The following is a 288358-nucleotide window of genomic DNA, read 5'->3' as shown; positions in this document are numbered from 1 at the left end:
AAGAAAACTGTATTTGACAAATATTTCTTTATCCAAAAACTCTAATCTCATCTCACCTAGCACATTATATTTAATTCCTAGGTCTTTTAAATGGACTTCTTACTTAGTTTTATAAATAGCCTACTAATAGGGATGCATTTGTTAAAAATAGTTTCTTCACAGCTTACTTAGCAAAAGGGGGGGGGGGGGAAGAAGTCCAAACATTAAAAACTGATGCCTTGAAATATTACCTAAATTTTGTTGTAAAGAACTACTTTAAAATTTGTTACTTAACAAGAAATGTTGATATTTGATTTCTGTTGTCATTTAATTTGTTTTGCAAATCAAATAAGGGCAATATAGGATATTCATCATGACTTTTTGTACCTACATCACTATTTGTTACCAACACATACTTTTTAAGGGAGGTTTCTATAAGTTTTCAAGCCTCAAGAAAGATGGCTGCAATTGTTACAAACCTCAGGGCAAGTTTCTAAAATTATCCCATGTATGCAAGGGTCTACTGGATCCAATATAGATCTTGCCTATTACCATGCTTACTATTAAAGAGTGACACTCTTGTGAGGCCCAAACTGATTATTATCCAACAGTGTGTCTCACCTAGTTAGGCTTTCAGATAGGTTGCAATACTAGGTAAATTGTTTAGAGCTTATATAAGGTTAAATCATATGACTTTGGTTATATGACTTTGGTGACAAAAAAATCATAAGCGTTGCACAAGCGTTGATATAAGTTCGGCGACATAAGCACAAGGGTCAAATTGAATTGAGTTGTGACCTAATCAAATTCAAACTTGACTTAACTTTTTACTAGGCTCAAACTTAAAATTCGAACTTCATCAAGCTCATAGTTTAAAACTCGAGTTTATTCTCGCATTCAAATTCCAGCTTAGTCAAGATCGATTTTGAACATAATCTAGCTCCACAAAAATGAAAAAAAAAATATTTTAATATTTTTAAAATAGATAAAATAGATATTTCTCTCTAATAAAATATAAAATAGATGAAAAATGGTACAAATGCATGTTTATTGTTAGGCTGAACCAGCGGCCTAGATGAATAATTTTTGTCTTGAGCTTGACCCAAAGGCTTGCTCAAATTGCTCGAATTTGACTCGACCTCATATTGACTGTGTTTGAGCCAATTGAGCCAAGCTTGTGACTGCGCGTGAGATAACTCAGTTCATTTTGCAACCTAGATAGTCTATTTATTTGTAATTTCGGTAACTGTAACCGTGTATAGGTTCAACAAAATTACTTTCCATATTCTAATCCTATTCAACCAGTTAACCCATGAGTGATACATATAGGATATGGTTGATTATATAGGATAACGGAACTCTTTAGTGCTTGGAGGGGAAAAAAACGAAATTACGTTGATAAAGAAAACAGTGTAACATGTATCCAAATTATATAAAAGTCCTACAATAAAAAACTCTTGAAATTGATAAACAATATACATGATTAAATCATTACAGGCTCTATATGCGTTAAGTAATTAAAATACTGAATATTTTTTTTTCTCTTATTTACTTCTTAGAAACTATCAAATTATTTTTTCAATAACAATAGTAGGTTGTGGATCACGACCAAACATGAAAGCTCTAAACTTAAAACAAAAAAAGTAAAGTAAATAAACTGCTTGTTGGGTGAAAAACTTTTGCGAGAGCCCATCAAAGAACCCAATATGTAAGTCAAGAATTCAATTTTGATCCAAAAATTTAAATTGCTAAGTCTGGATCCCTAACTTAATATTAACCACTCTATTTTTATCTTTCGAACCAATGTAGGATATTATTCTTTACTCATGACTTACATATTGGACTCATTGGTGGGCTCTCATGAAAGTTTTTCTCCCCAACAAATAGTATCAGATCTTTTGGTTGCAAGATTGGACTACTGATGGGCAAGTGAATTTTTCTAAGAGTTGGGCCGGTGAAAATTCTCTTCTTGGTGGTGGACTAAAATGCCAGAAGTTTGGCTCGTATTGGACCAAGTGTGCCATAGATTTGGCAGGAAATCCCGTTGGTGTTAGACCAAGGAGCTAAGGGGTGAGGGTCCGAAATCCAGTTTGGATGTTAAAGAAGAGTGGGTCCATGATTGGAAGAAGAGATGAATTTAGATATTAAGGTAGGTTTGTATTGAATACTAAAGTGGATATGAAGAAGAGTTTGTAAACTTAGACTCAATGCTAGGGGTTATTTATCAAGGGGAGATTGTTAGATTCATGAGTAAAAAATAGTGTCCCACATTGATTCGAGAAATGGAAAAAGAGCGATTAATATACAAGTAAGGGTTCGAGATCTAACAAATTAAATTTTTTGGTTAAAGTTCAATTTCTGATTTACATATTAGTTTCTTTGGTCGACTGTTTCGAAAGTTTATCCCCCAACAACAATCACAGATTTTATGAGTAAGGGAAAGAATTTTGGATAAGAGACAAAGAAACAAGAGTAGTAGAGCGAATGGAGTTAGTGGTGATGAAAGGTAAGAGAGAATTAGGCGCAATTGGTTAAATGCATTAGTCCTAAGAAAATACAAACGTGTATTGGTCCTCTCAACTTAATTTACAGGTAAATGGGTACATGATTATGAAATTGAGAATTGGGTACTGGTTATCCTAATCAATCCTGTAACATTACACATGTACAAGTAAGTTCGAGTAACTATTCTGAAAATTAAAAATCATATTCTAATCTAGTTTTTCAAGTAAGTTTGAGTAACCGATCTATTTTTAAAATTGCAAATAGGTTACCTTATTTTTCGGTTTAAACCATTTCCATTATCTTGATGGCAGTTTTTCAAGTTTTTCTTGAACACTCCTAGCTTTTTTTTTTTTTTTTTTAAGCATTAAACACTCCTAGCTAGCCTTAGGTGATATTCATTGTTTTTCAAAACATTCTTCTAATAATTTATCTACAAGCAATGAACAATTATTTTAGCCGCGTGCATGAATGTTGAATACTTGAAACTAAATAGTTCTCCTTGAACTAAATGAGTGACCGAATCTGATGCTTTGAACCCACAAAACAACAAAAATGACGAACTATAGCTCTATTTTTAACGGCGTCTTTAGTTAAAAAGATATCTATGGTCGAGTTGGGTAAATTGTTACATTGGAAGTATATTCGTGTCTGCATCACCTAATAAGCATTTGTATGCAATATAGTTCAAATATTTTTGCGCAAGTCAAGCTTGGACAATAATGAGTGACTCGGGCTGGTCTAGGTGGGTTTTTATTGGGTAATATGTATAATTAAGTCAATGCATTTAATAAATGGTTCAAAATGAATCAAATCATTTTAAAAATGGATATGGATTTATCCCGTTACCCATGTATGATTCATTTGAAATCTTACTTATGTTTATTTTTTTTTATTTTTTTGCATGTTGTTTAACAAGAAATGACGACATTTTATTGTATTTAGATTGATAAAAAAAATTCAAATTTATTTGCTTAATACTCATTAAAATTTGAGTTTAAATATATAATTATTTTTAAATATGTATAAATGGATGAGTTGAACCAAACCACTACCGACCAATTAAATGGGTTTAATTGAATACCCACTTAAACCTATTCAAAATTCATTACATACCCAAATCCACTTATTAAGGGATCAGTTTGAATGGGTCGACATAAATTATAATAATAAGCATTATTCATGCCACAAGTACTTAGCTATATACCAAAATAAACCCTTCAAAAAGTCATCCATTGACCCAAAAGTCATGAATAAAAAATTTTTAAAATGAAAAAAAACCTTATTATTCATTTAACCATTTAAACTTTTAAAACACTTGTAAACAGTCAATTGTTTTAGTTTTTAATAAATTTCCTATTCAACTCACAAAAGTCATAGATATGCGACCATTTTTTCAAATTTTCCATTAGATTTATGCTTTTCCATTTATTTTACTATTATGTTATGTATGTGAATTTAAAAAAAAAAAAACTTTACAGTTTCACATTCATGAATTTCTCACGCTGATATATAGTCAATTTGGATGTTTTGGCCAGCCATCTTGCAAGTCTGCTTATGAAACAAAAACTCAAAAATCAAACTAGTTTTCCAAGCCTTGTTCATTATTCATACACTCTCTGTTCTTTATTGAGTAGTAAATTAAAAGTAAGCAAGCTATTCCTATCAAATTAAAAGTAGCCTCTGATTAAAAGTAAGCAAGCTATTCTTAATTAACTAAAAAGATATTATGAAGAAAATCATTATTAATTGTCCTAGCACAAATGTCAATGCTATAGCTTGACACACGCCAAATTCTGGTAGGATCCAAGGCTGGAACATTTACCAGTTAAACCTTCTGGAACGGTTTTATACATTTGAATAAAACGTACATGTATTTGTTCGGAATGTAAATCAATTGGGTTAAAAACAAAAAAGCCTCCCGTGGTATATCTAATTCACAGAAAAGTCCCCCATAATTTCAAAACATACAAAATAATACCTCATGTTTTGAGCTAAATTGTAAACTAACAAAATTCATTAAATTTAACGAAATCCGGTAAATTTAACGGAAAACTTAATCGAATCCGGTAAATTTAACGGAAAACTTAATAGCCGAGACCGTCATTTTCGTTGATTTTAACGAATTCTGTTAATTTATAATTTTAGTTCAAAACATGAGGTATCATTTTGTATGTTTTGAAAGCACGATGGACTTTTTTGTATATTAGGTATATCACATAAGACTTTTTTATTTTTAACCCAAATCAATTTAAACACAATATGAATTTAGTTGATTTTTTGTTGACCCTATACGCGGCGATAAAATCGATGTATGACTTATAATTTGAGCCGTACAATTTTTTCTTGACCAATTAAGACTCTGAATGTTAAGGAAGGAGCAACCCCAAATTCAGGTATCAAAGGTGTAGGAGGACACAGGATGACAAGTAATAACTCAGTCAAATCCAGTTGCAGCACAGAACTCCAGAACTATCATCTTCACGTGATATACTGCAATTCCAATAGAAAAATAGAGAAAAAAAAAATGAAAAAGAAAAAGCTCGAAATTACATGAGTATATTCATTTGGCAGGTTGTTTACATCAGGATTACCTAAACTCTCATGCTGCAAATTGCAAATGTTCATGAAAAATCCGATCTTGAACATGGTCCATACAAATTTTGTATTTGTACCTTAATCATGATATGATGTTAGTATCTTTTATAATGTACAAGCATAAATGCACATTGTGTAAACATTTGAATTCAATGAATACAGAACCAAGTGTCCATGACATGATTTTCTGATGATGCATTGGAAATAGTTCAGTGATCCATTCCGGTAGCAAGGATTTCCAGTAACTATTTGAACATGAAATGGACACATTTTTTACCACTAAGCTATAATAGAGCATCCGATAGCTTAGTGGTAATTTCTTTAATTATCACCCGTTGTGAAAGATTTTAAGGCTTTCAGCCCACGAGCTACAAGGCTTTCAACCCACATGAGTTTTTGACAGTCTCAATCTGGACCAAAATATGAAAGTCAAGATGAAATTAGTGCAGAAAATTGCAGAATTCAGATAACCGTGGTCGGAGCAAAATTTCGCAATCAGCAAGCCAAGATGGAAAGCAACAAGTCCGCCGGTGATGCTAATTTAGAAAAACATAATATTTTACACATAAGAAGATGCCATCAATACTAGGTTGCAAGATAATTTAGTTAGATGCTTCAAACAGGATAAAACTAGGAATCTACTGAAATGGTTCAAGTAACCTAGAGATTCAGGCATTGAAAGCTAAAACAGAGCCAACTGCATTGCAAAAGCAATACTGAAGTTATGCAGCATTTTCACTTGAATTCTTGTTTCAAACCTCATCAAAGTCCAGGAGGTAGGCACTTAGGATCGAGTTCAAAAGTACCATTAGGGACACCAACCCTCTCATTGCAGGTCATCTTTGCAGGAGGCACTCTGTGAGAGAACCTAAAGTAGCTATTAGGCCTTATCAGAACTGATTCATTCCTGCTTCTCCTCTGAAATGAACTCACATAGCCATGCAATTTTTCCAAGTAAGCAACTCGAAATCCACCCTCATACGAAAGAATCTCCACAATTTCATACTTCCACTTTCCATGGTTTTCTGGATGAGAGCTCCACGTAGCAATATCCCAGTCCATATAAACAGCCCAAATCTCTCCTTTTCTTGGTCTTAAGAAGTACTTCTTGCATTGCTTTGGTTTCGTACACCACACTTGATGAGAGAAAGCATTGGGGTATAAGATTCTTCTGTTCCGACGTTTAAAGAATCCACAACCAACTGGTAAGCCCGCATCTATCCACTTCTTCTCACATCTTGAGCGTGGAACTGGCTGAAGCCATGCAATTTGCAACCTGAAATTTCGATCAGCTTTGAGAACCTTTGTGATCCTAGCGTATGATCTTGGCAAGCTATCTTTTCCGTCAAAGCAAGCCCATGTTTGCCCAACTTCGAAGCTGTTTTCAAGTCTATTCCCCTTCTTCTTCTCAATATTAGTTAACAATGAATGTGCTTTAGCAATAGAATTTGACACTGCAACCTCCCCTGAATCTGCATTAGGTTCCATATCATCAAGATTAACCTGAATTTTATCATTCTCATCTGAACTACTAGGCCGATAACTAGATCCTGAATCTGAACTTTCAGTGGAATCTAAATCTAACCTAAAAAGATCACCAGGGTCCTCAACTCGTTCAGCATCTTTTTCAGCTATGCAAGTTCGTTTGGAACTGTTGCTGCATTTTCCTCCCATGTCCAAGCTTTGTGCATCATCATCATTCTTTTTGCTGGGTTCCACCATTGATGAATTCCAACACCTTTTCCTGCTTTCAGCTCTCACTTCTGCAGAGTCCACTGGATTGACTGAATCGGGTTCTTTGGAACACTGTTTCTGGGGTTTTTGTATGGTCACAAGCTCTCTCATTTGATGATTAAGTTCCACAGTTAACTCCAAAATCTTCTCCCTTACTCCAAGTTCCTTTTCAAGCTCCACCAACTTTTTCTCCTTTAAATCAAGCTCATTGGCCCTTACCTCCATTCGATTCTGAATCAAATCCATTTCTTTAATCAGGCACTCAACTTGCTGCTCTTTTAAACAAATTTCACTGAGCTTTTCATCAACAGTGTTCCCAAATTGCTTTTCCTTCTCTTCCATTTCCTGCAGAATCCCTTTTACCAAGTTCTCTTTTTCTTCCACCTTCTTCAACCTCTCCTCTATCCATTTTCTCCTTGAAACAAATTCTTGAAAGCTTTTCCCACCTGATTCTTGGGCTGACTTCAAGAGCTTCTCTCTGGACTGAAGCTCAGTGAAGATTTCACTGAAAGAACTCTTTAACAGCTTCAGGTGCTCGTCAACATCTTTGCACTGAAGCATCACCAAGCCCATTAAAGTTTGGAGGCTCTTCCGTTTCTCTTCATTGAGCTCCAGAGCCTCAGATATCCTCTCCAAAGGATCCATAGTTTCTTGTGAAAGCAATCCCCAGTTTCCTTTAGATTTTACAAGTAATAGTACTAAAGATTCACGGGCGAGTTTTGAGAATCTGATTCTTGCACTAATGTTTCTGCAGGTCTGGCTCTCAACAGGGATAATTTCAGAAACCTCCACTGTAGTTTCTAACACTTTCACTAACCTCTTTGAGGTTTTGAATATTATACTAACCTCCCTTGAACTTAAGATTTTGGTGACAAAATCAGTCCAACTCGGAAAAAGTACTATAAAAAAGTATTTTGGGGAGTGAGATGACAATTTTGTTCCACATATGTCCTTTTTTGATTGTGCATAAGTTGTATTAGTAAAGAATGAAATTATTAGTAAAAGTCAGGGGATAGAAGTGAAATTTGAAAAGATTTAGCAGCAACAACCCGAAGCAACAATGATCTTTGCAACTGCTAGTGCATGCTACAATGACCATATTTTCTATCCTTTACAATAGCAGATAAAGGCATAACTAGCTCTACAGAACTATCAAATTATCAGTGTAAGCATCTAAATATGGGATAAAAAAATTAATATTTTCGTTGTGGTTGGGAATAGAAGTGGCAATTTGTCCCAAGTCCCAATGGGTTACCCATACCCATGGAGACTTTGGGCGGGATGGGTACTGGAATTTGACATTGGGTTTAAAATGGGACAAATCCCAATTGTACCCATTAATTGATGGAAAATTTTGGAAAATACTTGGGTACCCATTGGGCTCAAATAGCAAGGGCTCCGTTTGGATTAACTATTTTTGAGGGTATTTTTAAAATATTTTATTGTAGCAGTATATATGAAAAATTTTTATTATAAAATTTTTTTGAAATATTTGATATACTAATATGGATGGGATGTTTTTTGAGTTGTTGTATATTACTGTAACATTGTATTTGAAAAACTTATTTTTTGAAAAAATAGCCAATCTAAACGGAGTCTTAGATTCAAAAATTATCTTTAACGATTTTTATAGTCATACCAGCGAATATAATCTAGTAGTCTTTCTAGTCATGATCCACAAGAATTTCCAACATTCAGTTAGTTTAGATCTGTCATCCTTGGACAATGATGAGGATAAATATTCAACACCCTAAGTACCTTGGTCATCTTGATATATGTTGGAATATGACTGTATATCTATCTTTTCCTTTATTTGTTAATCCAATTTTTGGTGGTAATCCTGAGTATAAAGCACTTGCATGTTTATTTAATAAAACTAAAAGAAATTTAATAAATCAAAAATATTAAAATTATATAAAAAAATAAAAATTGAATTAAAGGAAAAAAAATATGTAGAAAATAGATTTGGGTATTGAGCGGGATCAATCTAAACCCATCCCAAAGTGATCCCGCCCAAGTTAGTCCCAAAACACATATGGATAAGGTTGGGCCCAAACCCATATGACTCGGTTCCATCTCAAACCCAAGCAAATCCCGCCCATCCCACCCATTTTGCCACCTCTAGTTGGGAAGGTAAAAGTAAAGTGTCGATGCAGAAAGCATGCGCCCTTAGTCAACAAGTCAACAACAAAGAGATAATTAATTTTGTCTTGATACAAGATTCAACCAAACAAGCCAGTCATTTTTCAAAAGCATATTACCTAACTTTTCACTTGAATAAGTTTACAAAATTGCATAGATCATAAAAAACATACAAATAAAACATCAAGTGTGCTCTCAAACCTAGATTTAATAGGATAGAAAAATATTAATTGTTTAAAATCAGAGCTAACTATCAAACCTCTGTATGCTAACTTTGTCTACTACTGGTCATCAGATAATTCCCTAATTATGATGAAAATAAAATATTTGTCATGGTCTGCAATATATTAGGCGTCAAAATTTTTCTATTTCATAGAGGGGTTGTATTTCTCATAATCAACACTATGATGTCATGCTATGGTACTAAGATGAGGGCACTTAAATGCATAAAAAGGATGATTAGTGTGTGATTGTTGCGAATTTGAGCAGAAAAAATCTTAGAATTTGCCTAGGTTTCTCCTCCTTTCTTTTCAATTTTCATGAAATCAAAGATGGTGTGTGTTCAATAATATTCCATAGAAATTCTTCTCATATTCATCATTTCTTTCCTTTTTTTTTCCTTCCATTTCTCTTGCTCATAAAATTCTTCTATGTAGATTGTATAAAGTTGTCTGTCATTTTCATTGTCAAGTGATGTCAATCACAAAAATAACATCATCTTAGAGTAGTAATTGGCACCATTTTTTTTATTGCAATTATGGTTGCTAGTTTGAGATGAAACAATTGTTATTCTAGTGTAATTAGTTAATTTCATTTATTTAGTACTCTCAACTCTTTTTTTTCGCCAAATACACATTTGTAATAAAGCATAATGTCTTAGGCAGGGTAGTACTTTAACTACATCTCATGTAAGTAATGGAGTCCAAATTTCTGATAGAGGAGGTTAGTACAATTTTTGAAACCTCATGAGGCGTTAGTGAAAGTGTTAGAAACCTCAAAGGAGGTTTCTAAAATTATCCCCTTTAAATATTATCAGCAATGTCACATCAAATCTGCAGGAGATGAATCTTTTAACCAGAGTGAAGTGGGATTGCCATTCAGTTACTACCCGTTTGAGTTTCAAAAATCTGGACAAAGGAACTATTGCTGTTCAAGGCCAAGATTTGCACAAAAAGGCGAGGAAACATAATAGAGGTGTGGTCTGGATTTTGTGTTAAAATTTTGGATTCGGGCCCACTTGCCTTCTACATGAACAATGCTTTTTTTTTTTAATCTCTATAATAAATGTATAAATAGTTGGTAATGAGTTGTAGCATACGTTGCAAAATTCATATACAGCCCTATTAACAATTGTTCCTAACCTTGTTCCTAATTTTCGTGAGTAATCTTAGCGAGTTTAAAAGTAGGTTTGGTTATACACTGGTTATCCAATTGTGTTTAGGAAAGAATTGGTTTAGCAATTTAGAATAATTAGGAATTTTTTTCAACTTCTTCTGTTGATTACACTGTAAATGAGGTTTGGAAAATTGGATTATCTGAAAATAGGTTTTTAGGAATATTTGTTTGAAAAGACTATAAATATATTCTGAATAGACTTTCAATTTTTTCTATTTATCTTTTTATATTGCATGTATAAAGTTTAAAGAGTGCTGCAATGGTGTGTTTGGGTAGAAGATTATTTGAAATAATACTGTAGTATTTTTTATGATGTGATATGCGTGAAATAAAAATATAGTTAGGAATATAAAAACATAGTTAAAAAATGTGTTTGTGATGCAAACAAATTAATTTTGCAAAAAAATTGTATCCGAACAAACCCAATTGTCTTTTTGGAAACCTTTTCCAAAGAGTGCAGTCTAAACAAAAAGTTTTCAATTACATTTTGAAAGTTTAATCTCAACCTTTTGCAAAAATGAATTTCAACCTTTTGTTCTCAATTGATATTATAGTATATAAAATTGTTTCTTTTTCCTACAAGTATGTGTAACAAAAAGTATACGTTAGCATGAATTCTTAACTTCGAAAATTATCTTAGATTTGATAACAATTGCTAGTACACCAAAACTTAGCCTACAAGTTGAAAATGCATCCCTTTTCATCTTTGCTTGCAGTCGGTTAGAGCATCGCTTCAACAAGCTAATATCTTTACTGTAAATGAAGAGGTGAATTCCGGATGACTGATCCGAGCCGAAGCGATTCACCTGTCAAATCTGCACAAAGAGCTCGGGGCTTTATCCCCCAGTTCCATTCCGACGATCAAGTCAATTCGAATGTTTAATGGCAGACTAAGAGTAAAGACTCGATACCTCTTATATACGCGTGAGTGAGTGAACATGTGTGTCTCTCCCTTCCCTATGGATGGAAGGGTATTTATAGGAGACAATGTGGTGGGAAGAATGATGAGTGACAGTGAAAGTGTTAGGTTTAATGGATTAGACATAACAATGGTCATGTCACTCTGTCCTGTCATTCCGTCATGTATAAGTCAACTTTCCCAGTAAGGTGTTAGGTGCCAAAGGGCAGAAATAGGAGGTCGAATTGAGGTGATGCCACCGTGGGGGACCGAGGTCGGCCCAATAGGACAAGGCAACGAGCCGAGGTGACATGGGTTTCGTGGAGGTCACCTCGCCCGATCGTGAGGCCGAGGAGGGCCGAGGTGAATGCCTTTAATAAGCCCCCCAGCTTCAGGTAGGAGAAAATTAACCTACCTTCCTGCTCGAAGCTTAATTGCAGAGTAATGGCAGTACGTGGCACATGTTGGGATAATGGGAAGCCAAGTGTTGATGCATTGAACAACTGAACGTGGGACGATGGAACATGCCTCAATGAGTGCTTGAACGTGAAGGGATGCACTGAACGGTTGTCAGATGAACAATCGCACATTAATGAGGAGAGAAGGGGCACGTCTTTTGAAAATTTTCAACTACTCATTTGGCTTTGTCCCCCCTATAAATAGAGGGCTTTTCACCTTTTACTTTCACTGTGAGAGAAAGTTGTGGCAGTTTAACCGAGGTAATCGAGATTATTTTTTGCTATCGCGCAGTAGTCGACCTCTACTTTCTTCGGAAAACAGTAAGTGTATTTTCTTTTTCAAGTATGGCTAGGGTAGCTCATACGCATAAGGAGACAGTGGGACTGAACTTTGAAAAAGCGAAAAAGCTCGACCCTACTGAGGAGGTTGAAGGTACCTTGGCCAACCCCGGGGGAGAAGGGGCCAAGGTTTCTCAAGAAGTCGAGGAGACGGAGTCTGCGGTCTTGTATAACGATGACCTCGGATTCGAGGTACCCCGAGATGAAGGGGTATTGGAGCCAACAGTCCCACTGAACCTTACCAGAACAGATTTTGGCCAACTCCCTTTTTTCAAGAGCACCGTTGGCATAGCTAAGGTGAAAGCTCTCATATGAAGGAATTCTTTCCGGCAAGACTATAGCATCTATTCCCCCCAAGCGGACCAGTCTGCCGAATCGCCCCCCGAGTCCAGAGTGGCTATCTACACAGATCAAATGGAAGCCGGGCTGAGGATGCCCACGATGAGATTTTTCCAGGATATCCTCCGATATTGGGAAGCAAGGATCACCCAATTGGTCTCCAACTCCATCTGAATCCTCATCAGATTCGAGATATTATGCCAAGAACAGGGAGAGACCCCCACAATCAACCTCTTTCGCCAATGCTACAAAATAAAAAACAATGGAAGTGAAAGGGGTTGGTTTTATTTTGGCAATAGGAATACAAATATTCCTAAATTAGTTAAAGATTTTCCAACTTCAATAAAGAGATGGAAAAATAATTTTGTCTTCATCCCGACCGAAGACTTTCCCAGGAGCTTCTGGTAGAGGTCACATGATGCTCCAGCCAATCCCTCTCCTGGAGAGGTGGAAGAAGAGAGCTTTCGAAAAATCATGGGGTCAGATGTCTGGATTAATAGCTGGTTCTACCCCAAGACGGTACTCATGGATGGGGGAATTAGCTGAACTCTCATCGACCCCAACAAACCTTCACACTTTTCATTTGGACTTGAGAAATATTGTAATTTTTATTTCATAAATTTGTAGTTCTTTATAACTTGTTTAAAGAATAATACATCTTCCATGTGCAGTAGTGAAGGTATCCGACTTGATTACCTCGGAAGTTGAGATTAGCAAAAAGGTAGCCTAAGAGGAAACCTCCTGCCGAGTCATCCGGCGCGGCAAAGAAGAAAAAGGCGCATCGGCCATAATGCACTCCCTGATTGGTAGTTCGGCAACAAGCACTACTCTAGTAACCCTGATCAAAGAGGGAATTTTCAAGAGTTCAGCCATTCCGGAGGGGACAACTACTCGAGGCATCATGATAGCTAATATCCCTCATGGTCGAGGCAAATCGCTGCAGCTTTCATCTCAACGATTTGCCTCGACCATGAGGCAAATCAACCAGGGACAACAAGAGGCATCCCGACAAGCACTAGTGCCTGAACTGGGATCTTACCGTGAACTACCGATAGTTAGTGTACATTTTCAAATTTCATCTAGTCAGCTTTCGTACAATTTCATCTAGTCATTGTACATTTTCAAATTTAGATGTATTACGTTATAATAGTGTACTAAATGTATGTCAAACATTTTATTCATGTATATTACTTTTACTCAAAATATAATAATACAATATTATTGTACACTAAATAATGTAAAAAGTATAAAAATTGGACTAAATCGTACCATACCTCAATCACACTGAGCCCTCTTCAAAAAGTAAGGATAGAAAGAGTTGAAAAGTAGCAAGTGTGCATATTAAACTTCAACACCTATTTGGCAAGTCCACAACATAAAAGCTGTGACCATCATCGACAGTGCTTGTTAGGGGGCAAAACAACTATAGAGGATATGCTTTTGTGTGGTAAACTGTGATTGTGAAACCATCCAATTCTTCTAATAGAACCAGTGCAGTGGTTGGGCTTCGGTGCAGTTTGGTCTAGTTATTATTATTTTTTTATTACTTAGTGTACAATTATGATACATTAGTATACTCTAAGTAAAAGTGGTGTACAAAATAAAATACTTGATATATATTCAATACAATATCATAATATATTTGTACACTGAAACTTGAACATGTACAATAATTGGACTAACTTGCACAAAATACAACTGCACTAAATCCACGTTTGGTCAAAAACTACATGAATTAATTAAATCCTTCAAATTTCAAAAAAGAATGATATGAAAACACATAAACATTTCATTCAATTCAATTCAATATGTTGTAGTCAAAAGGCATGCAGTTTATATGTTGTTTTTTTTCAAACCAAAATACGTGAGTTGTATCTTATTTGTCAACTAGTTAAGACTAAATAAGGAGAAATTGAGGAGTTTGCATGATATATATTTAAAATAACAACAAGGGAAAAATTGTGGACATATTGAGGGGTGATATGATGGAATAATAATTATAAGGAGCATTGATTGTATGGCCTATGATGCAGAGGAAGATTCAAACTGCAGTTGTTTGATTTAAATGCACAAACCAATGAGTTCCTATTACAAAAGCATGTGGATCAGGAAGATGATGAGACAGGGGTGACAATTATGAATAGCCAGATGACAAAGCAGAACATAGTGTTGGGGAAACCGGGTAATTTCTCACTCAAGAAATACAACTAGTGATTAAACCGATTCAGTAATTCCCAAAAAAAATCGTCGAAACAATCTCCTTAGACAGAATTACCATTCCAAGTAAATTCCCAGGAAAGACTGGAGGGGTCACAAGCGGTCCCACTTAAAACCCAGTCTCCTAGACAGAACTTATGTGCACGGTGTATTATCACAACTATACTCGTATATACATAAATAATACGTAAACACGAATAAAGAAAAATACACCCAAATGATGCCCCTGCACACATGTTGGCACCCATGGGTACTCATCTTGGCACCCATGTTGATGCCCCTGCACACATTTTCCCGGGCAGCATTTTTCAGCAATGGTGGAGGGTTGTACAGCAATGGTGGAGGCTCAGTCAGAACAAGAAACGGAGAAAGAGTACTAGGGGTGAGCTTTGAGCTTTCTATAGTTGAGGAGAGGAGAAGACTGAGGAGAATGAGCAGAGGAGAAACTCAGAAACAGCTTAGAGCCTGAGGCTTAGACTACAGTGGGCGGCGCTGCGGCAGTGCAAAGGAACGAGAGGAAGAGGGGACGAAGAGGAGAACAAATGCTAGTTTAGGGCACTGAGTCTGAAAGTCTGAAATTGGAACAATATCCAGATATAATAATATTATTTCCTATGTAACTTAATTCGGAATTTCGAAATTGAAAATGGTAATAATTTACCGTTTTACCGAAATCAATTCGAATTCGGTAAATCCGAAATCAAAAACTATAAAACCATTTTCGACCCTAATTCGATTCTAATTAATTCGATATCCCCGATTTACCGACCTAATTACCGACCTAATTACCGAATTCGAATTACCAAATTGAAATTGATTTCGGTCGGTAATTCGGTAATTACCGTAATTGCTCACCCCTATTGCTAAGTGAATAACACTCTGACTGTCACAAAACACATCAATGTATTTTTGACCAATTCCCAAGTCTTCAAGCAATCCTTGAAGCCAAATTGTCTCCTTCACAGCTTCTATAATTGCCATGTACTCTGCCTCCGTTGTTGACAAAGTCACCGTTGACTGCAAAGTAGACTTCCAACTAACTGGCGTCTTGGCAAATGTGAACAAGTAACCAGTTGTAGAACGTCGCTTATCCAAATCACCTACATAGTCAGAATCACAATATCCAACTACACATTGACCAAGTGATTTATCCTGCTCAAATACTAATCCAACATCTACGGTATTTTGGATATACCGTAGAATCCATTTCACAACTTGCCAATGACCTTTGCCTGGATCATAAACCTGCTTACCACACTAACTGCCTGTGAAATGTCGGGTCTTGTACACACTATTGCATACATCAAGCTACCAACTGCATTAGCATACGGGACTTTCGCCATGTATGCTCGCTCTTCATCCGTCTTTGGAGATAATAGACTACTAAGTTTCAAATGAGGAACAAGCGGAGTACATACGGGTTTTGAATCTTCATTCATGTCAAAACGTTGTAGTACTTTCTTCAAATACTGCTTCTGTGTCAGACAAAACTTGCCGCTCGTTCTATCTCTACTTATCTCCATGCCGAGAATCTTCTTGGTTTCTCCCAAATCCTTCATCTCGAACTCTTTACTCAACTGAGTCTTCAATTTATCAATTTCAACTTGGCTCTTTGATGCTATCAGCATATCATCAACGTACAAGAGTAAGTAGATGTAGGAATTATCTCGTAGCTTGCGCAAATATACGCAGTGATCGTATTTGCTTCTTGTGTACTTCTGACCCATCATGAACTGGTCAAATCGTTTGTACAATTGTCTCGGTGATTGTTTCAATCCGTACAATAATTTGCTCAGTTTACAAACCCAATTTTCTTTACCAGCAGCTTTAAATCCATCTGGTTGAGACATATAGATTTCCTCCTTCAAGTCACCGTGAAGGAACGCGGTTTTCATATCAAGTTGAGCTAGTTCCAGATTCAACCGTGCTACCAAGGTCAATAAAATTCTAATAGAGGAATGTTTAATAACTGGAGAAAATACCTCATTATAATCAACTCCCTCCTTCTGAGCGTAGCTTTTAGCCACCAATCTTGCCTTGTAACGAACATCATTCTTGTCAAAAAATTCTTCTTTCTTTGCAAATATCCATTTGCATCCAATTGCCTTCTTGCCATTCGGTAATTGTGTCAACTTTCATGTCTTGTTCTTCTGAAGAGATTGCATCTCTTCTTCCATAGCATCTTTCCATCTATCATTTTCTGTACTTCGAATTGCTTCAGAAAATGTGGATGGAACATCATCAATAACTGAAAGTGCATAAGCAACCAAATCAACAAAACGAGCAGGTTTATGAATTTCTCGTCTTGCCCTATTGACGGCAATTGACTCTTGCTGCTGTTGAGGTTCTTGGGTTGAAACCTCTTCCTCATCTGACTCCTCTTCTGCAATAGGAGAGTCACTGATCGTGCTGTTGGTTGGATTCACCATTATTTGCTCAAACTCCACCTGTTTCAGCGTACACTCCACCTGTTGCGGAGTACTACTGGTCCCATCTTGTGCTATCTTATTCAACATGGCAGATTCATCACAGGTAACATCCCTGCTTATAATGATTTTCTTTGCTTCTAGACACCACAATCGGTATCCCTTAACTCCATCATTAAAGCCCATAAAGAGAGCCTTCTTTGCACGTGGATCCAACTTTGATTCATTTACATGATAATATGCAGTATAACAAAAAATACGCAAAGAATCATAATCTGTTGCAGATTTTTCAGACCATACCTCTAATGGAGTCTTGCCACCGATTGCAGATGATGGCAAGCGATTGACGAGATGTTGAGCGTATGTCACAGCCTCAGCCCAAAACTTTCTGCCTAACCCAGCATTAGACAGCATACAACGTACTTTCTCCACTAGTGTCTTGTTTATACGCTCGAACACCCCATTCTGTTGTGGTGTTCTTCTAACTGTGAAGTGCCGAACTATACCACATTCTTGGCATATCTTTCAGAAGGGATCACTCTTGTATTCTTCACCGTTGTCTATTCGGAGGATCTTGATCTTTCTTCCCGTCTGGTTTTCAACTTGAACTTTCCATTTAAGAAAAATCCCTAGCACCTCATCCTTGCTCTTCATAGTAAACACCCAAACTCTTCTGAAAAAATTATCAATAAAAGTGATAAAATAATACCTGCCACCAAGGGATGCAGTTTTGGCAGGTACCCACACATCTGAGTGCGCATAATCCAAAATACCCTTGGTATTATGGATACCAGTGCCAAATTTCACTTTTCTTTGTTTTCCCAGAATACAATGCTCACAAAATTCTAATTTACAAACTTTCGTACCTTTCAATAATTCTTGTTTGACAAGATTTTGTAAGAATTTTTCACCAGTATGTCCTAATCGCATGTGCCACAACTTTGTTGCTTCCGTATCCTTCTTGCTATTGGAAGATGTTGCTGCTACTGTTGTCCCAACAACTATACTACCTTGATAGTAATACAGATTATTCTTTCTCACACCTTTTAACATCACAAGTGCTCCCGAAATTACTTTAAGAATTCCATCTCGCATCTTCACTTCCAAGCCTTTTGACTCCAAGAGTCCCAAGGAGATGAGATTCCTCTTCAAATTCGGCACATACCGAACATCTTTCAAGATTCTAGTGGAACCATCATGATTACGCAGGTTGATTGAATCTATCCCAACTGTTTTATATGAATTGTCATTTTTCATGTACAAAACTCCACCATCAAGTTCTTCAAATTCAAAAAACCACTCCCGCATGGGAGACATATGGTAGGTACAAGCTGAATCCAAAATCCACTCATCTGGATGGAATGTTAAAGGTGATACAACCAAAGAGAAATCTGATTCCGCATCACTTTTGCATTCTGCAACATTTACGTCTTGCGAAGCTTTCTCTTTCTTCTTCAACTTTGGACAATCTTTCTTCCAGTGCCCTTTCTCACGACAGAAAGCACACTCATCTTTGGCAACTCTGCTTTTCGATTTGGACCTTCCTCTTCTCCCCTTTGATTGGCTTTGTTGACGACCTCTTGCCACTAACGCTTCATTTGCTGCAGCTACTTTCTTTTTCATTTTATCCTACTTTCTCAATTCACGACTATACAAAGCAGAACATACAGCATCTAAAGACACATCCTCTTTCCCATGAAGTAACGTAGTTTCCAAATGTTCAAATTCATCAGAAAAGGATGATAACAACATCAAAGTCAAATTTTCATCTTCAAAATTTACATCTAAATTTAATAGGTCTGCTACTAATTGATTAAACATAGTGATGTGTTCATTCATAGTAGTACCTGGTTGGTAATCGAAACAGAACAATCTTTTCTTCATTAGGAGTTTATTCTGACCACTCTTTTTCAGAAATTTCCCCTCCAATGCCTTTCACAATTTTCATGCAGAAGTCTCATTCTTGAAAGCATATTTTTGCTCTTTGGATAAACACGATCGAATAGTTCCACATGCCAACCGATTTATGGTACTCCACTCCTTCTCTTCTATGTCATCTGGTTTCTTTTCTTCAATGGCAATGTCAAGATCCTGTTGGAAAAGGGAGTCCATGACTTCGCCTTGCCACATGCCGAAATGGCCAGTACCGTCAAATGTCTTTACCGCCACCTTCAAACTTGACATTGGAATCCTTAACCATATGGACGAGGAAGCCGATGCCCCAGATATAATTCTTGATGTGAAATTGTCAGATGCCATTACATACTCAAATGATAGTATTCAATATAACAAACTACAAACAAGTCAAAGGACGAACCTTTGGCTCTGATACCACTTGTTGGGGAAACCGGGTAATTTTCCATTCAAGAAATACAACTAGTGATTAAACCGATTCAGTAATTCCCGAAAAAGATCGTCGAAACAATCTCCTTAGACAGAATTATCATTCCAAGTAAATTTCCAGGAAAGGCTGGGGGGTCACAAACGGTCCCACTTAAAATCCAGTCTCCTAGACAGAACTTACGTGTACGGTGTATTATCACAACTATACCCGTGTATACATAAATAATACGTACATACGAATAAAGAAAAATACACCCAAATGAATCGTATAAAACACTACAAATAAACCCGACAAATATAGACAAATATATTGAATACTATACTACAACAGAAAAGAAACTAATAAATAAATGTGGAACAAATAAAAGAGATAAGGAAAGAACGCACCCGAAAAATTGATAACGGAGTTCGGCCAATTTTGTCTACTCTCCGAGCACTACTCAAACAGCCCACTTTTATAAATTTTGGGAGAAAAAAGAATTACAACAGAATTACAAAATTCTTTTTGGGTAATTCTTTTGTTTTCTTTTTCTTTGGTACAATTAATTGGGAAGACTTGAGAGCTTATTTATAGCTCTCAAATCCTTCTCCAATTCATAAACCTATCGATGTGGGATGAATATTTCTGCCACCAAAATCCACAATTGTGAGCTGTGGAAAAATTGTCAAAGTCCACAATTGTGGCTTTGATTCAACACATAGGGGCTGACAAGATTTCTTTGATATTCAGTTCGATAGAATTAAGGACAGTGGAGTCTTAGATATACAGTTCAACTCAGAGCATGATGCTGAAAATTTCTATCTTTTGTTAGGTACGACGACAAGTTTGACGGTGCATCTCCATGAAGGATGTGTTCGGTACCGTTCATGGTTATGTAATCGAGAGGATGAGAGAAAGGCGAAAGATGTGCAAAGAAAAGATTGATTCTGGGAGCCGAAAGCAACTACACAAGTTAATTGCGAACCTGTTTCAAGATAAAATTTGAAGTTCATTCCAAGAAGTGTATAGTCACGAAATACATAAGCCAGTATAGTCACAAGCTTATGAGTCCAGGCAGCATTTGTTTCGATAGATCGTATAGAAATGTCACGGGTGCACATTATGTGCAATCATAGACATTGCGAAGTTTTGAAGTTGGTGCTAGCAAGATAATGAAACTTTTTGCCTTGTAGGTAGGTAGGTACGAAGATGTTGACTTCATATTGTAGGACATTTACAACAACATTCGCTGCGGTAGAGCCGTAGAAATGTTTAGCAGGGATGCAGATGCTTTTTTTTTTTTATGAAACGGTGAAATATATAGAAAAAAATCAAAAGTTTCCCTAGCTATTACAGAATCATCCTATTGCTACGGGGATAATAGATGCCCCTGGTGTCCTCATCAAAAGCAAAAAGGAGTTCTCGAGGACATGATTCAAAAATCACAGAGTTCTGATCCAATTTGCTGCCTAACTTCGCTAAGACATCTGCACATCTGTTGGCCTCACGATAGACATGCCTGAGTTTAACACGCTGGAGCTGCGAAAGCAGGCATCTACAGTCCATGATAATTGGATGGAAAAGATGATCAGGATTAACAGTAGAGTTTAGGAGAGAAATAACATCAGCACAATCAACTTCGACTTCTAGGCAAGGGATTTTTAGCGCAATAGTAAGTTGGACCCCATCTCTAATTCCCCCCATAATTCAGCTAGAATGTTAGACGCGATGCCTAACTTTCTACTATAACCCTTAATCCAAAAATCGGAGGAGTCGCGAAAGATCCCCCCATCACCTGCTATACCAGGATTATTGAGGGCAGAACCGTCAGAGTTGAGTTTAATCCAGCCACAAAGTGGAGGAATCCATCTTACCAGCACTTGAGATTTCTTGTGAGGAATGGAATGAGATTGTGGGCCTAGAGTTGTGAATTCAACAACCAGGTCTATACACCACTTCAAAGGATTTGAGACTAATTTGTGAGGTTCAAATATTTTTTTGTTGCGAGTGTTCCAGATAACCCAAAGGGCAAAAGTGCATAAGACTTCCCAAGGAATAGAGAGAAAAGAAGATAAGGAAGGGTCAGTGCAGATTTTTTTGAGCCAGCTTGTGAAAGGGAGATGGTTTATATTGTGGAGCCAAGGTGGTTTAAGACCTGTTCAGAAGTGAACTGCTAAATTACACTTCCTAAGGGTATGATCTATGGCTTCACAGTGCAAGGAACAAAGCTGACATGTGTTGTCCGGAAGAATATTTCTTTGATGGAGTAGATGTCTAGTGGCTAGTCGTTCGTGTTTCACTAACCAGATGAAGAACCTGATTCTGTTTGGGACTTGGAGAGTCCAAATCCAGTTAAGGAAAGAGAAGGGGGAAGTGGAGCATTTACTTTGGCATTGAAGGCTAGATCAAAGGCTGATTTGAGTTGGAAGTTGCCGTCAATGGAGGGACTCCATTTGAAGCAGTCTTCTGAGACAACATGATGGGATCTGGGTGTGGAAAGTATTAAACTAGAGATTTCATGTGGAAGGCAAAAAGACAGGGATGCAGATGCTACCATAGCATTCATGACTATCAAAAAGAACGGCGACCCCTACTTCTACTATAGTTTTATGTTGAACAATGAAAGCTAGCTGATACGGTTATTTAGGGTAAACTCCCGTACCAGAGATGACTATAGATGCTTTAGGAATGTGTTAATTTTTTATAACACAGATAAGATCAATGGCTATGACTATTTACTTATTGTTTTTTGTGGAGTAAATAATCACATTTCTACTGGCATCTTTGGATGTATATTGATGGCTCATGAGGGCAAGAATGGCTACGATTAGATGTTAAGCATTTCTCTTGATACAATGGAAGGCAAGAAACCATGTTTAGTAGTTGCAGATAGGGACAAAGGAATGAGAAAGGCTTATGGAGAGATGGCCCCAAATGTAAAGCATAGACTATGCAGTTGGCATTTAGAACAAAACTGCAATAGGAAGCTAAAGGACAAAGATTTCTTGCCCAATTCAAAGGATTTATGTTTATGAACTGTTCTCCGAACTAGTTTGAACACAAGTGGGTCGAGGTTGTCAACAAAAATAACTACCATGGCAATTCTTGACTTGATAAAATTTACAAAAAGATGAATATGTAGGCACTTGCTTATTTGCGTAGCCACTTCTTTGCCGGTATGAAAAGCACATAAACATGTGAAAAATACACGTTGTCCTCAAGACTCATCTAACTCAAGATTTGAAACTATATGAATATGTATATGCATTTGAGATAGCCATTGCTTGGCCGTGACACGAAGACAGGAAGCAGCACCACTTCACTGAATATACTTCATTGGTTCCTGCAATTTAGATGCATCAACTTGAGAGCTACGCGGTCGAGGTCTTTACCAGCAAGACATTCTTAATGGTACGAAAGGAGATGAAGAAATAGAGTATCTACTATAGATATGGCATGTACAACAATGGGACACAATATATACATTATCTCATGCACTCATACATAAGGACAAAGTTTCAAGACACCTACAATCGACAGAGAGATATGTTGAGTCGCTCTTGCATGAAACTTAAAATTCAAAATTTGCCATATTGCCACATGTTCGGAGTGATAATATTTGAATACCTTCATAGGGTTTTAAACAATTGTATCCTCAAGAGGTGGACAAGTAAGGCAAGAGAAGAGCTGTGCATAGAGGCTGAGAGCAGTAACCTCAATCATCATGTTATTGAGATAGCCTAATATTTACGGTTAGTATCTAGTTTCAATAAGTTATGTTGCCTAGCGGCTAAAACTGCAGAGGGTTTTAAGAGAATAGAATAAGTAACAAGATGCCCGGTATTCAAGGTGTCACCTGTTCTATCTTCTTAAAGCCCTCAACGATTTTAGCCACTACACAACATAACTTATTCACAATGTCACCCATTCTATTCTCTTAAAGTCCTTTGCAATTTGAGTGCTATTCAATTCATGATGTCACCTAGATGCTAGCTACGAATTCTGGGTCATCTTAGTGACACGATGGTTGAGTCTACTACTTTCGGCCTCTATAAACAACTTCTCTTTTGCCTTGCATGTCCACCTCTTGAGGATACAATAGTTTGGAACTCTATCATGATATTCGAATACCATCATTCTGAATATGCGGCAATTTGGAAAGGCTTGAATTTCAAGTTTCATGCAAGAGCAACTCAGCACCCTCTACCTGTCGATTATAGGTCACTCAGAACTCAACCCTTTTGTATGAGTGCGTGAGACAATGTATACCGTGTCCTATTATCGTATCCGCCATATCTACGGTAGATACCCTATTTTCTCCATCTCATCTCATGCCATTAAGAAGGTCTTCCTGGTAAAGACCTCGACAACATGGCTCTCAAGTTGATGCATCGGGTTAGAAGGAATCAATGAAATATGCTTAGTGAGGCATTGCCTTTTCTCTTTGTGCCGCAGTCGAGTAAGGACTACCTCAAATGCACATACATTTCTTTTGGATGATCTAAGAGGTGTTACGACACCAAGGATGACTGTACTAAATTAATCTCGTTGTAGACTGATTTATTTTCCTTTAAATGCAACTTCAATTACCAAAAAAAAAACTCAAAACAGTTTCAAATCCCGAGTTAGATAAGTCTTGAGGACAACATATATTTTTTCATATTTTTGCGTGCTCCTCATGCTAACAAAGAAATGGCCACGCAAATAAGCATGTGCCACATAACCCTCCTTTTGTAAACCTTATCAAACCAAGAATTGCCATGGTAGTTGTGTTTGTTAACAACCTCATCCCACTTGCATTTAAACTGGTTCGATGAACTATTCATAAATGTAAACCCTTTGAATATGGGGAAGAAAGTTTTGTTTTCAGCTTCCTGTTGCAATTCTATTTCAAATGCCAACTGCTTAGTTTATGCTTTACATTCGGGAGCCACCTCTCCATAACTTTTTTCGCTCCGTTGTCCTAATCTATAACTAATGAACATGGTTTCTTGCCTTCCATTGCATCGAGAAAAACGCTCAACACCCAATCGTAGCCATCCTCATCCTCACGAGCCACCAATGCACAGTCAAAAATGTAGGTAGAAAAGTGATTGATCACTCCATACAAAACAACAAGTGAATACTCATAGTCGTTGGTGTTATATGTACTATAAAAAACGAACATATCCTTGAGGCATTATAGTCATCCTTGGCATGAGACTCTACCCAAAACAACCGTATCAGTTGGCCTTCATTGTTCAACATGAACTATAGTAGAAGTAGAGGTTGCCGTCCTTCTTGACAGTCATGAATGCAATAGCAGCATCTACATCCCTGCTAACTATTTTCACGGCTCTGTCACTATGAATTTTGATGTAAAGGTCCTTCAACGTAAAGCCAACATTTTCCAAGGAAAAGAGTTTCATTATCTTGTTAGCACCAACTCCAACGCTTCGCAATGTCTGTGCTCGCATAATATGCATCCGCGACATTTCTATGCGATCAATCGAAACAAATGCTGCCTAGATTCATGAACTTGTGACCATAGTTATTAAACCCAGCCCGCCTGGCGGTCGAACCGGTCAAACCGGTGAACCGGACATTGGACCGGGCTGGGTTTTAAATTAGATTGTTTAAGCAATCAAATCGTTGACTAGTCAACGGACCGGCGGTTCGACCGGATGAAACTGGAAACCCGGCCGATTTTGTCTACAAACCGGATTTCGTATAAAAATTTTATTCCTTTGTCGGAACTCAAACCTTGGACCTCTGGCCCTTGCAGCAACGCGCATACCACCAAGCTACTTCACCATTTGTTGATTAAGTAGCTTACTTATAATATATAAACATTTTGTCAAATTTATCTTCTTTTTATTTCTCTAAAAAAATTTATTTGGAATCTTTTAATAAAAATTTATGACCCGCAAACTCTATAAGTTATAAAATGAACTTAAAAAATGATATATTACATAATTCATTTTAAAGACAAACATTATTTTTAATAATTTTTTGCACTTAAAATTCATAAATAAGTTAGATAATTACATTAAACATAGATAAAATTTTATACTTGAACTTTGGTATTTTACTAAATAACTTAATATTTTATTGATTCTTATATGAATTAAGTATTTTATAGCAAATTAAATTATATGAGCATTTGCTATGACATTATTTATTACAATTTATATCATATATCTTATATAAAAAATTATAAAATAAAATATTTAAATATATTTAGTGACCCACCGGTTCAATCACTCACCCACTGGTTGAACCAGTAACCCGTTGACCCACCTCGTTTGCCGGGTTCCCTCCCGAGTTGGGTTTAATAACTATGCTTGTGACTAAGCTGGCTTACGCATATAGGTGGCAAATCAACCCATTTAACTAAATTTATCCATACCCGCCCATGAATAGATGGGTATGGGTATCTTAAATTTTTGTATATGGGTATAAATGGGTTACCTAATAATACCCATTTAATAAATTGGTATTATTGGGTAACCCATCAAACCCAATTAACCTATTTAAAATTTTCATCCCCCAAGTCTCCTCTCTTCCCCCACCTCTTTTTTTCAAATTTTTCATTTTGTCATGATATTAACTACTTTTGTTTTATTATTATTATTATTATTTGTTAGTTTTATCTTATCATTTTATTTTATCTTAGTTTGTTAACTTGCTCATTTTTTAACATTACCAATTTATGATAAATTTTAGCCTCTTTTCTTATCTTTTCAAAATGAAAATTTAAATTTATATATAAAAAAAATGTTAGGGGTTCAAAATTTTTGGATTAAGTTTTTATATTAACTTTTATAATACTTAGTTCAAATTCAAATTTTTATATTCTTATTATTCAATTATTAAATAATATGTAATTTTACGACATAGAGTATGGATGGAAAAAAATTGGTAATTAGGCTTATTGAGCATTATAAGTTAATATTTAAAACTAATTATGGGTGCAAAGAGTGGTATAAATTGATAACTTAGTTTGCAAAAATGAATTTAAATGAGTTTACAAAAGGTTAAAATAAATGGGTAATTAGATTATCCAATTCATTTTTTGACTTACCCATTTATACCCATTTAATTAGATAGGTATAAATGGGTTGACTCACTTATACCCATTACCCATTTTACCTAACCCAAACCCGTCCAAGTCACCCATTTTGACACCTCTACTTGGAGCTGTTAAGTCAATCGAGTAGCTCGAAAGCTCATTAGAACTCAGCTCGTTAAGGCTCGAGCTCGACTCGTTAATTTTGATTAACGAGTCGAGCTCGAGCTTAAAACATGCTCGTTTAGTTAACAAGCCGAGTAAACTCAGCTCGTTTAATACTTGAGTAGCTCGTTAGAGCTCGTTAATGAAGGGTATATTTGTCATTTTAGAAATCAAAATTATAAAAATTAAAAATTATAAGTTTCTATTAAAATTAATTTGCACGAGCTCGAGTTCGAGCTCGTGAAGTTCAATTCGTTTGTGATAAATGAGTCGAGCTCAAGTTCGAGCTCGAGCCACATGTACATTTAACGAGTCGAGTTCGAACACATTTTAAAGCTCGTTTTCCTAACGAACTCGAGTCGAGCTCGGCAGCCAAATACTCGGCTTAATTAACAGCTCTACCTCTACTTACGCACTGCATGACCATATACTTTCTAGACCGAACTTCAAGTTTTATCTTGAAATAGGTTGGGCAATTAATCCTTGTAGTTGCCTTCAGCTCCTGGACTCGATCCTGCCTTTGCACATGTTTCGCCTCCCTCTCACCCTCTTGATTACATAACCATGAAAGATATCGAACATATCCTTCACGAGAATACACCAGCCTATATCCCTACGTATCCCAAAACCTGTGGCAATACCTAATAGAAGATAGAAATTTTTAGCATCATTCTCTGAGTGGAACTGCATTCCTAGAACTTCACTATCCTCAATTCTGTCACCCCCATGCCTTGCTTTATCATCTGGCTATTCATTATTGTCGCCGCGTGCCTCATCATCTTCTTGATTTGCGTACTCCTCTTATAATAGGTACTCATTGGCTTTGTATCTAAATCAAACAATTGCCACCTGAATCTTCCTCCTTGCCCATTAGATATACTGTATTTGTTAGTCATCACAGGTCAAACAATCAATACTCTTTGTAATCGTTTATTTTAAATGCATACCACGCAAACTCCTCCATTTCTCCTCATGCACCCATTAACTAGTCGACAAATAGGATACAACTCATGTATTTGGTACGAAAGAAAACAAAATGTAAATTGCATACTTATTGACTACAGCATGTTGAATTACGTGAATCAAATGTTTATGTATTTTCATATCATTCTTTTTTTAAATTTGCAGGATTTAATTAAATCTTATGGCTTTCAACTGGACGTGGACTCAGTTCGGTTGTATTTTGTGCGATTTAGGGTCTGTTTGGTTGGAAGTAAAATATTTTTCTTGGGAAAATATTTTCTGTGGAAGTAATCTTTCATGAAAATCATTTCCCTTTCATCATTTTCAGGTGTTTGGTTAGCTTATTGAAAATATTTTCTTACTTCATTTTTTTGGTGTTTGTTTAACTTTTGAAATATTTTCACTTTTATCTCTATCTTTACTTTCTACACATTATAACTACATACTTCTTCCCATGCAAAATAAGAAAATTTATCTCATTGTTTAACTTTAAAAAATCTTGGAGAAATGTATATATGAATAAAAAATATCTCCTTAAGCAATAAACAAATTACTGGCTATTTAGTATCAAATATCAATCACATGCAATACTTATTGTGACATATATCTTGCACTCTTACTACTGGAAGTTTTTCTAGAAAAGAATGTCCCTATTATATATAATTAATTACTAGCATAGGATGAATAGGATGAGGTTTTTTTTTTATTTTGAATATACTAGGGGGAGGGTTGGGTTGGGTTGGGCTGGGTGGTATGGGGGAGGGAGTGTAAGGACGAGGTTTTGGATTCGAGTCCTCCTGTTTACACTAAAATATATATATATATATACTACAAGATGTTTTTAGTAAGTTTGGAACATACTTACAGGCAGGATGCATGCATTTCGGAAAACAATTTCAGTAAGTTTGGAAGGGAAGTTGTTTTCCATAAGATGAGTGAAAATATTTTACATCGGAAAATGTTTTCAGCAACTTTTGTGCAACCAAACACGGGAAATTAGGAAAGTATTTTCCAGGAAAATATTTTCACCCGAAACAAACGGACCCTTAGTCCAAGTGCCTATTCAAATCTTCAATGTACAAATACATTATGATGTTGTATCAAATATTTTATTTTGTACACCACTTAGAGTACACCAACATGATATAATTGCACTGCAAAGTAATAAAAAAAAATTAACAACCAGACTAAACTGCACTAGATCCATTCTCGTTTTGGACCCATTAGGCGGTTTCACAATCATAGTTAGTCACACAAAAAACATATGATTATCCTCTGCAGTTGTTTTGCCCCCTAACAAGCACTATCGGTGATGGGCCACAACTCTTATGTTGTGCTCTTGCCAAATGGGTGCTGAAATTGAACGTGCACGCTTTCTACTTCCCAACGCTTTTCGCCCGAACTTTTTGAAGAGGGCCTACTGCAATTAGAGAGTGGTACGATTCAGTCCTGTTGTTATACTTTTTATATTATTTAATATATAATAATATTATATTATTATATTCAGAATAAAAGTAATATTTATAAATAAAATATTTGGCATACATTTAGTACAACATTATGATATATTTGTACACCTAAAACTTGAAAATGTATAACGATTGGATAGAATTGTACTAAAATACAATTGTATTGATACCTAGCGTACCAATGCTTTCACAATTAATAGTATCCTATTAACCAAATTCCATTTCAAGGTGCCTAGGCATATATATAGTTCCTCGTCAATTTCATTTCGAAAATTCACAGTTCATTAGTTATGCCATCTAAAACCAAATGCACTTAGTATCCAAAGCAGATTAATTTTTTTTTTTTTTTTGGTAAGGACATGAACTAAAAATATGAATCTAACTAGACACCACTATTTGTTTCATAACCTTTTTCAGCCCTTCCTATTCATGCTTCTTCCGTAGTGTCGCCCATCACTACTATTGCTACTTCATTTTCTCCCTTCTTCATTCAGGGCTTTTTTTTTTTTTTTGGAGCAATTGTTTCCATTCCTATAATTTACCAGCACCTTGGTTTTTATTTTAACAGTTCAATTTATGGTTGCACCATTAATCTGCAATTTATTCGCAGCCATCCTATCTACATATTTCTTTTCATACATTAATTGTCACCTACTGATATTTTCATCTCACCCCTTCATATAGGTCCTTTCGTGTAATTTCACAGCCATATCCACCACCACTTTTTTTTGCACGCAAGTCCCTCAGTTCATCATATCGCTGATTATTATATTCATTCTTCAAAATATCATCAACTGTTCTTGTGCATGACGGCGCCATTCGTTCTTGTACATGATAGCTTGCTGCCACTTCCGCTTATATTACAGCGTGCAACCGAATTCTTACCTCTTCTCGCCCAGACTCCCGAACCCACTAAACAGCCTCAAACCACTGCGCTTGGCTCAGTGACCGGAGGGACTTAAATCTACTTTTGGCTGTAGGTAAAGGTTCAAATCTTACCTGTAATAAAAAAAAATTTAAGGGTCATGCTATAATACTCCCTTGATCTAACCGGGTCTGTATACTCACTAGTCCCTAATATACAAACCTCCTTAGGCTCTCCCTCTCCTCTAGATTAGAATAAAATAGGTTATACAATGTATCGTTGTTGGTTAAAAAAAAAAAAAAAAAAAAAACTAAACAGCCTCAAATTCTGGGAGTTACATGTTAAAGACTGCATAAAGTGTCAACCAATGTTGTTAAACTCAGAACGGACAGCGACTTAGCTAAACCACTGAATCAGGGGTTAATTGGTCAAATCGATCAGACTGTTCTAAAAAATTTGCTGACGTTAGTATGATGTCATAATTATTTTATATTTTTATAATTTTTAGAAATATTGAAATTAAATTTTTTATTATATTCGATCAATCATAGAAAATGTTCCAAAAATATTATACTTGCAATCAAATATACACCTAATAATTATATAGAAAAATCTAAATTCATGACTAAAATATGTCCATTCTCCAAAACTACTTCAAAAACTAAATTAAAATAAATTAATACAAGTTGAAATCATTGATGGTAAATTAATAATATCATAGGGATGAAAACATTTTGATTTAACGATTATTCAAGAAAACGAGTGATTTTGACATTTACACTAAGTGGGTGACGTTTTCTTATTCCTATCAATAAATGAAAAGATTACAATTTAGATAATTCAAATTATGTTTACGAAAAAGAAGAAAAAATTTGAGAACTGGATAAACCAATCTAATCGAATCACTGATTTAGTTGATTTTTGACGATTTTGAATAATTTTTTATCAAAACGATTTTATACTACAAATCAACTCAAAAAGAAGATCGGTTCACGATCGGATCATTTAATCCAATCTGGGTCTAACAATACTGGTGTCAACCTATCACTAACTTTTCACTACGTGGGGAATTTCCCACCATAGGGGCTTCCACCTCTTATAATACTCGTCTAAATGCACGTGAGATGGACCCAAATTTCACTGGAACATAGTTAACATAAGATATTGAAAACAATGGTACAGCAAAATTATCATCAATTTTGGGGTAAAATATAGAAAATTCCCGTGGTTTCGTTGAAAGTCAACCAACCGTCTCACAATTCTGAAATATCCATATGACCCCTCATATTTAAAACTAATGGGGAATTTAACCTCTAACAGATGTGTCACCTACAAGTGATGTATAATTTTTATCTTTCTAATGCATTTTCCTTTATTTTTCATTTTTCTTCCTTTTTTTGATATTGAAATTAACATCATGGCTTTGACTTTTTCTTTCACTATTGCCTAACATCGTGGTGTATTTTTAAAAAATTAAAAAAAATTCACCATGATGCTTGCAATCTGCCACCCCCTTCCTCCTCTTCCCCTTTCTCTTCTCTCCCCCTCCCCTCCTCCTTCCTCCCTAGATCTAATCACCAGCAAGGAGGGGGAGCAGCAGGAAAGGGGGGAGAAGGAGAGGTTGAAAGTGGGGAGGGAAGTGGTACTAGGGAGGAGGGAGGGGAAGGAGGAGGAGAGGAGAAGATGATGGCAAGTGGCAAGGGTAGAATTAGAGGTGGCAATTTGTCCCAAATCCCAATGGGTTACCCATGTCCATGGAGACTTTGAGCGGGATGGGTATTGGAATTTGACATTGGGTTTAAAATGGGACAAATCCCAATTGTACCCATTAATTGATGGGAAATTTTGGGAAATACTTGGGTACCCATTGGGCTCAAATAGCAAGGGCTCCGTTTGGATTAACTATTTTTGGGGGTATTTTTAAAATATTTTATTGTAGCAGTATATATGAAAAATTTTTATTATAAAATTTTTTTGAAATATTTGATATACTAATATGGATGGGATGTTTTTTGAGTTGTTGTATATTACTGTAACATTGTATTTGAAAAACTTATTTTTTGAAAAAATAGCCAATCCAAACGGAGTCTTAGATTCAAAAATTATCTTTAACGATTTTTATAGTCATACCAGCGAATATAATCTAGTAGTCTTTCTAGTCATGATCCACAAGAATTTCCAACATTCAGTTAGTTTAGACCTGTCATCCTTGGACAATGATGAGGATAAATATTCAACACCCTAAGTGCCTTGGTCATCTTGATATATGTTGGAATATGACTGTATATCTGTCTTTTCCTTTATTTGTTAATCCAATTTTTGGTGGTAATCCTGAGTATAAAGCACTTGCATGTTTATTTAATAAAACTAAAAGAAATTTAATAAATCAAAAATATTAAAATTATATAAAAAAATAAAAATTGAATTAAAGGAAAAAAAATATGTAGAAAATAGATTTGGGTATTGAGCGGGATCAATCTAAACCCATCCCAAAGTGATCCCGCCCAAGTTAGTCCCAAAACACATATGGGTAAGGTTGGGCCCAAACCCATATGACTCGGTTCCATCTCAAACCCAAGCAAATCCCGCCCATTTTGCCACCTCTAGATAGAATGGAAGAGTGGTGGAGTAAGAGAGGAAATGACAGAGGAAAGAAAAGGGAAAAAAGAGGTAGTTTTTCTAAATAATAAAAGGGGAAAAAGAAGAAAAGAAAAATATAAGGAATTGTTATAAAACTAATCAAATAAGCTACTATAATATCAAGTGAAATATTGGAGAAAGAAGTAGAGAAATGGAGAGTAATATTCTTATATTCCAATAAGATACAAAAGTCATACCAAAGGGTTTCCATGTACCTCTATATATAGGCACTACAAGATTAAAGGTACATAAATCCTATTAAACATCCACTATTACAATAATATGAAGAAACCTATGAAACGGTTTCTCCACTACATGAATGGATTTATGAATTGTAACTTCTATACATAAGTAGCCATAAAATCATGAATTAATCCCCTTGGGAATACAAAGGGACATCCACATTTTTGTTATTTCATAACACTCCCCCTTGGATGTCCATTACACAAAGAATATGCCTCGTTAAAACCTTACTAGGGAAAAACCCAGTGGGACCAAAAAAACCCTAGTGAAGGAAAAAGAGTACACTATTCTTGTGTAATAATTTCTCCCCCTGATGCAAACGTCATTTGAGATCTTTTAATCGTTGCATTCCAATACTCTTCACCAATTTCTCAAATGTCGCAGTTGGTAATGCCTTGGTAAATAAATCGGCCAGATTATTATCTGATCGGATTTGTTGCACATCAATTTCACTATTCTTTTGCAAATCATGAGTAAAAAAGAATTTTGGTGAAATATGTTTCGTCCTATCTCCTTTAATATATCCTCCTTTCAATTGAGCTATACAAGCTGCATTATCTTCATATAATATAGTTGGAGGATTTTCTTTTCCGGAGGATAACCCACAATTCTTCCGGATATAGTGGGTCATTGATCTTAACCAAACACATTCTCGACTGACTTCATGAATTGCTATTATTTCAGCATGATTCGATGAAGTGGCGGCTAGTGATTGCTTTGTAGATCGCCAAGAAATGGCTGTGCCTCCATATGTAAATAAATAACCAGTCTGAGACCTTGCTTTATGCGGGTTGGATAAATACCCAGCATCAGCATAACCAACCAATTCAGGTTTGGATTTATTTGAATAAAATAAACCAAGATCTATTGTTCCTTGAAGATAGCGAAAAATATGTTTAATACCATTCCAATGTCGTCTTGTGGGCGAGGAACTAAATCTTGCTAATAAATTTACTGCAAATGATATATCAGGCATTGTACAATTAGCAAGATACATTAGTGCACCAATTGCACTAAGATATGGTACTTCAGGACCAAGTATCTCTTCATTTTCTTCTCGTGGTCTAAAAGAATCCTTATTAGGATCTAATGATCTGACAACCATTGGGGTACTCAATGTATGTGCTTTGTCCATATAAAATCGCTTTAATACCTTCCGGGTATAAGCAGTTTGGTGGACAAAAATGCCACCTTTCAAATGCTCAATTTGCAAACCAAGGCAGAATTTTGTCTTTCCAAAATCTTTGATCTCAAATTCTTTCTTCAAATATTCAACACTATTTTGAATTTCTTCAGGAGTTCCAATTAAATTTAGATCATCAACATATACCGCAATTATCACAAAATTTGATCCATTTTTCTTGATAAAAACACATGGACATATTGGATCATTGGTATAACCTTCTTTTGTCAGACATTCATTGAGACGGTTATACCACATACGTCCAGATTGTTTGAGCCCATACAGAGACCTTTGTAATTTAATAGAATAAATATTTTTAGGATTTGATTTGCATGCTTCAGGCATGTTGAATCCTTCAGGAATTCTCATATAAATATCATTTTCAAGATTCCCATATAAATATGCAGTAACGACGTCCATTAGACGCATATCTAATTTTTCATGTACTGCAAAACTCACAAGATATCTAAATGTGATAGCATCCACTACAGGTGAATACGTTTCATCATAATAAAATCCAGGCCTTTGTGAAAATCCTTGGGCTACAAGTCTTGCTTTATATCTCACAATTTCATTTTTCTCATTTCTTTTTCTCACAAATACCCATTTATATTCTACTGGCTTTACACCTTCAGGTGTTTGGACTACAGGTCCAAAAACTTTTCTTTTAGCCAGTGAGTCCAATTCAGATTGGATCGCATCTTTCCATTTTGGCCAATCATTTCTACCTCGACATTCATCAACCGATCTAGGCTCATGATCCTCGTCCTCTGCCATAATATCAAGTGCTATATTATATGCGAAAATATTATCAATAATTATTTTTTTTCGGTTCCAACTTTTTCTTGAAGTGACAAAATTTATTGAATTTTCTATAGTTTCATTCTCTTCAAGAATTGGCTCTTTAGGAGCGACCTCTTCAGGAGGTTGAATTTTGTCACTAATTGTTGATTCATCTATTCCTCTTTTCTTTCGAGGATTTTTATCTTTGGAACTAAGAGGTCTCCCACGCTTCAGGCGTGCTTTAGACTCATTAGCACTTGTGATTTGTTCTTCAGGGACATCAATTTTAATCGGAGCATTTTCAGCAGGAATATGTGATTTAGTAACTCTTTTGGAGTCATTAAATGCATCCGGTAATTGATTTGTAATTTTTTGCAAATGTATAATCCTTTGAACTTCTAATTCACATTCTTTAGTACGAGAATCAAGGAAATTCAATGATATTTTCCAAGTGATTTCCTTTTTCGGTTGATTTTTATCTCCCCCTAATGTCGGAAAATGTGACTCGTCAAAATGACAATCTGCAAATCTCGCAGTAAATAAATCACCTGTTAATGGTTCCATATACTTAATGATTGAAGGTGATTCATATCCGACATATATCCCCAATCTTCTTTGTAGGCCCAATTTACGACGTTGGGGCGGTGCAATTGGAACATACACCGCACAACCAAATATTTGTAAATGAGAAATATTTGGCTCATAACCAAAAGTTAATTGTAGGGAAGAATAAGTGTGATAACTTGTCGGCCTAATTCTCACAAGTGTTGCTGCATGTAAAATAGCATATCCCCAAGCAGATGAAGGAAGTTTAGACCTCATCAACAATGGTCTAGCAATTAATTGTAGCCGTTTAATAAGTGATTCGGCTAGACCATTTTGTGTGTGAACATAGGCTACAGGATGTTCAACAGTTATTCCAATGGACATACAATAATCGTCAAAAGCATGTGACGAATATTCACCAGCATTATCTAGACGAATTTTCTTTATTGGAAAATCTGAAAATTGTGCTCGCAATTTAATTATTTGAGCAAGCAATCTCGCAAATGCCAAGTTGCGAGTAGATAATAAACATACATGTGACCATCTAGTTGATGCATCAATTAGCACCATAAAATATCGAAATGGTCCACATGGTGGATCTACAGGCCCACATATATCACCATGAATTCGTTCTAGAAATGCAGGGGATTCAGTCCCAACTTTAACTTGTGATGGTCTAATAATTAATTTCCCTTGAGAACAAGCAACACAAGAGAATTCATTGGCTTTTAATACTTTTTTATTTTTCAATGAGTGGCCATGTGAATTCTCAATTATTCGTCTCATCATTATAGATCCAGGATGTCCGAGACGATCATGCCAAATTATAAAATCATCGGGATGAGTAGACTTCTGGTCTACTAGGTGATGAATTTCAATTGCACTAATTTGTGCATAATATAACCCAGAAGAAAAAGAAGGTAATTTTTCTACTTCGCATTTTTTCCCATAAATGATACTTGTGATTAATAAAAATTCACCATTTGTCTCAGTCATTGTCTCGATATAATATCCATTTTCGCGGATATCTTTAAAACTCAATAAGTTTCTTCGAGACTTGGGAGAGAATAGTGCATTATTTACAATAATTTTAGTCCCTTCAGGGAGAAATATAGTGGCTCTTCCGGAGCCTTCAATCAATTTTGCACTACCACTAATGGTATTAACATTTGTCTCTCCCATTTTCAAACAAGAAAAATATTTTTTATTTTTCAATATGGTGTGCGTAGTAGCACTATCAATGAGACAAATATCATCATCACCATTATTTAATCCCAAATATTTGACATCCATTTCTTCTTCAGGAAGAAAATTTCAAACAAAAATAAATATTAATAAAGATGCGAAAATAAATATTCAATAGAAAGAAAATTACATGAAAGATATAAAGTATCATAAAAATATCTAAATAATCATGGGATATTTGTTGACATCTTCAGGATGTTCAAAAAAATCAGCAACATCGAGGTGTGTCATGTCAGCATCATCACCATCATCATAGTCATTCTTTTGATCAATGAAATTTGTCTCAACACCTTTGTCTTTCTTTTTCAATGATGCTTGATAGAGGTCAACAAGATGTTCGGCCGTACGACAGGTACGAGACCAATGACCTTCCATACCACACCGGTAGCATTTTTCTTCATAAACTTTCTTTTCTCCATTTTTCTAATCGTAGTTATTTTCCCTCTTTTGGGAAACATTTTGTTGCTTGCCCCGGTTAAAATTTTCACGGAGCACACATTTACTACGATCACGTCCACGGCCACGGCCACGTCCGCGGCCTCCTCCACGGCCACCTCTACGGCCATGTCCACGACCTCGACCAGAATTTTGAAATTGGGTCGCATTCGCTTCAGGGAATGGACTTGCACCAGTTGGTCGGGACTCATGATTTTTCAGCAACAATTCATTGTTTTGTTCAGCCAAGAGAAGACATGCAATAAGTTCAGAATATTTTTTAAACCCCTTCTCTCGATATTGCTGCTGCAGGAGCATGTTAGAGACATGAAAAGTAGAAAATGTTTTTTCTAACATATCTTCATCAGTGACTTTTTCGCCACATAATGATAATTGAGAAGTGATTCTGAACATGGCTGAATTATATTCGTTGACAGATTTAAAATCTTGCAGCCGTAAGTGAAGCCAATCATATCGGGCTTTTGGAAGAACGACCAACTTCAGGTGGTCGAATCTTTCTTTCAAATCTCGCCAAAGGACAAGAGGATCTTTAACAGTAAGATATTCTGATTTTAATCCTTCATCTAAATGATGACGAAGAAAAATCATAGCTTTGGCACGGTCTTGGTTTGAGGATTCATTTTTTTCCACAATAGTATTACCAAGACCCATTGCCTCAAGATGGATTTCAACATCCAATACCCATGATAAATAATTTTTTCCAGAAATATCAAGAGGTACAAACTCTTGTTTTGTAAGATTAGCCATAAGAAATTGAAATAAGATTTTGACTTAGAAATTTACCTCAAAAGTCACTTGAAGAAATACGGGCAGAATTTCGGCAAAATCTTGTACTTCACTTTTGCTCAAAGTAGCGCCTTCGTTTTCGCCTTTGCTCAAAAGAAGAGTTTTCGTGCTGATAACGTGTTATAAAACTAATCAAATAAGCTACTACAATATCAAGTGAAATATTGGAGAAAGAAGTAGAGAAATGGAGAGTAATATTCTTATATTCCAATAAGATACAAAAGTCATACCAAAGGGTTTCAATGTACCTCTATATATAGGCACTACAAGATTAAAGGTACATAAATCCTATTAAACATCCACTATTACAATAATATGAAGAAACCTATGAAACGGTTTCTCCACTACATGAATGGATTTATGAATTGTAACTTCTATACATAAGTAGCCATAAAATCATGAATTAATTCCCTTGGGAATACAAAGGGACATCCACATTTTTGTTATTTCATAACAGGAATAAATTAAAATATAATTTATTTTGTGAGTTAGCGGTAACGACGCAGGTTATAAATTAACTTTCCACGTAACCGTAGGATGGCTGCTTGACTTTAAAATCAAAATGAGGGTTAAATGTATTCAACCAGTTTTTTAATAAAACGCTGAATGCAGATAGCCATAGTAATGACTAACGAGAAAGTAATTCTGGCTAAATTTTGCAATAAACTAGCAAAAGAGGAAAAAGAACAAGTTACCTAGCATGCACCTTCATGCAACCAAGGGCTGATGGTTAAACCCTAAAGGTTGCATATGAATTTGTTTAAGAAGATACCACTAATATGAGGCTGCTTGATGATTTACTCGATGGTTCATGCTGGAACAACCTTTGAATCTGCTACTTGTATCTTTAATAACCTATACTTGTAACTTTAATAACCTATACGGTCAACCGTTCAACAATGAAGACAGGTCAGTATTTGAAGCAATAATACTGCATCCAATAGCTTAGTCTTAATTTGCCGAATTCTTACTTTCGCAAGAAAATGTCAGGAATAGCTTAGTCTTAATTTCTTTTAGGGATAATTGCAGAAACCTTCCCTGAGGTTTCTGACATTTGCACTGACCTTCCCTGTGGTTTGAAAAATTACACTGACCTCCCCTGAGGTTACTAATCCTTTGCAAATTCAGTCCAAACGATTAAAATATTGTTTTAGGGAGTGAAATTAGAATTTTTACCAAATTTGTCCTTTATACTGCATGTCCAATGAATGACAAAGTACTACAAATCAATTAACAATTAATAAACTTTAAGAAGTATAGTTTATAGGCAAATACACATTATCTATTTAAAGTACCGGCTCTTTATGGGTATTTTACTTTTAAACATTTAATTTAATACAAATATTTACGCTCAAATACAGATTTATATTTGCTTTCAAATATTTAATTTTTGTTAAATACAAAAACTACCAATTTCTCTTCCATAAAAATATTAATATAACACTTTTTCAATTTTAATTACAAATATTTATGTATTTAACATAACTTAAATGATTCAGAATAAAATGCCCATAAAGAGCCAATACTTTACTCATGTAATAGATGAAAGCCATAAAGAATTAATATTTTATGGGCAATTTTTTTTTAATATTTAATTTATATTAAATAAATAACCTACCAATTTTCTTTTTACAAAAATATTACTGTAACACTTTTTGAATTTTACTTACAAATATTGATATATTTATCATAAATTAAATGTTTGAAAGTAAAATACCCGTAAAAAATCAGTACTTTAAATGAGTAATGCGTGTTTGTCCATAAAGAGCCGGTAACTATTTAAAGTACCGGTTCTTTACAGGTATTTTACTTTCAAACATTTAATTTAATACAAATATTTATGCTCAAATATAGATTTGTATTTACTTTCAAATATTTAATTTTTATTAAAAACAAAACCTACCAATCTCTCTTCCGTAAAAATATTAATATAACACTTTTTCAATTTTAGTTACAAACATTTATATATTTAACATAAATTAAATGAATAAAATGCACATAAAGAGCGAATACTTTACTCATGTAATGGATGAAAGCCATACAAAATTAATACTTTATGGGTCATTTCTTTTTTTAAAAAAATATTTAATTTATATTAAATAAATAACTTACCGATTTCCTTTTTGCAAGAATATTACTTTAACACTTTTTGAATTTTACTTACAAATATTGATATATTTATCACAAATTAAATGTTTGAAAGTAAAATACCCGTAAAGAACCGGTATTTTAAATGAGTAACGCGTGTTTACCCATAAATTATACTCCTTAAAGTTTATTAATTATTAATTGATTTATAGTACATTGTCATTCATTGGACATATAGCACAAAGGGCAAATCTAGTACAAAATTCTTATTTCACTCCTTAAAATAATATTTTAATCGTTTGGACTAAATTTGCAAAGGATTAGTAACCTTAGGGGAGGTCAGTGTAATTTTTCAAACCACAGGGAAAGTCAGTGCAAATGTCAGAAACCTCAGATGAGGTTTCTGCAATTATCCCTTTCTTTTATTATCACCAATTGTGACCATGGTTTAAAGTTGCAGTCGCGGTTGCGGCTATGACAGTTTTACATTGATCTTGCCATATCGATCGCAATCTCGATGAAACGCAAATTTTAAAGCATTTAATATTCTAAAATTTTGAAGCGATCTCATCCTTTTTTTTGCTTTTTTTTTCTGTTGGTTTTTTGTTGGATTCGATTTGACTCGGGATGATTCGAGACGACTCAATCGTTTCTATCCGTGTCAAAGAATTCTAGGCTGAGTTCTCGACGATCCATATATCTCGAAATCATCTCGTCCCAGAATCGGAACGGAGAGCTCCGTTCTAGTGATAGTTTGGCCGAGTCTTTGAACCATGACAGATTTTAAGGCTTTCATCCCGGAGACAACAAGGCATTCACCCCACAATAGTTTGTGACAGCCTATTGTGCATCAAAATATGATGGCCAAGATAAAATTTAGTGCAGAAAATTTCAGAATTTAGATAACCATAGTAGCAGCAAAATTTAGCAATCAGCGAGCCAAGATGGAAAGGAATAAGTCCGACAATGATACTAACTTAGAAAAGGTTCTACATAAGAGCATACCATCAATACTATATTGTCTGATAATTTACTTAGATGCATCAGACAGGATAAAACTAGGATTCTGCTAAAATGGTCTAATATAACCTGGATATTCCAGCACTGAAGCTAAAACAAAGCCAACAGCAAGTAAAATGCTTCATTACATATTGCACATATACTCAAGTTCAACTTATGTAGCATTTTCACTACCATGCAAGATTCAAACCTCATCACACTCCAGGAGGTAGGCACTTAGGATCGAGCTCAAAAACACCATCAGGGACACTGACCCTCTCATTGCAGGTCATCTGAGCCGAAGGCACTCTGTGGGAGAACCTAAAGTAGCTATTAGGCCTTATCAGAACTGATTCATTCTTGCTTCTCTGAAATGAACTCATGTGCCCCTGCAATTTTTCTAAGCAAGCAACTCGAATGCCCCAAAGATCCACCTCATAAGACAGAATCTCCACAATTTCATACTCCCATTTTCTCTGGTTTTCTGGGTGAGAGCTCCAAATAGCAATATCCCAGTCCTTATAAATAGCCCAAGTCTCTCCTTTTCTCGGTCGAATGAAGTAAGGCTTGGACTTCCGCATGCATTTCTCCAGCTTCATACAGGACACCTGATGAGAGAAAGCATTGGGATATAAGGTTTTTCTCATCCCACGTTTAAACAATCCACAACCAACAGGTAAGCCTGCGTTTATCCACTTCTTCTCACATCTTGACCATGGAACGGGCTTAAGCCATGTAATTTGCATCCTCAGATTCCAATTTGTTTTGAGAACCTTTGCGATTGTGGCGTATGATCTTGGCAAGCTATCTTTTCCATCAAAACAAGCCCACGTTTGCCCAGCTTCGAACATGTTCTCAAGTCTATCCTTCTTCTGAATATTGACAAATAATGAGTCTGCTCCGTCAAAAGAATTTGACACTCCATTAATTTCCTTTAAATCTGAATCAGATTCAGAATCGTTAAGATTAATATGAATGTTGTCAATCTCCTCTGAACTACTAGGCCTATAACTCGATCCTGAATCTGAATTTTCAGCGGAATCTGAATATAACTCACCAACATCATCAAGGGCCTTGACTTGTTCAGCATCTTTTTCATCGACGCAAGTTCTTTTGGAACGGTTGCTGCATTTTTCTCCCATGTCCGAGCCTTGTGCATCAACATCATTCTTTTTTCTGGGTTCCACCACTAATGAATCCCTACACCTTTTCCTGCATTCAGGCCTCACTTCTGCAGAGTACACCTGATTCACTGAATCAGGTTCTTTGGCACCCTGTTTCTGGGATTTTTGTATTGTTACAAGTTCTCTCTTTTGATGATTAAGTTCCACAGTTAACTCCAAAATCTTCTCCCTTACTCCAAGTTCATTTTCAAGCTCATCCAACTTCTTCTCCTTTAAATCAAGCTCATTTGCCCTTATCTCCATCTCATTCTGAATTATGCTCATCTCTCGAATCAGGCCCTCAACTTGCTGCTCTTTTAAACAAATTTCCCTGAGCTTTTCATCAACAGTGCTCCCAAATTGCTTTTCCTTCTTTTCCATTTCCTGCAGAATCCCTATTGCCAGGTTCTCTTTTCCCTCCACTTTCTTCAACATCTCCTCTATCCATTTTCTCCTTGAATCAAATTCTTGAAAGCTCTTCCTACCTGATTCCTGGGCTGACTTCAAGAGCATCTCTCTGGACTGAAGCTCAGTGAAGCTTTCACTGAAAGAACTCTTTAAAAGCTTCAGGTGCTCCTCAACATCTTTGCACTGGAGCATCACGAAGCCCATCAAAGTTTGGAGGCTGTTTCGTTTCTCTTCATTGAGCTCCAGAGCCTCAGATATCCTCTCCACAGGATCCATAGTTTTTCCTGAAAGCAATCCTCAGTTTCTTTTAGATTTTACAAGTAATAGTACTCTAATCCGTACTAAGATTCACGGGTGAGTTTTGAGAATCTGATTCTTGCACTAATGTTTCTGCAGGTCTAGCTCTAAATGATCAGCAATGTCACATCAAATCTGCCGGAGATGAATCTTTTAACGACTGTGTGAAGTGGATTGCCATTCAGTTAATATGAGTTTCAAAAATCTGGACACAGAACTATTGCGGTTAAAGGCCAAGATTTGCGCAAAAAGGGGAGGAAACATGGAGGTGCGGTCTGGATTTTGTGTTAAAATCTTGGATTCGGTCCCACTTGCTTATTTGTAGAGGAATTATTTGAAAAAACAAATATTTGCTTGTATCGTAAATATATATTTTAATAATTTTTTTATATTTTTAATCACTTTTTTTATCTTATATACATTATATTATAAAAAGTCATATACTAATTAATTATTTCAAATGATATTTTAAATAATTTCCTATCTAGATATAATGTATTTTTTTCTATATAATAATGTTGTATAAATAATTGGCTATGAATTGTAACATAAATACATTACAAAATTCATATATAATCCTATTAACAAAACTCACAGTAGGGTAGATTCGATTTTTAAAAATTTAATGACTTAAATTATGCTACACTATCTTATCAAGTGGTGCAGTGTAATTTGGGATATTAGATTTTTGAAAATCAGATATATCCAAATTTACTGCTATTAACAATTGTTCCTAACCCTGTTGCCAATTTTCATAAGCAATCTTAAAGAGTTTAAAAATAGGTTTGGCCATACAATGGCTACCCAATTGTTTTAGGAAAGAATTGGTTTAGCAATTTAGAATAATTAGGAATTTTTTGTTCGACTACTCTTTATTTTTTACCGAATCATTACACTGTAAAAGAGATTCGGAGAATTGGATTATTTGAAAACAAGTGTTTAGAAATATTTGTTTGAAAAGACTATAGACGCTTTTCCTTCATATTGAGAAAGGGACTATTTTGGCCAGAAGGGGAGTGATTGTACTGATTTTGCATAGCAGAAGAAGTGGTTTCAATTGTGCCACGCAATTTCAGTTGTGAGCTACTTAGGTGTTGAGACATGAGAGTTTGGGTTGTTGGCAGCTGCAAATGGGTGTTGCCACGTGTTGTACTACAATCTTCAACTATTTCCACGTAGGGGCCATGCACGGCACTTCGTGACTCCAACTTTTCCTTTCCAATTTTGCTCTTTTTTTAAAAAAAAAAAATTATTAATTGAGCACGAGGATGCAAGTCTTTAAGAATTTGAAAATGCTGCATTCCACTATTTTGTGACTGTTATTTAAGTTGAACCAAAAATCTATACAATATATAAAGTCAAAGGAATGGCAATTAGTGTAAAACAATTTTGGTCATCATCTGAATTTTTAATTTTATTCTTATAAATAAAATTAACTTTTACTCTTATCACCTAATCATATTTTACCATTCTAACTATCCATAACCGCCCTAATCTAACTATCAAATCACTATAATATTATAAAGCAAAATTCTTCAATGAAAATTTAATATCAATTTGATTTATGTGAAAGACAAATTTTGTATAAAATTAATTCATTTTAATTATTTTAAATTGCACACACATGGATGTACCCTTAACACTAGCTGTAATAACCTCCTACGCATGCTTAATTAGTGTTTAAAATTATAGTTGCACAATCAAAAATAATTTAAAATTAAATACGAAAACAAAATAACAAATTTCTTGCATAATTCAAATTACACATTTATTTTAATTTTAGATACTTTAAATTTGTTAAATAATTAGTTTCAATTGGTCTTCAAAAAAGTATATATATATAGAGAGAGAGAGAGAGAGTTGCCGTGTGCTTCAAACACTCCAGGCTCCTTTTATTAATTGGTCCTGCCAATTTGCAATTAGAGCCCACCGTTTGCCTCAAATAAATACAACGAGCTCCCTGTTTTGAGAAAAAAAATTCCAACTAATAAAATAGCCTGTCGTATGTCAGATACACGACGAGCATGATAGACAGAAAAATAAACTTTTTCTCAACTATGTTTCTCAGACTTTTTAATTTTTAGACAATATTCAAAGAGATTTGTTGGATATATGCAAAATTAGATTTTAAATTTAAATTTAAATTAGTAATTATATATAATAATGATATATACACTATCAATGTATACAAAATTAATACTGTTCATATTTATTTGTATGTTTTTTACGACAACGATGACATTTCTATGACTTAAATTTTTTTCATAATCTAGGGGAAGGAAAGTCTAAAAAGGCTATACATAAGGGGCTGATACCTCTTTTAAATTTTTTTCACTACGAGTGAGATTCGAACCGAGTGGCCTATAGTTCAAACAAAGACTTAGCTCTTTTTGGTGGATCGGTGCTGAGTAGTTTTCGATTAGAGCATTTTTTTTATTTGCTTTCTTTGAACGGGTGCTGGGTAGGAATGGCAACGGGACAGGGTTGGGGCAAGGGACGGGGGTGCCTGCAAATTCCCCCATCCCTGCCCCACCCCGCCCCGCCCCGCTTCCCTCGCGGAACTAATAAAAATTTGCTATATAATTTTATTATAGTTAAATTTTAGCAAATAATCAAGTACTAAAATATCAATACATCACCAAAATTTTATTCATTGTAATTTCACAATTGAAACTTATAAAAACAATCAAACAAAAGTTATTTGAATACAATCCAACATGATGAAATAAATACAACTAAAGTAGTCAAGTTTTCACTTTTGGCACAAATACAATCACTAATTCATTATTGTGCTTGTGCTTTTTTTTTAAGAAAAAAATGTTATTGTATTAAGTGTAATTAGGGATTTAATATAAATGTATAAGTAAATTTAGTATAACAATTAATAATTTGTATTAGTATGCATATATAATTATTAATATAATTGATAATATCAATTATATTACATATACTAATATATATTATATAATACATTTAACTAATAATAATATTATTATAAATTTGTAACTAATTAAATTATATATTATATATAATTATATACATTTATATTTTATATATTTATTAATTTAAAGGGGGTGGCGGGGCGAGAAATGGGACGGGGTGTGTCCGCCCCGTTTCTAAGCAGGGGGAAACAAATTCCCCCGCCCCATTAGTCCCCCCTGGGGCCGGTGTCCGCGCATTGCCACCTTAGTGCTGGGTGGTCTTCTCTGTAAACACGTGGAGTATTACATTTAGTATTAATAGGTTAGGTCATAGGTAGTAAATACTTGTGTCTCTACAGCAGACGGCATAGTAAGTATTTAAACACGTTGCATGTCACATACATTAATATTTTTCAACAAAGAGTATAAAACACAAAATAAATTTTCTCCTACTATATAGCTTCACGGATGATACTTCAATTTATGACGAAATTTTGCAATTCTTATTAAGATGAATATGTGTCTAAAGACTATTGCAAAACCAATAGAAAAAAAAATTATATGGTACTCTTTTCCATATATAGACATATAATGTCAATAAATTGATAAAATCATAAATAATTTAATATCTCATCCATAAAAATATGAGTAAAAACTGTCATTAATATAGCATAGCATCCAAAATTTGTACTAAGTGAACCCATGTCTTTAATTTTATATTTTTCAAACATATTTGTTTTATCATTGTGCACTTTTTTCAGGCAATACCTTTGTCGATTTGTATTTTTTTCCTTGTGTTTTTAATTGTCCTTAATTTTTTTCAAAAAATATCATATAATATACATGCAAATGATTTTGCATTATTCTCATATCGCATTTTACTATGTGTTAGTTTTGCTATTGTAAATTATGAGGTGGATATAGTATAAAAATTATAATTAAGCACATTATACAAATGTTTCTAAAAGTACAATTAAAAGTTTGCCGAATGAACAATCTTGGCAAAATTTTGCAGGGATATACATGAATAATATAATTGCTAATGATATACATTTAAAAGAACTAGTAAATTCATCCAAAATTGTCAAATCTTAAAGATCTTTTAAACTACTGCTTGCAATTTATCTGTACCTTTTGACAGCTACACAGTACAGTCAAGCAGTTAACCCCTTCAAGTTTCATCTCCTGGAATAATAAATGCTTTAAGTAAAAATCGCAACAATAATGTCACATCAAATTTAGTGAAGAATCTTTTTAACTAGTTTGAAGCTTATCCGCTTTTGGATTGGTATAATATTTACGGATAAATTTTATATACATTGATTGACGGAATATACATTATTACCGTTGAATCTATGATGCATATGTAAAAGTTAAATTTAAAATTTAAAATTTATATAATTATCATTTATCTAATACTAATAGTATATACGTTTTTAGTGTATAGAGGGTTAATCCAATGTTTAACCACACTAGCTTCATCCATTATCACATTCTACCTTGGATTCTCTGTTTTCTACGAATTGGGTTTTGTTAACCAGTAAATGGGTTTGATCCCTTGAAATTCGTGCTGCATCTGGGTCTTCTAGCATCCAATTTCTCTGTTTTTGTTTTTCTAAACCATGTTAAATTTGGATTGCTAAAAAAAAAAAAGAAAGTTTCATCTAATTTTGAGAACTGGTCTCCCAAGAAATTTTCTGTTTCTTTTCTTTTCACAGCCCCAAAAAAGTGCAATTCTTGTATAAGAGACAAGAACATTCACATGCGGTATATGTTTCAAATAATGCAAAAAAGTGTGCACAAATTGAAGTTGAAAGTTTAGTTTAAGAAAGAAATTATTCCTCACAAAATGTACATAGTGAATACTTTTTCGTAGGCCAGCATGATGTGTGGGTATAATGTATACTCCCTCCGTCCCAATATTAGAGACGTTTATAGGGAATGCAACTTTTTATGTACAGTGGTATCATTATTGACAGCCAAACCTTTGTTCCAAATTTACCCCGTCGCAAGTACAATGGTCAGCTGCACTTTGTGTTTTTCATGGAGTAATGATTTTGTGGGTCCCATCTTAACCAAAAGCATTCCTTTGTATGTTAGAGACACGCGCTATTATTGGCCTTATAAAGTGAGAGTTAGTCTCACGTACTCCTCTGGCTTCTCCAAATGGATAATAAATAGCAGGTCCCACCAAATTTATTTGGATTTTCTAGCACATGCACTATGAGGGCAAGGACGGAACATTAGAAGGAAAATAGTGTAGCGTGACTCTAATTTTGGGACAATGAAAAAGGTGAAACATGACATTAACAATGGGGCGGAGGGAGTATTATGTAATCTTCTCCTTAGATTTAGTCATGTGTGACTAAGCTACAACTGGATCAATTTATTGGTTGTGGCCTCTATACTTGATATGGTCTTTATAATTGATAGTTGGGAAGAAAATATTGCTGTTGCAAAGGGGAAACTAACCAGCCTGTTATTTCCTTTATGACAACATAAGGAGTCTACAATAGTAGGAGTAATACAATTAAAAAAAAGCCTGTGATAATAAGGAGTCTCCAATATTGGGAGTAATACGACTCAGAGTGCATTCGCGTTAAGTCGAGTTCAAAGAGTGCACAACTCAAGATAAATACTGAACTCGAACTCGTCGAACTTTTAGAAGTCGAGCTCAAACTTAAATTTAACTTCAGTTTACCTTAATCAAGCTCAAACTCGAGTTTAATTAAATCTAATCAAGTCAAATCAAGTTCAATCAAGCCTATTCGAGTCTAATCAAACTCATGTAATAAAAATTAATATTTTACATATAAGTTTAAATAAAGGATATTATTGATATTTTACAATAATAAATATAAAAAAAATTAAAATATACATTATAAAAAACTCGATTAGACTAATCGAACCTTCGAGTACAAAATATCGAAGCTTGAGCTCGACTCGTGAACTCAAATGAGTAGCTCGAAATCAAACTCGAGCTCGAGTCAATCTGTTGACCAAGTAATTCGCGAGTTCAAGTCGAGTTATTTGGTTCAACATCACCCCTAAATACAACCAACAAACCACTGACCCATAAATGGTGGAGTTACAAGTGTCACAATTCAATAGTACTACAACTAAACTCACAAAGAGGAGGAGGAGAAACTCACATATGGTGAGATTTGAAAAAATGACTTCAGTAAATTTCCCCCTAATTATCATCTGTTGTAACTTTTCTACAACAGGTGGTACAGGAGATAGTTGAGGGGCGTGGTTTGCCATTAACCTTAACATAGATGGTCTATATGTTGTACAGCCTTGTTGGATAACACAAACTGATCATGGATTCCCCAGTTTCTGTCCCAAACTCTTTCGCTACCCAGAATTGGCAGCCACCCCCACTGTTTATGTCCCAAGCTATTGTCAACCTGCCCAGTATTGGCAGCCACCTTGAACAAACAAGCAAGAACAAGAAATCAAATTGAGGAATATGCAGTCTTCACACCAAATGGGTCATATTGATTGGTTAGGGATTCTCTCCAGAATCTAAGAACTTCTCAGTATGATCGCAATGCCATTTCTGGGCATATATCACCAAGAACGCATACTGCAGCATTTCAGCTTTTTCCCATCTCTGTTACTGTAATTCATCTGAATGAATTTAATGAGATGGTAATATCTTAACCAATGTTCGTCTCAGAATATGTGACAAGATAATACGCCCAAGCCAAGCAACTTCAACTACTCAAATAAATCTGAGAGCTATTCAGAAATCTATGCTTTGCTTTAGTTTACATGAAATTTTTCCCATGCAAGCTACCTACACTTCTTATGAGCCACCAGGGGAGCCCAAGTATATCTTAACTGTTTTAGAATATCTTATCGCAACCTATTACAGACTTCATTTGGACGCCTATAGCATCTTTTACAAGAAACTCTTCAGCTGCCGACCTGAAATGTCAAAGCAACAGCACATTCATGGTTACTGTATACGGCATATTAATTAGGGAAAAAGTCCATGATGTTTGACTCTTTGCACTACAAATGTGTAAATTGAAAAGATGGAAGAACTTCTTGTACTTTTGCAATTTTCCATAGCTAAATAATGGTGTAAACTTCAGATGGTAAATGAACCAGTGACACAATGCTGAAAGGCAGATTGTTGAATGTAATCAATTTGCAAAACATGCATTCTGGGTGTACGAGCCACCATACAAACAATTTCAGTAACATCAGAAGCACTCTGCATTTTTACTAAGAATGTATCATGGGAGGCACTATATCAAATGATATTCGAAGAGATGCCTAAGAATGTAAAATTTACAGGATTACCAATTTTTTATTTGTAAAATTTACAGGATTACCAATTTTTTATTTGTAGTTTTTGTCATTGGTTTCACAAGAGATACATTTAGCAAGAAGTGAGGCTAGAATAGAACTGACATGGCAACTGGAAAGTGATGCTAGACTGAAGCTAGACCAAGCCATCCAAAACAATATGCATAGGAGTTTAATGAAGATAGAGAAACTCCAAGAGTAAACTTCCCTTGGGCGATTTGCAGGCTTCAATTCAGATAGCCCATTTCTCCTCTCACTATAATGTGCCAAAAAAGTAAAGACAAAAGGAAACAACCTTGGTCTTTTAGTATTATACTTGCAAAAACTAGGTTAACTTCAACTAAGCATCCTTCGGATTTAGGCCTTTTTTTTTTTTCTTTTTTTGGGTAAAAAACATAACAGAACCAATGCCAATTATAGAGTTGTCTGATTATCTCATGCAAATGAATCTTTCAACAGGAAATAAGTACAATTCAAAGCTATGTAGATAGACACTTTGGTAAAGGCCTCACCATCTTTTTGCAATTTGGAAGAGAGGAATCACTGGTCAACATCGATATCTCTGGTCTAGTTATAGTTTAGTCTACTGGATGTTCTACTTCAAAATCAAGGGAAACAGGACAGAAGCCTATTCCGTCTTGAAAAGAGAGATGAATATCCTATTCTGTAATGAAAAGAGATAATAAGACCTTTACCATTATGGTATCTTCTTTAGCCACAATCAATTAGCAACAGAAGAATATTATCCAAAAAATTATACCAAAACAGCCAATATTTTTTATCTGTGACAGATTATATAGAATAAAAATGCAGGACAATGTGTCAGGACAACATAAATAATGCATCTAAATATTTTTACAATATAGGATGTCCAAATTGCAGGTACATATAAGTGATACAATAATTGCAAGAGTAGAACAAAAAAGAAGGAAAACAGCAAATGATTCTAAGCTATTGTGGTTGCAGGAGAAGATCCAAGCTGCAAATAGTGAAAAAACAGTTGAGTTTCACCTAACAAAGAAGTGGTTGAGGTTACTGATTTTATCCCCATAACAGCCTTCAGAACTAGGTTGGGATCCAAAAGTGTTGTATTTCAGTCCACAATTCTAGACTGTTTTTTGAACTAAAACAACTGAACCAGATAGTTAGGTAGATGCAATCTCTAAATAGACAAGCCAGAGGTGCTATAAGGAGTGGATTTTTTTTAGTATTTTATATATATATATATATATATATATACCAAAGTTAGCAGTCAATTATGAGATTCCTACTTGAGCACCAAGGTCGTAGAACATGTTTATATTTTTTATTGTGCCAGAGTACTTGTCAGAATCACCCATCAAAGCACTAACTATTTAAGATTCAAAAAAGTTTTCAATCTTGTTCAATTGCAAAGGAAAAGTATGGGGAACAACTCTAGTAATCAAATGCGACAAGTATCAATATTCACCGTATGATTGTGGTATTAAACCACGCTTGGGCAAAGTTTTAATACAACCCTCAGGAAGGGAACTTTATTGAGAGGAAGGAGGTGGGGTGGAGGGGGAATAATCCTGCTGCATAGGAAGTAGACCTAAAAATTACATTAGAGATAATTTATTCAGGTAACTGCTCTAATGTGAAAGCTAATTCAAGATACCACTTGCTAATATTAGGTTGCATGATAATATATTTTCCTGCAATTTTTAGTCAAATAAAAACTTTTTCAGGCAACTTTCATCAGCAAAAAAGTTGATCTAGTCAAAAGTTTCCAGGAATGAGTGCAAATCACAAAGATGAAATTAAAACTGTGAAGCTGCACGTCAGAAAAGGATATATGCTAGGTGAAAGCGCACAATTAAGTAAAACTCAAGCAAAACCTGGAGGCAATACAGGATGAATTTCAATTAATCCATCAGGAGCACTATCTCTACTAATTGTTTGTCATTTGAAACAGTGCAGTCTATGGAGAACCTAAAGAAGTTATGAAAAGATAACCGTACATTGACAGAATAAAAAGCAACCAAGTTCTACTATTCTTTGACACTTTTGAATAAGAACACCACAGGTCAGTGGCATCTTTTACTAGGGGGAAGCTTCTAAGTTACTCTATATCTAATCCATCACAAAATTAAACAGATAAGTTGCTAGCTTACACAAAGATCTTTGTAATATTTGATGATTGTATTCTCCAGAAAGAAACCTGAAGAGCCAGCGGTAGTAGGAAGATAGATAAGCAATCAATAATTGCAGAGAACTTCAACTAGAACTTTAAATGTCAGCATCATTAGTGTCAGATTGTGATCCTACCAACATGTAAGTGACACATTGCAGGTAACACTAGAGAACTTCCAATTTTACAAAAGATGGTGGCCAATAACTAATGACCAAGTAAGGGTTCCAACAAGATTGCAAACCAAAAAACCTATTAATTTTACCACAAAGAATGGAAAATTGGACAAACAGAGGAGAGTTTTACAGGCAAGTAAATTCGAGCTAGCCATTATATCATTCCTTAATGTTCTGTTAGCATATTGGAGGACAAAGAACCTCAGATATCGAGAAGATAATTTAAGGATACATCCCTAGCCGACTTACTCCAGTATCAAGAAATGTACAGTACTGAAGCTAGACTCAAGAAACTAGGAAGCCAAACGAAATACAAGACAACCATGGAAAATGAAACTGAGCAACTTCAATTCTCTACCTGAATGTATGCAGCTAACCTCATCAAAGTCCTGGAGGCATGGATTCAGGTTCAATGTCAAACGTAACATCTGAAACATCACCAGGAACATTGCAGGCCTTCCGAACAGAGGGTACTTTATGTGAGAACCTATAGAGGTTACTAGACCTTATCAGAAATGAACCATCCTCATCCTGTCTTCTTCTCTGAAATGAATTTAACGATCCTCCCATTTTGTCCAAGCAAGCAACTCTAATGTCAAATAGTGAAGAACCACTTGTCTGATATTCAAGAACCTCCACAATTTCATACTTACACTGCCTATGATTTTCTGGGTCACAGGCCCAGGCAAATATATCCCAGTCCTTATAAATGGCCCAAGTCTCTCCTGCACCAGGAAGTACGCAGTAACGATTGTGCACTTTTTCAAGACAACAAACTTGATGTGAGAATACAGTTGCAGCTTCCACACTTGTTCTCTCCCATTCAAACATCCCACAGCCAACTGGTAAGCCAGCATTGATCCACTTGTTTTCACCAGGAAACCCCCATAAAGGCTTGAGCCAAGCAACACCAAGCCTAATTATTCCACCGCTTTGGAAAACTGTCATGATTTGGGCATAAGCTCTTGGTATAATATCTTTTCCATCATAACAAGCCCAGGTTTGACCATACTTAAATCGACTAACTAGTTTCTCCTTCTCAGTATCATCATAGAAAGAACCAGGACTATTAATCGGATTTGAAACATTATTGTCCTTGGAATCAGTATCTGAGTCAGAATCATCAATAACTATGATATTTTGAGTGCAAAAAGCCTTTGCCATGACTTCTTTTACGTCTATATCACCCAACCCTGAACACGAATAAAACAATGAAATCTGAATTTGAAGAATTACTAAGTTTATTAGCATAACCTATGAAAAGAATCTCTACCTGATTTACCAAGATCATCAGCTGTAACCTGTCCAGCATTTTTTCCATCTATGCAGCTTCTTTTAGACCGATGGCTGCTTTCTTCTTCCAAGTTCATCACTTCTTCATCAGCATCAAGAATTTTTCCGGAGCCCCATGCCAGGTTACCACATCTCTTCAATGGTGGAGGATTATAAGGTGCATTATCCCCCGCCTTCTCATCTTCATCACACCCGCGAATCGAAACAAGTTTCAACTTTAACTCCAAAATCCCCTCCCTCACTTCAAGTTCTTCCTTGCGCTTCTCTAATCTTTTCTCTTTCTCATCAATCTCATTTTCCCTTCTCTCCATCTGATGTTGAAACAGCCTGAGCTCCCCAAAAAGACCCTGAAAATGCCCCTCTTTTAAAGCAAGATCCTTTATCTTTTCATCGACAAAATCCTTATACTTCCCAAGCAGCATTTCCTTCTCTTCCATCCTCTGCAGAAGCTCTTTCATCAACTTTTCCTTTTTACCTAACTCCTTAAACATCTGCTCTACCCATACTCTCCTTACATCAAGTTTTGTCATGCTCTGGCTGACTGATTCTTGAACCAGCTTCAATTTCTCCTGTTTTGACTCAAGCCCATTAAAGCATTCCTCGAAACAGTTCTGCATCTGTAATAAATGGCCATCATATTCCTTCCATTCACTTGTCGCCAAGTACATTAGAGCTTGGACTCTGTTCTTCTTTTCTTCATTGAGTTTCATTGCCTCAGATAATTTTTCTGAAATGTCCATCCTTTTTTTTTTTGGATTTTGGTACACGAATATTTCAAGATTGGCTTTGATTAGTAGTGGGTTTGGAGAAGCATCGAAATGGAACGTTTTTCTATTACTGTGTTGGGGGTAAGAAAGGAGCTACTCCAGGTTAAAGGGTACAGTACTGGAGGAGAAAGGCTACCCGGTTCGAGGCGTTTTCAAATTTTTCTGGGGGTAGGGTCCTCGGATGAGCATCGGATGCCTCTTTGCTTCTGTTAGTACATTTATGTTTGGGTTAATTACATTTACCTCCCCTGAGGTTTGATCATATTATCAATCAATCCCTATAATTTATCCAAATAACGGTCTCATCCTTTGAATAATCAAACATTTAACAAAAACCCCCTTAATGTCGAAAATGCCCTTATTGAGACCATGTTGCATTAAAAAAAGAACATATTTTTATTTTATTAACCCTGAAGCAATCCAAAAAAATAGAAAAAAGTTTTTGCTTATTATTTTATAAAAACCATATCTTTGCTTCCATAAATAGTTTTGAATCAATAATTATTTTAAATCTAAAAAATGAATATTAAAAATTAGATAAATTAAAAGAAAAATAAAAAAGAAGCAATTATTTTAAATCCTCAAGTATGATTCGAATTTGTGGTTCAAGGCATGTTGCGGAGAGCACAAGGTATGTTTTCCTCAATTTAAACCATACTCCAGGAATTAAAATAATTTCTTCTTTTTTTGATTTTTCTTTCAATTTATCTAATTTTTAATATTCATTTTTAAGATTTAAAATAATTATTGATTCAAAACTATTTATGGAAGCAAATATATGATTTTTATAAAATAATAAGCAAAAATTTTTTTCTATTTTTTTGGATTGCTTCAGGGTTAATAAAATAAAAATATGTTCTTTTTTTAATGCAACATGGCCTCAATAAGGGCATTTTCGGCATTAAGGGGTTTTTGTTAAATGTTTGATCATTCAAAGGGCGAGACCGTTATTTGGACAAATTATAGGGATTGATTGGTAATATGATCAAACCTCAGGGGAGGTAAATGTAATTAACCCTTTATGTTTTGGGCAAACAGCTGTGGTCCTTCAACTTTTACTTTGCGCACTTTTAATCCTTCAACTAATAAGTGCTTAATTATAATTCTCTAATTAATAAAAATGCGTAGTCATAGTCCTTCCGTCCAATTTGGCTGTTAAGATGGATGGAATGATACAAAAATGATACAAAAAATAAAAGGATAATTTTAGAAACCTCCATTGAGATTTTTAACAATTTCATTTAGCTCCCTTAAGATTTTAAAAATTATACATACCTCCCTTATCATTTAAAATGATAATACTACCCTTAAAAATTTTAATAAAATTTCTTTGTTTGGTATGTGTATACTTAGAATGACTTTTTAAAATTAATTTTCATTATTTTTCCTTCTTATTCCTTTTTTTTTAAAAGTTTTTTGCCAATAAAACTGTAGAACTACCACTATCACCTCTAGTTTCTATTATAATCGAATATCCAACTAGTGATTTTTTTGACGAGTTAACTTTATATGCAATCCAATGTATTTGCTGATCTTTGTTTTCTATTTTTTGGTATTAAAATTAATAATAAATGAAAAGAAAATGGCCCAAAATTATTAAATTATGATAATCCAACTACTCAAAAAATTCATAAACTCTAAATGAATTATTTCAATATTTTTTTATATCTTAAAAATTTAAATCCATAATAAAATACCATCAAAAGTATCCTATCATAGTGATAAAATTATTATTATAGTTTTTTATCAAATAGTGGCTATGGACTTGCAAATTTTGGAACATTTACTAGATAATCTTATAATTATATAGGGAAGTAAATTAAAACTCATTACACAACGGTATTTTTGGAAATTCATTTAAAATTTTGAACAAGTTAATATTATTTAAGGTTTTGTTACTAAAACAATCAAATCAAGGAAAGTAAGTGTAATTTTTCAAACCTCAGGGGAGCTCAGTGAAATTGTTAGAAACCTCCAGAGAGGTTTTTGTAATTATCCCAAAAATAAATGTCATGTGAGCAATCCGTGATGCGTTTCCCGTCTATCTTAACAACCAAATTGGACGGAAGGACTACAACTACACATTTTTATTAATCGGAGAACTACATTTACGCATTTGTTAGTTGGAGGACTAAAAGTGCGCAAAATTGAAAGTTTGAGGACCACTGCAGTTTTTTGCCCTTTTGTTTTTTATTCTTATTTTTATTTTTTACCCTCTTAGAATTCTACTACTACTATTTAATATTTTAGCCAATGGAAAAATTTTACTCAATAATGGGTCCGTTTTGTAAGCATAGTTTGTTAAAAAAAAAAAAAAAGATTCGGCTTACATACATTACTAAAAAAAAAATTAAATTATTATTTCAATTTTTTTTCAAATAATTCTTATCAAAACGTACTCATAGCCAACAAAATTATTTTGCAAATAATCCCTCAGAATTTGTTTACAAGATTTACAATGAAGCATTTTGATCGCTTGTATTTTTGGGGCCTTGCATAATTGATTTTGGGGTTATTTTGGGCTTGAAAAGCACATATAACACCACTGATATTTGAAAATCAATAGAAATGAAAAGAGGCAAACTTAAAATTCTTCATGGTTTCAAATCGAGAAAAATAAACACACAAAAAAAACCTTGTACTTTTTACTTGCCTCAAAAATATTTGTCATGGGAGGTGTGAAAGCACTTTTCTTGTGATAAATGAAAATAGAATTTTATATCAAAATGCAACGCCTTTCAAATACAAGAGATCAAAATATTTCATTTCACATGTGAAAGGCTAAAAATGCTTGGAGGGAATATGTAAGAGATTAGTTTTGTGGTTTTTCATTACCCAATAAAGATTTGGAGGAAAATAATTCACCATTTTAAAATTTGGAGTGCAACCTTTTCATTATATAGCATTCATTGCATTGAATGAAGACTTTGACTATCACAATTTTTGGCATGTAATGAAAGGTGTAGTGACACCTTTTGTCTTCACTTGGATTATCGATTTACACTTTCCTGGTACATAGAACTCATAAAATATCGTAGATCTTCTATTGAAAATTTACAAAAATGTTCATCAATTTCACGAAAATACCTCTAATTTGTTTTTTTCTATTCTTTGCAAGCTGGACTACTGATTTTTTTGGGGGGAATTATGAGAATCTTGGAAAATGGAACATCATCATCTTTTTTTCTAGTTTTTTCATTTTTTTTAAAATGAGAGTTTTGGAAGTTGAATAAGTAATGATACTTCAAAAGCTTTTAGAATTTTCCCTCTTTAGCTTGATGATACGTGTCACAGGCCAACTATCGTAGTTTCAACGACTCGTGCACCACTAGCAATCGTTTAGCCTCCTTTGCCTAAAAATCACTAGTTTAGCCTAATCTCGTGCGCCCAAGTAGTGTTGGTTGTGCGGAAGCATTAGAAAATCTACATAAAGTGAAGGCTATGAAAGGAAAGCTAAAGATAAAGACTTTTGTTTTAAAGAGCTCTCTACTTCTTGATTGCTTCCAACTTTCCAACTTGGTTACAAATGTGGAGGTCTTGCTGTGTTTATAGGCAAAGCCCTCAAGACTCAAGATGGCTCTAGACACTTCTACCAATTAAGCTATACAATTTGCTTTTCTAGATCATTCCGTCAATCTCTTGAATGTCCCGTTACTCTATGCTACACAAGTGTGAACCTCTAGAAGGTTCCGCATCGTTTTTGTCCCAAGTCACTTATGTACAATGTTCTTGAACAACCTAGAGAGATCTGGAAGCTTCTAGGTTATGCTACACACTTCTAATAATGTTTAGAGAAGCCTCCATGCCTTAGCCTCCATGGCTTGCCACTTGCTTGGGGAATTGGGGTGTGGGTCTACTAACAATCCTAATTTGTTTGCTATTTCTCTCATATACAGTAGTGCATGTCTGCTCGCCCTGGGATAGATGTGCACGGTCATGAGTGGTCAGGTGCAATCCATGTCATCCTCCCCCACTTGAACAAGGCATTGTCCCTGATGCCTTTGGTGCTCCCAGCAGTCGTCGAAACTTGTCTCGTACCATTACATGTTAACGTCCTCCTCTTGCTTCAGGCAGAAAAAACGACATTGTATTGCATGCAGTGCATACTTAGGCCCTATTTCCTCAGCCCGATACTCCCTTATGATGTCTTCATGCATGTTGCCCCAATTTGGCATGTACACGGCGTGTTCCTTGTGAAGGACCCTTTTTTTGTCAAGTCAATACTTGGTGATCTTGCCTTTGGTCACCAACTTTTTTAATGCTTTGGCTTGTGAATCAATGTCTTGCCCTTTTTGTATACGGTCGTAGACGTCCTCAAACATCGCTACTACTAGAGCCGTGGTGCCTCATGCACCCGTTTCACACTCCGTTGTTTTATTGCTTTGTTCATGCATTAGAGTCTCCACTCCAACCTTGTCCACGCTCATTCCCCGGTCCTTTACAACTTTGTCCTTGAGTTGTCGTGGGTTTCTCTCATTCTCGTGGAAAATGTTCACGATGCAAGATGCCCCTCCTTGCATAATGAGCATGGTATCCTCATGCAGTACCATGATTAGTCTCAAGTAGTCTATGAATTTCATTCTAAAGACTACCGTATAATCGTCCATTGGAGCAATAGTAAAGGTCGTTGTACTATTCCGTTGCCCTAACTTGATGAGTAAGCGTGCCGCTATCCCGTCCAATGAACCACGTTTGTCATTGACGGCCTTAAATTGGCCCTTGCATAGCTCCCATGTTAGATCCAATGACCATGCAATGTCATCACTCATGTAATTGACGTCCGCACTTGTGTCCACCAAGGCCTATATTTTGCATCCGTTAATTTTTGCGTCGACGAACATTCAGCCTCGTCCTTGGTCGTCCACCTTGGCTTCGACCGCACTTAGCCTCGTGCACGCAATCTTGCGTTGTTCTTCCTCATGCTTGCGCTCTTGAATGATAGCGTGTAGCAACTTTCTATTTGGGCAATCCTTTACAAAGTGTAATGATTCTTGGCATACGTAGCACTTAAAGTCCTCGGTCTTGCCCTTCTTGCCTTGAGCCCGTTTGGTTTCATCGATTGTGGAAGAAATCTTAGACCCCTCGTGTACTTTTGCAGGGCTCGAGTGTCGGTCTCCCTCACTTGAATCTTGGTCGAATCTCTTTCCTTTGTCTCTCCCGCTATCCCTCCATGGAATCTCATATAACTGTTCGGGCTGCGGCCGTTGCTTCAGCTAAATCCTTCACATGTTGGCGTTGGAGTTAGAGTTTGGCCCATGGTTGTAAACTTTCTATAAACGTGAAAAAGTGTTCTTTGGCGACATATCCGTTATCTCTAACAAGAGTTCAAAGAACTCCTTCATGTATTTGTGGATATGCCTATCACTATATCATAAAAGATGAAACTTGGCCCTAGTTTCATTTTCCACATCTGCCAGCTAGAATTGATTCTTCAACTTGCTCTTGAACATGTTCCAGAAAGTGACTGCGTCGGACCCCTTCCTTATGTCGTCATAACTTCTCCACCACCATACTAAAGCCAAATCTTTTAAGTATAGTGGGGTTGTTCGCAACTTGGCTGCATCTCTTATGATGTCAAGTGCGAAATATCGTTCCAACCCGTATGGAAAGTTTTTGATATCACATACTTTTCTTACTCCACTATAAGTATCCGATCGTGGCACCTCAACCCTTGGTGCGGACACGGTGGCTCCCATTGCCCCTTGTGTCCTTAATTGATCCAACTCCAGGCAAAACCTTTGCAGTTCCTCCCGAACGTATAAAGGCTCCTCGACCGTTGTATTCGGAAACTCGGCCAACTGTGCTCTAGATACGTCAAGCTCCACCTTGAGCTTGGCAATCTCCTCTTGGAGAGACTCCACCATGAGCCTAATCGTCTCATACCTTTTGAGAAGTCTGCTCACAGTCTCATTTTGCCCGACTTGCATATCCCCAAGTAACTCTTCCATATTAGGTTTTGCCAGTTTTCGTTGAGCTCACCCTAGTGGTCGTGGTGATCAATAACAGTTAGCCCTGAGCTAGCCTTTTCTCAAATGCAGCCAACAGCTTTTGAGCAGCGGAGTTGTCCGTACGACCCTTGTCTCGAGTAACCCTCTCCGACTCTTGCGGGACATGTTCCTCCTCGACTTCCCGTTGCATGCTAACGTCTGATGTAGTGGCCATTTACTTGTCCCCTAAACCCACGATATCAAGCACAACTCTGATTCCAGCTGTCATGGCCCGATTGTCGTAGTTTCAGTGACTCGTGCGACATTATCGATCGTTTAGCCTCCTTTGCCTAAAGATCACTAGTTCAACCTAACCTTGTGTGCCCAATTAGTGTCGGTTGTGCGGAAGTGTTAGAAAACGTACGTAAAGTGAAGGCTATGAAAGAAAAGTTAAAAATAAAGGCTTTTGCTCAAAAGAATTCTCTACTTCTTGATTGCTTCCAACTTTCCAACTTGGTTACAAATGTGGATGTCTTGCTCTATTTATAGGCAATGCTCTCAAGATTCAAGATGACTCTAGACTCTTCTACCAACTAAGTTATACAGCTTGCTCTTCTAGAACGTTCCGCTAATCTCTTGAACGTTCCGTTACTCTATGCTACAGAAGTGTAAACCTCTAGAAAGTTCTGCACCGTTCTTATCCTAAGCCTCTTATGTACAATGCTCTTGAACAACCTAGAGAAATTCGGAAACATCTGGGTCATGCTACACACTTCTAACAATGTTTGGAGATGCCTCCACATCTTGCTACTTGCTTGAGAGATTAGGGTATGGGTCTACTAACAGTCTTAAATTTTCTGTTGTTTCTCTTATATATAGTAGTGCATGTATGCCCGGTTTGGAATGGACACGCACAGTCGCGCGCAGTTAGGTGCAATCCGTGTCATACGGAAGCGTAATCCCAAAGAAAAGGTTGAGGATTATTTCCTAAATGCGAATCTAGGACTTGAAAGAACGAGAGGAATCTCTCAATTTTATTAAAACGACCCAACAAAAGTTTTGATAAAATGTCGATAGATGAATACTAAGAAAAACCTAGGGTTGGCTTATTTATAGGCTACAATATTGATGAATAAAAAAAAAAAGAAAACATGGAAATAAAATACAACTTCAACTCAATGTTGGGTCATAAGTCGGCCTTAATGATTGGCACCCTTCCAGAGTTGCAAATGAATGAAACCGTTCACGAACGACTCGAGTCTGAACTCAAACTCGAGTTGATCAAGTCGAACTTGAATTTGAACTCAAGTTCAAAGATACTCAACTAGTTAGTTAGCGAATCGGCTCGATATATATATATTTTTATTTTAATAGTAAAATTATATATATTTCTAATATTTTATTATTTATTAAGAAAAATTATTATTTTATTTATTTTTTAAAAATAAAATAATTATTTTTTATTTTTTAAGTTCGAACTCAAGTTTTACATTGTAAACTTGTCGAACTCAAATTTGAGTTTCATAAAACTAAGTTGAAATTTGACTCGATTTGGCCAAATGTCGACTCGACTCAACTCGTTTGCACCCCTACATCCATCTTAGCAAGCCTCTGTAGATTGAACAAAAATCAGAATATGATAGGGATCCTATGTTGGCATCCGATTCGACTAAGCTTTGTTTCTTAAGCGACCTTTTTTCTTTGTGTAATCAATTATACTCCAAAACATATTTTCAAGCTACTCCGCATCAATCCCCTCCCCTCCTCCTCTCCCACTCCCACCTGGAAGGAACTCGCCTTGGAGTTAATAGGCACATATGGATATAAGGGTATGTCCAATGAATTATACAAGGTTAAATTAGCAACATTGAAAGTTTGAAAAATGCCAATCGACTTTGGCAAGTCCACCACATAGATATTACGATTATTGCATCGTAGGATCTTGTAAAGACCATACTTCCGTTGCTGTAACTTGCCATAAATATCGACTGGGAATCGCTTATGCCAAAGATATGCCATCACCATATCTCTTTTTTCAAACATGGTTGCCTGACGATGCTTATCAGCTACTGTTTTGAACTTAGTATTTGTCAACTCCAGCTTCTACCTAATAGCATCTTGAATATCTTGAACATCTTTGGCAATGTTATTGGCTACAACACTATATCCAAGAATACTGGGTAACTTGACCAAATCAACTGTATGGCGCGAAAGCTTCACATAGACCGCTGAGAATGGTGACTTCCTAATAAAGCTATGCATTGTATTATTGAAACCAAACTCTGCTTCGGGGAAACTATGATCCCAAACCCTTGGTCGTTCTCCACATATGCAACAAATTAGGTTCCCTAATGTTTGGTTGATTGCATCTATCTATCCATCCATTTGCGAATAAGTGATACTGTTGAACTTAAGAGATGTGTCAAATCTTCCAAAGAGTTAGAAAAAAATGGTTGAAAATTTTTGTATCTCGATCTAATGTGATTGACTTTGGCACTCATGCAAGCGAACCACCTCTTAAAAAATAGATGAGCAATATGGAAAGTATCAAAAGTTTTCCTGTATAGTATGAAATGCACCATTCCGAGAACATATCAACAACAACAAAAATTGAATCGACTCCACGTTGACTCCTGGGTAAACTCAAGACAAAATCCATCAAAATATCCTCCCAAATCACCTTTCGAACAAGTAAACGATTATACAAACTCATATTCTAGGCTTGCTCCTTAGCCGTCTGACAAGTGTACCATTTACGAACAAAGGTCCAAATGTCTTTTCTCCGTTGGGGTCAGAAATCTCTCTCTTTCAAACTAGAGATTGTTTTTTCAATCCCCAAGTGACCATCAAGTCCACGGCCACGCAAATCTTTAATCAACAACCCACGTAAAGAAACACGGCGAATACAAAGATAATTATCTCGAAAGAGATACCCGTCAAATATATGAAAGTCATTCTTTGGACTTCCTCCTTGACACACCACCCATATATCTTTGAAATCATCATCTCTTTCATACACTTTTTTAAGCACCTCGAATTCAATAATTTCATGACTTAAATTGACTGGTAACATTGCTCGGCAGCTACTTTGTTATGTTGTCTAGACTTGTGCTTTAAAATGAAAAGGAATTGTTATAGATATGAGATCCAACGAGCATGCATCTTACTTACTGTCTTCTGGTTGTTCAAATATTTCAGCACCTGATGATCAATGTACAAGACGAATTGATTTGAATCAAGTAATGCTCCCAGTACTTTAGAGCTCAAACCATAGTATAAAATTCTTGGTCATAAATAGACTATTTCTAACATGCCTCATTGACCTTTTCATTAAAATAAGTTATGAGTCTTCCCTCTTGGGACAAGACTGCACCAATACTCAATCTTGAAGCATCACACTCAATCATGAACAACTTTTCCAAATGAAGTAATGTCAATATTGGAGTAGTTGATAGCTTCTCTTTGATCAGATTGAAGTTTTTATCCTTTTCTATCCCCCACTAAAACTTGTCCTTCTTCAAACAATCAGTCAAAATAACTATGATAGTGCTGAAATTTCCAATGAATCTCTTGTAAAAGGTTGCAAGGCATGAAAGCTTCTAATGTCAGCGACAACTTTGGGAGTAGGCTAATGACGTATAGCTCTTATTTTTTTCTTATTATCCACACGTATACCGTCTTCACTGTTAATAAAGGTCAAAAATAGAAAACTTTTTATCATAAAATAGCACATCTTCAAATTAATATAGAGCTTGCTGCAACACAATCAACACTTGGAAAAGGTACTCCAAATGTTCCTCCTTGTCAGCACTATGAATCAGAATATCATCAAACTATACAACCACAAATTTCTCAATAAACGGTTTAAGTATCTTATTCATCGGTCTCATAAAGGTACTCGGGGTATTGGAAAGCCCAAATCACATGACCAGCCATTCATAAAAACCCTCATTGATTTTGAATGTCGTCTTTCACTCATCTCTTGGTTGAATGTGTATCTAGTGAGAGCCACTCCAAAGATCAATTTTTGAGTAGACCTTGGTTCCCGACAAACAACCCAACATATCTTCTAATCTCGAGATGGGGAATCTATAATGTACAGTGATTTTATTGATTGCTCTACTATCGACACACATCCTCCACCTGTCATCTTTCTTTGGGGTTATCAAAGTAGAGATTGCACACAGACTCATGTTCACTTGAATTGATCCTTTCTTAAGTAAGTTGTCCACTATTCGCTAGTGTTTCATTCTCCTTTGGACTAATTCTATAGTGCAATAGGTTGGGCAAACTAGATTTGAGAACAAAATCGATAGCGTGCTGAATACTCCGCATAAGTGGCAAGTTAGGTGAAACATCATTTGGAATGACGTCTACAAACTCCTCTAGCAACTTTTGTACTGGTAAAGGAATGACTACTTTGATCTATTTATCTTCCACCATCAGTACTTCTTTTATCATCAATGCATGAACTTCTCTCGAACTCCTATAATCAACAAGAAACACTTCTCTCGAATGGGTGTTGGTTAGGAAATTCTTACCCTACTACTGCTGGCTTGACTACTACTAGGATGATCACTAGATTTGGAAGAAAGCAAAGTGATTTTTTTCCATTTCTTACAAATTTATAAATATTGTCCCAATCCAAAATAGTAGCATTGACATCAAAATGCCAGGGACGTCCTAACAATAACTGATAGACCTTCATATCAATTGCATCATAAATTATCTCATTTCTATAATGTTTACCTATAGAGAGAGAGAGAGGAACTTATATTGCTTAGTGACACATACAGGTTCCACATTCTTAATCCATTCTAATTTATAGGGTTTAGGATGATCGATAACTAGCAATTTCAAAACTCAACTAAAGCTCTAGAAACAATATTCTCAATGCTACCACTATCAATAACAAATAATAGATTTTAACAAAAATAGTGCACCTAATTTCATACAATTTGTGATGTTGAGAGTCATCTTGGCATCTGAGGGTCAGCAAAAACTTCTTCTTGTGTAAGCCCAATAATCTTACTCATTCTTCTCTTTAATAGGTTTGTAGATGTCCTCATCTTCGTTATTTTCCACCTTTGGTATATTGTCGACATTGTCAACATTGTCTACTAAGTTAGTCTACCTTCGGGGGTTAGATCAATTATTTGACGTATGTCCTGGTTGCTTGCACCTCTAATGTTTAACACCAACTAGTCTCGCATAGGGATTGTGGGGTTGATTTGAATTAGGCAGATCAATGGAATTGGTGTTCTAACATCGAGACTCCTTAACTTCTGTAATAGGCCACTTGTCATTTTGTAATTAATACCAGGCCATGACCCTTTTGGGTAATTGATAGGTCATAATTTGTTGCTAAATTTATAATTATTCTCCCATTGATTTTAGACAAATATTGTTTTAATTATCGAATTCTACTTATATTTGGTATTTTGTACTTATTCCAGGAACGGGAATGAAAAGTGCTTAAATGAAAATTTTCTAGTGAAAAAATCTAACGGCTGCACGTGGGAGCGCCTAAACTCACGGCTCAAAGCCGGAAAGTCGGGATTGATATTTGGTAGTCTCCTAAGCCGAGTCAACTTCCTAATTTGTTAGCCGCCAGGACCTTTCTTATTCCGCGAGGTCGCTCTCAAGAAAAAGGAAAGTTTGAGGAAATTGATTTGTAATAGGATTTTCTTTTAAGAATTTGATTGGTATTAGAAAACCAATCAATTAAGAAGTCAAAAGAGGAAACAAGAAAAAGAAGGCTAGATTTTTATTTGATTGATACCGAAATAAGGGAATAATCTGGAGGGGAGTGTCGTGACTCTTTGGGGAAGAACGGCCGCTTGGTCTTTTCTCCTAAAAAGAGACAACAGCCTCCTCGCTCCTGGGCTTTTGTTTTGGTGAAATTGTAAAAGTTTTGGCGTTGGGATTTTTTTCCCAACAATGAGCCACTAATATTCTTTTCAAGTGGAAAGTCAACTTGAAGACTCGGTTCCAAACATCTGTGAGATCGAATTATTTTACTTATTTCTTTTATTCATTGATATTTGTATGTTTTCTAATTTAACTTCTTATGATTGTTATGTTATTTGAATGTCAAGAGTCTAATATTCGAATTAACCTAATAATCTATTGCCAAATTAATTGTTTGAATTCGTAATTGTTCAATTGATTAATACCAGTGGCGACTAGCGTGATTGGTTTCATGTTAGGGAAACGTATGATTTAAGTTAAATGAACCCTCGTAACGTGTTTGTTAGTTAGGGTTGGACTTTTCTAATTCTTATTGCAATCGATAACTTAAATCCTATGGCCGTATCTAGGTTATTTCTTGGTTAGGGAAATAATTAATGATCGTATCTTGACTATCGAAAAAGTAAGGAAAGATTGGTTGTTTATCGTGTGTATGACAACTATAACCAATCTATTAATGAGTAATTGAATTATCTTTGCATCAATGATCAGTTGAATGGACCGTGTCTGAAAAGTTGCACCTTTGATTAGAGTCGTATTGATTATTGATTAATTCCTGTTTATTTCTATTAGTTGTTTCATTAGTTAGTTAATTAGTTATTTTATATTCTCCAAAAAACACCCTCATACTTCGGACTCTGGAAGAAACGAATTATTCCCAATCCTTGTGGATTCGACCCTACTCACCGCTATATACAAAATTTATGTTTTTCTCAAGTAGATATTTATTATTGCATAGGTTCGACACCTATCAATTTTTGGTGCCGTTACCAGAGACTGGCCCTGCTTAATTTGTTTCTTTTTAGTTTATCTCGTTTTCTTTCTTTTTTTCTCTTATTTTTTTAATATAGTTTATGACAGGTTGTCGATGCCTGTGCAATAATAAAAATAAATATAATTACCAATTAAAGTAACTAAAACCAGATTCCAAGTACTGGAGCAGGGATTCTAGGTATGCAATGGGTTACTTGACTCACCATATTCCCGAAGAGTTTGCTTGATCCGATATATCCAAATAGAATGACTTTTTTCACAAATAATTATTAATTTGTAAACAGAGCAAGCAGGGTCGGATCCTCAGGGATTGGGGATATTTGTCTCTTTCGAAATTCAAAGTAACACGGAGGGTGTTTTTTGTATAAACGATGACAATCAAAGAAATTCAAAAAAAAAATAAATAGTTAACTAGAAATTAAATGACAATTCACTAAAATTATAATAATAATAATTAAAGGTCTAGTCAAGAAATAACTTCAACAATGGTTCACCTAATTGATCATCGATGCACAAGCAATTCCAATTATTTATTAATAAATAGGTTATAACTGTCAAACATGCGATAACAGTCAACCCCTCCTTACTGTATCGGTGAGCAAGGTACGCCCGTTAATCACTACTTTAATTGAGAAATAATCTTATGTACGCGGGTAAGAATTAATTTCTCAATTGCTTTACGTATTAGAGAGGTCATATTCTAACCAAATAACGCACTAACAGGGTTATTTTATATTAGCCTGCATATTCCCTGATACAAATCTAATCATGTCAGTTGTCACTATTTCGAAACAATTAAACAATTATGGATTTAATACCCCAATTGACAATAGATTATTAAATCAATTCATTAGCCGGATCCAAGACAATCAATCAATTAAATAACCATAAGCACTGCAATCAGGGAACATGTAAATACCAATAAATAAGAGAAAAAGATAAAATTAAATCGATCTCACAATTTCAGGTGACCCAAAGCATCCGTTGTTTCTTGACTAGAATAGAGGAGTTAGTTCATCTTTGACGCAAAAAACCCACACACAATTGTAGTGAGAGCAGTGGCCATGGTCTCCGATTGGGCGAACTCAATTCGCTTGAAATAATCCAGGAAATAACGAAGCTACAAGGGGAATTCAATACTTCCGCTTTGTCCTTACATGCGAGGGAAAAACTACTAAGAAAAACGAAAGTGGAAAAGTCAAAAGCAAAAGCTCAAAGGATAGTGCTAGTTCTCTGTTCCTAATTCTAATTTCTATCTAATGCTTCCTAGTGTGCGGCGGCTCCAGCGGAATAAGACTCCAGCTCTTCCGTTGTTTCCCTCCATGCTGTCTTCCACAAAGTACCAAAGAGGGTCGCGTCGTCATATTTTAAAAATGTCCCTGGACGCCTGCTACTTGAACTCTTTTCTGATAACTGCCAAATAGGCACTTGTTATCACATTCTCGTTCTACTCCTTGAAATAAATGTAAAATATCAAAAATGAGTAGAATTTAATAATTAATCCATATCGGGTCAGGTAATAGAGGAAATTAATAATAAAATAAATGATAAAATTGCAATATATCAATTCCTCCCACGCCTAAACCGTACTTGTCCTCAAACATGAGAACAACAAACAAGCACCAATATTTGACAATGGTCATTGCTCCATTTACCATATTACCAAGATACCAAGAAAAAATCATATATCAAGCATCAGTGATCAAAATCCGAGAAACATCACCCCGGTTAGTTTCTAAATCACAAACTCCTTCAATTCCAGATTAATTAATCTAAGAAAAAGGAATGACGCACAACATTTATCAGCAAATAGTCCAAATATTAACCAAAATTTCAACATTAAATTCATAAATCAGCAAGTTGATTTCTATCATACACTAACACAACCTATACTTTTTTTCACGTTTTCTATTATTTATTTATTTTTCTTTTTTTTTTTGTTTTTAAAATAGCACAAAAGACTTAGTCTCTACCCATTAGAGTTTTTTGATGCGAATTCCAATACTTTTCAGATGAAGGAGCGCGGTTACTCAACTCCTATCGCTATACGACCACGTACTCATAGCAATTATTACTTTTTGACGCGAGAATCGACACTTTTGATGAAGACCCCCAGTTACTCAGTAGTAACGACTAGCGGAGTACAGTCAACTTTATTTCACAACCAGATAACACAATAACTCAAAATAACACAGCAAAAGAAAACAAAAATAGCAACCGCTAGCCTCATTTCTTCAAATATGAAGAACTAAAACTAATATTGGACCAATTCACATGAAAATACTAACAATCATTCCCTATGCCTAGAAAAATTAACCAAGATTTCAAGAGAGTCAAGCAATCACCGATATTCACCAAAGAGATGTTCTTGTATTCAACCACATTAACTAAATACACTTTTATTATTAAAATTTGGCAATAGTAGAATTAGAGTCAACAATCCAACATCAAACTTTGGCATTCACATGAGAGATAATCACTAAAAAGAAAGAAAGATATTGAACGAAAATAAACAAATAACAAACTAAAAATAAAGGAAAAACACCTAAAAACTAAAAACTGCTAAAAACTAGAAACATTAACACCTCAACTGATCCCCCCACAGCTAAACGATACATTGCCCTCAATGTAGCAAATAAACATCAAAAGTATGAGAAAGGACAACAAAACTTCCCTGAAGTCGGGTCAAAGTGGTGGGTGAAAATCAAATTGAGGCGTAAGACCCGCATGATGTATGAATGCTGCCAAATTCTGCGTCATGCTATGCACGTTAGCATCGATGTTGGTCATCCGAGCCTCCAGATTCTGAACTTTCGTCTGGAGTTGGTGCCATTCAGCAGCCCCTGGGGGTGGAGGAGGCAGAGAGAGAGATGCGAGGAGAGAGAGAGAGAGAGGAATGGAGACGGCGGTTGCTGGTCGACATCGCACAATGGCGATGAGAGGAGGGGATGGCAGCTTTCCTGCGAACGTGACTCGAGCGCGTCAAAAAGGCAAAAACCCTTCTGACAAAGAGTTTTCCATGCGACACGATGCGGGCGCGTCATAAAGGCAAGAACTTTTCTGACGAAGAGCTCTCTATACGACTCGACACAGGCGCGTCAAGTCGAAGAGATACCTACGAATCATCAAAAACGAAAATTGAAGTAAAAAATTAGTCAAACTAAAGGAAAACATGTTTAAACTATCAAACAAAACTGAACAAACAACTAAAAGAAATTGGGTTGTCTCTCAATGAGCGTCTTTCTTTAATATCTTTGGCTAAACATTAAACACCACTCTTTAATTTGGATATAATTCAATTTTTCTTATAATCGGTGGCCATGGTTGTTAAAATCGCGATCCGGATCGTGGGATCGTACGATCCTACGATCCGGAATGGCAAAATCGATCCGGATCGCACTCAGAATCGTAAATCCCTTGAATCGACGTAAGATCGACGTAGGATCGGTAGGATCGATTAGAATCGTGCGATTCTACGATCCTATTTCGATCCTACAAATTTTTGCTATTTTGTGAAATACAAGGTTCATTTTGCAAGTAAAAATCAACATTTGGGGTAGGCTTGTAATTTATCAAGAAATTGCAGGCCTTAGTTGCAATGTTTTAACACATTTTGCCTCAAAGTCAAAAGTTCCGTCAAAACTCAAAAGGAAAAAGCTTCGGGTCTTCTACTTTTCTTCATCTTCTCCTTAGTCCTCAAGCAGACCTTTTTCATTTCTCTTCTCTCACCGCTGCCCAAATCAAATCCCTAAATCAAATCCCTAATTTACACCATCAAACCACCTCAAGCTTCGGCTACAACTCTTACCAAGACCAAGTACTAACAAGTAACAAGACAAACCGCTGCGGCTTCTACCAAGAACCCACAAGCTATAGTCGACAGCTTCAAGCTCCAGGCTCCAGCAGCCATTGCTTCGGTAAGAATATCAAGCTACGAAATCCTCTGTTGCCGCCGGATTTTGGCCGTTTCAAGCTTCAAAGCTTGAAGCTCCAGTACCCATTCTTCTCCAATTTTTGTGCTGCCAGCCTGCCACCACACTGAAGCTCAAGCACCAGCACTTCAATTAAAGTCATATGTGAGTCTGGTTATTTTCTTGCTTGAAAATTGATACTTGGGCAGATGGTGATTGATAAAGTTGTGATTTGTATTTGGTTTTCTTGATATTTGAACATATATTGCTTTTGATTGAATTGAGTTGAAGTTGAAGGGAATTATTGACGGGTCCATTAGGATTTGTGAAAATTTGGTTTTCTTGCTTGAAAATTATTGATGGTTCTGAAGCACCAGCACTTTGTCTTAGGATTTGTGCTCTCAGAATCATTAACATTTAACGGGTCCATTAGGTATACTCTTTTTTGCCTTCTCCATAGGAAGCTCTGATAATTGAGACTCTGCTACCACATAAATCTTCCCATTGAACTTGTTAAAGAAATCAAAATTAGGAGTATTATTATTTTGTAATAATGAATTAATGAGAACTCATAAAATTATTTAATATAACATTGTTTAAATCTTCCCATTTTGTCATGCATTTTGCAGCAGTTGGACGGTTGATTTTTCAATTGTTATCTTTACAGTAAAACATGTCAGTTGATAATTTTTTTTCTGTTACATGACTCCTTAATAATCTGTTTTCACAGGATTGTTTTTTTGTTCTACTCTAGTCCTGGTTATTCCTTTGACTAAGCTATATTAAGTTGTGATCCCAAAGATGCTTCATGTACTATAAGAACTCTGTACTGATCTAGACATCAATTCTAGCATGAAATTTGGATTAGTTAGTTGTTACCATGACTCCTAAGTGATCAGTAACCAAGAGAATTAAAAGCATATGAATTAAGAATATTTGGTATCTTGTTGTTTTGATTAACTCATTGAGTACCATAATTTTATGAAATAGTGATTTTTTAGCACAGAGAATGAAGGATCACTAAGGACACATAAAAGAATTCCCTTTTCTGGTAGGACGCATAGCAAAGTTTTATTTTCCAGAAAAATGTACACAAATGGATTGTTGCTGTTCTAGTATGAATTTCTGAACTTCTATTGTTGCTTCTATTATGTCCTTTACCTATGTTTTCATTGGATTTGCACTTGGCCTTGCAAAAATCATTGGTAATAAGGCTGTATTTCTTGTACTGAGCTGGTCTAGCTTATTTTCTGAATGCTAGCTTTATTTTCTTTTATCAAGTGCTGGTCTGGTCTAAATTTCTTGGTTTCTTATGCATATTCTAATATATTTGGTAGTGCTTAAATGTCTTCATCTGCTTCAAAGAAACAAAGTAGAAAAAATGCACCGGGTGCTCGATTGGATCCCGGGTGGGATCATGGAATTGAAATTGATTCTAATAAAAAACAAGTTCAGTGTAAATACTGTGGGATTACTCGAGCAGGTGGTGTGTATAGGCTTAAGCATCATTTAGCTTGTACACATACAAATGTTGAACCATGTCCCAGCGTTCCTGAAGATGTTAGAACCCAAATGTTTGATTTACTAAGTGCAAGTTCTGAGGAATCAAGGGAAAAAAAACAAAGGGTTAGTAAAATGTATGATTTAGAAGAAGAAGAAGGAGAAGCTGGGCAGCAGGCTAAAAAATGTTCTATGGACAACTTTGTTGTGAGAAAATTTGGGGGGTTGAATGTGAGACAAACAACTATAAATGAGAAATGGAAGAAACAAGATAGAGATGAAGTTTGTCAAATAATGGCTAGGTGGTTCTATACAAGTGCCATTCCATTTAATGCTGTAAATAATCCATTGTTTCCTTTAATGATTAGAAAATTGGGAGAATATGGAAAAGGACTTAAACCACCTTCATACCATGAAATGAGAGTGACTTTTTTGAAAAAAGAGGTGCAAGAGACATTGAATTTGCTCAATGTGTACAAAAAAGAGTGGAAAAAAGCTGGTTGTACTATTATGTCCGATGGATGGTCTGATCAAAGAAAGAGAACAATGAACAATTTTCTTGTGAATAGTCCAGCTGGTACTGTGTTCTTATCTTCGGTAGATACCACTAACATTTCAAAAACAGCTCAAAAATTATTTGAATTGTTAGATGGTATTGTGGAAAAAATTGGAGAGGATAATGTTGTGCAGGTCATCACCGATAATGCTTCTAATTATAAGGCAGCTGGAAAAATATTGATGGAAAAGAGAAAAAGATTGTTTTGGACCCCTTGTGCTGCTCATTGTATTGATCTAATGTTAGAAGATTTTCAAAAGTTTGATTCTCTCCACAAAGTTACCATACAAAAAGTGAAATCAGTGGTTACATATATTTATTCATGGGGTACAGTTATTAATTGGATGAAACAGTTCACTAAAGGCAAGGAATTGATTAGACCTGGAGTTACTCGTTTTGCTACTTCATACTTGACCATGAGATGTCTTAGTGAGCTGAAAGGGAATTTGTTTACCTTTTTCTCTTCGGATAAGTGGAAAACAAGCATGTATGCTAGGAGAAAAAAGGGGAAAAAAATTGAGAGCATCATTTTTGATAATCAAGAATTTTGCCCAAATGTGGAGCTATGTTTAAAGATTGCTTCGCCTCTTATTAAAGTATTGAGGATGGTTGATTCTAATGAAAAACCAGCCATGGGCTTTCTCTATAAATCTATTGATCAGGCAAAAGAAGAAATCAAACAAAATGTGAACAATGTTCGAAAGAGGTAAATTTTAAATAAATTGTTATATTAATTATTAATTCATTTATAATTTCTGTGTTGGATAGTAGAATGGATTTTTTTAGTTATTTTTTTTAACCAAACTCATGTTTATATGCTAGATATGAATCGGCATTTGCTATCATTGATAAAAGATGGGAAGATCAATTGAGTCATCCTTTGCATGCCGCGGGTTATTATTTGAATCCTCAATTTCAATATAGTCTAGATTTTCAGTCGGATGCAAATATAAAACGTGGCCTTTATGATTGCATTGCTAAGATGGTTCCCGAATCCGGTGAAAGGGTAAAGATTGATTTACAATTAGATGATTTTCGACATGCAAGTGGATTATTTGGTCATGAAAATGTTGTACTAACAAGAAATAAGAAATCTCCTGGTTAGTTACTATTTGAACTTTGTGTTTTTATTTTTATTTTTAAAATATTTATTAATTTGTTATTTATTTTAATTTCCTATAGCTGATTGGTGGGAATCTTATGGCGATGAGTGTCCGGAGTTGAAAAATTTTGCCATTCGAATTCTCAGTTTAACTTGTAGCTCTTCTGGATGTGAATGAAATTGGAGTGCATTTGAATTGGTAACAATGTTTTCATATAATATAATATCTCATTCAATATAATATTTTGTTTAGCATTTGAATTTAAATTCATAGTATAACTATATAAGTTCTTTCAATTTCAATAGGTACATTCTAAGAGAAGAAATCGTTTGGCTCAAAAAAGAATGAATGACCTTGTGTTTGTGATGTACAACTTGAAGTTGAGAGAGAGACAAAGGCAAAGGCAGCGTGTTATTGAAGAAATTCCTTTTGAGAATTTGCCTTCGGATGATGAATAGGTGACAGAGAGAGAAAATCCAACTCTTCCAAGAGAAAATAGTTGGTTACGAGTTCTAGATGACAATCCCGAATGTGACACTTCATATGAAGAGGGAAATGAAGATAATGAAATTGAAATACTTACAAGAAATGTGCAGAGAGTTTGTAAGTTTCTTTCTTTCTTTCAATTTAAGTATAAATTTTATCTTTTTTTTTTAGTTTTTATGGTTTTATATTGCAAGATATCTGGTTTTTGGTAACTTTCATTATTATTGGTTGTTTATTTAGATGATCATCAAGATCGTGAAACCCATGCCCGTCGAAGACAAATTAATAAAATGAAAGAGATTCATGTTATTGATGAGGATGATGGGCCTTCAACTGAATTCGATCATCAAGATGATGATTACCTTGATATGGTTCCTGAAAATGATGTTCAAATGGGAACTAATGACTTGGATGATACTAATTTGGATGATGATGAAGATAATGCCGAAGATGAATTCCAAGAGAATTGGGATGGTGAAGATGATTGGGAAAATAATGATTTTGATAATGTGAATTATGGGGATAATGAATTTGATGAAAATGATGACAATGATTGGTTATAAATTAATGTATTTCTGAATTATTATGATACTTGAAAACGATGAATTGTTACTATTTTATTTTTATTTTTTCATGTTTGTTGAGGTTCCATTTGTTGGTCAACTGCTTCATGCATGTTTGTTCTTACAAATGTAGGTTGGGAGGAAATAATTATCTTCTTTAATTCGTTTTTGGTTTTCTTTGGTTAATGGCACGGCTTGGTAAGCCTGCCTGACTAAAGCTCTATCAGAGACAAGCTTGTCATGCTTGACATATTCATACTTTTAGCCTCAATCCATTTGAGTTCTCTGCAGTGTTAGAAGCAAGTTTTCTGGTGACAACAGTTTGCTAGTAGGAATTCTACAGCATAAAATTTAGTAGTAGAGTTGCCTGTCTGCTGCATATCTAAACCCAAGTGTTACTGATAGCTTTGAGCTTCAGCTCCTAGTACACGGCATGCAATTCCCAGGTTTTACTATGTTTTCACGCAACATAGACATGCGGATTATATATATATTGCATTGCATTCCATGTTTTTACAGCAATCAATGAGCTTTCTTCAAATTTCCACTTCTTTGGCTTCAACATCTGGTAAAAATCCATTACAAACAGAACTTTTGCCGAAAGATAAGATGGATTGGTTGCTAGACATTGAAATTGCAAAATCCATACCTCTTTAGGCAAAAGCAGTAAACAAATTAAACTCCAAATTAAACAAACAAGCTTTTGGTGGGATCTTACGATCCTACGATCCGATTCTGTGAAACTAAAATCGATCCTACGTGGAATCCCGATTTTACAAACCTTGTCGGTGGCCCTCCTCCGGGATCCAAATAGCCATTGATTGCAGGCTTTTTTTTTTTTTAACTTTCTATTCACTTTCACCTCATAAATTGCTTTCATTCCCTAATACTTGTTCGCAGCAACTTTGAATTTACCCCCACAAATAAACTCAGAAAATTCTTGCACAGAGGAATTAATAGCATGAATAGCAAACACAGAGTGAGAGTTAACAGGATGTTTCATTGTATCAAAAATATTAAAGTGGATAATTTCTCCATCAAATTTCATTATGAAAGTACCCTTACTAACATCAATTTTAGTTTGAACAATACTCAAGAATGACCTTCCTAATATAATGGGTGATGGATTTGGAACACTTTCTCATCCATGTAAAGCACATAAAAATCAGCAGGAAAATTTAATCCATCTACTTGCACTAAAATATCCTCAACTATCCCATGCGGATAAGTAAATGTACGATCAGCCAATTGAATTATTATCCCTGTTTCTTTTAAGGGTCCTAAATTTAGGGAATCATAGATTGATTTAGCCATCACATTAATTGAAACCCCTAAATCTAACATAACATTTTTAATCTTAGAATGTCTAATTTTACAGGGAATAGTAAATATACATAGATCTCCGCATTTAGGTGGTAGTTTTTTTTGTAAAATCGCTGAAACATTCTCACCTACCACAATATGCTCATCCCCTCTCAAATTCTTCTTATTGACGCACAAGTTCTTAAAAAATTTCGCGTACTTTGGCACTTGTTTGATTGCATCTACTAGGGAAATATTGATCTTACCTTGCGGAATACATCCAAGATCTCTTTCTCCTTGTCCTGCTTTTTCGGTCTCTCCAACCTGCTAGGAAAAGGAGGTGGACTAGTTTTAACTTCAATGATTGGGTCAGGGAGTACCACTGGATCTTTGCGATTTTTGTCCTCCTCCTCGAGTTCTTTCTTAATATTTTCCTCAGCCTTGTCCTTTGGAGTCGCGAGTTCGGGTCTCTGAATCTCGTTCCCGCTCCTTAAGGTCATTGCACTTATGTTCTTCAGGTTCAGTTCAGGTTGGAATGGCAATTTTTCATTTACTTGAGACTCCAGACGGTTGATTGATATTACCATTTGACTTATCTGACTCTGCATCGCTTGCATCTGACCCATCTGATTTCATATGTTCCGCAGTTCGAAGTCCGTCTTTTGCTGGTGTTGTGCAGTACTAGCCATCAATTGTTTCATCATATCTTCCAAAGATGGATTGACGCTCGGTGGAGGTGGTGGTCGTCAAAGTTGATACTGCTACTGGTACTCTTGTTGTCTACTTGGCATAAAATTGGACAACCTATTTCTTTCATAACTAAAGTTGGGATAGTCCCTCTAACCAGAATTGTAAGTGTTCGAATACGAGTCATATTGATTTCTTGGCGCGGGTGTGTGGTCAGCCATATTTACTTGTTCCGTATTTCTTCTTGAACCAATGGACACATCTCCGTAAAATGCCCCAGGGTAATGCATACCCCACATACTTTGACTTGTGGGACATTTCTCACAGCCAGTTGTCGTACGAAGGATGTCAATTCAGAGAGTTGTTGTTGGATGGAGAATGTTTCTATCTCATTCACCCTATGTGTCGGGACATCCTCTCTTGAACTAAACTGCTGTGAATTCTCAGCCATCCCTTCGATCAACTCCCATGCTTCTCGAGGGGTTTTGTTTATCAACGCTCATCCACTTGCAGCATCGATTATGCTTCTGTCCTTGAAGAGTAGCCTCTCATAAAAATATTGGATGAACAGTTGCTCACTTATCTGATGCTGAGGGCACTTGATGCACAATTTTTTGAACCTTTCCCAATACTCATAAAGAGACTCGCCTGAGTGTTGCTTGATGTCACACATATCTTTTCCTTAAACTGGCAGTCTGAGATGTAGGGAAGTACTTTTTTAGAAATTTTTTCTGCAACTACTCCCAGGTGGTGATACTGCCTGGACATAGGTAATATAATCAATCCTTCGCCGCGTCCTTGAGAGAAAAAGGGAATACTCTTATTTTAATCTGTTCTTCAGTAATTTCAGAGGGTTTCATACTAGTGCAGACCACATCGAATTCCTGCAAGTGCTTGTGCGGCTCCTCACCTGGAAGGTCATGAAAAGATGGTAAAAGGTGAATCAATCCGGACTTTAATTTAAAGGGGGTATTATTATTCAAATTAGGAAAAGTGATGCATAAGGGTTATTGATTTAAATTAGGTGCGGTCAACTCCCTTAATGTTCATGCATTCACCATGGTGACTTTCTCTTGGTATGTATCACTTGAATTATCACCACGCAAATTTGTCGAATCCACCTCTGGATTAAGTCCCTAAGGTGCAGCACTGGATTGCTCCTCTCTAAGCTGTCTAGTTTCTTTCTTAGTTTGACATGCAGTCTTCTCAACTTCAGGATCGAAAATCAATTCGCCTGTATGAGAAGAACGAGACATAAATTAGAAAAAAATACTAGAAAATTAAAATAAAATGGAATTAAAAAAGAAACAAATAATTAACGCCAGTCCCCAGCAACAGCGCTAAAAATTGACAGGTTATCGATGCCTGTACAATAATAAAAATAAACCTAACTGCCAATTAAAGTAACTAAAACCCGATTCCAAGTACATTAGTAGGGACTCTAGGTGTGCAATGATTCACCATGTTTTCGAAGAGTTTGCTTGATTCGATATACCCAAATGGAATGATTTTTTCACAAATAATTATTAATTTGTAAACAGAGCAAGTAGGGTTGGATCTTCAGGGATTGGAGATATTTGTCTCTTTCGAAATTCAAAATAACACGAGGATGTTTTTTGTATAAACGATGACAATCAAATAAATTCAAAATAAAAATGAATAGTTAATTAGAAATTAAATGACAATTCACTGAAATCAGAATAATAATAATTAAAGGTCTAGCCAAGAAATAACTTTAGCAATAGTTCACCTAATTGATCATCGATGCACAAGCAATTTCAATTATTTATTAATAAATAGGTTGTAATTGTCAAACATGCGATGACAGTCAATCCCTCCTTACTGTGTCGGTGATCAAGGTACGCCCGTTAATCACTGATGTAATTGAGAAATAATCTTAGGTACGCCCATAAAATTTAATTCCCCAATTGCCTTACGTATTAGAGGGGTCCTATTCTAACCAAATAACGCACTACTAGGGTTATTCTAGATTAGCCTGCGTATTCCCCTGATACAAATCTAATCATGTCAGTTATCACCATTTCGAGACAATTAAACAATTACGGATTTAATACCCCAATTGACAATAGATTATTAAATCAACTCATTAGCCAGATCCAAGACAATCAATTAATTAAATAACCATAAGCACTCCAATCAGGGAATATGCATATACCAATAAATAAGAGAAAAAGATAAAATTAAATCGATCTCATAATTTCAGACGACCCAAAACATTCGTTGTTTCTTGACTAGAATAGAGGAGTTCGTTCATCTTTGACGCGAAAAACCCACACACAATTGTAATGAGAGGAGCGGCCATGGTCTCCGATTGGGTGAACTCAACTCGCTTGAAATAATCCAAGAAATAACGAAGCTACAGAGGGGAATTCAATACTTCCGCTTTGTCCTCACATGCGAGGGAAAAACTACTAAGAAAAACGAAAGTGGAAATGTCAAAAGCAAAAGCTCAAAGGATAGTGCTAGTTCTCTGTTTCTAATTCTAATTTCTATCTAATGCTTCCTACTGTGCGGCGGCTCCAACGGAATAAGACTCCAGCTCTTCCGTTGTTTCCCTCCATGCTGTCTTCTGCAAATTACCAAAAAGGGTCGCGTTTTCATATTCTAAAAATGTCCATGGACGCCTGCTACTTGAACTCTTTCCTGATAACTGTCAAATAGGCATTTGTTATCATATTTTCGTTCTACTCCCTGAAATAAATGTAAAATACCAAAAATGAATAGAATCTAACAATTAATCCATATCGGGTCAGGTAATAGAGGAAATTAATAATAAAATAAATGATAAAATTATAATCTATCAGTTTATGGCTGCTAATATTCCATATTTTGGTAATAGACTGGATTTTATTTCTAAAAAGGGTTATGAGACTCATGTTTTTTTCTAATGATCAATAGGTTATTACAAATTGTGAAAATTATTTTGCCTCAAATCATTCAACCGACATATATCGCGCATTTTAAGATGGCCTAAGTATTTCAATCGATATTTTTGGAGATTTTTCACCTCAATATCAACCGTGGTATGACTCTTATTCAAACGGGTATTATCAAGGATGGTGGGATAATTTCAATCTTAATTATGAACAAAGGACAATAAATTTTCAACAACAAGACTCTCAACAACCATCACCCATATCAGGTATTACTAGCTACTAACACATATCATTTTCAACAGCACACACAAAGGATAATTAAAAGGATGGAAGATGGAAGACAGAAGGCGTGAATTGGCATCTACAATGAGCATATTGATTTTTTCAATTTATGAAGAATTGCCCTCACAGACCAACATCGACCTTAAAGAAGATGAGAGTGCAATTATCATCACAAGTGACATGGAACTGTAAGAGTCTCAAGAAGAAGAATCTAAAGATGCAGTTGAAAGATATTCTTGATTATATTCATTCAGATTTATGGGGTTTATCTCGTATTCCATCTAAGAATGGTGCCAAGTATATGTTGACTTTCATTGATGATTACTCAAGAAAAATTTAAATTTATTTTCTTAAACATAAAAATAATATTTACCTCACTTTCAAACAATGAAAAGTTTTGATTGAAAAACAGACAGGTAAACAGATCAAGTAGTTTAGAATAGATAATGATATAGAATTTTGTGAAAGAAAATTTAATAAATTTTGCAAGAATGAAGGAATTATTAGGTGTCGTACTGTCAGGATGACACCTTAGCAAAATGGTGTGGCTGAACATATGAATAAAACGCTTTTGAAGAGAGCGAAGTGCATGATCTCTAATGTAGTGTTGACAAAGGACTTTTGGGTAGAGGCGATATCTATGATTTGTTATATTATTAATCGTGCTCATTCTGCAACTCTTGATTTCAAAATTCCTGAGAAAGTTTGGTCAGGTACTCTTGCTGATTATTCTGATTTAAAGCTTTTTGAGTGTCCAGCATACATGCATGTAAATGATTGAAAATTAGATACCCTAGTTAAAAAGTTTATTTTTCTTGGATATGCTTTTGGGGTGAAAGGGTACAGATTATGGTGTTTTGATCCCAAAATTTTAAAATTTATAATCAGTAAAGATATTACTTTTGATGAATTCTCTGTATTATCTTCCAAGAAGGAATTTTTAGTTCTTGTCCTGCAGATGATAGTATGCAAAAGTAGGTAGAGTTTGAGATTGGTAGTTCTGGTCCTTCTATTCAACAAAATGTCAATATATGTATCTGAATCTACTGATGAAAATAATTCAAAAGAGGAAAAATATTTCATTGTCAAAGATAGACCAAGGAGGGATATTTGACTACCATAAAGATATGCAAATTTAGTTGCACATGTTTTGTCTGTTACAGGAGAAACTGATGTAGTTGGCGAACCTAATACCTATTTAAAGGCAGTTTTTGTGATGACTCTACTAAATGGGTGATTGTAATGAATGAATAAATTGAATCTTTCCATCGAAATGGAACTTGGATTCTTGTGAAATCGCCTTCAGATAAGAAAATTATTGGATACAAATGGGTCTTCAAAAAGAAAAAAAATATTCCAGGGATCGAAAATATTAGGTACAAATCACGGTTGATTGCAAAGGGCTATAATTAGGTAAAATGTGTTGATTTTAATGAAGTATTTTTACCTGTTGTTAAGCATAGTTCTATTCATGTTTTACTTATTTTAATTGCCATGTATGATTTGGAGTTGGACTAGTTTGATGTTAATACAACTTTCTTATATGGTGAATTTAAAAAGAAAATTTATATTAAACAACCTCAGAGATTTGAAGTTGTTTATTCAAAGAGTATATTTGGTAGTTGTGTTTACTTTCGAAAGTTAGGTGATGATTTTTCATTTATTTGCTGTTTTATATTGACGAGTGCTTATTGCTACTAAGAATTTGTATGAAATTCACACTTTAAAATTGCATAAGTAGTGAATTTGAAATGAAATATTTGGGAGTACTTAAGAAAATTCTTGGCATGGAAATCAAGATAGATCGAGAAGTTGAAAAGTTATTCTTGATTTAAGAAAATTACCTTGAGAAAATGTTGGAGAAATTTGGCATGAAAAATACTAAACCTGTGACTACTCCTCTTGCTAGTTATTTTTTACTATTTGCTGCTTAATCACCACAGTCAGTTGAAGAGAAAGAGTATATGGCACAGGTTTCATATTCCGGTGCAGTCTGTAGCATTATGTATGCAATAATTTGTACTCGTCCAAATATTGTACAAACAGTCAGTGTGATTAGCAGATATATATTTTATCCTGAAAAAGTACATTGACAGGCTGTGAAGTGGATTCTCAAATATTTGCGAGGGACTTCAAATTGTTGTTTGGAGTTTGGGAGAAATAATGATATTTTGGTTAGTTTTGTAGACTCTGACTATACTGGGAATCTTGATAGGAAAAGATCATTTTCAAATTATGTATTCTGCATTGGTGGTTGTGCAATTAGTTGAACAGTTACTTTATAACATGCTGTAACTTTATCTACTATAAAGGCAGAATATATGATCATGATCGAGACAATAAAAGAAGTCTTGTGGTTGAAGGATTTGTTTGGCAAACTCAATCTGCATCAAGATGTTACTACTATTTACTGTAATAGTCAAAGTGCCATTCACTTGACTAAATACCAGATGTATCATAAGAGGACGAAACACATTGATTTGAAATTTCATTTCATTCGAGATACTGTTGTTGAGGGAAAAATCCTTATTCAGAAAATCAGTACCAATGAGAATCCTGCTGACATGTTCATGAAATTTCTTCTCGTTTACAAGTTCAAACAATGTTTGGGATTTCTTGGTGTTGGTTGTTGGTGATTTAGACCCATTGAGGCTTATGTGGAGAAGGTGAAACAGATTTGCTATTATCAATATTAGGGACATGCCAAGGTGGAGATTTGTTAAAATGACTTTTTTCCACATCGCCTTTTATAAAAAAAAAAGTCTCTCCCTCAGTTACTTATAAATATAGTGGGTCTGAGATGAGATTAGGCATACCAAATTAAGAGAGTTTTAATGGACTATTTGGACCTTTAAATTATTAAATTTTTTGTTTAGTAAAATATCTTTGGCCTCTCTTGTGTTTCAAGTATTAGCGTGTTTCTAAAACATTTTGTACTCTTTTCTTTATAATAGAATTTTGTTCCTTTTTCATCTGTGAATGTAGGTCAATTTGATCGAATCACGTAAATTCTCATGTTCCTAATTTATTTATTTTTTACTTTGTTATTTGTCTTTTGAAGTTGTCAAAAAACTTTTCATCAATTTTGTTGGACCAGACCTAACATTGTTAACACTAGTTTAGGTACCCAATGGAGTCAATCTAATGCTGCAAGCAAAGCAGCTGCAAATTCTAGACCAATAATTAATAATGCAAGTAGGGGCAAAGGTACCAAGGGTAAAGGAAATAGAGGTAGAGGAAGAAGTAATCATGGACCACATAGTGGTATTAGTCTTTGGAATAGTATTGGGATATCAACAGGAACATACTTTATTCCCGATGATCAAGTATGCTTGTTAGAATACAACAACCTTTTTTAAAATCCTTTTACGATGTCTCATATTTTATTTTTGACTTATAGGGCTATAGAAGCACCTCCAATGCACTCCATGTGCAACCAACGTACTTAGTAAGTCATAAAATTCGATTTAATCTAATTTTGAATGCTAAATTTTTCTAATCTCTATTTTTTTCAATCTATAGTGGTCAATTGGTTTGGCTAATAAGAGTACAATTACTGGACATCATAGAGTCTCTACTTCATTTGGACCACATCAAGAATCCACATCTAGTGCCTTAACAAGCTTTCAGGTACACTTATATGTAGTGCAACTCTTAAATTCTTTTTTTTTTTATGCTAAATTTAAGCATGTAATTAGTATTGATAGTTAAACTTGTTTGTACTAGATTCAAAAACAAAACAGTAGACATGGCACTGTGATGTTCTCATCCCAAACTTCTGTTGCTGGAATTTATGTCGACAAAGATTAAATAGGTTTATGAAAAGATGATGCTGCTGACTTTTGGGTTGATGAAATTTGTTCCTTAATCAATCTCTTTTAGACAATTTAGTATGAAACTTGTTTTTGTTAATTCACTTCCTAATCAAATAGGATAATGTTCCCTCTTTTGTTAGTAGGCTCTTTTGGAATGCTTTAAAGGCTGTAGTCACAACGATATTATTTTGGTTGTTTTGATGAATGCCTATGGTATATATAATATGTTGCACGTAAAAGCTAATATTTCATTATCTATTCCTGAACAAGTTTGAAGTATATAACTATTTGGAATCATGGTAGTCAATGCCTTTCTAATTATTTAGAATGTCTATTTATGCCTATTTCAGTTGGGAATTAGTTTTAAAATAAAAATTGATGATGTCATTTGTAATCTTGAAATTGATAACACAAGGCGGTAAAGTGTATATTTCTAAAGTATAGGGGGCAAAGTGTTTTTCATCCTCAAGTTCAAGAGGGTAGAGTGTAATTAATCCTTTTTTCTTTCTCGAGGAACAGTAGTCCTAATCCTAATAATGATTGCAGCTACATCCTATCAATTGATAAGAGGGAGGTATTGAAGATTCTGAGAGATCTTTCCATTGGAAATTGAGGACTGTTTGTGTAGCTACCATTCCAGGATCAAATATCAATACAGCCTAGGCCCTAGGCAATAGTCTTATTGAGCAAATTATCCCAGTGGCCACTAAACTTTTGTCATCGTCGAGTTTTGGTCACTCAACTATTAAAAGTCTGGTTTTGGCCATCAAACTATATAAAAGGTAGACTCGAGCCCATTCTGTTAGATTTAGTCGTTAACTTCGCAGAGGTGTCTGTCCGCGCGATTTCCAATACAAAATGTAGGGTCAATTTAGGAAGTCGAAAATATCACTTGCACCTCTTCTTCCTCTCCCATGCATCTGTTCTTCTTCTTCCTTGCCTAAACCCAAACATCAAACAATTGACAATTAAAGAAAAACGCAACAACAAAGAATTTTGGGGGATTGAGCGACAGCAGAACGGGTTGACAAACAAGATCTTCATTTCCTAGAACGATGGAGTGGCCCAAGTGGGTGATTAGACCAAGGGGCCAGCATTTTGATCCATCTGATGCATACGGTAAAGTTTTAAAATCCCTAAGTTTGTTTAGTTATCCACATCCCAGAATAGATTGTGTGTTTCATGTATGTATGGGCTACATTTTATCGTTGTTTTGGCTTTTTGCAATAAAGCATAGAGATTTCATAGTACACTGATTAAAGTATTCTTAATGCTGGAAAAAGGGGTTAATAAATAATTCATTCATTGAATTTGGGTTTACTAGTTTTGACTAAAATTTTAATTTTTTTAACTAATCGCATGTCATGCAGTGCCAGGTTCTTCTCTGTTCACCATACGAATGTATCATAGGGGTAAATTCAATTGGCAAAATTACAGATACATTGATGGGCATGTAGATTATGTTGATTTATGTGATGCGGAAACAATGTCTGTGCATGAAATAAACTACATGGTGGATAAATTAGGGCATTATGGATGTATGGTGTATTACTATGTTGAGCCTGGAAAAGATTTTCGAAATGGGTTGAAGGAATTATCTACTGATAAAGCCATTATCAGTTTTTGCAATTGGGCTTATAAGCATAAAATCATGGAGGTGTACTGTGACCACCAGTCAAAGAATGAAATCAAGATGATGGCCACAAAGTCCCTTCCTTCTGATCTACAGCTGAGTAAAAAAGCCGCAGTCACCATCGAGGAACTTGACGAAAATGGAAATGTTATTAGGGAACCTGGATTTGAACTAGTGCCATTTACAGGATCAATTGGCAAGATAGATATTGGGAACTCTTCTAAAGAGAATGCCTTGAATAATGGGGATGATGGGGATGCAAATGATAGAGGAAATATAGATGGCCAAGTGGAGACTGATATTGATTCGGATGGAGACTGTGATCGCTTTAGTGCTGATAGAGATTTCTGTAGGGATGAAGAAATGTTAGAAGAATTGATTGTTGAAGGGCTAAAATCTGGTGTGGATTCTTCAAATACAGAGCAACCTAGATCGTCACAACATCCCAATTCTAATGATGATTGTAATAATGCTGCACAACAGCAAGAATCAGTTGTAGATGAGCTAGGCAGACAACAACAAACAGCTGGGATGGATCCATGGTCACAACAATCAGGACTTGAAACTGAATTTGAACATCAGCAGCAGCCTGAGACAAATGAAGAACAACCCACGGATGTGGGAACTGGAAACCAACAGTCGCAGAGGAAGAAGCAAGTTAGAAGGAGAAGAAACAACAATAGAACATTAGGAGAAGAGGCAGCTCCTCATTTAGATGATGTCCATGCATTAGATAAAGACACAGTGGTGACTGAGTTGCATAGTGATGTTGGCTCCTCAGATGAAGAGAATGATGATGACTGGAGGAATAGGTATGTTGATTTCAATCCGGCTGAACAGCTAAGATTAGCTGTTAGAACATATTCCATCATGAAAGGAAAACCAGTAAAGCCATACACAAATGAAAAAAAAAGGTTTAGAGCAAAATGCAAACCTCCTTGCCAATGGTTTATTTATACTTCAGTTGAGAGGGAACTTGGAATAGTTGATTTGGTTGTCAAGAGCATGAATAATGAGCACACAAACTGCAGTCATGTATGGAAGAACAAGAATATTTCTGTTAAGTGGCTTGCAAACAAGTACATGGAGAGATTTAGATGTAATGTTGAAATGCCTCCAAGATTATTAAGACGAATAGTTGATGAGGACTTCAAAGCTGAAATTTCAAAATGGGTGGCATACAATGCAAGGGCAATTGCTAAAAAGGAGATTCAAGGATATGCAGAGCAGCAATATAAGGACATATGGAGATATTGTGCAGAAATTAAGAGGACACACCCAAATACCACAATGGAAGTTATGTTTACTCCCTTCAGACAACCTGGATGCAACCCAAAATTCATGAGACTTTATTGCTGTTTGGGACCATTAAAACAAGGCTTTCTTGACGGTTGTAGGCCCATTATTGGGGTTGATGGATGCCACATAAAGGCTGAATATCGGGGACAACTGTTGACTGCTATTGGAGTAGATCCCAACAATGGATGGTGGCCCATTGCTTGGGCAGTGGTTGAGAGAGAAGCAACTAAACAGTGGAAATGGTTTTTTGAGCTGCTGAAGAATGACTTGCAGATTGAAAATGGGTACAGCTACACCTTTGTTTCTGACCAGCAGAAGGTATTAACTCCTTCCCTTTGTATATGCACTGTACACAGATCTGTTTCAATTTACTAATGCCTTTTGTTTGTAATAATTTATAGGGTCTTGACCGAGCATTATCTGAGGTACTACCAAACAGTGAGCACAGATACTGTGTGCAGCACCTGTATAACAACTTCAAGAAGAAACATCGTGGACTTGCCCTAAAGAGAAAACTGTGGAACATTGCAGCAAGTACTACTGAGGGACTATTCAAGAAAGCAGCAGCAGATCTGGAAAATTTTGACAAGGAAGCATATGAATGGGTGAAGAAAGCATCACATCCCAGTCATTGGTGTAAGACTTTTTTTCAGAACATACTCGATGCGATATGTTGGTTAATAATTTGTGTGAAAGTTTTAATGGTCATATACTTGAAGCTAGGCAGCAGTCAATTATCACAATGTTAGAGTCCATTAGGATATTTCTGATGGAGAGGATACAGAGAAGGACAACTGCAATGGAGAAGTTTGAATTGTCCATTGGCCCACTAATTAAAAAAATAATTGATGATAGGGTGATAGAATCAAGACAATGGAGGACCATTTGGAATGCTGTGGATGGATACCATGTTAGGGGACCAAGGGGGGCCCAGTTTGCTGTTTATTTAAAGAAAAAATCCTGCACATGCAAACTGTGGGATCTATCAGGTATTCCTTACTGTCATGCTATTGCAGCAATTCACAGAAATAATGGCGACCCCTATAAAGAGGTGTATGACTGCTACAACAGAGATCTGTTTCTAAAAATTTACAAAAATGTTTTGTATCCTATCAATGGACAAGTAATGTGGCCTGAAGCTGATGGGGTGGATCTTGATCCACCAGAAAGGATAGTGCAACCTGGCAGACCTAAGAAGGCCAGGAGAAGAGATCCTACTGAAACTCAAAAGACTGGAAACAGGTTGCGGAGAAGAATAGTCATCCATTGCAGAAAATGTGGTGTTGCCGGCCATAATGCAGCTGGTTGCAAGGTGCAGCAACAAGACAATCAACAACAGCAGAATCAGGATAGCGAGGAGCAGGAGCAGAACCAACAGCAGCAACGTGGTTCTAAGAATATGCAGCAGCAACAGCAGAACCAACATCAGCACCAGAGTCAGCATGAACAGACCCAACACCAGCACCAGAGTCAGCATGAACAGATCCAACACCAGCACCAGAGGCAACATCAGACCCAACACCAACACCAGCACCAGAGGCAACATCAGACCCAGAGGCAACATCAGACCCAACACCAGCATCAGATGCAGCATCATCAGGCCCAACAGCAGCACCAAAAGCAGCAGCAGACCCAACAGCAGCACCAGCACCAGCAACACCAGCAGCAGGATCAATATCAGCAGCAGCAAAATCAGCAACACCAGCAACAGAATCAACATCAACAGCAGCAGGATCAGCAACAGCAGCAGAATCAACAGCAGCAGCAGGATCAAGAGTATCAGCAGAACCAACAAGAACAGCAATCACAATCTGCTGTTGAGGAAAGTGAACATGCACAGCATTGACAGCAGGAAGAAGTTGTACAAAACCAACAACAGTCTCAGAGCCAAGGGGCTCATCAACAAAGGAAAGCAGGAAAACGAAAGTTAACAGATTCAGAAAAGGGGCGGATCAATGCCAATTATGCATATTTAGGTAAAGAACCTCCTTTCACTGTTGGAAATTGGAGGGGAAAATGGAGTAGAGCTGGTACTAGAAGAGGAGGAACTTCAGCAACAACTACCAGAGGACAGCCAAGAGTCAAAAGAGGATCAAATTGAAGAGGAAGTAAAGCTATAGCTAGATTGGGACATAATTCAACTACATTTTGTCTTTTTGTATGAAGTTTGTTTTGGATTTGATATGCTGACCTATTACGAACATGGTCCATATGTACAAACAATTTATTTTGTCCAATCTACACAGATTGTTCTATGTTAATGCAGCACTTTTGTTTAGTTCTTATGTCTCTGTCATTTATTGATGAAATTAGTAGAACTGAAATGTGTTGTTTCAAACCTTTTTTGACACCAAATAATAACTATTTATTCATGTGAACAATACAACTTTTATACATCAAAATGTTTATACAGAGGGGTACAAAAGGGGCTTTATAAAGCCATTTGCCCTTTCCCTTTCAATATGCTACCATTACAACAGAGTAGCTATTCTTCAAGGATTTTCAACGATGCCACAAATTTGTAGCATGCCACCAGAATTATCTATTCTCATAACTAACATTGCTAAGACAACTATTAGCCAAGGCAACACTGCGCATCGAATGAGTCGCTTATTGGCTGATTTGTACTTGGCAATTTCAGTTTGAAGTGGCTTCATTTTACCCTCCAATTTCACAACTTTTGCTTCCCACTTTCTTGCAACTTTTTCAAATTCAACCATTTTTTTCTCCATTCCATTGATCTTTCTGAGTAAACCCGGTATAATCATTATAGATTGAGCACACATTTCATCATCTATCCAACCCCAATAGCCACAGCCATCCTTCAAAAAAAAAAAAACAAATTCATTATATTTCTTACACAATAATAAATTAAGTATCTAAAAAAATGTTACAAACCTCCCCCAATGCGCATTTGGCAAATCTTCTTCCCGGATTTTGTGCAGTCCATGAAGTTATCATTACTGTCTTCATCCCACAAACACAAGTAGGCAAAATGGGTGTCAACGATGTAGGTGGCATGGATCTTGCTGGCCCGGCTCTTGGTGGCGTTGATCTTGGTCCTGCTTCCTCTAATCCAAGTTGGGCTTCTTCATTTCCTTCTCTTGTAGTTTCTCTCGGGTAAGTAATCTTTATTAGCTTTATACAAGAAGAACAAGAAGATCTAATTTCGACTTCCTAAATTGACCCTATCTTTTGTATTGGAAATCGCGTAAACGGACACCTCTGCGAAGTTAACGACTAAATCTAACAGAATGGGCTCGAGTCTACCTTTTATATAGTTTAATGGCCAAAACCAGACTTTTAATAGTTGAGTGACCAAAACTCGACGATGGCAAAAGTTTAGTGGCCACTGGGATAATTTGCTCTAGTCTTATTAGGTACAAGAGCAAGAGCATTTTACACGAACTCCAATTTTAATGCAACGGCGAATTCATGTTTATGTTCACGCATCAACATAAACAGTTCTATATTTTACCAAAAAATACAGTTATCGAAACAGGGATGAACGCTTTGGTAAACTTTCATTGTACAAATTTATGATTTCAACTCTCATTGCCTCATTTTCCCTTTTTGTAATTTTTGGGTAACTGTACTAATGATTAAGGAACAAGAAGATTTAATCGGAAATGAGAAAATAAGAAACATTAAGGATCTGTTTGATTGGAAGTAAAATATTTTCCTTGGGAAAATATTTTTCGTGGAAGTAATTTTCCATGAAAATCATTTTCCTTTCATCATTTTCAAGTATTTGGTTAGTTTATTGAAAATATTTTCTTATTTCATTTTTCTGGTGTTTGTTTAACTTTTGAAATATTTTCACTTTTATCTCTATCGTTACTTTCTACACATTATAACTACGTACTTCTTCCCATGCAAAATAAGAAAATTTATCTCATTGTTTAACTTTAAAAAATCTTGAAAAAATGTATATATGAATAAAAAATATCTTCTTAAGTAATAAATAAATTGCTGGTCATTTAGTGTCAAATATCAATCACATACAATGCTTATTGTGACATATATCTTGCACTCTCACTGCTGCAAGTTTCTCTAGAAAAGAATATCCCTATTATACATAATTAATTACTAGCATAGGATGAGCAGGATAAGGTTTTTTTTTTATTTTGAATATACTAGGGGGAGGGTTGGGTTGGATGGTACGGGAGATGGAGTGTAAGGAAGAGGTTTTGGGTTCGAGTCTTCCTGTTTACACTAAAAAAATAAAAGAACATACTACAAGATGTTTTCAATAAGTTTGGAATATGCTACAGGCGAAATACATGCATTTCAGAAAACAACTTCAGTAAGTTTGGAAAGGAAGTTGTTTTCTATAAGATGAATGAAAATATTTTACATAGGAAAATGTTTTCAGTAACTTTTGTGCAACCAAACATGGGAAATTAGGAAAATATTTTTCTGGAAAATATTTTCACCCGAAACAAACGGACTCTAAAAGAAACAATACTGCTAGTTCTGTAAGTGTATTACTAGCAAAGATTAACGTGAAAAGTTTTGACTTCCATGAACCAACCACTGTTCTACCAAGTATTAACTTTCCTTGAATATCTTTCAAGGCATGTATATATAGTATATTCCACCACGACAGGGAATACTTTCTATCAATTACGTGTTCTAGAACTGGTGCAAAAAGGAAAAAAAAAATTTACATGCTCTAGAACCAAATATGCAGGACATTGGTTGATCAGAAGGGTAAATGGATTTACAAGTTCCAGTTGCAACATAGACCCTACAAACTTGAGCTTCAATCATTCCCAAGGTAAAATGAAAATGAATAACAGCAATGAAAATGGCAAATGATTCTAACTTTCATGGTTGGTGGAAAAGGTGCATGCTGCGAAATGGTGAAAAGTCAGTTTTGCCTTACAGAGAAGCGTTTGTCTCTAGTTATGTTCTTGATCACCATCAAAACAATAGATTCTGAACTACATCATCTGATACCAAATCTCACTATAATCGGGGTTGGACCAGTGACTTCAGTAGGTTAACGCAGGTGGACGCGTTCTTATTTAGGAAGCCAGAAGTGGAAAGGGCAATTTTGATTTCGATAAGCAATGTAATTATTTGGCTAAGTAAGAAAAGATTATACAAAGTTCAGGGATAAATTACCCAAAATACTAATCCTGATGATATTTTGGTTAGAAAAGAGCCTGTCATCCTGAAAAGTCTAAGGCCTCTAGTTACCAATTTTCATAAAGAGTTGCATCTAAAATTGCAAGGGGGATGTTTAACATGAAACTTTCTTGTGCCACGGCCGGGAAAACTACCGTTAAAATTAAAATGCTAATTCAGGCACCTAGACATCAGCAAAGTAACGTTGCTTTAGAATTCATTTCTATCCTCTACTAAAAACCGTTCCAAGCACCATTGATTTTTCATTTCTATCCAACTTCATGTCTACTAAAAACTTTTCCAAGCAACATTGATTAGTAGATAGATTTTATAGGCAGCTTGATGTAGTAAAAAAATTTCAGTAACAAGGACTAATAACAGAACTGAAGTTAAAATACTGTAAGCTGTAGAAGAAAGTCAGGTAGAGCAAATACGCTAGACAAACATCAAAATCCTGGAGGCAAGGATGTAGGAATGAAGTTCAAACAATTAATTAGGGACATCTTCTCAATGAATTGCAGATTATGCTGGAGAGTGCATTCAGGGAGGAAACTCGAGTAAGTTAAGTAAACTTACATAAACACACAAAAGGTTTAAAATATCCACCACCATTGCTTACTTTTGAAGCGAGAATGTAACAGTTCGATACTATCCTTTACTCGGGACGATTTGAGCAGCTTTAGCTTCCACTAATCTAAGAGATAAATTTCTAGATTTACTGAAATAATGCTAATAGTACATAGTTTTATGGTGAAGAATTAGAGCTGAAGCCTGGAATCCAAATTTCAATATCAGCATATTCAGTTGGAGATTACAATCCTACCAAACGAACAAAACAAAGAAAAATGCCAATATTATAAGTTCTCAATGTTGTGCAGGGTGTACTTCGTGGTCGTTTACATCTAATTGTACATGATACAATGCAGGCTAACAGGAGAGAACTTCCAGTTGTGCAAAAATGATAGAGGCGAAAACTGATTACCAGGTTTAAAAGGCTAAAGCAAAATTACAAACAACAATTCTATTAGTTCTATTGTAAAGAAAGGAACTCTGGAGAAACAGAGGAAAGTTTTGGAGGTAATCAAGTACTAACCATATTTGGTTGCTTGAAACTCAGATTCAGTTAAAAGGTTTCTTCACTAAGCTACATGTTTCAGTAATAAAAAGAAAACATAACAAATGAACCCACATTGAAGCAACCGTAAATTGCAAAAGTTAACTGCTAGACAAACAACTCAAAATATGACTGAACAACTAGTTTTCCACCTGAATGCATGCCCCAAAACTCATCAAAGGCCTGGAGGCAGGAATTTATGTTCAATTTCAAATACACCATCCTGGACACCATCAGTCACATTGCAGTTCATCTGCCTAGAGGTTAATTTGTGAGAAAACCTATAGAAGTCATTAGGCATTATTAGAAATGAATTGTTCTCATGCTGACTTCTCCTCCAAAATGAATTTACATGTCCTATTTTGTCCAAGCAAGCAACTCTAAAGCCAACAGATGAAGAAGGATCTGTTAGATACGAAAGAATTTCCACAAGTTCATACTTGCACTGTTTATGATTTTCTGGATGACAGCCCCATTTGATGATATCCCAGTCCTTATAAATTGCCCAAATCTCTCCTTCATTAGGAAGTATGCAGTAAGGATAACCTTCTTTTCCGACACAGAAAACTCGATGAGAGAACACACTAGGAGATTCCACACTTGTTCTCTCACGATTAAACATGCCACAGCCAACTGGTAAGCCAGCCTTTATCCACTCATTCTCACCTGGAAGCCCAGGCAAAGGCTTGAGCCACACAACACCAAGCCTACAATTTCCACCCTTTTTAATGACCTTTATGATTTGGACATATGATCTTGGCATGTGATCTTTGGCATTGAAACAGGCCCATGTCTCTCCTACATTAAAGAGACATTCTAGTTTCTCCTTGCCTGTATTATTAGCCAATGCCCCTGGATTAATAAAGGGAGGTGTCTGTAAGTTATCCCTTGAATTAGATTCTGATTGAGAAACATCAAGAACTAAGGTTTGTTGAGTGCTGCAAGCCTGTGCTTTATAGTCATTCTTGTGTATATTGACTGCGCCTGGAAATGCACTAGATTTAGAAATGTAAATGATATAGATTCTAAATATTAAGCAATGAGCAGAAGACATACCTGATTCACCAAGATCATGAGTAGTGACTTGTTCTGCCTCTTTGTCATGTATGCAGCTTCTTCTAGACAGATTGTTGCCGGTTTCTTCAGCAGCATCAAGAATTCTGTCAGAAGCCAATGCCAAATTCCTCAATCTCTTCCTGCTCTTCTGTGTTTGCTCTGCAGTCTGAGTTGAAGTGTCTGCGTTTGGTTCTTTGTCACATTGTTCTGTGGATTCTAGGATGGAAACAAATTTCAGTTCCAAATCCAAAATAATTTTCCTAAATTTTTTCTCTTTTGCATTGAGCTCATTTTCCTTTCCCTCCAACTCTCTCTCTTTAGATTCAATATCCTTTTCCCTACTCTCCAAATTTTCATGCTTTATATCAAGTTCATTGTCCTTTCTCTGTAAAATTTTCCCTTTTGAATCAAGCTCTAATTGCTTTCTGTCTGAATGTTGCTCAATAGCATCAAGCTCATTTTCCCTTGTCTTCAAACTTTTCTTTTTCACATCAAGTTCATGTTGCCTTCTATAAACATTTTTCTCTCTCAAATCAATCTCATTCTCCCTTATCTCCAGCTTCTTCTCTCTTGAATCAAGCTCATTCTCCCTCATCTCCAGCTTCTTCCCTTTTGAATTAAGCTCATTCCCCTCTATCTCCAACTTTCTCTCTCTTGAATCAAGCTCACTCTCCCTTATCTCCGACTTCTTTACTTCTAAATCAAGCACATTTTCTCTTCTCTCAATTTCAGCTCGAATCAACTGCAGCTTTTCTGAAAGACCGTCAAAAAGCTTCTCTTGTAAAGCAACATCCTTCAGCTTTTCATCAACAAAACCCCTCAGATTCCCAAGCTGCATTTGCTCCTCTTCTATCCTCTGCAAAAGCCCTTTCATCAAATTTTCCTTTTCATCCAACTCCTTAATCTTCTGCTCTACCCATAATCTCCTTGTGTCAAGTTTTGTAGTACTCTGGTTGACTGATTCTTGAAGCAAATTCAGTTTCTTCTCTCTTGACCCAAGCTCATTAAATCCTTCATCAAAACTGTTCCGCAAGGGTGTTGAATGGCTATCAAATTCCTCCCATTCACCAAGAGCCAAGTACATCAAAGCTTGGACCCTGGTCTTCTTTTCTTCATTGAGCTCCATTACCTTAGATATCTTCTCCATAATACCCATCTCTGTGTAGTTCTTCTGTTGATCCTCAGTTGAACTTCCGTATTTCCAACAATTTGGAGACTGCAAAGTTATCATAGTATGTGAGTTTTTCTTTTCAATGGTAAATAAGTGTTTCTTGCTAGTATAGACACACGCATTTTTTTGGTTGAAAGAGTAGTACCATAAGGTACCCACTTGGTAGAGAAAGACAATGCAGGTTTAAGAGATATTTTTTTCTGGAGAAACACCTTTTAGAAGCAAATAGCAGAAGTTCTCGTTGCATAGTAATTGTAGATACTGTGTACAAAACTAAAGTGTATAATGTATTACAATATACAGGTGTATTACATTTTTGAGATAAATTTAGTGATACTTGGGGACAACAAAATTGTTAGTATTTGTGGATAATTGTACATATGTTTCTGTTTTACTTGAGTGATTTAGTAGTGAATAAACCTGTTGGGAAACTTATTTTTTTCCTCCTGTATTAAGATGAATTAAACTATACATAGGATGCATTCTTTTTTCTTTTTGTTCTGATATTTTAAAAGTTGCTTTGCACACATAATGGTATAGCTAATGAGCAGAAGACATTGTAAGAGGAATAGCTTAACAGCATGATCATCTAAAATAAACCATAAAAAAAAAAACAACTTGGAAACCGGATATTACATTAGAAAGAGACTATACATTTTACTCAAAAAATAAACAATGGAAAAGGAAGCAAAAAGCAACAAATAAGTTCCAAAACATAGAACAGAGTAGGACCTGTTTTTTGTAAGTAAGAACTAACAGCAGTTTATAGCAATGCCTGCAGATAATCCCAAAATTCGGTCAATATCTATGAAGAAATATAATGGATGGAAACAGTAATATGAAGAAGTGGTAGGAGGAAAATTTTCTTACCAGAGAAAGCAGCATGACAGAAACAAACCTAAGGTATTTTTTCTAATAAAAGCAATGGATAAAACAAAACTGCACTTCTGAGCATAAAGGATACAGAATGAAGAAAAAAGTAAGCAAAAAAATGGACGAAGAAACTTACCAGGAAAGCCAGAACAGCAGGATCAGAATCTGAATTTGGAAAAACGAAAGACATGCAATACAGGACAAGAAAGCAGAGGAGGCTTTTCCCAAAAGAGAAAAATTTATGTTCAGAATTATACATTACCAGAAAAGCAAGATAAGCCAGAGAAGATGATCAGCTGAGTAGCAAACAGTACCAGGAGGATGGAAGCGTGAGAGGAGAAAACAGCAAAGTTCAACAAAGAAGAGTAAAAGAAAGAAAACAGATAAACGAAACGAGTTAAGACCGGACCACATCTTGGCTTCTTCAATTGACATCGAAGATTGATTTGACGTGGAAAAGCTGAAATGATGCTTTGGGTCAGAGCCTTCTTCATGTCCATAATTACTTTTCCCCTGTGGCTTCTGGATGATGCATGTGGCTCAAGATTCTTGATTCCCATTTTCAGCTATGGCAGCAAAACTTCAGAAGCAGCTACACAGGAATACTAGTTTACCAATAAAATAGCACGTACCTCGAAATATTTGATTTCCATTTTCAGCTATATAGCTATCCGTAAGGTTGCTTCTACGGTGGAAAGTAGGTTGACCTCCCACCGTAGGCAGAAAGAATGCTAGAAGGACAGCTCAGCACAAGCATCTCTATCCATGTTTTTGGGGCCCAGTTGAGAGAAGGTGACCGGCAAAGCCTATTGTCATCTGAAGGAGCTAAGAGCAAATTAGTGAAACTATAGATGCTATACTGGAATAATAATAAGAGTTAAGTTTGTCCTTTGTGAATTTGTTATCATCAGAGGCGGAGGAAACAGAAGGTGGGATAAAAAATTTTCATATTAAATTAAATTGTTTTTTTTAAACTAAGTAACTAATTTTTATTTACATTGTAATTGTTTTTTTACATAATTGGGTTTCACCTTTTTACTTTATCATCAATTGCATTTTTTACTTGCTTGTTTCAATGGATTTGCTAACATTAGATAATCCTATCACAACAAAATCTTTTAATTCAACACTTACTTTTAAGTGTAAATTTTGATTTTTACTATGATTTGATTATCCTTATCATTAGATCATTTTAATATTTAAAAATTCTCAAATTTTGACACTAATTTACTGGTCAAATTTGTGATTTATAGTTTGTCATGTCCAGTATAACTAGTTGCAGAGTTAGAATTTAAATTCACATAACCATCTAGTTATTTCAATAGTTCAAACGTCCAATCTTTAAAACTTTTGTATTATGTGATTTATATTTATGATTACTCATCTACAAATTTGATATCGATTTGAAAGTCACCATGTTACGTACGAATAAGGTTACTTATCTAATTTTTAAATTAAAATTAAAATCTACCAGGTCAATTATGTCACGATTTTGGTTTTTTGTAATACTATGTTAATTATGTTTCTAATTATTCATCTACAATTTTGATTCCAATTAAAAAATCACTATCTATGAGGACTCAGTTAGAGGGATCGCTATTAGTATAAACTTTTTAATATCATTTCTAAACTTTCAATTTTATCCTTAGGGAAAAACTTTTAATTTTGCTCTAATTGCTTAATCACATTTTGCCAATATAACTACCCTAAGTATTGTAATTACCAAATTACTATAACCTTGTGAACCAAAATTCTTCAATGAATTATTATTAAAAATAAAAATTTTATAAAATTAATTCCTTTTAATTATTTATGTATATAATTACTCATCTATGCGAACTAACAATTAAATTTAATCCTTAAGATTGGAGTACACATAAATACATTTATGGGCTTTTAACTTGCCAAAATTGTCCTTCAAATTTTGTCCTTCGCCAATTTGGCCTGGGAGCTGCTCCCCACCTGATGCCAATTTTTGGGTGCAAATAAGTGCCCATAAGTTGTTGAGGGGCTTATATTTTATTTCTCGTTGAAATAAAAGGGACCACATAATCAACCGCTTCTACCCCATGTGCAGTAGTTCATTTAATAGCTAACTCTTGCCCGGCCTGCAATGATGTCTTGGCCAAATTTCGTTTGCTCTTCCTACCGTGCACAGATGAGTCAGCTTTCCACCATAGACGGAACCTATCTTGCTGGTTTACCAGCGAAAAAGAAAGAAAAAGACACAGAAATGATAGGAAGTACACTTTTCAAAAGATTTTCCAATCACCAAACATTTCAAGAAAAATTACTCAAAACATCTTCCACATTTTGCCAAATGAATATTTTCATCATTCACTTTTTAAATGTTAATTTTACGTCATTTACAAATTTAAATTAATGAAATTTGATTCCATCTAAGTTTTCGACCACTTTTTATTTGAAATCACCATATAACCTACATGTAATTATGTTTTATGTATAAAAAGGTCATATTCTAATTTTTTGGTGGCAAAAAATAGATGTGAATTAAGTTTAATCCTACTTTTTAAAAGAAGAAATGAATATGGTACTAGTCAGATCCTATTTTTTGGGGTAAAAATAAATGTCGAATAGATCATTTGTTTAACAACAAATAGAATCTAAACTTTTTACCTTTAAAAATTGACCATGTATGGGTCATGTGATAGATTCAGAGTAAAAGTGATCGAAAATTTAAATTATGATAAAAAATTATAAAATTGATTTTGTAAGAAATGTAAGGTTATTATTTTAAAAGTGAAGGACGAAAAAATTCATTTGACGAAATGTGACATTGTGAACAATTTTCCCATTTATTAGGAAAATGGGAATTTCGGAGAATACAAAGACAAGACAAATTTTACATGAAATTGGTCAAATAAAAGGTTCTCATTTGTTTACCTTTTTTTTTTAACATTCTAAAAAAGGCAAAATTTGCAATTTTACAATTTGTACTAATACCCTGAGATTGGAGATACACAAAAAGGAAATAAATTTTGTCGCTTCTCAATTTTACTCTACTCAATTTTTTTCTCTTTAAATCTAAGCATGTGATTTGTCTCGAGGACATACAGAATTCGATAAACATAATAGTTTCTTATTTGGGTAAAAATTTGGTCATGATTGTTCGTTGATGTGGGATGAGACCGTATATGGTTGTAAGCGTAATTCCAGTATTTGATTAGCACCTCAGACGAAGTTGCCAATAACAGTCAATAGGGCTGGGCCATCCAAATATCCGACCCGTTTGACTCGATAAAAAATCCAATAAACCTAACCTATCAGTATGTATTTTTTAAGAACTATTACTTGTTCATATTTAATTTTAATGTTGTAATTCTGTGAATATTAAATTAGTTTTACAACTTTATAGTCATAGCAATTATATTAAGAAAATTGAGGAGTAATAAGTGAGTTTGGACTAAATTCAAACAAGGCTTAAAACTCGAATATTTTATGAGTTGAGCATGATCTTCACATTTTTTGAACCCAAAACTCATGATTTAAACCCCAAAAGTGTTACAAATTAAATGAACTAAGCCCAAACTTATGAACGACCGGCTCATAAGGTCCAATTGACAGGTCTAGCGACCAATGTGGCTTGATCTAAATTTTCTTTGAATGGACATGTTTTCCTAAGCACCATGTGTTTGAAAATTTTTTTGAACACAGACGAATCTACCAAAAAAATTGGTACTATAGTAATTTTTATAAAATCATCCAAACACTTCTTGAATTTTTTAATCAAAAATAAATTTTGACGGACAAAATTCAGTTAGTAGCCCGATCAATCATCAAAATTTAAATCATATAAGGATTTGTACTATTCAAATAGTACAAGAAAATCATCTAATCATTTCTTGAATTTTTTTAAAATAGAATTTAATTGACAAAATTAAGTCACAATACCAAGAGTCAATCAATCATCAAAGGGTTTGCCTAACGGATGTTCGTTGTAGGGGTGAGCAAACGGCATATTCGGTAATTCGGGTATATGAATTTGGTAAATTCGGTTATTAGACTTATAGAAATTTAAACCATTTTCAAATTCAAATTGGAGATACCCGAATTCATTTCAATTCCGAGTTTGAATTTGGAAACGGTAATGAATTCGGGTTAACCGAATTCATTAAAAGAACATTATAGTGAAAGTATGTTATTGTGTAGTTGTATACACAATATCACTTATTTACTTATAAATTACAAAGTATGTAATACATTATACTTACATTTTTTCTTATTTCTTATATAGCTTTTTTGGAAAAATATGCAAATCACTTAATTTGCTTTTAATAGTGAAAACCAATACACTAATACATTAATTTGCAATTCATATGCATTCACTTAGACTGCTTAGTTGTTTTGCCTATGTTTAATGCCTTAAGATTAGTGAATAGAGAATATAAATTTTTATGTTAAATATGTAATGTAATTTTAGAGTACACTAATATTTGCAAATTACAAGTTACACATTCAAATATCAATAATTCAAACATAAATGATATACCAAATTACCAATATCTAAATTCTAATTATTAATTATATTTATTGTTTAATATTTAGTATTATATCTCTACTTATTAATTATTATCTAATTCTAGCCATGTATAAAATAATAAGTATTATAATTATGTTATGTATTGTTATATATTTGTATTATTATAGTTATATAACAATTAACAAATACTAAAATAGTATATTGTACATCATTATTTATTATTATTATCATAAGTACATGATAATACCATATGCTAACTATAATTAATAGCATTTACCTATATAATATAATAATATATTAGTAGTATATACTAATACTAAATAGCATTTATCTATACATTATATAATTTTATAAACTAATTTGGTATTCGAATGCGGTAATACGGTACTCAATTTCATTTTACCGAATTTGAATTCGAAATCGATTATTACCAAATTCATAATCTCATTACCTATTTCATACCATATTAGAATTCGGTAAATACCGTTTTTGTACTAAATTACCAAATACCCGATTTCAAATTACTAAATTGAATTTGAATTCGGAAATGAATTTGGTATGTACCAAATTTGCTCACCCCTAGTTCGTTAGGCATTCATTAAAATATACTTTAGATTTTTGAAAGATAAAATTAATTAAGAAAAATGTATAAATGTAAGGGAGGGTAATAACTATTAATGTGTACATATACATAGTAGGCTATGTGGAATTTATGTGTGTTAACAAATAGCCAATGAGCACCGGCTAGAAAAACCCATCATCAAAATCGTACCATTAATGTAATTATAGAGATATAATTATATGTTCATCAACATGGTAAGATTAGGTTGTGCAGATAAGATTAGCCTGCAACCCAGACGTGCTGATCTCTCAATTGACTGAATCTAGATTTTTTTGGACCAACCCGGGTCTATTAATTTGGTTGAATATAAACTTTTTTTTCTCTGTCTTCCCAAATTTAATGATCGGGCATAGGCCACATCGTGGCCTAACATGGTTCTTTTTTTTAATATTTTTTTTGTGTAAATGAGAGAGTTTGAACTCGAAACCTCTCACTTACCCTCCCTTCCTACAAGTTACTCAATCCATCCCTGCTCCCCCTCCCCCCACATTAACCGTAATCTGTAGCAATAGCCCAAAACCAAACCCCAATTAACCCTTGCAATTGCATGTGGCAATTCTATAGGCCGTTAATCCGATAGCAATTTTGAAGCTAATATATGGTCTTTTACATGGACCATTTGTAGTGCACATAATTTACATCAAAATTACCACAGGTCCATCAGAGATAGTGCGACAGGACATTGGGGACTCTTTGTATGGCTACCATCCCAATAGAGCCTAGGGAGGGGTATTGCCACATGAACGACCAATTATGTCTATGTAGCTACAAAAGCAAAAGCATGCATTCAAATTCCAATTCTGTTGGATTTGCATTGTGTGCAATTGCATAAGATGTAAAAATTTCCAGTGGTAACTTTCATTGTTCAAATTCACAGATCTCAACTCTCATTGTTAAGAAAAGGGAGACAATTACTGAAAATTAAACAAGAAGTTTAATTGGAAAGGAAAGAATAAAAATGTAGAAAAGCAAGAAACAACGACATTCATGGTTCTGAAGTGTATTACCCGTAAAGATTAACGTGGAAAATTTTGACTTTATTGAAACATATATGCAGTATAATTTTCGACCAAATTTGAACTTTCCTTAAATAATTTTTGGCATACGTACAGTATACTCTACCAGAATAGGCTGTAATTTCTATCAATTACATGCTATAGAACCACAGATGCAGGGCACTGGGTGAGGAGAAGACAGCAAAAACATATACAAGTTCTAATTGCAACTTAGAACTTGCAAACTTTCAGCTTCAGATCATAGATTTTGTAACTCCCAAGGAAAAATAAAAATAAAAAATTTGAACTTTGATGGTTGAAGGAAAAGGAGCATGCTGCAAATTGCTGAATTGCAGATTTCTCTTTACAAAAAGCGGTTATGTTTAGTAATGCTCATCCATCGCCACAAAAACCAGTACACAACTACAGAAGTTAACCCAAAATTTAATTTACCCAATTAGACAACTCTAAACAGTTTCTTGAACTAAAACAACAGATCCCAGGTTACTCTAAATATGCTGGCTGGCACAGTGATTCGACAAAAAGATAATGAAATGTGGATGCATTCTCTAATTGGGAAGCCATATGTTGAAAAGAGCAAGTTTGATTTTGATAAATAAAGAACTTATATGGCTAAATAAGCAATGGTTCCACAAAAATCAAGGATGTATTACCCAAGCTATTAGTTACTGCCTATGTTTTTAAACTAGGATCGGACCAGTCGGTTGAACCGATCGAACCAAGAACCGGCCAAGTATTGGGTCCGAATCTCCTTAAGAAACCGTCGGCTAAAAGCTCGGTCAAATCCCATCAAAACCCGGGTTTGATCGGGAACCGACAAAACCGGTTGAAGTCCGGTTTTCTTTCCCTCCGAGTCAAAGAAAACCTCCATCAGTCAGCCTTGGGAGCTCGATTGTGGTACCAGAACAAAGAACTTGTCATTATCACAAGTTAAAGGCCTCTCTGATTACCAAATTGCATAAGAGTTTCTTGTTATGTTCATATGCAAGATGGTGTCAAATGCCACAATTATTACTGCTGGTGCTTATTCAGGCACCTAGATATCTTCAATTGCTTCAGAAATCATTTCCATGCAACTTTTACACTGCTAAAATGTTCTGCAGGCAACTTTGATTAGTAAAATGGTTTACTTGATCTAGCTAAAAGATTTCTGTAATGAGGATTAATCACAAAGTTGACGCTAAATTAATGTTGGCTGTGTAGCAGAAAGTCTGCAGACCGAATAATGTTAGACAAACATGCGAAATATTAGTACATGAAAGAACTCATAACAATCTTGGAGTCAAGGATGTAGGCTGCAGTTAAAAAATTCATCAGGGACACCATCTCCACTAATTGCAGATCATGCTAGAGAGTGATTCCATGGGGAACAGGGTTTAAAATCCTACTTTCATTGCTTATTTATGAAGGAAACAGATAAAAAAACACCTTCTACTAAAGGGGAGATTTTAATCAGCCTTAGATTTTACCACTTTAGCAGATAATTTTCTGGCTTTCCTGCAATAATACTACTACTATATTGTTGCATGCTAAAGAATTAGTGCTGAAGCCCAGCGACATACAACACTTCCTGCATATTTCAGTTAACATCAAATGTCAGCATAGGTGGTCAGAGATTAAAATCCTACCAACAAGACAGATCCCAAAAAAAAAAATGCAAAAACTGTATGCAACAATGTTGTGTAAGGTGTGCAAACTGTATGTTTCAGATTTGGTAACTGCTCAGGTAACTAAATAGAACCACATTTGGTCGCTCTAACTTCAGATTCTATTAAGGAATTGTAGGTTTCCTCACTAAACTACATATCCCAGTCATAAGAAATATACAAAAATGAGGCCAATTTGGAGCAACCGCAAATTGCAAAAATAAGACTACAGGAACCTGAGTAACAGCTAGATTTCCACCTGAGTATATGTCACAAAACTCATCAAAGGCCTGGAGGCAGGAATTCAGGTTCAATCTCAAACATACAATCCCACACGCCATCAGTCAAAATCCGAGTTCATCTGAGCAGAGATAACTTTATGAGAGAACCTGTAGATGTCATTAGTCATTATCAGAAATGAATGATTCTCATTCTCACTTCTCCTCCGATATGATTTGGCTTGTCCTTCCATTTTGTCCAAGTAAGCAACTCTAATGCCAAAGGATGATTTGTCTGTGAGGTACGAAAGAATCTCAACAATGTCAAACTTGCACTGTCTGTGATTTTCTGGATGAGAGCCCCAGGTGATAATATCCCAGTCCTTGTAAATTGCCCAAGTCTCTCCTTCATTAGGAAGTATACAGAAACCATAACCTTCTTTTTCAATACAGAGAACTTGATGAGAGAATAGATTAGGAGATTCTACACTGGTACTTGCACGATTAAACACACCACAGCCAACTGGTAAGCCAGCCTTTATCCACTCTTCCTCGCCTGGAAGCCCAGGAAAAGGCTTCAGCAATGCAACACCAAGCTTGATGTTTCCACCCATGTTAGTGACCTCTGTGATTTGCACATATGATCTTGGCATGTGATCTTTTGCATCAAAACAGGCCCATGTGTCCCCTACTTTAAAGCGACTTTCTAAGTTCTCATTCCCAATATCATCAGCCAATGCCCCTGGATTATTAAAGCCATTTCTATGTAAATTATCCCTTGAATCAGAATTTGATTGAGAAACATCAAAAAGTACTACTTGTTGAATGCTGGAAGCCAGTGCTTTAACTTGATTTTTGTCTATACTACTTGCACCTGAAAATAAATAAATACTAAACTCTGAAATTGCAAAATATCTCTAGATTCCTTACCTATGCTATGAACGGAATGCATACCTGATTCACCAGGATCATGAATTGTAACTCGTTCTGCCTCTTTATCATTTATACAGCTCCTTTTAGACAGATTGTTGCCATTTTCATCGTCACCATCAAGAGTTCTGTCTGAAGCCAATGCCGAATTCCTAATTCTCTTCCTGCTCTTCTGTGTTTGTTCTGCAGTCTGAGTTGGATCGTCTGCATTAGGTTCTTTGTGAAATTGTTCAGGAGATTCCAGGATTGCAACAAATTTCAGCTTTAAATCCAAAATACTTTGCCTAAACTTTTTCTCTTTTGCACTGAACTCATTTTCCTTTCCCTCTAACTCTTTCTTTTTAGATTCAATATCATTTTCCCTCCTCTCCAAATTTTTTTCCTTCATATCTAGTTCATTCTCCTTTCTCTGAAAAATTCTACCTTTTCTATCAAGCTCTGATTGCTTTTTGTCCAAATATTCCACTGTAGCATTAAGCTCATTATCCTTTGTATTCAACTTTTCCTCTTTCACATCAAGTTCATATTGCCTTCTATAAACATTTTTTTCTCTCAAATCAGTCTCATTCTCCCTTATCTCCAAAATTTTCTCTCTTGAATCAAGCTTATTATACCTTATATTCAACTTTTCCTCTTTCACATCAAGTTCATTTTGCCTTCTATAGACATTTTTCTCTCTCAATTCAGTCTCATTCTCCCTTATCTCCAACATTTTCTCTCTTGAATCAAGCTCATCATACTTTGCCTTCAAATTTTTCTCTTTCATTTCAATTTCATTTTGCCTTCTGTCAACATTTTTCTCTCTCAAATCAGTGTCATTCTCCCTTATCACTAACTTTTTCTCTCTTGAATCAAACTCATTATGCTTTGTCTTCAACTTTTCCTCTTTCACATAAAGTTCATTTTGCCTTGAATCAACAGCTTCCTCTCTCAAACCGGTCTCAATCTCCCTTACCTCCAACTTTTCCTCTCTTGAATCAAGCTCATTATCCTTTGTCACCAACATTTTCTCTTTCACATCAAGTTCATATTGCCTTCTATCAACATGTTTTTCCCTCAAATCAGTCTCATTCTCCCTTACCTCCAACTTTCTTTCTCTTGAATCAAGCTCATTTTCCCTTATCTCCTGCCTCTTCACTTCCAAATCAAGCACATTTTCCCTTCTCTCCATCTCAGCTTGAATCAACTCCAGCTTTTGTGATAGACCCTCAAAATGCTTCTCTTCTAAAGCAACGTGCTTTAGCTTTTCATCAACAAAATCCCTAAGATTCCCAAGCTGCATTTGCTCCTCTTCCATTCTCTGCAAAAGCCCTTTCATCAAGATTTCCTTTTCATCCAACTCCTTCATCTTCTCCTCTACCCATAATCTCCTTGCAGCGACTTTTGTAGTACTCTGGCTGACAGATTCTTGGACCATTTTCAGCTTCTTCTCTCTTGACTCAATTTCACTAAAGCCTTCACTGAATTTGTTCTGCATCAGTACTAAATGGCTATCAAAATCCTTCCATTCACTGATCGCCAAATACATCAAAGCTTGGACGCTGTTCTTCTTTTCTTCATTGAGCTCCAATGCTTTTGATACCTTTTCCAAAATGCCCATATCGATGTTATTCTTCTGTTGATTCCTGATTGAACTTAGCATTACCAACAATTTGGGGATTGTAAGAGTATGATACTAGTAGGCCTTTTCTAGTCTAGGGTAGGGGAGTGTCTCTTGAAAGCAGGACTACGTCTGCAGGGAACATATTATAGGAGTATAGTTTTCTTGTTCAAAAAAGTTCTAGTACAAGGTACAATATAGGTGAAAGGAAAGGACAAACCAGGATTTTGCTCCTGAGCCACATTTAATAATTCTTGTTGGAGAAGGGCCTTTTCGAGTAATTAGAATTGATTAATTTTGATCTTATTCATAATAATTACTATCTGCCGGTCGCATCATTCTTGTAAGATGCAAGACAGAATGGAGAAGATCTTGTTCTGAAAAATGCTAATAGTGTGAGGCTGTCAGTGCAGATGCGGTGCAGAGAGGACCGTTAGCACTTTCAATGGCCCAGATCAGTTCGAAGTCAGCTAGGTCGATTTCCACCATTAACAGTTCGTACAATCGCAGAGGCCAGATTCATTGCATGGTATTGCAATGCTATATGATTAGCACGTTAAATCAAGTAGCTATTAATGTTGCTAAATTGGAGACTCTAAAATTAAATTTCAATTTTTTTGGCAAAGTTCAGTTTTGACTGTGTTCACGGGCAACTGCAAGAGCTCGAATCAAAACTTGACATCGAGTGCGAGTTGATTAAGTTAAACTCAATCTAAAAAATATTTAACTCGTTAGCTCATAAATTAATTTAATTTTATATATTTTTTTAAAATTTTGATAGTGAAATTACATACATATATTTTTAATATTTTATTATTTATTAAGAAAAATTATTTTGTTTATTTTTTAAAAAATAAAATAATTATTCTTTTTAAACTCAAATTTAAACTCGATTCGAGTCGAATTTGAATTTGACTCGAATTCAAGTTTGAATTCGAACTTTACATTGAGAGCTTATCAAATACGAGCACGATGTCAATTAAATAAAGTCGACACTCCAGTCGATTAGTTTAAAATTTGACTCGATTCGATTCGTTTGCAATCCTAATTTGAAGTCAACATAAAGCCATGTTAACCACGATGTGCTTAGCAATCAAAGTGTTTTTTAAGCTTAAATATACTCTCTTCGTTCCATTAAAAGTATTATACTTTTCATTTCAAAATGTTTCAAATATTTGTCATGTTAAAATACCTATTAGTTTCTCTTTTCAATATAATATATTTCTTTTATCATGTGCATGTTACTATTCAAATTCAAAATTTGAATTTGTGAGGGTAAGATGGAAAAAAAAATACAAATATTACAATCAAACAACTATTTTTAAAAAGGTTGAATGCTTGAAATATGATAATCAATTTGCGACGGAGGGAGTAATTTGTAAATTGGTATTAATGGTTGTTTATAATGGTAAAGGTCGTTGTATGATCAAAATTAAATAGGATAGTCAAAATTGACTATAAATTCATCTGTGACCATCTCAGCCACGAACAAGAAACCCTACTATTACGCCTAGCACCTGTAGATCCTATGGTTACACCTAGCACCCGTAGACCCCTAGTCCAACACCGATAGGGGAGTGATACATAGTACTAAGCACCAATTTACAACTTGTAATTCATCATTAAATATCTTGTAGTATAATTTTATGGGTAAATTACATTTTACCCTCCTCTGGTTTTCACAAAAACCACGTAACCTCTTCATGATTTTAAAAGCTATACATAAATTCTCTGTGGTTTGGGTTGAAGTGTCAAATAGACGGAAACTACTTACCATGAAGATTTGTGGGCGAAATGTCTAAATTACCCTAATATAAATACAAAAAAGGCAACAACGAACACGGCCTGGGCTTCCCTTTCCTTTCATTACTTCTTTCTTCACAACGAGAGGAACTGCGTCCGCAACAGTCAAAGTGGTGGAAGGCCTACTTGAGTCAAATGGAGAGCTTTCTGCACCTCTCTTCAAGAGATAGGATTCCGGTTTCTGCATCTTTCTTTCTCCCATGCTTTTCCGTTGGTCAACTACCAAAAAAAACGATTTCTGAAACAAGAGCTCTAGTCATGGTTTCATGCTGTATGGGAGCTGCTGATTGTCCCTGTTTAGGCCCCCACCAGTGATTCCATACTGCCCTTCTCCATTGTTACCTCCGCTGCCATGACCAGTACTACTGCTACCATATCTTAAGCCAGGGCCCCTGCACCAGCCCCTGCCATAGTCATAGCTGCTGCCCCAACTCCCTTGCCTGCTGCTTGCTAGGGGTGTGCAAAGTCGAAAAATTTCGATTTACCAACCGATTTCGAAATTGAATTTGGAATTTCGAATTCGGTAATTCAGAATGGAATTCGATAATTCCAATTTCGAATTGGTTGAAATTAGGTCGAATTCGAAAATATAATTTTTGAAATCGAAATTAACGATTTCAAATTGGAATTCGAAATCGGAAATCGAAATCGAAAATATAATTTTGATTTCATTTTATAATATTTATATATATAATATAATATTTTTTAACAATAAAGTACTACTATTGGAATAAAAAAACAATAGATAAGGCTTGCATAAGTTACTTCAAGCCCAATTGAAGGAAGACGGCTTGGGCAAATCTAGAATCAACTCCACAGTCCTCAGAATCCGGAGATTTCGTTTCCAGCCAAAACCAGATGGCTTCTTCCCTGATAGCCTCTCAGACCTTAATCCTCCAAAAACCTACCATTATTTCTCCAAACAACCTCGCCGCTGCAACTATCCTCTACGGCTTTCCTTCTCTCTGGCAAAACCTAAAAGGCCGGCAATAATTACCGCTTCCTCGTCGACCCTTCTCAATAACTCATCTGCCAAAACCTCTGGTTACCAGAACCCCGCTCTATCTTTGCTCACTGGTTCAACTAGGACGGTGACTACGATGTTGGCTCTCGCACTAAAGGCCTCCAAGGTTCTCAATTTCGCCCTGCAATTGAAGGGCTTTCATGGCCTGCCGGAGCCTTTAGTCCACTCCGCCGCCCTGGCTTTTTTCGCCGCAATTCGGGATGCTTCCACTGGAACTTTGAACACGCCGTTCACCGTGGTTGCAGCTGGGATGGCAAAATGGCTGGATATATACAGCGGGGTTTTGATGGTTAGGGTTTTGCTGAGCTGGTTCCCCAATATATCTTGGCAAAACATGAATTTTTGAATTCGGTATTCGGAATCGAATTCGAAATCAGAATTAGCCATTTCGAATTCGAAATCGGTGAGAAAATCGATGTCCAAATTTCGAAAAATTTCGATTTCAAACTTCTGATTTACCGATTTCGAATTCGATGCATACCCCTACTGCTTGCACCAGGACCATAGCTACCACCATTCCATCCATCACCATTACTGCCGCCATCTAAACCATATTTACCGCTTGGACCACCACCTCCACCTGATCCGACCTACCACCATTACCACCTACAGAACCAAATCCACTGTCGTCATTGCTGCCTCCGCTTCCAGCCCCATAACCACCACCATTACCGTCTACAGAGCCATATCCATTACCATCATTGAAAGAGATAAGGAGCACAGATCTAGGCTTTATTGGATCCGTTAAAGTGGTCAAGGGTAATATGGGAACGTTTCTTACTGCTACCAGTAGTACAAGTGCATGTAAGACACGAATCGTCACGATGGGTGTTTTTCGTCTATTTGACACTTCAACCCAAATCACAGAGGGTTTATGTATAGCTTTTACAATCATAGGGGGGTTATGTGGTTTTTGCAAAAACCACAAAGGGATAAAATGTAATTTGCCCTAATTTTATAGTCATATGTAATTTTTTTTTTCTACAAAAGAGGTGAGGTTTATCCTCTAAACAGATATCAAACGTGGAGTAGCAACCCCTAATATGTCAGCTCCAACTGCTTCAAGTAATTCTCCAAGTTCAATTGGAGATTACCTAACCACGTGCAATCTTGGTTCATTGCTTATGTTGCTCTTAACCAACCAGTCGATGCATTGATTTCCTTCATGCCATATATGCTTTAGCCTGCATTCTCAATCCTTACTCATGTACTCTCTTATCTGGCCGATCAAGTTATGGTGTGTAATGTTTAAGTATTATCAGGAGAGGATTCTTAGAGTTTAAATCTGCACGGATTGAAAGAATGTGGAAAAGGATGAAAAGGTTAAAAAGCATTAATTATTTGACTCCAAAAGCTAATTATGTAAGACTAATTTAAAATTTACTTTTATTTATTTTTTTGTTTTGTTACTCAGAATTTGAAAATCACGATCACCAACCTAGGGTTCCGTCTATAGTGGAAAGCTGACTCATCTGTGCATGGTGGGAAGAGCAAACGAAATTTGGCCAAGACATCATTGTGGGGTCGGGAAAGATGTAGCCATTAAATGAGCTACTGGATACCGGGTAGAAGCGGTTGATTATGTGGTCCCTTTCTATTTCAACGAAAAATAAAATGTAAGCCCCTCAACAATTTATGGGCACTTGTTTACACCCAAAAATTGGCATCAGCTGGGGAGCAGGTCCCAGGCCAAATTGATGAAGGACAAATTTTGAAGGGCAATTTTGGTAAGTTAAAAGCCCATAAATGTATTTATGTGTACTCCAATCTTAAGGATTAAATTTAATTGTTGGTTTGCGTAGATGAGTAATTATATACATAAATAATTAAAAGGAATAATTTTATAAAATTTTATTTTTCACAATAATTTATTGAAGAATTTTGGTTCATAAGGTTATAGTAATTTGGTAATTACAATACTTAGGGTAGTTATATTGGCAAAATGTGATTAAGCAATTAGAGCAAAAGTTAAAAGTTTTTCCCTAAGGATAAAATTGAAAGCTTAGAAAATGATATTAAAAAGTTTATACTAACAACGATCCCTCTAACTAAGTCCTCATAGATAGTGATTTTTTAATTGGAATCAAAATTGTAGATGAATAATTAGAAACATAATTAACATAGTGTTACAAAAAACCAGAATCGTAACATAATTGACCTGGTAGATTTTAATTTTAATTTAGAAATTAGATAAGTAATCTTATACGTGACATGGTGACTTTCAAATCGATATCAAATTTGTAGATGAGTAATCATAAATATAATTAACATAATACACCAAGAAACTAGAATTGAGATTGTAGATAAAATAATCATAAACATAAATCACATAATACAAAAGTTTCAAAGATTGAACGTTTGAACTATTGAAATAACTAGATGGTTATGAATTTAAATTCTAACTCTGCAACTAGTTGTACTGGACATGACAAACTATAAATCACAAATTTGACCAGTAAATTAGTGTCAAAATTTGAGAATTTTTAAATATTAAAATGATCTAATGATAAGGATAATCAAACCATAGTAAAAATCAAAATTTACACTTAAAAGTAAGTGGTGAATTAAAAGATTTTGTTGTGATAGGATTATCTAATGATAGCAAATCCATTAAAACAAGCAAGCAAAAAATGCAATTGATGATAAAGTAAAAAGATGAAACCCAACATATTGTTTAAAAGACAAACATCAAATACTATTACATCCCTTCACCAAGCTGGATACATGATATCCCTATTTAAGTCAATGTCTTCCTCCTCCTCGTCATCTACTAGTTGGTAATTAGAAAGATTACCATCGTTCAGCCACGTATAATTCGTATTGTCCACCGATTGTTGGAATCCGTGAATTGGCTCCAACCCCTGCTTTACTCCAACATCATGCAACTAACATTAAAGAGCATAAACAAATCCACCGTGATGATTAAAAACATTAAAAATAACATTTTATAGCCACCTTACAATATAGTATCCAAAAAAACAAAAAAAAAAACATTTTCTAGAAAGACAAATTGCACAACCCACCTGATGGTCCAGTTGATCCCAGTCATTGTCCGAGTTAAAATGCATGTTCATTCCCCCTCTCACCCAAGCAGCGCTTGTATTATCCTCAAAGATGTCTCGAGACAGGCCTAGAGCGTGAGACAAGTCGTCGTTGGGATTTTCTATATGGAGGGGACAAGTTCTCTTATTATGGCCTTCCCTTCCACTGCCACAAAAAGTTAGAATATACATGAAACCACCAAAAAAACACGCCATAGAAGCAACTCAAAAATATGAACATGCCATAGAAACTACAAAATATGAAAAGTCGAAAACTTATAACAACTGTTAAAACTAACCCGCAATTTCCACATTTGTTGCGGACGTGTCTTTCTTTTCCTTAAGTTCTCTGATCACCCCTCAGCCTGTTTGCATGAGGATCACCGATACCCACTTTACCAGATGCATCTCCCTTTCTATGCGCTTGTGATGAGCTGCCCGTAGCAGTGGATTCTTCTAAGGATAGGGTTTTCATTTCGGCAGTTTGTATATCTATTACATTCAATAATTGAGTGTATCCAGTAGTAGTCTTTGCCCCATAGTAGCACATAGTATTGCAACCACTAGACAAACGAGCATACCTTGCCATTTCATTAACATTAGTGACCTCTGATCTTTCTTGTAGACTGCCACTTCTCCCAAGTCTTGCATCTCTAGTCCAGCTTTGCATAATGCAATTAGGTGGAATTTTCTTCATTCCTTCTATCACCATTATCCTAAACATGTGACTACAAGGAAGTCTTACGGTCTCCATTTGCAGGCATGAACAACTCATTATGCCAGAAGTTCTATTGTATAAAACCCTCAACTCCCTATTTGAATAGGAATGGGAAATAAAATGAATGCATTGGACTCCATCGTCCATGGCATTATATCTGAAGTATAACCCTTGGCTCCTCATCTCAGCTCTAACCTTGAGAAAGATCCTTCGAGTGAAAACTTCTACTGCATGCTGCTCCAAGTAGTGGGTCTCGGTTGCTGGTAGTAGACTAGTGTGCTTTGTCTCAACATTCATTCTTGCCTCTTCATGGCGAAGCCATGCATTTGCCAAATCGAAAGCTCTAAGAGTCTCAAATAGCCTTAACTCCCTATGAAGGTATATCTTCAACATAGCGTGCATCCTCTCGCACCTCTGTGTACTTCGCATGCCACCGAAAAAATAGCCCCTCAAGTATGCTAGTGCCCAGCGCTTCCTCTTTCTATACATTTGCTTAACCCAGTGATTGTTCTCCATATTGAACGAACATACCAGTTTGGCCCACTTTGCTTCAAATTTGTCTATAGAACAGTTGTTGTACATACAATCTTTAAATCCCACTCTGAAATCCTTGTTACCTACATGTGAGTTAAGGTTTTGGTTCAAATGCCAGCAGCACAATCTGTGCTTCGTGTTGGGGAGACATTTTTTTATAGCTTTTCTCATTTGTGGAGCGCCATCAGTCATGACCGATATGGGTTTTTTCCCATCCATCGCCTCCAAGAAAGTGTTAAGGACCCATTCATATGCCCCTTCGTCTTCCTCGCGTACAGTCGAGCATGCAAATATGGATGTGGAGAAGTGATTGTTGATGCCGCACATGACCACAAGAGGGTGCAAATATTTGTTTGTATTATAGGTGCTGTCAAATACAATAACATCGCCAAAGCATCTGTAGTCCTCACGTGACCTGGAATCGCTCCAGAACAACCTTGATAGTCTCCTTTCACTATCAACTGTGAAATTGAAATACAAGTTCAGGTCTACATCTTTCTTACCAAATAGGTATGCAAAGGCCCCTTCTGCGTCGCCATCCGCGATCTCTTCCATCCTTTCTGAATTCATCTTATTATATAGGTCCTTGATAGTGAAAGGAACATTGTTATACCCACCGCATTGAAGCACGAACAACTTCATAATCTGACTTGTCTTCATTCCAACACGACGAAGAACATGCGCTTGAGCATAGTCGGCTTCTGAGATGTGGCGGTGGGATTTTAGGAACTTCGTACTTGTTGGGCTTGCTAGTTTGTGGTTGTGACGCATTACAATATTACTGACCACGTGCTTGTCCTCCTCAACTGAAAGCCTTACTTTGAAATATGCCTTACAATCAACTCTTGTGACCGCCTTTGGCTCTCTTTGCCGATCCTTTCTTTGTATGTGTTTCTTATCCCGGAGCCCTTGCCTACTACACACCCATTGCCTATATCTGACCCAACCGGTTTCGGGGTCCTTTAGTTTATAACTCTTGCGGACACTGAATCCTGTTGCTCGACCAAGCATCACGTAGAAGGCTTCAGCTTCGTTTTCTGTATTGAACTTCATTGTCATCACATCTCGTTCATCTAAGTCCTCATAGTTGAAGTCTTGCACTCCTTCATGGAGCTGTCCTCTAACAAACATTCCTTGTGTTCCCTCTTCAGCTTCTGATATTTCAAATTCATCAGTGGCGTCCCATATGGTCAAATCTTTCCACGAATCTTGCACTGGTCATTTTCCGTTCGGATCATTAGCAGATTGCATCGTATGTTTGCACTATACTCAACACCACAGGTCCTATCTTATGTTAAGGGGTGCTCATTACAGACTATTATACATGTTTTGAAAGCCATTGTTTTCAAAATGCATCCAACCAGAAACCCCATCAATGTGTTTGCTAAGTTTGCATGCAAAAGAATACAAAACATTCTGCTAACGTGTAAACAAAAAATTTGAAGTGTATTTAAAGGGAAACTAGTGTATTTTCCTTGGCTTATAAGAAGTAGTTTAGTCGGCCCAAAAACATAGTCCACTACCAATCTCCTAATACAGTTTCAGGCCCGCCATGATTCATGGTTGGCTCATTTTGGATTCTTCGTAGTGAAATATTTGTCTATTCTTTTTTTTTTTGAGGTATAATATTGTCTATTCTGTTTTTTTTTGAACGTAAAATATTTGTCTATTCTTTTTTTTGAAGGTAAAATATTTATCTATCCAATAGCCCCAATTTTATTTCTTGAAGTATCTGTTCAAATAGTACACAGGGAAACATGAACAAGCCACAAGGAACAAAATGTCAAAAAAAGAAATTAAGATTCAGAATAGAGTTACCTTCTTGGAATCCACCTTCCTTTCTGGATCAACCTGCTCTTCTCCCACTCACAAGCTCATTGTCGTGGTTGCCAATTGCTCATACATGGAACACTATTTATATATTCCATAGAAATCATACGTTTCAAGCTACACATATAGTGGTTGTTGGGTTTTTACTCCCCTTCATAAACATTGTGTATTTATTTTGAATAGACTTCGGGTTTTGAAACAAGGGAAAGGCATATCATTTATTTGGCAAGCAAGTAACCTCTTTTTTACTTGTCCTGTAATTTCATTAAATTGCTTTCCAATTCCATGATACTTGCCCAAGGTCTCCAATCAATTGAAATCAGTGGAAATTATTATCATTTATTAGACAAGTTAGCAATTCAGTTCTTTTAAGATTTGAAGATCTTCTGACTGTCAACCCCATAAGTTCAATTCAACCCATCGTCTATTTACGGTTTCCTCTATACAAATTGATCAATTTAATCAATTGAAATTCCAATTGATTCTAGGGGTGAGGAAACGGTACAAATTCGGCAATCTGGTTAGTTGAATTCGGTTATTTGACTTATAGAAATCTAAACCATTTCAATTTCGAATTGGCTATAACCGAATTTTAATTAGGCTACCGATTTCGAATTCAGAAATGGTAATGAATTCGGTTAAAAAAAATTGATTTTTTAAAAATTATTACTGATGTGAATCCCCAAATTTATTCATAATTTAACACATTACATATGTTCTAATCATTTTGTGGTTTAATTTAATTGGCATTTATTTGATCACTTATACCTAGAATCCTTAGTCTATGATTTAAGGAACACATAAAAAGTGATTAATTTAAACTAGAATAAACCTTAGACTATACAATGATTAGTAATAATAAACCGTAGACTATACAACCATAGGCTAAAATTGGATGGTGTACATTATTATATATTATTATTATTATAAGTACATGATAATATCGTATACTAACTTTTATTAATAGCATTTACCTATATAATATAATACTATATTAGTAGTATATACTAATACTAAATAGCATTTATCTATATATGAACCGAATTTTATAAACTAATTTGGTATTCGAATGTGGTAATGTGGTACCCTATTTCATTTTACCGAATGTGGTACGTACCAATTTTGTACCAAATTACCAAATAGCTGATTTCAAATTACCAAATTCATAATCTGAATTCCGTTATGAATTCGATATGTACTGAATTTGCTTACCCCTAAGTTAGACATTGCAACATAGCAATTTCCCGATTTCAAATTTAATTAGGGCAATTTAAGATTCTTGATTGACAATATAAGTGTCAACTATATCGATTGTGCTTTATGATGGTTTATATATACTAATTTAGTCATTTATCTATTCCAATTACAACGTTGCAACATGGTAAATCATGCAAGACAATTTTAATTAGGGCCCCTTAAGATTCTTGATTGACAATAACTCAACTATATATTCCCTCGCAACTATATATTCCCTCGCACATCTTCAATTTACAGTGCATAATCTATTTTTCTTTGTAATTCTGTTAAATTTAATAAGTTTTCAGATCTAATATATGTCTGACACGTTCAGATCGATTTTTAGCAAGATTATATGTCAAAAAATTATATATTTTTTTTCAAAAAAAAATTTGCAATTTTCAATTTCAACTTGTAACCTCTTGAATGTCACTGACTATTTTTATTTACCATAATCTAACTGTCAACTATATCGATTGTGCATTATGATAGTTTATCTATACTAATTTAGTAATTTATCTATTCTGATTAGGACGTTGCAACATGGTAAATCATGCAAGTCAATTTTAATTAGGGCCCCTTAAGATTCTTGATTGACAATAACTCAACTATATATTCCCTTGCACATCTACAATTTAGATAGCATAATATATTTTTTTTGTAATTCTGTTAAATTTAATAATTTTAATGATTGAACATATGTCCGACATGTTCAGATCAATTTTTAGCTAGATTATATGTTTTTTTTTTAAAAAAAAATCTTTGCAATTCTCAATTTCAACTTTTTTGGACTTGAATGTCACTGACTAATTTTATTTACCATAATCTAACTATCAACTATATCGATTGTGCATTATGATAGTTTATCTATACTAATTTAGTAATTTATCAATTTCGATTAGGACGTTGCAACATGGTAAATCATGCAACTCAATTTTAATTAGGGCCCCTTAACACTATTTAATTATATGTTTGTAGCATACATCTATTGACATTACTTGCATACAATAGTAGGCCGGCTATGAGAATTTAAAATTTTGAAAGAAAATTCAAAAATTAGTTGGTGCGTGGTGAATGAAAATTTGAAAATCTGTCCATTCAATTGAAAATTTGACTACCAATTATATGGCGCCATTTCGCTAAAATTTTCATTTTACGCTGTTGGTGCCTTTAGTTTGGTTTCCTCCCAATCATCAGAACACATATATATATACATAGATAATACGCAGCTTTTGATTAACATTTTGCAGACAAATCACATAATAATTAAAATCATGAACAAGGTGAGAGGAGCATTCCATCAAGCAGAGGAGTCATCTAGTGCGTTGGGATTTCCAGATTTCTTTACCAGAAAAACATGTGGTATGTTAAGCTAACCATACTGCTAGCCTTAGTTTTACTCTTTTACAACTGAATGTTTAGCCACATTTGATCTTCAAGCCCATTTGACCATGGAGCTATTTCGAATCACATTTAGGGGCATCGAATCTGGATGATAGAGACATTGGTGATGGTTCCTCTTGTTTGCGGAAGAGATAAATGAGATAGATAAGACTTATGAGGACTATGAGACTGATGAGGCAGTTGAGACAGATAGAAGCGGGCTTCGAGGTTCTTCCCTTCACACTGCTAGTCAGAGATCTTGCCGATGCAGTTGTTGAGCAGTGAGTGATGGCTGAAGATGAAGGCCAATTTATGGAGGGACCTAGTGGGGCATTAGGATAGCTATGTTGTGGTGTGTTTGCAAATGGTGGCACAACAGGAAGATCAATGGGCTGACGGACATTTGGGGTAATTGTTGAGGTATGGCCGGTATAAGCCCTCCATGCCGCATCTGCCTCCAGGAATGATCTATAGGATTGAAAAACTGCTCCGCTGTACCTGTTCGTCGCAGCTTGACATTCAACCCAAGTTTGCATCACACCAGTTCTCCTGTCGGAGAAAATAACGTAGTACTTTTTTCCGGCCATTATATGTGAAGCGATGTTGCGTGATAAAGATGAATTGGATGGACTCCTTGCAACTACCTTAATAGATCCGGACTCTAAACTTTCATTTATTTGTGATCTATAATATGCACTGCACCTATAGCCTATTTGAATTAGAAATATTTATTTAGTTGTTTGTTTGGTGTATAATGAAATATTTTTTAATGGCTAAATGATAACAGCTGTATAAAAAAAAAACTCATTTGAATCCCACAATTTTGGTGTATAACATGCCTCTTGCTCCCAAATGGCATTATTGCAAGTCAGGCTTTGGTAAATAGGATTGTACACAAAAGTTGATATATCACTTTCAGCACCGATTGGCGCAAAGCTCGAACATTGCATACAATTGTGACTTCAAATTCAAAGTGCAACCCAGATATCAATGCATTTGTAACTTCAAATTTGAAATGTGTTGCGATTAAAGGAAGTGGGGTTGAAGTCATTACTCTTGAGGGAGCCAAAGGAAGAGAACGTCTTCTAGATAAGGAAGTGTGATGTGAGTGCGGAAGCAAAAGCCTAGACCGTAGGGGAACACGCTGTCTTCCATGTTGATTCCTTCAATGGGCGGTTTCTCTTGAGCTTGGACGGCATGAACTAAGGCTTGAAGCGACTCCTTGAATCTCTTACCTCGTGCTCGTGTCACTGTGTCTTGAGGGACTTTCACGGGGTCTACTTGAACACCATGGGCCTCTTGCTCGTTCGCATCAAAGTGTGTTGCAGTTAACATCATGTCGTCTTTTCTGGACAAGAGAGCCAAAGGAAGAGAACGTGACCCTCGGCCCTGCTGTGAGGGACGGAGAGCAAGTTTTTGGGGTTGCCAACATTTTTGCTTCATTCAATGACACCTTTATTCATGTTACTGATAGCACTCGATGATTGGTGGTAGAAGGAGAAGAAGGCTGTAAAGCTTTGTACTGTGATAAGAGCAAAATACAAGTCAATTTTTGCAGTAACCGTCACTCTCGTTTTTAATGGTGCTGCCTGCAGTAACTTTGATCATAACAGAATTTTGATTGTGATATTTTAGATATTATTAGTTGCTTAGTTTAAAAAAAAAACAATTTAATGTAAATAAATATCAACTTACTGTCATTAATTTGTGTGTCATTAATTTGATAGAATGTGTAAGCCACCAAATTACAAAAGACCGATAACGTAGTCATCCAAATTACAAAAGACCAATAACGGCCTGACCAATCAAATTACAAAAGACCAATAACAAGCCACCAACAAAGATATAGTTACTCATCATGCCCATCTAATATCACGGCAAAAAACATGTACAATTAATTTTCTAAAATCTTGCAGCTTTTTGAGCTCCACATGAGTTTACAACGTAATCATCCGAACAAGTTCTCCAATCCGGCAGAAATCATACATGCAGAGGTGTCGAACTTCATTGCCTAAGTCCAGGAAAAGGTCGAATGCAATCCTCAGATGATCCAAACTTGTCACCTTTTAACATGCATCACCTTTCATTCTTAGTTGAATGCAATAGTAAAATATAGATAAAGAGAACAAATAAATCAAATTGCTCATTCCTTAGTTAGCTTACATGTAACTTGAAGCTAGACTTAACATCACCACAGAGTTCCATGAATTTTGCAATGTAAACCCCGCAATCATTGCTGAATAAGGAAAAAAATAGCATTCTAGATCAAGTCGCATTACATAAATTCGTCTTATGGTAAAGTAACAATAACTCTTACCCATTGCCCTGTTTGGGACAATTTTTAGGCCTAGTAAATATGTAGTTGTTCATATCTCCTTTATGTCCACGGCCAACTCCACATGACAGTGCCTCTTCAATTGCTGCACACTGCTCAAATATCATTAATTGGTAGACATCAATCAAGTTAGTTCTAGTTACAGGAAATGTAACAAGATTAAGCACCTAGTTGTCACTCACAACAATCTTGCCATTATTCTCCCTTTCTTTGTTAACAGCATCGCTATCGGGCACAGAGTCGCAAATGAAAACCTGACGGCTAATTATGTCTATGATACATAAGTACCAGTGTTCCTAGTTCCAGTTCATGGGTAAACAAATCTAACACAAGTTAACCAAAAAGAGTCCAATTAGCAATCAATTTGAGACATCATAATTCAATCTAGTTATCTCATGTGCTTTACCTTCTCACACTCATTGATAGGGGCCCCGAAACTTGATTCAGTTAGATAGTTCCCGTATATGCCTTCGGGACGAATAGTATCATGAAGAATCAATTGCTGTAGTATTATACTATGTGTGTTTAATTAAAAAAATAATTATCTAGCAGAACTTCTTATAATTAAAATAAAAGGGGTACAATGATGAATTTTATAATTAGTAGCCTTAATATTTTCACCTCTAAGTAAGCTGGCAGGTACCAAACTCTTCGGGAGCCTTTCAAATTCCTTCTACCTCTGAGTGTTAATAATGCACTGTAACAACTCAATACCTATGGCAAAAAGAATAAAAAATAAAATCCCCCGCATGCTAAGACCTTTCTAATTAACATATCCATTTTTAAATACCAAAATACCAATATTGACAAAATCAAAGTGGCTTCACCTCTGCGTGGATCCAACGGCCAGGCCTAAGAGACCTCAATTGCGATCGGGTAGCCTTCTGTCCTAACATTGATACTAAAGTGGTGCTGCATAAATAATACATATTAATCTATACAATTAATCTTTCAATTATCAACTACAAAAAAAAGTCAAACTTACTATCTTGGCAATTTGTTATCAAAAAGCAGATCAATTAGTCTCGCACGTGTTTCCGGTGGTAATTCCCCATCTCTAGTACTGTTATCTCCCTATAATAAGTATGGTTAGCCACTTGTTTAGACATAAATATCAAACAGTAACATGCAAATCATTTTTATAAGTATTTATGTACTATTTCGATTCGACAATCTGGATTATCGCCATTGCATGGTTGCTTCCTTTTCTTACAGCATCGAGCCTGTTGAAATTGAAACTTTAGTATAATTCTAATCACCTTAAACTATCACCGGTAATTATGCAGGTAACCTTTGTTCGAGTCAAAGACACACTGCAAAAGCTACCTTTTTAGGCTTTGGAGAAGCATTCTTCTTCTTGAAAAGTCTCTTGCTCGCTGGGGAGATTTGAATTTTATGCTTTGGTACAACCCCCTGACTAGTCATACTTAATAGCCTGGCCTTCACAGACCCTGTGGAAGACATCTCTGAGTCTGGATTTGCAAGTCCAAGAGCCTTATTGATGCAAGTTTTTCTAGGCAGTTTGTCATCCATTGAAGACACCCTAAGTGAGGCTTCCTTTTCAGCTACTACCTCCACATTGTCCACCTTCACTGGAGAAGTCACATCTATGGAAGTATCCCTCTCATATTCAACAAATTTGGATGTTAGATCATTTTCTTGGTTTTCTGTTTGAGGGAATATATTCCATGCAATAGGCTCTTTAAAACAAACAGGGTTGCATTTTGGCTTGTACTTCCTTAAATAGTTCTTGCACATGCCATTTTTGCTGTTAACAGCATTTCCATTCCTTTCCCCTAAACTAATTGCAATCGCTTCTTTGTCCCCAGCTCTTTCTATAAATCTTTTCATCTCACCGACTATTGCATCTTGCATTGTCTTCAACGACTGTGCCATGCTACACATTGAATCCTGAATTTCTTTGTATTCCTCTTTCAACTCCCTGGTGGAATCTTCAACTTCGTTCATCCTTTTTCCAAGGTTACAGTTTTGACTTTCTTTCCCATGCTGAGCAGTGTACCAAACAGAATCATCCACAATTACCTCAACCTGTAATGAATGTCTATAATTATCGTTTATTTATATGCCTATTTCTAGTAACAAAATGAAATAAAGGAAAAAATCCAACCACCAAAATTTTGTGCAAAAAAAAAAAATTACCTCTATTCCATCCATGACACCAAGGTGTTTTAGTCTACTGATCCTTCTTTGCAGTCTATCAATGCCCCAAAATTGTACCCAAGGTTTTGCACGGATATGCAAGGGGATATATGCATCGCCATGAATGGAGAAGTGCTCCATGTAGAATAGCTGCATTTATGTAACAAGTTGGACATAAACCAAAGCTAATTTTACAATTGCAATTTAAGTGACTCCTTACCATAAAAAAGACAACACAACCATCCACTTGCTCATCTTTCATCATTTGGGCATTTCTTATTCCAATTACCAATTCATCAAGAACGAACTTAGCCCAATTCATATGCTCTATTAGCTCTACCTCATGCAAAAAAGAAATGAAGGTCCTTTTCACCAGAAAATCACTTATAGGAGCCAAAATTTTGCCTATTACAAGAAGTACGAACTTCACTTTGAACTCCACCCCTCAAGTTTGCATAAAAAAGAGACTTTTTTTCAGGTCAGCCAAGACAACTTCTCCATCTTTAACTATTATGTGAAGTTCTTGTTCCAACAGATCATTTGTATACCAATCTTTCTCTAAGGTTGCAATGTTGACACCATTTGCTGACAATCCCAACACATGCTCTACATCCTCTGTCATAACTTTGATGCAACACCCATGGATATCGAGAGTACGGCGTTCGCAATTAAAATTATTAACCAGCCACTGCCCATCTTCATGCAAAGCTTGCAAGTTTAGCAAAGAACCAAATCCCAATTTGGTCATTGCTATCCTATGTTCACTGTTCAGATTATCAATCACTTCCCTAATTGTTTTTGTTGACGTACTGCTCCTCCAACTTGCTTGTGAGATTCAAGTTACATTCATTGCCATCGTTAATTAATGTCTTAAATACTTCCACTCATATCACATTACAAGTATACTTTATACCTTTGCTACACATGCTTGATATTTTGGCAAGACATCTTCTGAAGCCATTGTTGTGTTTTTCTCTTCATCGCGATTGGGTCCTGTAGAGCTTGCATGGTGAAAATTTTTTATCCCACCTTCTGTTTCCTCCGCTTCTGATGATAACAAATTCACAAATGACAAACTTGCTCTTTCAGAACTCATTTCCCTTTGTTCAAATCAATCTAGAAGCAACATTCCGTTTTGCAACCTCATTCATTGAGACGGTGCCGCATACTCTGCTTTGGAAAGTTGACTAAAACCCTACAATCTTTTGGTATTTATGGGGTCTTTTGCTATTATTGTTATTCCAGTATAGCATCTATAGTTTCACTGTGACAGTCCCACCTCTTCTTAGGGCGAACCCTAGAGTGTCAGCGAATTGCCTGCTCAACTCTAGCTAGGGCTCGATCGATCAAAGAACTATCAACTCAAATGAAATTGATGAATTACCTCCCAAGCAAGGGAGTGTAACCCTAATTGAAACATAATCACTACGCCAACTATCCAAAGCTTAGTATATATAGCTAAATGTCAACTTATCACTCCACACTTAATTTACATAGCATAAGTCGAATTTCTGAATTCAAACTTACAAGTCTTCTCAAACAAAAGTTACAAATCTCCAAATACAAGTTTAAAGCAAAATAAAGCTAAGAAAGCTCTTGATCAAACCCATTCCCGATCTATTAAGGAAAACAAAGGGAATGAGATGAGTTAAAACCCAGTGAAGTTCCAAGTAAACAAGTAAGCACATAGCCAAATAAGGGCACAATATGATCAAGTAGAGATCATAATATAAACAAGTAGAGACTGTACAGTATGATAAGAATTTAATCACAGTTCAATTCAAGAATACAAGTGGCTTTCAAAAGCCAGAAACCACTTGAGCTTGATCATAACCGCATCCGTTGACTCTCCGTCAACATTTGTCTTCATAGAATATAACGTCCGTAGAACACTACTTTTATCGTTCTCCGTCCACCAGTCAACTCCCTACCGAGTCTGCACACCATAAACAGTAGTTTGGTAATACTCGAGTATACCGATTTCCAGTGTTCAGTAAACAGTCCCCAAGGTTTATCGGCCTTCTCGACCAATCCCATGCTGGCTCGATAGAACCGACTCACATATGAAGTTGGGTACCCAAACAGTAGCAGTAGTTGATAGGGTATCACCCAAACAACTCAAACACAGTCATACATAGAGATATCACATCTCATAATAACAGTATATGGAGCCTCAGTGGAAACAAGGAAGGTCGAGTGCGATAAAGTACACGCTTGCCTCCATTTTTATCAAAACAGTGTTTGGCTCAAACAGTCGCAAATCAAGTATTTCAAGTTTTCCGATATTTCACATAACAGGTAGCAGGTAGTGGAACACTCACCTGTCAAGTGATGTAGTAGTCAAACGTCAAGTGTCTCGGTTACGACCACCTTCGTTTCCCAACCCTAGGGCAACGAGTGAAATCGTTAACAAATTAGATTCATTTCTCACTCAATTGTAGGTTCATTAAGAGATCAAGTGAGTGGTTAGAGCCACACAATTCATCATGCAAATTTGGTCCAAAATGCAGTAAAAATTCATGGGAAAACAAGTTCAATAAGTGCATGAAAGTTGGATAAAAGAAAAGTTTCATTCAAACTTAAAATGTTCTTCGCGGGTAAAACAGTCGTGCCCGCGCAGTCTCAGTAAAACGACTATATCTCACTATAGGAAGATTAGAATATGGTGCTATCGGCGGCATTGGAAACTAGACTCGAAGGGCTTTCCAACGGTACCAATTACACACTCTAGTTCGTCTCCTAGCAGTACCAGTAGATCGGACAAGTCGGCTGTTTTTCCAACCCTGGATCAGCCCTAACCTCAAGCCAAACTACATTAGTTCTTGGTGCTATCTTCATTTGTTTTGGTCCAAATTCATCCAAATCAGTCCTCAAATGTTCACCAAGGACCATTGGAGTTCAAAATATAATACATCAACATGAATAAGAATGACCATAGCAGCCTAGCCATCAAGAAAACCAAACCAGTCCACTATATAGACCAAGCCACTACTTTACTTGCTCAAATTTCATTCCAATTCACACATGAACTTAACCAATCTTTAGCCCAGTTTCTTAGGCATGATTAAGGTGCAAATAAATCACAAAAATCAAGAAGAAACCCTTCCTTCTCAAGCCGGTCAGCCAAGGAGATGAAAACAGTCCACCATTTCCTCTATTCATCCAACCTTTATCCTTAAATGATTTTCACTTAAACAACATATCAAGTGTTAAATCTAAATCAAAAGAGGTTTAAAAGATGTAAATACTTCATAAACAACCATGAATAAGGTTCAAATATTTCATCAAACACTTGGTAGGTATACTAACTAACTCAACTATTACTTGTTTAATTCAAGAGATTAACCCCAAATCTCAACCAAATAACTTGTAGTTTGCCATTAAAACTTAAAGTATATAATAAAATACCATAAAAGTATCATTTAAAGAATATTTACCTTTCTTGTAGGAAGCTTAAACCACCAAATCAATCCACCAAAATGAAAGTTTCAAGCTTGAATCAAGCACTTAGGGTTGGAGAAAAGTTTCTCACTAACTCAAGATTTTTCTCTTTTGGTTTTTACTCTTGATCATCTAGGGTTAAAAGCAAGAATATGGAGCTCTCTCTCTTTCTTTTTGGAGCTATGAAGTTCGGCCAACCTAAGGGTAAGAAAGCTTCAAGATGGTTTAAATTATCTTCTAACCTTTGGTCAAACAAAATCCATGACTAAGGTTTTGCCACTTGACTCCATTCTTGTCCAATCCCCCCTTAATCTTTGACTAATGATATTTTAACCTTTCCAAATGTACCAATACTTATTTAACACCTCTAATCCTTCATGTAAAGTCCCTACCACTAATAAAAGAGCACTTGGTAAAATACAAGTAGTGAATTATTTAAAACCAACTCAAGAAAATGTTTTACTTCCAGTAAAAGGAAATGAAATGGAATGGATGAAAATGTTGTAACACATAGGAAATATAATGCAAGGGCATATTATAAGTGGTCTAAGTTTTAGAATAAGACATGTAGATAAGAAAAAATTGTGTTTTAAAGTGAGGGTCAATACAAGGGAATTGTTGTAACACATGTAAAATATAATACTATGGCATATAATGAGTAGTTTAAAATCTTATGACAAAGCATGTAATTTAGGGAAATTATATTTTAAAGTAAGGATTCTCACATTCACTAATTTATTTAACCACCCAACCCAATTTATATTAGTATTTGCTCTTAGCTCCTTCATGATAATAGGCTTTGCCGGTCACCTTCTCTCAACTGGGCCCCAAAAATATGGATAGAGATGCTTGTGCTGAGCTATCCTTCTAGGACATGGGGCACGGACGGTTGCGCAATGTTTTGAAAACCGGACCGGACCGGCCGGTTCGACCGGTTGAACCGCGAACCGGCCATGGCACTGGTCCGGTTCAATGCCATAGTTGACTTTATCAGAAAACCGGTCAAGAACCGGTCGAACCGTAAAAACCGCGATTAAACCGCTATTGAACCGGTTTTCAACCTTCTTCTTCTTTTTTTTTTTTTTTTTTTTTTTTTTGTAAAATACAGCTATCAAGATTCGAACTCAAGACCTTTGTAATAGAATACCAATGTATTAACCGTTGCACCATCACATCTTATTAGTTTTTTTTGATAACTTATTTATATAAAGCAAACATTTATATTTCTTTTTTCCGTTTTTCTTACAAAATCTCATCCTCTCATGACTCTTTCTTTTTAATTTTCAATTCTCTCTCTCTCTCTCTCTATCCTCTTTTTTTTGTCACTCTCTTTTTAATTAAACTTCTTTATTTTTAATTTATTGATGTTTTCTTCAATCTTTTAATTTGGTTTTTGTCCATTAAATTGAAAAAAGTTAAAAAAGAATTATTTTTTTAACCCAAATTATTTAATGCTACAATCATTCACTTTTATCTCATTTTTTGTTTCTTATCAAGTTTACATTTCTATTTTTCATTTTCTTGACTTCCTTCGAACTCCAAACTTTCTTTTTTAAATTGCAATCTCTAAAACGTAAATTAAAATTTAACTTCACAATATCTAAATTCTCATAGACGTGAATTTTGTATAATTTCAAAATATTGTGATATTTTTGGATTGGATTTAGACATAATTGAAATCGAGATGAAATTTATTTGTTTTAACTTATAATTTAAAATTTTTATTTTTAAAAAATTCAAGTTATTAAAAAATAGTAAACCTTTCATCATATAGAGTATTAAATTAATCCATCACATGTCTTATTTTGTACATATATATATTTATATAAATAATTTTTTAAAAAATTCATTGAACCGAGGTTGAATCTCGACCCTTTCACTTCACCGATTCAATTAACGATCCGATTTTTAAAACATTGCGGTTGCGCCTGCAACCGTTCCGGACGATTTTAGCTATTTTCAATGTCTATCCATAGAGGATGGCATCGTGGCAATGTCTATCCATATGTACTCCTGGGACAGGTCACATGCTTCCGTTTATAGACAAGAAGCTGTGAGAGAGATACCGAGCGGAGAAAAGGGGTACATTTGATCTGCTCGTTTGACTTTTTCTGTGCGACTCCTATCTTGGCAGTATTAGACTATTAGTACAACCACTAAGTTTTGAATTTCTTTTTCTTAATTGTTACGAGTGTAGCCCAAAATAAAAATAAAATTACTTGTATAACCTGAATCTGAAAGACAAAATTTTGCGATCAAATCCCATTTTCTGGAGGATCTTTTTACAATATATCCGTAGATATCATCTCCACCGAATTTTCATTTTATATTTTTTTTTATTGACACGATAGATTCTATACTATAATGAAATATTTTAACAATATATTCTTAGATATCATCTCTACCAAATTCCTTTTATCGATACGATAGATTTTATGATACAACTACTTCTATTCTACACTAAGGAAATGGGGATCTAAAGAGATTAAAGAGAATGAGGATAAGAAGAATCCGGTGAACCAGTATCCGTTCAAATGAGTGTTTATGCGCTTGTTGATGAAATATTTTGAGAAAAGTTTAGATATTAGAATATAGGTCAAAAGATTTGATCCCTTGATTTACACCTAAATAAAATTTTAAATCTATTTTAGTGGTTAATTATTTTAGGAGCAGTTGGTTAAATTCCAATTTTGTCATGAAATGATTCTTTTGATTGAGTAGTTGTCATCTTCGTAGTGATTTGGAAAATTTTTGAAAATGGTAAATGTACAAATGAATCTCTGATTACTTATTTGTCCTTTCTGTCCTTCTCTGGACAAACCAATAAATTTTCCTGGTTAGCCGGCCCTCTGTATTTCTGCAAGACTATTTATTCCCTTCAGCTGAAAATTGAAAACAAGAATCTCGAGGCACCTGCATCTTATAAAGCCACTTGGCAAAAAGCTCAAGTATTAATTGGAGAAGTCAAAAATAGCTTGAATTCAGATCAATCATCAATCGTTTATGAATGATGTAATATATATTTTGTAATTTTAAGTGAATTATTTGGACATTCTTACAATAAAAAGTGTAACATTTTATTATTTTTTATATGGATCGGATCTAATGCATAATAATTACGTTATGATTAGTGCTAAAGCCCTGGCTTGAATTGGATTAACAAGGACCGGACTCCTTCATGGAGAGACCAAGCACTGGATTTTGTTATTGTCCTCGATATAGTAACATTTTATATTGATTATCATAGGAAGTACAACTTTGGGAAGAAGAGGGATAGCGAAGCATTGGAATGGATGCTGACTCCAATTTTAGTTGGGGTATATCACAATGGAATTCGTGGGCTTTCCCTAGTTAACCGCAGATATTGTAATTTTAGGATAAGTGATTGTTTTAAGAAAATTTTTTTGTTACATTATAAATATATGTTCTCGTCGCCTTCGTTAATTTTTCAGTCAACAGTTTATCTAACATATATCAAATGAAAAAAAATTGCTACGGTACAACTCTAAATTTTTTTCCCCAAATATTTTTCTTTCCAAACACGCCTAATAACCCTGCTCAGTCAAAAGCAAGTCTTAAATGCCTCCTAAAACTCTCTTTCAAATTATTACACCACTTAACTACACAGAATTTTGAAATTATGTTAAACTATTCCAATTGCACTCTTCTCCCACTTTTTTAAACTATCCTCTTAGTGTTCTGTGTTCAAGTTTTGGACAATTTTTGGCCCTTATCAATTTTTTTTTTTTTTTTTTAAAAAAGTGGTTAATAGTGAAAAAATTCTGAGTAGGCAAAATGCCAAGTTTAACTCTATTTCCATGCGTTCATGCATTCTAAAGTAAATGTAAAAGCTAGTCATTTTGTACAAACTTGCAGTCACATCCGAAGGTTCTATATTTTTACTAAGAATTTGGTGTAGGAGGCAATAGATTTGGCTCCTCTTTAGTATTCACTTTCGACATTTTGCTTCACTATAGTCTTAGATGATTGGTACCTAAAAAATGAATGTTTTGAATGGTCAAACAAACCCAAATTTTAACGAAGTTTTAAAAATATGAATCCATAAATTTAAGCAATCTTATACTAATCCAAAAATCTAAGCAATATGGAAACAAGAAAATTTCGAACAAGTTTCCTAATCTTTTGATGTTGATATGAATCCATAAATATAAGCAATTCTATACTAACTCGCAACAGCAGAATATAAAAGTAAATTTTAATAAGGAAGAAAGTTGGTGAGTAAAGAAAACAAAAAACACATGGCGATAAGTACAGAAAGCAGTTTCTCTTTTTACATCAAAAATAAAATCGAGAGGACTGCTTGGGACAATGGCTATGTTAAAGTTCTTTGTTTAGTTTTCTCCTTTATGTGGGAAAATTTTTTTTTTTTTTTGTCAAGAAATTTGGTGCTTGGGATGAATAAAGCAGATATAAAGAAACCAATTAAAATTATATGAAAAAAAAAAAAATCCAAGGTTATGAATTTATATTAGGAGCAAAAAATTTGAAAACTTGCATGGCTGTTGCTTGTGTCCGAATTTTGTAAACTTAATTGAAATTTTAGTTGGCGGAACAAAATTCAGTGTGTTTGGCCAAAACAATCTACTTGTCAAACAATAATCCCAAAGTAATTCTTTTTCCATTTTTATTCCCTTGTTAATCCACTTATTGCCACATAGGATCCCTATTAAAAGAAAAGAATCACTTGTAATTATTTTTTTTCCTTATATTACAAGCTTTTTTTTCGTTTCTATTTGGTGCCCCAGGAAAGTAAATCCATATTAATTAATTCTATAAAATTATCAACTATCCCTTGAATTACAACAATTTTGCAGAAGAAATTTACCCTTTCATAGAAACAATAATGCCAGTCTCACTATTGTGTATTCTTATGGCATCACCGCATCAGATAGCAAGCACATGTTACATATATATATATATATATATATATATATATATATATATATATATATATATATATCCTATCTTTTGGTTATATCTCGGTTTTATTCTTTTGTTGCTATTATTCCTCCCTAGCATTGTGCTTGATTGCTAGATCACAAGTTTCTTTCTTTATTTGTTGTTACATGCAATTAAATGCACGGTGAACTCTTGACATTATACATTTCAAGAAATTTTGGAAAATTGATTGTGTGACACACTCGTAAGTATTTCAAGATAATGATAATAATTTAACGTGAACTATACAAGTTCCATTTTAAAGGAAACGAGAAATAAAAAAAAAAAGTCTTTCATTTTTTGACTCATCACAGAGAACCTAAGTAAGTCATGATTAGCACTAGAATTAAGACAAAGGTTAGTTAATAATCAATATTTGGAAGAGTTATCATTGTGCATTCTAACTATGAAAAATGATGAATTAACATAATAGATCTCCAAAGATTTTTAGTTTATCTATGGCAATTCATCATACACATGGCAAGAAAATATTTTTAGTTGCAATGATTATTTAAGAAATTTTCAAATATAATAAGAATTTTCTCGTGGTAGACAATGAATAATAAATAGAGAAGAAGTAGCAAAATTAGAACTATTGAAAATAATTAAGGATTTGTCTAATGTGAGTTAACAATTAAGCTCTTAAGAGTAGTTATTGACATTTTAATGGGGATTTACCTCTCCAAATTAAAGAAGATAAGACTGAAAGTTTAAGCGTGATTAGTTTTTCATATTTAAAGTCCACATGGCAACAATTAGATTAATAAGGAAATAAATTTTGAAACTAAATTAGTTTGGAAATATTTTTTAAGAGGAAGACTATTGTTGTGGCAATAAACTCACGAAATTTAAACTGCTAAAAAATGCTCATTAATTGGTGGAAATTATGTCGATTGTGTAAATGAACTTCAAAGGTATACAATTATTAGTCAACACATGCGAGTGCAATGTAATAAAAATTAATTATTAGTTAAACTAATTTATGAAAATTAAGTTATGCTTGTAAAAAAATAATTCTAGATGTAGTTTTTTTCACAAGAAGTTTGGGGGGTTGAAATTTCATTTGGTTAAATTGACTGTTGTCTTATTATGTATGCTTGCTCGCGTCCCCAAAACTTGGGTTGGCTGGTATGTGCATTACCGAGCGGTACATGTCTTGGGAGTAAACTGTAGTTTATGCCTATAATGCCCATGCCCCAATGTTTTCTTCCTCTTGCTATTCAATTATTTTCGGTTTTCCATTTCCTCTTCTTGATTTTTTTCCCATCTATTTCTTGACTCTCTCTTCTTATGTTTGTTGTTTATTTTTTCCTCCTTTTTTAACCATTCTCTCTTGCTTCTAATGCACAATCATATCACTATTATTAATTGATTACTCATAAAAATAATCTACTTATTGAAATCACACGTGCTTTATTGAGGTGTTTGAGCAGATCGAACTTAACTAGTAAGATTTCACGTGAAATTTTTTCATTGATCCTGAGTCAAATACTAAGTACATTAAGTAATTGTTTTGGACTGCCATAAGATTTTTCAAATTTCCTTTACCATCAATGCTAAGTTGCTAACTCTTTGGAAAAGACGAAGGGAGGGCTGAGGGCAGCATCTTCTTCTCTTTGCGAAAAGTTCCGGCGGCAGCGTTGAATAGTGAGATGGAAAAAACGTTTTCATCAACGAATGGGCGGCTAAGCTTTTTGACTCTAGTCTGGAAGAAAAACATGCTGGCCGTAGGTAACGTATACAACTCTTATTTGTATGGAAATTATCGTCTTGCATAAAATATGAATCCTAAAATTTTTGCAATGTAAATCCCAGAAATTTTGGTAAGCTTCAGACAACGTGATAGACATTTTTCACCATTAATTAATTGTAGTTTAATATAGCTAAATATTAATTTTATTTTAAATATAACTAAACTACTTGTTTACTCTCTTTGTTTATCCCTATTTTGGTTCCTATCTAACAAAACTCATAAATAAATGAACACTCACGCTATTCTTTAAACTCTCAACCAAACAGATGTTTCTTATGCGTTTGTGACTCTTAAAGTGACAGAGTTTGTTTGTGGTGCAACTATTATTACTTCTTGGAAATAGCAAAGATTATACACATTATAAGTTTGAGTAGAAATAAGCAAGAATTTATACACCTTAAGTTTGAAAATTGTGGACGATTAAAGGTTGTGTTTGGATTGCATTTTTCTAGATTTTTTGTAAAAAAATTACTGTAGCGATTTGATATATGTGAGGTAGAAAGATGATTGGAAAATGTATTCACGGAAAAACATAACAATTTTTCTTTGGAAAATGGCTGTCATTAAATAGATTTGGGGAATGGTTATAGGCTCTAGTGAAAATTCATCCATAAAATTTGGGATTTTTTTTTAGATAAAATTATCTACAAAACCGTAAGGATCCTACTACTAATTGACATGTTGCCACTGAATGGTATTTTATCAAAGGTACCGATTGTTTTTTGGAAATATGCAACCACAATACCAAACTAAAGACACAAGCTTCACTAAATTCAGTAAACACGAGAATAAAAACAACCACTTTTGAAATATTCCAAACAGATTTAATAAGGATTTCCAAGATTTCCTCTCTCATAGTTGAATCGACCTACACTATAATTTTGCAATATAAAGAGGAACTTAGTTATTTTTCCTTATTTTTGGACATATTTATTTCATCTTTCTTGAACAAATATTGAATTAGGGTTTACACTTTGTAAAAATTAAGTTAAAGTGGGTTTATGAAAGACATCATAAGTGTGAGAGAGAGAGAGAGATTAAAGAAGTCTAACCTGTAATCCCACTTTTGAGTTGATCAGTGGAGGAACTTGGTTGCAAATCTAGAATACAATAGAAAGAGAAAGAAGAGGCAAAAAAAGAGGTGAATTACTAGTGATGATGAATGCCGTGGAATTTGCTATACGGCTCCATATCCTGTTAATTAAATGAGATATCTATCATTCAAATATTTATATTTGGTAATAGGTGATGGTTACTGGTTATAACAGGTTGCCAATCTTTATTAATGAGGTGGTGCAATATAGTGAGCCATCAATATAAAGAAGGTTTACACTAATGGTATAGGAAAGATTTATTCTAACTTTAAATGCATCCCGATACAAGTAAATTACGCAATTAAATTCTCAATCAAACGTTATTCTTTTGTCCCAAAATTTTAGATATATTCACCCTTACAGAATAGATACTATTGAAGATTTGAAGTGTCAAATAGTGGAGAGAGGGTTGGATTGAGTTGATTGACAAGGTGGGAATGATTGTAATTAGGAAGATAAAAAAAAATTAGAAAAAGGGGGGGGGGCAAAGAAGATTATATGTGTGGAACTAATTGCTTACATGAAAGGCAATTGCTTCCTCCGTCCTGAATTGTTTGTCGCATTTTGGAGTTCCAACTTTTTAATAATAGTGATTTGATGGTGCTACTAATAGATTTGTTTCCAAAGTTACTCTCAAAAATTTAAATTTGAATTTAGTATAAAATATAGATAAATGAAGGGATAATATTGAAAAAGGAGACTAAAAATAATTCTGACTTTGGTAAAATGATAAATATTTTGAAATATTTTAAAATGAAAAGTATGATACTTTTAATGGGACGAGTGATTTGAGCGATGTTAATAAATTTGTTTTAAAGTTGTCTTCCAAAATCGAAAATAGAAAGCGCGACACTTATGAAAAAGAGAGAATTATTAGCATCTACCCCACGGCCTTGATTTTTATTTTACTGTTTGGTTGGGACCCCAGCATCTTGATTATTCAATCCTTTAACTTGCGTTTACGAAACCTTTCACCGGCTTCCGGCTATATATTGTTCTCATTCCTGAAATCCCTCCCTAGAGCGCCCTCTCCTTTGTCCACCTTCTAACAATGGCCTCAAAGTCAAATGAGATACTTCATGAATTGTCTCCCTTAATGCAAGTATACAAGGACGGCCGGGTGGAAAGATTAGTCGGGAAAGACGTTGTAGCTGCATCAGTGGATCAAGAAACCGGTGTTGAATCCAAAGATGTACAAATTTCACAAGAACTGGACATCTCTGCACGGCTTTACCTGCCCAAAAAAGCCAAACAGGGAACAAAACTTCCTCTTCTGGTCTACTTCCATGGAGGAGGCTTTTCCGTCGAATCCGCCTTCTCCCCTTTTTATCATACGTACCTCAATGCAGTGGTTGCAGAAGCTGATGTTGTAGCAGTTTCAGTAAACTATCGCCTCGCTCCCGAGCACCCTTTACCCACTGCTTATGAAGATTCTTGGATTGCACTCCAATGGGTCGCTTCTCATTCAAACTGGGAGGGTCCTGAGACATGGCTCAGGGGATATGCCGATTTTGATCGGGTGTTTCTTGGTGGGGATAGCGCTGGTGGTAACATAGCACACAACATGGCCTTAAAGGTCGGGCTGGAGAAGCTGAAAGGTGTCAATGTTGAAGGGATTTTTCTCAATTGTCCTTATTTTTGGGGGAAAGAGCCAGTTGGTAGTGAAGCCACAAGATTGGAGAAAAAGGGACATCTTGAGGCCAGTTCTTTTTTGTGTAGGTCCTATGTTGAGGCCACTTGGCATTTTGTTTACCCAAATACCACAGGGCTAGACGATCCATTGCTGAATCCTGTGATGGAACCAAATCTTTCCAGGCTAGGCTGCAGAAGGGTGCTGGTCTGTGTTGCTGAGCAAGATATTTTGAGGGATAGAGGATGGTTTTACAAAGAAGCATTGGAGAAGAGCGAGTGGGCCGGAGATGTGGAGGTTGTGGAGGTTGCAGGGGAAGATCATGTCTTCAATCTGTTCTTTCCCAAGGGAGAAAATGCTCTGTCTTTGCTGAAAAAGTTGGCCAGTTTCATCAATGGGAATGGGGTGTAGATGCATCTTGTTAGTTTTAAGTGGATATATAACCACTTTGATTAGCGTCATTTCCTGGATGATTTATGTGTCTATTGAAAGTTCAATTCAATCTTGAGAATAAAAAGCTTTGCCATACACAAGTTCTTGCTTTTCAACATAAATGGACCAGCAAGGTAGCTTTGGTAATTGACCTTTTTGCATCTCCTACTGCGAGCCAGAAAAAAAAAAATTTTTTTTGGAAGTAATCACTATTCGATGTTGAGATATCCCTAGGGAAAGTTCAAAATTCAAAGATATCCCTAGGGAAGTCAATTATTCAATTTCTCTGTTTATAAAATTACCCAAACAAAATGAATGCCAAAAAAAAAAAAGAAAGAAAGATCCCACCACAACCCTCCACCGCCCCACCTAAACAGGCTGCCATCTCCCTTTTCCTCCTCTTTCCCCTCCTCCCTCCACTCGCTCTTCACCTCCTCCCGCCATTGGCTTCGCCATTAGATGGTGAAATAAGTGTTATGTTGGTAACTATTGCAATCAATTGCCTAAACCACACGGTTGGGAATCGTTTCAATCAAATGGCCTAAACTACATGCGGGGTTTACAATCACAGTTAGGGGTCAAGAGTTTGATTTTGACTTTAAATTTTAGTTTGAGGCCTTAAGAGAAAGGAGGCGAAAACCTAATTGGTCTGTATTATATTTTCCCACAACAAAAAGGAATAGAAAAAGTATTATGTCTCCCAAAGCCAAAGGGCTTCAAATGGATTTCAAGGAGAATTAGGCCAAAAAATTTAAGAAGGGCAAAAAAACAATTCATGCAATTCTTGGTTGGTTAGTGGTAAGTTTCATGATCTACCAAAACAAAAAGTTTCATGATCTACTAGTGATATGCAATAGCTTTTTTTTTTTTTTTTGTCGATACAGGGGTGTCCGGGTCAATTCTTACGGGGCCCGACTAGTACCCTGCGGTCCGGGCCCGGCGCCCCAACCCGACCCCAACACGTTAAGTGCGCAGAGGAATCCAGCAGAGCGAAAAATCGAACATGTGATCTCAAGGTTCACTAGTGAGAGGCGCTGCCGCTGAACCATTCACGCGGGGGCTTACTAGTGATATACAATAGCTGCTTCATGAGTAATGCTTCAAATGTGGCGCCTAGCTGGCTACCGTGGTCAATGACCTTGAAGATATCGAAGAAAGGTCTCTCTCTCTCTCTATTTTTTTTGGTAATTAAAAGTTTAAATAAATTTGGTTCTAATCACCATCATGACTTAGGATATGCTCCCGAAATCATATGTTACTTATCAGGATTCTTATAGATCGTCCATCAATACAATTCTCGTATCGACAGTAGAACTCAAACACATTTTTTAATGAAAGAATGACTTGTTATTATCAATTGAGCCAACTTATTTATTAGTCATGCATCTTCTGTTAGCTAGCTAGTCCCGCCAAGAAATCAAGGCAATTTGGACTGCTATATATGGAGCGCCCAAACAAACTTTAGCTGCTGGCTGTATCCTGTTTGAGTCTACACTCTACAGTGCCCTCATAGCTTATTGCATTAGGTTCAGTTCGGCACTGTTTCGTACCTCACCAATTAACACAAAGGCTTTTTTGTACCAAAACACCAAGACGTACTTCGATTAGAGAATTTACTTGTCGGTAAAATTTAGAAAACGTGACCCTGAACAAAGAAGTAGCGGCTTCCCTGCTAGCTTTCCCGCAGTCCCACGTCGATTCTAAGGGGTTTGGCGATTGGATAGTTAAGTCCCCAAATTTACTTCAAGAGTTGCCAGTTTTTGAGGTTAAATTTTGGATTAGATTTAATTAACTAATTTCAAAAATCTGTAAAAAAAGAATAAAGAAGTAGCGCAAAAATTACATTAATTTTCTGCTGTCTATTACGAGTCCACTGAAACAGCTTTTCTAGACATGGGAACTTACTCCTATTTTTTTGTTCAACCAATGAATGAACAATAACTACTTACTAATATAAGTTGGTTGAGTTAGTAAGAATGGACGACACTTCCTCATAAAAGGTTGTGTGTTCGAATGTAAGAATTGTATTGATGAGTGATCTATAAAAATTCTTGTAAACAGCCACAAGAGCATATCTAACCCGTGGTACTGATCGAAATCAAATCCATCCAAATTTTTTCTACAAAAAAAAAAAAAAAAAACTACTTAAGATGCTAAGATTACATTTCTTGCATTCCTTAATCCTTTCCCTTTTGTCCTTGGTTACATTCATCAGCATAAAAAATAAAAAGGCCATAGGAAATAGTTCAGGTGGGATTGTCCGATATCTTTCAGCAAAACATCATCAATACCTGTATTCATCATTCCATGTTATTCCTCCTCTCACAGAAACGCAATCCAACCTATCGCACATCCCATTGCATCTGCGTCGGACTTACAGAAACAATTAAGCTCTACAGAAATAGGGGGGATTTAGAGAGACAAAACAAGGAGATTGGCCGCATAAAGAAAGAAGAGATCTCAGAGGAACTTTTACAAGAGGAAGAAAGTCTTTTGAGATTGGCCACGGAGGAAAGTTTTTTGTGGTGGAGACGAGAGAGGAATGGCAGAGACGGCCGACGGGAGAGGATTTCTTGATATGGTGAGGAATTGAATTAATTACTCGTGAGGACAAATGTTTTCCAAAAGTAACCAAACAGATGAAAATTAGAAAGAAAACAAAACTTTTTTCCAGAAAAAGACTTCCAATGAAATTATTTTCCCAAAGAAAATATTTTACATCTGACCCTATTGAAAGGTCAAGTCAATTACTGTTGTCCCTTTATAATTTCTTTCTATGGTAAATTCGTGCTTAATTTTCTTCTTCTTCTTCTTCTCTGTTTGAGGCTGGCCACACAAATGATAAGGATACGTAGCTCGCCAGCTATATAAATATTATTCCAATTTCATATGACCTTTTTTTTAAAAAATATTTTAGAGTTGTTCGTATTTATTCTTTTGTAACTGGGAACGTGTGTTATGATGTTATCGTACCTACTTTTGTTTCTAAATTCTAAAAGAATGATAGTACTGGAAGGATCATCGAGAGAATATTCTTTTCTTTTTTTTTTTTGGTACGAAACATTGACCAAGATATTCTGAAGAAATCAAAGCAATATTTAACATCATGACGACCAAAGTACATGCTAAATCAGTTAACATAAGAAGAAGGAATTTAGAATTTTTCAGCAATTAAGTAAATTAGCTTCTTCGTAATACATGTGCCAAATAATTGCTGAGTCGAAATAGAGGGGTTGCACCCATTACGTTGTACGAGTAATACTTAACCAGTATCTATCTCGTGCATTAGCATGGAATATTTTTCTATTCGATTAATTGTGAACCAATAAATAATCCATTAACAATATTTTTACATACTATTCATATTTACATCAAATAAAATTAAGTATTATTTTTTTTACCGAACAGCGTTTAGATTGTTAGTTTTGGATGAATGACAATTATGTAAAATTTATTAAATTTGAAATTCAACTTTTGCACGTGTTATGGATCCAACGGTGTACTGTATACACTGTTAGTGTATACAAGATTTATTCAAAAATTAATGTATCTTGAATATTTAACTACCATATTAGTCCTTATAAACTTTATATGTAAATTTATACAATGTGATAATTTTCATTAAATAGTGTAATACATAAAAGAGAAAAAGAAATAACATGTATTCTTGGAGATGGTTTTTAGATTTTCTCATGATAATACAAATACTTAAATTTCATTTTTTATTCAAGATGAAAAAAAAAGTAGATATCTATCTTTACATTAATAATTTATTACTTCTTATCGAACGAATGAATTTACCAATGTAACATTTAACCATGTACTAAACAAAGTTACCATATATGGATAAAAGGATAATTTACATTTATTGAATGAGACAAAAGTTGTTAGAAGAGAGAGAAATTATGATTGGAGGAGAGTTAGAACTAGAAGCAAAAATGGGTAAAACCCAAATTTCCATTAACTCATTAATTTTTTTCAAATTTTTTCTATAAAAGAAGTCAATATTATTAATAGACAAGTTTGAAATTGTCTAGCACGATTTGCTTGATAACAAAAGTTGATTTGACAAGTTGCATTAATGACATAAAATACACAAAATATGTTACAGATATATCTGATTTGAAAAATCATTCGATTTAACATAGTTACAAAACGAAAAAGATTACACTATAAATTACAAGCCATCAAATCTAGCCAATTGCACGAGTTGCTCCATAAATATCTGTGCATGTCTATTCCATTAGATATGCTATCCAACTAGTTTAAATTCAAAATTGATGTTGAGATCTAATAAAAAGATTTAAAAAATTCCAGATCTAACATATAGATGAGGACCTAAAAAATTCCAGATCTAACATATAAATATGAAAAAAACTTTTAGATCTAAGAAAAACAACAAAAAACTAAAACAAGTATATACTAGAATAGTTTAGGAGCATAATTATTAAACCCGGCCCGACCCGGCGGTCGAACTGGCGAACCGAACATTGGACCGGACTGGGTTTCGAGTTAGATCGTTTAAGCAATCAACCCGTTGACTAGTCAACGGACCGGCGGTTCGACCGGATTAAACCGAAAATCCGGCCGATTTTGTCTACAAACCGGGTTCCTGAGAAAAAATTTATGCCTTTAATGGGATTCGAACATTGGACGTATGAGCATTGCAACCAAGGTTTGTAAAATCGGGATCCTACGTAGGATCGATTTTAGTTTCACAGGATCGGATCGTAGAATCGTAAGATCCTACCAAAAGCTCTTAATTGCAATTAAAGGTTGCAATTCTTTGATAAATTACAAATATACCACAAATATTTTCATTTATTTGCAAAATAGAGCTTCGTATTTCACAAATTTACAAAAAAATTGTAGGATCGTACGATCCTACCGATCCTACGATCCTACACGATCCTACACGATCCTGCTACGATTCTATGCGATCCTGCAAAAAATTAATATGATTTGCGACTCTGCATACGATTTTGACAACTATGATTGCAACAACGCAGACACCACCAAGCTACTTCACAATATGGTGCTAAGGTTTCTTACTTATAGTATATAAACCTTTTTCAATTTTATCTTTTTTTTATTTCTCTAAAACAAATTTATTTGGAATCTTTTAATAAAAATTTATGACCCCCAAACTCTATAAGTTATAAAATAGACTTCAAAAATAACATATTACATAATTCATTTTAAAGACAAATATTATTTTTAATATTTTTTTGCACTTAAAACTTATAAATAAGTTAGATAATTACATTGAATATAGATAAAATTTTATACTTAAAATTTGGTGTATTACTAAATAATTTTATATTTTATTGATTCTTATATGAATTAATTATTTTATAGCAAATTAAATTATATGAGTATTTGCTATGACATTATTTATTACAATTTATATCTTATATCTTATATTTAAAATTATGAAATATAATATTTAAATATATTTAGTGACCCACCGGTTCAACCACTCACCCACTGGTTGAACCAGTAATCCGTTGACCCACCTCGTTCGTCGGGTTCCCTCCCGAATTGGGTTTAATAACTATGTTTAGGAGAGAAGAAAACTATCACTAAAATACGACTAATTACTTAAAATATTGAAAAAAAAAAGTCAGACACTTATGATTATGAGAGAAGTGTCGTATCAACCTATTGACACAGTTCGGCACCCGACACAATTATTATTATTTTTTTAAAAGATCACTTTTTAAAAAAAAAAAAAACATTTTCAGGGGAGCCAGCTGTATGTCTGCCTGCCGATGGAATTGAATTGGGCACCCCACGTGCATGAAAGAAAGGGGCGTAAGCGGTGGAAGATGGGACGGCTGGAGAGCATCCAAGTAACTTGAGCCACTCCCTTTAGTTTCCTCTCCCATGTTGCGTTATTGCAGCTTTGCTTTCTTTGTTTGCTCTATTTTCTTTTCTTTTCTTTTTTTTTTCCCCCGTTCCATCCAAACTCCAAAGTGCGCCGTCCTCCCTTCCCTTCTGAGCTCTTTAACACTACATAAATTGCGGCACCGCTGGCTGCAATAGTAATATATTTCACTTCTCCATTTTCAGCGGCCACTTCGATACCGTGTTCCAAGCAAAGGAAGCCAGCCTGCTTTTGTACTATGCTCCGAACAATTTCCTTTTTAGTTATTTATTGTTTTTGGAGATTAATTTCCATTTAGCAAGAAGCATAAAAAGCAAAGCAAGTGAAGATCCGAAGGACGGAACACGAGCTACCGGCTACCCAAGTTCTAAATCTTCATCTTTTTTTTCACCTTAAAATATAATTTTGAAATTTTTTTTTGTATTTTTAGTTATTTGTCCGCCTCCAAATATTTTAAAAAATATATTACATTAATTTGACAGTTTATGTGCATAAATACATATGTATTTCGTACTTTCGGACTAAAATTCAACTTTTACATATATGTCATAGATCCAACCGTGATAGTGTATACACTATCAATATAAGAAAGATTTATTCAAAACAAAGAGAGAGAGAGAGAGACCTTGACTTGACGTCAAAATCTCCCCCCTATGGAGAAAGCATAGTGGAGAGAAGGTTGTTTGGGTTTTTTTCAATTAAGCATGCCATTTAGCAGAATAAAAATAGTTGATTAAAATAAATATTTTCATATATATATATATATATATATATATATTGGTCCCAGAAAATTGACCAACGAGAATAATAGAGTTCTTAACAATTCAATAATGACAATAATAAAACAGATAAATCAAATAGAGAAATACGAAATTCACGTGACTTGTTCAATTGACTTACATCCATGGGTGAAGGGATAGCAAATTTACTATAACAGAAAGAGAGTACAAAAGAGAGAGTATAAAACTCTAGAAAATAATTCTTGGGTTCAAAAGGCATCTAAATTTGAAAACACAAAAGAATCTAAATATCACTAAATGTTTGGTACCAAACCAAAACTCCTCTCAGATTGGGGCGCCGGTCCCCCAAAACTCTCTTAAACTGGTGCACATAGCACTTGGTCTAGTGTCCTTAACACAATTAAACTCATTTAAGTCTACTATATTTGTAACTATCAAAAGGAGATACTTCTTTATAAAAGTTTCGATTTGAGATACAAAAACACACTCAACAAATCTTTACCTTGGGGTGTATTCAATATCGGTAAATAGTAAACAAATAACAAACAAACTCCACCTTCTCCATAAAAGTCCCAATGAATTTCAACGAACCACAACGAGCCACTAATGAACCAAGATGCAAAAGGCTCAACAGGTCCCAATGGGCCAAATCTCACAAAAGGTTTAACAGATCCCAACAGTTTAAAAACCATAAACATAGTAATCTTGCTCCACCTTCTTCTCAAAACCCTCAATGAGTTCTAACGGACCAAATAACTCTTCTTCAAAACCCAACTAAACTCCAATTAAAATTTTTTTTCACTTTCTGTAGCATTCAAAACCTGTTATTGTCATCAAGACCCCAAAATCTGACCATGACCCAAAACCTAAAACTCTGATACCAATTTGTTAGGTTTGATCCTAGAAAATTGACCAACGAGAATAATAGGGTTCTTGACAACTCAATAATGACAACAATAAAACAGATAAATCAAATAGAAAAACACGAAATTTATGTGGTTTAATCTAATTGACTTTCGTCCATGGACGAAGGGATAACAGATTTACTAGAATAGAAAGAAAGTACAAAAGAGATAGTACAAAACCCTAAAAAATAATTTTTAAGCTCAAAAGGCACCTAAAATTGAAAACACAAAAGAATCTAAATATCATTAAATATTTAATGGCCCAAAGGCCCATGATTTGCTCTTTTGGTTTGATGCTAAACCAAAATTCCTTTCAAATTGAGGCGCGAGCCCCCAAAAATTCTCTTGAACTGATGCACATGACACTTGGGTTATTGCCTTTAGCACAATTGAACTTTTTTTTTTTTTTTTGTCAACACAGGGGTGTCCGGGTCAAGACCCAAAGGCGGCCCGACTAATCCCCTGCGCCCAAGTACATCGCCACCCCAAGCGCACCGGGAGTTAAGTGGAATTCGACCACTTGACCTTGGAGTTCCGGAAGAAGCCCAAGACCAGATGGTCTAGCCCCGGGGGCTCACAATTGAACTCACTTAAGTCCACTATATTTATAACTACTAAAAGAAGATACTTCTTTTTTAAAGTTCCAATGTATGATACAAAGACACCCTCAATATATAGTTGTATAAAAATGACATCTATATGGGAGTTGGACTGATAATCATTTATGGAACCAATTCAAACGTTCAAGTAAGACAGATTGTGTATCGCATAAAAAATCCGAGGGCAAAAAGGAGGCGACAAAATTATTTCATGACTGATAGTAAGAGACATGTTAATCAAGTCTCCGAATTACTGTACCACATTATAGGTTTAGTCGTACATGCCTTAAACTGGTGCAGAAGGTTGCATTGGCGGTGGATGTTGGGTTGGTAGAAGCGTAGGATTTAGCGATGCTTTGCGGCTTCAGCCAACTAGATAGGAAATTGGTTACTGGGTTGTTGTTTTTCTTTTCAGATCTTTTAAGAATTGAGTGAAACTACAAAGTTAGTTTGTGGGCCTTGGTGGACTACTTCAGTTGCAACTTTTAGTTATGATATGTAATGATTTATTTGGATGACTTTTAGTTGCAACTTTTAGTCATGACACGTGCATGGCTTTAAACAGCATAATCCTGCGCTTTCCTTAACAACCAAAATTTTTTTTCAAGGAACTTTGAGGAGGAGGAAATCAATTAACAACAGTGACCTTGTTAATATTCTTTACAAACAAGAAATACATGATGATTCCTACGAAAAAGGTCCTAATGACTTGTCGTTTTATTTTTTTTCTCCCATTGACTTGGCATAAAAAAGTCCTCCAATGTTTTCAGAAATTCATGGTTTGTTGAAATTGATTATGCGTCTCTCCCTTTTGTAAACAAGTTTCTTAGCGTCCCAAAACTGAAGGAACAAAATGCATATAATGATCTCGATAAAAACTGAGAAAGATAAAAAGTGCATTTTTGAGTACTAGATGTTCGTAGAAAGTTGAGACGAAGTTCATACTCTACGAATAGGGGTGTTTTCACTATGTAACAGGATAGGTAATAGAAGCAAATCTTTATGATGCAGGTGTAAATAAGAGATTTTGAGTTTAAGTTCTCTCGCTTATAGAAAAAAATAAAGATAATAAATCTAAAGAACTTTAGAAGAAACCCTTGAATGCACTCAAGGAAACGTTGATGAATTCAAGTGACAACTCACGAAATTTAAATTGCTAAAAAATGCTCATTAATTGGTGGAAATTATTTCAATTGCGTAAATGAACCTTCAAAGGTAAACAATTATTAGTCAACACATGCGAGTGCCATGTAACAAAACTTTAATTATTAGTTAAACTAATTTATGAAAATTAAGTTATGCTTGTAAAAAAATAATTCTTTTAACAATATAATTACATTTTAGAGGTAAGATTATGGATTTTATGTCATTCTTTTCTCTAAATAGCTATAGTTATAATTAGTTACCATAACCATATGCAATTAATGTATCAAATTTAGGTGTAATGACATTTGGTGGTTGTATAATGATGGGTTCTTCTAATAGTTGTCTAGTGCGCATTCATTGATATGATGATATCTAACATACTATGTGAATGCATATGCTAAAAATTAATAACTTTCTGTGCACATATATATATATTTTCGATTTAACGTCACTTTTTGAAAAAATTAACACCTTAAACTGGACATATAGTGATTATATCTGATTATTTGGAGGTAAAAATGAAAAAATAAAGAGTGACCAAAAAAACAAAAAAATTTTTTTGGGAACACCAAGAACGCATAGATGTCGTACATACAGGAAAGATGAAAAGCTCAACGATGACCTTTCTTTAGCCATCAAAATTCTAGATGTAGTTTTTTTCACAAGACGTTTGGGGGTTGAAAATTCATTTGGTTAAATTGACTGTCTTATTATGCATGCTCATGTCCCCAAAACTTGGGTTGGCCATGTCCGAGTGGTACATGAGTCTTGGGAGTAAACTGTGATTTATGCCTATAATGCCCATGTCCCAATGTTTTATGACAAATCCGAATTCCCTCTTGCTATTCAATTATTTTCGGTTTTCCATTTCCTCTTCTTGTTTTTTTTTTTCCCATCTATTTCTTTACTCTCTCTTCTTATGTTTGTTGTTATATTTTTCCCCTTTTTCTGACCATTCTCTCTTGCTACTAATACACAATCACATTACTATTATTAATTATTGATTACTCATATAAATAATCTTACTTTTTGAAATCACACATGCTCTATTGAGGTGTTTCAGCAGAACTTGACTGGTGAGATTTCACATGAAACTTTGTCATTGATCTTGAATCAAATACTAAACACGTTTAAGTAATTGTTACTTTACCAACAACTACCACCAATGCTAACCTTTGGGAAGGGCGGAGGGACGAAAAGTTCCGTCGGCAGAATTAAATATTGAGATAGGAAAAACGTTTTTAATCAACGAATGGGCGGCTAAGCTATTTGACTCTAGTCTGGAATTAATTGTAGTTTAATATAGCTAAACATTAAATTTATTTTAAATATAACTAAACTACTTGTTTATTCTCTTTGTTTATCCCTATTGTGGTTCCTATCTAATAAAACTCATAAACAAATAAACACTCACGCTATTATTTAAACTCTCAGCCAAACAGAAGTTTCTTATGTGTTTGTGACTCTTAAAGTGACACAGACAGTTTGTTTGTGATGCAACTATTCTTACTTCTTGAAAATAGCAAGATTATACACATTATAAGTTTGAGTAGAAATAAGCTTGAAAATTGTGGACGATTTTCGACCATTAACGCTATATTTATACAACGAACTCAATAGTTAACTTTAAATGCATCCCGATACAAGTAAATTATGCGATTAAATTCCCAATCAAACGTTATTCTTCTATCCCTAAATTTTAGATATTTTCACCCTTACAGAACGGATACTATTGAAGATTTTAAGTGTCAAATAGTGAAGAAAAAGTTGGATTGAGTTGAATGATAAGACGGGAGTGATTGTAATTAGAAACTTAAAAAAAATAGAAAAAAAGGGATGTCAAAGAAGATTATATGTATGGAACTAATTGCTTACGTGAAAGGCAATTACTCCTTCCGTCCCGAATTGTTTGTTGCATTTTGGGGCTTCAACTTTTGAATAATAGTGATTTGATGGTGATATTAACAGATTCATTTCCAAAGTTGCTCTCCAAAATTTAAATTTGAATTTAGTATGAAATATAGATAAATGTAGGGATAACATTGAAAGAGGAGACCAAATATAATTCTGAATTTGGTAAGATGATAGTAAATATTTTGGAACATTTCTAAATGAGAAAAGCATGACATTTTTAATAATGGAAGGGAGAGAATTATTAGAATCTACCCCCTGCAACAATTAGTTTTTATTTTATTGTTTGGTTGGGACCCCCGGCATCTTGATTATTCAATCCTTTAACTTGGATTTATGAAAGCTTTCACCGGCATTCGGCTATATATTGTTCTCATTCCTGAAATCCCTCCCAAGTGCGCCCTCTCATTTGTACACCTTCTAAAAATGGCCTCAAACTCAACTGAGATACTCCACGAATTCTCTCCCTTATTGCGAGTATACAAGGGCGGCAGGGTGGAAAGATTAGCAGGGAAAGACATTGTAGCTGCATCAGTGGATCAAGAAACCGGTGTTGAATCCAAAGATGTGCAAATTTCACCAGAACTGGACATCTCTGCAAGGCTTTACCTGCCCAAGAAAGCCAAACAGGGAACAAAACTTCCTCTTCTGGTCTACTTCCATGGAGGAGGTTTTTTCGTCGAATCCACCTTCTCCCCTTTTTATCATCCGTGCCTCAATGCAGTAGTTGCAGAAGCTGATGTTGTAGCAGTTTCAGTAAACTATCGCCTCGCTCCCGAGCACCCTTTACCTACTGCTTTTGAGGATTCTTGGATTGCACTCCAATGGGTCGCTTCTCATTTAAACGGGGAGGGTCCTGAGGCATGGCTCAGGGGCTATGCTGATTTTGATCGGGTGTTTCTTGGTGGGGATAGCGCTGGTGGTAGCATAGCACACAACATGGCCTTAAAGGTCGGGCTGGAGAAGCTGAAAGGTGTCAATGTTGAAGGGATTTTTCTCAATTGTCCTTATTTTTGGGGGAAAGAGCCAGTTGGTAGTGAAGCCACAAGATTGGAGAAAAAGGGACACCTTTCTTTTTGGAATAAGTCCTATGTTGAGGCCGCTTGGCATTTTGTTTACCCAAATACCACAGGGCTAGATGATCCATTGCTGAATCCTGTGATGGAACCAAATCTATCCAGGCTAGGCTGCAGAAGGGTGCTGGTCTGTGTTGCTGAGCAAGATATTTTGAGGGATAGGGGATGGTTTTACAAAGAAGCATTGGAGAAGAGCGAGTGGGCCGGAGATGTGGAGGTTGTGGAGGTTGCAGGGGAAGATCATGTCTTCAATCTGTTCTTTCCCAAGGGAGAAAATGCTCTGTCTTTGCTGAAAAAATTGGCCAGTTTCATCAATGGGAATGGGGTGTAGATGCATCTTGTGAGTTTTGAGTGGATTATTAAAAAGGCCTTAATGTCAAGACAAGCTTCCTTTTAGAGGATGACTTATTATTGTTATTATTATTATTATTAATGATTCCAGACTGTGGTAGTAATGCTTTGAAAATACATATACATTATCCTTTAGCCTAGCATCATCCCACAATTTCAATGCATAAGCTAAGCTAGTGAAAGGTCAAGTCAATTGTTGTTGTCCCTTTATAATTTCTTTCTATATTAAATTCGTGCTTAATTTTCTTCTTCTTCTCTATTTTTTTCCCCTTTGGATTTAGGTTCTATTGAGGCTGGCCACACAATGACAAAGATACGTAGCTGGCCAGCTATATAAATATTTATTCCAATTCCATATGACCTTTTTTTTTTTAAAATTTTTCTTAGTTGTTCATATTTATTCTTTTGTAATTGGGAACGTGTGTTATGATGTCATTGTACCTTGTTTTGTTTCTGAATTCTAAAAGTATGATAGTACTGGAAGGATCATCGACAGAATATTCTTTTTCTTTTGTATGAAACATTGACCAAGATATTTTGAAGAAATAAAAACAATATTTAACATCATGACGACCAAAGTATATGCTAAATTAATTAACACAAGAAGAAGGAATTTATAATTTTTCTGCAATTAATTAAATTAGATTATAGATTCTTTGTAATACATGTGTCAGATAATTGATGAGTTGAAATAGAGGGATTGCACCCGTTACTTTGTACAAGTAATACTCAACTAGTATCTATCTCGTGGATTAGCATGGAATATTTTATATTCGATTAATTATGGATCAATAAATAATTCATTGACAGTATTTTTACATACTATTTATATTTACATCAAAAAAATTAAGAATTAAGTTTTGTTATACTGACAGTATATATATTGTTAGTTTTGAATGAATGACAACTATATAAAATTTGAATTTAAAATCTAATTTTTGCACGTGTTATGGATCCAATTATGTACTGTATACATTGTTAGTATATATAAGATTTATTTAAAAATTAATATATCTTAAACATTTAACTACCATATTAGTCCTTATAAACTTTATACGTAAATTTATACAATGCGGTAATTTTCATTAAATAGTCTAATATATAAAAGAGAAAAAGAAATAACATGTATTCTTGAAGATGGTTTTTACATTTTCTCATGATAATACACATACTTAAATTTCATTTTTTATTCAAGATGAAAAAAAGGCAGAAATCTATCTTTACATTAATAATTTATTACTTCTTATCAAACAAATGAATTTACCAATGTAACATTTAGCTTTGTACTAAACAAAGTTACCATATATGGATAAAAGAATAATTTACATTTATTAAATGAGATAAAAGTTGTTAGAAGAGAGAGAAATTATGACTGGTGGAGAGTTAGAAGCGAAAATGGGTAAAACCCAAATTTCCATTAACTCATTAATTTTTTTTCAATTTTTTTCTATAAAAAGAAGTCAATATTATTAATAAAGAAGCTCGAAATTGTCCAGCACGATTTGCATATTAAAGAAAGCTGATTTGACTAGTTGCACTAATGACATAAAATGCATAGAACATGTTACTGTTGTAAAACTAATAAACTACTATAGTATGAATGGAGATATTAGAGAAAGAAATAGAGAAATAGAGAATGATATTCTTATATATTAGAGAAAGAAATAAAGAAATAGAGAATGATATTCTTCACAAAGGGTGTCAATGTATCTCTATATATAGGTACTACAAGATTAAAGGTACATCAATCCTATTAAACACCTATTACTACAAAAATATGAAGAAACCTATGAAACGATTTCTCCACTACATGAATAGATTTATGGATGGTAACTTCTATACATAATATAGCCATAAATCATGAATTAATGCTCTTGGGAATACAAAAGGGCATCTACATTTTTAGTTGTTTCATAACACTCCCCCTTAGATGTCAATTACACAGAATATGCCTCATTAAAACCTTATTAGAGAAAAATCCATCGGGACAAAAACCCTAGTAAAGTAAAAAAGTACACTATTCCTGTGTATTAATTTCTCCCCCTGATGCAAACATCATTTGAGATCTTTTAATCGTCACATTTCAATATTCTTCACCAATTTCTCGAATATTGCAGTCAGCAATGCCTTGGTAAATAAATCTGCCAAATTATTATCTGATCGAATTTGTTGCACGTCAATTTCACCATTCTTTTGCAAATCATAAGTAAAAAACAATTTTGGTGAAATATGTTTTGTCCTACCTCCTTTAATATATTCTCCTTTCAATTGGGTTATACAAGTTGCATTATCTTTATATAATATAGTTAGAGAATTTTCTTTTTCGGAGGATAACCCACAACTCTTCCGAATATAGTGGATCATTGATTTTAACCAAACACATTCTCGATTGGTTTCATGAATTGCTATTATTTCAGCATGATTCGATGAAATGGCAGCTAATGATTGTTTGTAGATCGCCAAGAAATAGCTATACCTCCATATGTAAATAGATAACCGGTCTGAAATCTTATTTTATGCGAGTTAGATAAATACCCAGCATCAGCATGATCAATCAATTCAGGTTTGGATTTATTTGAATAAAATAAACCAAAATCAATTATTCCTTGGAGATAGCGAAAAAATATATTTAATACCATTCTAATGTCGTCTTGTGGACGAGAAACTAAATCTTGCTAATAAATTCATTGCAAATGATATATCAGGTCTTGTACAATTAGCAAGATACATTAATACATCAATTGCACTAAGATATGATATTTCAGAACCAAACGTCTCTTCATTATCCTCTCGTGGTCTAAAAAAATCTTTATTAGGATCTAGTGATCTGACGACTATTGGGGTACTTAATGTATGCGTGTTATCCATATAAAATTGCTTTAATACTTTCCGGGTATAAGTAGTTTGGTGGACAAAAATTTCACTTTTCAAATGCTCAATTTGTAAACCAAGGCAGAATTTTATTTTTCCAAAATTTTTTATCTCAAATTCTTTTTTCAAATATTCAACATTATTTTGAATCTTTTCAGAAGTTCCAATCAAATTTAGATCATCAACATTTACAGCAATTATCACAAAATTTGATCTATTTTTCTTGATAAAAACACATGGACATATTGGATTATTGGTATAACTTTCTTTAGTTGGACATTCATTGACGCGGTTATACCACATACGTCCAGATTATTTGAGACCATACAAAGACCTTTGTAATTTAATAGAATAAATATCTTTAGGATTTGATTTGCATGCTTCAAGCATGTTGAATATTTCGGAAATTCTCATATAAATATCATTTTCAAGATCATTGGTATAACCTTCTTTAGTTAGATATTCATTGAGACGGTTATACCACATACGTCCAAATTGTTTGAGACTATACAAATACCTTTGTAATTTAATAGAATAAATATCTTTAGAATTTGATTTGCATGCTTCAAGCATGTTGAATACTTTGGAAATTTTCATATAAATATCATTTTCAAAATTTTCATATAAATATGCAGTAACGACATCCATTAGACGTATATCTAGTTTTTCATGTACTACAAAACTCACAAGATATCTAAATGTGATAGCATCCACTACAGTTGAATACGTTTCATCATAATCAAATTTAAGCCTTTGTGAAAATTTTTGGGCTACAAGTCTTGCATTTTACCTTGCAATTTCATTTTTCTCACAAATACCCATTTATATCTTACTGACTTTACACCTTCAGGTGTTTGGACTACAAGCCCAAAAACTTTTCTTTTAGTCAGTGAATCCAATTCAGATTGGATCACATTTTTCTACTTTGACTAATTATTTCTACGTCGACATTCATCAATCGATCTAGGCTCATGATTCTCGTCCTCTGTCATAATATCAAGTGCTACATTATATGCAAAAATACTATCAATATTAATTTCTTTTTGGTTCCAACTTTTTCTTGAAGTGATAAAATTTATTAAGTTTTCTATAATTTCATTTTTTTCAAGAATTGGGTCTTTAGGAGCGACCTCTTCAGGAGGTTGAATTTTGTCACTAATTGTTGATTTATCTACTCTTCTTTTCTTTCGAGAATTTTTATCTTTGGAACCAAGAGATCTCCCACGTTTTAGGCGTGTTTTAGACTCATTAGCACTTGTAATTTGTCCTTCAGGGACATCTATTTTAATCGGAACATTTTCAGCAGGAATATGTGATTTACTAACTCTTTTGGAATCACTAAATGCATCCGGTAATTGATTTACAATTTTTTACAAATGTATAATCCTTTGAATTTCTAATTCACATTCTTTAGTACGAGAATTAAGAAAATTCAATGATATTTTTTAAATAATTTTCTTTTTCGATTGATTTTTGTCTCCCCCTAATATCGAAAAATTTGATTCATCAAAATGACAATCTGCAAATCTTGCAGTAAATAAATCACCTATTAATGGTTCCATATATTTAATGATTGAAAGTGATTCATAACCGACATATATCTCTAATCTTCTTTGAGGGTCCAATTTACGGCGTTGGGACGGTGCAATTAAAATATAAACCGCACAACCAAATATCCATAAATGAAAAATATTGGGTTCATAACCAAAAGTTAATTATATGGGAGAATAAGTATGATAACTTGTCGGCCTAATTCTCACAAGTGTTGCTGCATGTAATATAGCATATCCCCAAATAGATGAAGGAGTTTAGATCTCATCAACAATGGTCTAACAAATAATTGTAGCCGTTTAATGATCGACTAGATAATTTTGTGTGTGAACATAAGTTACAGGATATTCAACAGTTAGTCCAATGAACCTATAATAATCGTCAAAAGCATGTGACGAATATTCACCAGGATTATCTAGAAGAATTTTCTTTATTGGATTATCTGAAAATTGTGCTTGCAATTTAATTATTTGAGCAAGTAATCTCGCAAACGCCAGGTTGCGAGTAGATAATAAATATATATGTGACCATCTAATTGATGTATTAATTAGCACCATAAAATATCGAAATGGTCTACATGGTGGATTTACAGGTCCACATATATCACCATGAATTCGTTCTAGAAATGTAGGGGATTCGGTCTCAACTTTAACTTGTGATGGTCTAATAATTAATTTTCCTTGAGAGCAAACAACACAAGAGAATTCATTGACTTTTAATACTTTTTGATTTTTCAATGAGTGGCCATGTGAATTCTCAATTATTCGTCTCATCATTATAGATTCGGAATGTCCGAGATAATTATGCCAAACCATAAAATCATTGGGATGAGTAGACTTTTGGTCTACTAGGTGATGAATTTCAATTGCACTAATTTGTGTATAATATAAACCAGAAGAAAAAGAAGATAAATTTTCTACTATGCTTTTTTGCCCAAAAATGATACTTGTGATTAATAAAAATTCACCATTTGTCTCAGTCATTGTCTCGATATGATATCCATTTTCGTGGATATCTTTAAAACTTAATAAGTTTCTTCGAAATTTCGGAGAGAGTAGTGTATTATTTACAATAATTTTAGTCCCTTCACGGGAAAATAGAGTGGCTTTTCCGGAACGTTCAATCAATTTTACACTACCACTAATGATATTAACATTTGTTTCTCCCATTTTCAAACAAGAAAAATATTTTTTACTTTTCAATATGGTATGCATAGTAGCACTATCAATGAGACAAATGTCATCATTACCATTATTTAATCCCAAATATTTGACATCCATTTCTTCTTTAGGAAGAAAATTTCAAACAAAAATAAATATTAATAAAGATGTGAAAATAAGTATTCAATGGATAGAAAATTACATGAAAGATATAAAGCATCATAAAAATATCTAAACAATCATGGGATATTTGTTGACATCTTCAGAATGATCAAAAAATCAGCTACATCGAGATGTGTCATATCGGTATCATCACCATCATCATAATTATTCTTTTGATCAATGAAATTTATCTCAACACTTTTATCTTTCTTTTTCAATGATACTTGATAGAGGTCAACAAGATGTTCAGTCGTACAACAAGTACGGGACCAATGACCTACAATACCACACTAGTAGCATTTTTCTTCATAAACCTTTTTTTTTCTCCATTTTTCTAATCGTAATTATTTTTCTTCTTTTGAAAAATATTTTGTTATTTGCTACGGTTATAATTTTCACAGGGCACAAATCTACTACGAACACGTCCACGATCTCGACCAGAATTTTGAAATTGAGTTGCATTCGCTTCAGGGAATGGACTTGCACCAGTTGGTCAGGACTCATGATTTTTCAGCAATAATTCATTATTTTGTTCAATCAAGAGAAGACATACGATAAGTTCAGAATATTTTTTAAATCTCTTCTCTTGATATTGCTGCTACAGGAGCATGTTAAAGACATAAAAAGTAAAAAATATCTTTTCTAACATATCTTCATCAGTGACTTTTTTGCCACATAATGATAATTGAGAAGTAATTCTGAACATGACTGAATTATATTCATTGACAGATTTAAAATCTTGTAGCAGTAAGTGAAACCAATCATATCGGACTTTTGGAAAAACGACCAACTTTAGGTGGTCGAATCTTTCTTTCAAATCTTGCCAAAAGACAAGAGGACCTTTGACAGTAAGATACTCTATTTTTAATCCTTCATCTAAATGATGACGAAGGAAAATCATAACTTTGATACGGTTTTGGTTTGAGGATTCATTTTTTTCAATAATAGTATTACCAAGACCCATTGCCTCAATATGAATTTCGACATCCAATGCCCATGATAAAAAATTTTTTCCAAAAATATCAAAAGGTACGAACTCTTGTTTTGTAAGATTAGCCATAAGAAATTAAAATAAGTTTTTGAGTTAGAAATTTACTTCAGAAGTCACTTGAAGAGATACGGGCAGAATTTCGGCAAAATCTTGTGTTTCACTTTTGTTCAAGGTAGAGCTTTCGTTTTTACCTTTTGTTTAAAAGTAGAGACTTGTGCTGATAACATGTTGTAAAATTAATAAACTACTATAGTATGAATGGAGATATTAGAAAAAGAAGTTGAGAAATAGAGAATGGTATTCTTATATTCCAACAAATACAAAAGTCCTCACAAAGGGTGTCAATGTACCTCTATATATAATTACTATAAGAATAAAGGTACATCAATCCTATTAAATACCAATTACTACAAGAATATGAAGAAACCTATAAAACGGTTTCTCCACTATATGAATAGATTTATGGATTGTAATTTCTATACATAATATGACCATAAATCATGAATTAATTCTCTTGGAAATACAAAGGGTCATCCACACTTTTAGTTGTTTCATAACAGTTACAAATATATCTGATTTGAAAAATCATTAGATTTAACATAGTTACAAAACAAAAAAGATTACACAATAAATCACAAGCCATCAAATCTAACCAATTGCACGAGTTGCTCCATAAATATCTGTGCATGTCTATTCCCTTAGATATGTTATCCAACTAGTTTAACTTCAAAATTGATGTTGAGATCTAATGAGAAGATTTAAGAAATTCCAAATCTAACATATAGATAAAGACCCAAAAAATTCCAAATCTAACATAGAGATATGAAAAAACTCTTAGATCTAAGAAAAAATAACAAAAACTAAAACAAACCTCCAACTAGAATAGTTTAGGAAAGAAGAAAACTCTCACTAGAATACTTGAAAAGATTTTGTTAAATATAAAATAAAAACATATATATATATATAGAGAGAGAGAGAGAGAGAGAGAGAGAGAGAGAGAGAGAGACCTTGGCTTAATGCCAAAATCTCCCTCCTATGGAGGAAGAATAGTGGAGAGAGGGTCGAGAGTAGAGAGAACATTGTTTGGATTTTTTTCAATTAAGCATGCCATTTAGGAGAACAAAATGGTTGATTAAAAAAAATGCTTTCATATATATATATATATATATGTATATATATTGTGGTATAAAAATGACATCTATATGGGGGTTGGAGTGATAATCATTTATGGAACTAATTCAAACGTTCAAGTAAGACTAAGATTATGTATCACATAAAAAATCCAAAGGCAAAAAGGGAGCGACAAAATTATTTCATGACTGATAGTAAGAGACATGTACTGCAAGTCACCAAATTACTATATTAGATTATAGGTTTAGTCGTACATGCCTTAAACTAGTGCAAAAGAGCTATATTGGCGGTGGATGCTAGGTTGGTAGCAGCATAGGATTTAGCGATGCTTTGCTACTTGAGCTAACTAGATAGGAAATTGGTTACTGGGTTATTGTTTTTCTTTTCAGATCTTTAAGAATTGAGTGAAACTACAAAGTTAGTTTTGTGGACCTTGGTGGACTGCTTCAGTTGCAACTTTTAGTCTTGATATGTAATGATTTGTTTGGATGACTTTTATATATTAAAAGTGTATACACTATCACATTAGATTTATGATGTATGTACGAAAGTTGGATTTCAAATTCAAATTTTATATAATTGTCATCCATCCAAAACTAATAGTGTATATACTATCAGTGTATGAAAGATTAATTTAGACGACTTTTAGTTACAAATTTTAGTCATGACATGTGCATGACTTTAAACAGCATAATCTTGCGCTTTTTTTAACCACCAAAAAATTTTTTTAAAGGAATTTTGAGGAGGAGGAGATCAATTAACAATACTCCAAAATTAGGCCAGGATCATCAACTTCTAGTTGAACAGGTGAATCCTCCAAAATTAGAAACAACCTGGAAGGCCCAAGAAAGTGAGAAGAAGAGAAGTTGATGAAGTTAGAAGTGCTACATCTACAAGAAAAGAACTAGCTGTGCACTGTATGAAGTGTTTTAGGCTAGGATATAATTCTAAGACTTGTAAATTCCCAGTCCATCCAAAGTCCAAGTTTTATAAGGTAAATTGTAGTAGTTAATTTGTAATCAGTGTTACCATATCTTTTCTATTTTTTCTAAATCTGTAGTTAATTTGTTACTGTTAAAATAGGCACCTGGTAAAACTAGTGATGCTGGAAATGAAAGTAATGATGTTGCAAATGAAACGGATATTGCTAGAAATGCAACAAGTATTGGATCTGTCTCACAACAGGATTCAGTGTCATAGGTACTATTAATGATGCTGATTATTACTTTGTTAACTGCAATTTACTAACTTAAATCTATCTATTTATGTAGCCCTATGGAACTTCTGCTACTGAACCAGTTTTAGATACTAGAAGATCAGCTTCTGCTGTTGAACCTATTTTGGATACTAGAAGATCAACTAGAGTTAGAAAACTTGTACCAATAGTTGCAAGTGTGCTAGAAAATTTGAGGGCTAAGAGAGCTAAACGTGTTTGATGACCATTGGTGAAGGAGCTGAAATTGCTGAAATTAAACTAAGTTATTTGTCTTCAATGCTTTTTGTTAATAGTTTTTGTTGAATCTCGGTGTCTGCTAGACTTTTTGATTAGGTACTTATGTACCTTATTTTGTTTTGTAAAAACTGGTTGATGTATTACTAGATTTTTGTGAACTTCTGGACAGCTATATTGTCAAATGAATCCAAAGTTCAAACTATGAGTACCAAAGCAAGTTCATGCCAACTGGAAATCTTGTTTGCCCATTTATATCAATTGACTACCAAAATAGGTTCATTCATTCATTGAAGACAACAAAGTAATCCATTTGAAGACAACAGGTCCAGATTTACAGCATTTTCATAGCCATAATTCATCTGATATATTTTCACTTGAACATCAAAATGAGAAATGATAGCATAGATATAGCAAAACAAGCACCCACACAAATCTTCATGACTCCTAAGGTTTCTTCAATGTTTTTCATTTTCCTCAAACATAAACCACTATCCATGCGCAAGCCTTCCAAATCTGAACCATCAATACTTGATTCTCCACTAAAGATTTCTCTAGTTGTAACATTCAAATCACTGGTGTAATTTTGTCTTATTCTCCTTGTTGGATTGCACCATGAGAAAAATTCACAAGTTTTTGTCGCACAAACAAAATATAGCCTTCCTTTTGAAGGTTTGTTGGATTCAACAATGTTTACCACTATTTTCCTCCCACATGCACAATGCAGGTATTGGTGCCTTAGATCTTGAGTGCTTCCACCAACACTGCTTGAGCATGGCATCTAGAGTTTATTGAAAAAAAAATTAATAATCCATTCAAGTTATATCTCAAGAAAAAGGAAATGACTGCACCTTGATATTATAATTCACCTTTAGATCTCCTTCTTTCTAAATCTTGGTTTGGTTTCTTCAGTAAATGTATTGCCTTCACTAAGATTCAAGGGAAAGTGTTCTTTCATTTCATGGAAAGAGATAAGGAGTACAGATCTGAGACTTTATTGAGTGAGTTAAAGTGGTCAGGAGTAATATGAGAATATTTCTTAATGCTACCAGTAGTACAATCACATATATAGCGTTTTTAAGCCACTAATTGTCACGATGGGTGCTTTCCATCTGCTTGACACTTCAACCCAAATCACAAGGGGTTTATGTATAGCTTTTAAAATCATTTTTTGGTTAAGTGGTTTTTCTAGAAACCAAAGGGGGATAAAATGTAATTTGCCCTTTTTTTTCCATTGACTTAGCATAAAAAAAGGCCTCCAATGTTTTCAGAAATTCACGGTTTGTTGAAATTGATTATGCATCTCTCCATTTTGTAAACAAGTTTCTTAGCATCCCAAAACTGTAGGAACAAAATGCATATAATGATCTCGGTAAAAATTGAGACAGAAAGAAGGTGCATTTTTGAACACTAGATATTCGTAGAAAGTTGAGATGAAGTTCATAATCTATGAATAGAGGTGTTTCCATTATGTAACATAATAGGTAATAGATGCAAATCTTTATTGTGCGGGTGTAAATAAGAAATTTTGAGTTTAAGTTCTCTCGCTTATAGAAAAAAATAAAGATAATAAATCTAATGAACTTCAGAAGAAACCTTGAATACACTCAAGGAAACGTTGATGAATTCAAGTGACAAAGTGTTTATTGTGATAAAGTATATCAAAAGCTTGACAAGAATGAAATACAACCACCCAAATTGTGCCTGCAAAAAAGCTAGTAGAAAAGTATTAGAAAAAGTTAAATAATAACTTAAGAGAACTATTTATTAATTACGAAATACTAAGAAAACTTCTCATGCAGCCAACATAGCATCATGCCCAAAAACAAACTTCGCATGCAACCGACAACGGATCCGGTTGAAAACTATATTGTCACGTATAAAAGTAGGAAATAATAATAAAAACAAATTAAAATATTTAAACAGAATTATGATGACTATCCAAATTTTGGACCCTAAAAAGTTTTGGGCAACTATATGGAGGGGCATAGGCTTAGGGTGTTTTGACAAAATTAAAGTCTGAAACTAAAATATAAAATTTGAAGTTTGAATTCATTAATTTATTGAATAGTTAAGTACTAAATATGATACATTTGAGCTTACATCACATTAAGTGATAATTGAATAACTTATCTATTATTTTTTGAAATTAAGTTTTGTCTAAAAAATTCAGTGCTATTTAATTAATTCAAATACTCTATTTTTTGTTATCAAACGCAATTGAACATATCATTTGAACCCATTAATTCAGATGTTCTATTTTTTGGGTTCCTTGTTCTACATCAGATCATCGAACACCTTTTTGGTGAAAATCATTAATCAGTCTGACTTCTAAAATGTCAATTTTAGGCTTTATAGACACCGTTTACGCATAATGAACTAATCGTAATATTATTGTTACTTGCATGGTACCAACTACAGAGGAAAGAAGGAGATCATAGGGTGACCTGCATTCGAAGAGTCCCATCGATTCGAATTGCAGATTTTCCTAGGGAACTATTCGACCATGGTGAAAGTCAGATTATGGCCGGCGGAGCTCTAGAAGTTATTCCTGTGGCAGCCAAGGCAGATTTATCTTCTATTGAGCTGTGCCTATGAACTGGAGTCCCAACTCCCAAGTCATAGACAGTCTCAAGGCAGAATTGCCTCATTTACTCCGTAGGCCTAGCAATACCTTCTTTCAAGATGAAAAACAGCAGCAACAACAACTATATTGCATGGTTAGATGCTCAACCTTGCTAGAGCCTCCGTATTGTACATTGCTCGAGGGAGCTTTCTATCTGCATCCGACGAGCAGTTGGCTGAGATAATTGCTGGAGTTCTTGACAGTGGAATTAGATTCTTTTGGGCGGCAGCCCGCGAAGACATATCTATGTTTCAAGCAAGTTGTGGTGATACTGGTAAAGGACTAGTTGTGCCTTGGTGCGACCAACTGAAAGTATTGTACCACTCACCCCTCAATAGGTGGATTCTGATCTCATTGCGGGTGGAATTCTGCTAAAGAAAGTGCATTTGCTGGCGTTCCAATACTTACATTCCCATCAGCATGGGATCAGTACACAGACAGCAAGCAGATCGTGGAAAACTGGAAAATTGGTTGGAGGGTAAAGAGAGACGATGGAGTTATGGTGAGAAGAGAAGAAATTTCCAGGATTTTGAAGAGATCTATGGACTTGGAATGTGATGAAGGGAAAGAAATTAGGAGAAGAGGGAGATCTGCCAACAGGCAACAGCAGAAGGTGGATCTTCTGAACTTGAGATTAAAGCTTTCCTCGAGGACATAGCAAAATTCCCAGAGTTCTTAGGACGCAATTGCAGATTCTTTTTTATTTCATCTCAGGATCATAATATGACCACTGTACGATGGTGAAAAGCAACAATCTTGCAAAAGATTAGAAAGCTAAGAACATATAGACAAAGCTTAAACTAGAGATCATATAGATTGCAGAAGTCCTGGATAGAAAACACTATGAGAGTTAAAATCGACCTCCTCCTCCTCATTCTGCCATATATCGACAAAAAATCACTGAATTTGCTAATTTCACGAACTTATCACTTCAAATCATGCTTTGATAAATCAAAACTACTGAATTCTACTAGAAGAAAAGAACATATAATTTGTAATTAAATATTAAAATTACTTTTGAACTTGATAATTTAGAAGTTCTGAATAGCAAGCAAACTTAATCTCCAAATACATAGGCTGCTGCAAAGCATGCGACTTTTCATTATTCTGAAGTCATCTTTTTACCAGGAATCTGATTTATTAAATCATTTATAACAGCATCGACTAGAAAACTATTCTATTCACTAACAGATTACGTAACAAGCAAGAAACTTGGATAAAAAGTCTTACCCGAAAAAAAAAATGAAATACCAGCCACACAGCAATATTTAATAAAGTAAAATTGTAAATGGGAATTTAAATTTGATGTTCTTTGCCGAATAAAAATCAGCAGAATATCTAGCTCATACAAAACTAGTCAAAATTGCCCGAAGAATTACCTCTTTGATTGGCTCAAAGACGAAAAAAAAATACTCAACAGTCAAAAATTAACCAAAGAGGTAACCCTTTCAGATGAAGGAAATATTAAAATTGATATTGCTGACAAGAGGAAGAAGAAGGGTTGTAAGTTAAGGGCTGCGGTGAATGGTATTCAGGTCCAAAAGCTTGCGGTGGCAGTGGACACAACTGAGGCAGACTGCCTCCATCAAACCGGTGAGGCGCAAGCGTAGTGGATTGCATCGATGGTCCTGCAGAGAAATTCATGCCTTGTATCAATGGTAATCCAGATAAATTCATGCCCTGAATCAATGGTAATTGAGGGAAATTCATGACTTGCAATTGAGGCATCACGCTCAACATTCCAGTTTGATAATTACTGCTGTCAAACCAGGGAAATTGATGAGGGAATTGAACGTTGGGAAATTGAACATTATGGATTCCTAAGTTGGATAAATTGATTCCACCGCCAAAATTATTAGAACTGTTGAAGTTGAACTGCATAGGAACATGTTGGACAATCTCCTGATTAGCTGATGCTCCTCCCAATAATCTCATCTCAGAATTGTCTGAAGAATTACCAAATATTTGTGGGTTTTCAAACAAATTTTGTTTGAACATCGTTTCCAAAGAGGGGACACTCTGTTCTGGTGCTGCACCTAATTGGGGTTTTCCAGTGCCTTGGGAATCTGATGCTTCTCCCACCTCCGGCACGTTCCAAAATTCAGTAAAATACTTCTCGTGCAGTATTTCTTCTTCACCATAAAAATAAGCAACTTCCTTACCCTTATTTTCACTCAAGAAACCCTTTTTCTTCTCCAAAGATTCAAGCTTTGAATTAATCACTTTTACAATATCTTCAGCAAAGGCCTTTGATGAACTATTTTCCCCCTTCTCCTCTTGTTTTCCGCAGCCGTTGTTGGAACCAAAATCTTCATCAATCTTAGCCTTTTCTGCCGCATTAACAACAGCCTTTTCAACCTTGACACTTGATTGAGAGAACCTCTTGATCTGGCAGCCTTTCTTGGCAGCCAAATCTTTGTACATGGCTATGATTTGTCGCACATCATCAGGGTTTCTAGGCCAAGTCTCAACCTGCCCACTTGGTCCAACAACAACGATGCAAGCCTTGATACCACACAACACAGATAGTTCCATTGTCTTCTTCTTAATACACTCTTTTCTTTTCTTGCAACGCAAGCTTTCAACTTTGGTGCCATGCTTCGTTTTCTTGGAACACGAGCTTTCGGCCTCGGTGGCCTGCTTGTCTTCGTTCATCATGGAATTGTGCTCTAGGTTAGTGCTGGCCACCATGGCTGTTGCTTGCTTTCTAATATTAGTAATTGTCACTTGAGCAACGGCTGAACTTGGGATTGGGACATAAATAAGGTGACAAAGAGTGTAGTTTCCTAAGATGAAGTAACAGGAATTTTTAGGAAATTTTAATGAGCTTTCAGGCAATATTTTTTCTTTCCTGCTATAGAAACTTGACAAAATTCCATTGTCCCTTCATCCTTGAAAAATTTTTCTTTTTACTCTAAGCCTTTCAATAGTTTTTATGATATTTTTAGGTTGATTTACTAGATTTAACTTCTTATTGGATGTTTTGAGTACTACGTATTATTCTCTTACAACTTTATTTTTGTCTCATGAAAATTCTCTTAACAGACATTATGGATGCTCAATATTACCTATTATCCCCTTAGAACTTTATTTGTTGTCTCAAGAATTAAAAAAAAAAACTTAATAAACATTTTGAGTCATATAACTGCCTTATTATGTTTTGCACAATTTGACTCTTGCCATTATTTTGTTGAAATCACAAATTGTGGTGAGAAAGAACTTACAAGTACAGAAATTAGGTTTAAAATCTTTTATTTTGAGGTGCTATTAGATACTGAGGCTGAATAGTTAAGCAAAACAAAGAAAAAAAAAAGAATAAAGGAAATTAACGCGGATCGTAATTTTAAGATGACACAAGTAGAATAACAATTTCCTATGAATAAGTTCCTCCCGTCCTCCCCTTCAACCACCAAAAATTCAGAGTCCACCATCACATAAAGAATATGCTCGATGAATTACTGCTTTCATGTGGAATATGTTAACGTTTCTTCTGTTCATAAATGCAAATGAGCACGTAAGGTTAGGAGGAGCAAAAAGATGTAAAAGGACTAGTGAATCCATGCACTATTTATGTCAAACTTCTACCCAATATAGAACAGCTATAAGTACTCTCCACATTGACAAGCATTCAGCCAATGACCGACACTATTTTAGTTGCATTCTTACAATGGAGAGATTTGGACTATAGTGTTCCCATTTGTCAAAAACCAGATGTTCACTCTAATTTAGCATCTGAACTTGACAAGTGATCAGAAAGCTGAACCACAATAAGCATGAAAATCTGAACTTTTAGTATAACTAAAATCCTGTAACAAATTATGATTAACATCTGCATCTGATGTACTGGGATCACAGTGCAATTCATTCAGCATAATCATAATTAATGTTGTTAAAGGCACCTTCAGCATTGCAACTCCTCTGTACGGGATTTCTGCAATTTTCTCCAGTGAGAAAGTACCTCACAAGAACAACACTACTGCAGCTGAATTTTAAGACCATCTTTCCCACTTTTCTCTGTCACCTTGGCAGAGTTGAGTTTCCTATCAGCTTTCAGAGACAACTCTGCCTGGGATGTTTTGAACAGAATCAAACTCTTTCTTTTGTATTGCCAATTCTAAAATTCTTCTCTTAAAGTCCCAAGTTTCTGCACTTCTCCAGCTTTTACCCTTTCAAATCAACCCGATCTGCCCCTACTTCCATTTGATTCAGAATCAAATTAAGCTATTTAATATGACTCTACCCTTGAAAAGCAATATTTTCCAGTTTTTCACCAACAAAATTTCGAATAGTAGCAAATTTGTTTTGTGCCAATTCTACCTTTTGCAAAAGCTCTAGGATCAATTTTTCTTTTTCATCCAGTTTCTTAAACCTCTTCTCAACCCACTTTCTCCTTGAAATGAGTTCTTCAGAATTTTTACTTGCTGATTCTTGAACAGGCTTCAAGTCCGTCTCCCCAGACTCAAGTTCACCGAAGAATCCACTGATAGAATTCTGGATCATTTTTACATGGCCTTCAAAATCCTTCCATTCAAGCATCACGAAATCCATCACGCTTTGGAGGTTGTTTTTCTTTTCTTCAATGAGCTCCACAGCATCAATCTTATCCACAACACCAATAATCTCAGTTGGACTACTTTCTACAGTGAGGGGAGATTTTACTGACACCTCTATTTCTTGGTTATTGCCCACTTGCAGATCCATCTGGTGCGTTTTCAGTGCTGACAAGTTTACACCATCATCAGTTGGCACAGGTGCATATACAGTTGCTTCAGCATTTGGTAGCGAAGCATCCTCTCCCAGAATTTCTTGTACATGCACTGGCAAATCACCTAGCAGTCTCAACTCATGTTTTCTCAAATCTTCTCCATTCTTTTGCGAGCTTTTCTCTGTGAATGTCAAATCTTCTTCTTCTTCTTCTTCTTCTCCTCCTTCAGGGATAAATGTGAGCACATCTTCAGCTGTTTCTTTAAATGGTATTTCAGTATCCAAATTATTATTCACCCATTTTTGTACACCCAGGTCATTTTCATTCTCAAACTGATTAAATGACTGCTGCTGAACCAATGATTTCCCAGCCCTGGCTCTTTTCACTCCCACAGTTAATTTGCTCCTTCTGTTCCCATTCAATAAAATATCCTCTGATCTACTACAATCATGATGCACCGCTGTGCTACTTTTACCACAGAGAAGTTCACCCACATTTACTACCCTGCTTTGGAAGGTCAGAGGTATATTGGATATTGCAGCAAGCACAGCCTGAACAAGTAATATTCATATCTCAGCATTCAAAACTGAAAATTTTCTAGCTACTAAAAACATCAGCATGTCTTGCTGACATGCTAACATAAGATTCAATTACAGCATAGATTTCTTGCTATCTCATATCAACTCACAAGACTATCATCACAAGAAATCATATTCAAACAGAAACTAGGATGTATATATTATAATACCGCAACATCTACAAAGCCGCTGTTTGCTAATCTGACAAATAGCTCATCGCGCAAATCAACGACATCATGGCATGTGTTGACATTATCATCAAACTGTGCCTCAACCTGTAATGCATCAACTGTAACAGTTAACAACATAGAAATGATAATCTCAAACAAGCTTTATTTGATTGCAGAAGACATATGACTATGCAATTACTTACTACCTTTCCAAAACCGTACTGCCTGTGGGTATTCATCTCTATGTTAATTCTTTCCTGGATTACACTATCAGTCCACGCCTTCACACGTGGCATTGTCCTAGGTACATGGTGATTTAGGATGCTAACACGGTCCAGATAGAATACCTATCAAACATATTACTATTAGCATACCGTCCAACCAATAACATATGAATTATGAAAAGCAAATTGCAAATTAAACATTTTCCTATTAATTAATTGCATCAACTGTAGAATTGACAACACTTGCCATCAAGAAAAAAATACATCCTCCAACATATTTTCTTCTTTTTAGCTGGAAATCTTGTAACTGCGAGCATAGCTTGATGCGAACATACTCTGCCCAATTCATATTTCTAATTTCTTCAACTGAATGCAAACATCTCCAGAGTTTCGTAGTATGTTCAGCCCTTTTGCTTGGGGCCAGCAAGCATCCGCACACAAATATCACAAACTTCTTCTTAAATTCTTCCCCTGATTCCATACTAATCAACTCCTCAAGAAGATCAATCCATTTGTACCTTCTTGGAATAATATCTACCTCCTCTTCTGATGCATCCTCATCTTCTTTTGGAATCGGCCCATTACCGGGAATCCCTAGTGTGATTTCTACATCACGCGCTGTGACCTGTAGGATCTGTCCTCCATCCAACTGAATATGGCATTGGGAGGGATTGAAATGTTGGATCAACCATGTAAGCAAACAGGATGGCATTGAATGGCATTGTATCTCTAATAGGCCACCAAAACCTATCTCTCTGATTGCTTCCTTTTTGATGTCATCTAGTTTAGAAACCAGTTTCAACAACTGGCATGGTGAGGATCGGATGGTAATTTCCTACATATAATTTAACAAATGTTTATCACTCTCTGTATTTAATCAGACAATGCCAAAACAATTTACATATACCATATGATCAATGCAATTAAAATTACAACTTCTTACTCGCTTGGCTCTGTCAAAACTGGTACTCTTGCCTAGTTTTTCGATGCTTTCTTTGTAAATCTGCAAGTCCTCTTTATATTTATTCATCAATTGTGCCTTCTCAGCCTCACTAAGTTTTTCCCATGCTTGTTTGGCACTTGCATTCCCCTGTTTAGAACCGTAAATTATGGAGATTCATTATGAATCATTCCACATATAAGATCTCTTAGTCATAGCATTAACCGGATGATTTTATACATAGCTTCCATATAGTTTTTCATTACATGCAACCCCAAAACCAAATTACCTTGCTACCGCAAACTCCAGCTCCATTTTGACCTTTGAGATTCTCAAAATGCTGCTTCCTGTCCATAGAAACAGTAACTATCAGCATCAGTTTATGATATTTTTGTTTCGGTAAACATAGCCACCATGGCATACAAATCCTAATCACCTAAACAGAATAAATGGATGGATTGGTCGCTTGGGCTTGGTGATATCTTGGTCTTCCTCTCCCCTTCTAGTCCTCTGTTGACCTTTTTCATGAAATTCCTTTAGCTTTCTTTTGCGTGGCATGTTGCATATCCTTCAATATTAAACGCTGTCAACATATTACCAAAGTATTAACATCATTACTTTCCATGCGTATGTAACTGCAAATAACTGTCAATCATCAATCTAAATATGCCCATCATCAGATACAAGTATTCTACCACCTTAAGATAAATATACAAATAACTATTCAACAGATCGTATTAGAGAATTCATAGGTATGTAATGGTCCACCACCATATGTGCTTCATGCTATGTATCTTTCAGCCAATTTGGCACTTTCATTTTGTTATTCTAAGACACAAATTTTTGTATATGCTATTCTTATCCTCATTCAAGGAAACACAGCCTACCTGCTAACTCAATCACTTTTTAATCAGCATAACTGTGTTGAAAAGAATATGTAAATTTTCACATGACAGATGTACAATTCCAACTGATATTCTACATTCTCAAAATACATTTTGTCCTTCCTCAATATTAAACACTGTCAACAAACTTACAACAGTATTAACATATGTAACTGCAAATTACTGTCAACCATCAATATAAATTTGCCTATCATCAAATACAAGTAGTCTACCACCTTAAAAAAACATCTTCAACAAATTGTATAAGAGAATAGATATGTATTGGTCCACCATATGTGACTCATGCTATGTATCTTTCTGCAAATTTGGCACTTCCATTTTGTTATTCCAAGACTCAAATTTTTGTATATGATATTCTTATCCTCATTCAAGGAAACACAGCCTACCTACTAACTGAATCACTCTCTAGTCAGTATAACAATGTTGAAAAGAATATGTAAATTTTCACATAACAGATGTACACTTTCAACTGATATTCTACATTCTCAAACTACATGTTTGCAAAAACACCAGCTAATATAATGTACAATCAGCATTCTCTATTACGTCTGAATTTAGTTTATTCATTGAAAGGAAGGATACTGATTCATATAAGTTAGGAAAATTTCTCGAACACATTCATCCCGTTACCAATCCTCACAACACTAAAATACACCATTAGACAGTGAGAGTATGGCCTTTTGGGACCAATCACATAGTTGTATGATTTCATCTACTGGATATATTTTAACATATATTCTTAGCATGCCATTATCCAAAAAAGACATTTTAAATTTACAATTAACCATTGTATATTTTTTGAACTGATATTGTCCATCCCCAAACTTCAAAGATTTTTTCGAAGTTCTTGAACAGCTACTGTTGGATTAAAAAATCACATACTTCAACCACACCAAAAAAACAATTTCAGCAGAGCAGATATACAAAGGCAAAAAATAAAAAATAAAAATCTGAAATATGCCAAAAACCTTCTCTGGATTAGAGATTTAACACCCACGTACAAATTCAATCCACCAGAATATGCAATTTCTTGATTACTAAAGTATCAGGTCATTTCGCGATTACTATCTCTTACCTTGCCAAAAACACGACGATCACAATTCTGCAACTGAACAATTGGATTGCTGACCGGGTTTTGCTTGTATGGATTGATGATCACCAGATTAGTCCGCAGATGTTAGGATCAATTGGCTGGCAAGCTTGAGATGGGTTTTTAGTTTTCTTTCGAGGGTTGCTTCTAACTTTCAGAGAAATGGTGAGATTTTGGCTGATTGGTACGATTCATGGCATGAAAGACTTCCGCCGGTGAAGGTTGAGGTGAAGGGGAATATTAGTACGAGGATAGCCGACTAATAAGACTTTAACGTGTAATATTTTTTTTTTTTCCGACATAGGATGTCCGGATCAATCCTTACGGAATTGGGTTAATCCCTGTTATTCGCACTTGAGATTCTCGGTGACATGTTTTCTATGCCAATTCAATGTCACTAATAATATTGTGTCAAGTGTCATGTTATTATTTACTCTTGTGTTAAATCAAGTCAAATTAAATTATTAAAAAATTAAAATGTAAATAATAACATGACACTTGGCACAACATTATTGATGGCATTGGGTTGGCACAGAAAATATGTCACCGAGGATCTTAAGTGTGTTATTCGAGCCCGACGCCCCAATTCAGTCCGAACCAACCCAGCCCGAACACGTTTAACGTGTAATTAAGTAGTTGTACTTTTTATTGAATTCTTGGAGTCTTACACATTAGACCTCTTTTGGACCGTTGATGAGGTCAACATCTAATGGCTCTTAATAAGTCGCCTTTGTTCCGTTTTTTGTTGTTGTTCTTGATCAGTATTGGACATTTACGTACTACCTCAGTCTTATCGAAAGTAGGCCTGTCAATAGGCCAATCCGAGCCTAGCTTTAACAGGTTCAAATCCGACTCTTATAGTAGTATTACTTTCGAATTTCGAGTAATAAGGTTTGGATGGATAAACGTGAGATTCATTCTTGCCTCACAAAATATTCGAAACGTGGGACTTATTCGAATTTAGTTCAAAATTATTTATTGTTCTTTAATTTTTTTTAATATAATTACGTTAACTATTAAGTTCTAAACTTAATTTAACATCCATAAGATCACAAAATTAAAATTATATGCAAATCAAGTTCATTAAAAAGTACATAAATCAAGAAAATTTTAATAATAACTAGTTTTTGGGCCCTGCGCCAGCCTGTGTTGGGGGTGATGGATTTTGTTGTGTGATTGGGTGGATTTTGTTGATGGAAAAATCAAGACACACCTCGAAATTAGCAGAATTACCATCGAAACTGACTCATGGTATTTGTGTGATTGGGAGGATTTTGTTAATAGAAAGACCAAGACACCCCACGAAATCAACAGAATTACCACTAAAACCGGCCCATGGTTGTACTGTAGCAAATGGGCGTTCCCCCTTTTATATATTTAAGATATATTCAATTAGTTCAAAGTATATAAAAAATAATAATAAAACATGATCAACAGTCACTATATTTTCAAGGGATAATTGTAGAAACCTCCCCTGAGATTTCTAACACTTGCACTGACCTCCCCTGTGATTTGAAAAATTGCACTAACCTCCCCTGAACTTACTAATCCTTTGCAAATTCAGTCCAAATGATTAAAATATTATTTTAGGGAGTGAAATTAGAATTTTGTATCAGATTTGCTCTTTGTGCTACATGCCCAATGAATGACAAAGTACTACAAATCAATTAATAATTAATAAAGTTTAAGGGGTGTAGTTTATGGGCAAATACACATTACCTATTTAAAGCACCACTCTTTATGGATATTTTACTTTCAAACATTTAATTTATGATAAATATATCAACGTTTGTAAGTAAAATTCAAAAAGTATTACAATAATATTCTTACAAAAAGGAAATCAGTAGGTTATCTATTTAATATAAATTAAATATTTTTTAAAAAAGGAAATGACCCATAAAGTATTAATTCTTTACGACTTTCATCCATTGGATGAGTAAAGTATTGGCTCTTTATGGATATTTTATTCTGAATCATTTAATTTATGTTAAATACATAAACTAAAATAAAAAAGTGTTACATTAATATTTTTACGGAAGGAAAACTGGTAGGTTTTATATTTAACAAAAATTAAATATTTGAGAGTAAATACAAGTCTTATTTACTTATGTCGTTACTTATGTTTAGGGTTTTAGGTCGTTACTTATGTTATGAATCTTTTGACATAATTTTTTATATTTAATATTTCTTATATATATTAATATATTTTGACACATAACTCATAAATACAAAGTATTAATATTATATATTTAGATATATAATTATAACATATTAAAGGACTGGACCTATATTGAGTTTGAAGTTAATAAGGTCCAACCTTGACTTACATTCAATTCAAGTGTAGTATTTGGACCTAAACCTAGCCTGACTCAATGAAAAGTTAGGCTCACTGCACTTTTCTCAGGTTGAGCGAGCCAAGTATTGGTTGGCCTGGGACAATTCTAATCGAAACTCGAAAGTGTGTGTTATGCTTTCTAATTTAGGATGTTCTTAATTGTTTATCATGTTAAAAAAGTCAAAACTTCTATTAATCTTTTCTCTCAATATAATTCATTCTTTTAATTATATGCATGTTGCTAGACTGCTGATCTTCTCAAGTAGTCTGACCCTGGGAAACAGTCTGTAATCGCCGCCGAGAATAAAAGATGCTGTGCCCGGTGACTGGAATCCTCTGAGGTCAGCTGAACAGGCAATGGGCATCAGATGCTGAGCAAAGCTGCTGGCCTGAAGAGTGAGGCTGATCCGCAACATCAACTGCAGAAGAATGAGGTTCGAGTTGATGAACAGGAGAATTAAGCAAGTACATTTCATGAGGAAGACCCAAGTTTGAGGTCCACATAAACATGACATCATAGTACGCATCCGTGAGAAAGCCTGGGATTAACATACCTTCGACTCCAATCACTGTCCGAACAAGGTCAGGCATGTCCCATTGCCGGGTCTCAGGTCCAAAAGCAGAAGACTGGTCGTAGGGACAAAGCTTCTACTTAAACATCAAGTCGGTCCGTTTCCGATTCGATCACTGTGAATAGGTGATTCCCAAGGTCTCACCAGCTCACTTCAAACCCATACAAATATACCAAGCAATTCATACGGAATGCTGATTCGCTGTCTACCTCACAGAGGGGGCTTTCTTTAAACGAGGGGAAGGCTGAGCTTTCTCTTCTTGTTGCTCCTGGACCAGCTAAGCTAACTTGTCCACGTTCACGCGAACTTGATTTTACGTTACGATGCTACCTGGCCTCAGCTCTTGATAAAGATGCAACTAGGAAACAAATATATATATATATATATATATATATATATATATATATATATATATATTATATGACATCTTGGTATCCTAATTAATCATTTTTGAAATTTTGTTTCATGTTGGCATTGTAAAAAAAGAAAAGACAACTGTTATTGCACTATGATTTTTAATAGTGACACTCCCACTATTTTCTTGATCTTTTAGCCTCTTGCTATGAAAAATAATATAGTGACAATACCATTAGCATTTTACTTGCAAAGATTGATTGCCGAGTTTGTCATGGTGAAGTTTTTTTTTTTTTTTTTAAATAAAGCGTAATCTCTCCTGAAATCGGTAGCCCTATTACGGTTTCTTTTGATTTTGCAAGCTGAGGAGGGATATTTGGTTCTTTCAAAACGATAGATGGGCGTTTTATCTCTCTCTTTTTTGGGGTAAAGAAGTGTGTCTGGTTGACTGGTTCTAAAATACTGCCAGGGCTGAGAAGTAAAATTCTCTGCAAAGGGAGATAGGAGAGTGATTATACTAACAACTAATATTCATGTGTACCTTCACTAACTTTTTTTAAGTACTTGTCTAACGGCTGCTCAATTTTGCTATTGTACTCAATTTTATATCAAAATTACTAGGTAAATGGACATATCGTGCTTTTCTATTTAATTTTGATTTTCCAAAAACATGATACTAGAAACCTTTCTTAACGAGTATCTGTTGTTTAAATCAACTAAAAATCTTGTGCATGAACAAACTATTTTGTATCTCTTAGAAATTTCTCGGGGCTAACTCTTAAATGTAATTACTTTGAGGAAGTAGATGGAGTTTTCAAGATTGCTCAAGGGCCTAGAGAATTCTGTTATGATTTCCATAGAAAACAGGTAAGCCCTTTTTAACCCAACAAATTTCACCTTGATTGATGTTGTGAATTAGGCTCTAGCCAAGTTATGTGCAGCTTGAATCCATTGTTACATGTTGCCTTTTTTTCCCCCCTTTTTTGGGTCTTTCGCTACTGCAACTACTAGAAGATTTAATGCTTCTCAACCTCTTTGAAGAGCTTGCAACGCCATCAGCACCACTTGCTTTACCTTTGTCCGAAATGACTTGCAATAGCTCAGACTATCCCCCCAACATTGTAGATTCTGTCAGTGCTCCGTTTTGTCGTGCTTCTTTTTCTTGATTCTCCAGATAAACCAGAATCTCCAAGCTGTCTAGCTTCAGTCCCGGGCCAATCAAACTCTCCTTTTCCAATATTTGTATTTTCAACATTCTCTTCTTCAGTCATTTTACGTGCACCAACATCAGCAATCCTCTCTGTCCCTGTTCCTGGATCGAGTCCCCTACTGTTCTTTTTTCTTAGTCCTCCAGATTCTTCATGCTATCTAGCATCGGTCCTAGGCCTCTTCAGCACTTGTATATACACCAACATCACCAATCCTCTCTGTCCCTGTTCCTGATTCAAGTCCCCTACTCTACTTTTTCCTTCATTCTCCAGATTCATCAGGCTGTCTGTCTCCAACCCAAGTTAAATCAAGCTCTCGTTTCCCAGTATCCACTATATCTTCATTTACACTGTTCTCTTCAGCCCTCATATCCACAGTCCACACCAACATCGTCAATCTCTCTTTCCCCATGTCTAATTCAAGTCCCCTACTGTTCTTCTTTCTTACTTCTCCAGATTCTTCAGGTTGTCTAGCATCAATTCCAGGCATATCAAACTCTCTTTTTCCAACTTCCACCATATTCACATTTCCAATATTCTCCTCTAGCCTGGTATCCACATCAGCATTCCTCCCTATTATTGTATCTGATTGAAGCCCTCTACTGTGGGCATACCCCCATCCACCTGATTCACCAGTGGACGCGATAAAATACTCAGAGCAGTTTTCGCAGCACAAAACTTTGTCCAGGTCACGTTTAAAATGATCAAATCTAACACGACAAAATGGGCACATAGTCCACAGTGTTGTTCAGTAACATGATGAATCTAACAATGTTTCTTTCTCATGATCTACAACCTTTTGCTCATTTTGAACTTCTATATTTTCTGGAGCACATGATGACTCCTCTCTAGCTGGTGTCGTCCAATTTGATGCTAATATTCGCCATAGATGAACCACTGCGTGGTGTAGTCGTTTGACTCTTGACCTAGATTTCTACCATTCATGCAGTCAAGTCTTTTAGCATGGGAGGCAGCTTCACTGTGTTTCACTATTTCAGATGATTCTGCCATGATTCTTGATTTAAAATTATATTAGAGTAGCACTTTGTTGGGTGGGCCAGCCCATTTGTAGGCCAACCCACATATGCACTAAGACTTGAGGGTTTTCTCAAGCTTAAAAAAGCAGCAACAGCCGCAAGAAGGAATTCAATTTTCGGTCCTTCACGTGAGAGAAAAAAAGGCAGCCGCCATTTTTTAGTGACACGAAGAGAGAGAAATAGCTAGAGAGAGAGACTTCAAGGTCTTGATTGGAGGGCGATTCAAAACCCGATTGAGACGAAATTTTACACACGTGATCCTCTCGTCAAGCTCTACTATCTATCGGTTCAGATTTCAGATTTTCTCTTCGTTTGGTAACATCTTTCCAAACCCACTTCTTTGACAGTTGTAGTTTTGGGGAGGTGATTTTATAGCAGATTTGCTTGGTTGATATTGGTGCTATTATTATCATTTGAATATTTTGGATAGACCTGTGTATTCCCATTATTGTGATAGTGGAGATTTTTTGACTGGACTAGATCCCATGATTTTTCCCAATTTGGGTTTTCCACGTAAAAATCTTGGTGTCCTGTGCCTTTTATTTTTCCTGCATTTTATTATCACTGTTGGTATTATTACTTGGTGATTTGGCTTATTCTCATTTTAACTGGTACTTGGGGAAAGAGAAATTTATCTTGGGCTAACTCTGATATTGTGTGTCTGTATTGGTACCCCTTTCCCAACAAGTGGTATCAGAGCAGTCAGGTTAGGTTGCTCAATTGTACATGTTAAAAATGGATGATTCGGATAGTGATTGCATGATAAAATTGAATGCTACTAATTATTCGATTTGGAAGCCTAGAATGGAAGACTACCTGTATTGTAGAGGTTTATTTGAATCTGTTCTAAGGGATAAAGGCAGACCAAGTGATATGAGTGATGAAAAATGGGCCAATATGCACAGAAAACTGTTGATAATATTAGAAAATGGATTGGTCAAAATATTTTTCAACATTTTGCTAATGACACCAGAGCTGATATATTATGGAAAAAGCTTGAGAGTATGTATGAAAGAAAGACAGGTTTGAACAAGGCTAGTTGTCTGAAGTAGATTACTCGAATAAAATATAAAGATAAGGAAGATATGACTGAACACTTGAGTAATTTTCAGGGATTGATAAACCAGGCAACTACATTAAATTTGAACCTGGATGATGAAGTGCGGACTTTATTATTATTCAGTTCACTACCGGATAGTTGAGAAACTATGGTGGTCTCCATCAGTAATTCAGCTCCGAATAGTTTGTTGACTATGGCTATTGCAAAAGAGGCCATGATGAATGAAGAGTTCAGGAGGAAGGAACAAGGAATTGTCTATGAGTCCCAGGCCCTGGTGACAGAAAAGAAAGAAAGAAGAGGGAGAAGCAAAAGTAGAGGACCCTATAACAAGAATGACAAATCCAGAGGCAGGTCTGAGTCGCGAAAAAATGTTGCATGCTACTATTGTAAAAAGAATGGGCATTATATGAAGGAGTGCAGAATCCTAAAACGGGATCAGGCTGAGAAAAAGGGTAAGGCGAAGGAAAAAGGTGATGAAGAGACTACAGCAGTTGTGGCAGCTCATGATGATATGTTTGTGTTCTGTGATGATGGTCAGGTGAACATTATTCATTATGACAGTGATTGGGTAGTTGATTCAAGTGCATCCTACCATGTTACTCCTCACAGGCATTTCTTCTCAACCTTCACCGAAGAAAATTTCGGATGTGTTAGGATGGGAAATGAGGTCTCATGCAAAATTGTTGGCATGGGAGACATATATTTGGATACAGATACCGGGTGCCAACTGATATTAAAAAATGCTCGACATGTCCCTGACATTCGCCTTAATCTTATCTCTACAGGAAAACTTGACGATGAGGGTTACCATAGTTTGCAAGATGGAGGCAAATGGAAACTCAGCAAAGAAAATCTCGTTGTTGTTAGAGGAAAGAAGCAGAGTACTCTCTACGTGATGCAAGCCAAGTTGAGGAAGGGAGAAGTGAACACAGTTCGTGATTCCTCAATTGACCTTTGGCATAGGCGACTTGGACACATGGGTGAAAAGGGGATTCAGATACTTGTTCGCAAACTACTCCTACCTGAAGTCAGAGGTAATGCACTTAAACCTTATGTTGACTGCATTTATGGGAAACAACACAGAGTTGCATTTCAAAATTTTCCTCCATCTAAAAAATTGAATCCTTTAGAATTGGTGCACACTGATGTCTGCTATATGAAAGATAAGTCTCTTGGTGGTGCTTTTTATTTTGTAACCTTTATTGATGACTTTGCTAGAAAGGTTTAGTGTTTTGCTTTGAAATCCAAAGATTAAGTCTTGGATGTGTTTAAAGACTTTCATAGCAAAGTTGAAAGAGAAATTGGTAAACAGTTAAAGTATGTACGTGCTGATAATGGTGGTGAGTACAGAAGACCATTTGAAATCTATTGCAAGTCCCATGGGATTAGATTGGAGAAGACTGTGCCAAAAACTCCTCAAGAGAATGGAGTAGCAGAGAGGATGAATAGGTCTATTACTGAACGGGTCAGATGTATGCTCTCTAATGCTAAGTTGCCAAAATCTTTTTGGGGTGAGGCAATGAGGACTGCAGTTAATTTGATAAATCTTTCTCCATCAGTTCCTCTAGATGGTGATATCCCAGAGAGGGTATGGACGAAAAAAGATGTGTCTTTTAAGCACTTAAGAGTTTTTGGTTGCCGGGCATTTGTTCACATTCTCAGAGATGAGAGGTCAAAACTTGACGTAAAATCAAAGCAGTGTATTTTCTTGGATTATGGACTTGAAGATTTTGGTTATAGGCTGTATGATCCTATTGAAAAGAAGGTGATCAGGAGCAGAGATATTGTCTTTTTTGAAGATCAAACCATTGAAGACATTGATAAAGGTGATAACTCAAAATCCTCAGATGACATTCTTGCTAGCTCAAATTCAGATCCAGATCCAATTCCAGTACCTGTTGATCAAGGGGGAGCTGAGACGGAGCAGAGAGAGGAAATTAATGATGGTGATAATCCTACTGCTGATGAACTCGAGCATGAGGCGCCACCTACACCACTACCACCACCATAAGAAGAGCTGAGAAGATCTATCAGAGAGAGGAGACCTTCTAGCAGGTATAATCCTTATGAATATTTGTTGTTAACAGATGGAGGAGAGCCAGAGTCCTACGGTGAGGCTCTAGAGCATGAGAATAAAGAAAACTGGTTGCGAGCCATGCAAGAGGAGATGATGTTCCTGCATGAGAATCATACTCATGACTTAGTGAAATTGTCTAAGGGTAAGAGAGCTCTGAAGAACAAATGAGTTTACAGGTTGAAAACCCAGGAGAACACCTCACAACCAAAGTATAAAGCAAGATTGGTTGTGAAGGGATTCAGTCAAAAGAAAGGTATAGATTTTGAAGAAATCTTCTCTCCTGTGGTAAAAATGTCATCAATTCGAATTGTTCTTGGTATTGCAGCTAGTTTGAATTTGGAGATCGAACAATTTGATGTAAAGATAGCCTTCCTGCATGGCAATTTGAAAGAGGAGATCTACATGGAGCAACCGGAGGGGTTCAAAGAAAGCGGTAAGGAAAATCTTATATGCCGTCTCAAGAAGAGCTTGTATGGGTTGAAACAGGCACCGAGACAGTGGTATAAGAAATTTGACTCCTTCATGACAGACCATGAGTACCACAGGACTACATTTGATCATTGTGTTTATGTGAAAAATTTTTCAGATGGTAATTTTGTTATTCTCTTGCTATATATTGATAATATGTTGATTGTTGATCGTGATACTGTGAAGATTGACAGGTTGAAAAAGGAGTTAAATAAATCCTTTGCAATGAAGGATTTGGATCCGGCTAGACAGATACTGGGGATGAAAATCTCACGTGATAGGCAAAATGGGAAGCTCTGGTTGTCTCAAGAAAAATACATTGAGAAAGTACTCAACAGGTTTAACATGAGTAATGCTAAGGAAGTCTCAACTCCACTTGCAGGGCACTTTAAACTGAATATCAAGCAGTGTCCTACAAGTGAGAAAGATAAAGAAGACATAAAGAAGATTTCTTATGCTTCGGCTGTTGGTAACTTGATGTACGCTATGGTTTGCACCAGGCTAGATATTGCTCATGCAATTGGAGTGGTTAGTCGGTATCTCTCTAATCCTGGTAAGGAGCATTGGAATGCTGTCAAATAGATTCTCAGGTATCTCAAGGGAACTTCTAGATTATACCTATGTTTCGGCAATGGTAAAACTATACTAGATGGATACACTGATGTAGATATGGGAGGTGATCTTGATAATAGGAAGTCCACATTTGGGTACTTGATGATTTTTACAGGGGGAGTGTCATGGCAAAGTAAGTTACAGAAATGTATTGCCCTTTCTAGTACGCAGGCAGAGTATATTGCAACCACTGAAGCATATAAGGAAACTCTTTTGGTTGCAGAAATTCCTTCAAGAGTTGGGTATGAAACAAGAGAAGTATAGCCTTTATTGTGACAGTCAAAGCGCTATTCATTTGTGTAAGAACTCTACATTTCGCTCTCGATCCAAACACATTGATGTGAGATATCATTGAATTCGGGAAGTACTGGATTCTAAATTGTTGACACTTGAGAAAGTGCATACAGATGATAATGGTGCTGACATGTTTACTAAAACATTGCCTAAGGAGAAACTCTTGTTTTGCAGACAAGAAACAGGTTTGATGGAGCCCCCAAATGAGCTGGAGGGAGAGATTGTTTGGTGGGCCAGCCCATTTGTGGGCCAACCCACATATGCACTAAGCCTTGAGGGTTTTTTCAAGCTTAAAAAGGCAGCAGCAGCCGCAAGAAGGAATTCAATTTTCGGTCCTTCGTGTGAGAGAAAAAAAGGCAGCCGCCATTTTTGAGTGACACGAAGAGAAAGAAATAGCTAGAGAGAGAGAGAGACTTCAAGGTCTTGATTGGAGGGCGATTCAAAACCCGATTGAGACGAAATTTTACACACGTGATCCTCTCGTCAAGCTCTACTATCTATCGGTTCAGATTTCAGATTTCCTCTTCGTTTGGTAACATCTTTCCAAACCCACTTCTTTGACAGTTGTAATTTTGGGGAGGTGATTTTATAGCAGATTTGCTTGGTTGATATTGGTGCTATTATTGTCATCTGAATATTTCGAATAGACCTTTATATTCCCATTATTGTGATAGTGGAGATTTTTTGACTGGACTAGGTCCCGTGATTTTTTTCAATTTGGATTTTTCACGTAAAAATCTTGGTGTCCTGTGCCTTTTATTTTTCCTGCATTTTATTATCACTGTTGGTATTATTACTTGGTGATTTGGCTTATTCCCATTTTAACTAGTATTTGGAGAAAGAGAAATTTATCCTGGGCTAATTCTGATATTGTGTGTCTGTATTGATACCCCTTTCCCAACACACTTCAACAGAGACCCTAGAATCCTTGATTAGATACCATGTTAAGAAGAAAAGAATTTTGAGTGAAATTTTCTATATATTTCTCACACAATAATAATGGTGATTCCATGTAAAGTAAGGTCACAGTTTGAAGAATAGCGATACTGATAGCTTGGAGAAAAGTAAAAGAGGATTAGGCATGGATAAAATTGATAATAAAGTAAAGGAAGGTGCTATGCCCAATAAAAAAATAGTGCTAATTACCAATGCGAGTCAGGAACACTATTTTGTTTTAAACTAACCTGATTTGAGGCACTCCATGTATGTATCAATCTTATTCTTACTCGTATACGACGTGTGCATCAAGAATTCACAAATGTTGTGCAACTACGTTAATTAGTAAAGACAGAGATGTGACCATCATGACCACCCCGACTACATAGGCTAATTTTTTACTTCAGAATTATTTGTTATAAATTTGAATGTCATTGACAGGTGTCGAGCCTGTATAATAATAAAGACCTACTTAATGAAAATATGAATTTGTATACAGTGGTAAATAGGGTCGATTTCACAGAGATTGGGAAAAATTTGCTCTTTTTCAAGTTAAAACAAAATGGGGGGGGGGATTTCCAAGATTTAACGACTAGTAAAATATTACAAAAATGATAAAACGTACAAACGAGATTAAGAAAGACAATTAATGGGGAAAAACTCTAGCCACGATTACACTTCGGAAATGATTCACGTATATGATCATTAATATAATTATAATTCCAACATTCATTAATAAGCAGGTTTTTAACTGTCAATATGATGTGACAGTCAGTTTCTCCTTACTGTTTTGATAGTCAATGTACGACCATTGACTACTTCCCTAATTTAGAAATAACCCTAGGTACGACCATAGTATTTAATTCCCCAGTTGCATTAGAAACTAGAGAAACCCTACTCTAATCAATAAACAAGTTACGAGGGTTTATTTAAATTAGATTGCACGTTTTCCTGACATAAACCCAATTATGCCAGTTGTTACTAGGATTAGAACAGTCAAAAAATTACGGATTCAACTATTTCAATTAACAAATAGATTACGTGTATAATTAAATCTTGCCCATCTATTCAATCACACACAATAATCATACTCTATAAAGCAGAAAACGTACAAATATCAAAGAATAGAGGAAATAAATAAAATTAATTATATCTTATAGTGATCGCTGAACCAAATCTTCGGTGTTCCTTGACTAGAAATATGAAATTAACTCTCCATTAATGGAGAATAAGCTATGCTAGAAAAATCTATTCGAAGTTTTTCAATTGTCTTCTTTAAAAATCGGTCAAAAGGAAAAGTAAAGACAAGAGCAATTGTGCTTTTTCCGTCTCTCGCAAAAAAACGAAAGTTGTCTCCCCCGAATTCTACTTGGCTGACTTTTTAATTGATTGGTTTCCTAATACCAATCAAATTCCTCCAAAAGTCCTATTACAATTTAGTTTTCTAAAAGCTTTCCCAATAGTTCAAGGCTGACGTAAGGTGCAAGGAAAATAGGAAACTTTAGCAGCTATCAAGTTTTGGAATTTGACTTGGATTGGAAACTGTTCGACGTTAGGAAACTGCCAATTTCTAATTTTGAACCTTGAACTTCGGTGCCCCACGTGCAAATCGTTAGGAATCCTCCATTTAAGTCTTTTTCGCTCCAATTTCTGAAATTAATACAAAAATACCAATTGTGGGTAAAACCAGTCAAATAGGGTGATATCTAGTGTAAATAAAAAGGAAAATATAAACAAATATACCAACTAAATGTATCCTATCAACTCCCCCACACCTAAATCATGCTTGTCCTCAAGTATAATCAATCTCAGAAGTACAATCAAGATTCCAAGCAATTCATAGCAGTTCATACCAATAAAGGCATCTCACATTCCCCAACAACTTCATCAAACTCATAATACATTAAATTGACATTTCTCACATTTAATATACACTCATTCACTCCAAAGTATATAGGGTATACGACTACTCTCAAATCGACATAATGGAATGACATTACCATAAGTTTGTTCATATATCACATCTCCACCACTCAACCATGAATCAAATGCAAAAATCAAAAGAACTTTCACACGGTTGTAATGGGGCTCGGGTGAAGGTGGGATAGAAGGGTAATTCAAGGTGTAAATATGCCAAAGAAAAGGTCAAAAGTCCAATGCACAACTTCCTTGTAAGTATAAGTGAAAACAATTGCCGGTACTTCCCATAATCACAATTCAATAAGTATGCACGAGAGCACGTTGCAACACGTTTTTCACTCTCTTTTTCTTTTGTTTCTTCTCTTTTTTTCATTTATTTTTTCTTCTTTTTTTTTTAACCAATCATTCTAGAAAACACCTGAACTTGCTACACTCATTTTTCTTATTCCTTGCCTTACAAATAGTACGCCAAATTTTTATGCAATGAAATTTGAGCATTTCTCTAGCATAAAGGTACAAAGAGAAAGTCTAAAAAGAGGTCTTAGACTAACAATTAGGGTATCAAAAAAAGAAAAGGATTAAAGGCTTAACTTGGCTCACTAAAGGTAGATAAAATAAATGTAGGTTTTTGAGCAAGTCAAAAATAGTTCAATTCTAGGTGCCCTCATCATTTTAATGCATCTTATTCAACAAAATTGTGATTTCAACATGCATAACAGAGCAAGTTCTAGAATGACAAAACCATGCGCGTAAACCACTCAGCAACCAAAAATAGAGCAAGTATAGAGTATAATGCTCACAATCAGGTCTAACAATCTCACCAGTGGCCAGGAATAATGTCAAATCCAGCATATTCATCCATTAATTCCATCATCAAGAAAAGAAAAAAATCCCATGGCATGAGCTCACTATTCATACTCGCATCTCAATTGCATTCATCATTGTTTAAAATAAAGAACTAATAAGGAAAAGAAAATGCAAAATAATACCTAAAAGCATAGCTAACCCTCCCCCACACCTAAACTTTATATTGTCCCCAATGTAAGCAGTAAAGAACAAGGTAATGAAATAAAGGGGCAATGATACTTTCCTGAACATGGAAGAGGGTACCAATGGACTAAGGCTTGGGAAGCAAGGGTGGACAGAAGCCCACGTGGTGGAAATAGTGAGGGAAATTCTGGGCCATGCAAGACACCTGGCGCTCGATCCACTCCAATCGAGAATCCATCTGATGTAACTGGAAACACAGATCTGAGGAATGCCTCGCTTCAGAAGAGGATGGCAGTGGTGTAGAAAGGGAAGGACTAGGGGCATCAGTAGAAGTACTGCTAGTCTCAAAGACGGTAGCTTTGGAAGCTTTGCACTTCAGTGGAAGCTGGATCGGTCTTGCAGGAACGAACTGAAAAATACCATTGACCTATTGAACTAAACCCATTTTCTCCAAACAAACTAATTCAAGAGGTTCCATATTACAAGCCAAATACAGATTATGATTATTCAAATCCAAAATCCCAAAATTAATGGTCAAACGAGTGATAAACGAATCCAAAATTAACTGCTTATTTTTCTTGCTCAAGACAGTCCAGAAGTGAGAAACAAACCAATACCCCAAGTTAACTTTAACTTCAGTAACCATACACCAAATAAAAAAAACTCGAATTTTGTGAAAATACCCAAACTGTCATTCCTACTCGAGAAGCTATAAGCCATGAATGGTGAAGATAACGAAAAACGGGATTCTTGAGGTAAGAGGCCTTAGATTGACTAGGATCATAAGATTGGGTATCAACTTACAAATCCTTCTAGTAGCCAGTGTTATGGGAGAAAAAGGGTTCAGTGTATTCACAGACACTTGTCATATATTCAGTAGATTGAGAATAGGGGATATCAATAAAGCCAAAAGTCAAATTGAATTCAGTAATGGACTATTTGAATTCCTTACCCATCAATCGAAAACGAACCACATCAAGAGTCGTAATAGAAAATTCATCAGGTATATTGAACTCAAAAGTGTCATAAAATTTCCAAGTTAGCTAAGTAAAAGCAGGCAAAATAATTGAAGCATAATTGGTCTAACCAATGGCAGCTATCTTCCTAGTGACCTCATCCCTAATGTTCAAAAGGTCGAGTGTGGAGACATGGATGAATTTACAAGGGATAATTTTCCTTGTACAAACAGCTGCATACCGTTCCTTATGGACAACCTTAGTAAAGGTCAAATGCCCGCCAAAGTAAGTCAAAAAAGAGAGGTGAACCTTCCTATTCCTCCCAAGGCGGGATAGGGGACCACCCGAAGCAGTTGCTTGGGAAGGTCCATTCAAAGGAATAGTGGGCTGGGCTGAAGAAGTGCTGGCTGTGGATTGCTTTTTAGCATGTTTTTTTCACCATTCGGGGCAACAAGGGGGTGACAACAAGCGAGAAATTAGTGTCACACCGACTTAGAGAAGGTGAATAGGTATGGGTGTGGGGCTTAAATGCACAAATTAGAACCCCATATTGTTTCGATCATTCAAAATATGTCAATTTTTAAATTCACAGCAAAGACCTCAAACACAGTCAACCTTGATATAAAATTAAACAGCTGGCAAGGATTAGCAACATATGAATTTAGATCATCCTAAATAGGCACAATATTTCTGTCATCAGTTAAGAAATAAATGGTTTGTCCTCAGCTAACAAAAAGAGAAAATTAAGGAAAGAAACAACTTGAGGGGAGGGCCACAGGGGTTAGCACTGAGGCTGGGGTAGTTGTTGGCCGTGGAGAGAGAGAGCGTGAAGCAGATCGGCGGCAGGGTAGCAACAGCCAAGGAAAGACCACGGCACGAACAGAAGCTGGTGCAGCGGGGGTTGTGGATAGACTGGCAGCAGAAGCGAACAGGCAGCGGCAAGCAACGATGATCATGACGCCAGCGGGCGGCACGCCAGCGATGCACGCGGCAGCGACTAGCACCCGAGCGGCGTGCGGGGAGACAGCAGCGGGAAAGGGAGAAAAGGGAAAGCAGAAGAGAAAGAAAAAGAAGAAAAAGAAAGAAAAAGAAAAGAGAGAAGAAGAATAGGGCATCTATTTTTTTTTTTTGAGGAAGTAAGAGAAGGCAATTTCATCCTTTCATCCTTTTTTTTTTCTTAACCACTCTTTTAGATGTGGGCACATCGAACTGCCCTCGAGTCTTCTAACCAGCCCTCAGAAATTAAGATCTTTAAGCGTGACCACCTGACATGGGCATGCCTAACTCATGCCGAGTCTTCTGCCGAAACGACGAAAATTCATGCCTTAGCCGTGATCACCTGGTATGGGCACATCTAACTAGTGAAGAGTTTTCGACCCGCAGACGAAAATTGCCTTCCTTAGGCGTGCCTAATTGGCGTCGGCACACGTAATTGGTAGGGAGCCTGCTAATCATCCATAGCGAAAATTTAAGCCACCAAATATGAAAAGATCAAGAGAAACATATGAAAACACATAGAAAAAAAATCAAATAACTAAAAAAATGGATTGTGTTACCTCTCAATAAGTTTCTTTCTTTAATGTCTTTGGTTAGACTGTGCCAAAAACTTTTCAATCTGTATAGATCGGATCCTCAAGGTGCATGGCTTCGACTTTGTCTGCTGTAAAACCATTATAGTAGGGTTTAAGGCGATGGCCATTCACTACAAATTTCTTCTCCGTTTTCAAACTTTGAATTTCAACTGCACCATAGTGAAAGACATTAGTAATAACGAATGGATCTATCCAACAAGAGCGTAATTTACCTGGGAAGAGTTTAAACTTGGAATGATAGAGGAGGACTTTTTGTCCAATTTCGAAAGTTTTCTTGAAGTTTGTTGATCATGAAAAACCCTGTTTCTCTCTTTGTAGATCTTGGCATTTTTATACACTTCATTTCTTAACTCTTCTAACTCTTGCAATTGGAGCTTTCTCTGCACTCCTGTTTCGACCAAGTCCATATTGCACTATTTAATTACTCAAAATGTCTTATGCTCCAATTCAATAGGAAGATGGCATGACTTCCCAAATACCAACCTATAGGGAGACATTCTAATAGGTGTTTTGTATGTAGTCCTATACACCCAAAGTACATTCTCTAATTGTGAACTCCAATCCTACCTATCAGAGCGAATCATTTTCTCCAAAATAGAGTTAATTTCTTTATTTGAAATTTCAGTCTGTCCATTCGTTTGAGGGTGATACAATGTAGAAATCTAGTAAAGAACACCATACTTGAGAAGTAGAGTCACAATCACCCTATTACAAGAGTGTTTTTCTCGGTCACTGATCATGGCCTGCGGCATCCCAAAGCGAACAAAAATGTGAGATTTTACAAAATCTGCAACTATTTTAGAATCATTAACCAGGTGGCTTTTGATTCCACCCACTTCGAGACATAATCAATAGCCAATAAAATATGCAAAAAATCATAGGAGGATGGAAATGGACCCATAAAGTCAATACCCCATACTTCAAAATTTTCACAAATTAATATGGGATTTTGGGAAATATGGTCTCTACGGGAAATATTGCCTACCCTCTGACATCTATCGTAAGATTTGTAAATAAATATGCATCTTTGAATAGAGTAGGCCAATAAAAATCATTCCCCAACACCTTACGGGTTGTTCTTTTTAGTCCAAAATGACCTCCACATGCATAAAAGTGACAAAAAGTTAAAATAGAAGCAAATTCATTTTCACTTACGCATCTTCTCATCACTTGATCTGCACCATGCTTCCAGAGATATGGGTCGTCCCATATGTAGTACTTAGCATCACTCTTGAGTTTGTCCTTTTTCGCCTTTGACCGTCCTGTAGGAAACTAGTGACCAGATAATTTACCATATCTGCATACCAAGGAAGAGATGACTGAAGAGAAAATAAGTGTTCATCAGAAAAAGTTTCCCTTAAAGAAAAGTCCTCATCTGTAGTAGGCAATCTACTCAGGTGATCAGCAACTAGATTTTCTACCCCTATTTTATCTCGAATTTTCAGATCAAATTCTTGGAGCAGCAATATCCATCGAATCAACCTCGGCTTAGCTTCTTTCTTGGTTATCAAATACCGCAACGCTGCATGATCAGAATCTACAATCACTTTATCTCCTAACAAGTAAGACCTAAATTTTTCTAAGGCAAAAATAATAGCTAAAAACTCCTTTCTGTGGTGGAGTAATTCAATTGAGATCCATTCAATGCCCTTGAAGCGTAATAGATTGCATAAGTGGCTTTTCCCACTTTTTGCCCCAAGATTGGCCCCACTGCAGTGTCACTTGCATCACACATGATCTAGAATGGAAGGCTCCAGTCTGGAGGTTGGCTAATTGGCAATGAGGTCAATAATCCTTTCAACTTATCGAACGCCTTCTTGCAATCATCACTGAACTCAAATAGTATATCTTTTTGCAGGAGTTGGAACAATAGAGCTCCAATCTTCGAAAAGTCTTTAATAAACCTGCAATAGAACCCTGCATGTCTAAAAAAAAAAACGCACTTCCCGCACGCTCGCGGGGTAAGGTAAGGAGACTACAAGATCTATCTTGGCTTTGTCTACTTCAATGCCCTTAGAGGACACCACGTGACCCAAAACTATCCCATGTTCGATTATAAAATGGCATTTTTCCAATTAAACACTAGGTTAGTTTCAATACAGCTTCTCAATATTAGAGTCAAATTATCAAGACACTGATCAAAACTATCACCATAGACACCGAAATCATCTATAAATAGCACTATGATTTTCTCTACATGCTCAGAGAAGATGCTTACGATACACCTCTGAAACATTGTGGGCACATTACACAGTTCGAAAGGCATTCTTCTATAGGCAAAGGTACCAAACAGGCATGTGAACATTGTTTTTTCTTGATCTTCTGGTGCTATAGTAATTTGAAAGTAACTTGAAAAGCCATTTAGGAATCAATAGTAAGTACGATATGCCAATTGTTCAATCATCTGATCAATAAAAAGAAGGGGGTAATAATCTTTTTTAGTTACTGCATTAAGTTTGCGGTAGTCAATGCACTGATGCCATCTGGTAGACTTGCGAACTGGAACAAGTTCACTCTCGTGATTTGGTTTTACCGTTATTCTAGCTTTCTTTGGGACTATTTGCACCGGACTTGCCCACAAACTATCAAAAATAGCAAAAATTATCCTCATATTGAGAAGCCTGAGTACCTTATTTTTCACCACCTCCATCATCATAGGGTTTAATCTCCTTTGCGCTTGGCGTATCAGTTTTGCATCCTTTTCAAGCCTAATCCGATGGATGCACAGGGATGGACTTATGCCTTTGATATCAACAATTGACCATTCTATCGCCTCCTTGTGTTCTCGAGGTACCCTTAGCAACTTTTCTTCTTGAACGGCTAGTAGTTTGGCTGAAATTTTGACTGAAAAGTTTTTCCTATCACCAAGATGTACATACTTGAGATGATCCGGCAAAGGTTTCAATTCCACCACTGGCGCCTGTACCACAGAAGGCAACAACTTTTGATGAGGTTCAGGCACAAACAAATGTGCAAGTTCATACCTCTTTGTAGTGGGTGCCAGTGACTGCAATGATCCAACCATGTGCTTCAATTCTGCACTTAACTCCACATCACAAGTCGCTTCTAACCAAGATGTTTAATGAGAGCGACTTCTAATTCATTCCTGCCATTCAACTCAAAAGCTTCCTGGACTACAGGGTTAATTATGCTTATGCCAAAAATAGAGTGGGATTTAGATGGATACTTCATGTCATCAAATATATTAAAATGAACCACCTCTCCATCAAACTCCATTGTAAGGGTACCCCTTTTATATCGATTTTTGTGTTGGCAGTGCTTAGAAAGGGTCTCCATAATATGAGAGGCGAGGGATTCGGAGAGTGTTCATCATGCATATCAAGTATGTAGAAATCAGCAGGAAACACTAGATGGATTCGGAGAGTGTTAATTATGCTTATGCCAAAAATAGAGTGGGATTTAGATGGATACTTCATGTCATCAAATATATTAAAGTGAACCACCTCTCCATCAAACTCCATTGCAAGGGTACCCCTTTTATATCGATTTTTGTGTTGGTAGTGCTTAGAAAGGGTCTCCATAATATGAGAGGCGAGGGCTTCGGGGAGTGTTCATCATGCATATCAAGTATGTAGAAATCAGCAGGAAACACTAGTTCATTCACTTGGACCAAAACATCTGCAATTAGCCCCTCAGGATATGCATTAGTACGGTCTGCTAACTGAATTATGATCCCAGTTTCCTTTAATGGTCTTAGATTTAAAGAGGTGAAAATACTCTTTGGCATCACATTAATCGACGTTCCTAAATCTAGCATCGCATCTCTAATCTTTGCATTCCCTATTCCACATGAGATAGAGAACATACCTGGATCCCTACATTTTGATGATAGTTTCCTTTGCAGTACTGCCGACACATTCTCCCCTACCAAAATTCTTTCGTTTCCTCTCAACTTCCTTTTATTTACGCACAAGTCCTTTAAGAACTTTGCGTACTTAGGTACCTGCTTGATGGCATCCAATAGGGAGATGTTTATTTGCACTTTGCGAAACACCTCTAGGATCTCTTTCTCCTTGTCTTGTTTCTTCGGCTTCTCCAACCTACTAGGAAAGGGTGGTGAATTAGTCTTAACTTTAGCTATAGAGTCAGAGATTACCTCAGGAGTTGTCTTTTCCATTCATTCTTCTTCCAACTCTTTCTCAATTTGATCCTCATTTTTATCCTTAGGAATCACGGGTTTGGGGCTTTCGATTTCTTTCCCACTTCTAAGAATCATAGCACTCACGTTTCTCGGGTTCACCTTAGGTTGCGAAGGTAATCTTCCATCTACCTTGGCTGCTAAACTATTGACTGTAGCTGCTAATTGATTCATTTGTGTTTCCAGACTCTGTATGCTAGAGCCTGTCTTCTGTTGAAACTGCGCGGTGCTAGAAGCCAAATTTTGAACTATGTCCTCAAGGGATGCACCTGATGAACTAAAGGAGAAAGGTTTAGGCTTTGGTTGGTACAATTGCTGGAATCCTGGAGGGTGATTTGGGAAAGAGTTTTATTGCCTGTTCCCATAGCTGAAATTTAGGTGATCTCTCCACCCCGGATTGTAGGTGTTCGAGTAAGGGTCATACTGCCTACGAGGCATGGGCACGCCACCAGCCATATTCACATGTTCAGTTCCTTCCTCTTGCAGCATTAAACATAAGTCAGCGGAGTGACCTATGTTTGTGCAAATCCCACACACACTAGCTTGTTGCGAATTCCCTATAGTTAGTTGTCGAACAAAAGATGTTAGATCAGCTAGCTGTTGTTGAATAGATGACACTTCGACCTCATTTATCCTATGGATGTGGGTGTTTTCGCGGGAGCCAAATTGTTGCGAATTCTCCGCCATTTTCTCGATTAGCTCTCATGCCTCTCTAGGGGTCTTGTTCGCTAATGTCCCACCACTTGCAGCATCAATGATGTTTCGATCAGACCATTGAAACCCTTCATAAAAATATTGGATCAATAATTATTTACTAATTTGATGCTGTGGACATCTAATGCACAATTTATTGAACTTCTCCCAATACTCACACAGGGAGTCCCTAGGATTTTGCTTGATACTGTATATTTTCTTTCTTAGACTGGTAGCCCGGAAAGCAGGAAAGAATTTTTCTAGAATTTCTTCTTCAACTGCACCCATGTTGTGATACTACCTGTTGGTAAGTAGTATAGCCAGTTTTTGGCTGCGTCCTTAAGAGAAAATGGAAATGCTCTAAGTTTTATTTGCTCCTCAATAACTCCGGGAGGTTTCATACTTGAGCAGACCACATTAAATTAGGGGTGGGCAAAAAATCCGAAAAATCTGAAAACCGATCGACCCGCTCCGACCCATTCCGAAAATTAGGATATCCGACCTGATTTTTATCACTGGATCAGATAGGGTCGGATACCCATAATATTCGGATATGGATACGGATCATAAAACTAAAAACCCGCGAGTACCCGACCCGGGGGTATATTATACAAATATTAAAAAATATAGGAGTAAATTTATAATATTTTAAAGTTATTAACCCTAACATATCAGTCATTCAATTGGAAGCGTAGAGTCTTCACTTCAACGCCGCCGACACTCCTTCAGACTTTAGTCCTTCTAGTTCTGGGCTTCTGGCCGCAACGCGGCAACAGGCAACGGGCAGTTCCTTGCCTTCACTATTTCTTCTTCTATTCAATTTTGCCCAGCCCTTTGAACTCAAAAGAAAGCTGCCCATTTCTTCTTCTCATTCAATTGTTTCCTAAACACCATATGGCTGCTGTCCAAGCAGTTGGAGTCCCCATATGCTGCAATTCGGCCCCCACCAATCTCCAAAAGACCAAGAATTGGAGAATCTGCCTGCAATAACCACAAACTATAACTAAGTGCATAGCATAAGGTCCTGAAGTGAAACAAATTGGCTTGCATATCACGTCTCAAAATGGTCAAACTCCACACATTCACTTTACTGCTCAATCATTCTGTTTCTACTCAATTCCTTTTATTGCTTTTGTTGTGCTTTTCTTACTCTGTTTGGTTGCTGATGCAAAAGAATGTTGAATACACTTGATGTCCAAATGAGTTTTTTTTTGGGTAGGGGCGGGTATAGGCCCCTATACCCGCCCCTATTTTTCGGGTATCCGAGGTTAATCGGAGCGGATTAGGGTCAAAAATTAGTGACCCAACCAATTGCCGTTTGGGGCGGGTACCCAACCCGTGTCCACCCCTACATTAAATTCTTAGAGGTATTTGTGGGGTTTCTCACCTAAAAGGCCATGAAAAGAGGGGAAGAAGTGGATCAAACTGGATTTTAGCTCAAAAGAAGTATTTTAATTTAGATTTGAAAAAGTAATGCATAAGGATTGTTGGGTTAAATCAGGGGCAGCCAACTCCCTTAGTGTCCTGTTATTTGCCATTATATATTTCTCTTGCTCCGAATCGCTTGAGTGATCAGTTGATAACTCAATTACCACATTAAAATCGAGGGATGCTACAAAGAAACGTCCTTCCTTGCGTTTCCTGGTCTCCTATCTCAGCCTGCGTGCCATCTTCTCAACCTCAGGGTCGTATATCAATTCACATGTGTGGGAAGAACGAGGCATAAACTAGCAAAAATACCAAAAATGAGGTAAAGAAATAAATACGTGAAAGTAAAACGAAATAAAGTGAACTTAGAAAAAGAACCAAATAATTTAGGCACCAGTCTTCGGCAACGGCGCCAAAAAATGATAGGTGTCAAGTCTGTACAATAATAAAGACCTACTCAACGAAAATATGAATTTGCATATAGCGGTAAGTAGGGTCAATTCCACAGGGACTGGGAAAAATTTGCTCTTTTTCAAGTTAAAACAGAATGGGGGGATTTCCAAGATTTAACGGCTAGTAAAATATCCCAAAGATGATAAAACGTGCAAACGAGATTGAGAAAGACAATTAATGGGAAAAAACTCTAGTCAAGATTACACTTCGAAAATGGTTCAAGTAACTGATCATTGATGCAATTATAATTCCAACATTCATTAATAAGCAGGTTTTAAACTGCCGATACGATCTGACAGTCAGTTTCTCCTTACTGTTTCGATAGTTAAAGTACGACCATTGACTACTTTTCTAATTTAGAAATAACCCTAGGTACGACCATAGGATTTAATTCCCCAATTGCATTAGAAACTCGAGAAACCCTACTCTAATCAATAAATACGCTACGAGGGTTTATTTAAATTAGATTGCATGTTTCCCCGACACAAACTCAATTATGTCAGTTGCTACCAGGATTAGAACAGTTAAACAATTACAGATTCAACTATTTCAATTAGCAAATAGATTACGTGTATAATTAAATATTGTGCATCTATTCAATCATACACAATAATCATACTCTATAAAGCAGAAAACATACAAATATCAAAGAATAGAGGAAATAAATAAAATCAATTAGATCTCACAGTGATCGTTGAACCAAATCCTCGGTGTTCCTTGACTAGAAATATGAAATTAGCTCTCCATTAATGGAGAACAAGCCATGCCAGAAAAATCTGTTTGAAGTTTTTCAATTGTCTTCTTTAAAAATCGGTCAAAAGGAAAAGTAAAGACGAGCAATTGTGCTTTTTCCGTCTCTCGCAAAAAATGAAAGTTGTCTCCCCCGAATTCTACTTGACTGACTTCTTAATTGATTGGTTTCCTAATACCAATCAAATTCCTCAAAAAGTCCTATTATAATTTAGTTTTCTAAAAGCTTCCGAATTGTTCAAGACTTACGTGGGGTGCATGGAAAATAGGAAACTTCAGCAGCTGTCAAGCTTTGGAATTTGAGTTGGATTGGAAACTGTCCGACGTTAGGAAACTACCAATTTCTGATTTTGCACCTTGAACTTCGATGCCCCACATGCAAATCGTTAGGAATCCTCCATTTAAGCCTTTTTCGCTCCAATTTCTGAAATTAATACAAAAATACCAATTATGGGTAAAATCAGTCAAATAGGGTAATATCTAGGGTAAATAAAAAAGAAAATATAAACAAATATACCAACTAAATGTACCCTATCAGTCATGTTGTTATAAAGATTTATAACTATTAATTTAGATTTATCACTGATAGACGTGAAAAAAATATTAGATACATAATATGCACTACCTGACATTTACAAGAATTAGTAAACTATCGTTAAATAATGATAGTGGACTATATCTTGTCTAGTGGGTAGTAGATAAAGTATTATTTGATGATTAATGATTACTACTAATAATTTATAGCATGATGCACATGGAACCTGGAATATGGTTCTCCTGTAGATATAGATATTGCAGATATTTTGCCTATGTTAGGTGCCTAAATCGCTGCAACAATGATCAGCACCTATGGTAAGATATACTTGCCTGCTTTCTTAAGCTATTGACTTCAACATTAGACTCGTGTCTTGCTCGACTTAACTCAGAAATTTGTGCAACAGAAGAATTGCATAAGCAACTACATAAAGAGAGAAAAATTCTTTTAAAATTGAAAAAAGAAAAAGAATCTACCCTTTACAGTACATGATTAATACTATAAATTAGAAAAAGGATCAATTAAACAGAATATTCTGCGACTAACAGAATCTATTGCACAAATAACATAATTTCAAAGAAAGAAAAAGAGGATGAGAGTGGACCAGGCTAGTTACTTGCTAGAGCAATCAAGGAATATGTTCCTTTTTGACGAAAAAAAAAAATCAAGGAATATGTTCTTCACCGCTGGTTTCATTTCATTTTGTATGCAGTCATAAGTTCAACTGGTTACCTTGAACTCTCAGTTACACATTCAGTCACAAGACATTATAGGATAAAGCAGAAGAAGAATGGAGCTGCAACATTTTGGCCATGAGCATCCACTGGAATTCAAGTCTGAGGGTATGTTTGAAGAAGAAGAAAAGGAAAAGTTGCCCAGTTATAATTGTTATATGTGTCGGAAATCCATTTCATTGCCGGCCTACTTCTGTAGACATTGTGATTGCACCTGTCTCCACGAGACATGTGCAAAGTTGGCTGATCAGGAGATTCTACATCCAATGCACTCAGCTCATCCTCTTAAATTCACCACTTTGGCTCAATCCCTGCGCCGGTGTGATGCTTGCTGGCAAGATTTCTCTGGTTTCAGTTACAGTTGTCCAAAATGTAATCTGTACATATGCATAGAATGTGCCCTGAAAGTTTCAAATCGACGGATCATCAAACACGATGTTCACCAACATCCCCTGACACTAGTAAAAATGGAAAAGTCAAGCAAGTGCTGTGCTTGTGACAGCCTGATGTTTGTTCCAAATAGTGACATTAATACCCCGTCTTACATGTGTACTACCTGCTCATTTTGGATACATGAAGAATGTGCTTCATTACCGACAATCAAAGGACTTGAGGATCATGATCATGATCACCCCCTCACCTTGGCTTACCAACTTCCACTTGAATTTCGACGCTATAATTTTGAATGTGAGTTTTGCAGAGAAGTATTGAAGCCATCTATGTGGGTTTATTATTGTGGTCGTTGTAGATACTTTGTCCATGTCTACTGCCTAAGCATCCATGTCAGGTTTGTCTTTACTGCATTAATGTAATTTACTTTGAATGACATTTGTTTCATGATATTCATTTGGACTTTTTTCTGCATTAATTGATTTTTTGTTAAGATTTGGGAGTCGCATAGATTATTATCATTATGATGCTGAAGCTGGTCCTAATGATCTGAGGCTGCCCTGCAATGATGTGTTCGATGAAATGATCAAACCTGTGATGGAGAAAAGGATGAAAGAAGAGTTAAAATTGTTGCCGGAGATTAAACATTTCAGTCACAGCCATCCGCTAATCCTTTCTTCAACTCTGCCGGTGGAGAATGAAAAGGATACTGAGGAAATGTTATGCGATGGATGCATCCAACCAATTTCAACTCCGTACTACACTTGTGCCGAGTGTAAGTACATGCTGCACTTAACCTGTGCCAATTTTTCACCTGAAAGATTGTGTCATGTTTGCGATTATGGTCACTTTTCAACCCTGAAAAAGTTTAGAAATGAGTTGGGGTACTTTTATTGCTCGTGGTGTGATACTAAAGGTAATGGCTTTTTCTTCGACTGTGAAGAATGCCGTATCAAAGTCCATTTCAACTGTCTTATCTTTTCGTTTGGAGAGCAAATGGTTTACAAACTTCATAAACAACACATTTTATGGCATGCAAGAAGTTACAGGCAAAGCCCATCAATGCACTGTCATGCCTGTAGAGAAGAGATAACAAGCTCGAATCCTTACTATAGATGTCGTTGCGGTTTCTTTTTGCATCAATGGTGTGCTACTTTACCAGGCGCAGTCAAGCATAGATGGGATAAACACCCTATTCTTTTGATGCATCCACCGTTCAGTGATCATCCAGATGAACTTTACTGTGAGGTTTGCGAAGATGAGATACACCCCAAAACTTGGATATATCATTGTCGCGAATGTGATCAATCTTTTCATCCTAGATGCATTCCTCGACTTGGTAAGGATGGTAATGTGAAGTTTGGTAGCACCATTCAAGTCGCCAATCATGAGCATCCCCTTAGGTCTGTCCGAAAAAGTAGATACAAATCTTCCTGCAATGGTTGTGGTACAAAATTTAATGGTGGGAAGGCATGGGAATGCGAAGTCTGTAGGTTTTCCTTTTCCTTGTGCTTTGCTTGTGTCTGCCATGCAATTGACCCTAGTTATGTACTCCCTGTGCCCCATGATTAAATATATATTGCATGGGGATTATATTGTAAGTTCACTCAAAGTCTCATCATTGAAACATTATAAGCTATGAGTGAGTAATTATTCCAAACATGAAACTCATTATATTGCAAATTGAAGTTGTCCAATATGACATTAAATATCTTTTAGTTGTGTGGCAAAGATTCATCCACATTGATTATAGGATCTTGAACTTCAATCAAAGAAGGATACAACATAATTTAACAGGTCTAATTCATCGTTAGATGATATACAATCACTGGATCAAAGTATGGAAGTAACCTTTTCCTAACAATCTCTCTCTCTCTCTCTCTCTCTCTATATATATATATATATATATATATATATTGTCTTTTTGCTTTTTATTGAAGGATCAGACACTGTGCCAGGATGTTATATTCTGCAAGAAAGAAGTAATCAGTACGGTCTTTCATTCCTAGTCCTTCTGAAAGAGGAATTGAGAGCTCTTATTGTTTATTAGTTGAAAGCTTATTGTCAACAAGTTTTAAGCATTAATCATTATTCTTAGCAATCATGCACGTTGTATAGAACTACTTAAGAACGGCAGAAGAACGCACACTAGACTGCAGGTTGTCCACAAAATTCCCCAAACAGCACTTGGCTGTTTCTGTACTCGCAGAGGAACATTGCCAGCTACATTTTTGCATATTATATCTGACATTTGGAATACATTCATAAGTATAGCAAAAATGCCTGAATCTTTCCATGTACTCCATAGTATCAGGATTGAGAAAATGACACTACCAGAAAAACAAAATAATGACATTAACCTTGAAATACTAAAGTAGCACATCTTCAGAATTTCTCGTCCCCTGAAACAAGTTGTGGTTAATCACTGTATATGACATTAGTTTCTTATATTACAAAATATAGGGCTTTTTTATTCAAATATTGCCTTTTTTTATCAGAAATATAGACAAATCAATTAATAAAATTCCAAAAAAGAAATTACATTGTCCACAGACTTTCTTCTCCCCTTCTTATTCCTGTAAGAAATTACATGCAAAAGAAACAATATAGATACAAGATTACGAGAAAGAGGGCCATAGTACTAAAGAACAAGGGTTTTACAGGTCACAAAATCAGAAACTAATCTTCTCGAAAGATGATGGAATGTCAGAGTCACAAACTCTAACCACTGTGCTCATTGTTTGTGCCCCTCCTACAATAACAAATGAGTTCTCAAACTTGACGCAAATTAACTGTGAGGCAGTCATCGCCTCAAAATTTCTGCCTGAAGGCTACCAGAACAGCCAAAATATTCAGCAAATAGAACAAACTGAGAAAGGAAGGAAGATGGAGAAGATTGTCGTTTGTTGAAGAAGGGAGAGAGACAGAGAAGATTGACATTCGTTAAAGAAAGAGGTGCCAGGATGAATTTTGGTGCAGAGAAGAAAATGAAAACATTTTGGTCTTAGATAGAGCATCTAAAGGATCAGAACTTTCTTTTTGAGGCATTGATTCAGTAAAGGCTTAACTGTATGTACACAAAGATTTAGGCATGTCTCCAACCAAAGCATGGATGTAAGTTCAACCATATGGGGTAAGATTACAGAGTTCTACAAGCCAAAATATAGACTATAATTGTCACATCTTCACTTAATTTTCAAAATTTATTTTACTTCATGATAAGGACAATTGTGGAAGCAAAATTGACGCACTTGTGAGAAGCAAGATGTTATATACTTGACTTGAATAATAATGTAGCATGTGATCATTGAAAGCATCAAATTCAGAAGGAAATTTATAAAGAAAAATGATCCACAATAACTAGAACATCAGACTACCAGAATATGCAAAATGACAGGGTACCGTTCAAATTCAATTGCATGCTTCAGAATCTATAATGATAGGCAACAAAAAATCTTCAAGAACTGTCCATGATGCCACCGACCTGTGAGAAACAGTGCTAGGATTAAGTTAATGACATCTAAAACTGAGATAGAAACTCCATATAAACACAGATTCAGTCCTTTGCAGCATTTATGTCAGCTTCACTAAGTATAATCTCATTGAGGAGCCAGAGGTATGGCAGCAGGATCAAGTTCAAAAGATCCTTCTGGGACACCTTCTCCTTCAGTGCCATGCATCGTATAAGAGGGGACTCGATGTGAGAATCTTAGTAGTTGATTTGGCGGTATTAGAACTGGCTTACCTTGGATTTTCCTCTGATATAGGCTCAGAAAACCTCCAACTTTATCCAAGAAAGCAACCTCGACAGCAGTACTCTCAACATATTCTTTGACAACCTCCACAAATTGATATTCATACCTCATCCTAGGGTGATTTTCTGGATTTGATCTCCACCTTATATCCCAGTCCTTAAATAGGGCCCAAATCTCCCCATTTCTAGGATATATTGTATATGTTAGTCTATCCATATTCTTATCATAATTTACTTGATGAGAGAATATACGAAAAGTAGTGATGTGTTCAGAATTATCGCGTGCAAACTTGCCACAGGCCACAGGGAAGTCCCTGTTTACCCAGTCAATCCCACCTTGATATCCTGGATGAGGATATAGCCAATTTATGCACAATTTAAATGGGCGAACATGTACCTTCATGATTTGGGCGTAGAATCTTGGCATGGGATCATGAGTATCATCATAACAAGCCCAAATTTGACCTGGGGAGAAACAATTCTCTTCTCTGTACTTGTCAAAATCATTAAATTCTCCTGGAGGATACATAATTCCTATTACTGAATGACCAGCAGAACCTGATCCTGACACATCAATAACATCACAATTTTGCAAGCTTTCTTCGGTAGGAGCATTTCCCTTAAATTCAGGAATATCATTAATATCACAATCTTGCAAGCTTTGTTCAATAGGAGAATTTCCCTCTCCTATTCTTAACTTTCCATTATCCACACCTGCAGAAAAACCAGTTGAATTGCCACATGCTGAACATTGAAGCAACGTTGCTTCGCTCTGTTCATCATGATTATTGCTCACCCGCAACCTCTTTGAAGAGCTTGGGATGTCATCAGCACCACTTTCTCTTCCTTGCTCAGAGATTGGTAGCAATTGTGCAAATGGCGTGCAATGGAAATGGTGATCAATGTCTGCCAAAACTTCCTCAGCTGCTATGACCTCATTTCCTGTTTCACTGCTCCCTCTTTTCCTGCTCTGGTTTATTGATTCACTGGATTCTCTATGCCATGAATGATCAATCCTCAGAACATCATAATCTCCTTTGCCAAGATGCAGTAGATTTACACTTCCATCTTTATCATCAAACCTCGCATCCCCAAGAACATCACCATTCCTTTCAGTCGCTGTGCATGACTTGAGCATTTTAATGTTACCATTCTCCTCATACCCCATTGCACTTGAAAAAGCAACGTAATACTTTGAGCAGTTCTGGCAGAAGAAATCTTTTTTTAGGCCACGTTTGAAGAGCACTTTCCTTACATCACAAAAAAAGCAGCTAGACTCCCAGATTGTTGTCGAATCAACTGATGAATCTAGCAGTTTTTTACTCTTGTGATCAGTAACATTTTGCATATTATGAGATGCTATATGCCCTGCAGCATCTGTCAATTGCTTTCCCCGTTCTGTGCATGCTAAACTTTCTTCCTCATTCAGGTGAAGACCATGCTTTGCTTCAGAACCAGAATATTGCAAGTGCTTATTGGAGATTTTAGCAGAATCAAATTGTTTCCCTTTAAGTTCAATTTCCTTCATCTTTAGATACAAAATCTTTTCCCTTGATTCAATCTCCTTTTCACGTTGCATCAACTTTTGCTCTTTCAAATCAAGTTCATTAGCTCTTTGCTCTATGTGATACTCCTTTAACCCAATTTCGTTAAACCTGTCTCCAACTGAACTCTTAATACTCTCAAATTCCTTTTGCTCCAGCTCAATCTTATCAAAAAGCCCTTGTATCAATTTCTCTTGTTCATTCAATTTTAACTCTCTCACCTCAATTTCCTCACGAATCATACCTAATGTCTCCTCCTGCAATTTTAATTCATTACTCCCTTTTTCTTGAAATAAACAAAATTCCTTCTCTTTTTCAACTAATTCGTCAAACTTTTGTTCAAGAGATTTCCTTGTCATATCCATTTCTTTTGAACTTTCACTCACTGATTCTTGAACTGAGCTTAAATGGGTCTCTCTGGACTGAAGTTCAGCTAAGCATTCCCGGAAAAGCAAGCCAGTTAAATCCAAGTGGCTCTCAAAATCTTCCCATTCAAGCATTAACAACAGAATAAAATTTTTAAGCCGGTCCTTTTTGGCTTCATTGGTAGCCAGAGCTTCAGATATCTTCTTCAAAACTCTCATTTTGTCCAAACTCTTATCTAATGTTATCATTTTTCTACCTGGACAGAAAGCAGGGTCCTAATCAGTTATAGTTAATCAAAAAAGAGAAGCCATACATGCATCCCGAAAATAGTCAGAGTACAAAAATAAGCAACTAGAGTTGCTAGAATCTACTAACTACCAAAAAGAGCCTTTCATACCACAATGCTGATATTCAAAATTTCCCAACTTATATGAGCAACTATACTTTGTGTCCTCAGTACATTGATCTGCTTTTATGGACAAGAGACTTGAACTTCAAACTTCAAACTATTTACCCTGAAAGCAATAAAATCACTGCATCCATCCTTATTTTGGGTGGCCCTTTAACTTTTTTGGTCAAGTTTTGTCTTTATAACAGGAATTTCCATGAACACTTAGTTAGATATGGAACTCAAAAAACCATCATTTTGGTCAGTTTTTTCTTCTTCATCAAATATTAGTTCTTAAACAACGGAAAGCCAATTTGGTCACTAACGCACCAGCAAATTTACAGTCATCCTTTATAATTCTGCAAAATAAAAGCAAAAAAGAAACCATTTTTTCTGCTAAAGTTCCATATCCATGCATGCCATTTCTCTATAGAAAAGCACAAGATCCATAAAATGAAAATAACCCACTTGCCAGATTGTACAAAAAAGTCAAAACAAGAAACCATTCTGCAGAAAAACTAAGAATTAAAATATGGGTCATCCTTTATTTTCCCATTAGGGAGCTGTAAGTACCTCTGCATTTCTGTCAGCCAAGAGAGTGAAGGAAGAAACAGCACGTCGGAATGTGGAACATTTGAGTGATCGGAGACGACATTTTTGGGAAAGATTGCTGGGTTTTTTTTTTCTACATACTAACGGCCGAAATCAGAAGAGCTTCCGTTGACAGATGATAAAACTTACAAGATGCCGGCAGAACTGGAAATGGCTGATAAAGTTGCAATTTTATTGGGAAAGTGTGCAGAACAGGACAGCTGCTGGCATGCTGCCTCATCAAATGTTTGTCAGTGCACACATTTCTTCCAATTCGGGGAATAAAAAATAGCCAAAAAAACAAAAAAGGAAGAATTTGTGGAAATTATTGGAGGATGTGAAGTTAATAAACCTTTATTATGAGGGCACTTTTGGAAGACAATAAAAATGCCAATAATTTTTGAATGAGAATAATATATAATAATAAGAGGATTTCTTATATATATTAACAATATATATATATATATATATATATATATATATATATATATATTATCGTTGAATCTACGATATAGAGGTAAAATTTATATTTTAAATTTAATTTTGAAAGTTTTCATTCATTCAAAACTAATAGTATATAAACTATCAATGTATATAAAATTAATCTTAATAATAATAGTGAATTGTATGGGGTGTGCCAAAAACAAATTAGTGAATTACTTAACACATAAAAAAGAGCAAAACAAAAAGTTAGCCATTAAACTAACTAATAAGCACATCCATTATCATTTCATCGATTATTACTCTTAATCTACAAAATAATCAGAGTTGTGTTTTGATAAAAAAAAAAAAAAAAAAACCATAGTGAACAAATATACCCTTACATTTTGACATGTGTTTTGATTATTTTGTAGATTAGGAGCAATAATCAATGAAATGGTCACAACTGTACTATTCAATTAATTTAGTGCCTAATTTTTGACGAAAAATAGTTTAATAGTCAAAAGTCGACACGAGTAACAATTTAATGGCTGCTAAGATTTTTGGCCCTTTAGTAAATAGTTATAACTTTTGTGATATAGTTATATAGTTTGTACAAAATTAAGTACAAATAGCTTTTATGATAAATAGTCCAAGTTTTGTCCTTTTTCGTAAATAGGGTTTTGAGGGCTTTTGGTTGAATGTTTTAGTATGTGTGAAATATTTATGTGAACATACACCATTTAGCCAATCTTAGTCAGATCTTTCAGTCATTCCCTTTCCCTTCTAGAGTTTAGAATCTCTATTCAGTACACAAAATACAACCCTGCACAAACAACTTTTGCTAATAGTCTTCTAGAGTCAGGCTAATATTACACCCTTGAGGGGTAAACAATAGTTTGATATGGAATCCCCAAATAGAATTGAATTCCATTTACCTAGTTGTTATGGAGGCTTCTTCTTTAAATAGATAGATTTGAAACTCAATTAATTTATATGGTATAAAAGTACAAGGACTTTACAACAATCCAGAGTTAATTACAAGGGGAAAAATAATGAAATTTATATAAATGAAAAACAAAAATATCAAACAGTCGAGCTCTTAATCAAGCAAGCAAAAATATATTTAAAAAAAAAAAAAAGATTTGCTCACATTTACTTGATTGTTTAGTATTGAAGAGCATTCCTTGTCTACTTGGATGGGCTAATACTAGACAAGGAGTCCATCCGAGTCAAGCGGAATAGGCTTTCTTCTAGTGCATTCTCTTTTTACCGGGAGGCGAAGCAGTTAGTTTGATTTTTTTTTTTTTTTTTTTTTTGCACCAAGCAAAGAAGCAAAGGATTTCTCTTTTTTTCCTAGTAAGCAAATATTCAACACATGGAGCATCCCTGTTTAGGTCTTATTATTTAATTTGATAGTTTAATCGATTAGCCCTTTTTTTTTATAAAAAAGATTTTGGAACTACTTGATTTATAAAACATGATAACTTTTTGTCTTTTCCTTTTGCGTCTACTATTGGAGATTTATTAGATCATTCTTGATTTCATGACGATCATCTTTGTTGCTGTATTTCTTTACTTGTGTTCATTAGTTGTCACTCTAAATAGTTACTAACATTTTCTTTAACAATAATGAATAAGTCACTAGGAATTAAAGTAAGAGGTAACATGCATATTGCATGTCTAAATTCATTAAAGCTGTTAAATGAATTGAACTGTTCGTTAGTTCGACTTGTTTAGGTTCATTCGTGTTCAATAAAGGTTCATTCGAAGATGTATATGAGCTGAGTTCAAACAAATATTTTGACTCAATAAGTAATTGAATGAATACGAGCGAGTTCGAGAGTTTAAACGATTGTTCGCGAGCATAGACTTAACGGTCATTTCACAAAATTTAGGATTAGTATCATTACAATTTTTATTCCTAATTGCTATCCTATTCCGGCCATTTCATTTTCCTCCGCCCTCTATTAGCTCTAATAGTCCAACTTTACAAAGTTGAAAGTTTCCGATCTTCACTTCTTCCTAATAGCCGAGGCGCTAGCTGCCACCACCACTAGCCCATTGGCCAGCGTCAAGTCTATCACCACCATTGTCTCACTACCACCAAACCTTCCCAAATTTCTCTTTCAATTTCACACCTGCAAACCTTCTCCTTCTAGGCTGCTACAAATGGCCACAATCCTTATTGCCGTCATCACCGAGGGTCTGAGCTGCTTAGCACCGTCTCTTTAAGGTATGTTAATTTTGTTTGCTTAAAACTTCGATCTTGTTTAGCTCTAATTTGTTGAATTTTAGATTTTCAATCTTAACAATTTTAGGGTTACTTTATAAGCTAGCTGTTGACTATTTATGTTATTTTCTCCTCAAATGTCTTTTGACTTTGAGAATTGAATTCATTTGGATCCTCTAGGATGCTACTAACAACTAAATTGTTCTATCAGTTGTGCTTAAGAACCACAGCCCATTATGGTTTTCTTCTTGTTGCCTATTTTGTTAGAATTTTTGAAAATTTTAAAATGTTGATTTAGATAGATGTGCGATCCAGGTTGCTTGTAAACTTATGTCATTAATTTGGAACTTCATTGAAGACGAAATACCTAATCAGTTTTGGGAAACCATAATAGGTAAGGGCATAATTAAATACAAATTCTAGTGAGGTTTGATAGTGAAAATCTTGTAAATTCTCATCTATCAGAGAAAGATCTAACCACATCCCACTTCTTGACTATTTATGTTATTTTCTTCTCAAATGTCTTTTGATTTTTGACCTTAGGTGGTTTTTTGTTAAAATGCAAGTAATTGGATATTTTATGAGAGAAATTTGAGATTTGAACATGTTGAGCCTGTTCACAAACAGCTCGTTTGAGCTCGAACTTGAATTCGAACATAGATTTTGCATAACGAGTAGAACAAGAACATAGATTTGGAGCTCGAATATTATCGAAAGAACACGAGCCTTGATCAAATAGTTTAATGAACAGAGATCAAACATGAGATACTCGATTCGATTCGATTCATTTACAGCTCTAGAATTCATAAACATGGTCGTGAAGATTTTTATCACTTTTATAGTATAATTAGGGTTTTCCCAAATATTTGGAGACATAATTCAATTATTAAATTACAAAAGTATTACTTAAGATACTACATAGGGAAAAAGAAAAAAGAAAAAACTTATTTCACAAAAAATTCACTTTCAAGTCCAATTTCTATGGGCAAGTGGAGCAATTTCAATTGATGGCTCACTCTCAACAACTAAATGAGAGATATATTTCTCCTTTATCTTATGTTGTTGATTTCATTTCTCTTCTCCACAAGTAATTTTATGTGTGCGAAATAGATAGATCTTCCATATGTGTGAGAAAGACATAAGTTGTAGATCTACCATATATTATGTTTGACTGAGAAGGTTTATTAATGATTTCCTCTTCAGTGGCTGTTTTTTCAATTGTTTTAATTTCCTTATTGAGAATAGCAATTTCTGTTTGAAGATCTTTAACAGTGATAGGTTTGGTACTAGGTTGATCTTTAGTTAAGACATTTATTGTGGAATATCCTACGTCTAAGGAATTTCCTATGTCTTTTCTAATATCAAGACTAGTAGTATTATTTTGTAATAATTGACCAGAGATCAAAAGTTTTGGCGGTTTAATAAATTCTTGGTTTGGTAAATCGACGGGAGAATCTGGTAGATCTTTGTCTACTGGGTTTATATGAATTAATTTTAATGGATCTATGGATTCTGAATATTTATGAGAGGATATATAGGTTGTTTGAGGCTGATCTATGGATAGATCTTCTGATTTTGGCTTAGTTTGGACCTGATCTATGAGATCTGGTGTAGGAACTTGTGTTTTTATGGTTTTTGACATAGAGGATGCATGTTTTGATATGGTTGTTTGGACTGGACTTATGAGTTCTGGTGAGGATGACTCCTAAGATGGATTTACTCCAAAGGCTTTATTCTGCCAGGATATTCTCAAAATTCGATATGAAGTTAAGGTTCTGGCAAATTCAGATTCATATCTCAGACAGATACAAAACGGCATTTACAGTACCATTTGGACATTATGAATGGAACGTAATGCCATTTGGACTCAAAAATGCTCCTTCTGAATTCCAAAGGATTATGAATGAAATATTTAGTCCTTATTCCTCTTTCATTATCGTTTATATTGATGATGTTCTAGTATTCTCAGAAAACATAGAACAACTTATGTTGTTGATTTCCTCAATGATGAGATATTCTTCCCACCAGCCTTTGAATTGCCCAATAAATCCTATGAATAGGGCATGAGCAATTAGTTGATTGCAGCCATGTAATGTTTGATTAAACATAGTTGTGGTTGTCATTTGTTGAGATGTCATAGGAAGATTGTATCTGGTCATTTCATCTATGCTCCATTCATAGATGTCTTCCTTATTGTATGAGTGTTGAAGGATATTGGATTTTATTCTGAGAATATCAGAATGAATCATTTGAGGGTGGTATAGTTTTTGGATGTTTTCTTGGTTGAAAGTATAATTTTGTAAAAAGGAGTTGGTATATGATTTATTGAGAATAGAAGATCCTTGATTGTTTTGTTTGGTTTTAATCAAGGAAGTTCTTTGAATTTCGAACTCTTGTTTGGGTAAAGGAATTGGAAAGTTTTGTTTAATCCAAAATTTTTGGTCTTCTAGAGGTGTGAAAAGCAAGTTTGAGAAGTAGGTATTTGGAAGAGGAGTTTTTGGGATGAATTGGGTAAAAAGATTGTAAAGGCATTTTTCTGGATAGATTGTAAGAATTTTCTTGGCATGGGTATAGGCTGCCCCTTGGTCAATCCTGATTTCAATTTCATGAATGACCAATTTTGTTGAAGCAGACTCTGCCTGAACCTCTTGTTTGGTGATTGATTTATTCAGAAAAGATTTTGTCTGAGGGTTTTGCTCGATGCGTCTAATTTTCCGCCGGATATTCAGAATCCATAGATCCATTAAAATTAATTCATATAAACCCAGTAGACAAAGATCTACCAGATTCTCCCGTAGATTTACCAAACCAAGAGTTTATTAAACCTCTAAAACTTTTGATCTCTGGTCAATTATTACAAAATAATACTACTAGTCTTGATATTAGAAAAGATATAGGAAATTCCTTAGACGTAGAGTGATTATTTAGAGATAGGAAATAATGTTTGTACTAAAAGTTTTGATTGTTGAAATAGGGTAGACAGTTTGTTTTGAAGTATTAGGTTATGGATATTAGAACTTAAGCAAATATATTAAATCAAAAAGGAATTTATTGTTTTTTGGGTTTTATGACAGATATAGAGATTGTATCATAAAATTTATTTATGATTATGAAGATTATAAAGCAGGGGTTTTTTGAGGCATTATTCAAAGTGGCCAATGAATTTATATCGAATTGAGTCGCTAAAACAAAGCCGGAATGCCACAACAACTATTTTTTTTTTTTTTTTGTAAGATGAGGATTGGTTGTAAATTGATTTTCATAAAAATGTCACCAGCGACTTGCTTGGACCTGATTGAACCGAGAGCATAGTTTAATGAAAATAATTTAGAATAATCAAGTCTAACAATTATAAAAATTCTATTTGATTCTTTAACAGTTTTTTAGTCAAGTATTTGGTAGTTTTTTTTTAAATGTATTAGTTATTTCTTATTAATCAAGCAATAAGAACTATAAGTGGATATTTTATTATAGTATTCAATAGAAAAGAGTGAAGGGTTGAAAGTTTTGTTTCTATTGATTGATCAATACTATACTATTGCTTTTGTTACTTTTTTCCATACATAATTTCATATATGGAAAATAGGCTATTTATCTATAATTTAGTGTATTAAGATTGATCTTCTCACTTCTAAAATTTTACAACAGACAATGGCTTACCTAATAGCTCACCTTCAGGTCCCATTGCTTTATTTGATAGTTCATTTAATTTGGTTATTGATAGGTGGTTGCTTTATTTGATAGAGCTTTTTTTTTAAAATACAATTTAAGCCTACATCTGGTGGTTCTAAATTTGTTTGGTCTAATAATACCTGATCAACATCTTTACCAACCCTTTTTCACTCTAAAGCAACAAGACTTGAAACATGGAAGTAGGGATGGCAACGGGCCGGGGTTGGGGGGGTCCCCCGCCCCGCTTCCCCTGCGGGGGCACCCGCAGGGTTAATAAAATTTTTTTCACAGGGTTAATAAAATTTTATTATTGCTAAATTTTAATAAATAATCAAATACTAAAATATCAACACATCATCAAGTTATTATTCATTGTAATTTTACAATGGAAACTCATAAAAACAATCAAATAAAAATTATTTGAATACAATTCAACATGATGAAATAAATATAACTAAAATAGTTAAGTTTTCACTTTTGGTACAAATACAATTACTAATTCATTATTATGTTTGTGCTTGTTTTTGAGAAAAAATGTTATTCTATTAAGTGTAATTAGAAATTTAGTATAATTAATTAATAAATTCTATTAGTAGATATGTCTAATTATTCGTATAATTGATAATATCAATTATATTACATACACTAATATACATTATATAATACATCTAACTAATAATATCATTATCATAAGTTTATAACTAATTAAATTACATATTATATTTTTTTTTTTTTGCGGGTGGCGGGGCGGGGGATGGGGCGGGGGTATACTCTCCCGCCCCCTGCCCCGTTTCTAAACGGGGGGAAAAATTCCCCCCCGCCCCCGTCCCAACCCCCGCCCCGAGAGCCCCCCGCAGGGCGGGTGCCCACGGGCACCCGCTCCCATTGCCATCCCTACATGGAAGTTCTTAGAATAAATTATATGGTTCAACAATAGAAAAATTCTATAGCAATCCAGATTTCATTAGAGGGAAGAAAATGGCACAATTATAATAAGAATTAATCTTCCATACACTGACAGTATATTCACTTTCACCATTTGATGCATGACACATAATTCGAATTTGAATTTGAAACCCAAATTTTGCACATGTGTCGTGCATTCAACCGTGATAGTATATACACTGTCAGTGCATATAAAATTTACTCTCATAATTATTGAAAGTAGAAATATAAAAAATTCAAGGTCTTAATCAAGCAAGTAATAATGCATCTAGATACCAACACTGGATAGTGTCTCGTTATAGTTATTAAATTGTTTAAGATTTCTCAAATCCTGGTCTATTATGATTTTCTCAACACTGGATAGTGAAACCGTTCAAGGAGGATTAGACTTTAATCTAGTCTAATTTTTTTTTTCTTTTTGGACAGATCCATTGGTGTTTAAAGTCTGTTTACACCAACAACAAAAAAAAAAGAAAAGAAAAGAAAACTTTCTCCTTTCTCCAAGTTGGAATGGCTCGGTGGAGTGGTCATCATCAAGTCTCACTGCTTTATTCAATAGTTAAATTAGTTTGCCCTTTCCTTAACTGTAAACCGATGGTTGAAAGTTTCACGGTTATCAATTTAATAATATTTCATCAACTTAATTCTTTTCCTCTTTACGTCCAAAACAACTCTAGTTGGAGGTTTATTAGTTTGGGTTTTGGTTTCACAATCAAGATCCTTGTCATTTTTTATCCTTTTTTTTTTTTTTGTATCCATTAGTTGCTCCCTTGAAAAATTATGAAGAGTTAAAGTAATAAGCAAGAAACAAGTAAAAAGTTTGTACACACAAATTGCACAGACAGATTACTAAAAAGTATAAAGAGTCTCTCTCTGCAAACTAGGCAGTTTGATATCCAAACAACTATCAAATGTACAATTAAGCTTAAAACTATAGGAGGCTAGCAAACACAAATTCAGAAATATTATTATAAGAGCTAACACAACCCTATAAACTGTTGAAACAAAAAACAAGACCTATAATATTCTTCTCCAATCTCCACAAAAGCAATATATCCATCCAATCTAGGAGCCAACAATTCTATTTTAGGGAAATTAATACATAATTAAAATCCCAATAAATTAGTCTCCTACTTGAGATGCTGTTGACTAGATTTCTGGAAATTAATTAATAGAAAATAAAGTTTATGTTCCGAATATGCTGACTAAACATTTCATCTAGAAACTAAATATGATATTCATCTCCCATGGCCCACTTTCATTAATGATGAAAGGCAATATAACAAGATATGGCTAAGAAAAATTTCTAATCATATTCTTTTCTTTGATTAATTAGTTGCTCTTCAAATCTTTATTGACCTTTTCCTTTAATAATAATATAGGCTACGCATGGATTAAGTGGTTTTGAGGTGTTTTTCAAAAATTTTGTTGTGGCGATGTATGTGAAAAAACTTTTACTGTAAATGATTAGGTGTTTTTGGGGTGCTTTTGAAGGTGTTTTTAGAGATGTTTTTGAGAATGTATTTTGAGGTATCTTTGGAATTTAAAATTTTAGTGGGATATTTGTAAAAAATTTTAAAAAAAAAAAACTTCACCACCAACAACAACTGTCTCTCCCTTCTCCTCTTCCCTCCTACCCCTCCGTCCACCACCACATAACTTGTTCCAACACAAATGGTTTCCCTTTAGCTAAAAACGCCTCCCTCAATCTTTACCTAAATCAACCTTCTCTATAACCCTAAGCTCTGGATCTTTGTTGGCATTCTCATCGGAAATATATGGTATGTCTAACGGTCCCTTCAGCTTTAAGTATCAAATTATCATTAGAATCTTTAGCTTCACCTTCCCATGAAACTACGAGGCTTAATTCATAACCAAGAATGATTTTCTAGGTGAAAATATTTAAAAAGTGTGTGTGTGTGAGAGAGAGAGAGGAGAAGGAAGAGAGAAGGGGAGAGAGAGAGAGAAACAAAAGAAAGATGGTGGAAGGCTAGTGGTGATGTAAAAGAAGAAAGAGGTTGAAGATTGAATTTATATTTTTACTATATTTAAGTGTTTTTCTGTAGTTATTTTTGGGGTTATTTAAACTCCAAAAATTGAAAAAAAAAAGAAAAGAATATGAAAAATAGAGGAATTCATACAGACCCATATAGTTTATAATGAATTAAAGTAAGATATAAAAAACAAGTAAAAATGCTTCAACATTCAAACTGCACAAATGCATTTGTAACAAGTAAAAAGGCTTCCATATAGAAACCTTTCAATTGAAGAGCCATGAACCAAAATACGAGTGATATAAAAAAAAAAAAAAAAACCTCTATAACTTGGGTGGTTTGATATTTGAACTACTCTCAAATGTACAACCACCTAAGTTTAAAAGGTTTGTGAAAGCTAGGAAGCACAATCAATTGAGAAATTTTATCACAGGAGCTAATAAGACCTGGTGAACAATAGAAATAGTAAGTTTTAAAATACTTTTTTCTAATATATAGAAATCTCATCATCTAATCTAGAAGCCAACAAATTCATATTAGCATAATGAATATGTAGTTAAAATCTGAGTATATTAGCCTCCTTGAGGTGCTACCCAATAGATTTCCCTGCATTGATTTTTTTTGTGTGGAATTTTTTGTTCAAATTTTTATAAAGAAGCTCAATTGTCAAATTCTTCTTTCATGGCTCACTTTTCATAGATGAAATACAAGGCAATTTAAAATTGAAAAGGCCAAGGAAAATAGATTGTCGTTCTCTAGCGAATTTCATGAGTTGTCCCTCAAAAAAGTTACTGCTATCTATATTTAATATGTAATAGCAAATTAGTCTCAATGAATTAAAGTAAGAGGTAATAAAATAAGTAAAAAAAGTGTCAACACACAAATCGCACGGACATATTTCTAAAAAGTAAAATTTTTATCTCATATAAGTTGACTGCACATTTCATCTAGCTCATTATCAAATTCTTCTTGCATGACTCACTTTTTGTGGATAAAATAAAGGCAATGTAAGAGGAAATAGCAAAAATAATAGTTAATATTATTCTTTTTTATTGATTAATTGCCTAAAAAGATATTGACGTTTTTAAATATTATAAGGCATGTTTGGCAAACAATTTTATACTAAAATTTTCTATTACAAAAATTTTTTAACAACTTTAATTACAATAATGTCAACAAATTCCTCGACATTTTTAAAATATACACATCAAAATATCCAAAAACACAAAAGATTTCTTTTTTTTTCTTCCTTACCCCATCTCAACCCATTATCACATCTACTAGTGCCACCCTCCTTTTATATTATTCCTTTCTCTCCTCCTTTTCCGGCCCTCTTCTCATCTCCCCCTCTCCACCCCTCTCCCCTGCCACCTCTCCTCCTCTCTCTCTCCCCTTCTTCTCATGCGATCTGGTTGCGTGACTAGATTGCATGGGAAGGAGGGGAAGGGTGGCTAGGAAAGGGAGAGGGGAAGAGATGACGAGGTAGAAGGGAAGGGAAGGAAGGGAGAAGGAAGAAGGAGAGGGAAAGGGAGGGAAGGAAGAAGGAAGAAGGAAGAAGGAGAGGGAAAGGGAGAAAAAGCCAAAAAAAAAAGGAGTATCTGGTGTTAACAGGCACGCTGTAGGGAGGGAGTAAGGAGGAAGATCAGTGGTAGGGTAGGGGAGAAGATGAGGGGAGGAAAGAAAAGGAAAAACCAAAAAAAGAAACAGAAAAGAAAAGGAAACATAAAATGAAAGAAAAAGGAAAAAAAGTTTTACACACCCCAAAAAGTTTTTTTTTATAAATTTTACAATAAGTTATAGTAAAATTTTATATAAATATCCAAAGAAACTCACATGCCAAATGGGATCATAAATATATCAACACAACTCACATTTAATGCCACTTAAGTTAACTTTTACAAAACTAGCAAGCTCAACAATTCAAGAAATATTATAATGGAATCTATTAAATTTTCAATAAAAAGAACAAACTCTACATTTTCTTCTCTAATGGAAGAGAAATCTATCATCTAATTTAGGGGTAAACAAATCTATATCAGAGAGTTAAATATGTAGTTAAAATCTGATGATATTGGCCTCTTGCTTAGGTGTTCTCGAATTTCTATACCGAATCTATTGACCAAACATTTCGTCAACAAATTCGTTATCAAATTCTTCTGGTAAGACTCTTTTTTTTTATACAAAATGGAAAGTGGTGAAAGAATAATTGGCCATACAACTTAAGTTTTTTCTCTCTCATTCATTAGTTGCACTCAAAATCAAAGTTTTTCTTTAATAATAATAGATGAAGATAAGCCGTTTAAGTTAAGAAACTTCAATACATAATTTTCACTTACATTTAGGCCTTCCAATGTCTCCTTGGAGACTATGTTGCTAGGCATCAAAGTGAAAAAAAAAAAAGAACACAATTTTCATTTACATTTAGATTTTCCAACAACGGTCTTAAGTCTTGACTTAAATAGAGATCAACTATCCTTATTGACCATGAAGCGTGGCGCAGTCATTAAGCTAGATAAGAGAGAATATATTATGTTAATCAATACCCATTATGTCCTTACACGAAAATCATATTTTGAGATAAGTTGCAGGTAAAAATACACGGTGCCACTTATGGTATCATCGAAAGACACAAAACCCTATTCTTTAAAATTCCCTACATAATCACTTTACATATTAAACTAAACTGCATTTTTGACCCGCTACCAATGATATTTTTTTTTATTCAAAAAAATTATTTCTTTCTTGCCTTCTTCTTTCTCCCAAGACCACTCCTTTTCTTATTTTCCTTTCCTTTTTTTTTTTTGCCTTCTTCTCTATCCATTGCCATCACCACTGCGGCCACCATCCCCCTTTTCCTCCTCTTTCCTCTCCTACCACCTACTACCACCTCTTGCTCTTCTTTCCTCCTGCACCACCTCTCTCTTCCTCCTCTTTCCTCTCCTACCACCTACTACCACCTCTTGCTCTTCTCTCACCCCCTCCTCACTTCTTTCTTCCACCACCTCTTTCTCTTTTTTCACCCTCTTCCCTCTCTCCCCTTTCCCACCCATCCCCTCTTTTCCCTCCTCCCCGATGAATAGAACTGGTCGCAGGAGTTCCCCTATAACCTAGAAGAACCTTCGTGCAAGTTATTATTCTGAGAATCAAGCCTCTAAATTGCATCCATTAAAGAAAATCAGTACTCAATTATTTGGAATAGCCCATTAAAGAAAATGCTGCTTAGCACTAGAAGAAAATTCAATTATATTTTGGTATCAAACTAGACCATTGACTACACAATAAAGTAAAAAAGCAAATTTTTCCATTCATTTTACCAAATATCTAGAAATACTGTGCACCCTTAAACATATATTCTCATTTAAAAATAGGCCTTGCATTGCATCTTTATTAGTTGGAGGTTAATACAAGATACTGCTCAATAGAACACGTTGGCTGAATATACTCTCGTCTGAATTTTCAAATTGTTTGCATCTAATAACAGTGAGTGCACTTGGCAAAGGGCAAAGCAACTTGTTCAAAAATTTTACAAATCGTTGAGGACTTACTTTGCCAACCATCCTGGAACTAAAAAAGATATTTGATTTGAATAATAATAGTAAGGCTCAAAGTGACTCCATCACATTGAGGGGATTAAAAATACTTAATTGAGGGACTTCTGCCTTCAAGACTCAAAATTAGTGCGTCAAATTACGATTTTTAAAACAAGCATACTGATCAATTGAGGGACTCCTTCCTTCAAGACTAAAAACTAGTGCATCAAATTAAAATTTTTGAAAGTTTTCATCTTCTTCTCGGGTAAATTCCCTTTTGACCCCCTAAACTATACCCTGTTTCTCACTTCAATTCCTAAACTTTTAAATGGGACACTTAAATCCCCAAACTACTGAATCCGTCCCAATTAAGTATAACCATTGACGGACTCGACAGAATCATCAGGGTTTTCCGAGCATGCAAAACAAGCGCCGTTAGTGAGACTAGATACACCATGAAACTGAAATAGCTAGGACATAATTGTAATTTCGCCCGTTAGGTATAAGGGGAAAAGAAAATCGAGGGAAGCAGCTTTGTTTCTGTCGTCTTCACCGTGGATTTGAACAGAGAGAGAGAGAGAGACGGTGTGAATGAAGTTAGCAGATTTCTACTAATCTATACCCTTGACATTCTTATGACCGTGAGTTAGAGGTGACTGACATTGTAAAATGGGAAAGTCAAGATCGACATTGAAGAGGGCTGATGGAGAAATGAGGTCACCAGTGAAGAACAAGAAGAGAAAGGCCACTCCCGGTAAGAGAAATGGTATTAAAATGTCATTATTTGCTTGTTGGATAATAGCGTATATAGTAGTTGGGTTATTTTGCTGTGTTGTCGGTTAGGTTTTGTAGTGATATTGTGTAATGTAAAAAGGGCCAGATTGACCTCTGTATGTTATACCCTGTTTGTGATAAATTATGGTAGACAAAATTGTTTAATGTCGAATGTATGGGCAATTTGATGATTTGGGGTATTTTTTAAGGCAATGTTTATGCTGTTCAAACCGTAATGTTCCCTGTATTTCAGACATTGTGGTCCTCGATCCACTGTAAAAGGTGTAAAAAAATTAATTATTGAATTAAAATTTTTTTCTTTGAACCAGGAAATGGTGATAGCGGAACTTGGCCTGAACCTTTCTCCTTAAAGATACACTATCAAGGGACCTTCACAGACTCTCCTAACAAACAGTATATAGAGGGACGGGTTGATTTTATAGATAGATGCAACTCAGAAATGTAGTCATTAGTAGCTCTAGACAAATGTGGAGTCCGTCTTGGGTATGATGCAGAAGATCATTTTGGGTGGTATTATCTGCTATCAGGGATGACATTGGATACAGGTTTGGTCTTTTGTATGTGTGATAGGGATTGTGAGATGATAGTGAACACATTACCACCACATAGGGTGGCAGAAGTGTTTCTTGGAGTTTTGTCACAAGGTTGTCCACAGGTTGCAGCACCCTGTAGTACTGGGCCAAAAATAGAACCAGAAACTGCAGACAAGCAAGCAAAAGGTCTTGATGTTGAACCAGAAAGTATTGAAGTAGCACCAAAAACCGCAGACAAGCACGCAAAAGGTGCTGATGTTGAACCAAAAAGTGAGGAATTTTATAGTGTTGCTGCTGAAGATGAAACAGAATATGAAGACGTCAACAGCAAAGCGACTGAAACTGAAAATTTGGTAGAAAAGAAAGCTGATAATAGGAGTGATGCTGCAAAGGAACAAAAAGATGTTGAAGGCTGTGATGAAGCTTCAAATGCACAAGTCAGAGAAGAAGATGACCAAAGTAAACATTGTAATAAAAATACACAAAACACAGCCAGCAATGAAGGTGGTGTAGGCAAAATAGAATGTGATGCTGCCAGACAAGAAGAGGAAGAAAATGGAGTCAATGTTGATGAGAAGATGGCAGATTCAGACTATGAGGATCAAGGGGGAGACAATGACATATTAGATGAAGCCATCAAAATTGGTCAAACATTTGGAGGAGACCTAGGTGCATATTCAGCTGGCCCTTCGCATTGCAATAAATCTGGTCTTTCTCATTGCAGTGAGCAAAGAAAGAAGAAGGTAGGAAGGAAGGGAGACCCACCCATTGAAATTAACTGCTGTGATGACTCGGATATGATTAACATTGATGACATTGAATCAGAATATGACTCAGATGATTCATTTGAATTGAAGAGTCAAAATGAATCCGATGAAGATGGGAATAGTAAGATAAGAAGGCCTAAATTTCCAGTTTTTAATGAGCAAACAGACATGAAGAAATCAAAGTTTGAAGTTGGTCAGAAGTTCACATCAGTCATTATATTCAGGTTGGCTGTAAGAATCTAAGCAATTATGGATGGGAGAGATGTGTATTTCAAGAAAAATGATACACGGAGGGTGAGAGTGAAATGCAGAAGTTGTGACTGGCAGCCATTTGGGTCTAAAATGCAAGATGAAAATACCTTTTAGATAAAAACACTTAGTGATGAGCACACTTGTGGAAGAGTGTTCCACAATAAAATTATGACATCTAGGTTGACTAGCAAACTATTTGTTGATGAGGTAAGAAAAACGCCATCTATGACAGTGCATGAGTTGATGACCAAAGTAACTGAGGAGTTAAATGTTGATTTCAGCCTTAAGCAAGGATATAGAACACTTAGAAAAGTTAGAGACACTATTCAGGGGTCTCATGACAAACAGTACACCATGTTGGAATCATTTTGTGGTGAATTGAGGAGGGCAAATCCGGGATCTACTGCGTTTGTTGAGACTGATGTAGATGAAGATGGTGTTTCTAGGTTTAGAAGGCTGTATATGTGTTTAGAACCAATAAAGAGAGGTTTTTTAGCTGGTTGTAGAAAGTGGATTGGGTTAGATGGTTGCTTCCTAAAAGGTCCATATGGTGGGCAACTTTTGTCAGCAGTTGGAATGGACGGTGATAACAAAATGTTTCCCTTGGCAATGTCAGTTGTTGGGGTAGAGAATTATGAAAACTCGAGTTGATTTTTAGGATTGCTTGCACAAGATTTAAAAATTGAAGACTCTAGTTGCTGGTGCATTATGACTGACAAACAGAAGGTAGTATTTATTAATACAAATTAATAAATTTGTTATCCATTAACTATTTATGTTATACTATTGATATTAATGCGGCATATGTGATTGTTGTGCTGTGTTGCATAGGGACTACTTTAGGCTGTTAGGGACAAACTTCCACAAGTTGAACATAGGTGTTGTGTCCAACACCTTTACACTAACTTCAAGCAAATGCATAGAAGTCTTGTTCTTAAAGATAGGCTTTGGAGATGTGCAAGGGCTTTATACATGACTCAGTTCAAAGCAGAAATGGAAATGATGAAGCAAGAATCAAATAATGCATATGCATGGTTGGATGAAAAGGACCTCAATACTTGGTCAATGGCTCATTTCAAGACTGGATTGGATTGCGATCTACTGGTTAATAATGTGTGAATCTTTTAATTCAGTTATTTTAAAGGCACGATCACTGCCTATCATAGGCATGTTGCAAACTATTTACTTATATTTGTTGAAGAGAATGGAGAAGAATAGAGAGACAATGTCCAAACATGAAGGTTAAACTACTTGCTTACTGTTTTTTATCAGCACTTCTTTCTAGTTACCCTATGTTCAATATCTAATTTGCCCTTTTATTTGTCAGGTCTCTTATGTCCAGCAATTTTTGACATTCTTGAGAAGGCAAAAAAAGAGCAATGCATGTGCATATGCTATTACGCTGACACAATGAAGTATCAGATATGCTGTCCTTTTGGTGACCAGTTTGTTGTTGATTTGAGGAGCATGACCTGCACTTGTAGAAAATGGCAACTGGGGGGAATCCCATGTGGCCATGCAGTGGCTGCTATTTATAGGAGACGTGACAAGCCAGAAAAAAATGTGGCACCCATCTGCTGGAAGACTACATACATGAAGAGTTATGAACCTGTGTTGAATCCAATAAATGGACCTAATCTGTGAACCCCAGTAGATTTACCACTAATGAAGCCTCCAAAATATGGAAAATCACCTGGAAGGCCAAAAAAGGCAAGGAAAATGGGACCAAATGAAGATAGGAACAGGCAGTCATGCGTGAATCCATCTAAACCTCACAAAGTTAGCAAGGTTGGCACTAAGATGAGTTGTAGTCTATGCAAGAAATATGGCCATAATAGGAGGAGCTGCCCTGAAAAAAATCAGCAAACTGCTCCAGTGGAAAAGGGAGGAGATGGGCATATGGATAAGGAAACTAGTGGGACCAGCACACAACAAACAGATGCCATCAGAAATGAAACAAGGCATACCAGTACTGGTCCAACTACTTCTAATGTCACTCACTTAAGTACACAAGAGCTGCACGGCTGCTCCTCAAAGTCAGACTCAACAAAAAATTGGTGGAGAACAACCAGTCAAGGGCACAAGAAAATGCTCATTTTGCAGGAAACCTGGCCATTCAAAGAAAGGTTGCAAGCTGAGGCAATGGACCTTTAGAAACTCACTGGACATGACTAGAGAACTTGGACTCAACAGAGCTGAAACTGATTCTCTGATCAACCCATGTGAGACAGCTTCAAACAATACTGAATCTGGACATATAAGTGCTTCGAAATTTCAGTTTTTATACTGTGTGAGATGTGAAAATGTTCACTCTCCTATTAACTACTTCTTATCTCGTGACATGTAGTTGATCTCCAATACTGGTGACAAATTTTATTCACACAGTCCAGGGATAACAATGAAACCACCAGACTCATACATTGATGATAGGCAAACAGAAGAGCTTGATTCAACTAGCCGTGTCACCGAACGACTTCAACGAACCCCCTTCACTTGGAGGGGAAACATGTGTGTAAATCTGTCTACATTGCAGGCAGCAGCAGGTCACGTGAATTAGGGATGGCAATGAAATTTGAGAGTCAATGTCATTATTTGGGTCCCCCGCCCCGTTGCCATCCCTAACGTGAATCATTCAACTACCATTGCCAATGTGCAGCTCCATGGGAATGCAAATGAAATTGCAAAGTTAAGAAATTTAAATCAGCCTCCAAAATAGTTGTGTTTTGTAAATGCCAATGTGCAGCTCCATGTTTAGCTAGGTTTTTGTGAATTTCTGTTGCTTTGTAGGGAGCTGATGTTTTGTAAATGGCAAATGATGTTGTTAATGCCAAGAAATTCCAGCTGTTGTTTTGTAAATTTGTGAAACTTCTGGTCTTTTGGTGTAAGGCTAAACATGCCTTCTTCTTAAATGATCAAATTCAGTCCATTTTCAATTGCATTTATTGTGTCAAACAGTTGATGGTGTTACAAATGTTTACAGGTGTATCATCCATTGACAAAAGTAGTTCAATAAGTTGGGACACTTTAGTCCCTCAACTACATAAAACGGATGAATTATAAACAATACTTCATTACATAGGGACATTTAGGTCCCTAAAGTTCAAACAAAAGAGCATGTCAGCCCCTACTGCTTCTTCAAGCATAGCTACATTACACCAGAAACTGCAGCTTATACAGAGAGATAAAATTACATCTTTTCCATCCCAATTACATAGCACCATTTTCCCTCTACTACAGCGTTGCTTCTTTTCCCACATAGATGGACATTTTCTTGTCAAACTCCAATGATGACCTTTATGGCCCAGAGTTGAACAAAAGGATCCATACAACAGTAATAACCCAGTGAACAAACAAGTACATCTTCAGCCTTCTTAGTTTTGCTTCCTGCAGCTTTGAGTTCTCTTGCAACCTCTCAATCTCAGCCTCCAATTTATTTTTTGTTCTTATCAGTCCAGGGATTATATCCTTCGATCTTTGACACATCTCAGGATCCACCCAATCCCAATACCTGCATCCCTCTGATTCCTGCATTAACAACACCATTGAGAGAGTAAATACAAGTTTACTTAGGTGCATTGCATACAAATCAAAATCATAGGGGAAGAAATGCAAACAGATATAATGGAAATGGAATCACCCTGTAATTTGGACATCGACAAAACCTTCTTCCTGGGTTTAAATCAGTCCATGATGTCATCATCAATGCTTGTTTTCCACAGTTGCATGTGCCCCTAACCATCTCTCCTTGGTCTTCTTTCTTATCTTCAGATTTCCGCCAGCTCTCGACCAAGAAGCTCTTACCCCTCATTTCGGTAATTAGGGCACAATCCGTCCCTTTTATGCATTGGATCGGGTCAATTATTTGACCCGATTGTGCTTGATAAAAGGAGGGAAACTACTTTGTGCTAAATACGGTTATTTCTTTTTCTTTTTATATCTTTTCTCTGAATTTCCATCCTTGCCCTTGGTCAGCGGCGCTTGTTTTGCACACTCGAAAAACCCTGATGATTCTGTCGAGTCCGTCAACGGTTATACTTAATTGGGACGGATTCAGTAGTTTGAGGACTTAAGTGTCCCATTTAGAAGTTTAGGGATTGACGTGGGAAACAGGGTATAGTTTAGGGGGTCAAAAGGGAATTTACCCTCTTCTTCTCCAATGGTCCGTGACTGCAACTCCTCCAACTATCTCTTCCTTCTCCCTTCATGGCTGCAACCACCTTATGCCAGCTATAGGTCACAAATCCATTAAAGGTCAAATTCCACCTTAATTAAAATATATGGTGGTTATATCAGGGTTTATGAAAAACTAGCATGGAAGCACATGCGTTGCACGGTTATAAGTTTTATGTACTATGATTCATAATTTTAGATTCATAAAAATAAAATGAAATTTAAATGTTAAAGTATTGTAGCCATCAATCTTCTTCTGCTCTATAAAATGTGTAAAGTACCATTGTAGTATGTTCTGATTGATTTTTAATTTTAGCGGAAAGCTTAGAAAAGCATTAGTGAAGTAAATTAAGATGAAGAAGAATAACTAATTACATCTAAATTCTTAGAACAAAAAAAATTTCATGGTTTTTTAACCAGCTAAATAACTACTTTTATCAAGCCATGTGGTTTGTAATATTTCAAATGCTTCAATAGCTAAATACTTAAGTTAAAATGTTTATCTAGAGACAAGAAATTTATTTAGGGAAAATAGGAAAAACACCCCATTCCTTGACTAGCTATTGTGAAAATTAAACAAATTAATATGTTTGTTGTTCTCTTATTCTTTAGTCATTGAATATGGTAGTTTATCATAAAAAAAATTTTGGTCGTTGAATGTGTTTGCCAAACTATGTTCAAGACGAATGTGATTCCATGGTAAAAATATTTTAACACTAAAAGGTAAACTAAAAATTGACATTGTGCTCCTATTTATTCTTGGCTCAAAATAAAAAATTAAATCTAAAGTTCAATAAAACTAAGATTTACATTAAAGATTTAAGTTGATTTCTTGTCATTGCACAACTTTCTTTTCTATCATCTCAATCAACTACTATTAATAAGAAAAAATACAATTTTAGTCTCCAATGTTTAGTACTCTATATGGTTTTGGTTCTTAAAGTTTAGCATAAACAAATTTGGTTCCCATTTATATCACCTATGTAGTTTTAGGCCCTAAAATTGTAGCAAGAATTAAATGTATGATATGCTCCACTTTGAAGTTGCTAAACTGATAGCTCTCTATTATTGTCCATCCAGATCTTGTATAATTAGTACTATTAATGGTAAACATTATTCATTCATAGCACATATATTTTAGTATATTTGAGTGTGTTTTTGTAGTTGTTTTTAGGGTTACTGTAGACTTCGAACAAAAGAATATGAAAAAACAAAAAGAAATCCATACAGACCTATGTAGTTTATAATGAATTAAAGTAAGATATAAAAAACAAGTACATGCAAACTATACAAGTGCATTTGTAACAAGTGAAAAAGCTTCGACATAGAAACCTTTCAATTGAAGAGCTGTGAACCAAGATAAGAGTCATATAAAGAAAGCCTCTATAACTTGGATAGTTTGATATTTGAACTACTCTCAAATGTACAATCACTTAAGTTTAAAAGATTTATGAAAGCTGGCAAGCACAATCAATTGGGAAATATTATCATAGACTTGGTGAACAATGCAAGTAGTAAGTTTTAAAATACTCTTTCTAATATATGGAAATCTCGTCATCTAATCTAGAAGCCAACAAATTCATATTAGCATAATGAATGTGAAATTGAAATCCGAGTATATTAGCCTCATTCTTGCGGTGGGTGCTACTAAATAGATTTTCCTACATAGAGTTTTTTGTGTGGAATCCATTGGTCAAAATTTCATAAAGACGCTTATTGTCAAATTCTTCTTCCATAACTCACTTTTCATAGATGAAATAGAAGGCAATTTAAAATTGGAAAGGCCAAGAAAAAGTTAGACTTTTCATTCCCTTTAGAATTCATGAGTTGTCCCTCAAAAAAGTTATTGTTATTCATATTTAATATATAATAGCAAATTAGTCACACTAAATTAAAGTAAAAGGTAATAAAACAAGTAAAAAAATGTCACACGCAAATCGCACGAACATATTTCTAAAAAATAAAATCTTTATGTCGAATATGTTGACTGGATATTTCATCTAGTTCATTATCAATTTCTTTTTCCATAACTTACTTTTTGTGGCTAAAATAAAGGGAATGCAAGAGGAAATAGAAAAATAATAGCTAATATCATTCTTTTTATAATATCAAAAAAGTTTGAAGTTAAAGTGGAAGCTCATGCGAGAACAAATGGCTAAGGAAAAATGCTAGTTTTTTCTTTTCTTGTAATTATTAGTCGCCCCTCAAAATGTTATTGCATTTGTCTTTAACAATAATGGATTCACACTGAATCAAAACGTCAAGAAACAAGTAAAAAACCTTTAACATGCATGATTTTTTAGTGGAAACTTTTTTTTTTTATTCTCAACGTAGCTTAGTGTCCAAAATTGAGGTAGCTTAGTGTCCAAATTATTCTCAACATAGATTTCTAACAAATAAAAAAAAGTTTCCACTAAAAAATCTTTCAATAAAGAGCTACCATGATATCTAGGAAGGCTCCAAAACTGAGGTAGCTTAGTGTCCAAATTATTCTCAAATATAAAATTACTCAAGTTCAAAACTTTTTGAAGCTAGCTAGTATCAAATCTCCCTTGAGGATTCTAATAGTTTCACTTAGCACTCCTTAATTTTGAAAAAAATCACTTGCCTCCGCTACTTCTAACTTTTGTAATATTGTCAATTCATTTTAAAATATATTAGTCAAAAGCTAATTTTTGGATAGGGAAGATGTTTTCATTCCAAAAGTATACCCTTCTCTTACAACATTGAAACCCAAAACCAGAACTTATATAGGACTTTCAGAGATGACATATTATTATCTAAAATGAATCCATGTCCCCTTGGAGACTGTTTTGCTAGGTACAAAGTGAAAAGAAGAACACGTAATTTTCATTTAAATATAGGGTTTTCAATCATGGTCTTAACTTAAACAGAATTCAACTATCCTTATTAACCATGAAACAAGTCTTAATCATTAAGCTAGATAAGAGAAAATATATAATGTTAATCAATACCTATTATGTCCATACACGAAAATCATATTTTGAGACAAGTTGCAGGTAAAATACACGAAGTCCCCTTATGGTATCATCCAAAGACACAAAATGTAACGACTCCACCTCTCCCAAGGGCGTACCCTAAGCTATCAACGGGCCGCCTACTAAACTCTCGCCAAAACTCGATAGCAAACCACAGAATCAAACCCAATATACAACCTTGCCACAAAATACGCTAAATACAACTCTTACATATAGTTGTTTGCCAAAGTAACTTAAAATACAAAAGAGAGTTTAAACTTACAATTCCCAATCAAAACAGTATAATACCTTAAACACTTAGTCTAACTAAAACAAAAGCTAAGTGTTAATTCCCCGAATCACGATCCAATCCTACTAAGGAAAATAAAAGGAAGGGTATGAGTTTGCACCCAATGAGGTCTAAGAAAAACATGCAATTTAAGAAATCAATTATTTCACATATATAAGTCGACAAGAAGCATAACAAGAGATATCATTAAAATCCATATATCAATCATGAAGGATACGGAGCACTGGCAAACACTTGATCAATCAGTAATTCAAGTAGTCGACACTCCGTCAACTTTCATGCCCATGTAGAATCACCACTCCATCCACTTTTCACCCCCTACCGGGCCCACACACCAACAAAATTTCAAGAATTGGTATTACTCGAATATACCCAAAACAGTATGGATCTAACACATATATATTACCCAAGGTTCGTTAATCGAGTTGACCAAGCCCTTGCCAGCCCAACCTCAAATAACTAGCTGTTGGGTTTTAGGATCCCCACATATCAAGAATATCATGTCACATTCACTTATACCAATAACAATTCAATAGGATTGAGTGTGATAAAATACACACTCGTCCGATCCTAAACAAGTTCACAATCATGTCATTTTCTCAAATTCATTGACATATCAAGCATATATATAGTGCTACCATGCACTTAGAACACTCACCAAGTAGCACTTAAACGTCTACAGAAGGCTCTCTTGCACCCTCAGATTGCAACTTTGGCAAACAATTACAACATATAAGTGAACCCTTAGTATTCACCAAATCAATTCACTTAAACACGAAAACTTTGTTTTCAAAATAGTCGACTTTAGTGTTCTAGACACTTCAACCCATTTAGACTTTAAAAATCGACAATTCAAGTGAAAATACAACTTTCCAATAGAGCAATTGCATTTCGAAAGTTCAAACAAGGCTTTCCACTCCTACAGTTTTCTAGTAGGCAATTCATAGCAAAAGTTCACTTTTCAATTACCTCATTCATAGCTTTTGTCCCAAAATCATCTTATCAACAAGAATCACAGTTTTATAGGGTTTCTTAAACTAAACCAACCAAACTTTCATGAAAACAAAGATCCAAAGTCAAATCAATTCATAAAATTGTTAACCGCTAAACTTTGGAGGAAATCTTACTTTTCCTTCTTTTTAACTTCAAAATTTTGATCCAAAATCATTATACATACCAAGATCAAGTTCCAATAGAACCTTTTGAGCTAAAATTCATCCAAAACAGTTTTTAAAATAAAAAAATTAAAGTTGGGATTTTAGCTCACAAATTCGGCTAATCTTAGGCCATTTTTCCAACTTTCAGAAGTCTACTTTTCCAACAAGATAACCCACCTTACCACTTCATTTTCTTACAAATTTGTCAACATACCTCAACCAACATATATAGAATCAAGTAGCATCAATTTCCTAAAAAAAATTTCTGCTCAAGTGTACAAACAAGCCTCAGATTCAAGGAAGGCAATGCTGAAAATTTTGCCCATGATAATTGGCCATCTAAACCAAAAATTTCAGCATACATATTCTTCAATTTTTACCAACAATCACCATAAATCACACTCAAATTCTCAAAGGTTTCATCAATCATTAACCCTAGGATATCAAAGATAAAATCCACCATAAATCACACTCAAATCCTCAAGGGTTTCAAGTAGATTGATGAAAGGATAGCTTGGAACTTCAAGAATCTCAAGAAAATTTGAAGTCTCTCACTCTCTCTTCCTCTCTCTATGTTCGGCCAATCAAGGGAGAAAGAATGAAGGCTTTTAGTTGTTTTTGGAATTAAAATACAAGCCACAAGAAAGGTTGCCAAATCAACTTTGAATAGTAATTAAATAGTGTTCTCTACTTAAGATTTCTTAATTTCAACCCTTAACTTTTCTAACCTTCTTTCTAACTCCCAAAATCTTCCTTAACTTCACTAATATCTCAACTTATTTTTTTCTAGGGTTTTGGCCAAATGCATTAATAAGTCACGAAATCAACAATTTTCAAGAAATTAATCGCTCAAAGGTTAAAATAAGTAAGAGAAACTCGTTCACCACTTAACAAGTACTAAATGAATGCAAACTTTATAAAAATATAATTTAAATCAAAATGCAAATAGTTGGGAAGTGAGAAAATAATTTTCTGGGTCATCACATTCTCGCCCCCCCTTAAAAGAATTTCGTCCTTGAAATTCTCACTTGGTCTAGCGAACAGATCTGGATAGTTCTTTTGAATTTCCTCCTTCCTCTCCCAAGTTGCTTCTTCAATTCCATGGTTTCTTCACAGGACTTTCACCAAAAGGATTTTCTTCCCTCTTAACTCTTTCACTTCCCAATCCAAAAGTTGTACTGGCTATTCCTTATAAGTCAACGACTTGTCAATCTCTAAGTCCTCAAGTTGGAGTACATGAGTCGGATCTGGATGATACTTCTTAAGTACAGAGATATGAAAAATATCATAGATTTTAGAAAGATTTAAAGGCAACTCCAAGCGATATGCTACGCTTCCCACTCGTTGTAAAATCTTAAATGGTCCCACATACCTCGGTTTGAGTTTCTTCCTTTTTCCTGTCATGATACTAGCTTTCAATGGTGTAATCTTAAGGTAAAACCCTATCCCCAATTTCAAACTCTAAGTCATTTTTTCGATTGTCTACGTACCTTTTCTGCTAACTCTGAGCTGCTTGAATTCTTTGTCGTATAATTTTTACCTTTTCATAAGCATCTTCAATCCACGGTAACGTGGTTGAATCCACTATTTTCTTTCCCCTATTTCTTCCCAATAAATTGGGGAACACCATTTTCTCCTGTAAAGAGTTTCATATTGAGCCATTTGGATAGTCGAGTGATAGTTATTATTATAGGAAAACTCTACCAAGGTTAGATATTGCCCCCAAATTTCTCTAAAATCCAAAATGCAAGTCCTCAACATATCTTCAAGGGTCTGAATCGTCCTTTCTGATTATCCATCCATCTAAGGGCGGTAAGTAATGCTAAAATTCAACTTAGTACCCAAAATTTCTTGTACTTTCTGCCAAAACTTAGACACAAACCTGGAATCTTTGTCTGACACTATATTTACTGACACCCCATGTAATCTCACAATCTCATCCAAGTAGAGTTTAGCTAATTTCTCCAAAGGATACTTCATGTTAATCGACAAGAAATGAGCAGTCTTAGTTCAACGATCGACTATCACCCAAATTACATCATAACCCTTCTAAGTCCTTGGTAACCCCGACACGAAATTCATGGTAATGTACTCCCATTTTCATTCAGATATTTCTAACAGCTGCAGTAATCCTGAGGATTTTTGGTGTTCTGCTTTCACCGGTTGACAAACAAGACAGGTCTGAACAAACCATGCTATTTTCCTATTCATATTATCCCACCAATATAATTGTTTCAAATCTCTGTATATTTTATTACTCCCCGGATGTATTGAATACTATGAGCGGTGAGTTTTTTCTGAAATCTCTTTTTTTTTATTTCATCATCCCTTGGCACGACTACTCGATTTCTAAACCTTAAAATTCCATCGGATCCCAAGTAAAATTCTAAAAGTTCTCCTCTTTGCACTTTCTCGCTCCACTTGTAAACCACAGGGTCTCCTTTTTGAGCTTCCTTAATGCGTTCCAATATAGTAGACCTTATAACTATATTCCCACAAATCACTTTTTGATACTCAATTCGAGGAATCCACTCACTAATCGTTTCTAATAATTGTCATTCCTTAATCATAAGTCTGACTATTTGAACTTTTCGACTAGTGCATCAACTACTACATTAGCCTTTTCCGGATGATAATTAATGGTGCAATCATAATCTTCCAAAAATTTCATCCACTGACGTTGCCTCAAATTCAATTCTTTTTTAGAGAACAAATATTTAAGGCTTTTATGATCTGTATACACCTCAAAAGTCACGCCATATAAGTAATACCTCCACTTCTTTACGGAGAATATCACTGCGGCTAACTCCAAATCATAAGTCGGATAATTCTGCTTGTGGGGTTTCAATTTTCTAGATACATAAGCTATTACTTTTCTTTTTTGTATCAATACACTACCTAACTCTTCTTTCGATGCATCAGTATACACCATGAAACCATCTCTTCCACTTGGTAAAGTCAAAATCGATACACTAGTCAACTGCTTTTTCAACTCATGAAAACTAGCCTCACACTTAGCACCCCAAATAAATTTGTTATTTTTTTTTGTTAACTCAGACAACGGCCTAGCAATCTTGAAAAAATTTGGGATAAATCGACGGTAATAACCTGCTAAACCCAAGAAACTATGAATCTCAGTGAAATTTTCTAGTTGCTTCCACTTAGATACCGCATTCACCTTCGCTAAGTCCACAGTCATTCCATCCTTAGAAATTACATGGCCAAGGAAGTATATCTCATCCAACCAAAACTCGCACTTGCTAAATTTAGCATACAATTAATGTTCCTTTAGGGTTTTCAATACTATCCTCAAATGGTATTCATGGTCTTCCTTTGTTTTCGAGTATACCAAAATATCATCGATAAAGATCACTACAAACTGATCCAGATAAAGTTTAAAAATTTGATATATTAGATCCATAAAAGCTGTTGGGGCATTAGTCAATCCACAAGGCATCACTAAAAATTCGAAATGCCCGTATCTAGAATTAAAAGTAATTTTGGGTACATCCTCTTCTTTGATCCATAATTGATAGTACCTTTGTCTAAGATCCAAATTAAAAAACACCACAATTCCTTGTAATTGATTAAACAATTCATCTATGTGAGAAAAATGATACTTATTCTTAATAGAAACATCATTCAAACTCCCATCATTCTTAATAGTAACATCATTCAACTCTCGATGGTCGATGCACAGTTTCAAACTCCCATCTTTCTTTATAACAAATAGGACTGGAACTCCTCAAGGTGAATCACTCTTGCGTATAAATTCTCGCTCCAGTAAATCTTGTAGTTGCAACTTCAAGTCTTTCAACTCAATTCATGCAGTCCCTGGCAGCAAGTCGATCTTCAACTCCACCTCTCTCTCAGGTGATAACGAGACCAACTCCTTAGGAAAAACGTCGGAAAAATTTTTCACTATTGGTACGTACATCTTCCAATTTTACTTGATTCCCTGAGGTATTAATTAAGAAGGCTAAGTACTCTCAAGCTCCTTTACATAACAATTTCTTAACTCGAATTCTTGAAACAAAAGCTGATGAGACTAACTTTCCTCTCACATCCATCCTTAGTGTTGCTTCCCCTGGAATGCACAATTTCACAACTTTCATCTTACAATCCAATCAAGCAAGATATTGAACTAGCCAATCCATCTCCAAAATGACTCATATCTCTTAATTGGTAAACTTATTAGGTCAGCCAACAACGTACGCTCTTCAATCCAAATCTCGCAATTTTCATACATCAAGTTAGAGGTCCAGCAATGATCCCCCGTGGATGTTCTAACTTCAGAATCATAAGGCAATTTAACAGGCTTTACATCTACTCCACTCATAAAATTAGGTTTCACAAATGAATGAGTCGCACCAGGGTCTATTAAAATTTTAGCTAAGCGATAGAATATAGAGATCGTACCTTCTATAATCTCAGTCGAGTAAGGGATTTGTTGATGATCCAAGACATAAACCCTAATCGGCGCTTTAAAACTACCCCCTCCTGAACTCATTGACTTAGTAGCAGGCTTATCTGATCGTTGAGCGTTGCTTTCTTCTAAAAACATGAGCGAGCAAGTAGAAATTTGATACTCGGCATTTTCGTAGCGTAAACACTTTTTTCCTTTCCTCTAACAATTGTTCTCAATATGACCGGATTTTTCACAATAACCACAGGGTGCATGAGAGGTTACTCTCTGGCCTCCTTGTAAGGTATTCTTTGACTGTCCCAGACCACCTTGGCCTCTTCTCGCTGGAATCACTCTAGGTAACTTTAGCATTCTAACTCCATCGGTCTCTCCGCCAACCTTAGAAGGTGGCATGCTCTTATTGGTTTACCCTAATGTGCCACTCGGCACATTTCTTTTTCTCGCTTGAAAGCCTTTAATTTGAATCCGTGCACTCTCGACCCTCTGACCCTTTTCTAATGCCTCGACAAAAGTATCAATCCGGGTTACTGCTAAAGCCTCTTGAATCTCCACATTTAACCATTGTATAAATCTCCTTACCCTTTTCCGCTCAATCATGACCAATCTTGGAGCAAATTTTGAAAGTCTAGTAAATTGAGTTTCATACTCTGCCATACTTAAATTACCTTGTCGAAATCTTATGAAGTCGTCCTCTCTTTTCTCTTGAATCAAAGGAAGAAGGTACTTCTCGTTAAACTCTCTCACGAAATTTGTCTAAATCCAAGGGGTCTAGTTTCTCTCCCACTTAATTCTCACTACATTCCACCAAGATCGAGCCGCTCCCTCAAATTGAAGAACGGCGAAGGTCACTTGCCGTTCTTCGATGTAATTTAGGGCAGTAAAGATATCGATCATCCTTTCGATCCAACTATCAGCTATCTCAAGATCAGGCCCTCACAAGAACTTAGGTAGGAAGAATTTTTGAAATCGTTCCAAAACTCTGTCAACTCCTCCCTCAAGACCCCCAGGTTGAAACACGGGTTCTTGACCTTGCCTGTCCACTATCCTCTCTAAGAGGTTAGTCATTCGATTAATGATCATAGCCATTTGGTCATTTACTTTAGCCATTCGCCCTCGATTTTGATCGACTGCTGATTCTTGGTCACCCTTTTGCTCTTGGGGTTGCTTACGTCCCCGACCACGATCTCGATCTTGACTTCGATCATCCATGATTTTAATGCAAGTCTAAACATGCATAAGCAGAATTTAACTACATGTACAAGCTATAACACCAATTAAAAATAAAATAAACATTTTATTCATAATAGCAAGTCATAGACATGTACATCCGACCAAAAGAGTTCATAAGATTTTCCAAATTAGGGGAGATGGGTCAGAATACACAAAATACAACATCCCAAGTTTCATCAAAAACATAAAATCTCAAAAGAAGCCCCATCTATCAACTATCCCCTATACATAAAAAGGAAGGACTTTCAACGTGCACTATCCTAGTCCATAACAGAGCCAGTAGACTCATTCTCATGAGCAGAACTAGTTGCATCTCCCTCTCTACGGGCTCCATCGCCCTGGCCTTCCACAGGTACATTAGTATCGATCACCCCATGGAGTAGCGCTCCACATTCGTCGATAATACTCCTAGCTCGGGCATTGACCTCTCTAACCACCCTAGTGAGACGGCCATTAACTACCTGCAGCTGCTCTCTAAAAGCATTTGTCCTCTCTTGCTCCATCAATATGTCCTCCTGGAGCTCCTGAATCCTATCAGCCTGCATCCTCACGATGCCTCTCATCCTCTGAATCTCAATCCGAGCCCTACGATTGGCTCCAGCTAACCTCCTCCTCTCATCATCTATGGCTAGGACCACTCGATTAGGATACGAGTAGGTCCTCCAACAGTCACAAGGTCGAATGCGGTGTCCAGGTTCCCAACGCCGGAAAGGTCCTCCAGATCCCTCTTGATAAGTGATAACTTGACGTGGTGTCGCTGGATCCACATTACCATTATTCCCTCCTTCCATATCCTGCATAACAACAGAAGAAGAAATTTAGATTTACTTACCAAGTTTAAACACTAACACTTGTCACTACTTAAACAATTCCTAACTTAACAAGTCATTCTAGCACTCTTAATACTTCACATCTACAAGACTTCCTATTCGGCCTAGATTACTCCGAAACTTAAGTTCTGATATCAACTGCGACGACCCCATATCTGCCAAGAGCATACCCTAAAATATCAACGGGTCGCCTGCCCAACTCTCGCCAAAACTCGATAACAAATCACATAATCAAATCTAACATACAACCTTGCCACAAAATACACTAAATACAACTTATACATATAATTGTTTGCCAAAGCAACTTAAAATACAAAAGAGAATTTAAACTTACAATTTCCAATCAAAACAATATAATACCCTAAACACTTGGTCTAACTAAAACAAAAGTTAAGTGTTAATTCTCCGAATCACGATCCAATCATGCTAAGAAAAACAAAAGGAAGGATATGAGCTTGCACCCAGTGAGATCTAAGAAAGACATGCAATTTAAGAAATCAATTATTTCACATATATAAGTCAACAAGAAGCATAACAAGAGGTATCATGTAAGCACATCATTAAAATCCATATATCAATCATGAAGGATACGGAGCATTGGCAAATACTTGATCAATCAGTAATTCAAGTAGTTAACACTCCGTCAATTTTCATGCCCATGTTGAATCACCACTTCATGCCACTCCATTCACCTTTCACCCCCTACCGGGCCCGCACGCCAACAAAATTTCAAGAATTGATATTACTCTAGTATATCGAGAACAGTATGGATCCAACACATATATATTACCTAAAGTTCGTTAATCGAATTGACCAAGCACTTGTCGGTCCAACCTCGAATAACTAGCAGTTGGGTTTTGGGGCCCCCACATATCAAGAATACCATGTCACATTCACTTATAACAATAACAATTCAGTAGGATCGATGCGATAAAGTACACACTTGCCTGATTATAAACAAGTTCACAATCATGTCATTTTCTCAAGCTTATTGACATATCAAGCACATATACAGTGCTACCATGCACATAGAGCACTCACCAAGTAGCACTTAAGCGTCTACAGAAGAATCTCCTGCACTCTTAGATTGCAACCTTGGCAAACAATTACAACATATAAGTGAACCCTTAGTGTTCACCAAATCAATTCACTTAAACACGAAAACTTTGTTTTCAAATTAGTCGACTTTAGTGTCCTAGATACTTCAACCCATTTAGGCTTTAAAAATTGACAATTTAAATGAAAATACAACTTTTCAATAGAGCAATTGCATTTCTAAAATTCAAACAAGGCTTTCCACTCCTACAGTTTTCTAGCATGCAATTCATAGCAAAAGTTCACTTTTCGATTACTTCATTCGTAACTTTTGTTCCAAAATCATCTTATAAACAAGAATCACAGTTTTATAGGGTTTCTTGAACTAAACTGACCAAAATTTCATTAAAACAAGGATCCAAAGTCCAATCAATCCATTACTTTGGAGGAAATCTTACTTTTCCCCCTTTTTAACTTCAAAATTTTGATCCAAAATCATTACACATACCAAGATCAAGTTCTAATAGAACCTTTTGAGCTAAAATTCATCCACAACAGTTTTAAAATAACAAAATTAAAGTTGGGGTTTTAGCTCACTATTTCGATTAATCTTAGGCCATTTTTTCAGCTTGCACAAGTCCACTTTTCCAACAAGATAATCCACCTAACTACTTTATTTTCTTACAAATTTTTCAACATATCTCAACCAACATACATAGAACCAAGTAGCATCAATTTTCTAAAAAAAATTCCAGCTCAAGTGTACAAACAAGCCTCAAATTCAAGGAAGGCAAAGTTGAAATTTTTGACCATGATAATTGGCCATCTAAACCAAAAATTTCAGCATACATACTCTTCAATTTTCACCAACAATCACCATAAATCATACTCAAATCCTCAAAGTTTCATCAATCATTAACCCTAAGATATCAAGACGCAAAAATCCACTATAAATCATGCCGCACCCCATTTTTTACGATGAAAAGATATATTTGAAATCGTATTTACAAAAGATGCAATTTTATTTTAAAATAAGTGAAAAAGGACCTAGAATGAAATTTAAAAAAAAATGACGGTTTGGGTCCAAAATTTAGTCTAAAAAATTTTTTTAAGAAAAATAGGAGTCGCCACTTGATATTGAATTTTGGTATACCAAGTCACCTAAAAATATTTTTAACAAAAAGAAAATAAAACCCTTTTTCCACAACTCCAGATCTTTAAAAACAAGAGAAAATGAATTCGGGAGTCACGATTGAAAAAAGGAAAGGCAAAGATTCGATCGACTCAAATCTAAGGCACTCTTTCAACTTAGTCGAAACTAGTTGCGAGATATAGTCAAAATTTCTTTAATCTAACTCCTAAATTTATCACGTTTGGGTGTTTCCTACATTGTTGCAAATATAAATTTATAGAAAATATCAAAAGGGACAAAATATCCATTCAACGGTTTAATTGATACCAATTGCATTAATTGCGAAATCCAAACTAATCCCTTGAAAGGGGTCACGAGTATGCATAAATGAAATTCAAATAAAAGAAAAAAAATTAAATTATATATCTAGATATAAGTGACCAAGTAATAGGAATGTGGCATAATGAGTACAGGCGACAAAAAATCGTGACGTAATTTTCTTATATAAGGATGAATGGGATATTTAATGCATAACGATGAATGAGGTATTTAAACTAAAAAATTATAATCACCCCATTTCCCTTGTTTGAAGAATAATTCTCCTAATATAGACAAGTAAATGAACTCGCTTAAATGAGATGCAATTCTAAATTATACGATTAACACATATAGAGGGTAGGGAATAGAGGATAATATAATAGGAAATATCATGCAAATGCAAAAAATTCCTAAAAAATATGCATGAAAATATAATAAATGTCACGCAAGAGATGAATCTAACGCATGAACGATCTAAAGGTCTAGCGTTGGACTAACCCATTTCTAAAAATCCTTACTAGCATTGGACAAACATGTAAGCGGAGGGAGAAGCCACAATTAATATTGAACTAGTGTGGTGACATCAAGCATTAATAATAAATAGTACAACAAATAAGGCATAAATTAAAATAAATAAACAAATAAGAACACATAGCACGTAACACGTAAACATAATATCTAGATGTAAAAATCTTAAGGAAAACGGATAAATCATATAACACATAAACCACATAAACACACAAAACCTACCTATTATAACAAGGAATCTAACTACAATCTAAAATAGGGAAATATAAAAAATAAAACCTATCTATTTTATCTATTATAATAGGGGACCTAATTACAATTTAAAGTGAGAAAACATGATAGAATAAACCTATTTATCCTATCTATTATATTGGTCTATCTAATTACAATTTTTTAAAAAGAAAATATTACCTATCTATTACATTTTGAAGTATTTAAACACCTCTCAAACAATTGTAAAATTAATAAAACAAACATAAAAAAATTTGAATGATCATTTGAATCAAATAAATAACAAATCATATAAAAATATATAAACACATAGGAGTACATAAAAGCACGTAATTAACATTTAAATAATAATATAGGTACCTCCCTTTTGAAGTGGTGACTAAACGAAAGTCAAATTGTCCTATTTATACTCAAAAGAATCATGACACCAATTTAATTGAAAATAATACTAATGATAAAATACTAAATTCACATTGACATGTCAAACATAAAGGAATTTAAGAACATCTTAAAAATCACAAGTTAAATATGTTCAAAAGTAACATAATTAGCTATTAAAGAAAAAAAATAATTATAACAAAGGGAGTCAAAATTCATTAGGAACTGAATTGCAAAAATTGAAAAAATTTTGGGTCAAAATTATAATTTTCAAAGTTTAGGGGTCAAAATTAAATAAAGATAAAGTTAAGGACCAAAATATAATTAATTTAAGAACCTAAGTGAAAGAAATTTAAAATTTTTGAGCCACAGTGAAATTTCTCAAAAGGCCAAGGACAAAATTGCAAAAAATGGCTTCTGATTTCTTAAGAGTAAAGACCATTGGCCCACTTTATGATTTATTGGGCTAAAATTCTCTTTGGCCCGAAGCAAAACAAAATTGAAAAGGAATGGATCAGCCACTAAGTTTACTAAGATAAGCCTGATGAAAAGGGATTGGACTTGAACCCAAAACCCACATGAAAGCCCGGAAAAATAAAACTCTAGCCCAACCAAAAAATTAAGAGACCAGCCCACCAGAAAAAAAAAATTAGCCCAATCCATTTTCTTTTCTTTTCTTCTTTTTTCCTTCTCCTTCCCATCCATAGCTTCTTCTTCTTCTGCTCCGGCCAACTGGAGCTCCAACCACCGGCTGCCATGGCCGCCACCGCCGTCACTGGCAAATTTTCCGGTCACCAAATTTCACCAAAATACATTCTCTCACTCGATTTTTCGCGTAGAATCCGTTTTTGAAATTAATTTTTACAAAAAATGAATCGAAAGTGGCGAAAATAGCAAAAGTCAGCCAAGTTTTTATTTTTTTTAAAACACTCAAACCTTCACCAAAAATCATAAAATTTATACTACAACACTCCTTACAACTTCTATAATACAACAATGATTTTAATTTGACAAGAAAACAACATAAAAGGGCTAAAATAAAGCAAAAAAGCCCCTAAAAATCCTTTTTTTTTTTTTTTTTGCCTTTTAGACTACCAAATTGACAAAACTTAATTAAATAACCTCTCCAAACCATTAACTAGTCATGATTATTCATTTTAACAACAATATATGTACAAAATTAACATTTTTATTCGGTTTTCCATCTTGGCATTTTTTCAAACAGTTAAGATGAGTATAAAAAAACCATTCTTCTTTTCCTAATTTTGTTCATGACCTATCTCAAAATTCAGCAACCCAACAACCAAGGAAGCCAGCAAAAGCAAAAGAAAATTAAACAATGAAGCATGGATTTAACGTGCTAAACAAAACTAAAAAATTTACCTCAATGTAGGTGGCAATCCCTTGGTTGAAATTTTTGATGCAAATTCCCAAGCTCTAATTGTCCAACCGATTGCTGCCTCCCTTTTTGTTGTGTGCGAGTGTGTTGGGAAAATATTGGGAGAGAGGAGGGCCGAGGGTGAGAATGAGAGTGAGGGCTGAAGTTTTTTTTTTTTTTTTTTTTGGTTAAGAAAATGAGAGGGAGCCTTGAGAGAGAGCCGAGAGAAGAGTTGAGAGTTGGAGTCTTGGTTCTTGTCAAAAGGCAAAAAGAAATGGGTGAGTAGTTTTTTGTCAAATGATGAATTTTGACCCAAATGACAAGAAAGGTGAACAGAGATTGCGTGTAAAAATGGATTAATACTGCATTTGGCGAAACAAAATAATTAGGATGATTTTTTATTTCTTGGTTTTCTTTTTGTTCTTTTTTTTTTTTGTTTTTTCTGTGTTTGATTTTTTCTTTTCCTAAAAGAAACCTGTAAAAATGAGAAAAATGTGCATTAAAATGCAAAAAAAAAATGAATAACTCATTAAATAGAAAAAATTCAAAAAAATATTAAAAATTGATAAAAATTTGATGTCTACGAATCACACTCAAATTCTCAAGAGTTTCAAGTAAATTGATGAATGGGTACTTTGAAACTTCAAGAATTTCAAGAAAATTTGAAATCTCTCACTCTCTCTTCCTCTCTCTATGTTAAGCCACCCAAGGGATTAGGATGTGTTTGGATTGCATTTTTCATGATTTTTCATGAAAAAATTATTGTAGCGATTTGATGTATGTGAAGGAAAAAAGTAATAGGAAAATGTGATTACAGAAAACGATGTAATTTTTCGACGAAAAACAGCAATCCAAACAAGGCCTTAGTTGTTTTTGGAATTAAAATACAAACCACGAGAAAGGTTCTCAAGTCAGCTTTGAATAGGGATCAAATAGTGTCCTCCACTTAAACTTTTTTATTATTAACCTTTAGCTTTTCTAACCTTCCTTTTAACTCTCAAAATCTTTCTTAACTTCACTAATATCTCAACTTATTTTCTTTTAGGGTTTTGGCCAAATTCATTAATAAGTCATGAAAATAACAATTTTGAAGAAATTAATTGCTCAAAGGTTAAAATAAGTAAGTAAGAGAAACTCATTTACCACTTAACAAGTAAATTCACTAAATGAATGCAAACTTTATAAAAATATAATTTAAATAAAAATGTAAATAGTTGGGAGGTAAGAAAATAATTTTCTAGGTCATCACACAAAACTTATTCTTTAAAAATCTCACATTACCACTTTACACTTTTAACTAAAATGGAAATTTGATTTCTGACCTGCCACCGATGATATTCTTTTTTTTTATTCAAAAAAATTATTTCTTTGTTTCCTCCTTATTCCTCCCAACACCTGTAAAATACCATTGTAGTATGTTCTGAATGATTTAGAATTTAGCAAAAGCTTAGAAAAGCATTAGTGAAGTAAATTAAGATAAAGAAGAATAACTAATTACAAAAATTTCCTGGTCCTTTAACCAGTTGAATAATTACTTTGATCAAGCCAAGTAGTTTGTAATATTTCAAATGCTTCAACAGTTAACTACTTAAGCTAAAATGTTTTATCTAGAGACAAGAAATTTGTTTAGGGAAAATGGAAAAACTCCCCATTCCTTGACTAACTATTGTGAAGTTAAAAAAATTAATATGTTTGTTGTTCTCTTATTCTTTAGTTATTGAATATGGTAGTTGATCACAAAAAAAAAAAAAAAAGGTCATTGAATATGTTTGGGAAGGGGGTCATTTACATATTATGTTCAGGACAAATGTGTTTGCATGGTAAAAATATTTTAATCCTAAAACATAAACTAAAATTTGACAACGTGCTCCTATTTATTCTTGACTCAATAAAAAATTAAACCTAAAGTTCGATAAAACTAAGATATATATTAAAGAGTTAAGTTGATTTCTCATTCTCCAATAGCCAATATTGCACAACTTTCTTTTAGATCCCACCCCTATCCTTTCTTAAGGTTAAAAGTCGAGTTTCAGTGGTAGATCATCAGGCATGCAAACAAAGCTGAAACTTTAACAATTGATACCAAATTTTGGCTCCAGAAACTTGCATTATAGTGACCGTTCTGTTCTTTAATTCTCCCTCTAATATTCAATATAGAATAGTGTTTTCCCCTAACAACATCATCCCCAATTGGTGGTGAATGCTTGAAATTGCTATTATTTATCGGAATTCAGCAGACCAACAATACATTTTAGATATATATACAGAGGAGAGTGCTCAAACAGAGACATGAAAACAAGTGCTTGGCAGGTTCCTCGTCAAAATTGCAGAACTCACACATGCCAAGGTAAGACTTGAAACACGAGATTTCGTTAGAAATGCTTGACTGCTTCTAAAGCTTTCCAGAACCCAGAATAGGAACCTGAGTACGCCGCTCCTAAGTAATCACCTATTCAAGAGTCGAGCAACTGATGAAATGAATTTCAAGCAATGTTAAGGAACTGATCCCAAGTAATCATTCAGTCAAATGTTTCAAAATCACATATAAAAGAGTCGAGCTGTAAGTGAAAAAGGGATATCTTTGATTCCAGTAAATTGTTACAAAATCTAAAAGGACCAATTCTTGCTGCAAATATATGATGTGGCCATGCTGCCTCTAGTTTAGAAAACTTTTTGCCTCGGCATCTGTAAAGATGGAACTGTCCAAGGATCTATCAGACGATTGCTTTGTGCACTCACGCAGTTGCTCTTGTTAGAGAACCAATTGAAGTTCAACCACGACATCTTGAAAATTGAAGTCAACAATATGATCCAATGCAGGCTTGACGGATCTATAAAGCGTAAAGGGAGCAGAAAAAGAATGGGAAACAGGAGTTAAACCGGTTGAAGACCAGACCACTGAAATAGTGCACTGCTTTCACATCTTTTTGCAGCAGTAAATGAATAAATACATATCACATGTCACACGTCCCTTACAATTCAACCTGTTCAAGTTTGTAAACTCAAAGTTCAAAATGGAGGTCAACCTCATCAGTTGGGAAAAAACTCATCAAGCCTTTATACGAATCACAAAGGAACCTGTTACATCAGAAACAAGGCAGCTAGTCAGAAAGTTATCTGTCTATTCAACGCCTTCCACTTTCATCACACTCCTGCAACAATAAAAAAGGACTGGAAGAAAAATGGGATGCAGCAAGCAGAAGTAACTCACATGCGGGAAGATTGGATATATCTGCAGAAACTGCACATGGAATTCCCAAGTTTGAAAGCGCTCCCCTTATGATTCCACACGGGAAGTAAAGATGCATTCCTATAGCTTGGGCTACTTTATTCTCAGCCATAGCAACAGGATCTTGAATAGAACCTGGAGTTTCCAGTGATGGATCCAGGGACATACGAGCGAGCCAGCGAAACTTATTATCTTGCAATACAAAGGTACCCTAGAAGAAAAGAACATACTTCAGCATTTCTCTCCAAATGAGTCGACATAAAATTCTCCCAACTTACTCCATGATTTGATACGCTCAAATTTCTCCCGACTTACTCTATGATTTGTCTTCAAATTGTCTATCTGTTTCTTAAACAGCTCAGACCAGAAGTCCTTGCAGATAAACTTGATTGCCTCCAGATGATCGCTAAACCTTGGTCTATCCATGGTATACCTACCAAATATAATCATGTCAGCACTGGCAACCAAATTCTTTGGGTTTAGATTATTAGATATCATAATTTTCTAATTAGTAATCAATATGTTATCATCCAGAATGCCTTGCTATAGCCAGAGAGAGGTGAACTTCCAAATTACATATTTGTAGGTACACTAATTCATCAAGTTTAAAAAAAAAAACTAAATGACAATTAAAATTAAAAAAATGAAACGGAAATCCAGAAGATAACAACAATGGTTACTACAATAGGCGCAGGGATCGATTCATATCTCTAAAATATTATGTTCCAAGCCTAATAAATTATGGCAAATTAACTTGAAACTAGCAAATAGAAGGAAAGTTGCCTGATTTCTTGTTATTAGATTTGACCAGAAATAAACTTAAAACTAGCAGGTTGAAGGAAAGTTGCCTGATTTCTTGTTAGATTTAACTGACAACAAGGCCGACAAATAGAATAACAACAGTTACAAGACAACTACATGCATTGCTGACAAAGGTACTGCCATTAGCATGTCATATCACAATAACTAAACTTCAATAGTAATTTCCAAAGTGCTGTTACAACAAACCGATCACTCTTAACATGGTAGATGAGATTACAACAAAAGGACCGCGCTTATCTTGGTAGAGAACAATTAATAAACCAATACGTACACACTGTAATGCAAGTTACAATTTGAAGCAGAGAACAAAGCAAAATGTAGTATCTCGATCATAAAGAAGTTAGAGCACATTCCAAGTTTAAACAGGATATTATAGTTCATCAGACAAAACTTCCATAATTTTCCATCACTTTCCACTAGGACCCGTTGGTTCTTCATTCGATTTTTTGTTTATTTCCTTAACTCACAACTTGTATAGGTGAAGTTCTTATGAGAATTTGCCGTTGAAGAATTAGGCCACAACATTGATGAATCTCATGCTTAATAACAGCAATTTGCAGTTTCATATTTGTTGCTCAAAGAATGTAACTTCTGGCCAAACTGCAAATTTTAGAAGCAAATTCTTTATGTGATTTTGGCCTTTTTTGGTTTGGAAGGTATTCAAGTTTCTAAACACTAATTCTAAGTAGAACTTTTTATTCAATTCAAAACTTATTCAAAAGTTGACAAAGTTAACAATTTCATATAAGTTTTATTTGGCCAGGGTGAAAACAATCAAGGGAAGAGGTATCATAAATTACTGAAAGTGGACAGAAGCATTATCTGAGAACTCTATGCCCTATGATAGAGAAGTAAAGACAAGAACTTGTACAAAGGAAATGATATCATGCCACACTTCTCCATTTCTTTTTTCTCAGCTTCTCATCAGAAAACAAGATATGTGTGATGCAATATATGCACTTGCATGCATCATAACATGGAGGTTTTATAAAGTTCTATTTTTCAGCACTTTCTTGTGCAGGTGGAAGCTGAATCAGAAATTTAACAGGAGAAAATCTGAAAACATATCTATTTGCAAATTTGAAAAAAAAAATTACTTGAGCACCAGGTTAGGTTTTTTGCATCAAAACATGGAAATCTACTGATTCCCATCAGTTGTAAAACCTCCACCTTCAACACGAAGCATCAGTTTTTATATTTACCTGCTCCTTGTGCAAAGTACATTTTTCCAGCAGCCTTCAAGAGGTATAACAGAAATGAACTTTGACATTGCACAAAGTAAATTCAAGTTAATTCTGCATGAAGAGAAGAACACCAATGCTATATCTTCTTTAAGTTTTTGACTAATCTGAGCAAACCCATGTATTCATTGCATTAGTTGTCCTTTTTTCACACTTGTAGGAAGGACTACCGAAAAATTCAAGTCAAATGATTCTTAAGTGTCAGTAAGAGATCAACTCATAGGCAAGCAGCCTCTCATAATTTGTGCTGTTAAAAAATCCGACACTATTTTTTCTCCCACCATAATTTAAACAGGTTAACAGGATAACCCAGATATATTGCTGAAACAGCCAGCTATAGATTGCTTAAATAGCCAAGCTTAGCCTTTTGATGAGACTTAATAAGATTCTATGATGTCATACTTAAGGTGATCCAAGCATTTGCTGCACAGAAAGGAATTCCAATGCAGTAGTAGACAACAGATTAGGGGCTACATTGATTTGGGAAAAAAAATTAAAAATTGTGTCAGCATATGTTTCAGATAGGATGACCACATGGCTTAGATATTGCACCACTATAACCCCATTACAAATGCAAAGATCCAGATGCATTCTTTCTCAAAGTGAGCGCCAGAGTTTGTAGCAATGTCAGATCCTAAATCCACAGTAGTATATACAAGTGCTAAAAACAAATATAACATTGCTGAACTCCACAATTAGAAAATGCATCTTCGATCCTAGTCATAGTAGTCAACCACAGAAAACAGAATATTTCCACCATACTCAAGATAAACCCATGACAATTTAGCGAAACAAGAAGCATCGATACCCACGAAAATTAGGTAAACAAAAGGCTTTGAACAAAAGACATTATAGCATGGATATGACCCAATTATTTGGTCATACAAGCAAATTACTTAGTCGCACGCTATGGGAAGCTTCAATTCATGCCGCAATTTTTTTTTAATCAAAACAGAAGAGAAACCTTTAAACAGTATCGCATCAAAGGTCTATACGCAATTCAATCTATCAAAGAAACCAATGAACTAAACAAAACTTAAATTCTAGAACGATACACAATGAATAACAACAACAGTAAAACCCTAATTCAAACAGTTGATCTTCAAATCACCATTTGAAACTCTCACCTTAATATCCTCAACAATTACAAAATTGAGATCAATTGCCCACATGGGATCAACACTTGCATACACAATTGGATAAAAAAATCTCAGGAGATATCATATAAACTTTGAACAAGCTCTACAAGAACAAGTAGTAGTGGGGTAAAGAAAATTGTAGTGAGAAGTAACCTCTCGGAGAGCTGGTGGCCGACTTGGAAGCCGATGGCTTCGATCCGACGGGCGGCAAGCTCTGGCTTGCTGGCGTAGAATCCATTGCAGTATGAAGAGACTATCTCTGTTAGCAGACTTTCGACGCAGCTCTCTGCTACCTCTCTCACCATTTCGTCTTTGTTTTACTGTGTTTTTTTTGGGTGCGTGAAACGGAGAAGAGAGAGAGAGAGAGAGAGTGAGTGAGAGAGGGAGACTTGGTTTGGAGGTGTGGTGTATTCGACCCGAATCCGAGTTCCTTTTTTCTTTTCTAAAAAAAAACCCGTGATGCTTTTTTTTTTTCTGATATTTTCTTGAAGAAACTCGATAATTCGGCAAGATAAACCTAGATTTCCGAACAACTTTCAAAAGCCGGTAACTTTTGAAAGCGTTCAAGGGACTTATCTACCCATTCCCAAACCCCCCCATTACCGATGTGGGAAAGAACCCCCACAGGAACAAGCCCAGCAGGGCGACTTCTACTAAGAGTTAACTAATCCCCACTAACCCCGATATGACCCCCAGCAGTTGTTTTTTTTCTGACATTTTCTTGAAGAAACTCAAGAATTCGACAAGATAAACCTAGATCCCCGAGCAATCTTCAAAAGTCGGCAACTTTTGAAGGCCTCCCAAGGAACTTATCTACCCATTCCTAAATCCCCCCATTACCGTTGTGGGAAAAAACTCCCACAGGGGCAACCCGTGATGCTTTTCGGATTGGAAATTTTTGGGCAAAATCCAACCCGAGTACCCATACAGGGTGATTTTGTAGCTTATATATAAGTTTTTTTTAGCATATACATGAGTTGAATTTGCTGAATTTATGAAGTCAATTTTGTTTAATAATTTGCTAAATTTGAGCACAAAACTGAAATATTCAATTTTATATATGTTATGTATTTAACTACCAAAAGTCTTATTTTACTATTAATAGTAATATTAAATTAGCTTTTCAAATAGTACTTTTCAAATATTTGAGTTTGTCAATATCAAAAAGTAATATTACTTTGCACTCTCTCTCTGTTATGAGCCATCCTTCCAATTAGGGGTGCAAACGAGCCGAGCTCGAGCCGAGCTTTGGCTAAACGAGCCGAGCTCGAGTTAATTTTGTGAAGCTCGAGCTCGAGCTCGAGCTCGACGAGCTCAAAATATCAAGCTCGAGCTCGACTCGAGTCAAATTCGAGTCGAGCTCGAGCTCGAACTCGAGCTTAAAAAATAAATAAAATAATAATAATAATTATTATTTTTAAAAAAATAAAAATAAATATTTATTTTTAAAAATGAATAAAATAATAATTTTTTTAACAAATAATAAAATATTAGGGATATATATGTAATTTTACTATTAAATAAAAAATAAAAAATAAAAAATAAATATATAATTGAGCTCGCGAGCCGCTCGCGAGCCAACGAGCTTAATGTTTTTGAGCTCGAGCTCGAGCTCGAGATCGATTTAATTGGCTCGAGCTCGACTCGAACTCGATATTGACGAGCTCGAGTCGAGCTCGTATTCGAGCCGCTCGCGATCGGCTCGCGAGCGGCTCGATTCGCGAAACACCCCTACTTCCAATCACCAACCCTCAGCCCTCCGCCGCCGCCGCCACCACCACAATCGACTCCATTCAATCGTCCGGACCCTCTCCCGCCTTCCGTGCTTTTATAAATCATATCAGCGATACCGTCCGCGTGGGAGGTCAAAGGTATGTCTAATCCGATGGTTAATCGATTTTTTCTTTGACCCAATTGGACCTCCTCCTAAAATAAGTTAGAGTAGCAGTAAGAGTAGAGTAGATTGTGATAATTGACCAAAAAAAAAAACCTTAATATAAAATGCACATAATTTATTAATTTTAAGTACTTAATGAAGTTGTCAAACACCCGAATAATAAGCATATAAGCCAACTACATTTCATGCTTGACTTGAGCCAACACTATGAAAATTAATTTGAGATTTGATTGATTAAGTGGTTGTTGAAAAAATAATAAAGCAATTTTAATTCAAGTTCTTGTTCGCTTAGATTTTTTTTTTCCCTTTTGTCGCTTTTGTTTACGAAGACTCCGAACCTTATAAAAGAATAGTGAAAGCAAAAGTACTGTACCACTGTACCACAGTACCAGTCTCTATCAGCCATATAAAATTCCGGAGACCTTTCATTGTTGCTGGAAAAGGGTGCCAAAATCCATTATACTGTGGGCCAACCTAAAGCAAGGCAGGACACCATTGTAGTCCAAGTGCCGAGTTTGGGCCTCAATATTGTGAGCTTTGAAAAGAGAACTTGCGACTTTGGGCTGATCAGCAATTTTAATCAGGGCCAGCAAGCCGATCAAAATCCATTATTATCCCACATTGCCAGATTGAGAGGGCTTTGCGCAATGACAAATTTCAACTTTGAAGTCAATGTATGATTGAGAGCTAAACGGAATAAAAAGATGTGAATTCCATTATCCAAAAAAGTATAATAAAATAAAAAAAAATTCTAGTGTTTTAGGACTTAAACGCAATATATTTTTATTCATATAGTTGAAGTGGTTGAATTATAAGTTTAGAATTTACAACCCAAAATAAGCTAGCCGACGAGGCTTGGTCTAATAGTTAATATTGAAACGTTCAAAATTTCCTTTTTTTTTTTTTTTCTTTCTGCTTCTTTTTTTTTTTTTTTTTGAGAATTTTCTTTCTACTTCTTAAATCCAACTCTCCCCGTACTAGAAAAAGGCAGTTCAATCCGACATGCTCTGACCATTTAATACTTTTTTCTAGCAATTCTCGAAATTTCATGTTTAATGTTGTTCATGAAATACCCTTTAAGAAAAAAGGGGGAAAAAGTGCAGGGCCTGAAATACAGCACATATGTAGCTTGTCAAATTTTGTACTTTTCCAATAATAGAAAAAGAAACCAGACTTTAATTTCTCATGGGCGCCTTGTTGTCGGTTGTATGGAGTTTGCAGTTTGTATGCTGATAAGACTGTGCCCTAGAGAAACTCGATGAAATACAAAAATATATTTTCATTCAACTTTGTATTTTACGTTTTCAATTCGTAAGCATAATAATCATCCATGGAAAAAAAAAAGTGCAAGTGGAGAATAGATTATTCACCTAGAACTCCCACATTGAAGTTTTTAGAGTATTCAAACCTACCAAGATCATAATAGTAACAACAAGTCCATTTTTTTTTTGTTTTTCTTGATATTTATTACAATAATTAATATAGATATTCTTACTTTTTATTTATTTTTTTCAATTACAAGCACCCCATTTTGTCCTATATTTCAATTCCTTCAAATATAGGGTAACTTTCAAATTCCCTAAAATGGGGGGAAAAAGAAGAAAAAAAAATGCCATTAATGTATTTGAAATTGCCAATATCATCACCAATTGGAAATTGATATGGAAAGAAACCCAAACACTAAACTTCAAACCAATACCAACAAATGACTACTCTAAATTAATACAAGGCCACATTATTGGGTGGACGACATCACCACTCACCAGCCTGCAGCCACACTCTTTCTTGGCATTCAATGCCTAACCAACAACTCCTATGACACAAGTGACAACCAACAACTACATGGCCAGCCAAACGGCCCCATACATATATCGCCAAGAAATCATACAAGCCCTCTTAGTACCACAACAAGTTGATCAAGAAAAGATTCATTTTGATCTCTCTAGTGAAAGAAGAAGAAAATTGAAGTCAGTCATGGGTTCCACTTTTACTTCAAGCTTTTCATACCAAAGGCTAAAGGAAGAAGGATGGTTTGATGATGATTTTGATGAACATATTGGAAGGCTACGACATAGCTCCACGTTTAGATTGAGAAGAGTGCACGTGAGGAGAAGACTGAAGGTGAAGATTCCGAGCTTGAGAAGGTTCTTGAGAAGAAAAGCAAGATCGGTTAAGCTGGCTTGGACAAAAGTTGTGAAGAGATTGAAGGAAAGTCAGTCTCATTTTGGTGATCTTTTTGCTGGGAATTATTTGTTCTTGCAGGTTACTCCTACCCCATTGAAGAGCAGCAATAATGTTCACAAATCTTTGAAGCCTTATTGCATCAATCATGATTTAGCTCCTACTTCTATCTATTCCCTTCCCAAGGTGGCATATTAATTATGTTTTCATTTTTGTAAGTTTCTTGATTCAGAACTGTGTAAACTCTTGTTTATCTTTGGCTATCAAATCAGCATGTTATGAATTCTGTGTCTTCATCCTTGCATATTAATCCGTTCCATTGGTCTGTTTAGTGTTTTTTTCAGTTCCTCTTTTTTGAGATCAAGAATAGCTTAAAGATGTTAGGATAAAGATTCATGCTGGTTAGTCTTTATACAATCTTCATACATGGTAAGAAATCTTTCACCAGTGATTGTACATCATATCTACTTGGGATTTTGAGAACTACTCAAAATTCATGATAATTTGCTTTAATGAGCTGCTTCTTTTTTTTAAAAAAAAAAAAAATTTGGACAAGTACATTCAGGAAACTTGCACCGTCAGCAGGTTAACATAGGAAAAAAAAGGAATTCAAACAAATGGCTTTTTATTTAGGCTACTGTTAACACCACAGTTCAAATTTTATTTACAGATCAATCTTTGCAAAAAAAAAAAGAAAAAGAAAAAGCCAAAATTGCCCTTTCTCAAGGCCAAATGCAATCTTGGACTTAAAAGTGATAGTTTTGTTGTCATTTTAACAAAAAGTTGCTATGGTAAAAAAAGTATGTGAATGTCTTTTGCATTGTATGTTGTTGATTTAGAAATCCGAAAGTCCACAGAATTGGTTTATTCTGAAAAGATTTTTTGAGGATTCCCAATTTGAAATAAGGGATAATTTCAAAAACCTCCCTGACGTTTGTTATAATATCACTTAGCACCTTTTAGGTTTACAAAATCTCATCTACCTTCCTTAGATTGACATTTTTTATAGCATTTTAGCCCCTTTGAAGAAAATGCAAGGAAGATAAAATTCTTGTTCCAATATAACATTTATGTTATCCTACTTATGAAGCTTATAACAATAATAAAAAATAAAATAAGGTTACAAAGTAAATAGATGAAAATATGATTGGTTATAAATACAATAGTGAATAATTTTATAGATAAACAACAACTATTACCTAGTATAAAGAATGATGTTTTAACAAAGAAAATAACATAGGATAGTTCCAGTTCTATATTTGGTCATTAGAACATTTTTTATTAATTTTTTAATTATGAATTATTTATTATTTTTTTTCTATAGATAGGATTTATATTACAAATCACATGTATGAAAGGATCATTTTAGTTTTCAATACAACTTAAATTCCATCACATATAAAAACATATTTCCTAAAAAAACTTGACTTTTTTTTTTTGGTAAGTGGGGAGATTTTGAACCTATGACCTCTTACTTATACTCTTCCCTCCCCCCCCCCTACCATGCAACCCAACCCTCCAAAAAAAAATTCTTAACTTCCTTATAACCATCCCACAAAATTTTTTAAGGTGTTAATTACTTGCCAAAATCCTTTTAAGTGGTTGACTTTAACTAGATTTAATTTACCTACGTCCTTTGCTGTCCCACCACTACCTCGATTCACAGAAATATGGACCAATATTGGATTGCGATTTGGCTTTTTTTAATTAAATTAAAAATTCTCTTTTTGTTTTGATTTTTTTGGTTAAATAGTTATTAAAAGTGCGAGAGTAATGTTGTCAATTTTTGAACTTTGATAGAGACATTTGGTCTTGTCAATCTGATAAGGGAGGTAAGTGAGATTTTAAAAACCTCAAAAAAACTAAATGATATTGTGACAAACCTCAAGGTGTTTTCAAAATTATCCCTTGAAATAATTGACTTCCATAGTCCAAGTTTTTAATCTTGGACTACAAAAATAAGATGCTTGCTACATTGGGATAATTTTAGAAACTTCCCTTGAGGTTTCTGACTATTTTATTGGCCTTCCTTCAGGTTTTGAAAATTATACTAACCTCTCTTGAGGTTTATTATCTTGTAACATCTAGGTCCAACCAATAATTAAAAAGTGATACTAGGAAAAAAGATAATATAATTCCATCATTGTCCCTCATCTACTAAATTAGTTAATTAATCTAAATTAGCCCAAATATTAAATAAAATACTAGAATTTATTATCTATCATCAGAGATTAAATCACATATGTTATCAAAAATAGTATATCATTATATATATTTTATTTAGTGTAAGACCCAAACTACTTTTTTCAGTAATAAACCTATTGTCAAACGTGATCAACAATAAATAATCAAAAAAATCTCTAACCAAAATATTACAAAAAATGAACTTTAATACCATAAAAAATTCAACAACTAACCTTAATATTTTGACAAGAATATTTATAATATTAAAGTTTATTCTCTATAATATTTTGGTTACAAATTTTTTGATTATTTATTATTGATCATGTTTGACAATGGATATGTAACTGAAATGAGTAATTGGATCTTGTATTAAGTGAAAAATATAGAATGATATACTGATGTTATACGTGATTTGATCCCTAATGATAAGTGTTTTTCTTTAATATGTGGGTTGGTATTAAATTAATTCAATAATGTAGTAGATGAGGGGTAATGATGAAATCATGTTATTTTCTCTCTCATAATATCACTTTTTAATTATTGATTGGATCTAAATGTTACAAGATTATTAACCTTAAGAGAGGTTAATGTAATTTTCAAAAGTTAGAGGGAGACCAGTGAAATAGTCAGAAACCTCTCTTCTTTGGAAGGTACCCTACGCAAGTAATAGAATTTTATTTCTTTCTTCTTCTTTTCTATTTAAAATTTTCAAGGGTGGTGGGGGATGAATGATATTAATCGTTCAGAAAAGCAAGTAAAGTAGGGGTTTTGTGTTGCTAGTAGTACTGTCCCTCCAACTCCCTCTAGGTCTAACAAATGCACCTTTAGGCCACATAACAACCCCAATGAATGCAATATAATTAGATTAGATTTAAGTACTAGAGTAATGCTACATTTTAATTCTGAAACATATTTGTTGTAACATACTATTATATCTGATAAACACTATGACTAGCTTTGTGATATTTGGCTCATTTATACCATTGTCAGCTTTCTGGCAAAGAGATATCATGTTCTTTTTTTTTTCATTTTCTTTTTCCGGATAATAAGGGATAGTGGTATGATGTTCTGTTCTTATCAGGCTCTGATGGGATGTCTGCGGATGGCCAACACGATATTGAATTGGGGGTCCAATCTGGTGGCTAGAACTTGATTTTCATTTCCCACACTCCAGTTTTTCTCAACTCTCCTTGAATTGCTATAAGAACAGTACTACTTTTTCCCCTTTTGGTACTATGATTTACGGCCACATGCAGAGTGAAATAAGATCAAACTTGCACTGATTTCTCATTAAAAAAAAAAAAAGGAAAATGGGCATTTTTCACATCACTTGTACTTGTGATTATTCTAGCTGCCATTTTCAGTGCATGTAAACCTGCAACTTAGTAGGGGCAGTCCCAATACCAGCAGTTTCACTCCTACATTGGGAAAATGGGACAAAAAAGTGTTATGACTCGAACATAATGGTAAGAAGAACATAGTCTGAGAATACATTCAACTGCTACAAGAAACAGAATCTCATTTTTATTTCGGAAGATTGATCACAAGCAACAGTCAATCTTAGCCTTGCAGACCAATGACACCTGCACAGAGATGAGTAAAACATCACCATAGGCGAAGAAACAATCACACATCACATTTAAATTCAATGCTCTTAAGCTGTAAATTAAGTTGTAATGTTGACTCTATAGGTATTTCTAACACTTGAACCATAAAAGAAAATAAGACATGGGCATGCACGTAATGAGTACATACATGAAAACCGACTGAACCGGGGTCAGTCTGGAATTTAACATCTTGAATTGAAGATTTGAGAGTGAAAGCTGTTTTTTTTTTCAGCCATCAAGCATTATTTCCTCCAATTTCTTTCTTTCAGACTTATCCTATCGACGCTTAAAAGCTAGAGCAGTCTCTACTGTAAATTAATATTTGACAAAACAATAGATAAACAAAAGAGAAGCAGAAAGTGAGAGGGAGGGAGGGAGGGAGGGAAATAGGACAAAAAAAGCAGGACGACTGGGGAACTATTGGGGACTAAAGAAAAGGGCAGGGGCAACATGATATACTTACCACAGGCAACCCTACCACCAGCATTGCCAGTGGTTTTGCTGAGTTCATGTCCTCCTGGATAAGAAATAAAAAATATATATTAAACAGAAATTATAATGTGGCCAAAGGAAATGCAAGCTTACAAACTTATATTTGGTGCTATTTGAATAACAAAGCAAAAGATCTGGTGCCAACTCCCCTACAAGAAGCAAGTTTTACTTTAGATTAGCTTCATAAGTTAGTTTGTATGAAAACATCAATCGGCAAGACAATACCACATCCTATAAGTTACTCCCATTGAGCACTTTTCTTAAAATGGAAGTTCTTTCTCATTCTACGAACGTGTCAACCACACCAAACCACAAGTGCCACTTGGGAAAATCACAAAAATACCCAACATTCTGCTATTAAGATTGCCTGGCTTTCTTCCCATGAAGAATGTAGATACGTTTTGCGTTTAGGAAGTTAGGTCAAGTATGCATTTATGAGTATATGATGGTTTTCATCACATATGCAGGGCTACAAGGAAAAGATGATGTCATTTCAATCACAAATTTACTTGTGTGCACATCAAACATAACTATGTTTCAATACAAGGAACTAAAATGGCTTTTGGTTAAACATTTTAGGAAGTTTAGCCATATCTGATGCTTACATGGTTGGCTGTAATGATTAGACACCTAAAACAAATCAAAGGAACAATAGAAGTGCTCCACTAATGACACTTTGGGTGCAACACTATTTGCATGATGATTAGGGAGTTCCCAAAAATTTAAGATGGCAAGGAATGTTTAAGGTTAAAAACAGATACAGGAGAATATTATGGTTCTAAATGATATAGATGAATAATGAAGCATGAACAACAAAGTCACCAGACATATTTTGTAAACCTATATTATGCCTTTTTCTTGTTTATAGACAAAAAGCTAATGTGTCATAGCCTTCTTGTTGAAGCTAATGTGCTGTAGCCTTCTTGTTGATAGATTTAAAAAAAAAAATTGCAGATAAGTCAACCTAAGTGAAAGTGAAAGTGAGATGCATGAAGGGGCAAAGATGCATGAAGGATGGATTCATGCACAAAAGCCAACTGTTGTTATCTTGGTCCTTTTTTTAATCATTGCATCCATGTGTGAGTATGTGTCTGCTCCTTTTTTTTTTGTAATTTACATTTAAAGGAGGGGATATTGTTGACTAAGGAGAACAAAGGGGTGATGCAAGTCACTGTAAAGTCAATGAAGCAGTGGTTTCTCGTCATTTTGAATGGTAAACTGCAGAAGTTCATTCTCGTGATTCAGTCAACAACTGAAAAAAAAAAATCACATACCAGCATGTAAACATTCAGAGTAGACTGAAAAGCAAACATGGTGAGTATTGTATAGAGTAGGTAAAGTGCATTCACTACTGAAATTCAAACTTGAAATCATTAGGAATAATCTATACAATAATTGATACCCTAAATCTAAAGCTGTCACAACAGTACCACCTCCAACTAATAATATGTGAATTAACTAAAACATCCAAATGCTGCTGATTAAGAGGATTGACAAGTTCCATTCTCTGATAGTGTGACAGATACAACAATGATTTAGAATGACCAACCACACTGTTGTCCAATGTATGAAGCAAGCAACCAAGGGTCTTCCTTGGTCATCATAAGAAATAGATTCAGCAAAGCCACACAGAACATAATAAAGCCTTGTGATAATTACATTACCTCTCCCAAGATCATCTGGATCTGCATGGACAACGACTGCCCTTCCAACAACAGAATGTGGTCCAGTGAGTGGAATCTGAAAATTTGAGAAGTTTTATGTTACCCCAAAAAGAATAACAAAGAATGTTGAAGAGAGCTAAGTGTCCGTATCAAGTAGGGAGATATTGATGGCAAAATAGAAACCAGGAAACTAAATGAGAGTACCTGATTGTCAACAACTAACACATTGGCAGTACCTACAGGAAAGACCGACAAATCAGCAAGAGGATAATCTAGCCTTCATCAAAATTTCTAGCAGAAGATTTCCAGTTAAAATTTCTCAAAGAAAAAACCATCTATTTGGGAAACTAAAGAGTGAAAACACCGGGAAGCAAAAAAAATTGATAAAAATATAGAAAATAAGAATAGCAACATGGTTATGGCACATATTAAATCTAAATACCATGGAAACACAAACTGCATACCATCTTGACCAGCAGTAACATTTCCAAGATCACCAGCATGACGGTTCTCATCGCAAGGAGCACCATGCTCTTTGCCTTTTGGATTGAAATGTGGTCCTGCATATGAATAGTTAAAGATATCTAAAGCCAAAGGCAAAAACAAGTACTTGGTAAAATGGGCCAACAAGTTAAGATAAACTTTATTTCATCGTAAGATAGGTGGATGTTCAGTCAATGCATCTTAGGATTCCCTCAAATAATCTATTCAAAGATTTTCATTTCCTCAAATATTAATCCCTAAAAAAGGATCTCCTACAATTTGTTATTTTCTTTTTGATCTCCATCTTGAAGGAGCACTCAGCATGATTCAGCCTCACCCTCTCTTCGTACAGCAAGAATTCCTTTCTCACACACAAACACATTAAAGGCACAGAAGGACATGATCTTGGGATGTGCAAGCAACACCATTTCTTACCCCACACATACACACACAAAGGAAATGTTCTATTCTGGAGGGCCTATGATCTGTACTGGTTGCTTGTTTTTGGATTGTAGTATCGACAATAATAGGTCGCAGATGACAGCGGTTGGAAGGTCTTAGCAGTTCAAAGGGCTGCCATATTGGATATGGGCGACAATGAGGACCTAAATAAAGGGTTATGGAATGTAGTCACGCAAAACTAGAATTAGAAGGTTTTGCATAATTAATGGCAGCCACAAAGATAAAAATCTAATGCATCACAGCCCAGATTCCAGAAACTACACCTTTTTCGGGTCAACCTTGTAATGAACATCTTTTTCTTTTTTCTTTTTTTTGGGGGGGGGGGGGGGGGGGGGGGGGGGAGGGGAGGAGCTGTAACGAACATCTTATGTGAATGTACTTTGGAAAAACAATATTGCTACATTGCCTTCTTTCTTGTTAAGTATTATCTAAAATGAAGTCCAGAAAAGACAAAGACTAGAAGGTACAAGTAGGAAGGAACTGGAGAATAGAATGATATTTCAAATGCATCATACTTAAGTTATGCACAAACCTAAATAGAAATATATGGTTTCTCTTGTAGACATAGTGGTATTTCATAAATATGTAAACTTTGTAGAATATATCATGGACAATACCAGTTGACATGCAGCCATTCGTTGTGTCTCCAAGGGCATGGACATGAAAGCCATGGAGCCCTGGTTTCAGACCGGTGATTGTTCCAGTAACAGTTGTAGGGCCTGGAATCAATGAAGAGAGCATTTGCAATTAAATTGCTAACGGAACATATATTACATGACACTGCAAAGTAACGACACGAGGCATTTTTTACCATCTCCTTCTTGGGTCAAAAAGATGGTGCCACTCACACACTCATTGCCACTAAGAACTGCAACAGCCTTCACCATTGTCTTTCGTGATCTACAACACAACAAAACAGTTAGAAATATATCAAACAAGGAAATCAGAGCATAGTGAATTGGCAGATAAAATAAATCAAACAAAGGGACACACATTTATTTTTTCTACACAAGCTCCAAAACCAACAAATTCCTTAAATCCACCAAAACATAGCCAAACCAGGAGACAAGCAAACTCGCTAATACATATTGTCCCGTCAACATAGTCAATCAGAAAAGTAAATACAACCAACTCAAGATGGACACACAAGTATGATTGAGCTACATCGACATGACACACAAACGATAGTTTTCATTTCTAAAACCCAACAATTTGTCATATACCACGAAGCATTTAGCAAGACCAAAGAAAACATCAGGTATGAGAAGTTACAAGATTTATAACATATACCACAAAATTTCCAGCATAATTAAAGAAATAACATCAGGTATGAGAAGTCACAAAAATATTATAAATCTGCAGATCTTTTTTTCTTCTTTTCTTTTCTTTTCTTATGTGGCTCCCAGCAATTAACAAATTAAACTGCGAAAGAATACCAAACCAACGACATATAAGAACTCTAACACCCCTCAAAGGACTCAGTAGGAGCAAAATAATAGAAAATCCCAAAAATTGAGATTCTTTACCACTACTCAACTTTTAATCCAAAACCCAATTCCAATTTAAAAGAAAATAACTGGTGGGCATCTTTACTACTATTGATTCATTACCATACAAGAAACAAATTATTTAGACACCATCAAAAGATCAAGAAATCAAATCCCAACACATATTAGGATTATCATACAGAAAACCATTCAATGCAAGTTCTTATGAGATCATACTACAACTAATCAAGAACATTAACAGCAAGAAATATATACAGACGCAATGAGAAAGACAGCTTGAAATAACCTCAGAGCACCCCAAGGGAAAGAGAGAGGGAGGGAGATGATAGATGAATGTTGTAGAATAAGAGAATAGAATGCAGAGAAAGAACAAAGTGGTGAGCTAGGCCATGAACTACAACCACTACAGCCACAAGTATATACAAGTAAAGGGGGTCACTTGTCAGGATTCAGGGTAAGAGACTATTCAATTCTAGAAGGGTCTGACAGATTTTATAGAGTAATGGGTGAAGAGCAAATGAGGGAAGTTGTTGGTGGGGTGGGAGTTGTTTCAGATCAAATATTCAAGGGGATCTTTATCCATTCTACTCTAAGCACCTAGTCATCATCACACCTCAGCTACCCAATTCAAAACTAATTGTGTTACTGCAAATTTTGTTTGCTTTTTTGTAAATTTTTTGAAATAAGAAAAGAAATTGTGAGATTTCGTAGAAAAATTTTCTCGATATATATTTCAATCACTTTTTTAACTCATATATATTATATCACAATTATATTAAAAAGAAATCCAAAATCTTGCAGTCTAAACGGCTCTCCTGTATGACTATGAAGTTTTTTTTCTTAGGAATAAATTTTTTAATACAGGAAAAAGCATTTGAGTTTAATATATCTCACCACGTTTTAGTTTAGACTAGTGAGTAAATTGTTTTAGAATAAATTTTATATACACTGACAGTGCACATACTATTAAAATTAGATACATGATATATAAGTAAAATTTGAATTTCAAATTTAAATTCAGATGCGTTGTCATGCATCCATCTAATAGTGATGATATATACATTGTTAGTGTATTAAAAAATAGTGGTTGTATATATTTTATTAGTGTATAAAGGATTAATCTATTGTTTTAGAGTAAAATTTATATAATCCATTATTTTAGAAGAAATCTTATATATACTGACACTGACAGTGTATTTTATATATACTATTATAATTGAATGTATGACACATGAATAAAAATTTGAATTTTAAATTTAAATTCAAATGAGTTGTCATACATCGATATGTTGGGATCAATTTTAACTCAAAATTAATAAGTTAACTTAAATGGTGATTTTGACCATTAAAACTAAAGTTTTTTTGTCGCTAAAATTTTGACTATCGCAATTATTATATATGTGGCCACGTTATGATTAAATCACATAAGTTTGGTGTTAGACTTCATTTAAAGGGTTAATCACATTTTATCCCCTTAAAGAATACCCCATTTCTCAGTTTACCCCATAACCTTTAATTTTGCCCACTTAACCCCCTTTAGGACAAAATTACCCTTGCATTATTTTGACTTTTCATTTGCCTTGTTTTCCTTTCTTTTATTTCTTTTTCTCTTTCTTCTTTATTTAATTCTTCATCTTTCCTATAAAAATCTTCACTTAATGATTAAAATTAAAAAAGAGGAATTGCAGAGATTTATCTTCTCCTCAAATGATTTAAAAAAATATTCAAATCACTTTCCTAAAATACAATTTTTTTAGCATTTCAATTCTTTAAGTTTTGGGTTTTCCTCTTTCCTTTTTAGTTTCTAATTTTGTTCCCAAGAAAATACCTTAAGATGAAATTGTGACCTGATTAATAATTATCAATTGAAATTTGTGACACGTGGCATCATACAAAAAATCAAAATTAGTTTTTGATGTCTTTTAAACTTTCACCCAAAAATATGCAATTACAAACTCAAAACAAAAATTTTCGTTGAAATGGAATTTCTATTGGGAAGGATGAAAGAGAGAAGAAAGAGAAAAAGAAATAAAAGAAAGGAAAATAATTTCATCTTACAATATTTTCTTGAGAATAAAATGAGAAACTAGAAAGGAAAAAGGAAAACCCAAAATTAAAAGAATTGAAAAGCTAAAAAAATTGTATTTTAGGAATGTGATTTGAATATTTTTTAAATCATTTAAGGAGAAGATAGATCTCTGCAATTCCTCTTTTTTAATTTCAATCATTAAGATGAAGATTTTTGTGGGAAAGAGGGAGAATTAAATAAAAAAGAAAGAGAAAAAGAAATAAAAAAAGGAAAACAAGGTAAATGAAAAGTCAAAATAATGCAAGGGCAATTTTGTCCTAAAGGGGGTTAAGTGAGCAAAATTAAAGGTTAGGGGGTAAAGTGAGAAATGGGGTATTTTTTAAGGGGATAAAATGTGATTAACCCTCATTTAAATCACATAAATTTGGTGTTAGACTTATATATATCAACGTAGAATATTTTATTTATTTTTTGGAGACTTTAACTTTCCAAAAACAAAAAAAAGAAAAGAAAAATAAGTTGCCGTCAGAATGGTACAATTGCACTAAACCGGCCCCATTTCGTTATGGTCTATCTGAAAGCATAATAGACGTAGACAATCATACTTTTTTATTTGACTGAAAAGCTGTACAGATTTGAATGGAGAATTGTAAGAAGTTGACAAAGTTGAAAAAAAAAATTGAAGTGTATATGCAATTGCATGATTAGGAAGTAAGGAATTAGCAAGTGGATTACATTATTATTTTCTTTGTAAATAAACCATTAGTATCGACAAATACAGATACACCCATCAAATTTTGGTGATTCCACTTTTTTTTTTATTAGTTGAAGGTCTTAAATTCAAAACATGCTACTTATAATTCCTCCCATTTTACTATCAAACACAACTCAACCCTTCTCGATCCCACTCTTTTAAGCATCATAATGACTCTGCCATATCTAACGTTATACCAATAGAATAATACTCTGATCCTATATTTTTATTAAATGACTCTCACGTTGATTCAAAATTTGTGTTTTCATTACATAAAAATGTTATTAAATGATGTATACAACATTCAAATAAACACAAATGAACGAGGACAAAGCATTCATCTAAGGACTCAAGGCACTTTGCAAGGGAAATGGCTCACAAAATTTCAATAGTTAAAATACTTAAGGAAAAGAAAAAGAAAGATTTGCTTAATGTTGAAGCTCGTAGTCCATCTGTGTCTTATGGTTGGAGTAAGGATCAATCATCTTTCGAGATTCTTCCCACAATTGAATTTCAATTCCCAACTTCTTGAGCTCAATGAGTCCACGTTCAGCTACAAAATGAGGGCAAAAATTATGTTAAGGTTTTTATATCATTGCAATGCTTGGTCAAGAAGAGAGAACAAAATAAATGGCTACCAATGGTAATGTTAAAAGAGAAGACCGGTAATTACTAAAAACAAGATAATAACCATGACATTTTAAACAATAAGTAGCAATTGAACACAAGAAAGTAGCTACTTGAGAGGGAATGTCTATCTTGACACACTCTTAAAAATAATTGGGCTAACTAGAAAATACTTAAAGTAGATTCGGTCTACGAGCTCATTTTGTAAAGTATATGGTATATGAAATAGCAACACGTTTTTAATAGTGAATGATGATGTAAGAAAAGTAGTGTTGAGTGACGTATGATAATGTAAAAAAACATATAGATTGTTACATATAACACATGGTTTATAAGTTAAACCCGTAAACTGTATCTACCTAAATATTCACGGGCTGATTTTTTAGGACATCAAATGGCCTATAATGGGGTTGCAGTTGTGCACACTGGATCCAGGACAGACAGACCTAGCCAGTTGGTAGAACATACAAAAATGAAAATTTTGACTACATTTTGCCTGCATATTTTCAATTCTCTCATTGATGCCTAAACAAACCAAGTACCCTTATCTCTAATAGCTGAAGCTTCCATGATAGCAATTGAAACTGTATTAAAGCATGCAAGCCATTGGTATGAAAGCAAACTTCTAAGCCTAATATGAAAGTAAGGCCTGGAACTCTATCAGATACAGAAAGAAAACATCAATAAGGTTGATAGTAAAGGAATGACAGTAAAATATATGCTCATTGGCATGGAATAACAATAAGAGACTGAATAGAACTACAAAGAAAATATTTCCCCACTTATATTTGGATCTCATACTAAAATTCATGCTTTCATTAGCAAACAAGTGCAATCAGGGGTGCATCTATGCGTACCATCAACTGCAGTGTTTGAGTTAGGAACCCCATTTCCCTGACTGATCCAAAATTGCAATCGTTCCTCTGCAATGTCTGGCTCCACTCCATGATTCTTTGCCCTTCTCCAGAAATAAGCGAGCCAAGCCTGCAAGGGTTACAAATCCATCCAAGCTTCTGATGCATCATGTGAATGTGATTCAAAGATTTTACTAATAGAATTGAGAAATTCCACTTTAAGCTCTATTCAAGCCTATTGATAATATTGTTACCCGTGGATCAATTTCAAATGTGCAAAGTACAGAAGTACAAAATTTTTCATTCGTTTGCTACTGAACTCCTTTTACTATAAACAATAGTCTGCTGCAGTTTATTGAAGACAATTTGAGGAGTTTTGAGTTTTACTATAAACAATACTACAAGGTTCTGACTTCATTCTTCTAAAATTAACAGGCAACCAATTTCAGGACCTATTATATGACTACATTGATTTGTCTGCATCCCTGCCATATATAAGTGGAAATACACACGCACAAACAGATATGTAAAGACCTTGACACTTGTTGTCTGTTCGAGAGAGAGAGAAAGAGAGAGTCTCATTAAGTTGTTAGCTTTACGTCTAATCGTCTCACAAAATCTATATGGCTAATACATAACCAACCAAGAAACTCAATACAGAATAAGAAAACAAAGAGCTTTATGAATATACCTCCTTGAAACGTACATCTTCAGACTCCTCTGGGCTTAGTTCTGAAGTATAAGCAACAAGAATAGATTGCATAATTAGGTTCAAAGTTCCTTCCAAAATGAATTCGATATTAATAGAAGTATCTGGATTGATGCATTTCATGTCTACATTAGGTACAAACGGCCGTCATATGTGATCTCCCTCATGCCAAATCTCAGTCATACATAACAAGAACACTGCCGTTTCATTTAGAATCCCTTCGCATCATGTAACAATGTATTTATAAGTATCCACAACGTAGAGTCAAAAGTAAGTCCTACGTAACAGGTATTGATAACAATAACTATGAAACTGCAATAGTTGATTCATTAGTCCATGCATGTTTAGCTAATTGTCCAAGGATATTCTTGTTGATTGACTTATTGCTGCTTAAAACTACTCATTTTACCAGGCTTCGCAATTTAAAGAGTAAAATCAAAAACTTTGTTTCTGGCGTTCAAAACTCCTCTATAGATCACAATAACTGGGACAAAGAGCATAGAATGACATTGTTAAGCAATCTGCAAAAGTCGACATATCAGTTGGCCAAGGCTCATGTTTATGTGTCCCTTGATAGAGAACCGTCATCAGTAAAGTTGGATGAACTAAAGAAGAAGATCAGGCACTAATGGTACTCAATCGGTGTTATTGATGTCACTTACCAAATGCTTCTGCAAAATGCTGGCCTTCAATTGGTAGTCTCAACTCATCTACAGGCATACCAAGAGAAGAGGAAAATTACTGACAAATGGGATTGATAAATGAAATAATAACTGAAACGAAAGTAGATCATTTCATTGAAAAAATACCAGATGGGATACTTATATGATGACTCGTGTGAAAAAAAAAAAAAACTATAGATTGAGGCAAAAGAAATAGTTCCATGAATCGCATTATGTGATGGTATTTCCTATCTCTTTTTAATTTTTTATGTACTATTTCCCATGTCTGGCACTCTTTCTCTATGGTTTCTATGTCTTTCTAACCTAAGCCCTTCAGCTTTGCACATGACCTACCTGCATGAAACTTTTTCTATACATCATATGCTGGGATGCAGGAATCATATACTGACTATTAGATATACTTTGGCTAAACAAAATCTAGATTAATACCTTTTATTAGACTTGGACGTCTCTTTTTGGCCATTGCAACAGCTATTGCCTCTTCTACCTTTGACAGGGAAATGAATTCAAATAACTACACCAAGATGTACAATGAATCCTCAAGCAAACCTCCAAATAAGGAGGCAAGTGATATGAAGTGCACATAAAGTAACAGAAAATGATGCGTAGATATTTGTTCTTTTTAGTCAACTTCAGTCAAGAGAGGTTTAAAAGTATAATGCAATCAAACTTAAGAAGGTGGAACTAATATTTGGACCAGCCACTTGATATGATTGAACACATGTCAAACATTGAATTAAAATCAAACAGGTAATCCATATGGGGATAAGCATAAGGAATGTTATGCCACAAATGACCACATAAAAACAGTTCAATGGTAGACCGGCTTCATGATTAATCACAATAGTTGGTTCTCATTTAAGCCTAACACCAAAAGTGCTTTTTTCACTGTTTAACCTAATAAGGGAACTTTAGTTCCATTATTGTCATGAACATCTGGACAACGTTTACAGCAAAGACATTAGTATTTATGTAAGAAACTACCAGATGTAGATCATTTTTCTGAGTCTGCATTTTTCTACAAATATTTAGTCAATGTCCGACTCATAAAAAGGTTTGAAAGATACTAAGAAATCAAGAATGGACGATTGAAGCAGATATGTTCTATTAGTGTGGCAAGCTCAGTGATACAATGATAATTTAGTGCTACTCAATGTAATTGTGGTTACAAAACATTTTCCACCATATAAAAGTTGATATTTGCTGATTACTCTATGAAAATATGATGTACCAATTCCCATATGTTTTAGATCATGTAAAGTCCTTGTTAGTTGTAGGGTTTCCAAAGCATGAGGACATTTGCATGTCAATTTTCAGTTTATCACATTTTTGTACTAAAACAAACTAATGAAAGAGATTATAACCTACGTATCTTGAAAGCTTTTCAGACAAATTTAAGCTTTCAAGGAACGTGACAGGTACCACAGGCATTAGTTTCAGCAAATGAGAAACCTAGCATACAGCATGGCAAGAAGTATTTGTCAAAACCTTGAGTGATGTCAGTTCTCGCAGACCTTTCTCCACAAAAAGCATGCTTTCCACACTTCCTTCTGATGAAAGTTCATGATTATCCTTTATAACTTTGTCTCTCTCCTCTACATCATTATTTACTGGAGATGATAGAAGAGATATGAGAAGGCAACAAAGGCAAATCTAAGAACATAAAACGATCCAGTTGATAATTATTTAAAGCAAAAAACATGAAACTTGTTTTCTTCTTTCATTCTGTCAAGCAGAGTAAGAGACTTTACCCGAGGCATTTTCATTTTTTGCTCTCTCGCCAGTCGCTAAGACAACTTCATTGGGAAGTGGGGCAAAAGAGGACCAATATTTATGTCTAGCTGGAGCTAGCTCTGCGTGAATACCTATAAAAACAAGTTTGAATCACCAACCTCTCACAGAAGAGAAACAGAAAATTGATTCTGTTTTTGGGTGTTCCTTGACATATAATCCCCTTGCCTAAGGAAAGACCAGAAGTGAATGTGGTTTAGACATTGTTACCTAAACATTAAATACGGTGAAGAAGAGAATAGCATTTGAAAAGTCTTCACTTCTATTCCAAATTGCAGAATCTATATGGTAATCAGCTGTCTAACTCATTGACCAAATGGGGTAACCAAGGAAGTATATGTATTACGCCTCAGGGCAAATAAGACCTAAAGTTGATTTGGCCAATACAAGTAGTGGACTAAGGCCATGTGTTGTAGAAATGTGGTGGGAGAATTACAGACGATCAATGTATGTTGTTGAAGAGAAAGTACTATATTGTGTAGTTTTAAGGGTTCAGAAAGTAGACTATTGAAGAGAAAGTACTATATTGTATAGTTTTAAGGGTTCAGAAAACCACAAGAGAATTAAGATTCTATGTTAACTAGAAGAAATAACTGTTGCTGCAGCATATAAAAAGAATAATAATAGGGCTGCAAGACAACACAGTTTCCTATCATAAGAAATATGCTGCACATGGATAATACATTACAAGAATAATCTCTGAATGAACTGCTTAACCAATCAGTTGTAGGATTAAATAACAAGAAGGTCTATGTGCTCCAGCATCAAATGGATTTGAGAAGACAGTAAATGGCAAGATGGTATCCCAGAGTCCCCAGTTTCTCTTCCTTAGCATAGATGGTACTCAAAAGGGAACTTGTGATAGCAAATCGGTTATACCAATGTTGCCATTGATGTAAACCAATACACAGACTGTATGCTAGTTTTGCAAAGTCAGCTACCAGCTGACATGACATGAGGCCTTGACCACCTCTACAAAGTAATATTGCAAGTGTACATGGTATTTAGACCTTTTCAGACTCACTTAGAAACTAGTTACAAGTATTCTTCTAATCTTGATGAGGAAAAGTTTGCGGTCTGACGATGTTATTCACTCCAATCTTTTTTTGAGGAAAAATGGGCTGGTTTTTTTTAATCTATAATATGGAAAAACTTGCTTACTTGTCTTGGATTCAGCATTATTATAGTGGAAAGATCTTATAAATGAGTGCAAAAGATAACTCAGATGACTGCAATCAATTATATAGTCTAAGAGAGATGCCAAAAGCAACTGGATAAAGAGTGGGCTTTTTAGCTGTAGAAGGCTACGGATTCATGTGAGCTGAATCTGCTCCCTGAGGATTCTTTCACAATTACATAAGAGTTGGAAAATTTCTCTAAACCGTCTGCATTAAACAGTACTTTAATTTTCTTTTCCCCCTTTTCCTCAAATGGTTTCAGGTGGAAAGCTTTTGTATCTGTAATTTCAGGGATTTTATATGTCTAGTTCAATTGTTCAACGCCTTTCTTTCCGTCACAAAGCTGATTTTAGTTTACACAGAGGAAACACAAGTATTTATATTGATATGAAATAGATTTAATGGATAACTTAATATGAGTAAGCACATAGAACTTGTAATGAGGGATGGAAAGAATTCTCTGTTCAGTTTCCATTTAATCAAGCCATCCATGACATTAATTGAACGGAAGACAATGATGAATCAGCTTCTTATGATTTTAAACTATTTGCTAAATGAACTTACCATATTGGACACATAAACTCCAATACCGAGCGAGCCAACACCTCTTTAGAACAACCTCTTCCTAAGGTGTAAGACAGTAAATCATATGACACATAAACAAATCAATAAACATCCAATGAACAATGGCACAAACAATATACCATCTCTTCCTGAGTCAGTATCATTCTGTGTGTCATTGTTCTGAGTAACTTAACTTCTCTTTCAGCCTCATGTAGCTGCTCCAGAGCAGAATTTGCTTCATCTCTAGCAGTCTATTTCAAAGTTACAAAATTAAAAACATGCTACCATGCATCTTATATTACTTGAGAACATAAAAGACTCAGAAAATGTCATTAGCAAAATGTACAAGATAGAAGTTTTCATACCTCAGCTTCTGTACGCAATGCTTCAATCTCACCTTGTCCAGCATATTGTGCTGCAACTTTCAGAGCAGCCTGCAGGTAAAATGCATAATTTGCAGATATTCAAGGTTGAACTTAAGTATCTAAAATAAGTACTTATGCATCTACATTACATGCGCAACAAGTTTAACAAAAGAACATTCACCATGGCGAAATCTCCCTAAAGAAAATTAAATATTAAAAAAAAAGATCTACTTCAAATGAAAACTACTGATTAGGGCCCAAATATAGTTATAAAGATCTTTTGCCGTGTTTGGTGCATGGAAAGCTGTGCCTACTGTCCATGACAATTATTTTCTGTGTTTGCTTCTTGAGAGCTAACACTTATTCTGTAGAAAGCACGATGTTCGATCACTCTGTTGCAAGTATAACTGTGACATGTACAAACAATTCATCCAGGAAGAGCACGGTGATGTTCCTTCACCTCAGTTGATCAGCATTTCTGTGTCACTAATCCTGTTATACAGCTTCTCTACTTATATGATTCTAAAATTTCACACTAATACATCATCTGTAGTTTTCAGACCTAATATATGCCTATCAGTATCAGCTTCAACCAATTAAATAGTCAACTCCTTGGAGGAAAAGATGCTCACTTCTCCAACTATTTCAGTAATCTGATTAGGTGCCAAACAAGTAAAATTAAGTGATTTCTTGAAACAATCTAGTCATATCATGCAAGAAGATTAAATGCTTTACAAATTCAAAACCAAATACAGGTTAAAATAGGAAAAGAAAAAAATAAAGTCATCAAATTAAGCTTTGAAATCATTAGAGCTAGAGAGAATTCTGTCATCATCTAGTTATGAAAAGCCATTAAGAAGAGATAACTAATATTCATTTCATGTCAGTTATACTCGTAGGCTAATGTCCTCACCGTGGAAATGAAGAACCTAGAAAACATTGCAGTGCAATGTCTTTCTTTGCATTATTCGTCAAATAAATCAAAGACCCTCGAAAACATTTCAATACAATACCTTTTCATGTAGCCAAAAGGACCACAAATAAATGGATAAGAATAATACTGCATTCAACTTACATTAGTATAAGGAAAAATAATACCTTTTCCTTACATTAGTATAAGGAAAAATAATACCACAGCTTACATTAGTATAAGAATAATACCTTTTCCTTACAAATGATTATCACCTAAAGTGAATCCAACATCAATTCGTAAGGATACAAATGAGTACTTTTTGAGGCTTAGTTGTTTCAGTCTAGATCATGAAGGTGTCAAGTAGTTAACATTGGATTCAGACTTTGTTCAGAAGACATCAGATTTAAGTGCAGAACTATAGAAGAGGAATCCTGACACAGAGAGATTTCCAATAATGATGCCACAGAGTGGAAGAACGAAACAGGCCCTGGTCAAAAAACAATTTGATAACTAGATGAACAGTAATGACTAGAGATAACTTTGGCTTATTTCTTATGGTCAAGAGTACAGATCATTTAAAAAATATGGATGTTAATAATAAACTCCAGGACCAATTGAATAGGTAATAAAACTGCATAATACTACTGCCTGCAGATCAGAAACCCTGTAGGTTGAGAGAAGGGATACAACCTTCGCAAATTGGAAGGTGATGCAAACTAGCATTGTTATCACTTAACAAACAGCTTCTATCTTTGAAGAAAGCCATGATCAACTTGAAGAAACAAGAAAAAACCGCCAGTATGGATCCACTTACGTAATTAGTACACTCCTATTATGTTATAGCTCTAGAGAACCTGCTAGGCCCTAAAATCTAATACTCTCATCTTTGCGTCGTCATGATAATATTACCTTACACGGATTTGTCATATTGGGCAACAATAACATAGGAGCACCTCAATAGAAACATAAGACCATAAGTTCGTACGTACATTTCATACAGAAAGCTTTAATAAAGTGACTAACCAAGATCAAAACATATGCTTATCTTGAAACTTTACAGCTAAGTTCCAACAATCTTTCTTCGCTTTGAGCACAATAGAAAACCTAGTGCAAAGCTTTTCTTTTTGCTTTTGATTCGATATTCTCCCTATAATATATGGAAATTGCAAATTCAATTGCATTGGCGTTTCTATTTCAATCAAATAGTCCCACGATATCTTCCATTGTGCTTTAACTTGTGGATTTCTCTTAGCCTTTCATCCAACACGCCAATGTCTTCAAAATGGACTTTCATACTTGTACCCATTTGCATGTGGAGCCAAACGCAAGTAAGACTCTCTTAACCAGTAAATCAAGAACTTTTTATTGTTATAAGAGTTAAAGAGGATAAACCAAGATTAGGTCTGAGACAATATCATTGGACAACATAACTCAAACTTCTATAATTATCAAAGCAAAATAATAGAACTCTCCAGTAAAATATCTGAATCTGTCAGAGAACTAGCAAAGGCTTTGTTTGCTATCAAGAATAGTGCTGATGGAATATTCAGGTGCAGTCAGTTTACCATGAAACCTACAAAAGATTTCAATACAGAAGCCAATTGTAATTTTTCCCATGAACTAAAACTTCAGCAAATCCGCCTTATGAGACTGTAGAATGTCTGCAACCATTTACTAGCACTACTTATAACTATCAAAAGAAAACCTTTTCAAAGCCACATTGACCTGGCAAGCTAGTGCTTCTAAATTAGACAGAAGATCTTTCATCTTAAACTAGCATTTAAAGCGCTGACAACCATGTAAACGGCTTCTACTAAACAGTCACCCAAAAATAGTTATCCAATGTTCTAAATGTTTTCATAAAAGTAGTACTGTAATTTATTTTTGGATGTATGGTATCTGACATAAGATGGTTGTTGGAGAATGTGCCTGAAGTTTTCTTAAACAATGTTTTCAAAAATTATTCCATCTTAATATAGCCATAGGCTTAGAAGGGGGAAATGCATACACTTACTATTGATTATTCTATCAAATATTCTCAAGTAAATGAATATTTCCTCAGTCTACATACTAGCAAGAGCTATCAGAAACGTATCTTGCTAGAATCCTATGATCTAAGACAACTAGAAGACCAACTCAAATTATTAAGAAAACTGGATTCAGTTAAAAATGCTGGACCTTCAACAACATAAAAATTTGTGTTCTGGAGTAACTTCTTTTGTTCGTTGCATCAAACTGCCAATTTCATTAATTTCACAATAAATAAGCTCAACATCAACATCCCAAGGTTCATTTGAAGCAAGTAAAAAGTGAAGCATCTACAAGGATCAACAAAAGTATCCTGCTGCAAATAAGATGATACCAGGCACAGTAACTCTTTCCTCAGGGAGGGTTCATCTTCAGATCACACTATGCCTTCTAGCAGGTCAAGGGTTTGAGATGAATGAGAGCTTCTTATCATGAAAGCTAAAAGATTGAGCGCTTAAAGAAATGAATGAAACTCAGTTTTATTCTCTACACAATCAAATCACATGTCATTCCAAGTCCACTATCCACTTTAGATAAAGATAATGTCCAGGATGGAAAGGAGAAATATTGCATAATCGAAGCAACATCCTTTGTACACTGTAAAAAACATCTGCAACTTGGTACAAGTAAATAATTAGGCCTAATGAGAGCTGAAGATGCAGCCACAAAGACTCACATGAAAACAGAATGTAAGCAATGTGCATTTGATAAAACTATAACAATGCACCTTAGACAACAGATATAAACCAAAAATGGCAGTTACTTTCCTCGAATCATAACAGCTTTCTCATTGTACATACCTCCCTTTGTTGTAGAGCTGCTTCTTTCCTGTGATGCAAAATCAAAGAAATTTCATTATTGAGAAGGCAATTGTGAAGATAGATATGTTAGAGTTTAAAATCTTGCCTGCTCAAGAGACGAGCTTCTAATGATGTCCCTTCTCCGAGATTTGCAATCTAACAACACAAACTTCTTGCCATGAACAACTTAGCATTTCAAACATAGTAGCCAAACAACATCATTCTAGAAAGTTGCTAATCATTGGTGCCAGTAAGAACATATGTAGGACGAAAGATAAATGACATCATCATAGATGATTGTTAAGAAGAACCATTTTGTTTAGACAGCACTGGGCACTATCACAAGAGCAAAGTCTCAGAGGTTCCCACTAGCAAAACTTATAACTAACAATTCTATTTGAAATACGGCCTCACAAGAAGGGCATACTTAGGAACAGGCAGGTAAAAATCATGTTTGCAGTTTTGGTATAGCATCAAGTGGGATGAAAATCAGTGAGGGAAACACATCCATGTGAGGCTGAAGGTGGTATAGCTTAGGAAGATGAATAGTAAATAGACACCATCGTGACAGTTTCACTTAACTTTCAATTACTAGGAACAGATTAATTGAATCTATCAGAGTGAAGTCAGAAAAAGCATCAGATTTAGGAGAAGCATTGGAGCCTGAAAGGTAAGAGCAGCCGCTGAAACTAAATGCTATAGAACATTCTTCTAAAAGTAGTTGCTATAGTACATAGAGTCAATTTGGGGAAAGCATTCCTACGCAAAAGAGGGGCATCTTATCCTCTGGAAAGACCCATAGAATATCCTTACAAATTATTTGCGACTGCAGATTGCACTATAGTAATATTGCTAGGTAAGTAATTGATGCACATGATTTGGGAGTCAAGAAATGTAGGCAATCTACATTTCATTGTGTGGTTTTTTCTGAAACAGCCAGATTTATCTGCCTTATTTCGAATCCAATAAAAATCCATCACTTGGACAGAGCTTTCTGGAGGCATTGCAAGACACATGCCAGAGAGGGAGAATTTGGCTCCACTGGCACAGCGTGGAAGGGAAGAAAAACTATTTTTACAATGGATAGAAACTCCTAAATCTATTCAGTAATTTCTGTTCAAAAAGTATGCATGAAAGGTAGAGAAAGGGCCCAACTGATGACAAAGCTATATGCAACTTTTCAAATCCTATTAAAACTTATTGTAAGATGTTAACTCTCCTTTTATACAAATTCTTCACATAGCTTTATAACCTGTTTGCCGTTTTTCACACTTTGTCAATAAAAAAGGAATTTTACAAAATCAAGCAGGATAAGCACTCAAAACAATCAACTTTGACTCAACTGGAAAAACTACCAGTATTATAAAATGCAGATGGCATTGCAACAATATGTTGGATGATCCCTTTGCAGGATTACCTGTTTCTCAAGCTGCTTAACTCTAGCTTCTGCTTCATCACATCTTTCCTCTGCAAGTCGAACCTGAAAAAGAAAATATTAAGATGGAAGTAGGATAAAATATTGTACATCCAGTGGCAAAACATCCTCCTAACCAGGCATTTGAAATAACCAATATAAGAGAACAAGGGGTGAAGCACGAAATCAACCAGACTCACCTTTTCACTTAAACTTTCATTTTCTTCTTGGAGCATGTCAATCTGCAATTTGAATTGAACCTCATTAGTATCTTCAAAATCTATGAACTAATGCTGTAAACATCAATTAAAATACATGCATTACTACACCTACATATTTTCTTTTGAAAGTTACTACTCTACCAATGATCATTAGTTATAACTTTCCTAAGCAGTTTCTAGAAGTCCATTATGGAGATCAAGACCATGTGATTATGATGTCATAAATGTGCATCACAAGAATTGTAGGATCAAGAATGATTCATCTCTATACAGGAGAAAAACACGTTATTTGTCAAAGGCAGATTTAATTTATGGATAGATCAACAGACCTGATCTTGTAGGTCAGAAGAGGAGGACAATTGTTGGCCAGCTTCTTTGTATTTGAAAGTTCCAAAATCCATAGATAACCTGGTTGTGCAGCGAAATTCAGAGAATGAGAGCTACAGTTTGCATAAGCATTAGTAAAATAGAAAGAGTTTAGTCTTACTTAAACCATGATATGTAACAATTGCTAGAAATTACAAGACATACTATAAGGGCTTGAAGCAATTCATGGACATCATTCAGTAAGAACCACAGCTGTAGGACATATGCTTATTTGAAGAATTTATGATCAACTGAACCAAGAAGAATGAAAACCAAGTAGACACTTAAGCTAAACTTTTCTAATTCTTAAGCAAAGTCAAAAGGGATAAACCAATTGGTAGTTACTTTTTTTTTCCACTTATTAGCAAAGACATGTTTTTGAGTCGAAAAAAGTTCTAAAAGTAGATAAGACTTGGGGAGAAATAAGAATTCTGCTATTGCCTATTGAAGACATTAAAAACAATGTAGATGTAACTCCCAATGTACAACACTTAAAGCTGTAGAAGGAATACCTTTTATCCTTATGACTCTCTGGTTGAACCTCAGCTGGAACAGCTGATACATTGGACCTAAGTGATAGTGGTACAGCGGGGGGTACCATGGGAACTGTCTTGACACCAAGATTTGGACGGCTATGTGAACGAGCGGAGAGAGGTTGTTCAACACCATTGGATAGAGATGTTCGACTGACTGCTGAATTATTACTCGCAGATGGAGGTTGCGCTTCATCAACCGAGCTTGCTGATTGAGATGCACGACCAGATACAACAGAATAATTAGAGGGGATTTGTTCCAAGGAATTGGACTGAGTTGATCGGCCAGCTACAAGAGAATGACTGGAGGGAATCTGTTCCAAGGAATTGGAATGAGATGATCGGATGTTTCCCGTTGAACGAACTGATGAAGGTTGCTTTTCCACTGAGTTAACAGCTGGAGATGCTCGCAAACCTGATGTGGATCGCAGAGATGAAGACTGTTCCATGGGGTTGCGAATTGACTAAGAACAGTTGACAGAAAAGTTTTAGGCCTAAAATCATGGGAAAATTTGTGATCCTAAAAATGGCCATTACAGAAAGATGATTAAACAAGTGAGAAGTACATGTTAATGAATAATCAAGTACTGCTGTTTAAACTGAAAAAGGCACACCAATATTGACAATAAATATGCACCCTCCACATATGCTTTCAAAATATTTATGTGGTATACATGCTAAAACAAGTTTGAGCAATAGGAGATTAAGAGAAGAAATGGACAACTGCTGTAAAAGGGTTTCAGATGACAACAATACTTACATGTTTCCTACAAAACTAACATATCTACAAGTTTAAAGTATTAAAAGCAGCGTAACATAAAAGAAAATTTCTGCTATCAAATGTTGAGGTAATTTCTAAGAGGAATGCTTTAGCAAAACAAGAAAAAATATCTTCTAGCCATAACTGAATCTGATAGTTCCAAATACTTAGCTGACACTTAGCTGCAATTTGTCGTGAATTTTAAGTCTTCAGATACATTTGTTGCTATTGCTTCATGCAGATAAAGTGTAAATGTGTAGACAGTATGACATTTTCTCCTGATTAAACCAAAAACAAAATCAGAACATTACCATTGGAGAGCGAGCTCTTGTTGGCCTTGAACTTGCAAGCCCAATACCTGCTGAGAGACTTGAAGGATTGTACTCATACAGAAGATCATCCTCATCATCTTCATCATCAGCCATCTGGTGTGCCATGACCTGAGCAAGCCTCTGAGCTGCAGCTTTTGTATGTTGTGGTTTCTTGAAGTTGCCAGTTGAACCCGAACGCATGTGACGGTTCAATGCTGAATTCATTGGAGAGGAAGGTGTATTTGAAGTAGGCGTGGTTGATCCACTTGCCTGCCTCACATGCACGGGCCTCATTCGATCCATTGTGGCAATAACTTCATTAAAAGCAAATTTTGGATCAATAGTTTAAGATAGACAAGAATCATGCCTCGCTTTTTCATGATTACCAAATGAACGCATCAAATTATTGAGGTTCTGCATAACTAATTTATGATAAACTAAATTGTTGTGAATGAGTCCTCCAAATGACAAGCTAACCTAGAGTTGCTTTCTTCATTTTAATAAACCAAGGAATTCTCTCAAATTTCCTGATGCTGTTGAAGCAGAGCTACTGAAGCCCATTGCTCAAATGCATGCGTCTAAATCATGCGATTAAGTCATTGTAGATAATATCCTCATAAGATTGGTCTATTCAGGCTTTAAGAAACTTCCAATAGAATAAGAAAGATAAGCAAATACCGACAGGATCAAACATGTGAACTTCAAACTTCTGATAAATTAGTTCATTTGCTCAAACAGCTCAAGAAAACAGTTGACTAGAATGTACAACTTCCCTCCTAGCATTACAAATTGAAGGATATATATTTGAATGCAGAAGAGCATTAACAGCAAAAGGAGATAAAACTACAACATATCCTCCAATTCCTGCCCATTTCCCTACTCCTATGCTGAAGGTGTGAGTTCTCCTTGTCCATCAGGAATACAGAACATTGAGAAATCTGTTTTGTTCAGGGTGGCTGAAAACTTCGTAAGTTATGCTAGTGTGTAGTGGCTCAAGCTGCACACACTAGCGGGCTCATTGAGCTCATTAAACGTAGAAAGATTGCAGTTCTAAGTCAAGCTATCGCACAGTGGCTCAGGCTGCACAGGCTAGTGGGCACATTGAGCACGAAAAGAGAGAGAAAAAAAAAAAGGAGGTTCTAAGTTTACTTTGTACTCCAATGGGAATCTCCAGACATTGCTTAAAACTGTTTGTGTCCTATTACATTTCTTTCCAATGTACAGGTCTAGCCTATCAACACTGTCCTTCACACGAAATGATGCTACAACAACCTTTTAACCTCCATGAATCAACAGAAACATTCTCTAAACAGACTTTTGACACACGCATACATAAGTACCGAGAATTCTTTGGCGAGGAATGTTATCAGGTTGGTGGATTCTTCATTTAACATTCTCTATAAGCAATGAAAAGCATCACTACATACGAAACATTTCCCACTTGAGATTAAAAAACGACAATGTACTGCAAAAAGAAAATTGATTTTCACATTTCTGAAAATGAAAATTCAAGAAAAGAGATGCAACATAAGGCATGCATGATGACAAACTATGAAGTGGGATTTCGTACCTCTAATAATGAGAGTTATCAGCTTTATTTGGGAAAATTGGAGTTCTGACTTCTGATTTGAATGTGGGAAAGTGATTGATAAAGGAAGTATGACATTTTTGAGGAGGGAGCGGGAATCAAGGGGGCCGGACAAGTTATAACGTTTTTGGGAAAAAAAACTTTAAAAAAAATATAAGGATTATATTAAGGGGTAGGATAGGAACGTGGAAAATTGAAAGGGGAATCAGGTCGAAAACTGGCTAACTTTTAGGAACTAAAATAGGCATGTAAAAAGAATGCATCAATGTAAGGTTAAGAATTATCTAATTAGCAAATTTTTAGGAGCTAAAATCTAACTATACGTTGATATTATAAAATGCTAACTTCTCGGTTCTAAGTTGCATGTCTCTTTCAGCTTTCAGCAAATCTTAAAATCATATTGGGCTTCTTTAGCGAGTACGAGTGCTCACTCATTATACATAATTTATTACATGATTGTACACACTCTTTTCCAAACTAACTATTGTGGAAAAAATAAACACTCTTGACGATTACCTAGCAATAGGGCTGTCAACGGTCCGGGTCTGGACCCGGACCCGGACGAATTTGCCGGGTACGGGTAGGTATATTGTTCCGGGACCCGGACCCGGACCCGGACCCGTTACCTCTTAATAATTTACGGGTCGGATATGGAATATACCATTCCGACCCGTATCCGACCCGGACCCGTTTTTAATTAATTAATAATTAAAAATATATACCTATATATTACTACTTTCGTTCCCAAATTTATCCAACCCTAACCTACCCACCGCCGCACATCTCTTTTTCCCCTCACTCTCTTTTCTCTTTTGCTCTGCCGTGACCAGTCCCGCCTCACATCCTGCCTCCGCCAGCTCTTCCAGTCTCATTCTTCCCTCTTTTCTACCGGCCTCACATCCTCCCCTCTTTTCTGACCAGTGACCAGTCCCGCCTCACATCCTCCGCCTCCGCCAGTGACCAGTCCGCCGTGAAACTGGCGAGCTCTCTTCATCTCTGATGCCTGACGGAGTGACAGTTGCAGCTCCAAAGAAGCCCAACTCTTCCAGCTGTTGAGGGAAAATTTCACGGTTGGCAAGCTGAAAAAATTGGAGCTTTTGCTATCTGTCTTGCCTTCATCTTCCCAGGCATAATTGCTTTAAGGTATTGCCGAACCCACCTTATGCGGATAGTAAGGGGAAAAAAACAAAAGATTAACTTAAATTGCCCTTGTTTTCTTGGTTTGTGATTTCGCTGTTAAATTGAACCATTTGTTTTTTTTTTTTCCTTTGGCAAAGATATCCACGGCATTTCAACAAGAAGGGACAGAATAATAGCAACAGCAATAGTCATTCTAGCTATTGTGACAAGCACCATAGCTATTTCTACGAATATATACAAGTTAGTTGGAAACAAGTCATAGGTCTTTGTCTTTTTCAGCTTTGTTGTGGTTGAGTTGTATGTTTTCCTGTATAATATCAAATGTGGGTTGTATTGTTTCTGACAAGCACCATAGCTCTTTCATTTGGAATTTTCGGCAAGAAAAGTTCGATTCTGCTTCTTCGGCAAATTAAATAACTTCCCTGATTTCGCAAAGGCTTGCGTAGTCCGCAAAATGTGATACTCCTTAGAACTCTTATTCTGCAGTTTCAATGCATACTCTTGCCACTGAGACAGTTCAAATGCTTCAGCCAGAGTAGCAGGTTTCAACATCTTGATCATAGGTTTGATCTCTTCTTTCAGTCCACTTATGAAACTAGAAATGAAATAAGTCTCATCCAGATTTCGATTTCTTATCATCATCAAGGCCTTTAACTCCTCAAACTTAAAATAAAAAAGAAAAACATTACAAAATTGGAATGCTCCTATGCCCCATATGGGTTACATCACTTCTAAAAAAAGAAAATAAAATTAATTACAACTTAACTTGACAAATGAAAAAGCTAATTGAACTAATCTCCTAGGACCTAATTGAAGGTATAAAAGCAAGGTTTTCGGGGTCAAATTACAAAGTCTTAAAACTTTGAGGAATAAATTACAAAATAAAAATTGAAGGACTTGAATTGCGATTTCCGGAATTGGGTCGTCTTCCCCAATCGATGAGAACTCCAGACAGCTGCTGCTTCTTTCACATAATAAAATTCGAATTCATACAAACAGAAAAAGTACAAAAAGAAAACCCGCGCGTCAAAATCTCTCAAAAGTCTCCCTTCTACCAGGAAAATTAACGATTATCTTCCAGCAAGCATTGTACTTGCTGGGATTTCACTTTCCTCACACGCACAAACATAGATCAGTTGTCCTTTTTTTTTCAATTTTTGTTTGGGTATTTTGTCAAACAGGTGATACGCATCCAAAAGTTGAAGGAAATTCCTCCTTCTTTTTGTTAGATAGGGGCCCAGAATTTTGGGCTTTTTTTTTTGTTAGATCGTTCTTTCGAGCGTTTTGCCACGAGGGGTTCATTCTTGGATCGGCAAAAAAAGTCCATTATGACTTTCTCGAGTGCAGGTCTGGTGATGATTATCGAGAGGCGGTGGGTTCTCGTTCTTGATTCTTGAATGCTGTCACGAACTCAAGGTTGTTTCTGGAATTTGGTTGATTGAACTTGGATGAACTGGTAGAGTTTAGGAGAATTGGGGGAGAAGCAGGGAATTGAAAATAAAGAGAGGAAAAGGAGAAGATTCAGAGGAGAGGGAATGGAAACAATGAACGTATATTTCTATTATTCCTCATTCATGTGGGCCCCGCTTATATAACCAATCCTAACAACTTTGTGTCAGATGGTTAACAACCGAATTACCTAACTGATGGACTTCATTACATGAAACGACATCGTTTGCTAATGCTTAAGTAAGCCCAAAACAGCATCGTTTTTACTAACCTATTGAATTAGCAGTCTAATGCTCAGATTGAGCCTTTATTATGCTTAAGTCCCTACACTTTGCAGCCTGACAATCCCTTCCTCTTAACAACAGACTTGTCCTCAAGTCTGAAATGTAGGAAATTGTTGTTCAATGAAAGACTTGTCCTCCCAAGAAGCTTCCTCAGGCTCCAGTTGGTTCCATTTAATCAGGAACTGAATGACAGGTTGTCCATTTCTCAAGATGACTATTCTGCGCAAGATTGCCTCTGGCTGTAATGGACATTGATCCTGTGCGTCGAATTCGGGTAGTTTAGTAGAACTCCCTTGCACAAGACCAAGTTTCTTCTTAAGTAGCGAAACATGAAACACAGGGTGTAGTCTAGTGCCTGCTGGCAACTTCAGTTTATAGGCCACTAAACCAACTTTCTCCTATATCTGGAAAGGTCCATAGTATTTGGCAGACAGCTTGAGACACTTTCTTACTACCACTGTTTGTTGCCTATATGGTTGAAGCTTTAGAAAGACCCAATCCCCTACGGAGAATTCCCTCTCACTCCTGTGTTGATCAGCAAAATATTTCATTCTTTGTTGAGCTTTGGCTAGGTTGTCTTTGATGCAATTGGATATCCTGTTTCTTTCCTGTAGTAAATTGGAGGCTGCAGGAATGACCGAATCCAAATAAGGTCCTAATGGTAGAGGCACTGGTTTATATCCAAACAATGCTTCAAATGGTGTCATATTGAGACTGGAGTGGTAGGTAGAGTTGTACCACCATTCAACCATAGTTAGCCATTTGCTCCACTGGGATGGCATTTCTCCTGTCATGCATCTCAAATAGTTCTCCACACACTGTTTGAGCCTTTCACTCTGGCCATCAGACTGGGGGTGGTAAGAGGATGTATAGTGTAGTTCTGTCCCCATTACCTTGAATAGTTCCTTCCAGAATCCACTGGTGAAGATTTTGTCCCTGTCAGTGATGATGGATTCAGGTAATCCATGCATCCGGTATATGTTGTCCAGGAAGGCTAGTGCAACCTCCTTGGCAGTGAAGGGATGAGTGAGCTTAATAAAGTGGCCAAACTTAGTGAATCTATCAATCACTACTAATATGGTATCATAACCCTGTGACTTAGGTAGTTTCTCAATGAAATCCATGGCAATATGGGTCCATGCCTGGGTGGGAACTGGAATTGGTTGCAATAGACCAGGGTAAGGCACATTCTCAGATTTGTTTCTTTGGCATGTATCACAGTTTCGTATGAAGGTTATTACCTCCTGTTTCATCCCTGGCCAGTAAAACAATGATTTAACCTTCTACCAGCGGCTTTTCTGTCCAGAATGTCCCCCTATTGCTGAAGCATGAAGCACTTGTATAATTTGGTTTCTGATGTTATTGGCACTCCCCACATACAGTTTCCCTTGATACCTCAGCATTCCATCCACCATAGTATACTCAGTGTGAGCATTGGAATCCAGTATTAGCTGAGCCATAATGTCCTGGCAGTGACCATCCCCTTCATAGCTTTTCTGCAATTCTTCCATCCAGACAGGTTTTACTGCAGTAATAGCCAAGCATGAGTGGAGGGGAGGGTCTGCAACAGCTTCATGTCTTCTAGATAAGGCATCTGCAACCTGATTTTCAGTCCCTCTTTTGTATTGTATCTCATAGTCCAGGCCCATTAGTTTTATCATCCACTTATGCTGGAGAGCAGTATTCAGTTTTTGATCCAATAAATACTTCAATGATTGGTGATCTGTCCTGATAATGAAGTGACTCCTAACCAAATAATGCCTCCATTTCGTGACTGTCATTACTAGTGCAAGAAGTTCCTTTTCATAAACTGATAGCCCCAGGTTCTTGGTTGACAGTGCTCTGCTCAAAAATGCAATGGGCTGCCTTTCCTGCATCAAGACTGCCCCAATACCTCTCCCACTGGCGTCTGTTTCAACCACAAATGCCTTTTTAAAATATGGTAAACTAAGGACTGGAGCTGAACACATCAACCTTTTCAAGTGTTCAAAGGCTGCCTGTGCCTGCGAATTCCATTTGAAGCTGTCTTTCCTGAGTAGTTCAGTCAAGGGTTTGCACACCAATCCATACTGCTTTATAAACCTTCTGTAGTAGCCAGTTAGACCCAGGAATCCCCTCAACTCCTTGACAGTTTGTGGTACAGGCCATTGCAAGATACTACTGACCTTGGAGTCATCCATCTTAACTCCCTCATCAGTGATAGTATGTCCCAAATAATCGATTCTTTTCTGCGCAAATTCACATTTGGATTTCTTCATATATAGTTGGTTATCCTTCAGTATATTCAGAACAATTCTCAAGTGCTGGAGGTGATCCTTTAGTGTGTGGCTATATCTTAGTATGTCATCAATGATTGGAAGGTTGCAGGGGCATTTGTGAGGCCAAATGGCATAACCAGGAACTCAAAATGCCCACAATGCGTCTAGAAAGCTGTCTTGTAGGTGTCTTGAGGTTTGACTTTGATCTGATGGTAACCTGCAGTCAAATCTAGCTTAGCTTTGAACACAGCTCCTGCCAATTCATCCAGTAGTTCATCTACATTAGGTATTGGAAATCTGTCCTTGATAGTGAGTTCATTCATCTTCCTATAGTCCACACAGAACCTCCAAGTTCCTTCTTTTTTTTGACCAGTAACACATGAGAGGCAAAGGGGCTGTTACTGTGTTTTACAATGCCTTTCTGCAGCATTTCAGTCACCTGCCTCTCTATTTCCTCTTTGTGGCAGTGAGGATACCTGTAAGGTTTGAGTTTGAATGGTTGAGCGTCTGGTTTAAGGGGTATCTCATGGTCTACACTCCTGCTAGGGGGTAATGAACTGGGAGACTGGAATATGTCTTCATACTCCTGCAGTAGTTCCTGCACTTCCTGTGGGGTGGACTCCAGTTTGCTTCCCTCCTGCTGTTGAGAAGTCATGGCCATGCACATCTACTTTTTGTATTCAATGAATGTCCTCAAGTCCTTGCCCCTGATCAGGTCCATGTCACAATTGTCTGCTTGCCCGTGTAGGTGAATCTCCCCTCCTTCATGATGCAATGATATCTTGAGCTGCTGAAAATCAAATGTGATGGGACTGAAGTGTGTCATCCAGTCCACGCCTAGTATTATATCCCACCCTCCTAGTTCCATCACTTTGAGGTTGAATTTGAATTTGTGTTGGTTAATGCTCCATTGTACCCCAGGACAGATAGCATTGCTGGTGATAGAAGTCACATTTCCCATAATAACGGAGAAAGGCTGATCCACCCACTGGTACTTGACATCCATTCCAATAACCAGTTCACTGCTAATATAGCTGTCAGAACTTCCAGTATCTACTAAGATGAGCATCTTTTCTCCATCTAAGACTCCTGTGAGTGTGATTGTCTTCCTCTTTAAGGCCTCAGATAATGCATGCAGGGACATTTCCATGGTTTGACCAGGATTTCCAGTATGTTCATCCTGCTCTCCCAGAGCATCTTCAAATGCAGTTTCCTCTTCTTCTTCTAACATCATACAGTTCGTATGGCCAACCTTGCACTGATGGCCAACTCCATATTTCTCTCCACATTTGAAACACAGTCCATTGTTCCTCCTATACTGCATTTCCTGTGCAGAAAGCCTTCTAGGATCCTTAGTGCCTTCTTGCCAATTGACCAATTTAGGATGTTTGGGGTTGCTGTGGAGTGGAATCCTATATGAGTTAACCCCCAATGCTGTATTAGTGTTTCTTGACAATCCAACCCTGTTTTCTCCTAATGGTTTGACATTCTCTTTAAAACTCTTATTCTGCAGTTTCAATGAATACTCTTGCCACTGAGACAGTTCAAATGCTTCAGCCAGGGTAGCAGGTTTCAACATCTTGATCATAGGTTTGATCTCTTCCTTCAGTCCACTTATGAAACTAGAAATGAAATAGGTCTCATCCAGATTTCGATTTCTTATCATCATCAAGGCCTTTAACTCCTCAAATTTCTCCTGATATTATTCAACATTGCCTATCTGCTGTAGCTTATTAAATTCTTCCACTATATCTCGACAAGTCCTATCATTAAACCTGCAACATAGCAGATTCCCAAATTCTTCCCAATTTAGCTTAGGTTTCTCAATTTTTACTCCCTGGAACCATTTATCAGCCCTGCCTTCCAAATACATTTCAATTACATCCACTTTATGTTCTTTTGGAACTTGATAGTTCAAAAAATATTTATTGCATTTACGTAACTATTCCCTAGGATTTTCTCCAGCAAACATCTGTAAATCAATCTTAGGAGGATTTGGAATTTGAAACTTACTCCAATCCTTCCTGAAGGATCTCTGAGCCTCGCAGTCTATGGTTAACCTCTGATGAGCTGGTGGAGTTGGTAGAATTGGCGGTTGGTCGATCATTCTGCCACTCCCCTCGGTTGCTTGTTCCTTGCCAGAATTCAGCTTTAGTAGCAGATCATTGAATTTCTGCTCAAGCATTTGAGTGAAGTTTTGCTCCATTCCTAATAACAGGCCTTCCATCCGCCTGTTGTTTTCTTCAAGCTCCATCTTCAAATCTTTCTTGATTTGCTGGTGTTCAAATTTGGAAGTGTGTAGGGATTCTATCAATTCTTGTAGCTTGATTTCTTATTTCCTGACTTGCTCTTCGATGGTGCGGAATCTTGTGCTTTCTACCATGATTGTGTTGTAAATTCCAAGGATCTACTGCTCTGATGCCACTTTGTCACGAACTCAAGGTTGTTTTTGGAATTTTGTTGATTGAACTTGGATGAACTGGTAGAGTTCAGGAGAATTGGGGGAGAAGCAGGGAATTGAAAATAGAGAGAGGAGAAGGAGAAGATTCAGAGGAGAAGGAATGGAAACAATGAACGTATATTTTTGTTATTCCTCATTCATGTGGGCCCCGCTTATATAACCAATCCTAACAACTTTGTGTTAGATGGTTAACAACCGAATTACCTAACTGATGGATTTCATTACATGAAACGACATCGGTTGCTAATGCTTAAGTAAGCCCAAAACAGCATCGTTTTTACTAACCTATTGAATTAGCAGGCTAATGCTCAGATTGAGCCTTTATTATGCTTAAGTCCCTACACTTTTCAGCTTGACAAATGCTTAGTTTAAAAGCAGAGACTAAGTTCTAGTTCTCTTGGGTCTAGAAAAGTAAACAAAATAAAGCGTATTTTGCTACTCATTTTTTTATAGGAATAATTGCAGAAACCTCCCCTGAGGTTTCTGATATTTGCACTGATCTCCCTTGTGGTTTGAAAAATTACACTGACCTCCCCTGAGGTTACTAATCCTTTCCAAATTTAGTCCAAACGATTAAAATATTATTTTAGGGAGTGAAATTAAAATTTTATACCAGATTTGCCGTTTGTGCTACATATCCAATGAATGACAAAGTACTATAATTAACAATTAATAAATTTTAAGGAGTTTAATTTATGGACAAACACGCAATACTCATTTAAAGTACCAGTTCTTTACGAGTATTTTACTTTCAAATATTTAATTTATGATAAATATATCAATATTTGTAAGTAAAATTCAAAAATTGTTATAGTAATATTCTTGCAAAAAGGAAATCGATAGGTTATTTATTTAATATAAATTAAATATTTTAAAAAAAAATAAATGGCCCATAAAGTATTATTTTTTTATGGTTTTCATCTATTACAGGAGTAAAGTATTTGTTCTTTATGTGCATTTTATTATGAATCAATTAATTTATGTTAAATACATAAATGTTTGTAACTAAATTTAAAAAAGTGTTATATTAATATTTTTACGGAAGGGGGATTGGAAGGTTTTGTATTTAAAAAAAATAAATATTTGAAAGTAAATACAAATATGTATTTGAGCGTAAATATTTGTATTAAATTAAATATTTGAAAGTAAAATACTCTTAAAGAACCGGTACTTTAAATAGTTACCGATTCTTTATAGGTAAACACGCATTACTCATTTAAAGTACCAGCTTTTTACGGATATTTTACTTTCAAATATTTAATTTATGATAAATATATCAATATTTGTTAGTAAAATTCAAAAAAGTGTTACAGTAATATTCTTGCAAAAAGAAAATCGGTAGGTTATTTATTTAATATAAATTAAATATTTTTTAAAAAAAATGACCCATTAAGTATTAATTCTTTATGGCTTTCATCCATTACATGAGTAAAGTATTGGCTCTTTATGGATATTTTATTCTGAATCATTTAATTTATGTTAAATACATAAATATTTGTAACTAAAATTGAAAAAGTGTTATATTAATATTTTTACGGAAGAGAGATTGATAGTTTTTGTATTTAACAAAAATTAAATATTTGAAAGTAAATACAAATATGTATTTGAGCGTAAATATTTGTATTAAATTAAATATTTGAAAGTAAAATACCCATAAAGAACCGGTACTTTAAATAGGTAATGCATATTTGTCTATAAACTATACTCCTTAAAGTTTATTAATTATTAATTGATTTGTAGTATTTTGTCATTCATTGGACATGTAGTACAAAGGACAAATTTGGTAAAAAAATTCTAATTTCACTCCCTAAAATAATATTTTAATCGTTTGGACTGAATTTGCAAAGGATTAGTAACCTCAGGGGAGGTCAATGTAATTTTTCAAACCACAGAGGAGGTCAATGCAAATATCAGAAACCTCAGGGGAGGTTTCTGCAATTATCCCTTTTTTATATTATTAACTACCTTTTTATTCCACAAACACCATATCATAAATTTACAATGAAATTGAGTAGATAGCGGAAGCTTTGAGCAAAGTAAATCCTTGATTCTTTTATTGAATAAGCTTGACAATAGCTAGAGTACAGGAGTTGTTTGAAGTAGGTGAGAGTAGGTTTGAAGTAAGTGAGAGTAGGTAAGAGGTTTGTACTTTTAGATGTAAACTGAAAATTTTCTCTGATCTATTCGCCGATGCCTTTATTCTGCAATCTTCCTTCAATTTATAGAGGCTCGGGACTTTGTCATTTGAATTTCATTTCTTCTTTATTTGAGTTTCATCTTCTTTTTATTTGTGGCCGACATCTTTTTCAAAAGTGATCGATCTCTTTTTTAAAAGTCGTTTGGATCTTGTCCGCATGGTCCTCCGAATGGATCAAAAGTTGATTCGGATGATTCTGCCAACTCGTCAATTTTGTCGGTTTCTTCTTTCTTATCCGACTTTTGTAAATAATCCAGATATTCTTTGAGTAGCCTTGGATCTTGTATCATCTTTTTCATCAAAAAGTCATTTGAAGTTGTCTCGAATACCATCTCGATATCTTTTTCTTTCTTTATTGGAGTAGTGGTTGGAGTTGGTGCCGTAGTGGTTGGAGTTGGTGAAGACTTTGTTGTAGTGGGTACAAAAGTTGTTGGAGTAGATGTTGGTTTGGTCCATTTGAGTTTATCTCCGGTAATTAGGAATCTGATAATATTTACTTGATCTCCGAATTCTTGGTTGAATCCTGTCCACCATTTAACTTTGAATTCTCTAACTAATGACATTGGAAGTAGTTTTTCAAGCTCTTGATGAATTTTGAAACTCCAGCAAAATATCCACGGGACTTTGAACTCCATATGGAATAAAATTGGTCTTGTATATTCTTCCCCCTTTGCTCTTTTTAGATACGTTTGAAATCCCATAAGCACATTTGGAGGTAGTATCTCTGGTTGTGGTCCAAACCATTTCCACCAGTGATTGAACCAAATTGGAAATTCTCTGCTGCAATTTTCTTTGAACGTGAAGAACCATGAATAATTGAATGGTCTAAAAAGGAAGGCACGATACCATGCCATTTTGTAATCTTGATATGTGAATCCATCTGGAATGAACCTTACTGAAAAGGATTTTTTAGAATAAAGAGAAGTCCATTCATTTGGAGAACAAACTTTCTTTATTATGCATTTTGAGTGGCTAATTATATTTGGATTTTTTCTGTCTGGAATTGGGAATATTTCTACAGATTGAGTATCTGTAAGAATTAATTCATAATAATCCAAATTTTTTGAGGGATCATCTGGTTGCCAAAAACACTTTTGAGGAAAGATTCTTTGGGTAATTTGATTGAGTGTAGAATACAAAGGTACTTCTTGGAATTTAGTTAAAGTGATATGTTGAGTAAATGGCTTGGTAAAATAAGTATTTTCATTGGATTTTTCTGGGGTCTTTGGAATCTGTTGAAGAGGTCTTATTTGCGAAGAAGTTGGAGTACAAGCAGCTTGACTATAAGTCAATGCTGGAAAATCTGATAAGAGTTGGAATCTGTTTTGAGTAACAGGAGTAAGACTCATCTCATAATCTTGAGGAGTCTTTGGCCTGGAATTTCCTGCTTTTGAATCCATAATCCTGCAATATTAATAAACAATATCTTTAACTTGGTCAGATAATTGCTTATTTTGTTTTCTGTGATATTGAATAAATTCCTCACTTCTCTCAATTCTTTTCATAACTTTGATTCGAATGGTATTTTTCTGAATCTCTCTTTGAATAAGAAAGGCTCTTTCTTGAGGAGTGATAGTAGCGTAAGGGCTTTTTCGAATGTATATGGTGTCATATTTAGGAATTTGATGAGTTGGAATACTTTGTCTGCCATAGCTGGTTTGGGCAAAATATTGATATCCTCTGGATTGGATATCTTTTTCTTTGTTTTGGAGTTTGGGAGAATCCCTTTGAGCTCTCAAATAATTGGTATATTCTCGTTCTTCTCTTTGAGCCAACATTTCACGATCCATGTCCTTGTAGAAATTCTCTAGTAAGAAAATCTGATAAAGAATTATTTTCTCCTTTGATAAATTCTATTTCAAAATCAAATACAGATAAAATAGCCTGCCATCTAGCAAATATTTGTTTTGAAACTATATTTTGAACATCTTTTTGTAAAATTTCTTTGGCAGATTTACAATCTATTCTAATTAAAATTTTTTTATTATATAAATCATCTTGAAATTTTGATATGCACAAAACTATGGATAAAATTTCTTTTTTAATGGTTGAATAATTTTTTTGAGAATCAGACCATGTTCCGGAATGAAATCTAACTAATTCTTCTTTTGACTTTTCTATTATTTATTTTAATATTCCTCCATATCCTAATTCTGATTCGTCTGTTTCAACTATCATGAATGCTTTAGGATGAGGTAAACATAGACATGGTAAAGATTCAATTTTTTCTTTTAAATATTTTATTTTTTGAGCATGTTCCTCTGTCCAAGGTTTTGGATTTTTCTTTAATCTATTAAATAATATAGAACATTCTTGTCTTAATTTAGGAAAGAAGTCTGATATATAATTTAAACATCCTAGAAATCTTTGTAGTTGATTTTTATCTTTTATTTCATTTGGAAATTTAGTAGCAAAATCTAAAGCTCTATTAATTGGTTTTATTGTTCCTTGATATATATTATGTCCTAAAAATCTTATTTTTGTTTGAAATAATTTCATTTTTGGAGCAGAAACAACTAATCCATTTTTCTTAACTATTTTTAAAAATATACTTAAATGTTTAAAATGTTGTTCTATTGATTCTGAAAATATTAATACATCATCTATATAGACTATACTGAATGAACTATAAGGATTAAAAATATCATTTATTATATTTTGAAATTCTGATGGTGCATTTTTTTAATCCAAATGGCATAACTTTCCATTCATAATGTCCAAAAGGTGTTGTAAATGCTATTTTATATCTATCTTTTGGATCTATTATTCTTTGCCAATATCCTGATTTTAAATCAAACTTTGAGAAGATTTTTGCATTAAATAGTCTATTAAGCAAATCTTTTTTATTAGGAATAGGATATCTAATCCATTGTAGAATTTTGTTTAAAGGTTTATAGTTTATTACTAATCTTGGAACTCCTCTTTCTTTTTCAACTTGATTCATTACATAAAATGCAGCACAGCTCCAAGGTGATTTTGAAGAAGTTATTAATCCTTTATCTATTAATATTTTTATTTCCTTTTTACAAAATTCCAATAAATCAGAATTCATTTGTATTGGTCTAACTTTTGTTGGAATATTTCTTTCATTAAAATCTTTTTCATAAGGTAATTCTATCATATGTTGTTTTCTATCCCAAAAAGCATTAGGAATATCTGCACAAATTTCTTTTTGTAATAATTTTTCTAGTTCTGATATTCTTTTTTGTAATTTAATTTCTTTCAATTGTTCTTCAATTTTTAAATAAGATTTTTCTTCCTTAATATAACTTATATGTTGTTTTACTTTTGTAATAGTATTTATTGTTTTATAAATAGAAGAGGCTTGTAAGGTTTGCAATTCTCTTTGTTTCATTGGAGTTAAAAATTTAAAAGTAATAATTTTTCCCATTATATTTATTGAAATTCCTTCATGGCTTACTAAAAATGGATATATTTGAATTAAAAAAGGGGTTCCTAGTATTACATCATGATTTATATTTTTTACAACTATAAAATTATGTTTAATACAATATTCATTATTGCATATTGATCCTTTTGTAAATTTATATTTTACTTGTAAATTTTCTCCATTTGCTGCAATTAATGTTTCTTTTGTTCTTTCACAATATTTAGTAGGAATTATTCCTTCTTTAATGCAACTTGCATCAGCTCCACTATCTATTAGAGTTACATAGGTTTCTTTGAAATCTTCTACTGTAATAGTTACTAAAGTAAACCATTTTTGAAATGTTATTTTTTCTATAGTATTTAAATATTGAGATTCTTCTACCGGTTTTTCTGATATTAATATTTCTTGTGTTTTAGAGGTTGAGGGCTGATTATTTATTAATGCTATTTTTTATTCTATTTCTAAATCTTTTAAGTTTCATTCTATTATTTCTTGTTGTAATTGTTTTACCTGTATTTTGAAATTATTAATTTCTGTTTGAAGATCTTTAGTAGTTTCCTTTTTCATTATATTTATATTAGGATATTTGTCTATTAATTTAGAAATACTAAAAGGTTCTATTATCTTAGGTATTTTATCTTCTTGAATAATTAAGTTTTTTAATTATTCTAAATATTCTTTTTTAGCTATTGGATCTTCAATTTTATCTATTATATCTAATAAAAATTCTTTATCTTCTTTTTTAGTTATAACATTTATATATTTTGGAGTACAATTACAATTTTCTTCACTTTCTGAACTAGTTATATCATTATAATAATCATCTTCAGAACTTTGATTTTTTTCATTTATTAATAGATTTATTAATTTATTCTTAATTTCTTCTTCGT

General features: G+C 35.1%; 20 protein-coding genes, 1 long non-coding RNA gene and 2 pseudogenes across 32 annotated transcripts; 10 read left to right on the top strand and 13 right to left on the bottom strand.

The window, feature by feature from the left end:
* Positions 1-36923: 36923 nt before the first annotated feature.
* LOC113705704 (uncharacterized) lies at positions 36924-37607 on the bottom strand. The gene has a single exon (XM_027227623.2). It carries the CDS (start codon positions 37605-37607, stop codon positions 36924-36926), a length of 684 nt encoding a protein of 227 aa, XP_027083424.2.
* Positions 37608-40775: 3168 nt separating this feature from the next.
* Positions 40776-42997, bottom strand: LOC113727525 (uncharacterized). Its single transcript, XM_027251749.2, has one exon. The coding sequence runs from the start codon at positions 42674-42676 to the stop codon at positions 41045-41047; it is 1632 nt and encodes a 543-aa protein (XP_027107550.1). The 5' UTR covers positions 42677-42997; the 3' UTR covers positions 40776-41044.
* Positions 42998-49306: 6309 nt separating this feature from the next.
* On the bottom strand, positions 49307-54482 carry LOC113727524 (uncharacterized). 2 transcript variants are annotated; one of them, XR_003457841.2, is made up of 4 exons: positions 53540-54482; positions 52625-53459; positions 50451-50602; positions 49307-49551 (listed from the first exon to the last, which is right to left on the bottom strand). XR_003457841.2 is itself a non-coding variant. In XM_027251748.2 (3 exons), the coding sequence occupies exons 1-2, from the start codon at positions 54297-54299 to the stop codon at positions 52648-52650; spliced, it is 1572 nt and encodes a 523-aa protein (XP_027107549.1). In that variant the 5' UTR covers positions 54300-54482; the 3' UTR covers positions 49307-49551; positions 52625-52647. The 2 variants fall into 2 exon arrangements, 1 of the variants encoding a protein (XP_027107549.1); XM_027251748.2 differs by lacking the exon at positions 50451-50602.
* A 16178-nt stretch (positions 54483-70660) lies between these two features.
* On the top strand, positions 70661-75152 carry LOC113724547 (uncharacterized). 3 transcript variants are annotated; one of them, XR_011839572.1, is made up of 5 exons: positions 70661-71073; positions 73787-74064; positions 74147-74265; positions 74373-74670; positions 74794-75152. XR_011839572.1 is itself a non-coding variant. In XM_072076205.1 (5 exons), the coding sequence occupies exons 1-3, from the start codon at positions 72253-72255 to the stop codon at positions 74242-74244; spliced, it is 1794 nt and encodes a 597-aa protein (XP_071932306.1). In that variant the 5' UTR covers positions 71080-72252; the 3' UTR covers positions 74245-74265; positions 74373-74670; positions 74794-75152. The 3 variants fall into 3 exon arrangements, 1 of the variants encoding a protein (XP_071932306.1); XM_072076205.1 differs by lacking the exon at positions 70661-71073 and adding an exon at positions 71080-73670; XR_011839571.1 differs by lacking the exon at positions 73787-74064.
* Positions 75153-93233: 18081 nt separating this feature from the next.
* Positions 93234-97108, bottom strand: LOC113727523 (uncharacterized). The gene is made up of 4 exons (XM_027251744.2): positions 96515-97108; positions 96238-96280; positions 94335-95550; positions 93234-94262 (listed from the first exon to the last, which is right to left on the bottom strand). The coding sequence occupies exons 3-4, from the start codon at positions 95488-95490 to the stop codon at positions 93454-93456; spliced, it is 1965 nt and encodes a 654-aa protein (XP_027107545.1). The 5' UTR covers positions 95491-95550; positions 96238-96280; positions 96515-97108; the 3' UTR covers positions 93234-93453.
* Positions 97109-104246: 7138 nt separating this feature from the next.
* LOC140036029 (uncharacterized) lies at positions 104247-107048 on the bottom strand. Of its 2 annotated transcripts, none has more exons than XM_072077303.1 (2): positions 105336-107048; positions 104247-105255 (listed from the first exon to the last, which is right to left on the bottom strand). In XM_072077303.1, exons 1-2 carry the CDS (start codon positions 106951-106953, stop codon positions 104504-104506), a joined length of 2370 nt encoding a protein of 789 aa, XP_071933404.1. In that variant the 5' UTR covers positions 106954-107048; the 3' UTR covers positions 104247-104503. The 2 variants fall into 2 exon arrangements, with proteins under 2 accessions (XP_071933404.1, XP_071933405.1); XM_072077304.1 differs by having other exon boundaries at positions 104247-105123.
* A 2524-nt stretch (positions 107049-109572) lies between these two features.
* Positions 109573-110084, top strand: LOC140035766 (ylmG homolog protein 1-2, chloroplastic-like; annotated as a pseudogene).
* Positions 110085-120175: 10091 nt separating this feature from the next.
* Positions 120176-127031, bottom strand: LOC140035400 (uncharacterized). Of its 4 annotated transcripts, XM_072076202.1 has the most exons (12): positions 126413-126799; positions 125297-125360; positions 123889-124911; positions 122976-123125; positions 122142-122864; positions 121973-122038; positions 121801-121889; positions 121643-121727; positions 121437-121529; positions 120798-120907; positions 120644-120716; positions 120176-120543 (listed from the first exon to the last, which is right to left on the bottom strand). In XM_072076202.1, the coding sequence occupies exons 3-12, from the start codon at positions 124069-124071 to the stop codon at positions 120418-120420; spliced, it is 1698 nt and encodes a 565-aa protein (XP_071932303.1). In that variant the 5' UTR covers positions 124072-124911; positions 125297-125360; positions 126413-126799; the 3' UTR covers positions 120176-120417. The 4 variants fall into 4 exon arrangements, with proteins under 4 accessions (XP_071932303.1, XP_071932304.1, XP_071932301.1 ...); XM_072076203.1 differs by having other exon boundaries at positions 120176-120560; positions 123889-125360; positions 126413-127031; XM_072076200.1 differs by having other exon boundaries at positions 123889-125360.
* An 8038-nt stretch (positions 127032-135069) lies between these two features.
* LOC113727522 (probable carboxylesterase 12) lies at positions 135070-136385 on the top strand. Its single transcript, XM_027251741.2, has one exon. It carries the CDS (start codon positions 135274-135276, stop codon positions 136261-136263), a length of 990 nt encoding a protein of 329 aa, XP_027107542.1. The 5' UTR covers positions 135070-135273; the 3' UTR covers positions 136264-136385.
* An 11441-nt stretch (positions 136386-147826) lies between these two features.
* Positions 147827-149151, top strand: LOC113727521 (probable carboxylesterase 12). The gene has a single exon (XM_027251740.2). It carries the CDS (start codon positions 147899-147901, stop codon positions 148877-148879), a length of 981 nt encoding a protein of 326 aa, XP_027107541.1. The 5' UTR covers positions 147827-147898; the 3' UTR covers positions 148880-149151.
* Positions 149152-157684: 8533 nt separating this feature from the next.
* Positions 157685-161585, top strand: LOC113724543 (UDP-glycosyltransferase 87A1-like; annotated as a pseudogene).
* Positions 161586-164379: 2794 nt separating this feature from the next.
* LOC113727520 (uncharacterized) lies at positions 164380-169703 on the bottom strand. 2 transcript variants are annotated; one of them, XM_027251737.1, is made up of 8 exons: positions 169439-169703; positions 167895-168041; positions 167748-167805; positions 167462-167608; positions 166766-167353; positions 166501-166641; positions 166295-166399; positions 164380-166097 (listed from the first exon to the last, which is right to left on the bottom strand). In XM_027251737.1, exons 2-8 carry the CDS (start codon positions 168014-168016, stop codon positions 165078-165080), a joined length of 2181 nt encoding a protein of 726 aa, XP_027107538.1. In that variant the 5' UTR covers positions 168017-168041; positions 169439-169703; the 3' UTR covers positions 164380-165077. The 2 variants fall into 2 exon arrangements, with proteins under 2 accessions (XP_027107538.1, XP_027107540.1); XM_027251739.2 differs by having other exon boundaries at positions 167895-168026; positions 169439-169576.
* A 24903-nt stretch (positions 169704-194606) lies between these two features.
* On the top strand, positions 194607-196890 carry LOC113727519 (uncharacterized). Its single transcript, XM_027251736.2, has 2 exons — positions 194607-195403; positions 195501-196890. The coding sequence occupies exons 1-2, from the start codon at positions 194673-194675 to the stop codon at positions 196576-196578; spliced, it is 1809 nt and encodes a 602-aa protein (XP_027107537.1). The 5' UTR covers positions 194607-194672; the 3' UTR covers positions 196579-196890.
* A 1373-nt stretch (positions 196891-198263) lies between these two features.
* Positions 198264-201870, bottom strand: LOC113727518 (uncharacterized). Its single transcript, XM_027251735.2, has 2 exons — positions 201632-201870; positions 198264-200926 (listed from the first exon to the last, which is right to left on the bottom strand). The coding sequence occupies exon 2, from the start codon at positions 200916-200918 to the stop codon at positions 198606-198608; it is 2313 nt and encodes a 770-aa protein (XP_027107536.1). The 5' UTR covers positions 200919-200926; positions 201632-201870; the 3' UTR covers positions 198264-198605.
* A 2153-nt stretch (positions 201871-204023) lies between these two features.
* LOC140035399 (uncharacterized) lies at positions 204024-219194 on the top strand. Of its 2 annotated transcripts, XM_072076199.1 has the most exons (4): positions 204024-204305; positions 215547-217516; positions 217622-218031; positions 218118-219194. In XM_072076199.1, the coding sequence occupies exon 2, from the start codon at positions 215768-215770 to the stop codon at positions 216779-216781; it is 1014 nt and encodes a 337-aa protein (XP_071932300.1). In that variant the 5' UTR covers positions 204024-204305; positions 215547-215767; the 3' UTR covers positions 216782-217516; positions 217622-218031; positions 218118-219194. The 2 variants fall into 2 exon arrangements, 1 of the variants encoding a protein (XP_071932300.1); XR_011839570.1 differs by lacking the exons at positions 215547-217516; positions 217622-218031; positions 218118-219194 and adding an exon at positions 209346-209571.
* On the top strand, positions 216959-218434 carry LOC140035765 (uncharacterized). The gene is made up of 4 exons (XM_072077131.1): positions 216959-217414; positions 217634-217894; positions 217992-218031; positions 218118-218434. The coding sequence occupies exons 1-4, from the start codon at positions 216959-216961 to the stop codon at positions 218432-218434; spliced, it is 1074 nt and encodes a 357-aa protein (XP_071933232.1).
* Positions 219195-231105: 11911 nt separating the features above from the next.
* LOC113727516 (uncharacterized) lies at positions 231106-237157 on the bottom strand. Its single transcript, XM_027251734.2, has 2 exons — positions 236897-237157; positions 231106-231855 (listed from the first exon to the last, which is right to left on the bottom strand). The coding sequence occupies exon 2, from the start codon at positions 231850-231852 to the stop codon at positions 231322-231324; it is 531 nt and encodes a 176-aa protein (XP_027107535.1). The 5' UTR covers positions 231853-231855; positions 236897-237157; the 3' UTR covers positions 231106-231321.
* A 2252-nt stretch (positions 237158-239409) lies between these two features.
* LOC113727515 (uncharacterized) lies at positions 239410-243733 on the bottom strand. Of its 2 annotated transcripts, XM_072076198.1 has the most exons (5): positions 243476-243733; positions 240436-240553; positions 240103-240331; positions 239918-239969; positions 239410-239722 (listed from the first exon to the last, which is right to left on the bottom strand). In XM_072076198.1, the coding sequence occupies exons 1-4, from the start codon at positions 243625-243627 to the stop codon at positions 239941-239943; spliced, it is 528 nt and encodes a 175-aa protein (XP_071932299.1). In that variant the 5' UTR covers positions 243628-243733; the 3' UTR covers positions 239410-239722; positions 239918-239940. The 2 variants fall into 2 exon arrangements, with proteins under 2 accessions (XP_071932299.1, XP_027107534.1); XM_027251733.2 differs by lacking the exon at positions 239410-239722 and having other exon boundaries at positions 239766-239969; positions 243476-243732.
* Positions 243734-247193: 3460 nt separating this feature from the next.
* Positions 247194-247598, top strand: LOC113724542 (uncharacterized). The gene has a single exon (XM_027247436.1). The coding sequence runs from the start codon at positions 247194-247196 to the stop codon at positions 247596-247598; it is 405 nt and encodes a 134-aa protein (XP_027103237.1).
* A 3249-nt stretch (positions 247599-250847) lies between these two features.
* Positions 250848-256318, bottom strand: LOC113727514 (superoxide dismutase [Cu-Zn] 2). 2 transcript variants are annotated; one of them, XM_027251732.2, is made up of 8 exons: positions 256087-256318; positions 255104-255192; positions 254910-255011; positions 253812-253907; positions 253552-253583; positions 253348-253423; positions 251655-251708; positions 250848-251167 (listed from the first exon to the last, which is right to left on the bottom strand). In XM_027251732.2, the coding sequence occupies exons 2-8, from the start codon at positions 255177-255179 to the stop codon at positions 251145-251147; spliced, it is 459 nt and encodes a 152-aa protein (XP_027107533.1). In that variant the 5' UTR covers positions 255180-255192; positions 256087-256318; the 3' UTR covers positions 250848-251144. The 2 variants fall into 2 exon arrangements, with proteins under 2 accessions (XP_027107533.1, XP_071932298.1); XM_072076197.1 differs by having other exon boundaries at positions 256060-256207.
* A 2593-nt stretch (positions 256319-258911) lies between these two features.
* On the bottom strand, positions 258912-271134 carry LOC140036028 (coiled-coil domain-containing protein SCD2-like). The gene is made up of 15 exons (XM_072077302.1): positions 271060-271134; positions 270710-270751; positions 270513-270575; positions 269202-269251; positions 269096-269123; positions 265355-265423; positions 265130-265240; positions 264990-265050; positions 263208-263321; positions 262945-263066; positions 261886-261943; positions 261436-261483; positions 260756-260796; positions 260068-260194; positions 258912-259136 (listed from the first exon to the last, which is right to left on the bottom strand). The coding sequence occupies exons 1-15, from the start codon at positions 271129-271131 to the stop codon at positions 259012-259014; spliced, it is 1131 nt and encodes a 376-aa protein (XP_071933403.1). The 5' UTR covers positions 271132-271134; the 3' UTR covers positions 258912-259011.
* Positions 271135-271530: 396 nt separating this feature from the next.
* Positions 271531-274727, bottom strand: LOC140035764 (uncharacterized). Its single transcript, XM_072077130.1, has 4 exons — positions 274271-274727; positions 272701-273014; positions 271609-272093; positions 271531-271537 (listed from the first exon to the last, which is right to left on the bottom strand). Exons 2-4 carry the CDS (start codon positions 273001-273003, stop codon positions 271531-271533), a joined length of 795 nt encoding a protein of 264 aa, XP_071933231.1. The 5' UTR covers positions 273004-273014; positions 274271-274727.
* Positions 274728-274939: 212 nt separating this feature from the next.
* On the top strand, positions 274940-275774 carry LOC140036027 (uncharacterized). The gene is made up of 2 exons (XR_011839926.1): positions 274940-275431; positions 275566-275774. It is a non-coding gene; the product is annotated as an uncharacterized lncRNA (long non-coding RNA).
* Positions 275775-288358: the final 12584 nt, after the last annotated feature.

This window comes from Coffea arabica, chromosome 2c (genome assembly GCF_036785885.1).
Source record: "Coffea arabica cultivar ET-39 chromosome 2c, Coffea Arabica ET-39 HiFi, whole genome shotgun sequence".
Classification (NCBI taxonomy): Eukaryota; Viridiplantae; Streptophyta; class Magnoliopsida; order Gentianales; family Rubiaceae; genus Coffea; species Coffea arabica.
The sequence above is the reverse complement of the archived record's forward strand: the minus strand, read 5'-3'. Positions and strand labels throughout refer to the sequence as shown.

Coding starts and splice junctions, on each gene's coding strand:
- LOC140035400 (XM_072076200.1), bottom strand. CDS start 124,071: ATGAGTTCTGAAAGAGCAAGTTTGTCATTTGTGAATTTGTTATCATCA. Junction 122,039..122,141: donor CTTCTCCAAAGCCTAAAAAG/GTAGCTTTTGCA, acceptor CAATTTCAACAG/GCTCGATGCTGTAAGAAAAG. Junction 121,530..121,642: donor GCCGTTGGATCCACGCAGAG/GTGAAGCCACTT, acceptor TTTTTGCCATAG/GTATTGAGTTGTTACAGTGC.
- LOC113727518 (XM_027251735.2), bottom strand. CDS start 200,918: ATGATAACATTAGATAAGAGTTTGGACAAAATGAGAGTTTTGAAGAAG.
- LOC140036029 (XM_072077303.1), bottom strand. CDS start 106,953: ATGCTAAGTTCAATCAGGAATCAACAGAAGAATAACATCGATATGGGC. Junction 105,256..105,335: donor TCATGATCCTGGTGAATCAG/GTATGCATTCCG, acceptor ATTTATTTTCAG/GTGCAAGTAGTATAGACAAA.
- LOC113727524 (XM_027251748.2), bottom strand. CDS start 54,299: ATGGACATTTCAGAAAAATTATCTGAGGCAATGAAACTCAATGAAGAA. Junction 53,460..53,539: donor TGATGATCTTGGTAAATCAG/GTAGAGATTCTT, acceptor ATTCGTGTTCAG/GGTTGGGTGATATAGACGTA.
- LOC113724542 (XM_027247436.1), top strand. CDS start 247,194: ATGGGTTCCACTTTTACTTCAAGCTTTTCATACCAAAGGCTAAAGGAA.
- LOC140035399 (XM_072076199.1), top strand. CDS start 215,768: ATGACATTGGATACAGGTTTGGTCTTTTGTATGTGTGATAGGGATTGT.
- LOC140036028 (XM_072077302.1), bottom strand. CDS start 271,131: ATGGATTTTGGAACTTTCAAATACAAAGAAGCTGGCCAACAATTGTCC. Junction 270,752..271,059: donor CTTCTGACCTACAAGATCAG/GTCTGTTGATCT, acceptor TTCAAATTGCAG/ATTGACATGCTCCAAGAAGA. Junction 263,322..264,989: donor GAGTTTATGTGTCCAATATG/GTAAGTTCATTT, acceptor TTGTTTTTATAG/GTATTCACGCAGAGCTAGCT.
- LOC113727523 (XM_027251744.2), bottom strand. CDS start 95,490: ATGGGTATTATGGAGAAGATATCTAAGGTAATGGAGCTCAATGAAGAA. Junction 94,263..94,334: donor TCATGATCTTGGTGAATCAG/GTATGTCTTCTG, acceptor GTGCATTTCCAG/GCGCAGTCAATATACACAAG.
- LOC113727521 (XM_027251740.2), top strand. CDS start 147,899: ATGGCCTCAAACTCAACTGAGATACTCCACGAATTCTCTCCCTTATTG.
- LOC113727514 (XM_027251732.2), bottom strand. CDS start 255,179: ATGGTGAAGGCTGTTGCAGTTCTTAGTGGCAATGAGTGTGTGAGTGGC. Junction 253,424..253,551: donor TGTTAGTTGTTGACAATCAG/GTACTCTCATTT, acceptor TCAAATTTTCAG/ATTCCACTCACTGGACCACA. Junction 251,709..253,347: donor TCCAGATGATCTTGGGAGAG/GTAATGTAATTA, acceptor TTTCTTATCCAG/GAGGACATGAACTCAGCAAA.
- LOC113724547 (XM_072076205.1), top strand. CDS start 72,253: ATGTCTTCATCTGCTTCAAAGAAACAAAGTAGAAAAAATGCACCGGGT. Junction 73,671..73,786: donor GTGAACAATGTTCGAAAGAG/GTAAATTTTAAA, acceptor TTTATATGCTAG/ATATGAATCGGCATTTGCTA. Junction 74,065..74,146: donor AAGAAATAAGAAATCTCCTG/GTTAGTTACTAT, acceptor AATTTCCTATAG/CTGATTGGTGGGAATCTTAT.
- LOC113727525 (XM_027251749.2), bottom strand. CDS start 42,676: ATGGATCCTGTGGAGAGGATATCTGAGGCTCTGGAGCTCAATGAAGAG.
- LOC113727522 (XM_027251741.2), top strand. CDS start 135,274: ATGGCCTCAAAGTCAAATGAGATACTTCATGAATTGTCTCCCTTAATG.
- LOC113727516 (XM_027251734.2), bottom strand. CDS start 231,852: ATGGAAGGAGGGAATAATGGTAATGTGGATCCAGCGACACCACGTCAA.
- LOC113727520 (XM_027251737.1), bottom strand. CDS start 168,016: ATGCCACGCAAAAGAAAGCTAAAGGAATTTCATGAAAAAGGTCAACAG. Junction 167,806..167,894: donor CATCCATTTATTCTGTTTAG/GTGATTAGGATT, acceptor TTCTATGGACAG/GAAGCAGCATTTTGAGAATC. Junction 167,354..167,461: donor GTTTTGACAGAGCCAAGCGA/GTAAGAAGTTGT, acceptor AATTATATGTAG/GAAATTACCATCCGATCCTC.
- LOC113727515 (XM_072076198.1), bottom strand. CDS start 243,627: ATGGTGAGAGAGGTAGCAGAGAGCTGCGTCGAAAGTCTGCTAACAGAG. Junction 240,554..243,475: donor GGCCACCAGCTCTCCGAGAG/GTTACTTCTCAC, acceptor TATATTTGGTAG/GTATACCATGGATAGACCAA. Junction 240,332..240,435: donor ATTTGAAGACAAATCATAGA/GTAAGTCGGGAG, acceptor CTTTTCTTCTAG/GGTACCTTTGTATTGCAAGA.
- LOC113727519 (XM_027251736.2), top strand. CDS start 194,673: ATGGAGCTGCAACATTTTGGCCATGAGCATCCACTGGAATTCAAGTCT. Junction 195,404..195,500: donor TGCCTAAGCATCCATGTCAG/GTTTGTCTTTAC, acceptor TTTTTTGTTAAG/ATTTGGGAGTCGCATAGATT.
- LOC113705704 (XM_027227623.2), bottom strand. CDS start 37,607: ATGGGTCTTGGTAATACTATTGTGGAAAAAAATGAATCCTCAAACCAA.
- LOC140035764 (XM_072077130.1), bottom strand. CDS start 273,003: ATGGATCGAATGAGGCCCGTGCATGTGAGGCAGGCAAGTGGATCAACC. Junction 272,094..272,700: donor CAAGAGCTCGCTCTCCAATG/GTAATGTTCTGA, acceptor AACTGTTCTTAG/TCAATTCGCAACCCCATGGA.
- LOC140035765 (XM_072077131.1), top strand. CDS start 216,959: ATGACATCTAGGTTGACTAGCAAACTATTTGTTGATGAGGTAAGAAAA. Junction 217,415..217,633: donor TGGCAATGTCAGTTGTTGGG/GTAGAGAATTAT, acceptor GGACTACTTTAG/GCTGTTAGGGACAAACTTCC. Junction 217,895..217,991: donor GATTGGATTGCGATCTACTG/GTTAATAATGTG, acceptor TATTTGTTGAAG/AGAATGGAGAAGAATAGAGA.